Consider the following 288,358-nt stretch of genomic DNA (forward strand, 5'->3'; position numbering starts at 1 on the left):
CCCTGAATTAATTTGAGAACCAAAACCGGTTGCCATCAAGTTGCTTCCAACTCACAGCAGCCCTATGTGTGCGGAGTAGGCCTGCTCCATAGGGATTTCATGGCTGTGACCTTTTGGGAGTAGATTGCCAGACCTTTCTTCCGATGCACCTCTGTGTGGGTCTGACCCGCCAACCTTTTGGTTAGCAGCTGCGTGCCACTGACTTGAGATGAAAAGTCAATTCACTTGAGGGAAAAGCAGGGAAAGACACATTCATTGCTCAACTGAGTTCGTGGCTGGAGATCCTTACCAGTTAGATATAAAATCTAAGTTAACTTCCCCACACACAAGAGGTAGTCAAATGGCGTCTGCTTAAATCTTTGCAGTGACAGGAATTCACTCCCAAATCAGTTTGTTCTATCTGTCTATCATCTATTTATCTGTCTTCTGTCTGTCATCTATCTCCGTCTGTCAGTTATCTATCACCTATTCCTCATCATCTAACCTATCATCTACTATTATCCATTTCTCTATCTCCTATCCACTTATATATTATTTATCTATATAATCTATTATTTATTATCTATCACCCCTGGGTGGTACAAACCGTAAAGATGCTTGGCTGCTAACCGAAAGTTTGGAGGTTCGAGTCCACCCAGAGGCACCACAGGAGAAAGTCCTGCTGATCTACTTCCAAAAAATCAGTCACTGATAACCCCATGGAGCACAGTTCTACTCTGACACACATGAAGTCGCCATGAATCAGAGTTGACTTGACAGCAACTGGCTTTTATCTAAAACTAAAAAAACCAAACCCATCGCTATTGAGTTGATTCTGACTCATAGCAACCCTGTTGGACAGGCTAGACCTGCCCCATACGGTTTCCAAGGAGCACCTGGTGGATTCGAACTGCTGACCTCTTGGTTAGCGGCCAGTAGCTCTTAAGGACTACCCCACCAGGGTCTCCTTCTATTTATCTAGTAAACTTAATTTTTAGAACTGTTATAGGTTTACAGAAATATTACAAAGATAGTACAGAGAGGTCCCAGTTTCCCCTGTTATTAACATCCTACATTAGTGTGGCACATTTGTTACAATTAAATGAACCAACATTATTATTCACGAGAGTCCATATTCATTCACATTTCCTTAATTTTTACCTAATAACATTTTTCTGTTCCAGGATCCCATTCAGGATTTCACTGCCCGTTTTATTTTGAACAAGTCTAAATATTGCAGTTTTTCTTTACAGTGGCCAAAATATGTTAACCTTTGTTCTGTTTTTCAGTGCTACATAGAATGACCTAATTGTCCTTCACATATTTGACAGCATCAAATTATCAGCCCTGGTGATGCAGTGGTTAAAGCACTCAGCTGCCAACCCAAAGGTCAGCAGTTAGAACCCACCAGCTGCTCCTCGGGAGAAAGATGTGACAGTCTGCTTCCACAAAGATTTTCTCCCTTGGAGAGCCTAGGCCAGTTCTACACAAGTCAGAATCCACTTGACGGCAGTGGATTTGAGTTTGGAATTATCGGCCACTCAAGTTTTTTTTCTTTTCTGGGCCCAATATGCTCAGTTTTCTGAATTCCCCTAAATGTGACCCCCCTAAACAGGCAAATATTCTTTTTGTTGTCTATGGTGAGACGCTGGGAGAAAGATGTGGCAGCCTGCTTCTATAAGACTTACAGCCTTGGAAATCCTATGGGCCAGTTCTCCTCTGTCTTATAGAGTCTCTGTGAGTTAGTTGGAATTGACTCGCTGGCAGTGGGTTTGGCTGGTTTTTATGAGATGACTCTACTCTGTCCTGTAGGGTCACTGTGAGTTGGAATTCATTCAATGGCAATGAGTTTGACTTTTTCTTTCATATAATGAGATGAATTGACACAGCAGCTGCAAAAATGGGCCCAAACACAGCAACAATTTTGAGGATAGCATAGAACCAGGTTGTACATGGGGTCACCATGAATTGGAGCCAACTTGACAGCAACTAACAATAACAATCCTTTCATTCTCAGTTTCATACATGTATACATGTCTTAGTTATCTAAACCAACAAAAAACCAAACCCATTGCTGTCTAGTCGATTCTGACTCATAGCAACCCTATAGAACAGAGCAGAACTGCCCCATAGGGTTTCTAAGGGTCACCTGGTGGATTTGAACTTAGTTTCTAGTGCTGCTATAACAGAAATACCACAAATGGATAGTATTAACAAGAGAAATTTATTCTCTCACAGTCTAGGAGGCTAGAAGTCCAAATTCAGGATGCCAGCTCCAGGGGAAGGCTTTCTCTCTTTGTCAACTCTGGGTGAAGATCCTTGTGATCAATCTTCCGGCAGTCAAGGAGCTTCTCTGCTAAGGGACCCCAGGTCCAAAGGATGTGCTGTCCTCCCAGGTGCTTCTTTCTCGGTGGTATGAGGTCCCCCTGACCCTCTGCTCGCTTCTCTCTTTTATATGTCAAAAGAGATTGGCTCAAGACACAATTCAATCTTGTAGATTGAGTTCTGTCTCATTAACATAACTGCCACTAATCCCATCTCATCAGAGACAGGATTTACAACACATAGGAAAATCACATCAGATGACAAAATGGGGGACAATCACGTAATACTGAGAATCATGGCCCAGGGAAGTTGACAGGTATTTTGGGGGGACATAATTCAATCCATGTCAATATGTAATACACATTCAAACACAAATACATCTAAACATATATTCGCACATAAAACACATATATTCATGAACAATATCTAGTATTCTTTTTGCATTTACATTTTTACACACATCTAGATAATATCACTACCAGTACCAGTTGCCCCTCAGTCAACTCCAACTCATGGTGATCCCCTGTGTGTCAGAGTAGAACTGTGCTCATAGGGTTTTCAAGACTGAGTTTTTGGAAATACGTTGCCGGGTATTTCTTCATTCATATATATATATATATGTATATATACACCTAAAGCCCATTGTGGTCAAGTCGATCCAGCCTCATAGCAATCTTATAGGACAGAGTAGAGCTGCCCCATAGGATTGCCAAGATTTTTAATCTTCACAGTACAAACCACTATATCTTTCTCCCTCAGAGCGGCTGGTGGGTTCCAACTGCTGATCTTTCTGTTAATAGACAAGCACTTAACCGCTGCACCACCAGGGCTCCATTTATGTGTGTATATGTATAAATATATATATATTTACAAACCCCAAGTCTGTTGCCGTCAAGTTGATTCCAACTCATGGCAACCCCATGGGTTACACAGTAGAACTGGGTTCCGCAGGATTTTCTTGGCAGTAATCTTTAATCTTTACGAGGAAACCCTCGTGGTGTAGTGGTTAAGTGCTACGGCTGCTAACCAAGAGGTCAGTGGTTCGAATCCACCAGGTGCTCCTTGGAAACTCTATGGGGCAATTCTACTCTGTCCTATAGGGTCGCTATGAGTCGGAATCGACTCGACAGCATTGAGTTTGGTGTTTTTTCTTTTTTTTTGGTTTAATCTTTACGAAAGCAGAACACCAGGCCTTTCTTTTGTGGTGCCACTGGGTGGGTTTGAACTGCCAACCTTTAGGTCAATAGTCAAGTGTAAACTCTTTGCATCATCCAGGAATCATATATTTTATATATGTATACACATATATTTAATATATACATTTCTATTTATTTACACATATAAAAATACATATTTATTTGATATGCTTATTATTTGTCATCCTTTTTTTTTTAGTTGACATTGTTCTTTAAAGATGAATTCTGCAGCAATGGGAATCTAATGCCTTATATCGTAATGAATAAGCAAACGTGTTAATTACTTGTTTGCACCCAGCTTTCTGCTAGCTGCCCACAGGAAGGGAAAGAGGGAAGTGGGTTTTTGCAAGAGCTTGCAGGGAGGTACCTGCCCTTATAGCACTGAACAATCTAGTCTGGGAGACAGTACCCATCAGCACCCAGGACGCAAGTAGCAACCAGTTAACATGTAATAAACGCACTGCCTTGCGTGGCTCGGATCACTTAGGAAATACTGGAGAAGATGGAGCACTGGTGGAGTGTGAATCAGTACAAGTGTGTATGAGTGTCCTGTGGCTGTTGTAACAAAACGGCACAAAATAGGTGGCTTTATAAGAACAGAAATTTATTGTCTCATGGCTCTGGTGGCTAGAAGTCTGAATTCAGGGCATTGACTATGTTGTTTCCTTCTGGGGTCTCCTAGGGAGAATCTGTTCCATGCCTCTCTTGGTAGCTCCAGGCATTCCTTGGCTTACGGATGTAGCATCCCATGGTATTCTTCCCTCTGTCTCTCTGTCTCTTCTCCTCTTTTATAAAGATAGCTCAGATGGGACTAGGGCCCACCCCACTCCAGTATGGCCTCATGTTAACTGACAACGTCTTAAAAGATCCCATTTCCAAACACAGTCATGTGCAACAGATACCAGGTGTTAGGACTTGAACATATCTATTTGGGGGCACAATTCAAACCTAACAAGCCAATTTGGAAAAACTATTTGGCCATATTTGTTGTTAATTGCCTTCGAGTCAGTTCTGACTCATGGGGACCCTACGTATAACAAAAGAAACGTTTTGCCCAGTTCTGCACCAACTTCGTCTTCATTGGTAATAGGACAATATTCTGTGATCCACAGGTTTTTCGTTGGCTAATTTCCAGAAGTAGATTACCAGGCCTTTCTTCCTAGTCTGCCTTAGTCTAGAAGCTCTGATGAAGCCTATCCACCATGGGTAACCCTGCAGATATTTAAAATATCGGTGACACAGCTTCCAGCATCATAGGAACGTGTAAGCCACCACAATATGACAAACTGACTATACCTGTATCTGTATCTATGTCTATATCTAATCTGTATCTCTCCTCGCCTCGCCTCTTTCTCTCTCCCTTTCCCTGCCCTTTCTCTCTCTATAAACCTTCACCACAGAGTCAATTCTGACTCATAGCAACCCTATAGGACAGGGCAGAACTGCCCTCTAGGGTTTCCAAGACTGTAAATCTTTAGGGAAGCAAACTGCTATACATCTTTCTCCCATGGAGCGACTGGTGGATTTGAACCACAAACCTTTCAGTTAGCAGCCAAGCTCTTAACCACTGTACCACCAGGGTTCCTTCTTTCTCTGGATAGGTAGGTAGGTAGGTAGGTAGATAGATGACAGAAAGAGAGAGAGAGAGATGGATAGATAGATAAAGATAGACAGACAGATAGATAGATAAGCTATATCCCTACGATTCTACTCACTACTCATGGGCATACATCCAAGAGAAATGAGTACTTAAGTACAACATAATTGTAAACATGGTGTGCTGAGGGTGTCTGATCCCTTTTAACATCACAAGGGGGAAGGAGAATCAAGATCAACAGCCTGAAGCCGATTCCTATGAGGCAGAGGTCAGACACGCCTCTACCTTCCAACCTTTTTACCAATTCTGACACCAACCATCCCTCTCATGACACTCTCAACTTCTCTGCTGCGCTCAGTAATTCATTGCAATGGCTATACGGAACTCACAGACAATACTGACGATTACAGGGTTTACTAGGGAAGTAACAGGTTACAATTCAGGGTCAGGAATGCTCAGGATACAGTTCTTCCATCAGGACAGCCTCTTCTCAGCCATGCCCGCAGGCACACCTTTCTCTGGCTCTCAGTCTCCTGGACCCTCAGCCCATTGGCCCCTTGGGCCTCTTGGGCATCTTGGACCAGTGTGGCCTCTGCCCTGCTTGGGCAGATGCTACAAAGCTCTTTTAGCTCTGCCAGAAGTCCCCAGAGACGCCCCACTCTGCCAGTAAACCTCAGCCCGAAGGTGCTCAGCTCTCTGGCTCCGTGGTTCGGCACACCCACTGTAACCACTTTGCTCTGTGGGCCAGGAGACCCACCGCAATCTCTCCTGGTTCTGCTGCCTGTGCTGCCGCCATTTCTCTGCCGCCGCTTCTCACCATTTCCGGTGTGACAGCTCTCCCTCTCTGTCCTCGTTCTGCTGCCTCTCTCTGTCTTCTGTGTTACAGCTCTCTCTTTCTCTGTCTCCTGGGTCTAGGAGGTCTCAGTGCAGGGTTCCTGGGTCCAATGGATGAGCTCTACTCCCATTTCTTCTTTCTTGGTGGTAGTCAGCCTCCCTCTTCTCTGGGATTGACTGCTCTTTTAAGCCTAGCAGGATGGCAAAACTGACCAGTCCCTCGTCAGGATTCCATACATCTTATTTGCATGACCCCACATCCACAAGGGTGTCTTACTTACCTTGTTGACATTATGAGCAAGCTATCCAATCCCCTTGATGGGCCACAAACACCTCTTTTGCAAAGTCCTCACCCAGTCATTTGGTGGGAGTTACAAAGACTGTGGCTGGGAGGGGCATATTAAGTAATTCACTGTACCGCAATAGGATATGCACAAAAATATGTGTATAATATGTGTGTGTGTATATAATAGGAGCCCAGGTGGTGAAGTAGTTAAGAGCTCAGGCTGCTAACCAAAAGGTCGGCAGTTTGAATCCACCAGCCGCTCCTTGGAAACCCTATGGGGCAGTTCTACTCTGTCCTATAGGGTCACTATGAGTCTGAATTGACTCGACAGCACAGAACATATATATAATCTATGTGCATACATATACATAATATATAATATGTATATATATAATACATGAATATATGTACCAGAATCTTCTCAGCAGCTTTGTTTACAATAGGGCCAAGGTGGAAACCACTTCAATAACAGAACGGCAGAATGGATAGACTGCAGCATAGTCATACAATAGAATACACCATACAGCCGTGAAAAAGAACAACGTATAGCTACGTGCACTAGGCGGGATGAATCTCACAAACATAAAGATTAGTGAAAGAAGACAGATCCCAAAGGTTACAAACTATAGGAGTCTATTTACATGACTATCAAGCAAAGGCAAAACTCAGCAATGTAGATGGAAATCAGGAGAATGGTTCATTCTTGGGTTGGGGAGGTGGTGCCAACTAGAAGGGGGCAAGAGAGAACTTTCTGGAATGCTGGAAATGTTCTATATCGTGATCCGGTGTAACATATGTATCAAGTGGTTCACTAAAGACTGGCACAGTACTGAATGAAAGTTACACCTCGACTAAAAAGCAAAATTTAAAAAGCTAAAGGAAAATAGAAATAGCTTTATATGGATGAGAGGGACTGAGCTGGCCTCTGAGGGGAGGAAGGAGGAGAACTCATCAGGCCAAAGTGTCGTCGAGGTTCCCTTTGGGGCCAAATCAGTTGCCATCCAGTCAGCCCTGACTCCTAGCAACCTCATGTATGCCAGGGTAGAACTGTGCTCCACAAGGATTTCACCAGCTGAGTTTTTGTAAGTAGATTGCCAGGACTTTCTTCCAAGGTGCCTCTGGGTGTGCTAGAACCTCCAACTTTTTGGTTAACAGCTGAGAACGTGAACCATTTGCTCCACCCAGGGACTCCCCAGTTGGCACAAAGAGGGGTTCATGTCGAGAGAAAGGCTGTAGTGAGAGGTTATGGCAGCTCTCAAATTTGGACCCCAGTCTAGGAAAGATATGCCCAGTGGCCTTGTAACTTCATCCTCCCAGGAATTTACTGAAGAGCAGTTTCTAAGTGAAGGCATGACACTTTCTAGAAAAGCAGAAGAGAAGCGACTTCCCTGTCCCAACCCCTCCAAAAAAGATTTGCAAGTTTACTTTAGTCAGAAATAGCAGACTGGAAAGAGAACTAATGCCATGTGGTGCCCTGCCCCATTTGGACACGGAACTTCCAACTTGGCACTGCCCTTGGTCTACAAACTGAGTTCCGTATCTCGTCCCTGGTGCCTACTTACCCTGAAACTAAGACCTCTTCACCCACCTGTGTGTGGCAAACCAAAAGCCACCTTTCCAGTTTCATCTCAAATCACACCTCCTCCAGGAAGCTTTTCCTGTTTCCTTTGCAGCCACCATCCACCTTTTTCTCTTAGCTCCAAAACACTTTGTTTTTAAGCATTCAATGGACTTCATTCAATGCATTCAAGCATTTTAGCACCCGGAGTCTTAGATCTTGGAATCCCTGAGTGATGCAAACAATTAAAGCACTGGGCTGCTAACTGAAAGGCTTGAGGTTGAAGTCTACCGAAAGATGCCTCGGAAGAAAGACCTGGCAACCTACATCTAAAAAATCATCCACTGAAAACCCAATGGAGCACAATTCTACTCTGACATACGTGAGTTGGGGCCCCATGAGTTGGAAGCAACTTGACAGCACCTGATTTTTTTTTTTTTTTTTTTTGGTCTTATATTTCACTTAACCATGGGAATAGACGTCTCCCATTCCGCTCTGGATAGCACAGTGTTTGTTTCTTAAGGTTGCTCTAACGAAGTATGAACTGGGCGGCTTATAAGAATGGGAATTTAATGTTTTGAATTCATTCTTTTACTTTTACTCTGCACATGTTATCAGCAGGGACCAGTCCCTGGAGAAGGACATCATGCTTGGTCAAGTAGAGAGTCAGCAAAAAAGAGGAAGACCCTCAACGAGATGGATTGACACTGTGGCTGCAACAATGGGCTCAAACCTAACGATTGTGAGGATGGCACAGGACCAAGCAGTGTTCTGTTGTACGTGAGTCGGAACAGACGAGACCCCACCTAACAACAAGAACATTGTAAGAAAGGTGACTTTTATACTTATGATTTCAAATATTGTCTCCTCCTGAACCCCACAGTTCTTTCTTTTCATAATTTCCTTGGCTAGCCTCTACGGCTGCTAACTAAAGGGTCAGCAGTTCGAATCCACTAGGCGCTCCTTGGAAACTCTATGGGGCAGTTTTACTCTGTCTTACACGGTCGCTATGAGTCGGAATCGACTCGACGGCGCTGGGTTGGAGCCTCAGACACTTAATCTTCTTACATGAGCTTAAGGAGTCCCTGTGTGGTGCAAATGGTTAAACATTCAACTACTAGCCAAAAGTCTGGCGAGTCCACTCAGAGATGCCAAGAAGAGAGGCCTGGCAGTCTGCTTCCAAAAGGTCACAGCCTTGAAAACCCCACAGAGCAGTCCTACCAGTCAGAATCGACTCATCAGCAACTAACAACAACGTGGGCTTAAAATAATTGTATCCCGCCCTATCCTCTTGCAAAAACATGACAAATCAGGCATTGAATACCTAATTGTAATTGCATCCACTTTTTATATTAATTTTGGTACAACAGAAATGTTTTACGGCAATGAGTCATCCCACCATAGCACACAAGATCTCCTTCCGTTTGTTTAAATCATAATCAATGTCTTTAAGATTTTGGCACTTTCTTCAAGGATGTATGCATTTTCATATGGAAAGATGTTTATAACCTAGAACAGTGGTTCTGAGCTCAGAGACCAGGGTTCACTTGGCAATGTCTGGAGACATTTTTGGCTGTTTCAACTGCGGAAGATTGTTTCTGGAATCCAGTGGGTAGTAGACCAGGGATACCACCCAACATCCTACGACGCACAAGCCAGCCTTACCTCCAAGCGAAAAGCTTATCCAGCCCCCATGCCAATAATGCCGAGGTAGACAAACACTGATCTAAAGTTAAATTTAAAAATTAAACTACAAAACAACATGAGTAGCCCGATTAATTTTTTCCTAAAATGTTAGCAGGAGCTCTGAGCTTACAGTTTAGAAGGAACTTTTATTTTCTTCTTTTTTTTTTTGGGGGGGGGGGTCCATGTTGTCTAAGATTTCTATAATAAGTACAAGCTACTTTCAAACTTCTCCCAACATTTAATTATGAAAATTTTCAAACGTGCTGCAAAGTTCAAAGAATTTTATAACAAACTCCAATATGCCCACCATCTAGAATGTATGATTAACATTTTGTTATACTTGTTTTTTGCACATATATCACCATCGCTGTATCCCCCACTCATCCATTCGTCCATCTTATTTTTTTATGCATCTCAGAGTAAGTTGAAGACTTCAGTAGACTTTCCCTGTTTTCCTTTTCTTTTTACAAAATAAAAGATCCTCTTCGATTGCCTGTTACACTAGTAGAGGAAAGCCCCATAGTTACGAAACCTCCAATTCTCATTGAGAAACACCAGAGAAAGATACAAGAAGATGCAAGTTCCTGTATTTGCCCTCATATCTGTCATTATGGCTAGAAGTCGGTTCTTGTTTTTGTACGGTAAGTCTTTGAAATATTCTATTCTTTTCAACTAGAAACAGCAAGGACCCCTTTCTTCTCATATTCTGTTTTTTATTCAGCAATGTGGCCTGTGGGGTGTCCACCTGTTTCTCTTTTAACCAGGGCCGAGGTATGTCTTAGATGGTATTACCTGAGCTGTGGTGCTAGGGGGCGGGGAGAACCTGGGTGGTGAAAACAGTTACAACTTTCTCAGCTAACCGAAAAGTTGGTGGTTCAAGTCCACCCAGAGCCATCTCAGAAGAAAGGCCCAGTGACCTATTGAAAAATCAGCCACTGAAAACCCTACGGAGCACACTTCTACTCGGACACACTGGGGCCTCCAGGAGCCAGGACTGGCTCCACAGCAACAGGTTGTGTTGTTAAGGGGGGCAGTGGTGGTTCAGAGGTAGGATTCTCGCCTTCTGTGTGGGGGTCCTGGCTTGGATTCCCAGCCGGTGCCCCTCATGCACAGCTAGCACACATCTGTCAGTGGAGCTCTGCATGTTGCTAGTATGCCGAACAGATTTCAGGGGCGCTTCCAGACTAAGACAGACTAGGAAGAAAAGCCTGGTGATCTACTTCGGAAAAGCAGCCAACAAAAACCTTACGGATTACAATTTTCTGATCTTGTTGTGCATGGGGTCGCCATGAATTGGGGCTGACTCCATGGCAGCTTGGAACAACAGAGCATCTAAAGGAGCTCATTGAAGGGATGCTCCTGTCTATAATCTGAACCTTCCATAGTTAGAGCCCGAGAGGGACAGGGACACTCAGGCTGCTGCAGGGTAGATGGAGGCACTTTCTGCTCCTAATTTCAGAAGCCCTGCACCATCTTATATGAAACACTAAAACCCTTTCATGTTATGTGTTGTTTTGTTATAAATATCAATAGGACTTTTATAATTTTACCTTTTAACTTATTTGATGATGATTAACTCATGTGATTTACAAGGTGGTGCAAATGGTTCGCATTCAACTACTGACCTAAAGGTTGGGTAGTTCGAACCCACCCAGCACTGCTACCAAAGAAAGTCCTGGTGATTTGCTTCTGTAAAGATTGTCGTCGATGTTAGGTGTCGTCAAGTCAATTACGACTCATAGCGACCCTACGTACAACAGAATGAAACACTGCTCGGTCCTGTGCCATCTTCGCCGTCGTTGTTATGCTTGAGCCCACTGTTGCAGCCACTGTGTCAATCCATCTGGTTGAGGGTCTTAACCATTCCATTTTTGTTCTTTCTCTTAGGACTTTTCTGCCTAATTTTCTTCATGAACTTTTGCAATTCATCATGCCAAGGTACGTGGGTGATTGGGAGTAAGAATGGAACGGTTAGTACAGCCTGCATTTCTATAGATATTTATTTACAAAGCAGTTCCCATTTATTCCCAGTTTGTCCTACAACACTTTGGAGATGAGCAGTACAAATTTTGTTAGCCCCAAAATTCACACCTAGAAGAGCGTGATTCTGGCCCGAATGATTTTTTTTTTTTCCCAGCATATCATGCTGACAACATAAAACAATAGCTTCACTGGTTTATTCTGACCGCTTAATTTACACAAGCTATTTGAAAAAAGAATACACAAAAATCAGGAGAAAAAGAATATGGAGATAACAAAGAGATGACCACTGTTTTTATTATACTGCTTATCTGATCTCACTTGTTTTATATTTATATGTAATTTTACCAAATGAGATCATAGCTTACAATCTGTTTTCTAATCTGATTTTATTTCATCTAATATAGACTGAATATATTTTCTTGTCAATAAATATTGAGCCATGTCATCATTAATACCCATTGCCGTTGAGTCAATTCTGACTCCTAGTGACCCTATAGGACTGAGTAGAATTGCCCCACAGGGTTTGTAAGGAGCACCTAGTAGATTTGAACTGCTGACCTTTGTGTTAGCAGCTGAACTCTTATTCACTACATCACCAGGGTTTCCATCATCATAAATAGCAGATTAGTATGATACTGCCCCCAGGTGGTGCCAAAAGAGCCCTGGTAGCACACTGTTTAAGAGTTGGGCTGCTAACCAAAAGGTTGGGGGTTCGAAACCACCAAGTTCTCTGTGGGAGAAAGATGTGGCAATCTGCTTCTGTAAAGATTACAACCTTGGAAACCCTATGAGGCAGTTTGATTCTGTTCTATAGGGTCACTATGAGTCAGAACTGACTCGACGGCAGTGGGCAGGTGGTACAAAAAGTTAACATGCTCAGCTCTTAACATAAAGGTTGGAAGTTTGAGTCCACCCAGAAGTGCCTTGGAAGAAAGGCCTGGCAATCTACCTCCAAAAAACTCAGCCACTGAAAACCCTATAGAGCACAGCTCTACTCGGATATACATGGGGTCATCATGAGTTGGAGTCAACTCGACAACTTTCTGTTTTGGTTTTTAGTATTGTATTGTGCCACTCTATTTTTTTTTTATTTTTATTGATGGATATATTATTTAGTAAGACAGCTAAAAGCAAAATTACATAATAAATGAAAACAATCTTGTCACAATCTTAACAAATATGTGGAAAGCTTTCCTCTGCACCCCCATCCCAACACCACATAGAAATGTTGGACAAAATATTATATTGTTACCTTTGGTAGGCATTCAACCAAACATGTATGGCTTCATATTTTTCTGCTTCCTGTTTTCATTCTGGAGCCAAAGATGGAAAGAAAAAGGGAAGAAGGGATGGAGAAAGGGAGTGAGGGAGAAAACACACCAGGAGACCACACCTAAGGGATAAGCAGTAGCTGAATCATGGGGTCCAGAAATGATAATCATAACTAGTGTTTAGTGTTTGCTCTGCCACAGGTACTCTTCTAGTTGCTTACGTGTAATATCTTATTGGCTGGATGCACAGGTATGCTGTATAATATTTTCCCCTCACCGTCTCCTTAGCTGCATAAGGACATACTATCCACTAAAGGACACAAAGTAAAGTGTGCACCTTACAGGGAGATGTTTTCCTCTGAAGAAACCCAGAACTCTGTTAACTTAGTTGGGTAAGGGACGAAGGGCTGTTCTCTGGCACCAGAAAATCTAGCCCATTCTGAACAGGGGCAATAAATAATGTTCATTGCCTGCAGGGGGCTTTCCACTTTTACTACCACCTTTTACTTTTTATTGGGGCCCTGGTGGTGCAGTGGTTAAGAGCTCAGCCACTCCTTAGAAACCTATGGGACAGTTTAACTCTGTCTTACCGGGTCGCTGTGAGTCGGAATCGACTCGAAGGCAATGAGTTTTGCCTTTTATTAAAACCCAAGCCAATTCCGACTTGTAGCGACCCTATACCACAGAGCAGAACTGCCCCATAGGGTTTCTAAGGCTGTAATCTTTACAGAAGCAGGCTGCCACAGCTTTCTCTCTGGCAAAGTGGCTGGTGGGTTCGAACCGCCGATCTTTCCGTTAGCAGCTAAGCACTTAACCACTGTGCCACCAGGGCTCCTTACCTCCCTTTTATTGCCCCTTCCCCTATCTGCCGTCTGTACATGCTGTCCTGTTAGTACTTAATCCTGGAAGAGGGGAACTTAGGTGCTCTCCTCCCAAAATGCGAACTGGGGAGTGTTTGGATGCGATCTAACCCTGTGGACAGGAGCCTCACTTGGGAAACCTAAGCTGAAGTGTGCTGTAATAAATGCCTGTCGACCACGTCATTAGAAGTGTCTGGTCTGTGCCTTGCTCCAAATGGTCCTTCACTAAGAACTTGTGAATACAGTGGCATTGCAATTTTTAATACTCCTAACAACCCTTTGAGATAGATACTATTAATATCTTTATTTTCCAGATGATAAAACTGAGGCACAGGGTGGCTAAGTAACTTGGCTTAGATAACACAGCTAAAGTAGAGGAGTAGGATTTTGGACCCAGCTGATTTAGCTCAGGAGTCTACCTTCTTAGGCTTCCACCTTAGGTTCTTAAGTTCTCATTCCAAGATAGGTAATACAGCCTCATGGCAACTTACAGAGATACTGTTGTTGTTAGGTGCCATCAAGTAGGTTCCAACTCATAGTGACCCCATGTACAACAGAACGAAAACACTGCCCAGTCCTGCGCCATCCTCACAATCATTGTTATGCTTGAGGCCACTGTTGCAGTCACCATATCAGTCCACCTCATTGAGGGTCTTCCTCATTTTTGCTGACCGTCCACTTCTCCAGAGACTGGTCCCTTCTGATAATACGTCCAAAGTGTGTGAGACGAAATCTCGCCATCTTTGCTCTCTAAGGAGCATTCTGGCTGCACTTCTTCCAAGACAGATTTGTTCCTTCTTCTTGCAGTCCATGGTATAGTCAATATTCTTTGCCAATACCACAATTTACAGAGATATGGGTACTTTATATAAATTTCAAGGAGCCCTGGTGGGGCAGTGGTTAAGCACTCCACTGCTAACCGAATGGTCGGTGGTTAGAACCTACCAGCCACTCCATGGAAGAAAGTCATGGCAGTCTGCTTCCATAAAGATTACAGTCTTAGAAGCGCTACGGGGCAGTTCTACTCCGTCCTACAGGTTTGCTATGAGTTGGCATCAACTCAACGACAATGGAATTTGGTTATATACATTTCAACACCCTTGCTATTATTGCTGCTGTGCGTCATCAACTCGATTCTGACTCACAGCAACCCCATGTGACTGAGTAGAATTTCCCCATAGGGTTTTCTTAGCTGTAATCTTTACGAAAGCAGATTGCCAGTTCTTTCTTCTCCAGAGCTGCTGGGTGTGTTCCAACTGTTAATCTTTCAGCTAGCAGCCAAGCACTTAACTGTTGGCACCATCAAGGCTCATATTGCTCATTTTGGTGGTGCAGTGGTTAAGCACTGGGCTGCTAACCGAAAGGTCAACAATTCAAACCCACCAGCAGCTGTGGGGAAAAGATGTGGCAGTCTGCTCCTGTAAAGACTACAACCTTGGAAACCTTATGGGCAGTTCTGCTCTGTCCTATGGTCACTATAAGTCAGAATCAGCTTGATGGCAAAGGGTTTTTGGTTTTTATACTCGGGATAAAATCATCTCTCCAGCAAGACCTGCCCTGTCCATCCTATGGAATATGCCTCCCTCCCTATCGTCTTGGCTCCTTACACTATTATATTTTTCTTTATAGTCCTTTCTTTGAGTGACATTTTGTTCATTGTGTCCCTGATAGAAAACATGAGTGTTCTTGATCCATTACAGGTCTTAGCTCATTAGAACAGGAGCTGATATGTAGGGAGCCCTCCATGACTTTTTGTTGAATGAATGGGTATATGACAAGATGGTGCCATGGATCACTTCCCTAGTTTGACCTTTCGTTAATTCTAATTCACAGATGTGAATAAATGCGATAACTCCACAGTATGCCCAGCCAAATCCATTTGCAACAACTTTACGGAAGGCTACAATTGCTCTTGTGAAGCCGGATATGAGTCAAGCAGTGGGGAAAAAGAGTTCACTGATCCTGGAGTAACTTGCGAAGGTGAGTATTACTTAGGTGAGAACTTCAGAGAAAAAAAATAGGTATATGCATACAATATACCCAGAGATTTGATCTAATTTTCCACTAAAAAAAAAAAAAAATCACCTGGATCAAAAGGGGTGAAATGTGGAACAGAATTTCAAATTCTCATGGAATCCAAACTTTCTGGAGCCACTGAGGCTGGATGACACCCTGAAACTATTACCCTGAGATAATCTTTAAACCTTAAACCTTAAACCAACCTTAGCTTAATTAGTAAAATGTGTCTGCCATAACAATTGTGCTCTTTAAAAGAATTATCTATATGAGATCCAACTGACAACGGCAACTCAAAGGGTTAGATAAGCTTATAGGACAGTGAGTTTAAGTTAATGGTGACGGAATAATTTGGAAAAGGATAGCGAGAATAATTGCACAACTAAAGAATGTAACCAATGTCACCAAATTGTACATGTAGAAATTGTTGAAATCTTGTGTCTTTTGCTGTATAGGTTTTCACCAAAATAAAAAAATAAAATAAAATAGAAGGAAAACATCAAATCAATAGGTCTGATACTTGATACTTACATGAATTACATTAAAAAAAAATTCTGTGAATATAGAAATGGGTCCTTATACTCTTTAGCCCTGAATTGCACATTCTTTTGATCTCATGGGCCAACTGCAAATGATAAATAGGGGCTGTTGGGACTGTTGGGACCTGTGCTCATTAGCACTAAGTGGACAGGAATGTTGGCCAAGGATATGTGAAAAGGTTTGGCCCTCAATTAGGAACTTTTTTTAAAATTAACAATTTTTTATTGTTTTTGCAGTACAGGTTGACCCAGCAGTTTAGGTTCCCATTCAACCATTTCTATACAAATTCTTCAATGACATTGGTTACATTCTTCACAATGTATGGATAGTCTCATTATTTCCATTCTGGTTGTTCTGTTTCCATTAATCTAGTTTCCCTGCCCACTTACCTTCTTTTTTTTTTTTTTATGTTTTCTTCATGGATGCCCTTGATGTCATTCCATAACTCATCTGGTCTTTCTTTATGTTGAGGTGTAATCCATACTGAAGGCTGTGGTCTTTCATCTTCATCAGTAACTGTTCCAAACCCTCTTCTCTTTCAGCAAGCAAGGTCGTGTCATCTGCAATATTGCAGGTTGTTAATGAGTCTTCCTCCAATCCTGACACCTCATTCTTTTTCATATGGTCCAGCTTCTTGGATTATTTGCTCAGCATACAGATTGAATAAGTATGGTGAAAGGATCATACTCTGACACACACCTTTTGTGATTTTAAACCATGCAGTATCCCCTTGTTCTGTTTGAAGGACTGCCTCTTGGTCTATGTACAGGTTCCTCATGAGCACAATTAAGTGTTCTGGAATTCCCATTCTTTACAATGTTATCCATAATTTGTTCTGATCCACAGAGTCGAATGCCTTTGCACAGCAAATAAAAGCACAGATAAACATCTTTCTGGTATTCTCTACTTTCAGCCAGTATCCAGCTGACATCAGCGATGATATCCCTGGTTTCACGTCCTCTTCTAAATTCAGTTTGAATTTCTGGCAGTTCCCTGTGGATATACTGCCGCAGCTGCTTTTGAATGATCTTCAACAAAATTTTACTTGTGTGTAATATTAATGATATTGTTTAATAATTTTCCCATTCTGTTGGATCACCTTTCTTTGGAACAGGCAAAAATATGGATCAATTCCAGTCAGTTAGCCAGGTAGCTATCTTCCAGATGTCTTGGCATAAACAGGTAAACACATCCAGCATTGCATCTGTTTGCTGAAACATCTCAGTTGGTATTCCACCAATCCCTAGAGGCTTGCTTTTCACCAATGCCTTCACTGCAGCTTGGGCTTATTCCTTCAGTACTGCTGGTTCTTGATCGCATGCTACCTCCTGAAATGGTTGAACATTGACCAATTCTTATGGGTACAGTGACTCTGTGTATTCCTTCCACCTTCTTTTGATGCTTCTTGCGTTGTTGAGTATTCTCCCCATAGAATACTTCAGTACTGCAACTCGAGGCTTGATTTTTTTTCTTCAGTTCTTTCAGCTTCAGAAATATCAAGTGTGTTCTTCTCTTTTGGTTTTCTAACTCTAGGCCTTTGCACATGTCACTATAATACTTTATTTTGTCTTTTCTAGCTGCCCTTTGAAATCTCCTGTTAAGCTCTTTTACTTCATCATTTCTTTCTTTTGCTTTAGCTATTCTATGTTCAAAGCAAGTTTCAGAGTCTCTTCAGACATCCACTTAGGTCTTTTCTTTCTTTCCTGTCTTTTTAATGACCTCTTGCTTTCTTCACGTATGGTGTCCTTGATGTCAGTCCACAAGACATCTGGTCTTTAGTCATTAGTGTTCAACACATCAAATCTGTTCTTCAGATGGTCTCTAAATTTAGGTGGGATATACTCAAGGTTGTAAGGCTCTCATGGGCTTGTTTTAATTTTCTTCAGCTTCAACTTGAACTTCCATATGAGCAACTGATGGTCTGTTCTACAGTTGGCCCCTTGCCTTGCTCCGACTGGTGATATTGAGCTTTTCCATCATTTCTTTCCAAAGATGTAGTTGATTTGATTCCTGCGTATTCCATCTGAAGAGATCCACATGTACAGTCACCATCTATGTTGGTGAGAACAGGTATTTGCAATAAGTCCTTGGTAGTGCAAAATTCTATCATGCCATCTCCAGCGTCTTTTCTACCACCCAGACTGTAGTTTCCAAATACTGATCCTTCTTCTTTGTTTCCAACTTTCACATTCTAATCACCAGGAATTATCGATGCATCTTGATTGCATATTTCATCAATTTCAGACTGCAGAAGTTGGTAAAAATCTTCAATTTCCTTATCATTGACATTAGTGTTTGGTGTGTGAATATGAATCATAGCCATATTAACTGGTCTTCCTTATAGGTGTATGGACATTATTCTAGCACCACACTTCAGGATAGAACTTAAAGTGTTCTTTATTTTTTTAATTTTTAAAAAATTTTTAATTGTACTTTAGATGAAGGTTTACAGAACAAACTAGTTTCTCCTCAAACAGTTAGTACACACATTGTTCTATGACATTGGTTAACAACCCCACGACCTGTCAACACTCTCCTTTCTCAACCCTGGGTTCCCTATTACCAGCTTTCCTGTTCCCTCCTGACTTCTAGTCCCTGTCCCAGGGCTAGTGGGCCACTTTAGTCTTGTTTTGTTCCGTGCGCCTGTTCAATCTTTGGCTGAAAAGTGAACCCCAAGAGTGGCCTCATTATTGAGCTGAAAGGGTGCCTGGGGGCCATACACTCACGGTTTCTCCACACTCTGTCAGGCCAGCAAGTCTGGTCTTCTTTTTGAATTAGAATTTTGTTCTACATTTTTCACCAACTCTGTCTGGGATCCTTTATTGTGATCCCTGTCAGAGAAGTCAGTGGTGGTAGCCGGGCACCATCTCATTGTACTGGACTCAGTCTGTTGGAGGCCATGGTAGATGTGGTCCGTTAGTACTTTGGACTAATCTTTCCCTTGTATCTTTAGTTTTCTTCATTATTCCTTGCTCCTGATGGGGTGAGACCAGTGGAGTATCCTAGATGGCCGCTCACAGGCTTTTAAGACTCCAGACGCTACTCAGCAAAGTAGAATGAAGTATGTGTTCTTTATAAATAATGTTATGCCAATTGAGCTTGATATTCCCCAAAATCATGGTCCCAGCAGTTTGGTCCCTCAGGGAGTTTTGATGTGTCTATGGACCTACCATGACCTTGCCTTGTACAGGTTGTTCTGGCTTTCCCAGTATTGTGTACTGTCTTATCCTGCACCAAGGTTTCCACCGATCTGTTGTCTGTTAAGTGTTTTTCCATCCCCACCTCACCTCCCTTGTAACCACCAAAGATTGTTTCTTTTTGTATGTAAACCTTTTAATGAGTTTTTACAGTAATGGTCTCATACAATACTTGTCCTTTTGTGATTGACTTATTTCACTCAGCATAATGCGCTCCAGATTCATCCATGTTATGAGATGCTTCCCAGGTTTGTTGTTCTTTATCATTGTGTAATACTCCATTGGGGATACCCTGGTGGCATAGTGGTTAAGTGCTACGGCTGCTAACCAAGAGGTTGGCAGTTCAAATCTGCCAGGCGCTCCTTGGAAACTCTGTGGGGCAGTTCTACTCTGTCCTATAGGGTCGCTATGAGTCAGAATCAACTCAACGGCAGTGTGTTTGGTTTTTGGTTTTAATACTCCATTGTGTGTATGTACCACAGCTTGTTAATCCATTCATCTGTTGATGGGCATCCAGGCTGTTTCCGCCTTTTTGCTATTGTGAACACAGATGCAATGAACGTGGGTGAGCATATGTCTATTCCTGCGATGACTCTTATTTCTCTAGGATATATTCCTTTTTTTTTTTTTATAGTTTTTTTTTTTTTTTTATATTCCTAGGAGTGGGATTGCTGGATCAAATGGTATTTCTATTTCTAGCTTTCTAAGGAAGCGCCATATCATTTTCCAAAATGGTTGTATCATTTTGCATTTCCACCAGCAGTACATAAGACTTCCAATCTCCCCACAGCCTCTCCAACATTTGTTATTTCCTGTTTTATTGTTTCGTGCCAGAAATGCCAGGGTCAGACGATATCTCACTGTGGTTTTAATTTGCTAGAGATCGTTAGCATTTCCATACATGTCTGTTGACTGCTTGAATGTCTTCTTTGGTGAAGTGTCTGTTCGTTTCCTTTACCCATTTTTTAATTGGATTATTTGTCTTTTTGTTGTAGAAGTGCTGGATTTTCCTGTAGATTTTAGAGATTAGGCCTTTATCTGATTTGTAATAGCCAAAAATTGTTTTCCCAATCTGTAAGGTTCTCTTTTGGTGAAGTCTTTGATGAACATAAGTGTTTAATTTTTAGAAGATCCCAGTTATCTAGCTTATCCTCTGGAGCTTGTGTGTTGTTGGTTGTGGTTTGTATCCTGTTCATGCCGTGTATTAGGGCCTCTAGCGTTGATCCTATTTTTTCTTTTATGAACTTCATGGTTTTTAGGTTTTATATTTAGGTCTTTGATCCATTTTGAGTTAGTTTTTGCATATGGAATGCAGTATGGGTTCTGTTTCATTTTTTGCAGATGGACATCCAGTTTTGCCAGCACCATTTGCTAAAAAGACTCTTTTCCACATTTGATGGACTTTGGGCCTTTGCCAAAGATCAGGTGACCACAGGTGGATGGGTTTACATCTGGGTTCTCAATTCTGTTCCGCTGGTCAATGTATCTGTTGTTGTACCAGTACCAGGTTGTTTTGACCACCGTAGCTACATAGTAGGCTCTGCGGTCAGGTAGTGCAAGTTCTCCTACTTTATTCTTCTTCTTCATTAGTGCTTTACTTATCCATGGCTTCTTCCCTTCCCATTAAAGTTAATGATAACTTCTTTCATCTCTTTAAAGAATGCTGTTGGATCCATATTGCATTGTATTTGCAAATCGCTTTGGGTAGAATTGTCATTTTCACAATGTTGAGTCTACCTATCCATGACCATGGTATGTTTTTCCATTTATGCAGATTAGATCCCTTTTCGTTTCTTACAGTAGTGTTTTGTAGTTTTCTTTGTTTATGTCTTTTACATTCCTAGCTAGATTTATTCCCAAGTATTTTATTTTTTTAGGGGCTATTATAAATGGTATCGTTTTCCTGATTTCCTTCTATTGGTGTATAGGAATCCAACTGATTTTTGTATGTTTATCTTGTATCTTGCTAATCTGCTGAATCTTTCTATTAGTTTCAGTAGTTTTCTCGTGAAGTCTTCTGGGTTTTTATGTATAGTTTCATATCATCCACAAATAGGAAGAGTTTAACTTCTTCATTGCCAATTTGGATGTCCTTTACTTCTGTTTTTTGCCTTATTGCTCTAGCTAGGACTTCCAACACAATGTTAAATAGGAGTGGTGATAAAGGGCATCCTTGTCATGTTCCTGTTCTCAAGGGCAATGTTTTCAGCCTCTCTCCATTAAAAATGATGTTGGCCGTTGGTTTTGTATATGTGCCCTTTATTATGCTGAGAAATTTTCCTTCTATAACTATTTAATCATTATATAGAGATATTGGTCTGTAATTTTCTTTTTTTGTGGTGTCTTTGCCTGGTTTTGGTATCAGGGTTATGCTGGCTTCATAGAATGAACTTGGCAATATCACTTCCTTTTCTATATTCTGAAGTAGTTTGAGTAGTATTGGAGTAAGCTCTTCTCTGAATGTTTGGTAGAATTCTCCAGTGAAGCCATCTGGGCCAGAGCTTTTTTTATATTATTATTATTACCTTTTCAATCTCTTCTCTTCTCATGACCCGTTCAGATTTTCAACATCATTTTATGTTAGTTTGGGTAGGTAGTGTGTTTCTAGAAATTTGTCCATTTCCTCCAGGTTTTCAAATTTGTTGGAGTATAGTTTTTTGTAATACCCCATTATGATTCTTTTGATTTCAGTTGGGTCTGTTGTAATATCCCCCATTTCATTTCTTATTTGGGTTATTTGTGTTCTTTCATGTTTTTCCTTTGTCAGTTTGGCCAGTGCTTTGTCGATTATGTTGGTCCTTTCAAAGAACCAACTTTTGGTTTCGTTGAGTCTTTCTATTGTTTTTCCATTCTCTACTTCATTTATTTCTGCTCTGATCATATTATTTCCTTTTTTCTGGTGGCTGTGGGCTTCTTTTGCTCTTCTCTTTCTATTTGTTCAAATTGTGTAGTTAATGTTTTGATTTTGTCCCTTCTTTTTTGCTTTGTGCATCTATTGCTATAAGTTGACCTCTGAGGATTGCCTTTGCTGTGTCCCAAAGGCTTTGGTATGATGGGTTTTCATTCTCATTTGATTCCAGGAATTTTTTTTATTCCATCTCTGATTTCTTCTATTAGCCAGTGATTTTTAAGCAGGGTGTTATACAGTTTCCATGTAATTGATTTTTTTTTTTTTTCTCCTTACTCTTCCTGTTGCTATGCCACTTTGATGGCATTGTGGTCAGAGAATATACTTTGCATTATCTCAATGTTTTGGATTTTGTTGAGGCTTGCTCTGCAGTCTAAGATATGGCCTATTATGGAGACTGTTCTATCTGTGTTGGAAAACAATGTGTACTTTGCAGCTGTTAAGTAGAGTGTTCTATATATGTCTATGAAGTCAAGTTGGCTGACAGTGCTCTTTAGCTCTTCTGTTCTTTGTTGAGTTTCTTTCTAGATGTTCTGTCCTTTATCGAGAGTGGTGTGTTGAAGTCTCCTACTATTATTGTGGGACTGTCAATTTCTCTTTTCAGTGCTGTTAGACGTTGTTTTATGTATTTTGGAGTCCTGTCACTGGGTGGATAGGCGTTTATCATGGTTAAGTTTTCCTAATGTATCATCCCTTTAATCATCATATAGTGCCCTTCTTTTTCTTTTATGGTGGATTTTGTTTTAAAGTCTATTTTATCTGAGATTAGTATTGCCACTTCTACTATTTTTTGGTAGTTATTTGCTTGATTTTTTTTCCACCCTTTGATTTTTAATAAATTTATGTCTTTGTTTTTAAGGTGTGTCTCTTGTGGACAGCGTATTGATGGATCCTGTTTTTTTTAATCCATCCTGTCACTCTCCATCTCTTTATGGGTAATCGACTCAATGGCAATGGATTTTAGGCCATTTACATTCAGTGTAATTATTGATCGGTGTGAGTTTATTGCTGTCGTTTTGTAGTGCTTTTTTGTCTTTGTGGTGCTAACATTTTCTTTGTTCCTTTTATTCTCCTGTGCTGAGTTCCTTTTGTTTGTGGATTTGTTTTTCATTTCTTTTGTTTTTATTGATACTTTATGTTTTTCTTCTTTATTTTGATGAGTAGGTTTATTAACTTTGTGGTTACCTTGAAATTTAGCCTTAACTTCCTAGGTGTGAACTATTCTATTATTATTGGTATCACCTTGCCTTCCTCTCCATTAGAAAGTTCTATACCCTACACCGTTTATTCCCTCTTTTATTGTTCTGACATTGTTGTCATTTACAGATTAACCTCTCTGGTTCCCTGTTGCAAGTCTTTTGGTTTTGTATGGTCCTTGAAAGTTTATTTCCTAGGTTGGTATCTGGCTGGTACAATCTTGCATCCTAAATTCAGGCTGCGAACTGATGTTGTTTGTTCTCAGACCAAAGGACTCCCTTTAATAATTCTTGTACGTTTGGTTTGGTTTTTACATATTCCCTTAATTTATGTTTATTTGGAAATTTCCTAATTTCACCATCATATTTGAACGAAAGTTTTGCAGGACAGATTATTTGTGGTTAGCAATGTTTTTCTTTCAAGGTTTTATATATATCATCCCACTGCCTTCTTGCCTGCATGGTTTCTGCTGAATAATCAGAGCTTAGGCTTATTGTTTCTGCTCTGTATGTGACTTTTTGTTTTTTTCGAGCTGCTTACAGAATTTTTTGTCTTTGGTTTTAGTTAGTGTGTCTATGATATGCCTTGGTGTTTTTCTTTTGGGGTCTATCCTATATGGGGTTTGTTGAGCTTCTTGGTCAGCTTTTCATCATTCGTGATATTAGGGAAGTTTTCTGTCAGCAATTCTTCAATAATCCTCTCTGTGTTTTCCATTTTCTCTCCCTGTTCTAGAACTCCGGTCACTCACAAATTTTTGTTTTTGATTGCATCCCACATAATTCTCAGGGTTTCCTTTTTTTTTTTTTTTTTTATTCTTTTTTCTGACTTTTCCTCAAACAGGGTTTTTTCCAAGTGTTTGCCTTCAATTTCACTGTTCTTGTCTTCCATCATTTCAAACCTGTTCTTCAGCCCTTCTATGACACTGTCCAGTTCTGAAATCTTGTTGTTTATCTTTTGGATTTCTAATTGTTGTTTTCGTATGATGTGTTTTTGTTGTCTAGTTGTGAATTTATTTTGGCATTGTGTTCTTGTATTATTTTCCTGAATTCTTCCATTTTTTGTCTGTATTTTCCATAAATTTTTCTGCCTTTTCCATAAATTTGTCTATTCTTTCCTCATTTTTGTCTGCTTTTTGCTTCAACTCTTGGATAGCTCTGAATATTAGAGATCTGAATTCCCTGTCAGGTAGTTCTAGTGCCTTTTCTTCTACTGGAAAGTCATCTGGTGTTTTATTGTGGATGCCTACTAAAACGATTCTCTCCTGTTTTTTTTTAATATGTTTTGATATTGTCTCCTGTCTTTGGGACATTCAGTAGTTATTTTCTTCGTTTCTTGATTGTAGATTTGTTTGTTTCTTCCTGGTTTTTTGTTTTATATGGTTATGTATGAGCAGGCAGGGTGTGTGTTCTTTGTTGTCTGCTCGTCTGTAGTCACGATACTTTTTACCTCCTTGTCCAATAAGTGGGGCCCATCACTCAGCTATGTTGCAACAGGGGAGGTCCAGCTGAAGGGGAGCAGCTGGGATGGGTTGTTTGTGGCACGTACTAGGGCCAACAGGGCAGGCCAAGAATCAGTGCAAGGCAGGTTCCAGTAAGCTGTGCCTGTGTCACTTGGAGGTATGATATTCAGCACACAGTGCAGGTAGCTAGGAAAGAGGGGGTAGGTTGTGATGTAGGAGGCTAGTATGGATATGGGAAAGAGGAGAGAGAAACAGGAGCCAAAAACAAACAAAGGGGAAAAAAAGAGTGCAAAGGGAGCTTGCTGTTGGAGTGGAAAGATGAGAACCCGAGAAATGGAGAGAAGCAAAAAGGAAAAAGAAAAGAAAAAGAAAAAAAATAACTAGATAAAAATTTGGAAAAGAAAAGCCCCCGGAGGTCCCATCAGTGCAGGCACAAAGACCGGGGAAGTCTCCCAGGTTGCACAGTACAGCCCAGCTAGAGGGGCTATATATGTCACACAGCACCAGGTATTCAGGAGACAGGAAAAGAAGGTAAGTATAGACAGACAAGAACTGAGAAATGAAGAAAGATGGAAAGGGAAAAGAGAGAAGGAAAAAAAAAGAAAGAAAAGGAAGAAAGAAATGCTCCCAGGGATCCCACTCATACAGCTGGGCAGATTGGGGGAGTGGCTCCTGGGCTGTGCAGTAGAGCCCGGCTAGAAGGGGCTCCCAAGTGTGAAAAGAGAAAGGAAACAAATAAACAAAAGCAACCAAGCAAAAAAAAAAAAAAAAAACCCCTAGGGATCCCACCAGCATGGTGTCTCAGGCTGGGGGAGTGGATCCCCAGTTGATCAGGGTTTCACAGCCTTTAAGGAAGAAGCAAAGATGGCACACGGAGCCAGGAGTTCGAGGGAAAGGAGGGGGAGTTGGTGGGAGGCACGGAAGAAAACAAAAGAGATGGAAAGAAACACCAGCAGCTCAGGGACCCGGCCAGTGTGGAAGGATCGAATCCAAGTGGCTTGGGGCAGAAGCAGTTGCCCCCTGGCCAAAACACTACAGCTGGCAGGAAGCAGAGGAGGCCTGTGGATGAGAGGAAGAACAGTGGGATTAGGAAAGTGTATATCTCTCGTTACAGGGTGCTCTGTCTCCTCCTGGGAACTTCATGAAACTGCATTCCCATACTCCCTGTCCACCGATCTGCAATGTGGGTGGGGCGAGTCCAAGTGGAATGGACGCTGTACTTCCCGGCCAGCTGAGCCACTGCTGCCAGCCAGGTAGCTTGGAGATGGAGCAGCGAAGAGAAGGATAGGGGTTTGGGAAAGCGTGTATTGCTGGCTACTGGGTGCTCTGTCTCCTGATGGAAGGTCTTTGAAGCTGCTTTCCCGTGCTCCCTGTCAGCTGATCTCTGACAGGAGTCCAAGATGGTGAATCTGTGCTGCGTTAGCTGATAAGGGACTTCGGCACATATCTCTCCTTCCTCTTGTCCTCTATCAGTTTCTTATTCTATTTGGTGTTTTGCTGAGTTCTTTATCTATTCGTTTGACACTTCAGGTTCCAGGAATGATGTTTGTCTCTCTTTTACTTAGTTTTTCAGGCCTTTGCTGGGGAGGGACAGCATGGTGCTTCTGTCTATGGCGCCATATTGGCTGGAAGTCCCAAAATGTTCTTTTTGATAATGAATGTGACACTGTTCCTCTTCAACTTGTTATTCCTGGCATAATAGACCATATGATTCTCTGATTAATAATGGCCAATACCAGTCCATTTTAGCTCACTAATGGCTGAAGACATCTATCTTCAAGCATTCTATTTCATTTTTGACAACTTCCAATTTTCTTACATTTTTACTTCCTACATTCTACCCTCCAATTATTAATGGATGTTTGCAGGTGTTTCTTCTCATTTTGAGTTGTACCACATCAGCAAGTGAATGTCCCAAAAGCTTTACTCCATCCATGTCATTAAGGTCGAGTCTACTTTGAGGGACTGGCTCTTGCCCAGTCATATTTTGAGTGCCTTCCAACCTTAGGGGCTCATCTTCTGGCACTATATCAGACAGTGTTCTGCTGCTATCCATAAGCTTTTCATTGGCCAATTTTTTTTTTTTCAGAAGTAGACCATCAGGTCCTTTTTTCCACTTTGTCTTAGACTGGAAGCTCTACTGAAACCTGTCCACCATGTTTGATCCTGCTGTTATTTGAAATACTGGTGGCGTAGCTTTAGCATCATAGCAATATGCAAGTCACCCGCAGTGTGATGGATCACTTTTGTCTGGCCTTTCTAGCCATAGTCTTGTAACACCCACCCAAGCGATTGGGCGAGACTGTGCAGATATGGTAATTGTAGCCCACCAAGGGGATTGGTCAGTTTTGCCATCCTGCTGGGCTTGAAATGAGCCACCCCATTGGTGGGAAAGAGAGAAGAATTTCAGCACCACCAAGGAAGAACAGCTAGGAGTCAGCATGTCCTTTGGACCTGGGATTCCTACATTAAGAAGCTAAGTGCCTTTTGGCAGAGGCCTAGGGCCAGGGAGAGATGTGCCTGGGAGGCTGTCCTGATGGAAGAACTGTAGCCTTGAGTGTTCCTGCACCTGAATTGTAACTGTTACCTCCCCAATAAACCCCATAACTGTGAGTATGGCCTGTGAGTTCTGTGTGACCACTGCAATGATTTATCAAACCCAGCAGAGAAGTAGAGAGTGACAAAGGAGAGGTGATTTATGGCAGAGTTGGTAAAGATGGCAGAGTGAGGAGGCATGTCTGATCTCTGCCTCATAGGAATCAGCCTTGGGCTGTTGATCTTGATTCTTCTTCCCCCGACTGAAGTTAGAGGAGGTCAGACACTGCCACCACAGTTTTTACACGACCACAGTATGACAAACTGACGGATGAGTGGTAGTCACCATGAATAGACACTGCCATTCTCCTGGGGCATGAAACCCAGGAATCTATTCCACTCAACTTTAGAGTGAATACGTCCTTATCTGTATATTATGAGTCTGAGCCAAAGAGCAGACTAGAGATCTAAAAAACCCTCTACCACATAATACATAAATGCTGTATGTATACAAGCAGGAATACACTTAATACCTTCAAGCCTGTAAAGGGGACAGCAGTTGTTCAATGGCAGAATTCTCGCCTTCCATATGGGAGGCCAAAGTTCAGTTTCTGCCCAATGCACCTCAAGTACAGCCACCACCTGTCTGTTAGTGGAGGCCTGCATGTTGAACAGGTTTCAGTGAAGCTCCAGACTAAGACAGACTAGGAAGAAAGCCCTGAGGATCCACTTCTGAAAAGCAACCAGTGAAAACCTTATGGATCACAATGGTCTGGTCCGCAACCAATCATGGGGATGACACAGGCCTGGGAAGCATCCTTCTAGGTGCGTGTGTTGTTATGAGTTGGGGGCTGACTCCAAGGCAGCAAAAAACAAAAACAACAATCTCTAAAGACGTTCAGAGGAGTCCTCCAACCCTCTACGCTCCTGCAAGCAAATGAGGACCTCAATGTCGGAGAGCAGAGGGAGTGTGGACATAATGGAAGGGCTTGGGAGACAAAGGACTGGTTCATCGGCACATAATAAACGCCTTTGTTGTCAGTGGATTCTGGCTTATAGAGACCCCATAGGCTAGTGTAGAACTGCCCCATAGGGTTTCCAAGAAGGGGTTGGTGGATTTGAACTGCCGACATTTTGGTTAGCAGCTGTAGCTCGCCAGAGATCTTAGCGACTGTGCCATCAGGACTATGGGGGGTTACTGGCCACATAAGCTAAATAGAGATTGGTTTGGGATCCCAGCAGATGGGACACTGAACTTCAGGTACATGGAGGAAATGGAAGTCTTTTCAAGCCCTGTGGAAAATGTTGAGGCAGAAAACGTCTTTCTGTTGGCAAAGGGAGCATAGCTGGGAACCCATGTGTCTGCGCCATGACAGAGAAAACATTTATGCCTTCAGATCCTTTTTCTTGTAGAAGGGTACTTGTAATACTCAGTATCATCACCATCTTTTGAGTGCATTTTACACTCCTAGCACATGAGTACACTCCCTCTGATCAAGACAGAACCCAGAAAATGTAGCCACACCAGAAAAGTCTCCTTAGTGCCTTCCAAGTGTTCTACCTTGTTATCTGTATCACTGTCTCCCTGCCTGGGACCTTCTCCACAGTGTTTTCCACGCTCCCTCATGCTTTGTCTTTAAGTATCACCTCAGAAAGACACTCCTAGCCCCACTTTAAAATGTCTACCTATTTGCTCTCCTACTCTTTATACTACTGTATTTTCCTTCCTGATACTCAGTCCTACCAACCAACTAACCAGTTGTCATCAGGCCGATTCCGGCCCATTACGACCCCATGTGTGTCAGAGTAGAGCTGTGCTCCATAGCATTTTCAATGGCTGGATGTTTTGGAAGTAGATCACCAGGCCTTTCTTCTGGGGCACCTCTGGGTGGACTAGAACCTTAAACCTTTTGGTTAGCAGCTGAGCACATTAACCGTCGGTACCTGGACATTAATTCCTTGTTAATGTCCTACTTGTCAGTCTCCTCCATTAGGATGTAAGCTCCATGGGGGAAATAAATGTAAGCTCTGGAGAGCGACCAACTGTCTCAATTTTCCTGGGATCGAGGGGGTTCCCAGAATACAGGACTGTGAGTTTTAAAACTGGGATGAGCTGGTCCCTCAACTGCTATGTTCCCAGCAATAAGACTGTGGCTTGTGATGGTGGCCGCACCATAAGAATGTGATGAATAAGGGAATTCATGTTAGTGTGACCCATGGCACCAATGCATTGCTTATCTTTCCCCTGCCACAGAAGAGAATGAATGCTGGGGCCCCATGCTGTGCCTGTCCATAGCCACTTGCAACAACACTGTAGGCAGCTACTTTTGTGTCTGTAGACTCGGATTTGTGTCCACTGCTGGAGGAATGCAGTTTACTGGCAATGGAGCCACTTGTGTAGGTGAGCTGCTGTTGTTGGTTGCCATTGAGCTGTTTCCAACTCATGCAACCTTGTGTACAACAGAATGAAACCTTGACCAGTCCTGCATCATCCTCACAATGGCCAGTACGTTCGAGTCCATTGTTGTGGTATTGTGCCAATCCATCCCACTGAGGGTCTTCCATGTCCTCACTGGCCCTCTACTTCACTAAACATGATGTCCTCCTCCAGTGATCGATCCCTCCTGATGACATGTCCGAAGCAAGTGAGTGGGACAATGTCCTGTTGTCATCCATAAGGTTTTCATTGGCTGGCTTTTGGAAGTAGATCACCAGGCCTTTCTTCCTAGTCTTAGTAGGGAAGCTCCATTGAAATATGTCCACACTATAGGTAATCCTGCTGGTATTTGAAATATTGGTGGCTTACCTTCCAGCATCATAGCAACACGCAACCCACCACAGTGAGACAAACTGACAGACAAGTGGTGGTGTGTAGGTGAGGGGAATCCATGAAAACTTCAGGTGAAACTTTTCCTAGAAAGAGGGTTGAACTAGGAAAAAAAAATCTAAAATTGACACAATTTGACCTAAATTACCCAAATCATTCATAAATTCCTCAGTTCCTAAGCATTTTTATTGGATATCTTCTTTTCTTTCATTCAAAATCAAGTTATTATGATTGTGGATTTAAATGGTCTGAAATATTCTAGGCCATAAATCTCTTGGGGCAGGTGAGCATGCTGGGTTAATCTCATCTACCAAGTTTCCCTGTTTCCTGGTTGCCCCTGGAGAGTGGTGCTGATCAGAGCTTAGTGCGAAGGAGGACTATGACTGATAAGCAATATTAGTCATGGTTGAGGAAGGCTGTGCATCAACATGTTGTTGTTAATTGCTGTTGAGTTGATTTGAACTCACAGCAGCCCTGTGTCAGAGAGTAGAACTGCCCCTTAAGGTTTTCTAAGGCTGTAATCTTTACACATATTGCGTGGGGTAGCTGTGAGTCAAAAATTGACTTGATGGCACCTAATAACAACTATCTTTATGAAAACAGTTCGTCAAGATTTTCTCTCACAGATCCACTGGGTGGGTTTGAACTTTCAACCTTTCAGTTAGCAGCCAAACGCTTAACTGTGTGCACCACGTTGAGGAAGGTGTACTAATTGATTGGTGTGAAAGAACTGGCCAGTTTAAACTTTTGAATCTTTCAGTTCAGCAACTTAGCATATGACTTCATTATATTCAAGTCATATGTTCCTCCAGAGAGATTGGTAGATAACTGCAAATAAGTTCTATGAAAATCTTTTTGAGTTTGCCCACAGGCATGCTATCATTTTGTATGCCGTTGTTGTGCTTTTGATTTTTAAAATATACAGAAAAAAACAGAAGCACTCCATAAATTCATACTCATAAAATTTAAATTTAGAAGCATTTAGAATAAAATATTTTCATGAAGTCTTTTCCTTTACATTGTCTAGTCTGTCATTTTTTTAAGTTTATAAAAGCTTTTAAGTTTTGTATATTTATCTCAGTATACTGGCTTATATATTACCACATGAATTTCAAGCATTTTTCACTTCTCTTCAATTTTCCTTAGAATCAGCTTACAACCAAAATAATATTTTGCTGTTTAATTTCTTGTATAGGTGTACAAATTTTATTTTTCTTGTCTTATTGCATTGGGTAGAATTTCTAAACATTACTGGACAGCAGCACTGAGTGTTTGTTTTTTGTTTTCTTAACTTCAATGAGAATGTTTGTATTATCCATAAGCCTGATACTTGTTTCAGTTAAATACTCATTATCACCTATTTTCCTTCTATTCTTGGTTTCCAAACAGCTTAAAAATTGGGACTGTGTATTGAGTCTTGTGTCAGTGTTTAGAATGTAAGATATTCCTATGGAAGTAGTCAGTAAGTATTCTAAACACAACCAAACCAGTTGCCATCGAGTTGATTCCAACTCATGGCAACCCCATGTGTGCAGAGAACAGTTTCATGGAGTTTTCAAGGCTGTGACCTTTCAGAAGCAGGTCATCAGGCCTTTGGAGGTGCCCCTGGGTGTGCTTGAACCACCAACCCTTCTGTTAGTAGTTGGTCCCTTAACCAATAACGCCACCCAGGGACTCCAAATACTGTCTATATGATCTTATTTTTCTCTGTAGCAAACTTGTGGAGATACACCCCCGCCATCTTCTCTAGTTCTCTTTTTTCTCCTAGTTATTCTTGGATTCCTTCCCATCCAACTTGGAGACCTAATTCTCAATAACAATGATGTTCCAGAAGGTACAGGGCATTTGGCCGAGGCTTCTGAGTTTTATAGTTAATGGCCACTTTCTTCCTTCCTTCCCAGATGTTGATGAATGTCTCAACCCCGGGGTCTGTCCTGAGAACACCATCTGTCGCAACATCCCAGGAAGTTACAGATGTACCCGCAAACCAAGCTTCACTCCCAGCGGCTACAATCCTAAAGGTAATGCCCACATTCCTTGGCTCGTGTCCCCCTCCACCATCTTCAAAGTCAGTAGTGTAGCATCTTCCAGTCTCTCTATGACTCTGAAAGGACTCTGTGATGACCAGGGCCCACCTGGATCATCCAGGATAATCTCCCACTTCAAGATCCTTAACATCTACAAAATTCTTGTGCTGTGTAAGGAACCATATTCACAGGTTGTGGGGATTAGGACATAAACATCTTCAGAGAATATTATTCTGCCTACCACACCTCTCCACCTGTTTTCACTAGCTAAAACTCCTTTTATAGAGTTGAGATTTCAACTCATAGTAAATCCAGCCACCATGCACTGATTTATTAACAGGATAACTCAAGGCAAAAACAACTAGTAGGATGAAAAGGATCGTATTTATTATGATGTATTTAACTGAGAATTAAGAGTAACCCTAAATCAGAAAAAAAAAAAAAATGTCATCAAGTTGATTTCAACTCAGCCCTGGTGGTGCACTGGTTTAAGTACTGGGATGCTAACTGAAAGGTCATTGATTCGAACCCACCAGCAGCTCTGGAGGTGGAAGATGATGCAGTCACTTTCAAAAAGATTACAGCCTTGAAAACACTATGGGGTAGTCCTACTCTGTCCTATAGGGTCGCTATGAGTCCCTAAGCAGAACATGTAAAATGTTTTATGATTAGAAAGCTGGAACGTGAAACAGAAAAAAGAAGAAAGTGGTAAAATAATCTTTGCTGTGCCAGAACTTCCAATGTTCCCTTAACTAGGAACCATGCTCCCTTGGGTTTTCAGTGGCTGAGTTTTCAGGAGATCACCAGGCCTTTCTTCTGAGGTGCCTCTGGTTGGGTTCCTACCACCTACCTTTTGGTTAGTAGCTCAAGGCCTAACCGTTTACACCACAGGGACTCCTCCATTCAACCATCCCCAAAAAGCAAACCAAACCCAGCGCCGTCGAGTCGATTCCGACTCATAGCAACCCTATATGACAGAGTAAAACTACCCGACAGAGTTTCCAAGGAGCGCCTGGTGGATTTGAACTGCCGACCCTTTGGTTAGCAGCCATAGCACTTAGCCACTACGCCACGAGGGTTTCCACTCAACCATAGCCTCTTTGAATTATAATGAAATAAAATAAGATTATTGTTACAGAAAGGACCAAGTAAATGGATACCCTGAGAGAGTTTAAAAACAGCAGCATTGATGCAGCCTTCCTGTGTTCTCCCGAAGTCTGGCCATGTGTGTCAGAGTAGAACTGTGCTCCACAGGATTTTCAATGGTGACTTCTGCAAGTAGATCGCCAAGCCTTTTTTCTTACTCTATCTTGGTCTGGAAGCTCTGCTGAAACCTGTTTAGCATCATAGCAACACACAAGCCTCCATTGACAGATGGGTGGTGGCCGCTCATGAGATGCATTGCCCAGGAATTGAACCCTGGTCTCTGGCATGAAAGGTGAGAATTCTACAATTGAGCCACCACTGTCCCCTTGCCTGAAGTTGAGTCAAGAGTTATGTTGCTTAAGGTCATGGAAGCTCCATAGACACATCCAAACTCCCTGAGGGACCAAATTACTGGGCTGAGGGCTGTGGGGACCATGGTCTCAGGGAACATCTAGCTCAATTGGCATAACAGAGTTTAGAAAGAAAATGTTCTACATTCTACTTTGGTGAGTAGCATCTGGGGTCTTAAAAGCTTGTGAGCGGCCATCTAAGATACTCCACTAGTCTCACCCCATCTGGTGCAAGGGAGAATGAAGAAAACCAAAGACACAAGGGAAAGATGAGTCCAAAGGACTAATGGACCACAATTGCCACAGCCTCCACCAGACTGAGTCCAGTACAACTAGATGGTGCCCAGCTACCACTCCTGACTGCTCTGACAGGGATCACAGTAGAAGACCCCGGACAGAGCTGGAGAAAAATGTAGAACAAAATTCTTACTAACAAAAAAAGACCAGACTTACTGGCCTGACAGAGACTAGAAAAACCCTGAAAGTATGGCCCCCGGACAACCTTTTAGCTCCGTAATGAAGTCACTCCTGAGGTTCACCTTCAGCCAAAGACTGGACAGGCCCATAATACAAAACAAGACTAAGTGGGCACACCAGCCTAGCAGCAAGGGCAAGAAGGCAGGAAGGGGCAGGAAAGCTGGTAATGGGGAACGCAAGGTTGAAAAGGGGAGAGTGTTGACATGTCATGGGGTTAACAACCAATGTCACAAAACAATATGTGTATTAAATTGTTTAGTTTAATTTAAAGTATAATTTTTTTTTAAATGCTAAAAAAAAAAAAAAAAAGAGAGTTATATTGCTTAGAATGTGCTTTTCCTCACCTCCTAAAATTCTGTGGAAACCCTGGTGGTATAGTGGTTAAGTGCTACGGCTGCTAACCAAAGGGTCGGCAGTTTGAATCTACCAGGCGCTCCTTGGAAACTAGGGGGCAGTTCTACTCTCTCATATAGGGTCACTCTGAGCTGGACTCGACAGCAACAGGTTATTTGAGTTTAAAATTCTGTGATGGGAAAAAAAGTGACTTCCTTCTATTTTCCTGCCGTTGACTTTCCCTCTTCACAGCATTCTCACTATTACAGTTCTCACACTGCACTATGTAACCTCCCCTACATAGTTCTGAGTTAAAGCAAGTTTTGTTCTGAGAAACCTCTATACTCACAAAGGTATAAACTTCAAAATCTGAGACAAAGACCTATCATCAGTATTTACACAAAGACTATTCAATATTTATTTAAAAATTTTGGTTGGTACATGTGTATTATTTTTTTGTTGCTACTGTAACAAACTGCTACAAACTTCTTACCTTAAAACAGCACAAATTCATTATTGTACAGTTCTGTGGGCCAGAAGCCTGAAATGTGTCTCACTGGGCTGAAATCAAGGGATTGGCAGGCTGTGTTCCCTTCTGGCGGCTGTAGGGGCGAATCTATCCCCTTGCCTTTTCTGGCTTCTCCTTATTCCTTGGCTCATGGCCCCTCCTCTATCTCTCTTCTTTTATTTTTGGGTTTAATATATCCATATACTTTATTTATACTGTATTTTAAATGAGGGTTCACAGAGCAAACTAGTTTCTCATTAAATAATTAATACATATACTGTTTTGTGACATTGGTTGCCACCCCCACAACATGTCAACACTCTCCTCTTCTCCACCTTGGGTTCCCCACTGCCAGCTTTCCTGTCCTTTCTTGGCTTCTCATCCTTGCGCCAGGCTAGTGTGCCCATTTAGTCTCACTTTGTTTTACAAGCCTGCCCAATCTTTGACTGAAGGGTGAACCTCAGGAGTGGCCTCGTTACTGACCTAAAAGAGTGTCTGGGGGCCATGCTCTCGGGGTTTCTCCAGTCTCTGTCAGGCCAGTAAATCTGGTCTTTTTTTTGTGAGTTAGAATTTTGTTCTACATTTTTCTCCAGCTCTGTCCGGGACCCTATATTGTGATCCCTGTCAGAGCAGTCAGGAGTGGTAGCCAGGCACCATCTAGTTGTGCTGGACTCAATCTGGTGTGGTAGTTGTGGTCCCTTAGTCCTCTGGACTCATCTTTCCCTTGTGTCTTTGGTTTTCTTCATTCTCCCTTGCACCAGATGGGGTGAGACCAGTGGAGTATCTTAGATGGTTGCTCACAAGCTTTTAAAACCCCAGACGCTACTCACCAAAGTAGAATGTAGAACATTTTCTTTCTAAACTCTGTTATGCCAATTGAGCTGGATGTTCCCTTAGGCCGTGGTCCCCACAGCTCTCAGCCCAGTAATTTGGTCCCGCAGGGAGTACGGATTTGTCTACGGAGCTTCTGTGACCTTAAACTCGCAAGCTTTTAATACCCCAGAAGCTACTTACCAAAGTCCTCTCCTCTATCTTTAAAATCTGAAATGTTTCATCTCTCTGTTCATTCTTCCATAGTCACATCTCTCTGATGCATACCAGGAAGGGTTATATACTTTTAAGAGTCTGGTGCAAACATTTAGCATGCTTGGCTGTTAAACAAAGTGTTGGTGCTTGGAGTCCACCCAGAGGCACGTCAGAAGAAAGGCCTGGCAACTTACTGCTGAAAAATCGGCCATCAAAAACCCCATGGAACACAGTTCCACTCTGGCACACATGGGGCTGTTATGAATCTGAGCTGATGGCAGTTGGTGTTCTCGTGATTACACTGGGCCCACCTGGGTAATATGAGAAAATCTCAAGATTCTTAACCACGTCTGCAAAGTCCCTCTTGTCATGTAAGATGACATATTCACAGGTTCTGGGGATTCACAGCGTTTGAATGTCTTATATTCATATGTTCATATATTCAAATTGCTTCTTCACCCAATTTTAATTCATTTTGATTTTCTCACTGGGGATTAGAATGTGGACATTTTTAGCAAAGCTGTTGACTTCAGGTCAATCCTGACTCATAGTGATCTTATAGGACAAGTAGAACTGACCCATAGGGTTTCCAAGACCGTAAACTGTAAACTTTGCACAAGTTCTCTTTCTCCCTCAGAGTGGCTGGTGGTTTCGAACTGCCAACCTTTTGGTTAGAAGCTGAGCGCTTAACCACTGCACCACCAGGGCTCCTGTGGACATCTTTGGGGGGGCCATTATTCTCCCAGACACAACCTATTAAACAGACAAGTCACATGACAAACATTTTTTTCTTTTTTGTAACTTTCCATTTAACCCTAAAACTTCCAACGATGTATTTAGCCTCACTAAATAGACTGCCTGGGTGGCCCAAACCGTTAAGAACTAAACTACTAGTTGAAGGGTTGGTAGTTCAAATGCACCTGGTGCTGCCTTGGAAGAAATTCCTGACCATCTGTTTCTGAAAGGTCACGACCTTGAAAACCCTACCCAGCAGTTCCACTCTGCACCCATGGGGTCTCCACGAGTTAGATCCTCATTTCGCTTGAGAAAGCCAAAGAGATTACAACCTAGATTCTCAATTCCCTCACAGCTAACATCAGGCCTGGCTGCAAAGCAGAAACTCCATTTAGAAAAAAAGCTAAGAATGAAGTTAGGGAGAATTTCCCATCTGCTCAGGTAAAGCTACAATTTCAGACCATAAAAAAACACCCCTTTTCCTGAATCGCTCTCATTCTATTTATAGAAACCAACCCTTATTTCTCCACCTCGAGCAATGACGTATCTTCAAGAGACTGTGAACAGCAGGTGAGTTCTCATCTTTATATATTTGTTTATGATCTGCAGGATTGGTGTGTGGAAGAAAACAGTAATTACAGAGAAGCACCCTCTATCTAGACAGAATATGCCTAAATATAAAACAAGGGTGCAAATGGCACCCCCGAAACAAAAGGAATGATCCATCCCCTCAAAAAACACACACGACACAAATGATCCTCTCCCTCTTCCCCAAAAAACAAATGATCTGTGAAAGAAAAAAAAAAAGTAGGTTCCTGATAACTAAATTTTTACACCCTCTCATAGTTTGCATATTCCCTTCATTACTTCAATTTTGAGCAATGAAGTACTATTGGAGGAATATATCCTAGCCATGAAATGTCCTCAGTCAATTCTAGTTTTACAACAGAGCCAATTCTTTTTGGAAGACAGATTTAGTAGTTATTCCTGTTGCAAATGCTATATATTGTTTTAAACAAGTCTTTTAAAAAATTACTTACAGAATACAGATGCAGAATGATAAGATGTTATGGTAGTCAGTGAATATATCCATGGATTTTTAAAATGCTGTCCTTTCTTTCTTTAAAAGTTACATGCTTAGGAGACACTGAGCTTCTGTTAGGGATGATGGTATAATTCAGGAAAGGGTGATGGCTGAACAACCTGATGAGCGTTCATGTCATTGGATTGTACACATGAAGATTGTTGAAATGACAAATGTCTTGTTACCTATACATTTACCACAAAGAAAAAAAAGAAGTTACCTGTGGTTTGGTCTAAAATATTCAGTGTCAACATCATGTTGTTAGGTGCTGTCGAGTCGGTTCCCACTCATAGCGACCCTATGTACAACAGAACGAAACACTGCCCGGTCCTGCGCCACCCTCACAATCGTTGCTATGCTGAGTGCACTGTTGCAGCCACTGTGTCAAACCATCTCGTTGAGGGTCTTCTTCTTTTTTGCTGACCCCCTACTTTACCAAGCATGATGTCCTTCTCCAGGGACTGGTCTCTCCTGATAACGTGCCCAAAGTATATGAGACGCAGTCTCGCCATCCTTGCTTCTAAGGAGCATTCTGGTTGTACTTCTTCCAAGACAGATTTGTTTGTTCTTCTGGCAGCCCATGGTATATTCAATATTCTTCGCCAACACCACAATTCAAAGGCGTCAATTCTTCTTCTGTCTTCCTTATTCATTGTCCAGTTTTCACATGCATATGTGATTGAGAATACCATGGCTTGGGTCAGGTACACCTTAGTCCTCAAGGTGACATCTTTGCTTTTTAACATTTTAAAGTGGTCTTTTGCAGCAGATTTGCCCAATGTAGTATGTTGTTTGGTTTCCTGACTCCTGCTTCTATGGGCATTGACTGTGGGTTTGTTTTTGTTTTTTTGTCAACTCATACATGGCTTAAAAAATGCTGCTTTCCAGACTATTTAGATAATACTGTGCTTTTGGAATGTCATTCTTTGGAAAACAGATTGTCTCAAGTTGTGACACAATACAAGGTCTAAGATGTCCATGAAGATCATTTTATTACAATTGAGAGTGGAAAAACGTTTCTAGATATATTTTACATAAAAATACTAAAATATGAATTAGTACATTGACTATTATAAGGGACATTTGAATATCTGACCTCCATCCCCAAAAGTCCATAAATTAAAATATTCCCCTCTTTAATCTTAATTTGGAAACCCTGGTGGCATAGTGGTTAAGTGCTACGACTGCTAACCAATAGGTTGGCAGTTCAAATCCGCCAGGCACTCCTTGAAAACTCTATGGGGCAGTTCTACTTTGTCCTACAGGGTCGCTATGAGTCGGAATCGACTCGATGGCAATGGGTTTTGGTTTGGGTTAATCTTAATTTGTTTCGTTTTCTCATTGGAAAAATAGGGAGTAGCCTAATAGTTGCGATTTTCTTATAGTTAGGAATATTTGACACTTCAGCTCTCAGAATGTTTTTTGCAGATCATGAGGTGAGCATTGAACTAATTAATTTTTTTTCAAATGAATGCTCCATAACCTTTGCCGTTGAGTCAATTACCACTCACACTGACCCTACAGGAGAGAGGAGAACTGCCCCATAGGATTGCCAAGGTTGTAATCTTTACAGAAGCAGACTTTCACAGCTTTCTCCCTCAGAGTGCCTGGTGAGTTCGAAGTGCCAACGTTTTAGTTAGCAGCTCAGCACTTTACCCTCTGTGCCACCAGCACTCATTAGCCGTAAAGATTACAATAGCCTTGGACACCCTATGGGCCAGTTCTACTCTGTCCTACTGGATCACTATGAGTCAGAATCACTAGACAGCAATGCATTTTATTCTTTTTTTCTTAATCTCTATGGGAGCAGATCAACAGGTCTTTTCTCACACAGAGCGGCTGGTGGGTTCGAACTGCCTTTAGGTTAGCAGCTGAGTGCTTAACTACTGTACCACCAGTGCTCCTTAAAAGAATGCCAGTTGTCCCAAAACAAAGTATTAAAGTTTATTTACCTCATGTGTCTGCATGTGTGTGTGTATTCTAAACACCTTTGTTTTTTACGTTAAACTCCAATTGTTGTTGTGTACCACTGAGTGGATTGCAGCTTAAAGTGACCCCATGTAGAATTGCCCCATAGGGTGTCCTAGGCTGTAATCTTCACAGAAGCAGATCACCACTGGTGGGTTTAAACCGCTGACCTTCTGGTTCACAGCTGAGTGTTTAACCATTGTGCCACTAGACCAAACCCATTGCCATCGAGTCAACTCTGACTCATAAAAAAAAAAAAAAAAATTTTTTTTTTTTTTGACTCATAGTGACCCTATAAAACAGAGTAGAACTGCCCCATACGGTTTCCAAGGAGTGCCTGGTGGATTCAAACTACTAACCTTTTGGTTAGCAGCCATTGCTCTATGCCACCAAGGTTGGGCTCCTATAAATTCCAATAAATGTGTCCAATTTTTCTGTCTTGCATTCACATATATGCAAGAGTATTTTTGTGTCAGGGCTGTTTTAAGAAAGCCTTTATAAATTCAAGGACAATCTCTAGATGCCTTTACCTATTGCCACTGAGACGACCCGCATGTTTTAGAGCAGAGCTGCGCTCCCTAAGATTTTCTATGGCTATGATCTTATGAAAGTAGATCACCAGGCCTTTCTTCCATGGTGTCAATGGGTGGAGTCGAACCACCAACCTTGCAGTCAGTAGCCAAGCTCAAACTGTTTGCACCACCCAAGAAAACCCTAGGGAGCTCAGTTCTATTCTGTAACAGACAGGGTCGCCATGAATCAGAACTGACTCAATGGCAACAAGTTTCTAGGTGCCTATAGCCAGATGAAAAACTATGAAACTATGTTTATTCTCCTTGTTTGGAGCCTTGGTGGCACAATGGTTAAGAGCAACAGCTGCTACCCAAAATGTTGGCAGCTCGAATCCATCAGCCTCCTTGGAAACCCTACAGGGCAGTTCTACTCTATCCTACGGGGTCACTATGAGTCAGAACTGACTCGACATCAATGGGTTTGGTTTGGTTTTTATAGCCTGATGAACGATGACGAAATAACGCTCTGCTCCTTGTTTCACACCTCCAAGGACCAGAATAATGGCACGAAGATTTGCTCCCCTTTCAAGAGCCTGATACATGGATCTGGACCTGGAAGTTCCCCACCTTCTTTAAAGGTTTGAAATCCTTTCCAGTTTTTGTTAATGTTTTCCACGCTAGATCATTCTCTGTCTTTTCCCTCCCCCAACACACCTGATGTTGTGTCCTTGTTAGCTGCCATCGAGTTGTTCCCCAACTCATGGCAACCCCATGCACAAAAGAAAGAAACGCTGCCCGGTCCTACGCCATTCCCATGATCAGGGTGGATCAGACCATTGTGATCCACAGGGTTTTCGCTGGCTGATTTTCGGGAGTAGATGGCCAGGCCTTTTTTCCTAGTCCATCTTAGTCTGGAATCTCTTCTGAACCTGTTCATTCATAGCAATGAGGAAGCCTCCACTGACAGGCGGTGGCTGCATATAAGGCACATTGGCTGGGACTCGAACTTGGGTCTCCCACATGAAAAGGTGAGAGTTCTGCTGATCCTCCACTGCCTCCAATACTGAGGAATGGGGCAAGTTCTTTCTCCTCTTTATTACCACCTCAGGGTAAATGCAAACCCCACATGTAGATCTCTACCTCACTTAACTGGCAATAGGGCCCTTTCTTCCCTATTCTTACCTGTTTCACCATACTGGGTGACAACTGATTTTCACCACAAGAGTACAGTAGGAAACTAGCTGGGAAAGAGTGAATGCAGGGAAGGCAAGAAGAAAAGCGAAAGTGAAACAAGTTGAAAAGTGGGGCAAAACGGAGGACCAAAAAACCAAAACCAAAACGGTTGCCATCGAGTCGATTTCGACTCACAGCAGCCTCCTGTGTGTTAGAGTAGAACTCTACATAGGATTTTCAAGGCTGCGGCTTTTTGGAAGCAGATTGCCAGGTGCTTCTTCTGAGCTGCTTCTAGGTGTGTCTGAACCACCAACCTTTCCATTAGTAGCCAAACACTTTACCATTTGCACCACTGAGGGTCTCCTAAAATCTGGGGCAGAGGAGTTCATAATACTCAATTCCTTTGCAAGGGAATATGATGACGATCTAAAGCCTGAGTTTCTTTCTGCTTCGTTTAAACATTTATGCGTTTATTCTAAATGTTTCATCACATCACATTCCCCTATGCTTTTAGGAAATGGAGGTAATTCCAGAGAAAGGCGGTGTGATAGCTATGCAGAAATCCCTGGGTGGTACAAGCAGTGAAGATGCTCCGTTGCTAACCAAAGGTTGGAGGTTCAAGTCCCCCGAGGGCACCACAGTCAAAAGGCCTGACAATCTATTTCTCAAAAATCAGCCTTTGAAAACCCTACGGAGCCTCTGAAAATTTTGCCCAGAGATAATCTCTAAAACTTAAACCAAATCTATCCCCTGAAGTCTTCTTAAAACCAAACAATAGTTTAGCTTACCTAGTAAAGGATGTCTGCCTTGAGAATTGTGCTCTTTTAACACCTATCTTTATTTATGGCATCACGAGTCCTGGTAGTGCAGTGGTTAAGAGCTCAGCTGCTAACCAGAAGGTTGGCAGTTCAGATCCACCAGTCACTCCTTGGAAACCCTATGGGGCAGTTCCACTCTGTCCTACAGGGTTGCCAGGAGTTGGGATTGACTTGCCAGTGGCAGGTTTGTTTGTTTTTTTAAGTTATATGGGATCAAATGGACAATAGCAACTCCAAAGGTTAGATAGGAAACTCAGGGGGTGGTGAGTTTATGTTAATGGAGGAGGAACAATTCAGAAAAGGAGGGTGAGAACAGCTGCACAGCCCAAGGAATGTAATCAATGTCACTAAATTGTACACATAAAAACTTTTGAACTGGTGTATGTTTTGCAATGTATATTCTCAACAACAACAACCAAATAAATAGTTGAAAGAAAAAAAAGCTCTCTGAAGCACAGTTCTACTGTGACACACGTGGGGTTGCCATGAGTTGGAGTCAACTCAAAACAACTGGTTTTATAGATGCAAGTTTTCGAGAAAGGTCTGGAAGATTGAATTTCCAGCCCCAGTTCCCTTTTATGATTTCCTCTGAAAGAATAGTCTTTTCACCCTTCCCATTTCTACTGCAGGAAATAGCTAATTCTTTCAACCTCCTCACGAATGTCACGTCCCAGTTGCCTACAAGAAGCCATAAAGAAGCTGCAGTATCAGAGTATCTTGAGGTCATGCAAACGGCGTCATACGAAGCTGCCCTCAAGCGCCCCACAGAGGGGACACACAGGGAAGAGACAAAGCTTATAGGTAAGCTCACTTGTCATCACTATCCAGGCAATTGTTGTTAGGTGCCGTCGAGTCGGTTCTGACTGATAGCGACCCATGTACAACAGAACGAAACACTGCCCGGTCCTGCGCCATCCCCACAATCATTGCTACGCTTTAGCCCATTGCTGTAGCCACTGTCAGTCCATCTCGTTGAGGGTCTTCCTCTTTTCCACTGACTCTCTACTTTACCAAGCTTGATGTCTTTCTCCAGGAATTGGCTCCTCCTAACAACATGTCCAAAGTATGTAAGACATAGTCTCGCCCTCCTTGCTTCTAAGGAGCATTGTGGTTGTACTTCCTCCAAGACAGGTTTGTTCGTTCTTTTGGCAGTCCATGGTACATTCAATATTCTTCACCAACGCCATAATTCAAAGGCATCAATTCTTCTTTGGTCTTCCTTATTTATTGTCCAGCTTTCGCATGCATACGAGGCAATTGAAAACACCATGGCTGGGGTCAACGCACCTTAGTCTTCAAAGTGAATTCTTTGCTTTTTAACACTTTAAAGAGATCTTTTACGGTGGATTTGCCCAATGCAATGGTGTCGTTTGAATTCTTTACTGCTGCTGCCACGGGTGCTGATTGTGGATCCAAGGACAGCGAAATCCTTGACAGCTTCAGTCTTTTCTCTGTTGATCAGGATGTTGCTTATCCAGGCAATTATTTGGATATAATTGTGTTTTAGGAACTGCTGGTTGGTTAGAATTCAAGGATCACTGTTGGCATGAAAAGGCTTTCTCTGTTCTCACACTGGCAAGAGTTGTGTATGTCCTAGACACAAAATATTGTTTCTCTTTAGAATAAAAAAGGTCTCTGGATGGCGCCAATGGTTTGCACTTGACTACTAACTGATAAGTTGGCAGTTCGAACCCACCCAGAGATGCTGCGGAAGAAAAGCTTGGTGAGCTGCTTCCAAAAAGTCACAGCCTTGAAAATCCTATGGAGCACAGTTCTACTCTGTAACCCATGGGGTTGCAATGAGTTGGATTTGACTCTACAGCACAAGAAAACAACAATAACTGATAAACTAAGGTCTCTAGGTGGCACGGATGGTTTGCGCTCGACTGCTAATCTAAAGGTTGGCGGTTCCACATTCCTGAAGCCAACTCTTCAGACAAAGATTAGACTAGACTATAAAACACAAAATAATACTCGTGAAGAGTGTGCTTCTTAGGTCAAGTAGATACATGAGACCCAATGGGCGGCTCCTGTCCAGAGGCGAGATGAGAAGGCAGGAAGGAACAGGAGCTGGTTGGATGGACACAGGAAACCCGGGGTGGAAAGGGCGAGTGTGCTGTCACATTATAGGGATTACAACTAGGGTCACATAACAATATGTATATAAACTTCTGTATGAGAAATTAACTTGAGCTGTAAACTTTCACCTTAAGCACAATAAAAAATAAATAAAGGTTGGCGATTCCACCCATCCAGGGGTGCCATAGTAGAAAAGCCTGGCAGTCTGCTTCCGTAAAGATTACAGCCAAGAAAATCCTATGCAGTGCCATTCTACTCTGCACGCGTGGGGTTACCATGAGTCAGAATCGACTTGATGGCAATGGTTTGGCTTTTTGTTTGTTTAGAATTGTAAGTTAGTCTTTGGTAAGACTTGGAAGTTCACTTGGCCAAACCATCCAGCTAGCACTTAAACCAAAACCAAGCCAAACGCAGTGCCGTTGAGTTGATTCTGACTCACAGTGACCCTATAAGACAGAGCCAGAGTAGAACTGCCCCACAGAGTTTCCAAGGAGCGCCTGGTGGATTCGAACTGCCGACCCTTTGATTAGCAGCTGTAACACTTAACCACTACGCCACCAGGGTTTCCATCTAGCACTTAGATCTAATTTATTTTCAAAGTGATCTCCAGCAACCATGTATACGGCCACTTTTAGTCTAAATGAACCCACTGACTTCGAATTGGTTCCAACTCACAGTGGCCCTATAAGACAGGGTAAAGCTGCCCCATAGAGTTTCCAAGGCTGTAATCTCTACGGAAACAAACTACCACACCTTTCTCCCATGGACTGACTGGTGGATTCGAACCGTTGCACTTTCAGTTAGCAGCTGAGCACTTAATAACTGCACCACTGGTTACGTAGTTGTTATGTACAACTCATTAAGGCTACACTGAAGAGTAAAGCAGTCTCCAGCCTCACATTTAGGGTTTACCCGGTTTACATAGGAAGAAAGGCATATAAGCAGGACTTTGAAAAGCATCTGACATCTAGAAGTCGTTAGTAATATTTGCTGAATAAGTGAATGGATGGATGGATGAATAAGCATACGAACAAAAAATAAATAAGGAGCTATCATTAATTATGAGATGCCTGGGTGGCACAATTGGTTAACGTGCTCTACTGCTACCTAGAAAGTTGGCAGTTCCAACACACCCCGTGGTGCCTCAGAAGAAAGGCCTGGTGATCTGCTTCTGTAAAGATCACAGCCCAGAAAACCCTATGGAGTAGTTCTGCTCTGTATCACATGGGGTCACCGTGAACTGGACTCGGCAGCAACAGGGGTCTCACCGATTAGAGGATAAGACGCTACTTTTTAATGTTAACAGATAGGGAAGTGCAGAATGTCCCCTTTGCTCTGAGACCAGAAGAACTGGATGTTCCCAGTTACGATCACTGAATATTTTGATCAAAGATTCTTCAGAAGATTCCTGATCTAAAGGGGGGGAATGAAAAACAGAGTTTCAAATTCTCACACAATCCAGATTTTCTGGAGGCGTGATCTAGGCAGCCATTTGGATATAATCGTGTTTCAGAAACTGCTGGTTGAGCTCAAAATCGGGGACTATATATGACATATAAATATTTCAAACTATTGCCCTGAAATACTCTTTAAACCTCAAACCAAAAATATCCCCTGAAGTCTACTCAAAACCAAACAATAGTTCAGCTTAACTAGCAAAGAATGTCTGCCTTGAGAGTTGTGCTCTCTTAGCATCTGTCTATATGGGATCAAACTGACAACAGCAACTCAACAGATTACATGGAAACTTAGGGGGCAGAGAGTTTAGGTTAACGGGGGAGGAACGCCTTGGAAACGGAGGGCGAGAACGGTTGCACGACCATCAATGTTGCTGAATTGTACATGTAGAAATTATTGAATTGGCGTTATGTTCTGCTGTGTATACTCTTAACAACAACAACAAAAATAACATAAAATATATATTTAAAAAACAGGGAAATTCAGAGAATGAAATAACGAGCACGCTATGGCCATCCCCAGAATGAACAAACGTTGTCCCTGTTGCAGTATAAACAATATTTTCTATGTATGACATTTGTCTCTCTGCTCAATTCCATTACCTTTTCTTCCTTCTCAAAGGTGACTAGTATTTTCAGTGTTGCATGTATCCTTTAACTGTGTTTATATTTTTACTAAATATTTACGTAGCAATCCCATACATATAAATATTTGTATATTATATATTGTACATATAACAATGGAGTCCCCGGGTGGTGCAAACAATTAATGCACTCAGCTGCTAACTGAAACGTTGGAAGTTCGAGCCCACCCAATGGTACCTTGGAAGAAAGACCTGGTGATCTGCTTCTGAAAAATCAACACTGAAAACACTACGGAGCACAGTTCTACTCTGACACACGTGGGGTCACCATGAGTTGGGATCAACCTGACGGTAACTGGTAATGGTATCTATAACAATATATACTATTTCTGAGTGCTTTTACATTTTCATAAATGGTATCATGCTGTATGTTTCATTCTCTAAGTTACTTTCCTTAGTCAACAATTCTCTTTTTCAAGATCGATTCATGAGTCTTGGTGGCTCAGTGGTTAAGAGCTCAGCTGCTAACCAAAAGGTCAACAATTGGAATCCGCCAGCCACTCCTTGGAAACCCTATAGGGCAGTTCTACTCTGTTCTATAGGGTTGCTATGACTTGGAAACGACTCGACAGCAACGGGTTTGGTTTTGGATTTATACCCGTGGATAAGGTGTCCTGGTGGCACACAGTTAAGTGCTCAGCTGCTAACTGAAAGGCTGGAGGTTCTAGCCCACCAGCCGCTCTGTGGGAGAAAGACCAGGATATCTGCTTCTGTAAAGATTACAGTCTTGGAAACACTACGGGGCAAGTCTACTCTGTCACGTGGGGCTACTATGATTTGGAATTGACTTGACGGCTATGGGCTGTGTTTTGGGTTTGGCTGTCATGAGGCAAACGTCACTTAACAACTGGTTATCCCCCAAATAAGCAAAGCAGGTCTGGGGTGTAACTGGTAAGAAAGCAGTGGTCACTCAAAGGCGAGGGCGGGTCATGACAGCATTTTTTAGCAGCTGCACGTGACCTTGAGAGAAACGATAGTTCCTGTTAACCTTTCACCTGACTCGTACCTGTGTCTGTCCCCCTAGCCATTTAATGGTAGGGGTGGCTTTTTACGTTTCAGTCTGAGCTGCATTTTACTCTTTCAGACCCAGACAATTCCCAGATCTGCAGGTCAGGCAGCAGGCAGGGCCTCTCTGCTGGCACACATGGTGGCAGGGGCTGAATGAACCCAAAATCTGCAGGTCAGGCGGCAGACCAGAGGCTTTTGCAGACTTAAGTCTCAAGGACCTGAGGTCAGGCAACGAGAAGAGTGCAGAATTGAGAAAGAACGGGGTTTGCCAGAACATCCATGTATATATGCAGGCAGGCCCCGCCCCCAAGAAAACTTCCCTTTCAACTGATCGGCTGCTCACATCAGATCACAAAATGGAAGGTGATTACATAGTGTCTGCGAAACACTGAGAATCACAGCCCAGCCAAGTTGACACCTAACAACTATCACAGGAGGTACCAGCTTATCTTGGGCAAAGGAAGAAGCAATTAGGAGGTGAGCAAAATAAGCCTGGGAAAACTTAATGGTGGCACAGATCAGGGTGGTGACCAAGATGGGTCCTGCATGTTTCCAGCTAATTAAAAAAAAAAAAAAAAAATTGCCATCGAGTCGAATTTCAAGTTATAGTGACCTTGTAGGACAGAACAGAACTGCCCTATAGAGTTTCCTGGGCTGTAATCTTTATGGAAGCAGACTGCTACATCTTCCTCCTATAGAATGGCTGGTGGGCTCAAACCACCGACCATTCAGTTAGCAGCCAAGGGCTTAAGCACTGTGCCACCAGGGTTTGGCTGCCAGATTGGATGTGGGATTTGAGAAAAAGAAGAGTGAAAAAGGACCCTAGGGTCATTGCTATGTCCTATTCCCATCGAGTCAATTCTGACCCATAGCACCCCATGTGTGACTCAGTAGAACTGCTCCATAGGGTTTTCTTGGCTGTAATCTTTACAGAAGCAGATCGCCAGGCCTTTCTCCCACAGGACCACTGAGTGGGTTCAAACCACCTACCTTTTAGTTAGCAGCTGAGTGCTCAACCATGTGCTCCACCTGCTCCTTCTTGGGTGGTAGAGTGGTCAAAAAGAAACAGCGCCAGGCTCTCCATTGAAAGAGATGACTGTTGTTCTCCGGCCAGTCCACCTATGCCCCCCACGATGACTTGGCTCCTTCACATGGGAGACTAGGTCCCCAAACAAAGTCAACAACCCTATACGTGTCTACTTCAGCTTCGACACCCAAGTTCTTCTTAATTGAAGACCCTACATCTGTCATTTTTAAATGAGAATCACAGTGGGATTATAGTTTTTTAATAAGGGATTATAAGGATGTCTTGTATTCATACGGATTTTGTGTTTTTTAGCTATTGAAACGCTGACCCTCAAGAGAGGCTGTAAAGAGGAAGGGGAGACATTTGAGCTGAAGGCCAAAGGGAACTCCATGGACATTGACTGCTCCATCATCACCGAAGGAGGAACAGGGGGTAACAGAAAACAGAGTCTCCATAGATCTGGGGTTATCTAGTGCTGCTATATAAACCCATTGCTGTCAAGTCGATCTGGTGCTGCTACGGAACCCTGGTGGCGCAGTGGTTAAGCACTCAGCTGCTAACTGAAAGGTCGGCAGTTTGAATCCATCAGCTACTCCTTGGAAACCCTATAGGGCAGTTCTACTCTGTCCTATAGGGTCGCTGTGAGTTTGAATCAACTCGACGGCAATGGGTTCAGTGCTGCTATAACAGAAATACCACAAGTAGATGGCTTTAACAGACATTTATTTGCTCACAGTTTAGGGGGCTAGAATTCAGACTTCAGAGTGCCAGCTCTAGGGGAAGGCTCTCTCTGTCGCCTCTGGAGGAAGGTCCTTGTCTCTTCTCTCCGCTTCTGTTTGTTGGCTCCTTGGTCATCTTCATGTGGCCTGGCATCTATCTTCCCCCATCTCTGCTTCCTTCCTGCTTGCTTATCTCAGAAGAGATTGACTCAAGACACACCCTACACTAATACTGCCTCGTTAACATAAAGAAAACCCACTACCAAATGAGATTATAACCGTAGGTATACAAAAAAAAAAAATCCAAACCTGTTGCCATCCATTTGATTCTGACACACAGCAACCCTCATAAGACAGAGTAGAACTGCCCTATAGGGTCTCCAAGGAGCAGCTGGTGGATTCGAATTGCCGACTTTTGGGTTAACAGCCAAGCTCTTAACCACTGAGCGGCGCTCCTCACCACAGGTATAGAGGTTAGGATTTACAACACATACTTTTGGGGACACAATCCACAGCGGGGGCGCAGGAGGAGAGGAGTTACTTAGATTTTGCGTTTGACTCCAAACTTTAACTTGCCAGATAAGTCCTTAAATTTGGTGACCCTTTTCCATATTGTCCTCATCATGTTCATTGTTTCCTTTCTTCCTTTCAGGGGCTGTCGCTTTTATCTCCTATGACTATATAGGGTCCATCATAAATGGCTCATTTTCATCTACGGAAAACCTAACTGTTGGTGAAAAGCTAGAAAACTTTGAGCTCAACTCCAAGGTAGTCAGCTGCACAATAGGACCCAGGAAGACTGCAACCCTGGCCACACCTGTGAACTTCACTTTTCAGCACTTACAGGTGGGCAGATATCAATCTGTTTGAGTGTTTGGGAAACCCTATTAACTGCATCTGTAAACTCAGGAGTGGAAAAGTATTTCCTTACAGCCAGTTCTTTCTGCTGGGGCTGGTTTGCCCGGGGATTACCCAGGGAGTGTGGAGATCAAACTAGAGGCTTGGATGACTGTTGTTGTCAGCTGCCTTCAAGTCGGCTCCAACTCATGATGTTAGGTAGGACAGAACAAAACACCCAGTTCCTGCCCCATCCTTGTAATAGTAGGTATGTTTGAGCCCACCGTTGCAGCAACTGTGTCAATCCATCTCATGGAAGGCTTCCTTCTTTTTCGCTGACCTTCTACTTACTAGACATGAGGTCCTTCTCCAGGGACTGGTCCCCCCAATAACGTGTCCAAAGTAAAGAGTGACAAAGTCTCACCATCCTCACTTCTAAGGAGCATGCTGTGTGTACTTCCTCCAAGACAGATTTGTCCATTCTTCTGGCAGTCCATGGTACATTCAATATTGTTTGCTAACACCATAACTCAAAGGCGTCAATTCTTCTTTGGTCTTCCTTATTCATTGCCCAGCTTTCACAGATGAGGTGACTGAAAACACCATGGCTTGGTTCAGGCGCACTCAGTCCTCAAAGTGACATCTTTGCTTTTTAAGATCTTAAAGAGGTCTTTTGCCACAGATTGGTTAATCGCCACTCCCAAAATTTACATGACGGCAATTGTTCTCTCAACAGACTGAGAACGATGGGAGAGATATTACAGCCTGTATCTGTATTTGTTGCTGGAAAAAGGAAACAGGTGCATTGCTCACATTAAGGTTTTTAAAGTCATGTGAAAGGGACTTTGCCTTTTGAAGAATATCTGGGACTTCTAAAAAATCAGGCTGAAGCTACTAGTCCATTGGAAAGGAATTTAAAACTTGGGCTTCCAATTCAAAGTTGTTGTTCATTGCCATTGAGTTGATTCCAACTCATGGAGACTCCATGTGTGACAGAGCAGAACTGTGCTCCATAGGATTTTCTTGGCCCTAATCTTTATGGAAGCAGATCACCAGGGTTTTCTTCCGTGGTACCATTGGGTGGGTTTGAATTGCCAACCTTTAGGTTAGCAGTCAAGCAAAAACCGTTTGTGCCACTGAGAGACCTTCCAAGTAGAAAATGCATTATTAAAAAAATATAAAACAAATGACCTTATATTTTACTTCATTTCTGTGAAAGACTATGACCCCCAGGCTATGGAATGGATGGCGAGGGAGGTGGCACATAAGTGAGTGAGTTAGCGACATGGTTCACTTCCAGCAGCCCCTTCTTGTCCACTCTATTTCTCTCTTGGAGCCTCAAACTTTCTCACCTATAAAATAGGGATGATAACAGTACCTATTCCATAGGATTGTGTTGAGGATTAAATGAGTTAATATTTATGAGTGTATTCGTGGTTCAGGAGTAGTACTCTCACTTCCAGGCAGGAGACATGGGCTCAATTCCAGGCCCGTGCACCTTACGTGCAGCCACCACCCATTTGTCAGTGGCTTGTGTGTTGCTAGAATGCCAAATAGGTTTCAGCTCAGCTTCCAGGCAAGGACGGATAGAAAGAAAGGCCTGGTGATCTGCTTCCAAAAATCAGCCAGTGCAAACCCTATGGATCACAACAGTCCAATTTTCACATTAGTGAATGCTAAGGAAAAAATAATTCATGCATCCTGGCAGTAGCTAACTGACAAATTTCATAAAATACTATCAGTCATGATGTTAAAGGATCTAGACTCGAAGCTGTGTAGCCCTGGTGGCACAGTGGTTAAGAGTTCAGCTGCTTACCAAAAGGTTGGCAGTTTGAATCCACCAGACGCTCCTTGGAAACCCTACAGGGAGCAGTTCTACTGTGTCCTGTAGGGTCACCATGACTTGGAATAGACTCGATGGCAACGAGTTTGTTGGTCATGAATCAACAACTTCCTTTCTAAATGACGTTGTTGTTGTTAGTTACCTTCAAATCAACTCCGTCTCATGGCAACCTTATGTATAACAAAGCAAAGCGCTGACCAGTCCCGTGCTATCTTCATGATCGCTGGTGTGTTTGAGTCCACTGTTGTGGCTATCGAGTCAATCCATCTCACGGAGCGTTTCCCTCGTTTTCACTGACCCTCTACTTGACCAACCACGATGTCCTTTTATAGCGATTGGTCTTTCCTGATGACATGTCCAAAGTAAGTGAGCCAAAGTCTCACCATTCCTGCTTCTAAGAAACATTTTGGTTGTATTTCTTCTAAATCTGATTGGTTCCATCTTCTGGCAGTCCACGGTATATTCGATATTCTTCACCAACACCACAGTTCCAATGAATCAATTCTCTTTCAATCTTCCTTTTTCATTGTCCAGTTTTCGCATGCATATGAGGCGACTGAAAAGACACAGGTTGGGTCGAGTGCTCCTTAGTCACCAAAGTGACAACTTTGCTTTTTATTTTAGGTGATAGGGGAACACGAGAAGACTATCTGTGTCTTCTGGGATAACACAGGCTGGTCTACCGCAGGCTGCCAAGACATCTTTTCGAATGGAACGCAAACCGTATGCAGCTGTAACCACCTTTCCACCTTTGCCATCCTCATGGCCTCCGTTGTACTGACGGTTTGTTTATAAGTGCATTTAACATTGAACTCAGACTCCACTGAAGAATGGAGTTCACTGCGGGGGTGGGGGGGGCGTTAAAAAAGAAACCTATTTTTAAATGATGAAATAATGTGTATCTGTTTCTTCTCACTTTGAATCGTGCCACATCAGCAAATGTAGGCCCCAAAAGCTTGACTCAATCCACCTCATTAAAGCCGACTCTACTTTGAAGAGGCAGCTCTTCCCAGTCGTATTTTGAGTGCCTTCAAGCCTGAGGGGCTCATCTTCCAGCACTCTATCAGACAATGTTCCGCTGCTATTCCTAAGGTTTTCACTGGCTAATGCTTTTCAGAAGTAGACTGCCGGGTCCTTCTTCCTCGTCTTAGTCTGGAAGCTCAGCTGCAAACTGTCCACCATGGGTGACCTGCTGGTATCTGAAATACCAGTGGCACAGCTTCCAGCATCACAGCAATACGCAAGCCACCCCTGTACAACAAACTGACAGATGACAAACTGACAAACTATCTACAAGGTCGCTGGGTGGCACAATCAGTTTGCTCTGAACTACTCACTGAAAGGTTGGTGTTTCAAGACCATGCAGAGATACCCCGGAAGAAAGTCCTGGCAATCAACTTCTGAAAAAATCAGCCTTTGGAAATGCTATGGATCACAGCACTGCTCTGACCCACATGGGGTCGCCAGGGATGGAACAGACTCAATGGCAACGGGGTAGTGAAAAAACAAACCATAAAAGATTAAAACCGAACGCTTTTGCGTTTCATTAAGTTACATTTTTATGATGTGGACAGGAAGCATGGTGCGGCTGTTAGGAGCTAGGGTTCTGGATTTTGACCCCTTAGTCAGTTCTTGGTCACGTAACTTTGGGCAACTTTACCTCTTGGAGCCTCAGTTTCCTCATTTGAAAATATGAAAAATGATAATACTAACCTTATGATAGGGTCGGAGACCCTGGGCGATGCAAATGGTTAATGTGCTCAGCTGCTAACTGAAAGGTTGGCGGTTCAAGGCCATCCAGAGGTACTTTGGAAGAAAGGCCTGGCAAACTAATTCTGAAAAATCAGCCACTGGAAACCCTGTGGAACACAGTTCTGCTCTGACACACATGGGGTGCCATGAGTCAGAATGCACTTAATGGCAACTTTTTTTTTTTTTTTTACATAAATGATCTTATTAAGTAGAGAGTTGCTTGTAGCCACATGGTCTAAAATAAAAATCAGTTTCCATTTCTTTTCTCTCGCTGGACTCAGGAGGATCCGGTGCTGGTTATGATCACCTATGTGGGGCTGAGCCTCTCTCTGCTGTGCCTCCTCCTGGCGGCCCTCACCTTCCTCCTGTGCCGGCCCATTCAGAACACCGGCACCTCGCTCCACCTGCAGCTCTCGCTCTGCCTCTTCCTGGCCCACCTGCTCTTCCTTACCGGCATTGACCGGACAGAGCCCAAGGTAGGATACTTAGTGGAAACCCTTCCTTCCTTCCTCTCTTTCTCCCTTCCTTCCTTCGTCTCTCTCTTCTTTCCTTCTTTGCCTCCCTCCCTTTCTTCCTTTTTAGCAGCTTTATCGAGATATGGGAAAAAGATGCGTTAGTCTGCCCCTATGAAGATTTACAGTCTTGGGAACCCTACGGTGGCAATTCTATTGTCTTATAGGGTCACTATGAGTTGACTCGACAGCAATGGGTTTTTGCTCATTGAGGTGTAACTCACATACCACACAATTCACCCATTTAAAGTGCACCATTCAATGCTTTTGGTATACTCAGAGCTGTGCAACCATCATCACAATTTTCATCACCCCCAAAAAGGAACCTTAGTGTCCTTAACTATTGCTTCCGGATCTCCCTATGCTCCCCCTCCCCTCCCCAGTTCTACCAGTTGCTTTGAGTCGATCCTGTCATCTAGTGCTTAACCGACTGCACGAGCCAGAGAATCCTCCAACCCTAGGTAACCCTTAATCTACTCTCTGGATTAACCTACTCATGGATTTGCCCATTCTGGACATTTCACATAAATGGAATCATACAGTATGTAGTCTTTTGTGTTTTGCTTCTTTCACTTAGCAAAATGTTTTTAAGGTTCATCCACGTTGTAGCACATTTTAGTACTTCATTTTTTTGTATCGAATACTATGATAACGAATAATATTCCATTGTATAGCTCTACCGTATTTTATTTATCCATTCATCTGTTGATAGACAGTTTGGTTTTTTCTACTTTTTGGCTATTGTGAATGTTATTGTTGTTAGGTGCCGTCAAGTCGGTTCCGATTCATAGCGACCCTATGCACAACAGAACAAAACACTGCCCAGCCCTGCGCCATCCTAACAATCGTTGTTATGCTTGAGCTCATTGTTGCAGCCACTGTGTCAATCCACCTCGTTGAGGGTCTTCCTCTTTTCTGCTGACCCTGTACTCTACCAAGCATGATGTCCTTCTCCAGGAACTGATCCCTCCTGACAACATGTCCAAAGTATGTAAGACAAAGTCTCGCCATCCTTGCCTCTAAGAAGCATTCTGGCCACGCTTCTTCCAAGACAGATTTGTTCATTCCTTTGGCAGTCCATGATATATTCAATATTCTTCACCAACACCACAATTCAAAGGCGTCAACTCTTCTTCGGTCTTCCTTATTCATTGTTCAGCTTTCACATGCATATGATGTGATTGAAAATACCATGGCTTGGGTCAGGTGCACCTTAGTCTTTAGGGTGACATCTTTGTTCTTCAACACTTTGAAGAGGTCCTTTGCAGCAGATTTATCCAATGCAATGCATCTTTTGATTTCTTGACTGCTGCTTCCATGGCTGTTGACTGTGGATCCAAGTAAAATGAAATCCTTGACAACTTCAATCTTTTCTCCGTTCATCATGATGTTGCTCATTGGCCCAGTTGTGAGGATTTTTGTTTTCTTTATGTTGAGGTGTCATCCATACTGAAGGCTGTGGTCTTTGATCTTCATCAGTAAGTGCTTCAAGTCCTCTTCACTTTCAGCAAGCAAGGTTGTGTCATCTGCATACTGCAGGTTGTGAATGAGTCTTCCTCCAATCCTGATGCCCCGTTCTTCTTCATATAGTCCAGCTTCTCGGATTATTTGTTCAGCATACAGATTGTATAGGTATGGTGAAAGAACCTTTCCTGACTTTAAACCAAACGGTATCCCCTTGTTCTGTCCGAACAACTGCCTCTTGATCTATGTAAAGGTTCCTCATTAGCACAATTAAATGTTCTGGAATTCCCATTATTGTGAATAGTGCTACTATAAAATTCACGGACAAGTTTTTGCATGGATCTATGTTTTCGGTTCTCCTGGGTATATTCCTAGGAGTGGAGGGGCACATGGTAATTCTATGTTTAATTATTTGAAGAGCTACCAGACTATTTTCCAAAGCAGCTGCACAATTTTTCTTTCTCAATAGCCGTGTATACAGTTTCCAGGTTCTCCACATTTTCACCAGCCCTTGTTACAATCTCAGTTTTTAACAATAGCCATCCAAGTACGTGTGAAACGGTATCTCATCATGGTTTTGATTTGCATTTCCCTGACGCATGCAGATAATTACCGTCTTTTCATGTGCTTATCAGCTATTTGTGTATTTTCTCTGGTGAACGATTTAGATCCTTTGCCTATTTTTAATTAGATTATTTGTCTTCTGATTGAGTTGTAATAATTTTTTTAGATATTCTAGATCAATGTCAGATATAGGATTTCTAAAAATTTTCTCCCATTATGTAGATTGGGAGGGAACCCTGGTGGGACAATGGTTAAGTGCTCAACCAGTAATCAAAAGGTGGGTGATTTGAACCCACCAGCCGCTCTGCTGGAGAAAAGACCTGGTGATCCCCTCCCATAAAGATTCCAACCTAGGAAACCCTATGGGGCAGTTCTACTCTGTCATTAGGGTCACCATGAGTAGAAATCCACTAGAAGGCACACAACAACAACATATGGGTTGGGAGCTTTTTCTTATGCAAAACAAAGTAAGTTACTTTACTTACAGAATAAACAGAGATGCAAAGAGAACAGCCAACAATTTTGTAAGAAATGAAAACAAAAAAAAAACAAACTCCTTGCCATTGAGTCGATTCCGACTCATGGCGATCCTATAGGGTAGAGTAGAACTGCCATGTAGGGTTTCCAAGGTTGTAAATCTTTATCTTTCTCCTGCAGAGTGGTTGGTGATTTCAAACTTCTGACCTTTCAGCTAATAGCCAAGCACTTAACCACTGTGTCACCAAGTTGCCAAACAAGTGGCTATTCCACCATGCAGCCCAAGGAGCACCATTGTAGAAACTATGCCCCATCTGAAGTGGGTGGCTCTTCTCCTCTTTTGTTCCATGTAGGAAGGTGGAATGGAGTTCCTGGGTGGTGCAAGTGATTAGCATGCTCGGGTGCTAACTGAAAGGCTAGAGAGTCAAGTCCACCCAGAGATGCCTCAGAAGAACGGCCTAGCAATCTACTTCCAAAAAACCAACCATTTTTTGGTGCTGTGTCGTGCCCATCAGACACTCAAGTACTTTCCTCCCCCCTGCAGCTGCTGTGCTCCATCATCGCTGGGGCGCTGCACTACCTCTACCTGGCCTCCTTCACCTGGATGTTCCTGGAAGGCCTGCACCTCTTCCTCACCGTCAGGAACCTCAAGGTGGCCAACTACACCAGCGCAGGCAGATTCAAGAAGGGGTTCATGTACCCCTTTGGCTACGGGATCCCAGCTGCGATCGTGGCTATGTCTGCAGGGCTCAAACCCCATGGATACGGCACATCTGTGCAGTGAGTGTGGTGATGGGGAGTGTGTACACACCTGTCTTCAGGTGATACCAGGGGGAGGAAGGAAAATTTAAATTGATACTGACAAGGCTGATGACAAAAATGCTGACCATATAGTGTCAGCCCTATACAAAGTGCTTCATATACACCATTTCTCTTCATCCTCAAAACAAACCTAAGAGGATTCTATGAAAGAGTTCTGATCAAAAGGGGGGCAATGTGGGACAGAACTCAAATTCTCATGGAATTCAGATTTCTGGAGCCACTGAAGCTGGATGACCACCCCCCCCCCGAAAAAAAAACCACTGCCCTGAGGAAATCTTTAAACCTTGTACGGAAACTATCCCAAAGTCATCTTTAAACCAAATAATAGTTAGCTTAACTAGAAAATAATGTCCACCTTGAGCACTGTGTTCCTTTAAAGAATTATCTATGTGTGATCAAACTGACAACAGCAACTGGAAAGGTTAGATAAGAAGCTTAAAGGGGGCAGTGTGTTTGTGTTAATAGTGTTGAAACTGTCTGGAAAAGGATATTGAGAAAAGTGGCAAACTTGAAGAACACCCAATGTCCCTGAATTGTACATGTAGAAAATCTTGAACTGGTGTATGTTTGGCTGTGTATATTTTCACACACACACACACAGGTTACACAGATAATAAACTTAAAAGGTTCAAATTCAAGGTCTCCCACTCACTAGCTGGGTGATCCTGGGGAGATTAGTTAATCTCTTTCTTAATTTTTCTCATCTGTCAAATGGGGGTGTTATGGATTGAATTACGTCCCTCAAAAACATATGTTGTAAAACCTAACCCCTCTACCTGTGGATGTCATTCCATCTGGGAATAGGACTTTCTTTATTATGTTAATGAGGTCGTATCAATGTAGGGTGTGTCTTAAGCCAATTGATTTTGAGGTATAAAAAGAACAGATTAGGCACAAAAGCAAGGAAGCACAAATGGAGGAAGATCTCCAAGGAACCAAGGAAGAGAAGCTGAAAGATACCAGGGTCTTCCCCCTAGAGCAAACACAGAGTGAGTCTTCCCCTGGAGCTGGTGCCCTGAATTCGGACTTCTAGCCTCCTGAACTGTAAGGAAATAAATTTCTGTTCATTAAGCCACCCCCCTCGTGGTATTTCTGTTACAGCAGCACTAGATAACTAAGACGTCACAGCATTTAGACTAGGAGCTGACACAAGTAAATGTTATACAAATGTTATTATATATTAAAAAAAAAAATTTTTTTTTCAAATACCACTTTAATAAAAAGGCTACTATCATTGTTTTCTTTTCCAGTTGCTGGATTAATCTACAACATGGATTTATGTGGAGTTTCATAGGACCCGTATCTGTAGTCATCTTGGTAGGTTTGTAGTATCTGTGTCTTCTATGCAATTTGAAGATCAGTGAGGATACTAAAATTTCTTTCATACTTTAAGACGGCAGACGTGGTGACCATATTTTGTGCTGATAGAGATGATGATCTCTATGTGTCCCTTGTACCTGGGACATCATAGGTGCTGCTACGGATTGAATTGTGTCCCCCAAAATATCTGTTGCAATGTTAACTTCTAAACCTGTGGAAGTGATCCCATCTGTGAATAGGGTTTTCTTTGCTGTGCTCATGAGGCCAAGTCAGTACAAAACTAGGAAAAAAAAAAAAAAACCTGTTGCCATCGAGTCGATTCCGACTCATAGCGACCTTATAGGACAGAGTAGAACTGCCCCATTAGGGTTTCCAAGGAGCTGCTAGTAGATTCAAATGGCCAACCTTTTCGTTAGCAGTCGTAGCTCAACTACTGCGCCACCAGGGTGTGTCTTAAACTCAATCACTTTTAAGATCTAAAAAGAACAGATTAGACACAGACAAGCACAAACTGGAGAAGACAAAAACACAAATGGGGGAAAGATAGATGCCACCTGGAGATCTCCAAGGAACCAAGGAACACCAGGGCTAGAGAAGTCGAGTCAAAGACCTTCCCCCGGAGCTGACAGAGAGAACCTTCCACTAGATCTGTTGCCCTGCATTCAGATTTCTAGCCTCCTAAACTGTGAGAACTGGTGGCACAGTGGTCAAAACAATCAACTCCTAACTGAAAGGTTGGCAGTTCTAAACCACCAGCTGCTCTGAGGGAGAAAGATGTGCAGTCTGCTTCCATAGAGATTTACAGCCTTGGAAACCCTGTGGTGTTGCTAGGAGTCAGAGCTGACTCAACGGCTGTGGGTTAAACTGTGAGGAAACAAATTTCTGTTCTTTAAAGCCACTTACCTGTGGTATTTCTGTTATGCAGAAGTGCTTAATGAATATTGGTTAAATAAATGAATTAATGTAGAAATAGATCAGTATTAACATGATAAAATTAGTTTGGTTTGGAAGAGATTTGACCAAGTGCCCTAAAACTTTCCTCAGTCTTTGTATTTCTGTCCTACTCTTAGGCTGTAGCCTGAGGAATAGTCAATATGGGCTAAGATATGCTGCAGTAACAAATAAAGCTTAGAAATCTCAGCGGCTTATTACAACAAAGGTTTATTTTTCGCTCTCACAAACTCCAGTGTAGAAAAGGAGGCTCTCCTCCATGTGGGGACTCAGGTATTAAGGCAGCTTTAATCCGATGATGAGGAGCCCTGGTGGCACAGTGGTTAAGCACTTGGCTGCTAACCAAAAGGTCAGCAGTTCAAACCTACCCAGCGGCTCTGTGGGAGCAAAGACCTGGTGATCTGCTACCGTAAAGATTACAGCCTAGGAAAGCCTATAGTGCAGCTCTACTTTGTTACATGCGGTCACCATAAGTTGAAAATCGAGTTGAAGGCTTTCAACAACAATCTTATGACTCTGTTATTTCAACATGTGCACCTCTTGGTTGCTTTTGAAGAGGAAGCAAGCTGGAACACTGTATAGACCTCAGGTACACATCACTACCCCCAACACTGCTTAGAACTCAGCTACATGTCCCAGGTTATCTGCAAAAGAGGCTCGACAACATCTGCCTACGTACCCACATACCGAGAAAGAGGAAGTGATGGCAAGATCACATTGCATTGTCTCTCTCCCACCTGGTCATCTACCCACAGTTCTTTTGCAGACCTACAGGAGCTCTCAGTATCTACAGTCTGGGGTGAGGCAGATGGTTAACAAGCTCACCTGCTAACTTAAAGGTTAAAGGATCAATTTACCCAGAGGCACCTCAGAAGAAAGGCCTGGCTATCTACTGAAGAACCAGCCACTGAAAACCTTATGGAGCACAGTTCTACTCTGACACATATTGGGTCACCGTGAGTTGGCATCCTCTGGATGGCAACTGGTTTTGTTTTGTTTTGGTCTTACAGTCTCCTGCAAACAAATTTCAACATATTCTAGCAATACAGCCCATACCTTTTTCGATGATTTTCTATCATTCTCTATTTTAACTATCCATATTGGCCTACAAGTGTCTATATTTTATGTTTTCTTCTCCCAGATAAACTTAACCTTTTATTTGATAACCCTATGGATTTTGAGAGCCAGACTTTCTTCCCTCAATAAAGGAGTGTCCAAGATCAAAAGCACAAGGTAAGAAGGCTTTGGATAGTTAGAAGGGTTAAGGATAAATTGTATTTCTAAAGGAAACAACCGATGCATTATGGATCTTCCAGCAGATACCTAAGAAACAGTGTGTATATGGGGAGGGAGGGATGGAGAGGTGGAGGTAGCCAGGGGGAAGGAAGTGTTACTGACCATACTTAAGAATAACTGAATGTTTTGATCAAAAATTTTATAGAAGAATCCTGATCAAAAGGGGGAATAATGTGGAACAGAATTCCAAGTTTTAATGTAATCCAGACTTTCTGGAGCCACTGAGGCTAAATGAGCCCCCAAAACTGTTCCCCTGAGATAATCGTTAAACCTTAAACTGAAAATATTACCTGAAGTCTTCCTTAAAACCGAACAGTAGCTTAGCTTAATTAGTAAAGAATGTCTGCCTTGAGCACTGTGCTCTTTTAAAGACTATTTATATGGGATAAAATTGACAACAGAAACTCAAAAGGTTAGATAGGTTAGATTTATGTTAATGGGGGAGGAACAACTTGGAAAAGGAGGGTAAGAGGTTGCACAACTCGAAGAAGGTAATCTGTGTCACTGAATTGTACATGTAGAGATTGTTCTGCTCTGCATACTCTCAACAAAAAAAAATAAAGGATTTATTTAAAAAAAAAAAACAGTGCTTACTACACCAGGCAGTGTATTAGAGATGTATGAAGTACGTATACTCATCCCATTTTACAGATGGGCATAACGAACAGTTGAGGGTGACAACAACTATATATTAGAGAATAATTTCAGCTTTACACAAGAATTCTTCCGTTTTCCTTTGGGTTCTTTTAAATCAGGGTCGGCAAACTCTAGCCGGTGGACCAAATCTGGCCAGCCATCTGTTCCCATACAGCTCACAAGCTAAAAATGGTTTCTATCCTTTTTATAATAAAAAAATAACAATTTTATTTGATACTGGATATTATTTCTTGGTGTTTTTTACCATCAACACTTATCTTGTTACTATTACTAATACTTTTACTTTTAACCAAAGTTGTTGTTGTGAGGTGCTGTCGAGTCGATTCCGACTCCTGGGGACCCCAGGTGCAGAAGAGAACTGCCCCGTAGGGTTTCCTAGGCTGTAATCACTACAGGAGCAGATCACCTGATCTCTCCTCTATGGACCCACTGTGGGTTTGAACTGCCAACCTTTCAATTAGCAGCCATGTGCTTAACTGTTGCACCACCAGGGCTCTGTTTCTATACTTTTTAATGGTTGGAAAAAAAAAAAAAAAAAACTAAAGAAGACTATTTAATGATACGTGATAGTTTTCTGAAATTCAAATTTCAGTGCCCATGATAAAGTGTTACTGGCACGCAGACACATTCATTCATTTACATATAATTTACCGCTGTTTTCATACTTCAGTGGCCGAGCTGAGTCACTGCAACAGTTAAGTGCTCAACTACCAACCAAAAGTTTGACTGTTTGAGCCCACCCAGAGGTGCCGCAGAAGAAAGGCCTGGCCATCTGCTTCTGAAAGAACAGCCAGTTCTACTCTGCACAGACGGGGTTGCCTCAGTTAGAACTGACTCGACGGCAACTGGTTTGGTTTTTCGTTTTGGCCCTTTGCATTCAAAAAATGACTAATCCCAGCTTTAAAGGACAAAGTGTGAGTTAATGGACTGATTTAAGTTTATAGGTAACCATGCAAAGAGTTACGTGCAGAGAGCTGACTAGTAAGTTAGAAACTAATATCAGATGAGGAGCAATTTAAATTAAAATTATGCGTATTTTGAAACATTAAATGTAAGGAGAAAATGCCACTCCATTTGTAAAGATTCATATTCAAGGGGCATTTCTAGAAAATAAACACCAAACCAAAAACCAAACCCCATGTGTCACAGAGTGCAACTGCCCCACATGGTTTTCCGGGCCGTCATATTTAAGGGCAATCCCTGGGTGGTGCAAATGGTTAAGTGCTTGACTACTAGCCCATCGGTTGGTGGTTCAAACCCATCCAGAGGTACCTTAGAAGAAGGTCCTGGCCATCTGCTTCCAAAAGGTCACAGCCTTGCAAACCCTATGGAGCACAGCTCTACTCCACACAAATGAGGTTGCCATGGGTCAGAATTGACTCAGTGGCAACTGACAACATCAACAAAGCGTCAAGGAAGGAGATCAGCAAGACTTTCTCCTATCGTGCCCCAGCGTGGGCTCAAACCACCAACCTTTGGGTTAGTTGTCAAGTGCAAACCGTTTGTACCACCCAGGAACCTAGAATAAGCACACAATGATCGCCACTGTTTTCTTAAATCAACTCCATCTTCATTATTGATTCTTGCTCAGATATTTCATGTATAACCACAGTTCCCCCAAGTCTACCTGGCTTGAGAAAACTTGGCCAATAAATTGCAAAGGAAGGTAAATGAATTCCTGCAGGAAGGACAAAATAATGTTCTGGAAAGAAGACGTCGAGGTTGATAACTCTCCGTATTGGTTTTACCAGGATGCTGACGTTTAAAGCCATTGCTCAGCTCTTTCTCTTGGGCTGCTCCTGGTGTCTGGGCTTCCTTCTCGTTGAGTCAATAAAGGAACCATTCAGATCAGTCATCGCCTATGCGTTCACCATCACCAACGTCCTTCAGGGCGTCTACATCTACATGGTCCACTGTGTCCTCAATCAGCAGGTAACGTAGCCTCGTGTCCTCTTCCCAGCTCTCACAGGTGCGGTCCACCCTCGTCATTTGCACAGAGTAATCCTCTCCTCAGGGGAGGCAGTGGTGGCTCATTGGTAGAATTCTCGCCTTCCACGCAGGAGACCCGGGTATAATTCCTGGCCAATGCAACTCACGTGCAGCCACCGCCCATCTGTCAGTGGAGGCACATGTGTTACTACAATGCTGAACGGGTTTCAGTGGAGCTTCCAGACTAACACAAGCTAGCAAGAAAGACCTGGTGACTGACTTCTGAAATCAGCCAGTGAAAACCCTATGGAGCACAACAGTCTGACCCCGTTGTACATGGGGCCACCATGAGTCAGGGGCTGACTTGACAGCAGCTAACAACGACATAGATGATGTACGTTTTATCAAGGTATTTTTATTTAAATTGATGCTATTATGAGTGAGATTATCTTTCCACATGTTTAGAGGTCATTTATAATTCCCTTTCTGTGAGCTAACCATTATGTCCTTTCCCTCATTTTTCTATTGGCTTTTGTCTTTTATCCTCTTGATTTCTAGGAACTCTTTACATATTAGGGACACGGGCTCTTTGTCTTTGATATGTTACCAGGATCTTTTTCCAAATTGTTCTTTTCCTTTGGATTTTGCTTTTATGCTTTCTAGCCATGAAGACTCAGACTTTTTTCCCATTAAGTACTTAAGTTCAAAGCCTTGATATTGATATTTCCAACCTACGTCAACCGCATGGTGATCTTATCTTTTTTCAACGCACAAACTTCCTTCTCCAACGTTTTTGTCCAGGGAGACTGTGCGCTCTTCTGTCTCTTAACAATTACTGAATTCTTTTGCGTATGTTTTTCTCATTATTAAAAAGTTCGCTGGGTGCCACAAACAGTTTCACTGGACAACCCATAGGCTGGCAGCCTGAACCTACCCAGCAGCACTGCAGAAGAAAGACCTGGCAATCTACTTTCATAAAGATTACAGCCAAGAAAACCCTCTAGGGCACAGTTCTACTCAAACACGTGGGGTCATCCTGGGTCAAAATCAACTCGATGGCAAAAAATTTGGTTTTGATTTTCTCATTACTGTGCCATTAACAGGAGTAGCAGACTCATGACCAGGGCTCCCACGGCAATGCTTTTTTGCAGTTTGACCTCAGCAGACTCCTCCGCTTGATCAGATTTCAACTGCGTTCCTGGCTTGTCTCCGGTGGGTGCAGAAATGGAAGCCTGCTAACGACTACTTTCTTCTTTCTCCTGTTTTTCCAAATATTTGGTTGTTGTTGTTGTTAGGTGCCATCCAGTCGGTTTCGATGTTTTGATAGTGACCCCATGTACAACAGAACAAAATACTGTCAGGTCCTGAACCATCCTCACAATCGTTGTTATACTTGAGCCCATTGTTGCAGCCACTGTGTCAATCCATCTCATTGAAGTCTTTCTCTTTTTTGCTGACCCTCTACTTTACCAAGCATGATGTCCTTCTCCTTATTATCTTAAACTCACTAACTGACAACTTTCTATTTCTACTAATGGATTGTTGATAACTTATAACTATAGGCCACATCTTTACCAACCTAACAAAGCAAACAAACAAACCAGTTGCCTTTGAGTCGATTCCAACCCATGGCAGTTCCAAGCATGTCAGAGTAGAACTGTGTTCCACAGGGTTTTCAGTGGTTGATTTTTCGGAAGTGTATCTCCAGACCTTTCTTTCAAGGTGACTCTGGGTGTACTTGAATCTGAAAACTTCCAGTTAGCAGATAAGCATGTTAACCATTTGCACCACCCAGGGACTCCTAACCTAACAAGTCCATTTCATGTACTTGTGTAATAGAACATAGTATGTTTCCCTCTAACACAACATATTTCTCTGCTGAATACTATGATACTACCCAACATGAAGAAAACCTGGAACAGATAACAGATACAGTTCCATGTGGCATTTCTGTTTACTTAGTTCAACAGCCATTTAGAAAGGGCTGCTAAGTAAGCAAGGTCCATGGGTGGCGCAAACAGTTTGCACTTGGCTGCTAACCAAAAGGTTGGTGGTTCGAACCCACTCAGTGGCTCCACAGAAGAAAAGCCTGGTGATCTGCTTCCATAATCATTACAGCCAAGAAAATCCTATGGTGTACAGTACTACTCTGTAACACATGGGGTCGCTGTAAGTCAGAGTCAACTCGTCGGCAACTGGTTGTTTGGTTTACTAAATTAAAGGGGTTACCTTGGAAGGTTAGCTTAAGGAAAACTGGCAATAATTACCATGCTTATATCTGCTTCCCCCACGTGTCTGTCAGTTTGTCGCACTGTGGGGGCTTGTGTGTTGCTGTGATGCTGGAAGCTATGCCACTGGTATTCAGATACCAGCAGGGTCACCCATGGAGGACAGGTTTCAGCTGAGCTTCCAGACTAAGGCAGACTAGGAAGAAGGACCCGGCAGTCTACTTCTGAAAAGCATTAGCCAGTGAAAACCTTATGAATAGCAGCAGAACATTGTCTGATATAGTGCTGGAAGATGAGCCCCCCAGGTTGGAAGGCACTCAAAAGATGACTGGGGAAGAGCTGCCTCCTCAAAGTAGAGTCGCCCTTAATGACGTGGATGGAGTCAAGCTTTCAGGACCTTCGTTTGCTGATGTGGCACGACTCAAAATGAGAAGAAACAGCTGCAAACATCCATTAATAATCGGAACCTGGAATGTACGAAGTATGAATCTAGGAAAATTGGAAATCGTCAAAAATGAAACATCGATATCCTAGGCATTAGTGAGCTGAAATGGACTGGTATTGGCCATTTTGAATCGGACAATCATGTAGTTAATACGACTATTATTCAAATATACGCACCAACCACTAGGGCCAAAGATGAAGAAATAGAAGATTTTTATCAGCTGCTGCTGTCTGAAATTGATCAAACATGCAGTCAAGATGCATTGATAATTACTGGCAATTGGAATGCAAAAGTTGGAAACAAAGAAGAAGGATCAGTAGTTGGAAAATATGGCCTTGGTGATAGAAACAATGGTGGAGATGGAATGATAGAATTTTGCAAGACCAACGACTTCTTCTTTGCAAATACCTTCTTTCACCAACATAAACGGTGAATATACACACGGACCTCGCCAGATGGAACACACAGAAATCAAATTGACTACATCTGTGGAAAGAGACAACGGAAAAGCTCAATATTATCAGCCTGAACAAGGCCAGGGGCCAACTGTGGAAGAGACCATCAATTGCTCATATGCAAGTTCAAGCTGAAACTGAAGAAAATCAGAGTAAGTCCACGAGAGCCAAAATATGACCTTGAGTATATCCCACCTGAATGTAGATACCATCTCAAGAATAGATTTGACGCATTAAACACTAGTGACCGAAGACCAGACGAGTTGTGGAATGACATCAAGGACATCATATGTGAAGAAAGCAAGAGGTCATTGAAAAGACAGAAAAGAAAGAAAAGACCAAGATGGAAGTCAGAGGAGACTCTGAAACTTGCTCTTGGGCGTCAAGCAGCTAAAGCAAAAGGAAGAATTGATGAAGTAAAAGAACTGAACAGAATATTTCAAAGGGCCTCTCAAGAAGACAAAGTATTATAATGACATGTGCAAAAAGCTGGAGATGGAAAACCAAAAGGGAAGAACATGTCTGGCGTTTCTCAAGCTGAAAGCACTGAAGAAAAAATTCAAGCCTTGAGTTGCAATAGTGAAGGATTCCATGGGGAAAATATTAAAAGACACAGGAAGCATCAAAAGAAGATGGAAAGAATACACAGAGTCATTATACCAAAAAGAATTAGTCGATATTCAACCATTTCAAGAGGTGGCATATGATCAGGAACCGATGGTACTGAAGGAAGAAGTCCAAGCTGCTCTGAAGGCATTGGCGAAAAACAAGGCTCCAGGAATTGATGGAATATCAATTGAGATGTTTCAACAAACAGATGCAGCACTGGAGGTGCTCACTTGTCTATGCCAAGAAATATAGAAGACAGCTTCCTGGCCAACTGACTGGGAGAGATCCATATTTATGCCTATTCCCAAGAAGGGTGATCCAACCAAATGTGGAAATTACAGAACAATATCATTAATATCACACATGAGCAAAATTTTGCTGAAGATCATTCAAAAACAACTGCAGCAGTGTATCGACAGGGAACTGCCAGAAATTCAGGCCCGTTTCAGAAGAGGACATGGAACCAGGGATATCATTGCTGATGTCAAACGGATCCTGGCTGAAAGCAGAGACTACCAGAAGGATGTTTACCTGTGTTTTATTGATTATGCAAAGGCATTCGACTGTGTGGATCATAACAAACTATGGATAACACTGCGAAGAATGGGAATTCCAGAACACTTAATTGTGCTCATGAGGAACCTTTACATAGATCAAGAGGCAGTTGTTCGGACAGAACAAGGGTTTAAAGTCAGGAAAGGTGTGTGTCAGGGTTGTATTCTTTCACCATACCTATTTAATCTGTATGCTGAACATATAATACGAGAAGCTGGACTATAGGAAGAAGAATGGGACATCAGGATTGGAGGAAGACTCATTAACAACCTGTGTTATGCAGATGACACAACCTTGCTTGCTGAAAGTGAAGAGGACTTGAAGCACTTACTAATGAAGATCAAAGACCACAGCCTGCAGTATGGATTATACCTCAACATAAGGAAAACTAAAATCCTCACAACTGGACCAATGAGCAACGTCATGATAAACGGAGAAAAGACTGAAGTTGTCCAGGATTTCATTTTACTTGGATCCATAATCAACAGCCATGGAAGCAGCAGTCAAGAAATCAAAAGATGTATTGCATTGGGCAAATCTGCTGCAAAGGACCTCTTCAAAGTGTTGAAGAGCAAAGATGTCACCCTAAAGACTAAGGTGCACCTGACCCAAGCCATGGTATTTTCAATCACATCATAGGCATGTGAAAGCTGGACAATGAATAAGGAAGATCGAAGAAGAGTTGACACCTTTGAATTGTGGTGTTGGCGAAGAATATTGAATATACCATGGACTGCCAAAAGAACGAACAAATCTGTCTTGGAAGAAGTGCGGCCAGACTGCTCCTTAGAGGCAAGGATGGCAAGACTGCGTCTTACATACTTTGGACATGTTGTCAGGAGGGATCAGTTCCTGGAGAAGGACATCATGCTTGGCAGAGTTCAGGGTCAGCGGAAAAGAGGAAGACCCTCAACGAGGTGGACTGACACAGTGGCTGCAACGATGAGCTCAAGCATAACAAGGATTGTAAGGGTGGTGCAGGACCGGGCAGTGTTTCATTCTGTTGTGCGTAGGGTCGCTATGAGTCAGAACCCACTCGACGGCACCTAACGACAACATCAGTTTATCTTGACATATTTTTAACCCCATATAAATGAACTTTTTAGTAACCCACCGCGTTGTTGTTGTATGCCGTCGTGTCACCCCAAGTGACAGAGTAGAACTGCCCCATAGGGTTCCCTAGGCTGTAATCTTTACAGGAACAGATCACCAGGTCTTTCTACCACAGAGCACTGGGTGGGTGAAACACTTCATGCACTAGTTCACCATAAACCAGCATCAAAAAAAGACTCTATGTGCACTCTTTGGTGTACACATTTTTTTAATGTCAAGGGCTTAAGTTCATGGTATATCAGTAACACCCACATTTGTATCTCTTTGCATGTCTCACCTCTTCTTTCTATTCAAAGTCCTTATTTGCATTTTTGGTCACCATCCTTTATGAAGAAGACGTAGTAGGTCTTCCTTACATAAGGCTCATTTACTGAAGCTATTATTTTTACAAAAGATAACGTAGTATCAGTTGCCGCTGAGATGACCCTGACTCATGGTGACCCCGTGTGTGACAAAGTAGAACTGTGCTCCATAGCGTTTTCAATGGCTGAGTTTTTGGAAGTAGATCACCAGGCCTTTCTTCCTAGGGTCCTCTGAGTGGACAGATACATTAATGTCTTTTAAGTGTTCGGTTCATTCATGATTGTGACAATGTCACGGGGCCAGGCAATGCTTTCCCCTGTTGTACAGAAGGTCGCCAGGAGTTGAAGCTGACTCGACAGCAACTAACAAGTGTTGGGTTCTGTGAAGATACAGAACTGAACACAATAGAACCCTGGTATCTCTTGGGGAGTCTAGTTGGAAAGATAAATATTTGATTGCCATTGGGCTCTGAAGGAAAATGCCAGGTACAGTGAGAGAAGAGAGGGAATGTCCTAACCTAGACCTGGCAGCTAAGTAAAAACCTTCTATGGTGGGAGAATTGGAGCAGATACCTGAAGAAGGAACAGGAGTTGGTTAGACAACTGGGAGCAGGCAGAGGAGGGACGAGGGACTGAAAGAAGGGTATTACAAGTAGGGATGAGGAGAAAATCGAAGCTGTCAATGATTTCATTCTACTTGGATCAACAATCAACATTTATGAAAGCTGCAGTTAAGAAATCAATCGATGTATTGCATCGGGCAAGTCTGCTGCAAAAGACCTCTTTAAAGTGTTAAAGAGCAAAGACGTCACTTTGAGGACTAAGGTGGGTCTGACCCAAGCCATGCTCTTTTCAATCATTTCACACGCATGCGAAAGCTGGACAATGAATAAGGAAGACTCAGGAAGTGATGCGTTTGAACTGTGGCGTTGGTGAAGAACTTTGAATACACTGTGGACTGCCGGAAGAATGAACAAGTCAGTCTGAGAAGAAATACAACCAGGACACTCCTTAGAAGCAAGGGTGGCGAGACTTTAGTTCGCTTACTTCGGACATGTGATCAGGAAAGACCTATTGCTAGAAAAAAACATCATGTTTGGTGAAGTGGAGGGTCAGCAAAAATGAGGGAAACCCTCCAGGAGATAGACCGACATGAGATGATACACTGGCTGAAACAATGGACTCAAGCATACCAACGATCATGAAGATGACACAGGACCAGGCAGTGTCTCTTTCTGTTATATGTGAGGTGGCCATGAGTCAGAGCTAACTTGACAGCAACTAACAACAACAAGCCAGGGGACATCCTGAACAAAGGTCCTGGGCTAGGTCTAAACTTGGCAGGTGCAATGAGGAAGACAGAGTTGCTGGAACCTAATGAGGAGACAGAAGATGTCAGAAGAGGTGGCCCGGGTGAGACTGTACCGATGATGTAGATCACTCTGAGGATTCTGAACTTGATTCTAAGAGCCAGGGAAATTGTTGAAAGATTCACAGCAGCGGATGGAGAAGTAGTTCCTTAAAATTGTCTCGTTCACCGCATTTGGGTTTTCATAGAATTTGGGCTCATACAGGGTATGTTTGGATATTCAATCCTTCTTGGAGAAAACTCTTGGCTCTTAGTTTAACATTTATTAAAATAAGGAGGCCCTGGGTGGTGCAAACTCTTACCATGCTAATTGAAAAGCTAGGAGTTCGAGTCTACCCAGAGGCACTTCAGAAGAAAGGCCTGGTGATCAGTGTTCAAAAATCAACCATTGGAAACCCTACGGAGCACAGTTCTACTCTGACACACACGGAGTCCTCAGGAGTCAGCAGTGACTCCACAGCAGCTGGCTTGGTTTTGGTAAATGGGATTCAGGCAATGGTGATTCCGCGGTAGAATTTTCACCTTCCATCCAAGAGATCCGGGTTCAATTCCCTGCCAGTACACTTCGAGCACAACCACCAGTCATCTCCCACAGGAGGCTTGTGTGTTGCTAGGATGTTGAACAGGTTTCAGCAGAGCTTCCAGACTGAGAACTAGGAAGAAAGGCCTGGCGACCTACTTCCAAAAATCAGCCAGTGAAAATCCTACGGATCACGACTATCTGATCTGAAACCAATCCTGGGGATGGTGCAGGACCAGGCGGCATTTCTTTCCGCTGGGCCTGGGATCACCTTGAATCAGGGCCAACTGGATGGCAGCTAACACAACAAATGGGAGTCAGAAAAGAGTGGTTAAAAAATCAGATCTCGTTTTCAGTTTAAGGGTTTTTCCTAAACAAGTATATCGTTAAAATTTTTTTCAGGTACGAGAGGAGTACAAAAAGTGTTTTACAAGGACGGATAAAAAGATTGAATCTGAGAGCAATACACTGGCCACTTCTACCACCTACACCCACGTGGTAAGATGATCTCCTCTCCCAATACCTGCTGTCTTCCCAACTGCTCACATCTGCCTCTAGTTGGTTCTTCTGCCTGTCGTTAGTTGCCATCGAGTCAATTCTGACTCAATGGCAACCCCGTATGTGCTGAGCGGAACTGTTCTCCGTGAGGTTTTCAATGGCTGTGACCTTTTGGAAGCAGATCGCCAGGCCTTTCTTCTGAGGTGCCTCGGGGGGGGGTTGAACTGCCAACCTTTTGGTTCATAGTCCAGTGCTTAATCATGTGCGCCACTCAGGGACTCCTCTGCCGCCCCAAGAGCAATGGAATGACATTGTGGTTCTTGGTGTAGAAACTAGTTAGCATTTATGTCAGCTTAATCACTAATTGACTGTAAGCCCAGCTAGGGCGGGGTGTTAGGATACTTCTCCCTGCACAAGGAATGACTGCTCTCTTTTGGAATTATTGGTTTCTATCTAAGTCCAAGGAGCCCTGGTGGCGCAGTGGTTAAGAGACTGGCTACTAACCAAAAGGTTGGCAGTTCAAATCCACCAGCCACTCCTTGGAAATCCTATGGGGCAGTTCTACTCTGTTTTATATGGTTGCTGTGAGCCAGGATCAACTTGACGGCAAGGGGTTTGGTTTTTGGTTTACCCAAGTCCAAAGGAGCCCTGGTGGCACAACAATTAAGGATTTGCTGCTTACCGAAAGGTCAGCAGTTAGGACTCAACAGCAGCTCTGTAGGATAAAAGACCCGGTGATCTGTTCCTGTAAAGATTACAGCCTAGGAAACCCTGTGGAGCAGTTCTGCTCTGTCACATCGCGTCGCCATGAGGTGGAATCGCCTCAATGGGACCTAACAACAATAACAGCATCTGTTATCGGTCCAAGGAGTCCCTGAGTGGTGCAAATGTCTATCGCACTCAGTAAGGTTGTGCTAACAGTAAAGGTTAGAGGTTCTATGCTAGGTTGGAAGTTTGTCCACCCAGAGGTGCCTTGGAAGAAAGGCCTGGTGACCTACTTCTGAAAACTCAGCCACTGAAAACCCTTTGGAGCACAGTTCCACTCTGACACACATGGGGTCACCATGAAACAGGGCCAAATCAATGGCAACTGGTTTTTGTCTGAGTCCAAATCCTGGAGTTATAGAAACATGAATGAAATTCTCTTAGTTAAGTGATCTTGGTCCACAGCTCCTCAAGGGTGCCAACCAGGTTTCTTTATGGTAGGTTTGCTGTGAGGTTTAAATAGGCCTGTGCTTTGTGACTCTCCAAGGGAGACCGTGCGACTCAGTACTTTACACACGTATTTGTCATGGATTTTTTTTTTTTTTCCTGTAAGAAATCTTTATCCTTTGTGAAACGCCAGTGGCCTAAGAGACATTGGTGGTTCAGTGGTCAAGTTCTTGCTTTCCATGCAGGAGACCTGGGTTCAATCCCCAGCCAATGAACCTCCTGCACAGTCACCACATGTCTGTGAGGAGGCTTGTGTGTTGTTAGGATGCTGAACAGGTTTCAGCAGAGCTTCCAGACTAAGATGGGCAAGGAAGAAAGGTCTGGCTATCTGCTTCTGAAATTCAACCAACGAAAACTTTATGGATCACAATGGTCCAATCCGTAACCAATTATGGGGATGGCTCAGGACCTGACAGTGTTTTATTCCTTTGTTCCTTTGTCCACGCGGTCTCCGTGAGTCATGGGCCAACTCGATGGCAGCTAACAACAAGTGGTTGAAAGAACGTAACTTAAGAATTGGTGCTACAGCCAAAATAGTACATGAAGATAAAGATAAACCAATAAAAAAAAAGAAAAAACAAGTTGCCATCCAGCAGATTCCAACTCACGATGACCCCATGTGCATGTGTTACAGAGGAGAACTGCTCCACAGCGTTCTTGGCTGTAATCTTTCTGGAAGCAGATTGCCAGGCCTTTCTTCTGCGGTACTGCTGGGGGGGTTTGAACTGCCAAACTTTTGGTTAGCAGTCTAGTGCAAACTGTTTGCACCACCTAAGGATAAGGCATACGAACCATCCCTCTTCCTTTATTTAATGATTAAAATAAAGAGATAGTGAATGAAGGGGTAAATAAGATGGATTTCATTGAGATTTAAAAGTAGAAGACACGGATTCCAGTCCTACCTCTATGGTCAATTTGGTGAGCCCCTGGGATCAGTCCTCTCATCTCTGAGACAGGGGGACCAGACTTCAACATCCTTATCCTCATTTTCAGGTCTTTGATTTCCTGAACTACAAAAAGTAAACTTAAATATGTTATACCTAGAAGGAAAAACACTTAAACTCTCCTTGGGGTCCACTCTTTATGAATCTCAGCCCCTTTGGCCAGAATTTCAGCAATAACCTTAATTAATTTCAATTCTCTTTATTTACCTCCCACAAACTTACGTCTGGAGATGGAAAAATCAACCAATTTGTCTGAAAAAGGAAAAAACAGTTCACTCTGAAAATTATCAGCTGCTCCACGTCACCGCCTGACTTCATTTTCTGGATTCAAAAAGGGGAAAGAATAAGCCGTATTACACAAACACGAGAGAACGGTCTCTCCACGGTGTAGAATGACTGGCAGAAAGTGTGCTTTGGCTGGATGGTATTTTGCACAAGGCTTCATTTACAGCCTTCTTCCTTTTCTCCTTTTTAACGGAAGCATTTCACGCACAAACACACAGCTCTTAAATGTACACTTTAGTGATTTTTGCAAAGGTCTATACGCCTGTGTGACTGTCAAGAATATCAATCAAAGCAAGATATGGAACATTCCCTCCTACTCGTCTCCAGGAGCCCCCCCCCCAAGACCCCAACTCAGAAGCAACTGTTGTTTTAACTTCTATTACAGTAGGTTAATTTGGCCAGTTCTTGAAGTTCACACACATGCAATCGTATAGTATATATTCTTGGTGTTTGCCTTCTTTTGTCCAACATAACCCGTCTGAACTTCATCCATGTTATGCATATATTGGTAGACTCCTCCTTTCTGTTGCTGAGTAGTATTCCACTATATCACTATACTGTATCCATGACCTGTTTAACCATCCTCCTGTTGGTGAACACTTGGGCTATTTCCACTTTGGGGCTATTATAAATAAAGCTGCTACAAACATTTTTATACAAAATTTTTGGTGGCCAGATGTTTTCGTTTTTCTGGGTAAATACACAGAGGTGGAATTACTGGTTCATATGGTAAGTTGGCACCATGGTTAAGCGCTTGGCTGCTAACTGAGAGGTTATCGGTTTGAACTCACCATCCACTCCCTGGGAGAAAAGACCTAGCAATCTTTTCGCATAAAGATTATAACCCGGAAAATCATATGGGGTAGTTGTACTCTGTCCTACAGGGTCACTATGAATTACAACTGACATGACGGTACACAACAGCAACAAAACACGGTAGATGAATCATCAACTTTAAAAGAAGCTGCTAAGCAGTTCTCCGAAGTGATTGTAATAGTTTATACTCTTGCCAGGAATACAGAAGCCTTCCAGTTCGTCCACGTCCTCAACAACACTTGAAATTGTCAATCCTTTGACCTTTAGCCATTCTAGTGAAATAGAAGAGATATCTTACTGTGGTTCGAAACATGGTGAGCACCTATCCATGAGTCTCTTGGGAGTCTGCATATCATCTTTTGTGAAATGTTAAAGTCTTTTGTCTATTTCTCATTTGGGCTGTTTGTAAATTCAGCATACTGCCGGGTACATTCATTGAGAATATTTTCTCGTAGACTGTGAACAACATCCTATTTTATACAGTATCCGTTGCTGTTATAGCTCTCATTGAAATGTGGACTTGGTCCTAACATTATAGCACAACTACTGTCTATGTGGGAGCCCTGGTGGCACAGCGGTTAAGAGACTGGCTGCAAACCAAAAGGTCAGCAGTTCTAATCCACCAGCCGCTCCTTGGAAGCCCTCTGGGGCAGTTCTACTTTATCCTATAGGGTCGTCACAAGTTGAAATTGACTTAACAGCAACGGGTTTATTGTCTGTGTGTGATACAAGGTAACAAATGCAGGGTATAGTATGCTACATATACCTCAGTTTAAGTTCAACAGTGATACCAACCTCAAGGTTGCAACGTTAAAATGGAATAATGGAGTTGTGGACAATCATTAGATGCCTCCCCACATCTAAGTTCCCGTTCTTCCACTTCTTCCACCCAGATTTTTGAGTGGAGAGTTACTTTTTCTTCACTGTGTAGAAGAGATGTGGTTTGGATGTGATTAACCCCACTCTTATCCCCAAGCAGGAGCTCTTTCGGCTTAACCCAGTCAGAACCTTCCTTTCCACCTGTGCAGCGAATGAGCCAAGAGCAAGCGTATGATCCAATTTGGGCAATGGAAGAGGTGAAAATTGGGGTAAATTCCATGATTTGTGTAGAAGACGTAGAGGCCACAACTTACAGAGGCCAACACATTCTTGGTTTTGCTAAAGCCAGTTTCCACGTTTGGTTTTCTGTTGCTCGTAGCCAAAGAAGCCCAACTTAACACAGTGATACTTTAATTGATGAGAGAGTTTATGGGGACATCAGTGGTTCTACCTTTGTGGTAAGAGTCAACAGTGAGACTGATATTATTTTATCTATTCAGTCTATCCTTTCCTTGTTTGTCTTGCCTTTTCAGCCTCACTGTCTGTATATCCAGTCTATCCATTCATCCATCAACCCTGTCCCTTCATTCCTCCATCTTATATCTTTGTCCATTTCTTCCCTCCCTCTCCTCATCCATTCATCTCTCTTTGCTTCCCTCTATCTTGTCCCTTTGTCCATTCCCTCTTTCCATTCATTCACCCGTCATCTCTTTCCATCTTGTTTTACACTGACTCTATCTCTCCATCCATTTGCCCATCCATCCATCCATCCCCTCCAACACTTCATTTAACAAATGTTTTCTTTTGCATATTACACTTAAAAATGCAATAAGGATGTACTAATATACATATATATATGCCAATATCCTTTTGAATAGATACAAATATCCTAAATGCAAATGTACTCTCAGTTATCTCACAAAAGAACGCCACACCATGGCCAGTTAGGGTTTTCCTGATAATAAAGGCCCAGCAATATCAATGAAATCTTAAATGACTAGGTAAAGGAAAGAACAATCGCTTCAACAGAAATCAATAAAGATTTTAACCAAATCTTGATGACATTCTCAGCAATTGAGAAATGGAAGAAAATATCTTTAATTTGAGAAGCAAACCCACTGTCGTCAAGTCAATTCCAACTCATAATCACCCTACAGGACAGAGCAGAACTGCCCCCATAGAGTTTCCAAGGAGTGCCTGGTAGATTCGAACTGCCTACCTTTTGGTTAGCAGCCTTAGCTCTTAACCACTAAGCCACCAGGGTTTCCAATCTGAGAAGAGTATGATCCAAACATGTAAGAGCCCTGGTGGGACAGTGGTTAAGCGCTGGGCTGCTAACCAAAACGTCAGCAGTTCGAACTCACCAGCTGCTGTGCAGGAGGGAGATATGGCAGTCTGCTTCAGTAAAGATTACAGCCTTGGAAACCCTACAGGGCAGTTCTACTCCGTCTTATCAGTCACTATGAGTTGGTATTGACTTGATGGCGATGGGTTAGGTTAGGTTAGGTTATGATCCAAACATGTACTGTTGTTGTTCACTGCCACCGAGTTGATCAGGTGCATTATAGCCCTCGGCTACCCCACTTTTCAACCTTGAATTTCATTTTGTATTCTTTTTTGTTGTTGTTGTTCCTCACATTAAATCTACTGATGAATTTCGCTACTCTTGCTTTATTGTGTTGGTACCAAAGCCAAACCAAACCCATTGCTGTTGAGTTGATTCCGACTCATGGCGACCCCATGTGTGCACAGTAGAACTGTTTCATGGGGTTTTCAAGGTTGTGACCTTTCAGAAGCAAATCATCAGGCCTGTCTTCAGCACCTCTGGGTGGTTTTGAACTGCCAACATTTTGGTCAGTAGTCCAGCATTTAACCATTCATGTCACCCAAGGACTCCTAAATATGTACTACAAACACCATATTTGATAGTGAAACACTAGTAGCTTTCCCACTAAAAATCAGAAGCAATAGATGGATGCTCATGGTCAACACTACAATTAAGCATCATATTAGCAATATAAACAGAAAAAAGAAATGAGAGAGACCAAGAACAGCAAAGAAGAAATAAAGGTGCCATTACATAATCATATACCTTAAAAGGGAACCAATCTACAAAAATACAGGAACCAACAAGTTAGATCAAGACTGATATATAAGAAATAATACTTTTCTTATGAAACATAAATCACCAGTTTGGAAATGTGGCAGAAAAAAAAAATTTTTTTTTTGCCTTCACAGTAGCAACAAACCCTACAAAATACTCAGGAATAAATATGACAAGAAAATTTATTAGTCTTATATATAAATGCAATGGTTTTTTTATATATATATATATAAATGCATATAAAGCATTAATAAAGAATGATGAATAAAGATTAAATGGAAAGATAGGGCAGATCCCACAATGGGATAACCCATTATTGCAAATGTATCAGTTCTCTACCAAATTAATTTATATATCCAATACACGGCCAGGCCGAATTCAAGAGTTTCTATGATTACATTGGACAAGCCAATTCTAAAGGCCAAGTGAAAGATCGTTCTGCAAAAATGCCTCAGTAATATTGCAAAAGGCAACAATGTGTTACCAACAACTACCAGAACGTATTAAAACAGTACGGTATTTGTTCAAGAGGAAGATTAAAAAAAAAAATGAACTACATTAGGGAATCTAGAAACAGTCATTATAGGTAAAAATTTAGGATGTTAATAAACGGATGTTTCAAATTGATTAGAAAACAAGGAATATTCCATAAATGCTCTTGGATCAAGAAAACCATGGTTAGAGGAAAGGAATCTTTATGTCTACCAAGCAAAGCAGGAAATAAAAGCAGTGAAAAAGCCAGGTTGAACAGTATATAAAGGTGGTTAGTATCAATGCAGTAGGGTCTCTGGATGTCTCAAAAGATTTGTAGTTGCTAATCTAAATTGAACCCACCCAGCGGGGCTGGGGAAGAAAAGCTTAGTAATCTGCTTCCGTAAAGATTAATGTTGTTGTTAGGTGCTGTCGAGTTGATTTCAACTACCTGCAACCCCATGAGACAGAGCAGACCTTCCTCATAAGGTTTCCTAGGCTGTAACCTTTATGGAAGGAGCCCTGCTGACTCAATGGTTAAGTAACTGAAAAGTCAGCGGTTCAAACCCACCAGCAGCTCTAGAGGAGAAAGACCTGGCGATTTTCTCCCATAAAGATTACAGCCTTGGAAACCCTATAGGGAAGTTCTACCCTGCCACATGGGGTCACTGTGAGTTGGAATTGACTCAGCAGCACACAACAATCCTTACAGAAGCATTTCTCCCACACAGCTGCTGGGTGGGTTTGAACCATCAACCATTTAGTTATTAGCTGAGGGCTTAACCATCACACCACCAGAGGTCCTTTCCATAAAAATTATATCCAAGAAAACCCTGTGGAGCACAGCTCTACTCTGTAACACATGGGATCACCATGAGTCAGAATCAATTCGAGGACAACAGGTTTGGTGTGGTTTTGTACCGACACAGTAAAGCAACAAGAGCAGGCTGCATTGGTAGATTTAATGTGAGGAACAACAACAAAAAAAAACAAAACAACAAAGAAAAGAATCCAAAATGAAATTCAAAAATGAAAAGTTGGTTGGCTCACGGCTGTAGTGCCCTGACACTATTAAAAAGAAAAATGAGTGGCTTGCTAATTGAAGAAAGCTAAATCCCACTGGATTGTTATCTAATACCTGATGGCAAGAATGATGTAGCTTTGTCTTCAGACCTTCTATTTTGGGAAACGTGAGTTCAAACTTATAAGTTTTATTGTCCCCAGAATGTGTTTTATCCTTTACCCCATACACATTGCTTCTACCATGCTTTATCAGAATAATATAGCACTTTGGGGAAAAGGTGCAGCCTAGTAGCCTTGCACTGGAGGTCAAGATGGAGAAGATCTCCACAGCCACCTTGGCCTTCCCCTTGGTGCTGTGGTAGACAGGAAGGAAGGTGACCCAGACACTGCACAACACCAGCATGCCGAACGTCAGAAACTTGGCTTCACTGAAGGTATCAGGCAGGTTCCTGGCCAGGTAAGCCAAGGAAAAAGCCCCCATGGCCAAGGATCCCAGGTATGCCAGGACACAGTAGAAGGGAATGACTGAGCCCTTGTAACACTCAACGATGAGGTGTCTGGGCTCAGAGTGTGTGTCTATGTCAATAAAAGGGGCAGAGGTTCCCAGCCAGATCCCACAGATAATCACTTGGATCAGAGAGCAGATGGGAACCGCAGAGTTAGAAGCCCCTGAAACCAGCAACCGCCTCATGGTCCTTCCGGGTTTCATGGCCTTGAATGCCAGAGTCACAGTAATGGTTTTGGCCCAAACAGTGGAAACAGCCACAGTGAACACAACTCCAAATATGATGTGTCAGAGGATGCAGGTGGCTGTGCTGGGATGGCCGATGAAGAGTAAGGAGCAGAGGAAGCCAGGAGGAGGGAGAGGAGCAGGGCGTAGCTGAGAGCCCGGTTGTTGGTCTTGACTATGGGAGTGTCTTGGTGCTTCACAAAGACCCGCAGAACCGCAGCTGTGACAACAGAGGAGGACAAGGCTGTGCAGGCCAGAGCCATTGCCAAAGGGTCTTCATAAGCCAGGAAGGTCACAGCTTTTTGAAGGCAGCGCTTTTGCTCACTGTTTGCATGCTGATGATTTGGACACTTCACAAACTGATCCATATCTGACTAGAAATGCAAAGTGACATCAGCCCAATCAACCCGTTGCCATGGAGTGGATTCAGACTCACAGCAACCCTACTGGACAGAGTGGAGCTGCCCCCTAGGGTATCCAAGGCTGTATCTTTACAGAAGCAGACTGCCACATCTTTCTCCCATAGAGCAGCTGATGGGTTCAAACTGCTGACCTTTCGGTTAGCAGCCACCACCAGGGCTCTGACATCAGCCCACAATTCTCTTATTCATAGGCCCCACCCCCGAAACATTCACACTGGACAGTGTCAGCCAAATTGTCCTTCTTTGTTGTCGTGTCATTGTTGTTAACTGTTGTTGAGCTGGCCCCAACTCACGACCACCCCATACACAATGGAACCAAACACTGCCCAGTCCTGCACCATCCCCACGATCGGTTGTGGATGGGACCATTGTGATCCATAGGGTTTTCACTGGCTAATTTTTAGAAGTCGATTGCCTGACCTTTCATTCTAGTCTGTCTTAGTCTGGAAGCTCCGCTGAAACCTGTTCATCATCGCAACCACACACACAGCCTCCACTGACATACGAGTGGTGGCTGCACGTGAGGTGCACGGGCCGGGAGTCAAACCTGGGTTCCCCAGCTGATGGTTGATATGTTTGAGTCCATCGGTATGGCTAAAAACACCCGTTTCTGAAATCCAACACACCCTTTCTGAGCACGTGTTCTATGTCAGGTACCGTGCACTAGAAAATTAAGCTGGTGAAGATCCGTACCTTCGATATGATCTATAGTTTCAAAGAATATGAAAAGCAAGTCCTTATAATATCGTTTGCCAAATTCAATGATAAAGATGAAACTCAGGTTACCGCCCAAAAGGGTTTCCATGAAGCAATAATGCCTGCAATAGGTCTAAAACAGGAGTAGTCCCTGGATGACACAAACAGTCGACTACTAACCAAAGGTTGGTGGTTCAAACCCACCCAGAGGCACCTCAGAAGAACGGCTTGGCGATCTACTCCAAAAACCCTGTGAAGTGCAGTTCTACTCTCCCACACATGGGGTCGCCATGAGTCAGAACTGACTCAACAGCAAGCGGTTTTGGTTTTTGGTTGGGTCTAAAATAATAAGTCAAAGAAGATAGCTCAGTGCGGAAACAGTGTATAATGTCAAGTGGAAATACTATTGATTAAGCCACCAAATTACTAACTGTGGGAAGGATTTTGACTCTGCTGTCTTCTTCCAGAGCCTTGTCATTTCACTGGAAGAATGAGGGCTATTATAGAGAGGTGGGGGATTTCTCTGTGAGGCAGGTACTTACCTGTCTCCCTGGAAATCTCATTCCCTGGATGCGGGGTAACCAAAGCAGCAGGCAGCCTTTCTCTTCAGGAATTTTACAGAATTCAAAGCTACAACTCTCACTGCACACGGAGTGGGAAGTCTGAAGAGAAGCAGATACGTGTTGATAGCAGCTGTGACTTTTACCTTTTTGTTGTTGTTAGTTGCCTCCAAGTCAATTCTGACTCATGGTGACCCCATGTGTTACAGAGTACAACTGCTACGTACGGTTTTCTTGGCACATTGCCAAGCCTTTCTTACGTGGTACCGCTGGTTGGGTTGCAACTGCCAACTTTTAGGTTAACCCGTTTGCACCTAGGCATGCATGATTTCTACCTAACCCTCCGATAACCACAGTACTCTAGAGTATCGGACCATCAATACATTAATTTTTAAATACCTAAATCCAATTATTTGTTTGTTGTATCCTATGAAATATACAAATGTTTGGAAACAAAACGAACAAAAAAAGCCAAACCCATTGCCACAGAGGTGATTCCAACTCATGGCAACCCAACGTGATACACAGCAGAACTGCTCCATGAGGTTTTCTTGGCTGTAATCTTTACAGAAGCAGATTGCTAGGGCTTTCTTCTGCAGTGCCACTGAACGGGTTCAAACCTCCAACCTTTCGGTCAGTATTTGAGCACAAACCATTCATACCACCCAGGAACCTATAACTGGAAACATATGCTTGAATAATGGGCGGCATAACAGTTAAGTACTCAAGTATTAGTCAAAAGATTGGCAGTAGGATCCCACCCAGAGGTGCCTTGGAAGAAAGGCTTGGTGATCTACTTCTAGCAGATCCCAGCCACTGAAAGGACTATGGAACAGTTTTACTCTGCACTTATGGGGTCACCACGAGTCGACGGCAACTAACGACAACATGATTGAATAAAGGTGTTCATTTCCCATGTACTGGAGAGTGGGTAAGAAAATCCCTCAAGTTGGAAGGTAGGTTGCTAAATGCCTATGTGTGGCCCTTTAGTGAGCTATGAGTAGACACAAAACACCCAGGACAAAATTATGGTTAATTCAGGTATAGTGTAAAGAACTGTTAATTTGATCCAAACCCACCTCTATAATCCCATGGCCCACTCTATCACCTCCTCAGAGACAGACAATCCTTGACCATGTGGAACGTACAGGACAAACTGTCCTACTTTCAAGGAGCCCTGGTGGCACAGTGGTTAATAGTTGGGCTGCTAACCAAAAAGAGTCAGCAGTTTGAATGCACCAGCTGCTTTGGGGAAACACTATGGGGCAGTTCTACTCTGACATACAGGGCTGCTCTGTGTCAGAATCAACTTGACAGCAGTGGGTTTTAAGCTTCCGGTAAATGGAATCACAAGTATATAGTGTTCTTGTCCAGTTCTGTGATTCCACACAATACTGCTGGGGTTCGTCCATGTGGTTGCGAGCATCAGCCATTTGTTCCTATGTTTTGCTGAGGAGCATTCCATGGTGTGGGTACACCACACTACATTCATCCATTCATCAGGTGACGGACATCTGGGTTATTGATCATCAATGAAGCTGCTCTGAACATTCGTGCACACGTCATTTTGAGGACATGTTTTCATTTCTCTTGTGTAAATACTGAGGAGTGAAATCACCAGGTCAACGGGCAGGTTCACCTTTAACTTTATAAGAAACTGCCAGACTATTTCCCAAAGTGGTTGCACCCCTCCCCCAGCACATGTGGATGCCCATGTGCTCAGTTACTGTTCCTTCCTGTATGCACCTGCACAGGTGAGGACCCTCTGCACTTTCTGCCTACTCATGAGGGCTCCCTGCTTTCTGAAACTTGGTTCTTCAAGGCGCGGGTGACGCAGCTGTGGCAAGTCCAGGCCCCAGCGAGCTGGAGTGGGAAGAGCAAGCTCAGTCAGTGCACAGCCTCAGAGCAGCACCCCAGAGGCTCCCTCGCCTGCCTAGGGTTTGTTTCTCAATTCAGGCTGGGCATATGGAAGGCCCCTATTCCTCTGGGCCTCAGTGCGAGCCTGGAAAGGTGGGGAGGAGTAGGCTGGGGAAGTTTCAAAGGTGTCCAGGAGCTGAAGGTGGCTATGAGGCAGTTGGGGCTGTGAGGGGGTAGACAGGGCCATGGCAGTCGTATGTGTGTTTAGGGAAGGTTGGGCTCACTGCATGGGGAGGATAAAAGGGAGTGCCAGGTGACAAGCAGGCTCGTGTGCTGGCCCAGACAGGGTCATCGGGCTCAGACCGTAGTGCTGGCAGTGGGGGTGGAGATAAGGGGGTGGACTGAAGGGATGAGGCTTTGTTCCAGGTGGGACGGGGGACGTGGGGTAGGAGGCAAGAACAAACCCAGAAAATGTCACAGGCAGAAGGGTGGCAGCGGGATGGGGAGGAGGAACAGTCTAGGAAGAAGAAGAGGTGTTCCTTTTAGACATCCACGTGAAGCTGCCCCAGAGAAATCAAAAGACTCACTTCTGGGCTCAGAGGAGAGATGGCAGGTGAAAGACTGGAAACTGCAGGTGTCCAGGGAGAAGGTTGAAGGCCAGGAGCAGCATTTCTGTCAGACTTCATCACTCCAACGTCTGCCAGGCCCACGGAAGAGAGAGTGTGTTGCCTTGGATCTGGATGTCAGATGGCCCCCCAGGCTGGGTGCTGACAGATTTCTCCATTCCCGAAGCCAAGCTACCGCTGCTGGGAAATGCCCTAAAGGTCACGAGGGTGGAAGTGAGAGAGAAGAGCCAACACCCCTTTTCACTGCTCTCCTGGGAGCAAGTGTTGCCTGTTCACCACAGGAGTGAGGCCCGCATCACACCTCAGGACCCTCTTCCGAGAGGTATCTGCACTGTATTTAGCTACAAGAGCATTTTTCCTTCCTTAGACACATGACTCAAAAGCTAAGGCTTATTTCAACACATTTATTTCCTTCTGAAACCACCCCAGCAGAGAGACCAGAATATTGAGTGTCTCCTGAGGGGTGGTGGCACCGGCTGTGGGTACACCATCACCACATAACACAACGAGGTGCTGGGTTCAGCTCTGGGTTCCTGCTTGGAGAAGGTCTGTGAAGCTGCGGCTTGCTAAGGCAGGGGAGGGTAGGGGTGGAGCTCCACCCCCACAACACACATTCTTGAGGTAAAACACCTTACATCTGGAATCTCATGATTCTTCACCACCCTGGGATACTGACACCAAAACCTGATAAAACAATAAACTAAAAAAAAAAAAAAAAAGCCCAAATACCAAACTAACCCCATTACAGACCTGTATCACTTATGAGTATCAATAGCCAAACAGTAAACAAAACTTTAGTGAACAGAATCCAGCATACTGGCCAAATTCATACCGTGACCAAATAGGATTTATACCAGTTCATTAGTAAATCCATTAATATCATATGTATTAACAGATTCAAGGAAATAACTCATTTGCTTACATACATAGTTGATGAAAATTGCCTCTGACAAAACTCCATAACCATCCTAAACAACCAAAAAACAAATCAGTGGCAATCAAGTCAATTCTGACTCCTGATGGCTCCATGTGCATCGCAGAACTGGGCTCCACAGGGTTTTTAACAGATGTGACATTTCAGAAGTAGATCATCACGCCTTCCTACCTAGTCCATCCTAGTCTGAAAGCTCCACAAAAACCTGGTCAGCATCACAGCAACACATGAACCACCACCGAGAGATAGTGACTGCATATGAGGCCCACTGGCCAGGAACTGAACCAGTGGAAGGCAAGAATTAGTTACCAGAACAGAAATTTATTTTCTCACAATTTCTTAGGCCCAAAGTCAAACTCAGGGTCTTGGCCACATCAACTCCTTTTGTGAGCCTCTATCCTAGTTTCTGGTGTTTGCCGATGATACCTGTCATTCTTTGGCTTGCAGACTATCTTCACATGGTATCTGTCTTCCCCAATTATTGGACTGGGACTCTCAATACCACAATGATGTTAAGTCTCCCTAAGTTAGTTTAAAAATTTAATGCAATCCCAATAAAAATATCTACAACTTTTTTTCGTGGAATTGGACAGGTCCATAATAAATTCATATTAAAAAAAAAAAAAAGGAAAAATAGCCAGAAAATCACTGGGGAGAAAAATAGAAGAGGGTAATAGCCACATTAGATATTAAAACATACTATAAAGTCTTTAACATATATTTGATAAAGGACTTGTATCCAAAGTATACAAAGAAATCTACAAATTCAACAATTTAAAAAAGCAAACAACCCATTTACAAAATACATCTGAAGATATACTTCACCAAAACATGATTATATGAAAAGATGCTCAGTGTCATATGTCATTAGGGAACTGAATATTAACAGTTGCTACTTTAAGCTTATTAGAATGGCTAACATTCAAAATATTGACAACATGAAATACTGGCAAGGAAGCGAACCAATAGAAATTCTCATTCATTGCTGGTGAGAATATAAGATGGTACAACCACATTGGAAAACTCGGGCATTTTCTTAGAAGTTAAACATAGGTTTATCATACAATCCAGCAATCACACTTACTTCAGACACAGAAGTGGAGGCAGTGAGCAATTAAGATGGCTGCCCAAAAGCTGACCTGCTAATTCAGACGTCGACATCCACTTTTGGTTGCCACACCAAAAACAGAATAATAGCCGAGACCTCAGGAACTGTGGTGACAAGGAACAAGGGACACTTCCTACAGCTGAGACCCAAGTAGAAACACTGGTATCCTTCTGCAGGACTTGGTTAGGCCCTGGGTTCAGACCAGGCTAGCAGTGACAGGATAGCCCAAAGTCCCATACACACAGGCCTGTCTAATCGAGATTGCTATGGGATACCATGTCTCCTCAGCAAATATGGGGATGTTCCTGTCAAATGAGCCACTGCAATGGATTGAACTGTGTTCCCCCAAAATACGTGTTGTAAATCCTAACCCCTATACACGTAGACGTTATCCCACTGGGAACGGGGTTTTGTTGTATTAATGAGGCCATACCAATGTATGGTGTGTCTTAAAACAACCATTTCAGAGATACACAAGGAGGAGATTAGGCACAGAAGAAAACACAGATGGGGGAAGGTAGATTCCACGCCACGTGAAGAATGCCAAAGAACTGAGGTACAGAAGATGAAAAGAGACAAGGACCTTCCCCCAGAGCAGAGACCCTTCCCCTAGAGCTCACACCCTAAACGCTGACCGCTAGCCTCTGAAACTATAAGAAAATTAATTTGTTTGTAAAAGCCACACGCTTGTGCTATTTGTTATTGCAGCGCTGACAAACTAGGAAAGCTACCCACCTGAACATTCCCCCTTGACGTCAGTGCCAAACAAAAGTACTACGAGACTGCATCAGAAATCGGCCTGTCCAGGCTGCAACATAACTGGAATTATGGATTGCTGGTGGGAATACAAAATGGCACAGCCCCTTTAAAAACGGATTGGCAGTTTCTTATACAGTTAAACATATACCTATCCTATGACAACAATCCTACTTCCAGGGATATATGCAAGAAAAATGAAAACTGTAAGTTCACATAAAATCTGTTCAGGAATGTTTATATCAGCTTTATTCATAATACTGTAAATGCCAATGTCCTTCAATTGGAAAATACATAAACTATGATATCACCACACAATGGAATACTACACAGCAACTAAAAGAAACAAGCTATCAATACATCCATTAACTTGGATGACTTTCAAATGCATTATGCTATATGAAAGGAGTCAGAATCAAAAAGCTACACAGTGCATGGAATGTACAGGGCAGTTTCCAGGGATTCATGGCCAGGTGAAGGATTGACTAAAAAAGGGCAGCATTTTGGAGGGAAGAATGGTACCATTCTGTATTTTCATTTTACAACTTATGAGACTTCATGCATTTGTGAACTCAGGTTCCAAAAGTAAATTGTTTTTAAGTTTAAAAATATAGTAAAATTTTTCATAAGAAATGAATAATGAACATTAAAAAATTGAAAATTGGGAGGAAGAAAAATGAGAAATCAATCATAATCTCACTTTCAGGGGAAAATCCCTGTTAATGTTCTAGGATGGACTGTCTCTACAATCTACTCTGTTGGCATTTATAAAATGTACATTAATATGTAAATGTTTTACAAACTCATATCATTATACTATGATTGCTTCTCCTGTGATCCAAACACAAGGAAGGCCGAAAGGAAGTACACAAAAGATCAACAGTAATGAGAGTCTAAATAATTTTTGCTTTTCCACATACTTTTTATTTAAAATAAATTTTCCACAATGAGTACATACTGACTTATGCACAGAAAAAAATATGGAAACTTGAACGTTGTTTAAGGAAACATAATTCTCATCTATAGAGAAGGAATAACTAAATACCGTTCCACATTCCTTACTTTCAGAAGGTTTCTCTCCACTATGCCTTGTGTTCTGTGAGATATAGAGGTAGGAATAACAGTTTTCCCACATTCCTTATATTCTTGTCTCTTTGCACTGCAGTAAAGGACTGAGGAGTAAAAAAAGGTTCTCTAACATTCCTTAAATTAATAAGGCCTCCATCCACTGTGAGTTCTTATGTGTAAAGTGAGGGATGAGGAACAACTGAAGACTTTCCGACATATCTTACATTCATAAGGTTCCTGTGAGCTCTTATATGTTTAGTGAGGGATGAGGAACAACTGAAGACTTTTCCACATTCCTTGCATTCATAAGGTTTCTCTCCAGTGTGAACTCTTTTATGTGAAGTGAGGGCTGAGGACTGACTGAAGGCTTTCCCACATTCCTTACATTCATAAGGCTTCTCTCCAGTGTGAACTCTTACATGTGAAGTGAGGGTTGCGGACTGTCTAAAGGCTTTCCCACATTCCTTACATTCATAAGGCTTCTCTCCACTATGAGTTCTTCTATGTTTAGTTAGGGATGAGTAATCACTAAAGGCTTTCCCACATTCCTTACATTCATAAGGCTTCTCCCCACTGTGAGTTTTTTTATGTGAAGTGAGGTGTGAGGAACGACTAAAGGCTTTCCCACATTCCTTACATTCATAAGGCCTCTCCCCACTGTGAGTTCTTATATGTTTAGTGAGGGATGAGGAACAACTAAAGGCTTTCTCACATTCCTTACATTCGTAAGGCCTCTCTCCACTGTGAGTTCTTATATGTCTAGTAAGGGATGAGTAATCACTAAAGGCTTTCCTACATTCCTTACATGGATAAGGTCTCTCTCCATTATGAGTTCTTACATGGATAGTGAGGTGGGAGGACTGACTAAAGGTTTTCCCACATTCCTTACATTCATAAGGCCTTTCTCCACTATGAGTTCTTATATGTTCAGTGAGGGATGAGGAAAAAGTGAAGACCTTTCCACATTCCTTACATTTGTAAGGCTTCTCTCCAGTGTGAACTCTTTTATGTGAATTGAGTGCTGAGGACTGACTAAAAGCTTTCCCACATTCCTTACATTCATAAGGTTTCTCTCCAGTGTGAACTCTAATATGTGAAGTAAGTGTTGCGGACTGACTGAAGGCTTTCCCACATTCCTTACACTCATACGGCCTCTCTCCACTATGAGTTCTTCTATGTTGAGTGAGGGATGAAGAAAAACTGAAGACTTTCCCACATTCCTTACATTTGTAAGGCCTCTCTCCATTGTGAGATTTTATATGTGAAGTGAGGTGTGAAGAACAAATAAAGGCTTTCCCACATTCCTTACATTCATAAGGCCTCTCTCCACTGTGAGTTCTTAGATGTGTGGCAAGGGCTGAGGAATTACCAAAGACTTTTCCACAGTGCTTACACTCATAAGGCCTTTCTCCACTGTGAGGTCCTATATGTATAGTGGGGGATGAGGAACGACTGAAGGCTTTTCCACATTGTTTACATTCATAAGGCTTATCTCTGCTGTGAAATTTTTTACGTAAAAGGAGTGATGAGGGATAGGTTTTCCAATGTTCTTTACATTCATGCTTACAAGCTCTCTCATGTGTCTGAAAGGATGAGAAACTACAGAAATCTTTCCCACATTTGTTACATCCACAGGGTTTCTCTTCAGTAAGAGTTCTTACTGGAATACTTGGGTCAGAGGGACAACTGCAGGCTTCTTTACATTTCTTATATTGGTAAGTATTGTAGCCAGAGTGAGATCTGGTATGATACTTAAATGATGAGTGATTGATAAAGGATTTTCCACACTCTTGGCATTCAGAAGAATTTACAATAGTAGGAGTTCTTTTGAACACAGCAAGATTTGGAATCCATCTGAAGGTTTTTCCACCTTGATTTTCTTCATTATTTTCAAAGAGGTTCTTTACAATATGCCTTCTGTTAAAAATAGGCAGTATGCTGTTAGAATTATGTTTGTTCCCATTTCACTATTACCAAAAACAATGAATGTTTATGGTTGTTGCCCTAAGTTGTCTCATATTTCACAGGTTAAATAATCTGGCAGAGAGGCTACCATTCATTATTGTCACAGTGTTTCCAAATCAGGAGGCTTTCTGATAATTGTGCACAAGTGAAATATATTTCAAATATTCAATATCTAACTCACATTTATGAAAATAATACATTGCAAAAATTCTGTGAACATACAATTTTAGAACTAGTTAGATATATATATATAATTTTAATGCCATGACATTTTAAGATTTTCTCATGAGGCACCGCTCTGTCTCATGTGAATGACACTTACCTCTTATGTCTCCCCTGATTTTTATGCTGATCTTCAATGCCATGCAATTTGCAGATATCTCTTAACATGGAGAACCAGGTGTCATTCTTCATGAATTCCACTATTAGATATTTATTGGATAACTTTTTTCCATCATTGAGATCTTGAGAAACTGACCCAGTGATTGAAGTTGAGGTCCACAACATGAAACAAAAAGGAAAGAAATTATTAGCAGGAAAAAAGCAACTGTGAGCAAAGAAAGAATAACACATTTGGCTGTTTCAGGTCTTTGGAAACGGTCTAAAAGCAATTTTCTAGGAAACATTTCCATGAAGATTGAGAGTGACAGCAAAGTTGCGAACTGTTTCCAACTGGTTCAGTCACAGCCGTGAAAGCAAAACCAGAAAAGACTCAAATTTTTAAAATTTCAGTAAACTGGGATGATAACTGAAACAGTGAAAATTACAGGTCCAAACCCTAGAATGGGAGACTTGGAACAGGTATAATGAGCCTGATGTGGGAGACTGGATTACCGGCACAACCACAGAGAGTGACATACATTGAAAGCAGTGTCCTCGGCCACCATCTTTGAGACAAACACCATGGTTTCTGACTCTGCTCAAAATCCAAAGGGATTTGGTTGCCATGCAACACATATGCTGCCCCTGTTTTCTAAGAAGGAGATTAAGTTTCTACCAAGGCTTCGACCCATAATTTTTCCTGTTCTGCTTATCACCCTGGTTCACTGAAATTTAAAAAATTTGAGTCTGTTCCAGTTTCACTTCCTCAGCCATAACTGAACTAGGAAGAACCACTTCTAAGCCCTGGTGACAGTGACATAAATAGGGTGCAATTAAGAAAGTAAAGTACAAAGACATTGGACACATCGCACATGTAATGTGGAAATGCTCAATGTGCATGGAAAAGGAAAAGGGCAAGATCTTTCTCCACAAACACAGGCATAAAAGGATTAAGGGAAGTAGGAAAAGTAAGCTCAGGCCTGTGAAGTTCAGTCTCCTCAACCAAAAAGAGACTTCTGCTAGCTTATTTATTCAAATCTAATTCACTCCATGCAGGGCTGGTACTTCAAACAATTCTTGCCTTCCTGGTGTTCCCCCACATAGTGGTTCTAGATGCCCTATATCCACCCTCAGATGTTCCTCATTTCTAGGAGAACGAATGAGTATAGGTGACATGGCAACCACAAAGAAACGCAAATCATGAGGTAAGACAGTGACCACCAATGAACATTTCCCTATACTGAGCCCATACTTTGACCTGCAGAGTCTCCGGAAATGGGCAGGTGTGAATTTATTTGCAGCAAAATAATCATGTCTAAATTGTAACAAACACAGTGAAACTCTTTCTAAGGTCCCAAACCATATGTCTCCTCTCTATGCCCTAAAGTAATGCCTGAAGTCAATTCATACACTTAAAACATTTAAAGAGCCTCAAAGCTTTTGCCAAGAAAATAAAAAGCCTGTTTAATATATAGAGGCTTATGTTCAGGGAAAGCTAGGACATTTAAGATCCACAGATCAAATGACTACGCCTGTCTTGTTTAACAATGCATTCCCACTCTGCAGCCCAAATGCAGGATCAAGGTTGACAAGTTTGATATATATGCTCACTAAACAATAAATTTAAAAAACGATACCATACTTACCTACTGAGGCCAGGTTTCTGAAGGTTTCTATCATCACGTCTTTGTACAGTTTCCTCTGAGCAAGATCCAGCAAAGTCCACTCTTCCTGGGTAAACTCCACAGCCACATCCTCAACAACTACTGAGCCCTAAAACATCCCACATATTCTGGTTCAGCAAGATACCATGTACTCCAATATGTGCAAAAGGATGGATAAGGCTGACAGTCTTGGGAAACTGAGAATTCATAGGGATCTGACACAAGGTTCTGCGTTGCACCAAGCTCTACTCTAGGGTTTAGGCATCAGCCTTATTCTGTCACTGTCTAAATTCACTTCCTGACTGATTGCACCCTGTGTCATAGATTTAACAATACTTCTAACACTCCGGTATCTCTCTATGCTTTGTGACCAATTTTAGTCTTATCATTTCTATCTTTATCGACTAGAACACTCACAGCACACAGCAGAAATTAGAGAAATGCTCTACAAATTAAAGTCTTGTATGAATATTCAGATCAATTCCTTGTATAAAATCTTTTTTTTTTTTCATGTCTTTCCACAAGATCCACCAGAACTCTCAAAAACCATGAGCTACAGGGTGAAAGCAGGATGAGATATTAACAAGTGGGAAACACTGTAGAACTTGCAGCTTTTCCTTTTGGCTCTTGCCAGTCATGGGAGGTGCAGGTGCCCACACCAACAAACTGGTAACCTAAGGCCCCAAGATGCTCGTATTTTCTTGAAGAATTCCATGTGATCAGGAGGTAACAGGGCACCTACTGAAAGTAGAATATTATTTTTGAGAATTATTAATTTTTACATATCTGTCACCTGTTTTTCAATAATTCAGTAGTTGCACTGTTATCCTCTCCACCCCTTTCATGGGCTCATCAAGGGAACTGAAAAGTTAACTAGAGCTCAGTTGAGAGACATGAAAGATGAGAATCAAGATCTCCCTATAATTCCATAATTTGAGATTCAATGTTACTATATACCAATTATTAATGAACACTCCTCTCAGCAAACATACATCTAAACACCCATACAAACACACTTTAATGTTATAAGATGAAAAAGAGCCATATCTCTGCAAGACCCAGAAAGCACACCCTTGTGTTTTGCTGACCATGAAAGAGGTTAAGATTCCCATTTATTAACAGGTGGGCAACATGATGAATGTAATCAACGTTACCAAATTACTGTTGAATTATCAAATGTTTTGTTGAATGTATTTTTTCTACACACACCAAAAAAAAAAAAAAAATCATTTTGTAAATAAGTTAATGGAAGTACAGAGGGATTAGCTGTTAAATTAGCTGTTAAATTCTCTGTGAATTCCAGAAAACAGAGATTTACATATCAGCCTTCTATAGGCTGCACTCCAACGTTTTCTCACATTTGCAGCCCCTGAGAAGCACAGGGGCAAGACTACTCAAACTCTGACCATTGGCATTCCCTGAGCTGTAGGACTGGCCTCTGTGAAAAAGCATAGATCATTGATTTCCTCATGTAGTGAGGAGAGAAAAAGCTGCTACACTACACTTTTGATGCTAAAAGTGGATTGAACAACAGAGCAGCTGTACAATAGGAAGGTTCCTCTTGTCAGGACACAGGGTGAAGTGAGCTGCCTAGATCATCTCCAATACATCCTGGTATAATGATGTCACAGCCAAAATTCAAAAGTCTCCTCCACTGCAGTGGGCCAGGTTGCATATTTTAAAACCATCAAAACCCCTAACATTTATTACTATATCCATAATAAAATGTTCCATTTATTAAGCAACTACCATACGTGGAAGGCTTTGCAAAAAGTTTGACCCTCTAGTTCATTTATTTCTCATAATGATTCTCTTAAGCAGATACATTTCAAACAGATCATACTTGAGGAAAGTTAAAGATAACTAACTAATCGCACGCTCAATGTTGCATGACTGAAAATTTGCCGAGCCAGGATTACGATGCAGGACAATTCGCCTTTGAAGCCTAAATTCCTGACAATTACAGTTTGTTCATGTGAATATAGTTTTGCTGTTATTCTCCAACAAAACCATGAATGATCCAGAGCCCTGCTGGGTGCTAGGGAGAGGAGGTAAAGGAAACATCCTACTCAATTTAACTCCTACTCCTGGCAAAGACCTGTGTCCCAAGAAACATTGCCTCCCTTCAGGCCTTTACCTCTGGCATCTTCACTTATTAAAATTGATTTAGATAATACTGACATACAGCCTATTTCATTTGGGCAAAACAGACACAGAATGAACAAAACAGAAACATCTCTGGTTTCAAATAAAAACTACAAGGCATCCTAAAGACAAAACACACAGCTTGAAGTGAAAAAGCAAGCATCAGAAACAGACTAAGATATTGCAGAGATTTTGAAACAATCAAATCAGAAATTCAAAACAACAATAATTAACATGCTAGGGGCTCTAATACATAAAGTTTATAACATGCAGCAACAGATGGGTAACATAAGCAAAAAGATGGAAAGTGTCAGACTCCAAGAGGAAGGCTAGAGAAAGAAAAAACAATGTAACAGAATGGGAAATCTGGCAATTATGAATGATGGTTGTACAACATGGTATCACTAAATTGTACACCCGTAAAATGTTGAATAGGTAAAATGTTTTATGAATTGGCAATTATAAAAAAAAAAAGTTCTACAGAAAGAAAAAAAATGCTATGTATAAGAAACTCACATGAGAAAAGACAGAGCACTAGAGAATGAATAAATGAAGGTAAAATAAAATCTTTTATCTTACTTATTCTTAACTGGTCTAACAGTTAAACAATTTGTTCAAAACGATAATGGCAACAATATATTCTGTGATTACAACAACCCCATGTGATGGGGCAGAAATGCCCCATAAGGTTTTCTTGGCTGTAATCTTTAGAGAAGCAGATCACTGTCAACCTTTCAGTTAGCAGCTGGGTGCTTAACCACTGCACCACCAGGCCTCCTTACAAACTTCATAACCTAAATGATATGGATTAATTCCTTGGAAAACAATCTACCAAAACCTACACGAGCAGAAATAGATAATCTGAAAGTGCCTATATGTGCTAAATAATTAATAAGCAAAAACCTCACCAAACAGTAAGTACTGGGTAGAGATGGTTTCAGCGTTGAATTCTACCTTACCAAACATTTAAAGAAGAAACCATATCCATTCCCTATCTCTTACAGAAAATAAAAGTAAAGGGAATACTTTCAAGCCAATTTTATGAGACCAGCAAGACCAAAATGCCAAAACTAGACAAAGACATCACAAGAAAGAAAAAACATAGACAAATATCTCTCATGATCATAGATGCAAATCTCCCCAACGATATTAGAAAATTGACTCCAACAATGTATAACGCAAATTATACACTATGACCAAGTGGGAGGTATTCCAGGTATGCAAGGCTAAGTCAATATTAGAAAAATCCATTAATGTAATCCACTACATCAACAGGCTAAAGAAAAAAATTATATGAATCTATCAATATATGGAGAAAAAGCACTGGACAAAATCCAACACTGATTCACGATAAAAATTTCCAGCAAACTGGGAAAGGAATGTCCTCAAGTTGATAAAGAAATCTACAAAAACCTACAGCCAACATTATAATTCTAAATTAGAAACTAGATCTTTTGCTGTTAAGCTCAGCAATAAAACAACAATGTCCCTGCTCGTCACTCTCATTCAATGTTGTACTAGAAGTCCTAGGTAATGCATCATGACAAGAAAAAGAAAGAAAAGGTATATATAGACTAGTAAAGAGAAAATAAAACTTTCTTCACAGATGATATGATTGTCTGTGTATAAAATCCCAAAGAATAAACAAAAAACCTCCTAAAACTAATAATCACTCATAACAAAGTTGCAGAATAAAAGATAAACACACAAGTCAATTGCTTTCCTATATACACAAATAAAAAACAATTACAATTTGAAATTAAAAACAAAATAGCATTTGTCATAGTTATCTAGTGTTGCTATAACAGAAATACCACAAGTGGATGGCTTTAACAAAGAGAAATTTATTTTCCCACAGCCTGGTAGGTTAGGGTAGACGACGGAAGGCTACAAGTCCAAATTCAGGGCCCCAAAGGAAGGCTTTCTCTCTGGGTCAGCTCTGGAGGCAGGTCCTTCTCACCAATCTTCCCCTGGACTAGGAGATTCTCCATGCAGGAATCCTGGGGCCAAAGGACACGCTCTGCTCCCTGCACTCCTTTCTTGGTGGCATGAGGTCCCCTTGTCTCTCTGCTCACTTCTCTTTTACATCCCAAAAGAAATTGACTCAAGACACAATCCAATCTTATAGATTGAGTCCTGTCTCATTAACATAACTGCTGCCTATCCCCCCTCATTAACATCATAGAGGCAGGGTTTACAACACACAGGAAAATCACATCAGATGACAAAATGGCAGACAATCACACAATATTGGGAATCGTGGCCCAGCCAAATTGATACACACATTTTTGGAGGACACAAAGGAACCCATGACAGCATTTATATCAGCAATAAGAAAAAAAAAAAAAACAGTATAAACCTACAAAAAATATGTAAAAAATGTGTATGAGGAAAACTACAAAATCTGATGAAAAAAATCAAAGAAGCTCTAAATTTATGAAGAGCAATTCCATGTTAATGGATAGGAAAACTCAAAATTGTTAAGACAGAAGTTAACTCATGAAGTTATTTTCTGGATATCAACAATGTTTTTCTAACAATGGTATGAAAAGAGCAAAACCTCAGACTAGTTAACACGATTGAAGAAGAACAAAAAGGGAAGTCTGATACTACACCACTGGAAGACTTACTCTAAAGCTATAGTATCAAGAATGTATGGTTATTGGCAAAAGAACAGACAATTACATCAATGGAACGGAAGAGAGAGCTCAGAAACACACACACAACTATAGTCATCTGATCTTTGAAAAAGGATCAAATGCAATTCAATAAAGGAAAGACTATTCAATGAATGGTGCTGCAGCAACTGTACATCCACAAGCAAAAAATAAAGGAATCTAGACACAGACCTTACACCTTACATAAACATTAACTCAAACTGGATCCAAAACCTAAATGTCAATGCAAAACTATAAAACTCAGAAGATAACACAGGAGAAAACCTCAACGATGCATTGGGTTTGGTGATGACATTTTAGATCCAACACTAAAATCATGTCCCACGGCAGAAAAAGTGGATGATGTGGAAATAAATGAACTGAAAACCTACGTGAACCCAAAAACCTGCACACAAACGTTTATAATAGCTTCATTTACAATCGCCAATATTGGAAGCAACCAAGAAGCCCTTCAATAAATGAATGGATAAACTGTGGTTATTCCATTCACTGGAATATTGTTGCTATTAGGTGTCATTGAGTCGGTTCTGATTCATAGTGAACCTATGTACAAGAGAATGAAACACTGATCCTGCACCGTCCTCACAATCGTTATTATGCTTGGGCCCATTTTTGCTGCCACTGTATCAGTCCATCTCGTTAAGGGTCTTCCTCTTTTTTGTTGTCTAGTTTATCAGGCATGATGTCCTTCTCCAGGGACTGGTCCCTCCAGACTGTTCTGGCTTTTAGATGCCATCAAGTCAGTTCCAAATCATAACAACCCTACCTACAACAGAATGAAACACTACTGGGTCCTGCACCATCTTCACAATTGTAAGGTTTGAGCCCACTGTTGCAGCCACCGTGTCAACCCATCTTGTCTAGGGTCTTCCTATTTTTCGTTGATACTCTACTTTACCAATCATGATATCATTCTCTAGATACTGGTCCCTCCAGATAACATATCCAAAGAACATGAGATGAAGTCTTGCCATCCTTGCCTCTAAGGAACATTCTGGCTATACTTCCTCCCAGACAGATTTGTTCATTCTGGCAGTCCATGGTTGTCATGGATGGAATTATGTTCCCCCAAAAATGTGTGTATCAACTTGGTTAGGCCATGTGTGGTTGTCCTCCATTTTGTGATTGTAATTTTATGTTGAGAGGATCAGGGTGGGATTGTAACACCACTCTTACTTAGGTCACCTCCCTGATCCCTGGGGTGTGGCCTGCACCACCTTTTATCCCTCAGGAGATAAAAGGAAAGGGAAGCAAGCAGAGAGTTGGGGACCTCGTATCACCAAGAAAGCAGCACCAGAAGCAGAGCGAGTCCTTTGGACCGAGGGTCCCTGCGTCTGAGAAGCTCCTCGATCATGGGAAGATTGAGGACAAGGACCTTCTTCAAGAGCCAACAGAGCTAGAAAGCCTTGCCCTGGAGCTGACGCCTTGAATTTGGACTTCCAGCCTACTTTCAGTAAACCCTGAGGAAATAAATTTCTTTGTTAAAGCCATTCAACTGCGGTATTTCTGTTATGGCAGCACTAGATGACTAAGACAATGGTATATTCAGTATTCTTGGCCAAGACCATAATTCAAAGGCGTCAATTCATCTTCGGCCTTCCTTATTCACTGTCCAGCTTTCGCACGCACATGAGGCTACTGAAAACACCACGGCTTGGGCCAGGCGCACCTTAGTCCTTACAGTGACAGCTTTGCTTTTCAACACTTTAAAGAGGTCTTTTGCAGCAAGTTTGCTAAATGAAATGTGTCGTGTGATTTCCTGACTGATGCTTCCATGGGCGTTGACTGTGGATCCAAGTAAAATAAAATCCTTGACAAATTCAATCTTTTCTCCATTTATCATGATGTTGATTGTTGATCCAGTTGTGAGGATTTTTGTTTTCTTTATCCTGAAGTGTAATCCACACTGAAGGCTGTAGTCTTTACCTTCATCAGTAAGTGCTTCAAGTCCTCTACACTTTCAGCAAGCAAGGTTGTGTCATATGCACATGGCAGGTTATTAATGAGTCTTCCTCCAAACCTGATGCTGCGTTCTTCTTCATATAGTCCGGCTTTGGGAATCATTTGCTCAGAATACAGATTAAATAAGTATGGGAAAGGATACAACCCTGGCTCACACCTTTCCTGATTTTAAACCACTCAGTATCCCCTTGTTCTGTTCTAACAACTGCCTCTTTGTCTATGTACAGGTTCCTCATGAACACAGTTACACATTCTGGAATTCCCATTCTTTGCAATGTTATCCATAATTTGTTATGATCCACACAGTTGAATGCGTGTGCATAGTCAATAAAACACAGATAAACATCTTTCTGGTATTCTTTGCTTTCAGCCAAGATCCATCGGACATCAACAATGATATCCCCTGTTTCATGTTCTCTTCTGAATCTGGCTTGAATTTCTGGCAGTTCCCTGTTGATGTGCTGCCCCAACTGTTTTTTAAAATATCTTCAGCAAAATTTTATTTGTGTGTGATTTTAATGACATTGTTTGATAATTTCTGCATTCGGTTGGATCACCTTTCTTTGGAATGGCCATAAATATGGATCTCTTCCAGTCAGTTGGCCAGGTAGCTGTCTTTCAAATTTCTTGGTATAGACAAATGAGCACTTTCAGCACTGCATCCACTTTTAGAAATGTCTCAATTGGTATTCTGTCAATTCCTGAAGCCTTGTTTTTCGCCAGTGCCTTCAGAGCAGCTTGGACTTCTTCCTTCAGTACTATGAGTCCTTGATCATACGCTACGTCCTGAAATGGTTGAACATTGACCAATCCTTTCTGGTACACTGTCCGTGTATTCCTTCCATCTTCTTTTGACGCTTTCTGCATAGTTTAATATTTTCCCCATAGAATCCTTCAATATTGCAACTCAAGGCTTGAATCTTTTCTTCAGTTTTTTTAGCTTGAGAAATGCCAATTTTGCTCTTTCCTCCCTTTTGGTTTTCTATCACCACTATAATACTTTTTCTTCTTGAGCTGCCCTTTGAAATATTCTATTCAGCTCTCTTCATCATTTCTTCCATTCACTTCAGCTACATTATGTTCAAAAGCAAGCTTCAGAGTCTCTTCTTTCCTGTCTTTTCAATGACCTCTTCCTTTCGTCATGTATGATGTCCTTCCACAATTCATCTGGTCTTTGGTCATTAGTGTTGAATGAGTCAAATTTATTCTTGTGATGCTCTCTAAATTCAGGTGGGATATACTTAAGGTAGTACTTTGGCTCTCATGGACTTGTTTTAATTTTCTTCAACTTCAACTTGATCTTGCATATGAGCAATTAATGGTCTATTCAACAGTCGGTCCCTGGTTTGTTCGTACTGATGATATCGAGCTTTCCCATCATCTCTTTCCACAGACGTAGTCGATCTGATTTCAGTGTATTCCATCTGGCAAGCTCCATGTGTACAGGTGCCATTTGTTGTTGTTGTTGTTGTTGTTGTTAGGCACCATCGAGTCGGTTCCAACTCATAGCGACCCTATGCACAACAGAATGAAACACTGCCCGGTCCTACGCCATTCTTACAATCGTTCTTATGCTTGAGCTCATTGTTGCAGCCACTGTGTCAATCCACCTCGTTGAGGGTCTTCCTCTTTTCCACTGACCCTGTACTCTGCCACACATGATGTCCTTCTCCAGGGACTGATCCCTCCTGACAACATGTCCAAAGTATGTAAGATGCAGTCTCGCCATCCTTGCCTCTAAGGAGCATTCTGGCCGCACTTCTTCCAAGACAGATTTCTTCATTCTTTTGGCAGTCCGTGGTATATTCAATGTTCTTCGCCAACACCACAATTCAAAGGCGTCAACTCTTCTTCGGTCTTCCTTATTCATTGTCCAGCTTTCACATTCATATGATGCGATTGAAAATACCATGGCTTGGGTCAGGCACACCTCAGTCTTCAGGGTGACATCTTTGTTGTTCAACACTTTGAAGAGGTTCTTTGCAGCAGATTTGCCCAATGCAACATGTCTTTTGATTTCTTGACTGCTGCTTCCATGGCTGTTGATTGTGGATCCAAGTAAAATGAAATCCTTGACAACTTCAATCTTTTCTCCGTTTATCATGATGTTGCTCATTGGTTCAGTTGTGAGGATTTTTGTTTTCTTTATGTTGAGGTGTAATCCATACTGAAGGCTGTGGCCTTTGATCTTCATTAGTAAGTGTTTACATTCGTGAAAAAAGTATTTGCAGTGAAGGAGTCGTTAGCCTTGCAAAATTCTATCATGGGATCTCTGGCATCGTTTCTATCACCAAGGACACATTTTCCAACCACTGTTCCCTCTTCTTTGTTTCCAACTTTCACATTCCAATCACCAGTAATTATGAATAAAAAGAAGTAAGGTATCAAGTCATAAAAAGACATGGTAGAAGCTAAAATGAATATTGCTAAGTAAAAGAAGCCAATCTGAAAAAGCTACATACTATATCATTCCAACTATATAACATTCTGGAAAAGGTAAAAGTATCTTGTTGTTAGGTGCCATAGAGTCAGTTCTGACTTATAGTAACTCTATGTACAATAGAATGGTCCTGCACCATCCTCACAATTGTTGCTATGTTTAAGCCCATTGTTGCAGTCACCATGTCAGTCCATCCTCATTGAGGGTCTTCTTCTTTTATGCTGAACTTCTACTTTACCAAGTATGAAGACTTTCTCCAGGGACTGGTCCCATCTGATAACACGTCCAAAGTTCGTAAGACAAAGTCTCGCCACCCTCACTTCTAAGGAGCATTCTGGCTGTACTTCTTCCAAAACAGATTTTTTTGTTCTGGCAGTCCATGGTATTATTCAATATTCTTCATCAACACCTTAGCTCAAATGCATCAATTCTTCGATCTTCCTTATTCAATTTCCAGCTTTTGCCTGCATCTGAGGCAACTGAAAATATCATGGCCTGGGTCAGATGCATCTTAGTCCTCAAGGTGACATCTCTGCTTTTTAACATTTTAAAGAGGTCTTTTGCAGCAGATTTGCCCAATGCAATAAGTCGTTTGACTTCTTGACAGCTGCTTCCATGGGTGTTGATTGTGGATCCATATAATATGAAATCTTTGACAACTTCAATAATTTCTCCATTTATCATGATGTTGCTTATTGGTCCAGTTGTGAGGACTTTTGTTTCCTTTATGTTAAGATATAATTCATATTGATTACACATTAATAGTGTGGCCCAACTGCATTAAGTGTACAACAAAAAGAGTGTACTCTAATGTAAACTATGTCCTTTAGTTAATAATAATGTATCAATTATTGGTTTATCAGTCATAAGAAATGTAGGACACTAATGCAAGCTGTTATGAAAGGGAAAACTGAAGGTAAAAGCAGTAGGAAGTAGGGGGTATATGGAAACTCTGTGCTTTCCACACAATTCTTCTGTAATCCTAAAACTGCTCTAAAATATAAAATCTATAAGATAGGCCATCTCAAAGATCTAGGTCCCCCAGCTTTGCCCTACATTTTCTTCTATGATTTTATGGTTTTAGTTTTCAGATTTAGGTCCTTAATCCATTTTGAATTGGTTTTTGTGTATGCCGTAAGGTTTGGATCTTGGCTCATTCCCTTGCATGTGCATATCCAGTTTTTCCAGGACCACTGATTAAAGAGACTCCCCTTTCCCTATTGGATGGATTTAGCATCTTTGTTGGAAATCAGTTGATCACAGGTGTTTGGATTTATTTCTGGGGTCTGAATTCTATTCCATTGGTCTATGTGTCTACCATATACCACTATCAGGCTGTTTTAATTACAGTAGTTTTATAGTATATTTTGAAGTCAGGAAGTCTGAGTCACACTACTTTATTCTTCTTCTTTAGGATTGCTTTAGCTATTCAGGGTCCCTTACCTGTCCAAATAAATTTGAGGATTGGCTTTTCCATTTCTGTGAAGAAGGGTATTGGACTTCTGATGGAGATTGAACTAAATTTATAGATTGCTTTGGGTAGTACTATCTTAACTAGATTAAGCCATCTAATCCATGAACATAGAATATCCTCACACGTATTCAGTTCCTCGTGGATTTCTTTTAGCAAAGTCTTATTGTTTTCTGTATAGAGGTCTTTTACCTTCCTGGGTAAATTTATTGCTAGGTATTTTATTCTTTTAGATACTATTGTAAAAGGTAATGTTTCCTTAATTTCCTTTTCCTCTTGTACATTGTAGGAATCATACCATCTGCAAAAAGGGATAATTTTGCTTCTTTCTTCCCAGTTTGGATACCTTTTTTTTTTTCCTCCTCTAATTGCTCTGGCTAGGACTTCCAAAATGATGCTGAACAGTAGTGGTGAGTGGGCATTCCTGTCTTGTTCCTGTTCTTAATGGGACCACTCTCAGTCTTTCTCCATTGAGTAAGTTAGCTTTCAGTTTTTCATAAATGTCCTTTATTATATTGAGGAATTTCTCTTCTATTCCTATCTTGAGTATTTTATCACAAAATGGTGTTAAGCTATTAGGGAGATGCAAATCAAAACCATGAGATACCATGTCACCCCCACTGGAATGGCAATGATCAGGAAAATGAAAAGCATTAGGTGTTGGTAAGGTTGGGGAGAAACAAGAACCCTCATGCATTACTAGTGGGATTGTAAGCTGGTACAACCATTGTGGAAAACAGTTTGGCGGTTCCTCAAAAAGTTGAACGTGGAACTACTATAAAACCCAGTAATTCCACTCTTAGGCATATACACAAAAGACCTGAAAGCATCAACATGAACAGACCCATGTACACCAATGTTCACTGCAGCACTATTCAAAACAGTCAGAGTGGAAACAAGTGAATGGTCCATCAACTGATGAATGGATAAACAAATTGTGGTATATACACACCAAAAAAAAGAAACCAAACCCAGTGCCGTCAAGTCGGTTCCGACTCATAGCAACCCTATAGGACAGAGTAGAACTGCTCCACAGGGTTTCCAAGGAGTGCCTGGCAGATTCGAACTGCCAACCCTTTGGTTAGCAGCCGTAGCACTTAACCACTACACCACACATACAATGGAATATTAGTCAGTCATAAAGAGGAATGAAGTCCTGATGCATGGATGAACTTAGAGGACATTATGCTGAGCAAAATAAGTCAGATATAAAAGGACAAATGTTACATGAAATCACTTACAAGAAGTAAGCAGTTATACAGAAACCATAAGTAATTAGTAGTTACCAGGCAGGAGGGAGAAAGTAAGTGGAGTTGTTTGCTTTGAATGTACTGAATGCATGTTAACAGTGGTGGGATAATACACAAAAAGAGAGTGAGAATATGACGGCACAATTTGAGGAATGTAATCAATGTTACTTATGTGCACATGTACAAATGGGAATAATGCATGTTTTGGTGTGTGCGCAGGGTAGACCCTGAATTATGACGTGTTCTAGTAATGATGAACTGCACTTACAGGACTGTGCTTTTTTTTGGTACATCTTATCGTTAGTAGTACATACAATGTTGCAACACATAATTTGCTAAGCTTATTACTCTCTGATGTTCACTTTCAGATGTTCAATGATATGATTTATAAGGACACTGATAATGAGGCAATAATAATAAAAACTTAAAAGAAAAAAAAATCAGGTGTTCAACTTATATCAGCACCAACTCACAACAGAGCCATCAGAATGGAACCCCAATGTGAGTCTCGAACTACCAATATATTTCTACTAAAAAAAAAAAAAGACTCGATGGCACTGGGATTGCCAATTCATGAAAATAAAAGTGGTTTCAGTGCAAAAAGAGACTAACAACAAAGGGAAGAGAATTCGGCTCACAGGCAACCCATGTCTTTATGGGAACATAATGTACAACAAAGTTAACTTCAAAAATGATTAAGGACAAACAGCTTACTAAATAGTGTCAGTACTATACATAGAGAAAAATAAAACCAAATTCTACCTATCAAAAAAAATAAAAATATTTGTTGGGTTAAATCTATTCATTAGAAAACAAAAATGAATGAATAGAAAATCAGGTATGTTACTATTATAAGAACTCTAGAAAAAGTCAAATCAGAGAAGAAAAAACTCTTTGATGGTTACGAAGGTGGGGAGGGAGGGAGGGGGTATTCACTACTTAGATAGCAGACGAACTATTTTAGGTGAAGGGAAAAACAACACACAATACAGAAGAGGTCAATACAACTGGACTAAACCAAAAGCAAAGAAGTTTCCTGAATACAACCGACGCTTCAAAGGCCAGAGTAGCAGGGATAGGGGTCTGGGGACTATGGTTTCGGGGGACATCTAGGTCAACTGTCATAACAAAATGCATTAAGAAAACGTTCTGCATCCCACTTTAGTGAGAGGCGACTGGGGTCTTAAACACTAGCAAGTGGCCATCTAAACCCAAAAATTGGTCTCAACCCACCTGGAGCAAAGGAGAATGAAGAACACCAAAGACATACAGTAAAGATGAGCCCAACAGACAGAAAGGGCCACATAAACCAGAGACTACATCAGCCTGAGACCAGAAGAATTAGATGGTGCCCAGCTACCACTGATCCCTGCCCTGACAGGGAACACAACAGGGAATCCCTGATGGAGCAGGACAGCAGTGGGATGCAGACCTCAAATTCTCGTAAAAAGACCAGGCTTAATGATCTGACCGATACTAGAGGGACCCTGGAGGTCATGTTCCTGGACCCCTTGTTAGCCCAAGACTGGAACCATTCCCAAAGTCAACTCTTCAGACAGGGATTGGACTGGACTATAAGATAGATAATGATATTGGTGAGGAGTGAGCTTCTTGGCTCAAGTAGACACCAGACTATGTGGGCAGCTCCTGTCTGGAGGCGAGATGAGAAGGAAGAGGGGGACAGGAGCTGGTTGAATGGACACAGGGACTACAGGGAGGAGAGGAGAAATGTGCTGTCTCATTAGGGGGAGAGCAGCTAGGAGTAGATGGCAAGGTGTGTATAACTTTTTGTATGACAGACTTGATTTGTAAAATTTCACTTAAAGCGCAATAAACACTTTTAAAAAAAGAAATCAGGTAAGTTAAAATATGTAAGACACTCTTCTATGTAATTGGAACACATCAGTGAAAAACTCAAAGATCTCTAAGAGTTGGTGAGTCAGCAATCAGCAACCTAACATTCAATTATATCTCTTATGGAAAGGTAATAAGTACAACTGAAAAATAAAAAAGGAGAACAGAATTCAGAGTATTGACAGTGGTTACAACGCAAGTAGTGGTATTAATTAGGGCATTCAGAGTCACCTTCATGGAAAAGATCTAAGCTAAAACTTGAGGGATGGAATAGCTGAGAAGAGATTGTTCCAGGAAGAAGAAACAGCCAGAACACAGGTGGGAAGGTGGGAGTGTGTCTTGTATGTTTTAGGGAGAGCCAAAGGCCAGCACAATTGGAGCAGAGAAAGATGCAGGAGAATAGCAGAAGAGGAATCTGGAGAGGTGACTGGGTTCAGTTGGTTATCATGTTCTGGGAGAACTTTGTGGCCGCTGAAAAGGCTCTGGCTTTTAATCTGAGGGAAATGCAGAGCAATTTTACGCTTCTGAGCAATGGAGGAAACTGACATGACATCTCTTAAAGCACCTGTGTGTAGGGGGCAAATGTAAAAGCCGAAAGATACGTTAGAAGGTTAAAGCCATAATCAGATAAGAAACGATGGTTGAGGCTGTGGCGGTAGCAGAAAAGTGGTGTGTGTACGGGATGGTCCTAGGCTTTTAAGGTAGAGGCAACAAAATCTCCTGATGGACTCGATATTGGGGTGTTAGAGAAAGAGGTGAAAAGGGTAAGCCTAAGATTTTTTTCCCATGAAAACCAGAAGAGTGTCATGCCATTAACTTGGATGTGAAAGCCTGCAATGGGAGTGTAATTTATGGCAGGAATGCAGAGGTAACTTGGAGATTGTTAAGACAAAATGAGGATAAGCCATCCGAGAGAGGAAGACATATAAAAACGAAAGTCTTTAAAAGAATTGTTTATAATGGAAAAGATTAGTCTCTTCAACACATGGTGCTGGGACCACTGGGTTTCTCTAGGTAAAAGAAAGAAATTGGATCCCTACCTCACAGGACATACAAAATTTAATTCAAAATAGATCACGGACCTAAATATAAGAGCAAAACCCATGAAAGTGTTGTGTATAATAGCTGCAAAATGGAAGCTTCCCAACCATCTTCAAGAAATAGAATTGTTAAGTTATTATATTCATATAAGAGAATACTACTAACAACATGAATGGGCCATGGAAGACTCTTCCTAATGTAAATTTAAAGAATTGACATAAAAAGTATATAGAGTATTATTCTATTAGTTTTACAATATAGGTAATTGTAGAAGAAAATCAAAGTAAGATATTATCTCATACCCTTTACAAGGGTAAAAATTAGATCATCTCCATGGTTGTCAAGCACATGGAATAAACAAAACACACATCCATACTTCATGGGACGTAAAATTTGTAAAACACATCAGCATTTCCTAGAAAATTTGAACATAGCTATGATCTGCCCCATTAGGCATCTGTCAGTTTGTGATACTGTGGCAGTAAAGGGCTGAATAGGATTTCAAAGGGCAGCTCGAGAAGACGAAGTAAAGTACTATAATGACATGTGCAAAGACCTAGAGTTAGAAAACCAAAAGGGAAGAACACGCTTGGCATTTCTCAAGCTGAAAGAAATGAAGAAAATATTCAAGCCTTGAGTTGCAATTCTGAAGAATTCTATGGGGAAAATACTGAACAACACAGGTGCATCAAAAGGAAGGCATGCACAGAGTCACTGTACCAAAAAAGAATTGGTCATCATTTGACCATTTCAGGAGGCACCATACGTATCAGGAACAGATGAAGAGGTCTAAGCTGCGCTGAAGTCCTTGGCAATAAACGATGTTCCAGTAATTGACAGAATACCAATTGAGATGTTTCAACAAACAGATGCAGCGCTGGAGGTGCGCACTCATCTATGCCAAGAAATTTGGAAAACAGCTACCTGGCCAACTGACTGGAAGAGATCCCTATTTATGGCCATTCTAAAGAAAAGTGATTCAACAGAATGAGGAAATTATCAAACACTAACTTAATATTACACAAAGTAAAATTTTGCTAAAAATAAATCAAAACCGGTTGCAGCAGTACGTTGACAAGGAACTGGCAGAAATTCAAGCCAGAACAAGTGGTATCACTGCTGATGTCAGATGGATCTTGGCTAAAAGCAGACAATACCAGAAAGGTGTTCACTTGTGTTTTACTGCCTATGCAAACGGACTCAACTATGTGGAGCATAAGAAATTATGGATAACATTGTGAAGAATGGGAATTCCAGAGTGCGGAACCTATACACAGTCCAATCAACGTCCACATGGCAGCAGCAGTCAAGAAACCAAATGATGTATTGCCTTGTGCAAATCTGCAGCAAAAAAACTCTTTAAAATGTTAAAAAGCAAAAATGTCACTTTTAGGACTAAGATGCACCCAGCCCAAGTCATGACATTTTCAATCACCTCATACACATGCAAAAACTGGACAATGGATAAAGCAGACCAAAGAAGAATTGATGCTTTTCAACGATGGTGTGGCCCAAGAATATTGAATATCCCATGGACGGCCAGAAGAATGAAGAGGTCTGACTTAGAAGAAGTACAGCCAGAGTGCTCCTTGGAAGCAAGCATAGCAAGACTTGTCTTAGGTACTCTGGCCATGTTCTCAGGAAGAACTAGTCCGTGGAGAAGGACATCATGCTTGGTAAAGTGGAGGGTCCGTGAAGAAGAGGAAGACCCTTGATGAGGTGGACTGACACAGTGGCTACAACAATGGGCTCAAACAGCAAAGACTGTGAGGATGGCACAGGACTGGGCAGTGTTTCGTTCTGTTGCGTACAGGGTCGCTATGCACTGCAGCTGACTTGACTGCACCTAACAACAAATTGTCACCAGGCAGGAGGAGATGAGATCAGGGTGGGACACACTGGGAGGCCACAAAAACTGACCAAGATCTATTTATTGTCAGAAATGGAGATTACCGTTATTTAAACTACACATGAAAATTTTATGCACACCTTGTTTATGATATAGTTCACAATAAAAAAGTTTAAAGCATTATTTAAAACTTGAAACAAATGTAATTTGCATGTATTAATTTCACAAAGTCATGTGAAAACCCCTTCATTTTAATTTAACTTCTCTTAGTTCAGAAGAACTATTACACCTTAACTCTGGATACCTGGGTTTTAGACATTTACATTTCTTTTCACTAGATCGAGCTTTGTAAAAGTGAAATACTGGAAACAATCAAAGCATCCCTTCACGGCGATATAGTTAAAAACAACAACAAAACTTCAGATCAACTCTGCAGGATTACGGACTTTTTTTAAGAATTTAGATTTAAGGTCTCTATGAATCGACTCGACGGCAGTGGGTTTTTTTTTTACGCATTTTTTGGAGGTCCCTGGGTGGCACAAATATTTTGCCCTGGATTACTAATCAAAAGGTTGTTTGTTTGAACCCACCCAGTAGTGCAATAGAAGACAGACCTGGAAATCACCTTCCCTAAAGATTAAAGCCAAGAAAATCCTATGGAGCTCAGTTACACTGTGTAACAAATGGGGTCGCCATGAGTCAGAATTGAATCATACAGGTTTGGGTTTTTTGTTTATTCACATTTTTATATTGTTATAGTTATGAACAGAGACCTTGGCGGTGCAAATGCTTAAGCACTGGACTACTAACCAAAAGGTTGGTGATTCAAATTCAACCAGAGGCACCTTGGAAGAAAGGCCTGGCATTCTCCTTCCGGAAGATCACAGCTTTGAAAACCACGGGGAATGCAGTTGTACTCTGCACATCTGGTGTCGCCATTGTTATGAATAATCCGTTAATTAAAGAACAAGCATAAAGTCCATGCTACCTTTTATGTAACAAAGGAGGGTAAATAAAAGTGTCTACGTATATTTGCTTGCTTTTACACACACCCTGGCAAGATGCCTCACAAAGCAATAAAGCTGATTATCTAAAGGGAGCTGGTGGAAGAGGAATAGGCTGGATGCAGACAAGAGTAGGAGTAAGTCTTCGTAAAGCACACTTTTAAAGTTCATATTGAGTTTTGAACTTTGAAGATGTTAGCTATTGTAAAAGCATAATCTAAGCGAACTAAATTTACTTTTAAATATGATAGAAATCAAATGACATTTAACGTCTTTACTAGGAATTGCCATTTGTAATTACGAAACCATTTAAATGTGATCATTTGAGTCTCTTATTAAATGGTCCAATACGACATTTGTGCAAATCATAAAAATGTAAACTAGAGCTCTCTTTCTGAACACAGTGACCAGGGACATCAGAGTCTACACATCCATTTTACCTTAGTCGGGAGGGTGTTTCTAAAATGACTAATATATTTAACACATTAGGGGTTCTGGTGTGACGTGTTAAATATAACAGGTATCTTTAAGGGCCCTCTCAAGATTTCAGTGAGCTTTAGAGTAACTTTTATAAAATCAGTTAAAACGGGCATTCCTCTGTGTTTGAGAAGTTTTATGTCCATTAAACTGAAAAAATCTCCGTAGTAAACCACAAATGATCTAGACATTTTCTTCCAGTGGTGGAAACTCTAAATCCAAGAACTTAAATACACACATCTCATATGTTGAGATTCTCTGGCAAGAAAAAATAATTTTAGATTCTAATTCAAGACTGTGGAGAGCAGTCAAAAACCACAGAGATTTAATACAATCTTCTAGGTACAGGGAGCCCTGGGGGTGCAGTGATTAAAGCGCTCAGCTGCTAACTGAAAGGTCCGCAATTCAAACCCACCAGCTACTCCATGGGAGAAAGACATGGCAGTCTACTTCCGTAAAGACTACAGCCTTTGAAATGCTATGGGGCAATTCCACTCTGTCTTTACAGGGTCACTATAAGTCTGAACTGACTCAACAGCAAGGTGTTTGGTTTGGTGTTTTGGCTAAGCACAGGTAGGCATGAAGGCAAGGACCTACACTGGGGATTCATTGTTCTCACTCATCTGAGAAGCTCAAGGCAAAAGCATTCCCCACTGGAAAAGGATGGGTCTGGAGACCCCAAACAGCGTCCAGCTGGATTCACTCTCCCCAGTATCATTCCTTTGGCGACAATGTCATAAGAGCGCCAAATACCATCCAGGGCCCCATAAAAAGGTCAGGGCCTACCTGTAGGTACTATCCCCACCTCCTTCTTTACCCATCACACAGAGTGAGAGCTGGAGCTATAGCATTAGAACTGTGCTGGAAAGCCTGCAGTGCCTGAGGAAGCCAAGAACGGTTTTCAGTGATGGGCCAAGGATGGCCTGGGAGGGCCTGGGGCTCAGCCTCCTCAGCCAGAGCTGCTCTATCCGCAGGCTCTGGTCAGTAGATCCTGCATTAGCACAGGGTACCAAGGACCAGGGTAGTGATGTTATTGCCCCATGGTGCCAGCTACAAGAGTCACATAAGGAAGGTGGCCCCTGGCACCCAATCCTTGAAAAACCACAGAGGAAGGGCCCAGTGACAGTACAGCAGGGCTTAGGATGCCTCCCAGGGCCAGTCCCTTGGCCTCCTGTGCCACCTTTTTACATCACTGAGGAACCACAGGGGCCAGAGCACACAGCTGGTCCCCAAACAATTCATATCCAGCCTCACTCCCTTGTGGCAAGAATAACCCAGCTCTCCATAGTACTCACCATGTCCTCGCTCCGGCTTCTGGAAGTCTAAGTGAACGTCCTCTCTGAGCCCAAGAAGCCACTTCAGTGAGGGGCATGGGAGTGGAGGCTGAGCTACTGGGCAGTCTGGAGGCAGATGAATAATGTTTGGTCCACACACCAGTCAGAGCAGCTGAAATCCTTACTTGTGACTGCAAGGATGTACAAGATGGCTGCCCTAGGTCCCCAGCTGCCTAGACTGGACTAGTTCTCCCTTCGTCACACCTGAGACCTGAAATGGAAGAAGGATGGGGGACAGCCAGGGTTGAGCAAGGAGGGAGTGACAGATTGTTGGCCTTCAGCTCTTTCCCTGGGCAGGACCTCCTCCCAGGCTCAAGGCAATGCTCCACCCTGAGGGCATCTGCATTTACGGCAGGTCAGCCTCCAGCCTTCCAGAACACACACTGACGTTCTTCACACAGCTCCCCAGGCCTCTTCCTTCTGGCAATAAGATCACAGATGGAGGGTTTTACTCATTCCAGAGCATGAGAAGCATTGAGGCCTGGACAGGCCGGAAACCTTCAACCTCATTTCCTCCGGGAAGTCAGGGGTCCAAAGTTGAGGTTGTGGGTTCACGTATGTAATTTTGCCCTTAGTAGATCAACATGCACACTTTTGTTTGATATTGATGTCGGTGAATTTTCAGGGAGAACGTATTTTTCAAGTTTGTTCAATGAACTCGTCACGCTTCACTGACCTTTAATTATGTGAAATTAAAACCCTTCTGTTGTGTTTTTTAATTATTTTTTCCATTTCGTTTATATCATTGTCATATGTAATCCATATTTTTCCTGCTGCTCTTGCAATTAACATTTCTTTCTTCCCCTTAAGTCTTTTCTTCACTCAGACCATGACACCACCAGTCCCTAAACATTTGAGAAATCTGGGAGGATTCCTAAACACTTTCTCCTTCAACCTTATAATAATCAACCAACCAACACATCAGAAAATCATTAAGTTTTTTCTAAGGAGCACTCTCCCGTCTCTGCTCCTGTTTCTTCGCACCCCACTTTCCCACCCAGCTGACTCCCACTCTTTTATTTTGTTGTCTCGGTGTAAATGTTCTCTCTTTACGTGGCCTTTATACCAGTGTCTCCCCTTTAAGCATTATCCTTCCTTTTATTATTTTCCCTAATAGCACTAACTTTAATTCACATTCTTCTTTCCACACTTATTATTTTCAGCATGTCTGGCATGCAGAATCTCAAGCCCAGCCCAGACCTGCTGAATCAAAATCCGCATTATAACAAGATCTCTGGGTTATCCACATCGACATTCCAGTTCGCAAACCATTCACTGCTCTAAAGCCTGTAACTCAAGGAACGAGGATTCCCTCAACTATGTCTCCTACATCAGCTGCATCATCCACTGTCTTCCTGATCCACGAGCCATCTCCACATCTCAGCTACCTCACAGTCTTCTTTAACTTGTTCATAACAAGCTCTCGCCTGACGTCATCCAATCATGGTTGTCATTTCCAAAATCTATTTGCAGTACAGGAACCAGAGTGTTGTTTTAAATCACGAGTAAACTCACACCCACCCCTGGTTGATGCCCGTCAGTGGCTGTCTACTGGCCTTCAAAAAACCCAGAGTAGTCAGCGTGGTTCTAAATGACCTGCTGCCGTTGCCTCATCCAATCTGGCTGATGACAACGCCTCTGCCCAATTCACACCATTTTCTCTGCTTCTATCATTCTCTGACTTTCGTCAAGGAATGGAAGATACTGGGTTCTCTGATGCCTTGGGGATTTATACATTTCTTCTATTCTAACTGAAAAACTCTTCCCACCCCACTCGTCCCACATGCTATCAGCACTGCTCAACCATGAATGTAGCTAAATCTAACTAAATTTTTGATCTCTTCTTGTTGGTCACTTAGGGTTTGGTGAGTCCACTAGAGCTATGATGTCTGCTTAGCAGGTGTGGCTATTTCAATTAAGTTTAATTACAAGCAAAAGAAAAAACGGAGTTTCTTAGTTGCACTAAAAAAAAAAAAAAACCACAGAGGTGGGGGCAAGATGGCAAAATAGTCAGACGGTTCCTGTGGTCCCTCTTACACCAAAGACCTGAAAAAACAAGTGACTCGATTATATATGAAAATCTAGGAGCCCCGAACAACAAAGATAAAGTTGAGGAGCCAGACTGAGCAGCAAAGTATCAGGATACAAAAATCAGTTGGATTCTTCTACACCAACAAAGAGAACTTCGAAAAGCAAATCCCCAGATCATTACCATTTACAATATTCCCCAAGAAGATAAAATACTTAGGAATAAATTAAACAAGTGACATAAAAGACCTATACAAAGAAACCTACAAGACACTACTGCAAGAAACTAAAAGAGAACTACATAAGTGGAAAAACATACCTTGCTCATGGATACCACCACTGCCATCGAGTCGATTCTGACTCAGCGACCCTATAGGACAGAGTAGAACTGCCCTGCTCATGGATAGGAAGACTCAACGTTATGAAAATGTCAGTTCTACCCAAAGTGATCTACAGATACAATGCAATCCCAATCCAAATTCCAATGGCATTTTTTAATGAGACGGAGAAACAAAACACCAACTTCATATGGAAAGGCAAGATAAGTAAAACATTACTGAAGAAGAAGAACAAAGTGGGAGGCCTCACATTACCTATTATACTGCCATGGCAGTCACAACAGCCTGGTACTGGTACAACAGTGGAACAGAATTGAGAATCTAGACATAAATTCATTCACCAGTGAGCAGCTGATATTTGACAAAGGCCCAAAATCCATTAAATGGAGAAAAGACAGCTTCTTTAACAAATGGTGCTGGCATAACTAACTGGATACCCATATGCAAAAAAACAAACCAAGACCCATACCTCATACCATGTACAAAAACTAACTCAAAACGAACCAAAGACCTAGATATACAAACAAAAACGATAAAGATCATTGAAGAAAAAATAGAGACAACACTGGGAGCCCTAATACCTGGCATTAACAGAATACAAACCATAACTAACAATGCATCAACACCAGAAGAGAAACTAGATACATGGGAGCTCCTAAAAATCAAACACCTATGCTCATGCAAAGACTTTACCAAAAGGGTAAAAAGAAAATGTAGAGATAGGGAAAAAAAATACTAGCTATGAGATACGAATAAGGGTCTAATCTCTAAAATCTATAAGAAACTGCAACACCTCAACAACACAAAGACAAATGACCCAATTAAAAAACAGGCAAAGGATATCAACAGACACTTCACCAAAGAAGACACTCAGGCAGCTAACAGATACATGAGGAAATGTTCAGGATCACTAACCATTACAGAAATGCAAATCAAAAATATCATGAGATAACACAAAATAATAAATGTTGGAGAGGTTGTGGAGAGAATGGAACACTTACGCACTGCTGGTGGGAATGCAAAATGGTACAACCACTTTGGAAATCAATTTGGCACTTCCTTAAAAAGCTAGAAACAGAAGTACCATACAATCCAGCAATCCCACTCCTTGGAATATATCCCAGAAAAATAAGAGCTGTCACACGAATAGATATATGCACACCCATGTTCACTGCAGTTCTGTTCACAATAGCAAAAAGATGGAAACAACCTAGGTACCCATCAACAGACAAATGGATAAATAAATTATGGTACATACACACAATGGGATGCTCCACAATGATAAAACAAACGATGAAGCCTCAAAACATCTCACAACATGGATGAATCTGGAAGGCATTACGCCGAGTGAAATTAGTCAGTCACAAAAGGACAAATACTGTATGAGACCACCATTACGAGAACTCAAGAAAAGGTTTAAACACAGAAGAAAACATTCTTTGATGGTTACGAGGGTGGGGATGGAGGGAGAGGGGCATTCACTAACTAGACAGTAGACAAGAGTTATCTTAGATGAAGGGAAGGACAACACACAATACAGAGGAAGTCAGCACAACTGGACTAAACCAAAAGCTAAGAAGCTTCCTGAATATAACCCAACAATTCGAGGGATAGAGCAGCAGGGACTGGGGCTGGGGCACCATGGTTTCAGGGGACATCTATGTCAACTGGCATAACGAAGTTTATTAAGAAAATATTCTGCAACCAACTTTGGTGAGTGGTGTCTGGGGTCTTAAAAGCTTGTGAGTGGCCATCTAAGATGCATCAATTGCTCCCAACTGACTTGGAGCAAAGGAGAATGAAGAACACCAATGACACAAGGAAAATATTAGCCCAAGAGACAAAAGTGCCACATAAACCAGAGACGCCATCAGCCTGAGACCAGAAGAACTAGATGGTGCCCGGCTACCTCCATTGACCGCCCTGACAGAGAATACAACAGAGAGTCCCTAACGGAGCAGGAGGAAAGTGTGGAGAACTCGATTTCACATAAAAAGACCAGACTTAATGATCTGACTGAGACTGGAGGAACCCCTGGAGCCACAGCCCCCAGATGCTCTGTTAACTCAGAACTAAAACCATTCCTGAAGCCCACTCTACAAAGATTAGACTGGACGATAGAACATAAAATAATACTCGTGAAGACTGTGCTTCTTAGATCAAGCAGATACATGAAACCAAACAGGCAGCTCCTGTCAGGGGGCAGGATGAGAAGTCAGAAAGGGACAGAAGATGGTTGGAGGGACAGAGGAAACTGGGGTGGGAAGGGGGAGTGTGCTGTCACATTATAGGGATTGCAACTAGAGTCCCATAACAACATGCGTATGACTTTTCGTATGAGAAATTAACTTGAGCTGTAAACTTTCACCTAATGCACGCACACACACACACAAAATCCATTGCCATCAAGTCAATTCCAACTCATAGTGACCCTATAGGAGAGAGCAGAACTGCCCCATAGGGTTTCCAAGGAGTGGCTGGTGGATTTGAACTACCAACCTTTTGGTTAGCAGCTGCGCTCTTAATCACTGTGCCACCAGGGCTCCACCTGATAACATGTTCAAAGGACGTGAGATGAAGTCTTGCCATCCTTGCTTACGAGAAGCATTTCGGCTGTACTTCTTCCAGGATAGATTTGTTCCTTCTTGTGACAGTCCACAGGATATTCAGTATCCTTCACCAACACCATAATTCAAAAGCGTCAATTCTTCTTCAGTCTGCCTTATTCATTGTCCAGCTTTTATACGTATGTGAGGCGACTGCAAATACCATGGCTTGGGTAAGGTGCACCTTAGTCGTAAAAACGACATCTTTGCTTTTTAACATTTTAAAGAGGGCGTTTGCAGCAGATTTGCCCAATGCAATACGTCGTTTGATTCCTTGACTGCTGCTGCCATGGGCACTGATTGTAGATTCAAGCAAAATGAAGTCTTTGACAACTTCAATATTTTCTCCACTTATCATGATTTTGCTTATTGGTCCAGTGGTGGGGATTTTTGTTTTCTCTATGTTGAGGTGCAATCCATGCTGAAGACTACGGTCTTTGATCTTCATCAGCAAGTCCTTTAAGTCCTCTTAGCTTTCAACAAGCAAGGTTGTATCATCTCCCTTTCAAAGGTTCTTTTTTTAAGTATGAATTAAGTGAGTTTACAGAGCAAATTAGTTTCTCATATAGCCTAGGTTCTTAATGAGTCTCCCTCCAATCCTGGTGTCACATTCTTCTTCATATAGTCCAGGTTCCTGGATTTTTTTTCTCAGCACACAGACTGAATAAGCGCAGTGAAAGGACACAGCCCTGACACATACCTTTCCTGACTTTAAACTATGCAGTATCCCCTTGTTGGGTTCAAACAAATAACTCTTGATCTATGTATAGGTTTCACATGAGCACAATTAAGTGTTCTGGAATTCTCATTTTTTGCAATGTTATCCATAATTTGTTACAATTCACATATTCAAATGCCTTTGCATAGTCAACCGGTAAACACCTTTCTGGTATTCTCTGCTTTCAGCCAGGACCCATCTGACATCAGCAGTGATATCCCTTGTTCCACATCCTCTTCTAAATCCAGCTTGAATTTCTGGCCATTCCCTGTCGATGTACTGCCGCAACTGTCTTTGAATGATTTTCAGCATAATTCTACTTGTGTGTGATATTAATGATATTGTTCAATAATTTCCACATTCTATTTTGGATCACCTTTTTTCATTGGAACGGGCACAAATATGGATCTCTTCCAGTCAGTTTTCCAGACAGCTATCCTTCAAATTTCTTGGCACACATGAGTGACTACCTCCAGTGTTGCATCCATTTGTTAAAACATCTCAGTTGGTATTCTGTCAGTTCCTGGAGCCTCGTTTTTCATCAGTGCCTACAGTGCAGCTTGGACTTCTTCCTTCAGTGCCACTGGTTCTTGATCATATGCTACCTCCTGAAACGGTTGAAAGTCCACCAATTCTTTTTGGTACAGTGTCTCTGCATAGTTCTTCCATCTTCTGACCACGTAGGATCTTGTTTGCCAACAAAAACATATGCATTTTATTCTATATGTGATTGACAGTCTACCTGGTTAATATTTTTGAGATATGCCTCTTGCGGCTGGCTGGAGATTACACCTTTTGTGACAAGAGAAAAAGCAGAAGAAAGTTCAGAGGCTGCTTTCATAAAGTAGATCTCTCACAGATTAGCTTGGACTATTTCCCCTGATCTAGCGAATGGATGCCAGGTGCCATTTACTGGTATGGGAAAGCCAAGTGAGGAGCAGATTTGTTCAGGTGAAATTTTAAATGCTGTCTTGGACACGTCAGATTTCAGAGCCATACAGTCCTTAGTGCCCCAGGTGGACTATGGGAAGGATTTGGTTCTGAGTGCATTGGTACTCAAGAGCCCATATCTCAACCTAGAGGTTGTCTCCTCTTGGCTACGAAGACTCAAACTGTGACCTCTGAAACAGGCTCCATTCCCATGTCTGAAGCTTCAATTAGATGAAAGTAAGAGCACAGCTGTGGCAGATATTAGGCCTCTAGGAACTGTAAGTTGATATTGTGGCATTATTTGAGATTCTGAACTAGTAGAATTCAGCAGTTTTGAAAGTTTCAATTTGACGTGAAGTGACTACACTACCAGGCACGTCTCCAAGGGGAATTCCAGTCTAAAAATGGAGTACTTCTAGAGTAACTGGAGCCCTTGTGGCTCAGTGGTTAAAAGCTTGGCTCTTAAGCAAAAGGTCAGAAGTTCAAATCTACCAGCTGCTCCTTGGAAACCCTATGGGTTAGTTCTACTCTGTGCCACAGGGTCACTATGAGTCAGAAATGACTTGATGGCAACTGGGTTTTTTTTGTCTAGAATATCCATCTACAGGGAAGGAAAGGAAAAAGAAAAGGCACCACATTTTTCTACCAAGGTGAGATTACAAGTGGTGTTTGATGTTCATTTTTCCTTTACTCATTTATGAACTTTTTGAAATATGCAACATTTTTACAGTTTTAAAATTGTTAAGAATGTTTATTTTCTTCATACTCTAGTTTTCAACAATGGATTCTTAGGTATGATACCTGTGGTGCAACGGGTTTCTCTTATATAGCACCTTTCTGGCCTTGGGTTTATAATTCTGCCAAAGATAACTGATTGGGCCACAACCTGCTTTACGACTGGTCTGCTTTACACACCTTGCAGGGCTTGGTCCATATACTATGCAAATAAGGTGCGTAAAACCACCCAGTAGGATTAAATGACCTTTCGGGAACTGGTCGATTACTATGCAAATTAAGTGATGATGGTCTACCGAGGGGATTACAAAAACCAAACCAAACCCAGTGCCATCGAGTCAATTCCAACTCATATTGACCCTATAGGACACAGTAGAACTTTGCCACAGAGTTTCCAAGGAGCACCTGGCAGATTTGAACTGCCGACCCTTTGGTTAGCAGCTGTAGCACTTAACCATTAGGTCACCAGGGTTTTGGCCCACTTGTAATCTGGCTGGAAGGGCCATCCCTTGAAGCTGAATAAAAGGACCAACCCCACAGAAGTCGAGCGGAACTGGACTACCATCAAGAAGAGCCTGGAGCAAAGCACATCCTTGGGACTTGGTGCTCCTGTGGCAAAAAAACCCAGATGCAGGACAGAGAGAGGACCATTACGCTGAGGACGGTAAAAGACAGTGAGAAATGGTGCCAAATACAGCAAAGCCCAGGCACAGAGAAACGGCAGCAGCAGTATCAGCTGTAGGATCCACAGAATCTGCAGATGGCTGTGATGGTGCTTGCCGGCCCAGAGTGAGGTGGCTGCAGTGGGCCGCAGCCCACAGAAAGAGAGAAAGCTGAGTGCCTCTGGGCAGGAGACTTGCTGGCAGAGTGGGGTGCTTCTGGACAATTGTTTATGGAACCAAAGCTCTGTAACACTTGCCCTAGCAGGGCAGAGGTCAAGAGAAGGGCCTGTCGGCTAGCATAGCCAAGAGATGGGCCGCCTGCGTGCAGGCACAGCTAAGAAGCTCAGCGCTGTCTTGGTTGGAAGATGTCCTGATTGATGAACTATAGCCTATCTCCTGAGTTGTATTCTGAAACTTCCAAGTTGATTCTTACCCAGAGTTGCAGCCTGTTACTTCCCTAAAAAATCACATAAGCCTGAGTACAGTCTGTGAGTTCTGTGTAGCCATTGCAAGAAATTATCAAACCCAGAAGTAGAGAGCGCCATGGGAGTGATGACTGGTGTCAGAAATAGTGAAGTACTGGAGCGTCGAAGTATGTCTGACCTCACAAAAAAAACCTGTTACCATCAAGTCGATTACAACTCATAGTGACCCCACAGGACACGGCAGAACTGCCCCACAGAGTTTTCAAAGAGCAGCTGGTGGATTCCAACTGCCAACCTTTTGGCTGGCAGCCATGCTCTTTAATGACTGTGCCACCAGGGCTCTATCTGACCTCATAGGGACCATCTTTTTGCTGATCTCGGTGATTCTCATGCCTCCTCCTGAACGTAGGCAGGCTCTGATGATAGATTATGACACCAAAAGCACAAAGAACAACAGAAAAAATAGGTAAGTTAAAAATCTTGTGACTCAAAGGACTTCATCAACAAAATGAAGAGACAACGGACAGAATAGTAGAAAATATTTGGGACTCATATATCTGATAAGGGTTTAATATCCAGGATATATAAAGAACTCCAACCACTCAGCAACATAAAGACAAACAAACCATTTCAAAAATGGGCAAAAAACTTAAATAGATCTTTTACCAAATAAGACACACACATGGTCAATAAACACATGATAAGATGCTCGACATCATAGACATTACGGAAATCCAAATCAAAACCACAATGAGATACCACTCCATCGCTACTAGGATGGCTACTATCAGAAAAACAAAAAACAAGAGTTGGGGAGAATGTGGAAAAATTGTTGGTGGGATCGTAAAATGGTACACCTCCGTGGAAAATAGTTTGGCGGTCCTCAAAAACGTAAACATACAATAACTCTATGAGCCATAAATTTCCATTTCTAGGAGCCCTGGTGGTTTAATGCTTAAGCACTTAGCTGCTACCTACCGAAAGTTTGGCGATTTGAACCCACCCAGCAGAACCTCAGGAGAAAGGCCTGGGGATATGCTCCCATACAGATTACAGCCTAGAAAACCCTAAGCAGCAGTTCTCCTCTGTAACATGCGGTCGTTGACACTAGAAAATTGACTTGAGAGCACCAAACAACAACGGGTATAGACCCAAAAGGCTTGAAAGCAGGGAAGTAAAGAGGTATTTTTATATCAATGTTCACCAGAGCACTACTCATAATAGCCAAAAAGTGGAAACAATCCAAATGTCCATCAACAGATGCATGGATAAACAAAATGTAGTATACTCACAAACTAGAATATCACTTAGTCATAAAAAGAAATGAAGTTCTCATAAATGCTATGACATGGATGAACCTTGAAAACACTATACTAAGTAAAATAAGTCACACACAAAAGGACACTGTATGATCCAACTTAGATGAAGTATTTAGAACAGGCAAGAATCATCAAAAGAAGATGGAAGGAATACACAGAGTCACTGTACCAAAAAGAATTGGTCGGTCAACGTTCAACCATTTCAGGAGGAGGCATATGATCAGGAACTGATGGTACTGAAGGAAAAGGTCCAAGGTGCACTGAAGGCATTGGTGAAAAACAAGGCTCCAGGAATTGACAGAATACCAACTGAGGTGTTTCCACAAATGGATGCAGCGCTGGAAGCGCTCACTCATCTGTGCCAAAAAATTTGGAAGAAAGCTACCTGGTCAACTGACTGGAAGAGGTCCATATTCATGCCTATTCCAAAGAAAGGTGATCTAATCGAATCTAGAAATTACCGAACAATATCATTAATACCACATGCAAGTAAAATTTTGCTGAAGGTCATTCTAAAGCGGCTGTAGTAGTACATCGACAGGGAAATGCCAGAAATTCAAGCCAGATTCAGAAGAGGACATGAAACCAGGAATATTATTGTTGATGTCAAATGGATCTTGGCTGAAAGCAGACAATACCAGAAAGATGTTTACCTGTGTTTCATTGACTGTGCAGGGGCATTCGACTGTGTGAATCATAACAAATTATGGACAATGTTGGAAAGAATGGGAACTCCAGAACACTTAATCGTGCTCATGAAGAACCTGCACATAGATCAAAAGTCAGTGGTTCGAACAGAATAAGGGCATACTGTGTGGTTTAAAGTCAGGAAAGGTATGCTTCAGGGTTGTATCCTATCACTATACTTATTCAACCTGTATGCTGAGCAAATAATCCGAGAAGATGGACTATATGAAGAATAGGGCATCAGGATTGGAGGAAGACTCATTAACAATCTGCACCATGTAGACACAATCTCGCTTGTTGAAAGTGAAGAGGACTTGAAACACTAATGAAGATTAAAGACTACAGCCTTTAGTATGGATTATACCTCAACATAAAGAAAACAAAAATCCTCTCAACTGGACCAATAAGCAGCATCATGATAAATGGAGAAAAGACTGAAGTTGTCGAGGATTTCATTTTACTTGGGTCCACAATCAACACTCATGGGAATGGCAGTCAAGAAATCAAAAGACACATTGCATTGGGAAAATCTACTCCAAAAGGCCTCTTTAAAATGTTAAAAAACAAAGATGTCACCTTGAAGGTGCACCTGACCCAAGCCATGGTGTTTTCAATTGTCTCGTATGCATGCGAAAGCTGGACAATGAATAAGGAAGACTGAAGAACTCACACCTTTGAATTATGGTGTTGGCGAAGCATATTGAATATACCACAGACTGCCAAAAAAATGAACAGATCTGTCTTGGGAGAAGTATGGCCAGAATGCTCCTTAGAAGCAAGGATGGTAAGACTTTGTCTCTCATACTTTGGACATGTTATCAGGAGGAATAAGTCCCTGAAGAAGGACATCGTGCTTGGTAAAGGGTCATTGAAAAGCAGGAAGACCCTCAACAAGATGGACTGACCCAGTGGCTGCAACAATGGGCTCAAGCATAAGAATAATTGTGCGAATGGCATAGGATCAGGCACTGTTTCCTTGTGTTGCACACAGGATTGCTATGAGTCAGAACCGACTCAACGGCACCTAACAAAGACAACAACAAAGTTTATCAGTGGCTGTCAAGGGCTGATGGGAGGTAGCAGGGTAGCTAATGCTTAAGAGGCACCGAGTTTCTGCCAAGGGTGATGGATAAACTTTGAAACTGATAATAGTGATGGATGAGCAACACGGTGAAAGTAATTAATGTTACTGAACTGTATATGTAAGAATAGTTGAAATAGGAAAAGGTGTTGTTACATATATTTTGCCATGCATGTGCCCACACACACACAAAGATAGAATGAAATGACACCATTAAAGAAAAAAAGGGAAGAATCTTAGTTTCTGGGTCTGAGTGTGTGAATGAAAGGAGGGAAATTTAGATACGATGGGGAGTATTTCAAAGATTTAATGCCGATCTTAGGCTGTGCTAACCGAGAGAAATAAGATCACATTTGAGGAACTGCAGTGTGTAGAGAACGGACTTTTTAATGTAATTGGGTCTGGATTACCTCACTATTTACATATACATATGTATACACAAAGACTACATTCATAACAAGGACCTCTGGTAGCGTAGCGGCTAAGCAATTGGCTGCTTATCAAAAGGTAATTGGTTCAAACCCACCAGTGGCTTGGAGAGAAAGACGTGGCAATCTGCCCCTGAAAAATTTACAGACTTGGAAACCCCACGGAGCAGTTCTACTCTGTCCTATAGGTTCGCTAGGAGTCAGAATCGACTCTAAGGCACACAAGAACAATTTTCATATTTAAAAAATCTCATGAATTATAACTCTAAAGAGCAAAAAAAAAAAAGATTACACTATGGACATTGGAGTTAGTGATGACTTCTCAAACAAGACATTTAAATTTAGACACTTTAAATTTTTGAAGTAATATGTGCAGCTGCTTCTTGGCTCTTTGTCGTCGTTAGTTGCCGTTGAGTCTACCCCACGGGTACAGAGTAGAACTTCTCCATAGGGTTTCTAAGGATGTAATCTTTACAGGAGCAGATTGCCAGGCCTCTCTTCCAAGGCATCTCTGGGTGGATGTGAACAGCCAACCTTGCAGGTAGTAGTCTTAACCACCTGCACCACCCAGGGACACCCTATTTAGTGTCTATACATGTTTTCCTACATTTTTTTCTAAGCAAAATGCTATCCTTTTGTTGCTCTTACACTCAAGAGATTTGAAATACACATGTTACCTGAATTCTGCATTAGTCTATTTGGGTCAAAAAGAAACATATTCTCTAGTCATACGACAGATGCTACAAATGATTTACTCATCAGCTTAAGCTTCTTCAAGTTCAAAATGCTTTACTATAAACCGTGACTTTCTACTAGTTGCACATTTCACATTTATCTAAGCAAGAATACTACTCTGTAAAATAGTTCACAAAGGATGAGGTACTTTTTGCCACACTGTAGTGTAGATGACACTCTAGTATCTACTAAGTATTTCAATTACCTTCATTACATATGCCTCCCGTTTTGCCCTCACTCCCAACATTCCCTGCTGTCATGCTGCGAATATGAACAGCTTTTGCTCCAAGAAGCTTTCAACCTATTAAGAAGTGTGGTTCCTTGGTAGGAAAAACTGTCATTGCATCACCAGCATCCATTCGCGCAGAAATTCTGTCTCAGCCATTCCTTAAGATCTTGTTCAAACACCGGGGATGTGAAAATCACTAAATTAATACCATTTACAGTAGCCCCCCAAAAGAAAAAATACTTAGGAATAAATCTTACCAGAGATTGAAAAGACTTAAACAAAGAAAACCACAAAACGCTTCTGCGAGAAACCAAAAGAGATCTACATAAGTGGAAAAACATACCCTGCTCATGGATAGGAAGACTTAACATTGTAAAAATGTCTATTCTACCAAAAGCCATCTATAGATTTAACGCAATTCCGATCCAAATTACAACAACATTTTTCAATGAGGAGAAACAAATCACCAACTTCATATGGAAGGGAAAGAGCTGCTGGATAAATAAAGCGTTACTGAAAAAGAAGAACAAATTGGGAGGCCTTACTCTACCTGATTTTAGAACCTATTATACTGCCATGGTAGTCGAAACAGCCTGGTACTGGTACAACAACAGATACATAGAACAATGGAACAGAATTGAGAATCCAGACATAAATCCATCCACATATGAGTAGCTGATATTTGACAAAGGCCCCAAAGCAGTTAAATGGGGAAAAGACAGTCTCCTAAACAAATGGTGCTGGCATAACTGAATATCCATCTGCAAAAAAAAAGAAACAAGACCCATACCTCACACCATGCACAAAACAAACTCAAAATGGATCAAAGACCTAAATATAAATCTAAAACGATAAAGATCATGGAAGAAAAAATAGGGACAACATTAAGAGCCCTAATACATGGCATAAACCATATACAAACCATTACTAACAATGCAGAAGAGAAACTAGATAACTAACTGGGAGCTCCTAAAAATCAAACACCTACGCTCATCCAAAGAATTCACCAAAAGAGTAAAAAGATTACCTACAGACTGGGAAAAAGTTTTTAGCTATGACATGTCTGATCAGTGCCTGATCTCTAAAGTCTACATGATACTGCAAAAACTCAACTACAAAAAGACAAATAACCCTATTAAAAAATGGGTAAAAGATATGAACAGATGCCTCACTAAAGAAGACACTCAGGAAGCTAACAGATACATGAGGAAATGCTCACGATCATTAGCCATTACAGAAATGCAAATCAAACCTACAATGGGATTCCATCTCACTCCAACAAGGCTGGCATTAATCCAAAAAACACAAAACAATAAATGTTGGAGAGGCTGTGGAAAGACTGGAACACTTATATACTGCTGGTGGGAATGTAAAATGGCACAACCACTTTGGAAATCAATTTGGCACTTCCTTAAAAAGCTAGAAATAGAACTACCATACGATCCAGCAATCCCACTCCTTGGAATATATCCTGAAGAAATAAGAACCTTTACACAACCAGATATACGCACACCCATGTTCACTGCAACACTGTTTACAATAGCAAAAAGATGGAAGCAACCAAGGTGCCTGTCAACGGATGAATGGATAAATAAACTATGGTATATTCACACAATGGAATACTACACATCGATAAAGAACAGTGATGAATCCGTAAAACATTTCATAACATGGAGGAATCTGGAAGGCACTACACTGAGTGAAATTAATCAGTTGCAAAAGGACAATATTGTGTAAGACCACTATTACAAGAACTGGAGAAACAGTTTAAACAGAGAAGAAAATATTCCTTGATGGTTACCAGACGGGCGGGGAGGAGGGAGTATTCCCTTAAATAGTAGGTAAGAACTACTTCAGGTGAAGGGAAAGACAATACACAATACAGGAGAGGTCAGCACAACTGGACTAAACCAAAAGCAATTAAGTTTCGTGAATAAACTGAATGCTTCGAAGGCCAGTGCAGCAGTGGCAGGGGTTTGGGGACCATGGTTTCAGGGGACATCTAAGTCAATTGGCATAATCAAATCTATTAAGAAAACATTCTGCATCCCACTCTGGAGAGTGGCATCTGGGGTCTTAAACGCTAGCAAGCGGCTATCTAAGACGCATCAATTGGTCTCAACCCACCTGGACCAAAGGAGAATGAAGAACACCAAGGACACAAGGTAATTATGAGCCCAAGAGACAGAAAGGGCCACATAAACCAGAGACTACATCAGCCTGAGACCAGAAGAACTAGATGGTGCCTGTCCACAACCGATGACTGCCCTGACAGGGAACACAAGACAGAACCCCTGAGGGAGCAGGAGAGCAGTGGGATGCAGATCCCAAATTCTCATAAAAAGACGACTTAATGGTCTGAGACTAGAAGAACCCTGGTGGTCATGGCCCCCAGACCTTCTGTTAGCCCAGGGCAGGAACCATTCCCAAAGCAAACTCTTCAGACAGGGACTGGACTGGACAACGGGATTGAGAAGGGTGCTGGTGAGGAGTGAGCTTCTTGGATCAGGAGGACACTTGAGGCTATGTTGACATCTCCTCCCTGGAGGGGAGATGAGAGGGTAAAGGGGGTTAGAAGCTGGCGAAATGGACACGAAAAGAGCGTAAAAGGAGGAAGCGGGCTGTCTCATAAGGAGGAGAGCAATTGGGAATATGTAGCCAGGTGTATATAAGCTCTTGTGTGAGAGGCTGACTTGATTTGTAAACGTTCACTTAAAGCACAATAAAAATTTAAAAAACACTGGGGGTGTGATCTCTATAAACCTCTTATCGCCCACCTTGAGTGTGTTCAGCCACATCACATTTTACATCAGACCAACCAGGGTTGGACATACTGTTACTCACACAATCATGAGAATATTTCTGCCTTACAATCAAAAATTTCTATAAATGTACTTCTAAATATTTTCCTCCAGAACTTGGGATAAATGAGCTCCTAAACGCACGTAGTACCAACACAAGTTTCTAAATTCCTCATCTGTCTTAAACACCTACAACCATTAAAGTCGGGGGGGGGTGGTGTATACGCCTCACCATAATCTTTTTGTATGACCAGCAATACCGTAAAAAATTGCTGCCTTGATAAAGCACAAAAAACAAATGGAGCCCGGTGAGCGCGGGATTGGAGAAGGTGGGAAGAGGGCATTTAGACTCAGGCTGACCACCCTGGGGTTCCACGAGGCCCGTGACTCTGCATTTCTCATAACCTCCCAGGTGTACCTGACGCGTGAGAGCCACACCGTTGCTCAGCGACGACTCCCACGATTTACCTGTAAATGCAATGACAGGCCCTGGTCCAGCCCACCTATTCAGCGGTCCCCACCCAAGGCCTGCAGAAACCAGCCCCACGCAGCCCGGGCGGAAGTGGGCGGTGGCGGCAGGAAGGCTGGACGGCGACCCGGGCTGGGGCTACGGAAAGCTGCGGCGGCGGCGGCTGGAGGCCCCGGGCACAGCGCGGCTACAGGAAGCCCGGCGGCTCTGGAGCAGCCCAGGGAGAGCTAGAGGCTAGGACTGCGCAGGACAGCGGGGGCAGCGCCCTGAGACCCCGGCAGGATCTGCGAGATGCACCGGACACTGGACCTTTCCAGACCGGGACAAGCCTGCCTCACACCGGAGCAGGAATGCGACTTATCATTGCGACCAGCCGTGGCCGTGCATTTCCGCTTCTGGTTTCTGGGACTCCCGATGCCAAAGGGGAGGGGTTCCGGGCAGGGACCCAGCAGGCTCCACCTAGTGACCCTGCGTTAGGTAGCTTCCCCTTGGATTTGGGATCAGTCCACTGCTCCGCCACCCTTTCTTTTGAGAAAAAGAGAAATACGCGATTCCGCTTCAGCCTTGGAAATCCTATGGGGCAGTTCTACTCTGTCCTACAGTCACTATGAGTCTGAATACACTCGATGGCAATGGATTTGTGTGTGTGCACGTGTTTTTGTTTTTGTTTTTGCTGGGTTTTTTATGCGTGTGTGTATGAGAGAAAGAGAAAAAGTGAAGTATCTTTGAAAATGACAACTATAAACAGTTTTTATAATCACTACTGCACCACCAGGGCTCCAGATATGTCATAAAACCAAACCTGTAGTCGTGGAGTCGATTCCCACTCATAGCAACCCTATAGGAAAAAAGTAGAACTGCCTCCATAGAGTTTTCAAGGATGGCCTGGTGGATTTGAACTGTCAGCCTTTTGGTTAGCAGCCATAGCACTTAACCATTATGCCACCAGGGTTTCCAGACATGTCATAGGGGGAGAAAAATATTCAAAAAAGGTATATATGACAAAAAGGTTTCTATCAAAAATATTCAAAGAACTCACACTCATTAAAAAAAAGAGACATAAAATTCAATTAAACTGGGCCAAAGTCTCGAACAGACACCTCACAATAACAAATACGCAAGTGGCCAGTGATGTGCTCAACATCATTATTCATCAGGGAAGGTACAAAACCCCAATGGGATATCACACACCTGCTAGGAAGGGTCTCCCAGCCGGAGTGTCACATCAGAGGCCAGAGATCCTTCCAGGGAGCTGGGAAGCCTGTCTTCTTTCCACAGCAGGTCTTCTCTGCAGGCCTAACCCCTGGTCCCCATGTGCTGAGAGTCCCCCACCCATTCTCCCCATCAACCTCCCAGCTGCCGGTGGTTCCATGAAGGGCCTCATACTCCCTCCTCTGAGCACACAATCCTCAGACAAGTTGACAGTTGTTTATCCTAGCAGATCCCTACCCAGGCCAGCTCCGAGGTCCTGACTTGGTTGCCATGGCAAAAGCAGAGCAAGTCAGACAAGGCTAGAACCATCTTCTTAAAATTGTTGTCTCCTCAGGACAGACCCTCACCCAGCCCATTTCCTGAAGTTGTTTTTCTCCTCTGAACTTCATGAAAAGAACTAGCTAGCCAGAACCAGCTGCAACAGGTCCTGCCCTCCATCTTGGCACTCCAGGTGACCTTTATTTACCTCATTAACTACCTTACGCATGGTAAGTTCTCTACCCCTGGTTGGAGACCTGACACACTAATGAACAGAAATGCCTAACTTCCCCCTGTGCAGGGAATGGAACCCAAACCCTAAAAAATGCTTACTACTTTTGGAGACTCTGTGCCTGCAAATGTGCCTGCCACCTTGTATTTTGAAACTGATCTTGCCTATATAAACCAGCCTCAGCAAGTTGCCTGCAGCCGTCTTGTAAGGTACTTAGCCCTGACTGGGTCTTTTCTCGGCCAGGCAATAAAGTTGCCTTTCATTCTCCCCAACTCGGTCCAGGATGGAGTCACGCCAAGCAGGACCCCGACTTCCCGGCAACAGAAGGAGAAAGGGTTACACAGTGTCTGCAGTCAACCCCTTCCCAAGCCTGAGCGATTCCCGCTGACCCCTCGGCAAAGCCAGGGGTGTGGCGCTGTGAAAAGCCTCCTCTTCTTTACCCCTCCCCAGCTTCAGTGAACAAGGGGTGGAGTGGCCAAGGCCTCCATGGTCACGAGGAAGGTCAGGGGTCAAAGGTCAGGGAGTGCAGGAACCCCTCCCGCAAGCTTGTTGCCCCTGTCCTTCCAGCAGAAGCGGGGTCCTGGCGCCGCGGGAAGAGCCCTCGGAAGAGACTAAGTCCCGGCGGTCGGTGTGGGCGCGGGGCGCGGGCAGCAGGCGCGGGGCGGACGGCCCAGTCCTCGGGTCCGGGTCCGGGAGGCGAAGAGGAGGCCTGGCGGGGAGTCCAGGCTGAGAGCTCCAGCCTGACACAGGCCGCTCCTTCCAACGCAGGGCCAGCGGGAAGGGCCAAGCCAGGGCCAGAGCAACCTGGGCCTAACGCCAGCTGCCCGCATGCTTCCCGGGGGAGTCCTGGCGGAGACCCACCTCCTCCTCCAGGCCCCCGGACCCTCGCCCCCGCTGCGCCCACCTCAGAGGCCAGGCCTGTGAAGGGGACCTCAAGGCCTTTGAGGAAAGTGTGGGGTACAATGGTTTGGGCCTCGGGGGGCGGGGCCTCTCGGGGCGGCGGGGCATCTGGGGGCCAGGGCTTCTGGGAGAGCGGGCAGGGGAGAGGCAGCAAGCCTGGAGCCAGGGTATTTGGACATCTGGTGAGGGAGGCTTTGGGAACAAGAGCCCACTGCCTGTTTTTTACATGGGTTATTTATGTCTTCGTTGTTGAGTTGCAGGTGTCCTTTATATATTTCGGGTATTAAACCCTTATCCCATCTATGGTTTCCAAATACTTTCTCTTATTCTGTAGGTTGTTTTTCACTTTCTTGAATATGTTCTTTGATGTACAAAAGTTTTTAATTTTATTGAAGTCCAATTCATCTATTTTTCTTTTGTTACTTATCTTTTGGTGTCATATCTAAGAATCCATTGCCAAGCATAAGGACCTCATAAACTGCACATATTTAAAGTGTACAATTTGGTAAGTTTTGACATTTTTTTCATTCCCATCAGTAGTGAATGACAGTGCCTGTTACTCCCCATCCTTGTCAACATTTGGTGTTGTCACTGTTTTGGATTTTAGCCATTCTAGTAGGTGAATTGACACAGTGGCTGCAACAATGGGCTCACACACAGCAAGGATTGTGAGGACGACACAGGCCCAGGCAGTGTTTCGTACCATGGTACATGGGGTTGCTATGAGTTGGAACCAACTCTATGGCACGTAACAACAACAAGAGGTGTGTAGTGATATCTCCTGGCCGTTTTAATGACATATGATTTTTTTATGATGTTAAGCATCTTTTCACATGCTTATTTACCATCTGTATATCTTCCTCAGTGAGGTTTCTGTTCAGGAGGCACAATGCCTGGTGGGCCTCTTTGGATTTTGGAGGCAACATATCCCTCATTTGGGTCTGCTACTCCAGCCCTATTTATCAAGTGACGTGAAAAGCTGCTTGGTTTGAGTGGGGCCCAGAACAAGAGAAGGCTCTGCAGCAGGATCAGGCTGCTGTGCGAGCCCCTGTCTGCTTGGGCCATGTGATCCAGCTGATTCAATGATGCTCGAAGTGTCAGTGTCAGATAGAGATGCTGTTCGGAGCCTTTGGCAGACCCCGATTGGTGAATCACAGTGCAGACCCTTAGGATTTGGAGAAAGCCCTGCCATCCTCTGCAGCTAACTACTCTCCTTTTGAGAAACAGCTTTTGGCTTGTTACTGGGCCTTAGTAGAGACTGAACACTTACCTATGGGCCACCAAGTCACCATGTGGCCTGAGCTGCCCATCGTGAACTGGGTGTTGTCTGACCCACAGAGCTATACAGTTGGATGTGCACAGCAGCTCTCCATCATTAAATGGATGTGGTATATATGAGATTGGGCCCGAGCAGGACCTGAAGGCACAAGCAAGTTGCATGAGGAAGTGGCCCAAATACCCATGGTCTCCACTCCTGTCACATTACCTTCCCTCTCCCAGCCTGTACCTATGGCCTCACGGGGAGTTTCTCATGATTGATTGACTGAGGAAGAAAAAACTAATGTTTTTTTTTTTCAAGTTCTGTGCGATACACAGGCACCACTTGAAAGTGGCCAGTGGCAGCACTACAGCTCCTTACTGGGACCTCCCAGAAGGACAGGGTTAAAGAGAAATCCTCCCAATGGGCAAAACTTCCAGCGGTGCGTCTGGTTGTTCACTTTGCTCAGAAGGAGAAATGGCCAGATGTGGGATTGTATACTAGTTCATGGGCTATGGCCAATGTTTTGTCTGGATGGTCAGGTACTTGAAAGGAGCGTGATTGGAAAATTGGTGGCAAGGAAATATGGGGAAGAGGCACGTGGATAGACCTCTATGAATGGGCCAAAGAAGTGAAGATATTTGCGTCTCATACAAATGCTGAGTAAAGGGTGACCTCAGCAGGGGAGGATTTTTTTTTTTTTTATTAACTTTTATTAAGCTTCAAGTGAACGTTCACAAATCCAATCAGTCTGTCACATATAAGTTTACATACATCTCACTCCCTACTCCCACTTGCTCTCCCCCTCTTGAGTCAGCCCTTTCAGTCTCTCCTTTCGTGACAATTTTGCCGGCTTCCCTCTCTCTCTATCGTCCTATCCCCCCTCCAGACAAGAGTTGCCAACACACTCTCAAGTGTCCACCTGATATAATTAGTTCACTCTTCATCAGCATCTCTCTCCCCCCCGCTGACCAGTCCCTTTCATGTCTGATGAGTTGTCTTCGGGGATGGTTCCTGTCCTGTGCCAACAGAAGGTCTGGGGACCATGGCCGCCAGGATTCCTCTAGTCTCAGTCAGACCATTAAGTTTGGTCTTTTTATGAGAATTTGGGGTCTGCATCCCACTGATCTCCTGCTCCCTCAGGGGTCCTCTGCTGTGCTCCCTGTCAGGGCAGTCGTTGATTGTGGCCGGGCACCAACTAGTTCTTCTGGTCTCAGGATGATGTAGGTCTCTGGTTCATGTGGCCCTTTCTGTCTCTTGGGCTCTTAGTTGTCGTGTGGCCTTGGTGTTCTTCATTCTCCTTTGATCCAGGTGGGTTGAGACCAACTGAGGCATCTTAGATGGCCGCTTGTTAGCATTTAAGACCCCAGACGCCACATTTCAAAGTGGGATGCAGAATGATTTCATAATAGAATTATTTTGCCAATTGACTTAGAAGTCCCCGCAAACCATGTTCCCCAGACCCCCGCGCTTGCTCTGCTGACCTCTGAAGCATTCATTTTATCCCGGAAACTTCTTTGCTTTTGGTCCAGTCCAATTGAGCTGACCTTCCATGTATTGAGTGTTGTCTTTCCCTTCACCTAAAGCAGTTCTTATCTACTGATTAATCAATAAAAAACCCTCTCCCACCCTCCCTCCCTCCCCCCCTCGTAACCACAAAAGTATGTGTTCTTCTCAGGTTTACTATTTCTCAAGATCTTATAATAGTGGTCTTATACAATATTTGTCCTTTTGCCTGTGACTCATTTCGCTCAGCATAATGCCTTCCAGGTTCCTCCATGTTATGAAATGTTTCAGAGATTCGTCACTGTTCTTTATCGATGCGTAGTATTCCATTGTGTGAATATACCACAATTTATTTACCCATTCATCCGTTGATGGACACCTTGGTTGCTTCCAACTTTTTGCTATTGTAAGCAGAGCTGCAATAAACATGGGTGTGCATATATCTGTTTGTATGAAGGCTCTTGTATCTCTAGGGTATATTCCCAGGAGTGGGATTTCTGAGTTGTATGGTAGTTCTATTTCTAACTGTTTAAGAAGCAGGGGAGGATTTTAACAGTCAAGTGGATAAGATGATGCGTTCTGTGGAAACCAGTCATCCTCTTTCTCCAGCCACTCCTGTCATTGCCCCCAAAGGGCAATGTTATCAGTTCTTCTGTCTTCCTTTTTCATTGTCCAGCTTTTACATGCATCCGAGATGATGTAAGCAGTAGGCTTTTTGTAGACATCCTTTGTCAAAGTTGAGGAAGTTTCTTCTATCCCTAGTTTGCTGTGAGATTTTATCAGTAAAGGGTGTTGAATTTTGTCACATGTTCATCTCCATCTATGGAGATAATGAAGTGTTTTTCCTCTTTATGTTGCTAATAATGGTGAGTTACATTGATTCATTTTTGAGTGTTATAACAACCTTGAATTCTTGGAATAGACTTTACTGGGACATTAAGATATTAATTTGAGTCACTTGATAAATACGCCAAAGGATAACACACAAATAAGGGATGTGTTGCCTCCAAAATCCAAAGAAGCCCACTAGGTGTTGTGCCTCATTTTTAGTTGTGGGAAGGCCAGATGCAATCATTTATCCTTCACTTAAAAGAATATCTCAACATGCCCCACACCACAGAACCCCTAGAAATTTCACTGAGGCAGAAGGCATCTGAATTTTTTTCAGATTAATTTCCCACCCTCTAGCACACAGATGGAGCCCTGGTGGCACAGTGGTTAAGAGCTTGGCTACTAACCAAAAGGTTGGCAGGTCAAATCCACGAGATGCTCCTTGGAAACCCTACAGGGCAGTTCTACTCCATAGGGTCGCTATGAGTCAGAATCAACTCGACATCAACAGGTTCGCGTGCAAATATTTTACCAATAAGTCCAGAGTCATTGACACTTCTTCCTTACTAGGTCCAATCAGTATGATGTTATCAAAGTAATGAACCAGTGTGAAATCTTGTGGAAGGGGAAGGCAATCAAGGCCTCTGCAGACTAAATTATGACATAGGGCTGGAGAGTTGATATAGCTCTGAGGTAAGACACTGAAGATGTATTGCTGGCCTGGCCAGCTGAAGGCAAACTGCGTCTGGTGGTCCTTCAAACAGATATGGAGGAAAAGGCATTTGCCAGATCAATAGCTGCATTCCAGGTACTAGGGGATGTGTTAATTTGTTCGAGCAATGAAACTTCATCTGGAACAGCAGCTGCAATTGGAGTCACCACCTGGTTAAGTTTTTGATAATCCACTGTCATTCTCCAAGATCTTTCTTTTTTTTTTTTTTGCACAGGCCAAATAGGCTAACAGAATGGAGACATGGTGGGAATCAGCACTCCTGCATCCTTCAAGTACTTGGTGGTGGCACTAATCTCTGCAGTCCCTCCAGGAATGAGGTATTGCTTTTGGCTTACAATTTTCATAGGTAGGGGCTGTTCTAATGGCTTACACTTGGCTTTTCCAACCATAATAGCCCTTACTCCATTTGTCTGGGATCCAATGTTGGGGTTCTGCCAGTTGCTGAGTATATATTTGCCAATTTTGCATTCTGGAACTGGGGAAATCACTACAGGATGGATTCGGGAACCTACTGTGAGATGGACATGAGCCAAGACTCCATTAATAGCCTGGCTTCCATATGCCCCTACTCTGACTGGTGGACCACAGTAATGTTTTGGGTCTCCTGGAATTAGTATCAGTTACAAGCCAGTATCCAGTAATACCAGAAAAGTCTGATGATTTCCTTTTCCCCAGTGAACTGTCACTCTTGTAAAAGGCTATAGATCCCTTTGGGGAAGGCTGGGAGAAAGGTTAATTGTATAAATTTTTGGCAGTGTATTGGAGTCCTTCTTCAAGGGAACCCGGCCTCCCCTTCATCCAAGGGGTTGTGGGTTTTTAAACTCACTCAAGTCCAGAAATTGAGTGAGCCACCGTGACTCTCTATTCTGGCGATTCAAGTTAGTCTGCAGTTCACCTGACTTAGAATTCGTCCCTTTGTACAGATCAAGTAAATATTTAGTAGATTTCCTATCTATTTCACTCCTAGGGACACCGTGACTAAGTAGACAATGCCGTAAGTTCATACCAGTCAGACTATTCTGATTATTGCTTTGACTCCGCGGTCCATTACTGTAACCATGCCCACCTTGTCCTTGTCAATTGAGTGCCACCACTTGGCCTCTACCACCATGGGATCCAATCAATCCCATTGTAGCTAGGTGTCTTAATTCAGTTAGAGAAGTTCCCACTGTCAAATTTAACTTACATAAAATAGCAATCACAGCAGTCTTCAAGGATGCTGGGACTCCCTTCACAAATTTGTTCCTCACTGTCGTGGTGAAAGGTGTGTCCTCTGGGCACTCCATGTGTGAGTCTATGAGTCTAACCTAATAAATCCACTCTAACATGCTAAATTTCACTAAGCCTTTGGATACCTTCTACAGTATACCAAGGCAAGTCTGGTACTTCAACTCGATCTAGTGTAGGCCATCACATAATCCATGCTTTGGCGGACCAACCAAATAAGCTATTAGATCATTTCTTAACCTCTCAAGCTGAAACACTGAATGAAGAATCTGTGTTTAGTGGGCCCACATCAAAAAATTCAGATTGATTCATCTTTATGTTCGTTGCACCATTATCCCTCACCCTTAATAGCCGTTCCCACACGTATTCCCCAGGTTTCTGTTTGTACGTATTAGAAAAGTCAAGTAATTCCTTTGGAGTGTAGTGTACCTCCTCCTGGGTCACACTTTGTGCTTCAACTTAGAGGCTCACTAACTCTAGTTATAGGCCTAGAAGCCAAAATGGGTGGTGGGGATGTGTTTTGAGAACATTCAGTATTGTCTTGTAAGTCACCTGCCTTAGGTGGTGCCCCAGGCAATGACTCAGACAAAGGCTCTTTAGACACAGCTGGGTTAATTTCATCAGATGGGGTGGAAGGGCTAATGGTTTTACTGGGGAGCGTGGCTTAGCCAACAAAGATGGAGTAATCTCTTCAGATGGGCATGAGAGGGCTGGTTCTGTTGACAGGAGTGATTCATCAAAACTTAGGGGTTCAGTGTCCCCACTTTCCTGATTATCTACTCATATGGCCCCCTCCCAAGTTTCAGGTTCCCATTCCCAATCAATTCTCTCACTTTAAGTTCAGACAGTATTTGAGGTTGGGAATTCAGTTGGTGTTGTAATTCAGCCACTCTTATGATAAGATTCTGGGTTTAGTTTTCAGCAATATCAGCTCTTACTACAAGAATAAAGTTTTCTTTCAAGGCAAAAGTGGGAACTGAGGTCATTTAGAGTTTTGATTCTAAAGCTCTGAGCTCATCTCTTTCTTTCACCACTTTGTCTAGCGAAAGTAGGACCAACCAACCAGCTTCCCTATACTTCTCATTATGACAAAATTGTAGAAAGGTATCAAACATGTGATTACCCAGAGACTCATCTTTCATCAGTAGCTGATCTGTCGATGGTGACATTTTGCATGTTGCTATTGCCACTTCATACCATGGATTAGCAGTGCCCTTCTTTACTACCGAAAGCAGAGTCATCAAGGTGATTAGGACTAACCAGACTTGAAAACCAACTGAGAAAACTCATCCTTATAATTTTGTTTCTCTAGAACCACTCCTGGTACCAAATGTCTCAGGCTGGGTACTCTAGAGAAGCAAAACCAGTGAAGCATATAAATATACATAGAGAGATTTATATTAAGGAAATAGCTTACATGGTTGTAGAGGGTGGAATGTCCCAAGTCCATGGGTCAGGATGGAGACTTCTCCTGATTCATGTAGGTGTAGGAGCTGGCGAACCCAAGATTGGCAAGTCAGACATCAGGGCTCTGGTTCACAGACTGTGAAGACCAATGAATCCCAAGCCTGGCAGGCAAGATGGCAGGTAGGCTGCTAGCTCAAGTGCCAAGAACTGGAGGTCAGATGAATATGAGCCAGCTGCAGGATCCCGTGTGAGCAAAAGCCCACAAACCTTGCCAGAAAGTCCACCTATATTGGGCACAGGCCACACCCTCAAGGAAATTTCCTTTCAACTGATTGGCTACTCACAGTAAATTCCATCATGGGATTATTCACATTATGCCTCATCGTGGAGGTGATCACATCATTATACAACTTTGAAACTACATCGTAACTGCCAAACCACTGAGAATCATGGCCCAGCCAAGTTGACACACAAACTTAATGACCACAATAAACAAGAAGTAGTTTTCAAAATGTTTAAATTAATCTTGAAATTCACAAAATTAGAAAAATATCAAAACAATTCCAAGAAAAGAAGAAAACCAAAAAACAAACCCACTGCCTTCAAATCGATTCTGACTCATGGTGATCCCAAGTGTTACAGAGTAGAACTGCTCCATAGGGTTTTCTTGGCTGTAATCTTTATGGAAGAGATTGCCAGGCCTTTCTTCTGCAGGACTGCTGAGTAGATTCAAACCACCAACCTTAGTAGTGGTGAGCAAACTGCTTGCACCATCCAGGGACCTTAAGAAAAGGAGAAGGGATTAATAATAATAATAAAAAATTATTTAGGGAATATGTAAATATTAGAGCTATTTTAAATATCCAAGAACTTGTATTTTTAGCTAATGTAACAAAGGAAAGTTAAATATAAGATGAATGTAAAGAAGAATGAAGAATGTAGAGAAGGAAACTAAAGAAAACTTGTGAAAACTATTTGCCGAAGTTTGTAAACCAGAAAACCTGAATGAAATGTTTATTTTTCAAGGAAAATATAACAACAAATCTGGCTTCATAAAAGCTGATGGGAAACCTTGGTGGTGTAGTGGCTAAGTGCTACAGCTGCTAACCAGGAGATCGGCAGTTCGAATCCGCCAGGCGCTCCTTGGAAACTCTATGGGGCAGTTCTACTCTGTCCTATAGGGTCACTATGAGTCGGAATGGACTTGACAGCAGTGGGTAAAAGAGCTGATAAATTAATTGAACTGATAAATAATTGATTCTTCTCAAATGTTTGTGGAACTAGTAAGTCAAAACACACGCACACACACACACAAACCCATTGCCACAGGGTCGATTCCAACTCATAGCCACACTATAGGACAGAGTAGAACTGCCCCATAGGGTTTCCAAGGAGCACCTGTTGGATTCAAACTGCTGACTTTTTGGTTAGCAGTCAAACTCTTAACCACTAAGCCACCAGGGTCCCATTTAAACTAGTCCACGGTATGGGGGAAAAAAAGGGAATGCTTGCATCTTAGCTTCTAACTCATGGTAAATACAAGATCGTGTTTGGAATTCATCCACGTCTTTCTAAAACAGTTTATGAGATGGTTTTGCATGCCTAACTCAGGTCCCTAAAGGAGAATATCTTGCCATCTTATACATATATAAGTTTACAGGAGCTGTGAGTTGATGGTAAGACCAGCCATTTGTTCTCACTCAAACCATCAAACTCCAATAGTATATTGTCTTAAAAACCCCAAATATGCATCTTACCCATGGATGTCCTGAAGCTGATACAAAGTCAACCCCATCATTTAAATTTCCCAGGTCTCCAAATATTACAAACCTGAACTCCTTCATTTTTAAAAGTCATGTGTTAAAATGTTAGTCTACATCTGTATATCAGTCAAGAGTAACTTATATGCACAGGAGGGAAAACTCAGCAAAAATTAACTTAAGGGAAAGTAGTTTAACACGAGATGTGAAGAGAGATGAAAAGATTCAGCGAGGGAAGTTATCAGCTCACCTGACTGGACCTTTAAGGAACAGATCATATCCAGGCAAGACTTCATGCCACATAAAAAATGAGGGACCAGGGGCACATCTAGTTCTGCCCACCTCACCACACCTCTGCTCTCCTTCCAGTTGGTCTCAGACCCCGGCAGCCTCTCCTACATTGTGGACCCCTATAGCTCCACTTCCCAGAGCTCCAGGTCTGGAAGGAAACAAGTCCTATCTACACCCCCATCCCTACCCAGGTCCTGTGCCTGGCTGCTATTGACCACAATAGGGTCATGTGTCATCCTAGGACCAAGGCCTTGGGGGTGAGTTAGAATATGTAGTTTGGCTCACACTGCAGTTTCACAGCTCCCCACCCCCATTCATCCCCCCACCCCCATAGACATGGAGTGGAGGGAGCCCCACAGCAAAGCTGTTGGGTCCAGGAGGGAGTCGTCCTTAGGTTAAATCCAGAGTCTGTTAACAGGAAGCATAACTCATTCTTGACCCTTCTTCTCCCACCTCACCACCACCATCAGTTGTCACCGAGTTGGTTCCAACTCATGGCAAACCCATGCGTGTCAGAGTAGAATTGTGCTCCGTAGAGTATTCAATGGCTGGTTTTTCAGAAGGAGATCACCGGGTCTTTCTTTCGAGGTGCCTCTGGGTAGACTCGAATCTCCAACCGTTCCATTAGCAGCCAAGCATGTTAACCATTTGTGAGGGCCATGAGTAATATAAGATTGGTCCTGCCCACATAGGACTCTGGGAGAGAACCGGAGTACCTTAATGAGCAAGAGACCTGGGCCAAGAAAAAATACACCAACACCTGACTTCATGGTAACGTCAACTGAAACACATTAACTAGTACAACGACCACCACGTCTGTCATGGATTAAACATGTTTTTCCTGGTTCCCCTGTATGTATCCTTGCACGTAGGCATAACTGTTCTCCCTACAAGTTAGATGGTATATAAACCCACAACCCACACTGCCCTACATGAACTACTACCCGGGTGACTCAGCATGTCATTGTCACAGGAATCTTGGCATTGGCCTCTGTCTGTAAGTTCCCCAATAAAGCTAGAACTGATCAGCCTGGCTTTTTCCACCTCTTCTTTTGGAATCTGACCTGTGCCTCTTGGAGCTACTCCTGCCACTGGTCCAGTGGGTTGCAACTCTGCATTGCAATTAATTACTTTTGTGTGCAGCCTTTCTAGCTGTGGTTTTGTAACTCCCACTAAGGTGATTGGGTGGGACTGTGATGGGGTGATTATGGCCTACCAAGGGCATTGGTCAGTTTTGCCTTTAAAGAGAGCCAATTCCAGGGCAGAGGGAGAAGCCCACCACCACCAAGGAAGGTGAGGACAGCAAGAGAGACCCAGCAACAGAGGCCCGGTAGCAGGAGATGGTGCGATGGGCTTCGTGGCCCATGGAGAGAGAAAGCTGAGTGCCAGGGAGAGGTGTGCCTGTGAGCACAGCTGGGGAGAGGCTGTCCTGATGGAAGAACTGTATCTTGAGTATTCCTGAGCTTGAATTGTACCTGTTACTTCCCTAATTAGCCCCATAACTGTGACTACTGTCTGTGAGTTCTGTGTGGCCATTGCTATGAATTATCAAACCCAGCAGAGAAGTAAAGAGTGCTGTGTGAGGGACGGTTAGTGTCAGAGTTAGTAAATATGGCGGAGAGAGAAGGCATGTCTGACCTCCCCCTCACAGGAATCAGCCTTGGGCTGTTGAGCTTGGTTCTCCTTTCCCTTGCGAAGATAGAGGAGGTCAGACACCACCCGCACATCATTTTTACAGACGCCATTTTCACCACCTGGGGACACCATCCTTCTTCTCAGTCACTCTTTAACCTTCTTCAGTAAAGCTTCATTTCCCAACACTCCTAAAATTGCTCTGTCTGAAATTCTTCAAGGATGTCCAGAAGATGCTGGATCCTTCCAAATCCACGAGTCTTTTTCCTTCCTGATTTAAACTCTCTCTCTCCCTCTGGCTTCGATGACATGACACTTTTATCCCCCCAGTTATTTGTTCATCATATGTTTATTGAGTAATTCAATGTGTCCTAGGCTGTAACCAAGATGGACCAGTTTCCTCCACTCAGAACCCAGTGTGGGGACACAGACCATGAGCCCCCTGCCAAGATTCTCTCAGTGTAAATTAATGTCCCCAGGGAGCATTTTCCTCTTTAAGAATCTAAAGTCAAATCCATAAAAAGTAATCTAACAAGTAACCAAAAAAAAAAAAACCAAACCTGTTGCCATCAAGTTGATTTCAACCCCACGTGTGACAGAGCACAACTGAACTTCATAGGATTTTCTTGGCTGTAATCAGATTACAGATTGCCAGGATTTTCTTCCTTGCACCACTGGGTGGGTTTGAACCACCAACCTTTCAGTTAGTGGCCAAGTACAAACTGCGTCACCCAGGATCCTATTTAACAGATAAGTGCTACTTAACTTATTGTATAAAAATTTCCTGTATCTGAATTAGCATGTAATAAAAAAGAAAATAGATGGACCTAATGTTAGATGTAAAACTAGCCTTAATAAAATAGTATTTTATAGAATTAAATTTAATGTAACATTGAAAGAGTAATCTCTTTAGCATAGGTGACATCTCTTCCTTGAGTGTAAATACTAGAAGAAAAAAAATGTTACGTACAAAACATTAAATAATCACTCAGTCAAGAATTACTCCTTTAGATTATAATATAAAAAACAAACATCGTGGTATATAGAAACTGAAGTTTACAATGAAAAGTAAAGATCACCTTTCTTGTCACATGAAACCGAATCTCTCATCCACAAAACAATCTGTTCACACTATGTGTTTCTCAAAGAAGTTTAATAAAGAACAGTTTGGGCAGAACACAAACTATCATAACTGAGAACAAGAACACAGGGTTGATCTTGAAGACAGATGCTAGTAAACCTCGGGGCTGTTTCTTGGTGAAGCCTTCTCAAGGGCCGCAGCAGTCAGCTTCTTCAGCACTTCTTTCTCCTATTTTTCGTCTAGCTTTCAGGATGTCCTTCTTGGCTCCTGGCTTTCTCTGCTTCCCTGGCCAGCCTGTCTGCCCTCAAGGCCACAGCCAGTCTCTCCCTTGCTTTCTTCATTTTCTGAGTCTGTCTCCTGATATCTATAGCAGTTACCATATGTCCGCTGAGTGTCTGTGGGAGATACAGACCCACCCCTGGGATGATCTCGGCCAAATCTGAAGGATGGTCAGTGGTGGGTTTGGGGTGGGTGCATGGACCCCCATCACCAACATGGCCCAGAGACTCACCAGGACCACCTGGTGTAATTAGTTTTAATGCATTTGTGAAGTCCAAAGTATTTAGCGGTTCTCCTGCGTTGCTGCATGCCTGGAGCCCCTGCAGCCTCCTGTACCCACACAGTTGCTGGGGCTTCTTCAACTTCTCCTCCCATTGACTTCGCCTGACCTCACTGCCTGTGTGGGAAGTGACTCTATTAACCGACCTTTGGAATATACAGCTGGTCAACCTCAGAGGGATTTTAGAACTTAAACCGGGTTTCCACTTGGCCTCGGTTTTGTGCTCACGTTTCCTTTGTGAAGTCTTAGCCATCATATTTCTCTTAAGCTTCCCCTTTAAAAACAAAATAAAATGTGAAATTGTTAACAAAATGGGGAATGAAGGCTCCCACCTCCCTCTCACCCTGGAGAAATGTGTTTCAAATTGTACCATGCATAGTTGGGAGAGTATGTCAAGACTCATATGGCTGGAGCCAGCCCCAGAGGTTCTGATACAGTAGGTCTGGGGTGGAGCCTGGGAATTTGCAATTCAGAGAAGTTCCTAGATGATGTTGATGTTGATGTTGCTGTTGCGGGAACCATGTGTTGAGAACTGGACATCACCAACCAGATGGAGTCAAGGACAGAAAACTAAAGGGCACTGAACCAAAAAAAACTAAACCAGTTGCCATCAAGTTGATTCTGACTCCCAGCAACCCCCGGTGTGTCAGAGTAGAATTGTGCCCCGTTGGGTTTTCAATGGCTGATCTTTCAGTAGTAGATCTCCAGACCTTTCTTCATAGAAACCTCTAGGTAGACTCAAACTGCCAACCTTTCAGTTATCAGCTGAGCCTATTAACCATTTGCACCACCCAGGGACTCCAATTACCCAGCCAATTCCAAAACACGTCTCCTCCCTCATCCTTCTCTGAGGATGTTACTTTCTTCTCATTCCTGTCACTGACAGCAACACACAGGTCCTGGTACCCTGTAACCTGCCATCATTTGGACATATAGGTCACAGGTTTCTTTGTATGCCAACTCTTTACATTTTCTGTATCTTTCTTTTTTTTTTTTTTCACTATGCATTAGGCTACCCAGTCACCATCTAGTTTTCATAGTTCCATTAATGCCTGTCTCCAAAAAAAAAAAAAAACATGTGCTACTACACCCTTAAATACTCATTCCTATACCCAGGTCTCATCTTCGCCAAACATTCTCCTGCTCATAAGTTAAAAAAAAAAAAAACACGAACACCATATGCCTACCACAAATTTCCATATCTCTAGTGTTTTACACAAAGACTTCTACTATAAATAACCATTCTTGAAGTAAATAGTTATTCCAGTCTAGGATCTCCCCATCTGATTCTTGTCTTCTCTACTCCTTCTTATTAATCTTGGATTCCATGGTCCGGTGTTTCAATCACCCCCTGGCTATGATCCCAAATTCCTCATTCCTCAAGTAGCATTGGCTGCTGCTGATTTTCTATTAACCGTGACACAGCATGCTACTTGTGTGCTTTTCCTTTAGTGTTGAGCTAGGTCCATTTGTAATCAAGGTATAGTAGGTATTCGGGGTGACCCAAAGAGGGAGACTTACAATGCAGATATGATGAGGAATAAGGAATTTGTTACACCTTCTCTATTGTTATATTCAAATAAATGTTTCCTTTCTCAACTCAAACGATTTTGGGTCTCATCTCATCCTTTCATCTCAATAACCTTGTTTTCAACCTTATGTACAACAGAATGAAACACTGTCCATTTCTGTCACCCTCAACATCACCAGCATGTTTGAGAACATCACTGCAGCTATTGTGCCAACCCATCTTGCTGAGGGTCTCCCTTGCTCTCCTTGGTCCTCTGCTTCACCAGACATGTTGTCTGCCTCTAGTGATTGATCTCCCCTAATGATGTATCCAAAGCAAGCAAGTTAGAAATTGTTCAGTTGTGATCCATAAGGTTTTCATTGGTTACTTTCTGGAAGTCAATCACCAGGCCTTTCTTCTTAGTCTTAGTGTGGAAGCTCTGCTTACCATGGGTGAACCTGCTGGTATTTGAAATACCAGTGGCATAACTTCCAGCGTCACAGCAACACACATACAACCACAGTACAACAAACTGACAGAAGGTGGTAGTCAATGAATTTATGTCTCCAATAACAAAAAAAAAAAAAAACCATTGCTGTTGAGTCAATCCCAACTCATAGCCACCCTACAGGACAGAGTAAAGCTGCCCCATAGGGTTACCAAGGACCAGCTGGCGGATTTAAACTGCTGACCTTTTGGTTGGTGGCTTAAGCTCTTAACCACTGTGCCACTAAAAAAAAGCTCCAACATTCACCTGTATCTTCCATACTTTCAATATGTTCTCTACTGGATTGTCTCTCGGTTTTTAAATATGCACAAATCCCTCTAATTTACCAACCAGTCTTCATTCATCATTCCTGGGCCCTCTCCCTGTCCACGTCCTCTCACCCCATCTGCTTTCCAGTGAAGTATTATGAACAGGTCATGTACATTCAAATGTCTTCTATTTGCACGCTGCCCCCTGCCCCCACCACTCCTCACATCTCCATTCTATGGGTGTTTCCCTTGCTAAACTCACAAATCCTCTCTGTTATTAGTCTAATTTGTACTTTGCATTATTCATCTGACATGACCCACAGCAGAATGCAACACCGTTGACCACCACTTCCTTTTGGAAGCCCGCTTGTCACTTAGATCCATTAGACCTATAGTGTCTTGCTTTTGCCTGGCTACCTGTTCTGAGCCATTTTGCTGGCTCTTCTTCATGATCGACCCACAAAGATTGATACTTCTCAGAAGTTAGTCCTGCTGTCATATCTATCCTCACCCACACCCTTCTACAAGGCAATCTCATCCATTTTCCTGGCTCAAATACCATTAATCATTTAGAAATTCCCAAAGAATCAGCATAGACCTGACTTCGACCCCCAGACATAAATGCCCACTTACTACTTCAGTGATATTAATTCCTCAACTCACAGTGACCAGGTCCCAAACTGAAATAACCGCCACCTCGAATAACTCGCTTCTCCCTCAGTGTTCCCAAACTCATTTGTTGAAAAACGTGAGTGTCATTATGGACACACCACCATCCCACAATCTTGTATCAATTAGCTATCTATCCACTCTGCTAAATCCATCTACAGATTCCTCACTCTTGAATAATTCCTAATCGCCTTTCAGGGCTCATACAAAATATCATTTCCACAGAGTGACCTTTCCTGATTCAGCAGCCTATATGACAAAACTCTCTTCTCTGCACTGATATTTTTTCCCAGTTTTTCCTGATACATGTATCATCTATTTTTTTCATGTTGTTCTTTCTCACTAAATTGGATTCTCCACAAGGACAAGACTAATGTGGCTTTTTCAAATGTTTTACACTCAGCGCTCATGTATGACTTTGTACATGGAGAGGACTCAGATACATTTACTGAAAGAATAAATTATTGCATCTCTAAAAATTTACTTTCTACAATATCTCAGATCAATCCACTTAACTTCATTATGCAATAACGTCTCAGTGATACACTGCAATAAATTATTAATTTCTGGCTAAGATTCCAAATCCTTTCTCCCTGTAATCTAATCAAAGACTGTAGTCACAATAACCAACCAGTTTTTGTGGCCTTGACTCTGACTCATGGCGATCCCACGTGTTTCAGAGTTTTCCATGGCTGATTTTTTGGAAGTATACTGACAGGCCTTTCTCCCAAGGCATCTCTGGGAGGACTCAATCCATGCAACCTTTCAGGGTGCAGCCAAGATCTTAACTATTTGCACTACTCAGAGACAACAAACTTCGATACCTAGAAAATAACCTTTTGTAAGATATCCTCAAATTTTAAAGCCAACCGTCCCTGGCGGCGTAGTGGTTAAGACCTATGACTGCCAGCCAAAAGGTTGGCAGTTTGGATCCACCAGGTGCTCCTTGAAAACCCTATGGGGTGGTTCTATTCTGTCCTACAGGGTGACTATGAGTCGGAATTGATTCAACAGCAATGGGTTTGGTTTTCTTTTCTTTTTGGTCTTCTAACTTAAGAAAGATTTTACAGAAGGAGAAAATATACAAATAGACACATTCACTGTCAGTATTACCAGTGGTCATGAAGATGACATGGGACCTATCCTGTCATACACAACGTCACCATGCACTGGAGCCAACTCATTGGTATCTAACAACATGACTCACTATGGATTCTGTACTCACCAGAATAGGCTGGCTTGGAAAACAGGTCGATGCAGGTTCAGCCATGGTCTCAGGGATGTTCTGCTGACCACACTCCTGAGAGGCAGAGAGCTTGTCTCTTGCTGGAAAATGCAGTGACTTCTGCATTCAACTCCCCTTTTGTGAAGTAAGAGAGTAGGAAACATAATGAGCCCACAATTCCGAGGAGACATCTTATCTGCTATATGTGGGATTTGAGTAATTCCAAACTTTTATAGAGAAACACAAAAACATAGGGTATTGACTCCGTCAGATGCTGGTTGATGAAAACGTTTGGGTCGTTTTTGTGTTTGGAGGGATGGTATTTGCAGTTACTACTAACATTTTGGAGGGCCAGTGAGAAAGAGGAAGGCCCTCAAGAGATGGATTGACACAGTAACTGCAACAATGGGCTCAAGCATAATAAGAATCATAAGGATGGCACAGGACCGGCAGTGTATCGCTCTGTTGTACATAGGGTCGCTATGAGTCAGGACCAATTTGACAGCACCTAACAAAAAAAAAAAAATTTTTTTTTTCTTTAACAACACCACCACCAACATTTTAATATGTATATTTTTTGCCCCACTGTTTTAATGTCTTTGTAGATATTCTACAGAAATAAGAAGTTTCTAGGTATGTAAATTTTCATACAACATTGGTTTTAATAAGGAAAATTTAGAAATGTCTTAAAGGTTCATTAGTAAAAGAATGTTCCAAAAAGTGTCACCTATATGAAGTATATCATACAGCCAATAAAAAAATTAATATTTTGTGCATTTACATTTTATGTAATTACCAATAGACTTGCGATTATTTCAACCATCTTACATTTTCGCTATTTCTTGACCTAATTGATTGAAAATGTGTCTCTTTACGTCTCTTTGCTTGACTTCCTTTGTACTGGATATTATTATGCCACTGTTCCTTCTAGAAAATTGTTAGCTTTACAATCATATACAACTTTTGAGTAGTTACGCTAATGATTCAATCATGCAAACTTATTATACCCACTCCACACTTACTGACATGGCTATGTTCCAAATACCAGGCCATTATGTGAGAAAAGCAGCATTAATGCAAAAATCAATGTTATGCAAAAATGGACATTATGCAAAAATGAAGAATGACCACATCAGATCACAAGATGATGGATGACTACATCATTACATAACTGCCAACCACTGAGAATCATGGCCAAGGCAAGTTGACACATAACCTTAACCATGACAGCCAGTGTTACTCTCCTTGCACCTCAGCATTCATTACTGCCAGGGGTACGTTGTTAATGTGAAAATAGATTTACGTCATGACAATAGTAAAAAAAAAAATCTACTATGTCAGATAATGAGATAGGCAATAAATGAGGGGTAGGTGTACAGTCTAATGCAAATTATTACTTTTATCACTCCCCCTAAATGCTAATAGCTTAGAATATGTATAATTATATTTTTTCCCATTCCAGCCTATTGTAATATTGAGATCATTTATTTTAATTCTACATATATTTTAATCTCCATGAGACATCTCGAGTATTGCTTCACACGGTATTAATTTATATTTATCTATATATCATCCTTCCTGGGGCCCTTCACTCCTTCCTGCATTTTCAGTTTTCAATCTGGGATCATTTTCCATTAAACTGAAGAATTCGCTCTAGTATTTTTTTCCTAATAAAGGCTGTTAACAGTGATATGTGTCAGTTTATGTTTTTCTGATGATGATTTTATATCATCTATATTTTGGGTCAGTATTACTCCTGGGTATAGAATCCAGTTTGTCAGGAGATTTAGCATTTTAAAAATGGCACTTCGCTAACTTCTAGCTTATTTTATTTTTGATCAGATGTCAACCACCAAACTTTTTCTTGCTTCTTTGACCTCTGAATTCTATTAAGACTTTCTCATTATCTTTGGTTTCAAGATCATGGTGTCGCTTATCATTGTTCCATATGTATTTACTTTGCTTAGGATACATTGAGTTTCTTGAATTTATGGGCCATCTCTCATTATTTGGAACAGGTTTGTATGTTGTTGTTTTTTTTAATAATAATTCTTCCCCAACTTCTCTTTTCTCCCCTTTTAATCACATATCACTTGTTGCTTAAACTCTACCCCAAATTTTCCAGTGTTGTTCACACCGTGATTTTTTTTTATGGGGGGGCGGATTTGCTCTTCACCTATTAATCCAGTTTACTAATCTGGGCTTTGACTAGATTCAATTTCTTACGATCTTAACTTCAGCTATAAATAAAAATTAAAAAAAGCTTTAATTAAAAATAATAGACTTAGGGGACATTTAGGTTATGTTCATGGTGGTGGAATAATTGGAAAAGGAGGGCAATGATGATGGTTGTACAACTTGAAGAATGTAATCAATGTCACTGAATTGCACATGTAGAAATTGTTAAGATGGTGTATGTTTTATTATGTATATTTTCATCACAATGTTTTTTTAAAAAAGAAAGAAAAATATATAGAAGAGCAGCTTCACCATCAGTGAGTAGAAAAATTTTTTTTCGATGCACAAAAAATTTAGATATAAAGGAAAAAACATAAGCTGGATCATATTAAGAAATAGACCAATTAGAGGGAGGGAGTGGAAAACCAGAGACTAGAATAAGATATTTTCATTTGCTCTTGCCAATAAACTACATCAAACCAGAATATATAAAGAATTCTGACAAATAAAAAATACTGAAAACTCACTAAAAAATGTATAAAAAATTTGAATATGCACTGTAAGGAAGAAAAGGGAAAGGCCAATAATAATATGAAGATAAAAAGTTTTATTTTCTTTAGCTTTTAGCTTCAGGAAAATGCTAATTAAAATCACAATGAGATACCATCATACACACATCAGTTTAGCTAAAATGAAAACAAGGCTGGCAGCTCACATCTGATTACAAATAAAGTAAGCTAGAAGCCAATGAAGTACTGGAAAAGCTATGGAGTAATCGTTATCATTTATGTGTGGAGCTGACTGGATGGCAACTAACACGAAACAATGGCTAAACAAACAAAAAAATCTGTTGCCATTGAGTCCATTCCAACTCACGGTAACTTTGTGTTTTATAGAATAAAACTTCTCCATTGGGTTTTCTTAGCTATGATTTTGATGGAAGAAGATTGCCATGCCTTTCTTCCATGGCACCACTGGGTGCATTAAAACTGCCCACCTTTAGTAGTTAAGGCCAAACTGCTTGTGCCACCCAGGGACCACAAAACAATGGCTAGGAGGGTTTAAATTGGTACAGCCAAGTTGGCAAACTGGTAGCACCTCGTGAAGCTCTTCCACTGCACACAAAGTTCCCCAACAGAACAGGAATCAAAATAGCTTTATGCTGGAAAATAACCAAGGAAAATGGATACATATTGTGACAGCCATACCCTATGTAATAATGTCTTAGGCCAGGTTCTCTAGAGAAGCAAAACCAGTAAAGCATATAAATATGTAGAGAGATTTATGTGGCTCACGCAGTTGTAGAGGCTGAAACATCCCAAGTCTGTAAGTCAGGATAGAGGCATTTTCTGATTGACATAGCCGCGGCAGTTGGCAAACCCAAGATCAGCAGGTTAGAGAGCAGGGCTCTTGCTCACAGGCTGCAAAGATCAATGAATCCCAAGATCATCAGGCAAGACCACAGGTAAACTGTGAGCTCAAGTCCCAACAACCAGGGGACAAATAAACAGGAGGCAGCTGCAGGATCCAGCGAGAGCAAAAAGCCCACCAACCTTGCCAGAATGTCCATTTGTATTCGATGCAGGCCACGTGCCCAAGGAAGTTCCCTTTCAATTGATTGGCTATTCCCGGCAGATCCCATCATCAAGGCCAAACCACTGAGAATCATGGCCCAGCCAAGTTGACACACAACCCCAACCATCACAAACTCCGTACAGCAATAAGAATTCCTGAGTAACGATTGATACAACATTAAGGAATAATCAAATGCTGAGCCACACTCTATGTACGTAAAACACAAAAACCGGGAAAAACTAATCTGCGGCGCTATTAGGACAACGTGTGCCCTTGTGGGAGCAACACAAGTTGCTTCTGGGATGAAGCTAATGTTCTGTTTATTGATTTCTGTGCTGGGCACACAAGCATGATCGGTTTGTGAAGGTTTGTAAAGATGTACGTTTCTGATTTTTGTACTTTTCTCTGTGTAAGTTATACTTCAATAATAGTTTGGAAAAGAAAGATGAGGTAGACACGTGTGATCTGATATGTAACATTCAGCAAGCACTATCTTTAAGTATAAAGGAAGAGTAGAACAATCTGTGTGATGTGATATCATATTTGTTAAAATACGTAATATACATTTGTATTAGGAATGTAAAAAGTTTTCGATGGCTACCCACACACACAATTAAATTTTGGAATGGAATAAACGAGGGGGGAGAAGTCATGAGTAAAACAGGAATTTTACATTTTGTTATACCTATTTGTCTTTCTGGAATACTTCATAGATTATTCATATACATGAAACTGAGGGAACAAGACAAGTAAAAACTCTCTGTGCTGTACTTACTAACAAAGGTATAATTCATGTGATTCAATTCTGCTGATGGCTTGTCATATTTTTTAAGCTGATTTTCAAAATTTCCACTCCTAGAGGTGCCATTCAATCACCTCATATGCACGCAAAAGCTGGACAATGAGTAAGAAGACCAAAGAAGAACTGACGTCTTTGAATTGTGGTGTTGGAGAAGAATATTGAATATACTACGGACTGCCAAAAGAACGAACAAATCTGTCCTGGAAGAAGTACAACCAGAATGCTCCTTAGAAGCAAGGATGGCAAGACTACGTCCCACATACTTTGGACATGTTATCAAGAGTGACCAGTCCCTGGAGAAGGACATTATGCTTGGTAGAGGATCAGCGAAAAAGAGGAAGACCCTCAAAGAGATGGAGTGACACAGTGGCTACAACAATGGGCTCAAGCGTAACAACGATTGTGAGGATGGTGCAGGACCAGACAGTGTTTCCTTCTGTTGTACATGGGTCGCTATGAGTCAGGACTGACTCGACGGCACCTGACAACAACAACAAAAGGGTTCCATTATATTTTCTGAGTGACATTTTAAATATTACAGTAAAACCTGTGAAAGCTGGAGCCTGTGTAAAGTGTAAACCTATCAGAGAAGGAAAACACAACTATTTTTCCACTAATAGAGAGTGATAGAAAAGCAGTAAGAATGGGAGACCCGGAAAAACAAGGCAGTCCTGGCAAGTTCCAGCTCTCACAGGTTTCACTGTATGTTTTTTTGCATTTTAAACGTAAATAAAGTGAGCTTTAAAAAATAAAATATAGATTTACTAAAAGATATTTCATACAGACCGTTATTTTATCTTTGTAAATCTCTATGATGTTGAGGGTACGCATAACAATAGTTTGTGGATCATGGAACGATTCAGAGTGATTAGGTCAGTTCTGTTCAACACATTTATTTCTCCCACACACTCTTCCAGTATTTACGTAATTGGTTTCTCCACCTGTAGCTGACACTAACCATGCTCCATAATGCTAGTATTTCTCCTTAAATATAGAAATAAAACACTAAAAATATGATTATTCCTTTCAACCTCACGTCTTCTGATTACTGCTTAATACGTAAGGTGAAAATGAAGCTCCTTTTTCTTACACACACAAGCGATGTTTAGCACAGCTGGTCTCACTGCACAGCAGTAGGAAGCAGTTCCTCACAGAGCAAGGGCTGTGCCTTGGAGCCCCTCAGTGGCACAAATGGCAAAGCACTCAGCTGCTAACTCTAAGGTTGGCTGTTCAAACCCATCCAGAGGCACCTCAGGAAAAAGTTCTGGCCATCTGCTTCCGAAAGGTCACATCCATGAAAACCCTATGGAGCACATTTGTACTCTGACACACACATGGCGTCATCATGAGCCTGAATCGACTTGATGGCAAATGGTCTGGGTTTTGGTTTAAGGGCTGTGCCTACAACAAGGGAGGATGGAGGAAGGCAGGGACTTTCTCTCCTTGATCTCTGGCAGCTAAATGATGGGCACAGCATGAGCCTGCCTGATCAGAGACTCCCCAGTAGGATGCTGGAACACAAAGGGTGCTAGATTATGTAGACAATAGCCATCATGGTTCTGACCACCTGGAGAAGCCAGTAGTAAAATACTGAGTGACCAGGGTCAGTGAGTGACCAGTGATAATACCACTGGAGGTGGGGACCCAGAAGCCCACTCACCCAGAGGGTCTTCCCAGCCCTCCCTTTCCCTCACTTGCTTCCCGTGAGAGAACGTCACTCTGCTGGCCTCCATGTTACTTACTGCCTGATCTCTGAGCCTGTCTTCCAAAGTCCTCTTCCCTGTAAGAGCCGCCCCAAAGCTGGGTGTATATTCTCTCATACTTAGGTAAAACAGATTCACCTGCTGTTGCAAACAACTTCCTCAGAGAAAATGGGGGAACCCGGGTTTCATCAACTGGCATCATCTGAATTTGATTGGGGTTAGGCTCAGGGAATCTAGGTGAATTGTTCTCCACCTGGCTGTACATTGCAATCTCCTGGAGAGTTGAAAAATATACTGATGGCTGCACCCAATCCCAGAATTCTTATTCCGCTGGTCTTGGACGCAGCCTGGGCAACATTTGGAAATCTAAGATCCCTAGAGTTTGTGAAGGAGTGTGGGGATAAGAAAGCAGTCCACTAGCTGGTTTGGAGGCTGTGGTCTTGGACCCTGACTTGCAGTAAACACAGCTGATGATGTTAACGCTGTGGGTGCCTGGGTGAGCTCCAGACCACCTGTGTCTGAATTGCTGTGGGTAGGGCCGGGGCTTCGGAATTTCTTCTTAAAGATCCTCAGTGAGACGGATTGACACAGTGGCCGCAACAATGGGCTCACGCATATCAACAATTGTGAGTTTGGTGCAGGACTGGGAGGTGTTTCATTCCGTTGTACATAGGGTTGCTATGAGTTTGAACAGACTTGACGGCACCTAGCAACAACAACAGGAGTTTCTAACAAAATTCAAGAGTGAGAACCTTTCTATCATGCCAGAGTTTCTCAGGCTTTGCGGCACATCAGAATCACATGGAAAGCTTAAAAGGCCTGGTGTCTGGGCTCCACGCGGGATCAATCGATACCTCTAAGAGTCGGGGGCCGGGCACGAGTATTTTAAAATTTCCCCAGGTGATTGTAATATACAGCTAAGGCTATTGCCTTAGTTTTCTAGTGTTGCTATAACAGAAATACCACAAGCGGTTGGCTTTAAAGGGTAGAAATTTATTTTCTCACAGTTCAGGAGGCTAAAAAAGTTTGAATCAGGGCATTAGTTCTAGGGGAAGGCTTTCTCTCTGTATCAGCTCTGGGGGAAGGTCCTTGTCTCTCAGTGTCTATAGCCCTGGCATCTGTAGCCTCAGCTTTCCTTGGTTCCTTGGCAAGGTCATGTGGCATCTGTCTCCTCTCCCCACGTCCCACACTTGTCTCTGTCTATGCTGCTCTTCATATCACTCAGTAATTAGGTTTAGGACACACCCTACACTGACATGGCCTCATTAACATAACAAACCCCATTTTCAAATAAGATTATATCCATAGGTATAGGGGTCAAGATCCCAACACCTATTTTTTGGGGGGGACACAATTTAATCCATAACAGCTACTCATTAAGGCATTAAGAGGTGAAGAAAGGTAACTTTATGTCAACCAGTGGTGAAAGAACTAATTAAATTATGCCCTGGGATCATCAGTGTAAATAGCCCCTTGAGATCACAGTGGCTTCAGGGACGGAGGGGCAACTACCATTAAGCAGCATAAAGAGCATGAGGAATTCAAAGATTGTGAAATGTGATTCATTTTTAAACCACAGAACAGGTTATGGAAGATAATAAAAATCACTACATTGTGGATAATGGTTACTTCTATGTGTACAAAGAGCAAAAAGGAATCAGAAACAAAGGCCCAAAGGGATTCATTTATTTTTTCAATGCTTTATTTTTTAAGCAGTGTGATGTGAAGAGTTAAGTATACTATGTTTATGAAAATCAGTTCTAAAAGTTTTCAAAAATATACAAAAGCAGAGTGTTGAATGAAACCAACTCCCATGTACCCATCATCTTGCTTCAAAAATTACCACGTCATAACCAATCTGTATTTGTTTATTCCCACACCCACTGCCCTAAAGTTAATGTAAGGCTGATTCCTGAGAGCCTCATTTCACCCATAAATATTCCAGCATCTCTTAAATTTCAGAGCTTTTTGGAACATAAACACAGCATTGTTATCACACACAAAATAAAAATAAGTCCTTCCTATAATCAAATATCTATTTATTATTCAAATATCCCCAGTTTTCTCAAGTTTATTTGTGAGTCAGGAGAAAACTTGTACTTTGCAATGGGCTGCTCCGTTTCTGAAGTTTCGGATAATCTCTGTCACCCACCAGTCTTGGGCTTGAGAGGGGGAGGGGAGTGTTCGTGTGAGTGTAAGTTATTTCTGGAAAGAATTGGGTTTTTGTCTTCCAACATTTGTTATAGTTTAGACTTTGATGATTACAACCCTGTGGGGTCATTTACCATTTTGCTCTGGTATCTGTAGTTCCAGGCACTGATAGTTGGCACTGGATGTTTGATCTTGTTCCCGTTCTTTTTTTTTTTTTTTCATCAAGATGAATTCATAAGTGTTACCATCCATCAGTCGGCAGACAATGTCTTGTGTTTATCTTTTTTTATTGGGGTAAAAATATATATATAACATTAAAATTGCCATTTTAACCATTCTAAGTATATACTTCAGTAGCATTAATTACTTTCACAATGTTCCGCAACCATCTCTAGTTATCTCCAAAATTTTTCATGAACCCAAAGAGAAACCCTGTACCCTTTAAGCAATGATTCCTCACTGCCCCTTCTCCTCAGCCCCAGGAAACCACTAATCTAGTTTCTGTCTCTATGCATGTCCTTATTCCAGGTATTTCATATACATGCGATCATACATTATTTGTCCTTTTGTGTCTGGTTTATTTCTCTGAGCATATTGTTTTCAAGGTTCATCATGTCATAGTATGTATTAGAATTTCATTTCTCTTTATGACTAAATAATATTCTATTGCATGCATATACCGAGTTGTGGAATGACATCAAGGACACCATACATGAAGAAAGCAAAAGATCTTTAAAAAGACAGGACAGAAAGAAAAGGCCAAAATGGATGCCAGAAGACATCCTAATCTAAAGCCATATTCAGAAGAGGATGTGCAAAGAGGTATATCATTGCCGATGTCAGATGGATCTTGCTGAAAGCAGAGAATACCAGGAAGATGTTTACTTGTGTTTTATTGACTGTGCAAAGGCATTTGACTATGTGGATTATAACAAATTATGGATAACGTTGCAAAGCATGGAAACTCAAGAACACTTAATTGTGCTCATGAGGAACCTGTACGTAGAGCAAAAGGCAGTAGTTTAAACAGAACAAGGAAATACTGCATGGTTTAAAGTCAGAAAAGGTGTGCACCAGGGTTTATCCTTTCACCATACTTATTCAATCTGCGTGCTGGGCAAATAACCTGAGAAGCGGGGCTATATTGAGAACAGACATCAGGACTGAAGAAAGACTTGTTAACAAGCTGTAATATCCAGTTGACACAACCTTGCTTGCTGAAACCAAAGAAGACTTGAAGCACTTACTGATGAAGATCAAAGACTACAGCCTTCAGTATGGATTACACCTCAACAAAAAGAAAACAAAAATCCCCACAAGTGGACCAATAAGCAACATTATGATAAATGGAGAAAAGATTGAAATTGTCAAGGATTTCATTTTACTTGGATCAGCAATCAACACCATGGATGAAGTAGTCAAGAAATCAAATGACACATTGCATTGAGCAAATCTGCTGCAAAAGACCTCTTTAAAGTGTTGAAAAGCAAAGATGTCACCTTGAAGACTAAGATGCGCCTCACCCAAGCCATGGTGTTTTCAATTGCCTCGTAGGCGTGCGAAAGCTGGTCAATGAATAAGGAAGACCGAAGAAGAATTGATGCCTTTGAATTGTGGTGCTGATGAAGAATATTGAATATACCTAGGACTGCCAAAAGAACGAACAAATCTGTCTTGGAAGAAGTACAACCAGAATGCTCCTTTGAAGCAAAAATAGCGAGGCTTCTTCGCACATAGTTTGGACATGTTATCAGAAAGGATCTGTCCCTGGAGAAGGACAACATGCTTGGTAAAGTAGAGGGCCAGTGTAAAAAAGGAAGACCCTAGATGAGATGGATTGACACAATGGTGCAACAATGGGCTCAAGCATAACAACGATTGTTAGGCTAGCACAGGACCAGGCAGTGTTTTGTTCTGTGGTACATAGGGTCGCTATGAGTCAGAAGTGACTCAACAGCACCTAATAACAACAACATAAACAAAAACTCGATGTTTCCTAAACAATGACACTTCCTTTCCCCCTCTGTTATGGGTTGAATTGTGTCCCCCAAAAATACATGTTGTAAATCCTAAAGCCTATACCTGTGGTTTGGAAACCCTGGTGGTGTAGTGGTTAATAGTTTGACTGCTAACCGAAAGGTTGGCTGTTTGAATCCACCAGGCACTCCTTGGAAACCGTATGGGGCAGTTCTGTTCTGTCCTATTCGGTAGCTATGAGTCGGAATGGACTCGATGGCAGTGGGTTTTGGTATGTCTGTTTTTATTATCCCATTTGGGAATGTGTTTTCTTTGTAACGTTAGTGAGACAGTATTAGCGTAGAGTGTGTTTTGAGTCAATCTCTTCTGAGAGCTAAAAAGACCAGATTAAGCGAGGAAGCAGAGTCAGGAAAGAGAGATACCAAGCCACAAGAACATCACCAAGGAACCAGGGAACAAGGACCTTCCCCAGACCTGATAGAGAGAAAAAGGCTTCTTCTAGAGTTGGCACCCTGAATTCAGACTTCTAGACTCCTGAACTGTGAGAAAATAAGTTTCCATTTGTTAAAACCATCCACTTGTGTCATTTCCGTTATAGCACTAGATAACAAAGGCATTGTCTCACTGTGATTTCTTTTCTTTGTCTATTCTAGGTATTTCATGTAAGTGAGATCGTACAGAATTTGTCCTTTTGTGATTGACTTCACTCAGCATATTTTCAATGTTCATGCATGTTGTAGTGTGTATCAGGTCTTCATGTCTCTTCATGGCTGAGTAGTATTCCATTTTGTGGACACCATATTTCATTTACCCCTTCATCTGTTGATGTGGACTTAGATTGTTTCCATCTTTTGACTGTTGTGAATAGTTGTGTGGTGAACATTGGTGCACAGGTGTCTGTGTCAATGCTTTCAAGTCTCTTAAGCATATACCTAGGAGTGGAATTGCTGGATCATATGTTAGTTATGTATCTTTAACTTTTTCATGAACCACCAAACTCTTTTCCACAGTGCCTCTACCATTTTACATACCCTCCAGCAATAAATGAGGGTTCCAATTTCTCCAAATCCTTGACAACATTTTTTTGTTTTTATTTTTACAGTCATAGCCAACCTATCTCATTGTGTGTGTGTGTGTGTGTGTTTAGGTTGTTTTTCCTTCTTTTTGTTTCCTTTTAAAAAACATTGTTTAAAATATATGTAACACAATATTTGCCAATTCATTGTTTTTCAGGTGTGCAATTTAGTGATATCAATTACATTAATCATGCGTAAACATCACCCATAATCGCTGTCAAATCTCTCATCACCATAAACAGAATTTGCTTTCTAAACAATGACTCCCCCTCCCTTGCCTTGTCCCTTCTGCTCCGGTAACCAATAATAAACTCTGGTCTCGATACATTTGCCTATTCTTGTTCTTTCATATAAATGAGATCATACAATACTTGTCCTTTTGTGTTTGACTTATTTCACTCAACATGTTTTCAAGGTTCATCCATGTTGTATCATGTATGAGGATTTCATTTCTCTTTACGGCTGACTAGTATTCCATGGTATGTATGTACCACATTTTGTTTGTCCATTCTTCTGTTCATAGACATTCAAGTTGTTTCCACCTTTTGGCTATTTTGAATTTTTATCTGATTTCATTCAATCTATAGATTGATTAGTATTTATATCTTAACAATATTAAATCTTCCAATCCATGAACACTGAGCCTTTTCACTTACTTAGGTTTTCTTTACTCTCTTTCATTAGCGTTCTATAATTTTCTTTGTAAAAGTCTTCCACATCCCTGGTTAAATTTATACCTAAGTATTTTATTCTTTCAGATGTCATTGTAAATGGAGTTGTTTTCTTAATTTCATTTCATGTTGTTCGTCGATGTATACAAACCCAACTGGCGTTTGTACGTTGAGTTTGTACACTGCAACTTACTGAATTCCTCTATTAGCTGCAGAAGATTTCTTTTGGATTCTTTGGGATTTTCTCTATATAGGATTACATCATCTGAGAATAGGGATATATTTACTTCTTCCTTCCTGATTTGGATCCCTTTTACTTCTTCTTTTGCCTTATTGCTCTAGCTAAGATTTTCACTAAAATATGGAAAAACAATTGTGAGTGAGGCATACTTGTATTGTTTTGATCTTATGAGGGAAGCTCTTGGTTTTTCTCCATTGAATATGATGTTTGCTGTGGGTTTTTCAAAAATGCCCTCAATCATATTGATGAATTCCCCTATATTCCTATCTTGTTTAGTGTTTTTATCAAGAAGTGGCATCATATTATCGGCCATGTACTAAGAGGAGAGTGTATGAGACACCTTCACGGAGCCACCAGCAGCTGTGATACTAAAGGCATGGTGAAAATGGGGAGGGGAAGGGCTGGAGTGGTGGGTAAAAAGCTTCAAGCTATCATTGAATGGGGACCAAGGCTCTTCAATCTGTTTTACCTAGTACATGCACCTACACTTTTGCTTTTAGTAACATTGGCTCTTGAATACTGAAGACAAATTGTCAGGTAAAAAGTTCAGCATCCTGATGGTTGTTTTCCCATGAATTTGTTTCATTAGTTTGTCTACTATATTTCTTGTACTATGGACATTGGGTCTACAGTTCTTTCTAATACAAATGTAATGCAAGCCACAAATGTAATTTTAAAAAATTAGCAGCCATATTAGTAAATTAAAAATGTAAATGTGAAATTGTTTTTAAGGACATGCCTTATTTAATCCAATATATCCAATTATTACCAATACATAAATCTTAATAAAATTAACAACTAAATTCATGTATATAAATTATTTATGAGACATTTTACATCTCTTTCCTTTTGTACTAAACCTTCCAGAATCCAGAAACAGCAGATCTCAATGTGGAAGCAAAATTTTCATTAGAAGTTCTTGGTCACTATTTAGATTTCAAAATATTTCCTGTTGAAAAATAGGTTTACAAACAGAGGTTATGCCAAACATACTTTTCCAATAATGCAATCAAGTTTATTGTTAAACTAAAATTAATGAAAATTACCAAAAAATAAATACGTAAATAAGAATCCAGTTTCTTAGTTGCTGTAGCCACTGTTCACGTTCTCAATAGCCACACTGGGCTAGTAGTTACCAAGTTAGATTGTGCAAGTCTAAAAAAAAAAGAGGACTGAAATTTCATCCGTGACATTTACTGCATGTTGTATTCCAGTAGGGGGCGCATCCTGCAGGTTGTCTCACTGTTAGTGATGCTAGACATTTGGTCAAGTTGGTGGCTGCTGACCACGTTTTTTGTAAAGTCACATTTTTCTTTGCAGTCATCTGTAGATGATAGTTTGGCAGCAGGGTAATAATCTGTTCCCAACAGCCTTTTATGAAATTAGCATCACTTGTTGATCTTTGCCTGGGTCATTGTTCACACTGGAGGGGTTACCAAATGGGGGCTTTTTCTCTCATTCTTTCCTTACTCTTTAACTGGCAGTCTTCTAAAAACAACAAGAGCTTTGCTTCCTGCTGCTCTCTATACTTTACTTTCTCTTTGGAGTATCAAAGAATATTCTTGGATTTTTTTTTTTTTCATTCGCTGTAATTAATTGTTGTCATTTGTTTTGATGTTTAAATATTCCCAAATTTGGCCAAGGGTAGCCCTTTTAAGTTGCTTAGTGTGTCTCTCCAACACAATCCTACTGTCTTTGAAAACAAAAGAAATCCCCAGATCACTGTTCCAGGCCTAGAATAAATCATTTCTCAAAAACTCCCTGGTTGCTTTTAGAAACCAAGGTCTGTGAGATACTTGAGCACAGTGCTACTGGACTATAATTTTGTCTAGTTCTTTCAGTGAACATCTAGAATATATATTTTATTACATCATAAGTATTCATATTTACATATCTATATTCCTGATAGAAATGTGATATTATGATGTTTTTTCTTATGCTAAATTGGGCTGAACAGGCAAGATAGTTATTGCAGTAGGGCAAGGCCTTAGCATGAGTCTGAATTCAACTCCACAGAGTGTGATGAGACAAGGGTTTTTTATGCATTGTGGGGGACATGGGGAAACCCTGGTGGCGTAATGGTTAAGTGCTACAGCTGCTAATCAAAAGGCCGGCAGCTCAAATCCACGAGGTACTCCTTGGAAACTATGGGGCGGTTCTGCTCTGTCCTATAGGGTCACTATGAGTTGGAATAAACTCAATGGCAACAGGTTTGTTTTTTTGTTTTTGGGTTTGGGGGACATGGGGCACTGGACATTTACTAACAGGAACTTACAAAGCAAAAATAGGGCAGGAGTGTGGGTTTTAGGCAAGGATTCTAATGGTTCTCAAAAACGTTCAATCACAGATGACTTATCAGGTCAAAGAAAGAAACATTCATGGAGTAAGCTTTCAAACTGTGTCACTTTCTGTTATTTTATATTTGTATCTCTTTTTTCTTTTAATAATAATGTTGGTTCCTAGGAATATTAATATAATATTTGTTTTACCCTATGGAATGTAGTAGTTTCAAAATCGTAATACTAATAGTGTCACCAATTGAAAACTTTGTGCTGAACTTTTCTTGCCTTTCTTTTTGTACTTATATCATTTATACATTTATACTGAGGACACAAACTTAAGAGTACTGTGCTCAAACATTTGCTTGAACTCAAACTCTCTTCTATGCATGGCTATGTGACAGTTTGATATTGCAGTTATTTGCTATTGAGTGGGCTCTGACCTTTGTCGTTGCTTTTAGGTGCCCTCAAGTTCTGACTCACAGTCACCCATGTACAAAAGAACGAAACACTGCCTGGTATGGTGCCATCCTCAAGATCCTTGCTATGCTCAAGCCCTTTGTTGCAGCCACTGTGTCAATCCATCTCCTTGAGGGTGTTTCTCTTTTTCACTGACCCTCTACTTCACCAAGCATGATGTCCTTCTCCAGGGACGGGTCCCTCCTGATAACCTGTCCAAAGAATGTGAGACAAAGTCTTGCCACTCTTGCTTCAAAGGAGCATTCTGGATGTACTTCTTCCAAGACAGATATGTTCCTTCTTCTGGCAGTCCATGGTATATTCAGTATTCTTTGCCAACACCACAATTCAAAGAAGTCAATTCTCCTTCGGTCTTCCTTATTCATTGTCCAGATTTCACGTGCATATGGGGCAATGGAAAATACCATGGCTTGGGTCAGGCGCACCTTAGTCCTTAAAGTGACATCTTTGCTTTTCAACACTTTAAAGAGGTCTTTTGCAGTAGATTTGCCCAATGCAAATCACTTGATTTCATGACTGCTGCTTCCATGGGCATTGATTGTGGATCCAAGTAAAATGAAATCTTTGACAGCTTCACTCTTCTCCATTTGTCATAATGTTGCTTATTGGTCCAGTTTTGAGGATTTTTGTCTTCTTTAGGTTGAGGTGTAATCCATACTGAAGGCTGTAGTCTTTGATCATCATCAGTAAGTGCTTCAAGTCCTCTTCACTTTCAGCAAGCAAGGTTGTGTCATCTGCATAATGCAGGTTGTTAATGAGTCTACCTCGAATCATGATGCTGCACTTTTCTTCATACAGCCCAACTTCTTGGATTATTTGCTCAGCACATAGATTTAGTAAGTATGGGAAAAGGACACGACCCCATTGCATACCTGTCCTGATTTTAAACCATGAAGTACCCCCTTGTTCTGTTTGAAAGACTGCCTCTTGGTCTATGTACAGCTTTCCATGAGCACAATTAAGTGTTCTGGAATTCCCATTGCTCACAATGTTATCCATAATTTCTTATGATCCACATAGTTGAATGCCTTTGCATAGTCAATAAAACATAGATAAACATCTTTCTGATATTCTCTGCTTTCAGCCAGGATCCATCTGACATCAGCAATGATGTCTCTCATTCCATGTCTTCTGCTGAAGTTACCTTGAATTTCTGGTAGTTCACTGCTGATGTAATGCTGCATCCGTTTTTGTATTATCTTCAGCAAAATTTTACTTGTGTGTGATATTAATGATACTGTTCTATAATTTCCACATTCTATTGGATCACGTTTCTTTGGAATGGGCGCAAATATGGGTTTCTTCCAGTCAGTTGGACAGATAGCTGCCTTCCAAATTTCTTGGCATAGATGAGCGAACAATTCCAGTGCTGCGTTCGTTTGTTGAAACATCTCAGTTGGTATTTTGTTTTTTGCCAATGCCTTTAGTGCAGCTTGGACTTCTTCCTTCAACACCATTGGTTCTTGATCATATGCTACCTTCCGAAATTGCCGAATGTTGACCAGTACTTTTTGGTACAGTGTGTATTTCAGCATCATGTTGTTGTTGTTAGGTGCCGTCGAGTTGGTTCTGACTCACAGCGGAAACTTTACTGACACGGCATGACTGAAAATGAGAAGAAACAGCTGCAAACATCCGTTAATAATCAGAACATGAAATGTATGAATTATGAATCTAGGAGAATCGGAAATCGTCAAAAATGAAATGGAACACATAAAGACGGATATCCTAGACATTAGTGAGCTGAAATGGACTGGTATTGGCCATTTTGAATTGAAGAATTGTTTGGCTACTATGCCGAGAGTGGTAACTTGAAGAGGAATGGCGTTACATTCATCATCAAATAGAACATTTCAAGATCTATCCTAAAGTACAAGGCTGTCAGTGATAGAATAATATCCATACGCCTACAAGGAAGACCAGTTGATACAACTATTATTCAAATTTAGGCACTACCCACTAAGGCCGAAGATGAAGAAATTGAAGATTTTTACCAGCTTCTGCAGCCTGAAATCGATCAAACGTGATTATTTCAGCGCCATAGCAAAATAGAAAACTCACCACAGTACGATAAAGTGACAGATGAGTGGTGGCAGTTTGATATACTATTCCATTTGTTTCTTTCTATTTACATTTAAAGGTTTGCTTCCATTTTAAATTAACTTAATATATAAAATTTTTACGTTGTTCAAAAGTAAAAACTATATACAAAAGTTTATTCTGTAGTCTGACTTCCTTCTCTGTCACCCCCCGTTGCTAACCATTTCCATTTTAATACTGTCTTGTGTAACCTTTCAGTGGTTCTCAGACATACACCAGACAGAATAAATAATTTCATAAGAAAGTATATGTTATTTATCATGTTACTTGACATGAATATACATTTTTCTCCACTTAATGATATATCCTAGAAGTCAATCTATATCAGTTCATAGTGATCGTTCTTATCCTTTTTTTTTTTTTTCTGGCTATAGAGCCCTTTATTTTTTTATACGATAGTGTATTCAACCAGTCTCTATGGATAGAATTTGTGTTGTTACACCAGGAAAGAAACCTGTTTTGTTATGTTGTTAGGTGTCGTCGAGTCCATTCCTATTTATAGTGACCCTACCCACAACAAGGGACTGCCCAATCCTGTGCCATTCTCACAATTGCCTCTATGCTTGAGCCCATTGCTGCAGCCACTGTGTCAATCCATTTCATTGAGGGTCTTCCTCTTTATTGCTGATGCTCTGCTTTACCAAGTATGATGTCCTTCTCCAGAGACTGATCCTTCCTGATAACATGTCCAAAGTACGTGAGACGTAGTCTAAGCCATACTTGTTTCAAAGGAGCATTCTGGTTGTACTTCTTCCCAGACAAATTTGTTCATTCTTTTAGCAGTCCGTGGCATATTCAATATTCTTTGCCAACACCACAATTCAAAGCGCCAATTTCTCTTCGGTCTTCCTTATTCATCGTCCAGCTTCCATGCATATGGGGCGATTGAAAACACCATGGCTTGGGTCAGGTGCACCTTAGTCCTCAAGGGGACATCTTTGCTTTTCAACACTTTAAAGAGGTTTTTGCAGCAGGCTTGCCCAATGCATTGTATTTTCTGATTTTTCTTTTTTATTTGCTTTAAGTTAAAGTTTACAAAAATTCAAGTCAGTCCTACAAAAACTTACACACATATTGTTGCGTGACCCTAGTTGCTCTCCCTATAATGTGACAGCACACTGCTTCTCTCCACCCTGTATGTCTCGTGTCCATTCAACCACCTCCTGTCCCCCTCTACCTTCTCATCTGGACTCCAGACAGGAGCTGCCCACATAGTCCCATGTGTCTAACTGAGCTAAGAAGCACACTCCTCACCACTATCATTTTATGTCTTAGAGTCCAGTCTAATCTTTGTCTGAAGAGTTGGCTTCAGGAATGGTTTTAGTTTTGGGCTAACAGAGAGTCCAGTGTACATGACCCCTGGGGTTCCTCCAGTCTCAGTCAGACCATTAAATCTGATCTTTTTACTAGAATTTGAGATCTGCATCCCACTATTCTCCTGCTCCATCAGGGTTTCTCTGTGGTGTTCATTGTCAGGGCAGTCATTGGTGGTAGCCAGGAACCATCTCGTTCTTCTAGTCTCAGGATGACGGAGCCTCTGGCTTATGTGGCCCTTTCTGTCTCTTGGGCTCATGTTTTTCTTGTGTCTTTGATGTTCTTGGTTCTCCTTCACTCCAGGTGGATTGAGACCAATTGTTGCATCTTAGACGGCTGCTTGCTAGCTTTTAAGACCCCAGACGCCACTCACCAAAGTGGGATGCAGAACATTTTGTTAATACACTTTGTTATGGCAATTGATCTAGATGTCCCTGAAACCATGGTTCCCAGACCCCGGTCCTTGCTACTCTGTCCCTCAAAGTCTTTGTACTCAGTAAGCTTCTTAGCTCCGGTTTAGTCCAGTTGTGCTGACTTCCCCTGTATTGTGTGATGTCTACTATCTAATTAGTGAATACCACCCTCTCTCCTTCCCTACCCTCATAGACATCAAAGAATGTTTCATTCTGTGTTTAAACCCTTTCTTGACTTCTTATAATAGTGATCTCCTACAATATTTGTCCTTTTTCAACTAATTTCACTCAGAATAATGCCTTCCAGATTCCTCCATGTTATGAGATGTTTCATGAATTCATCATTGTTCTTTATTGTATAGTATTCCATTGTGTGAATATACCACTATTTGTTTATCCATTCATCATTTGATTGGCACCTTGCTTGCTTCCATCTTTTTGTTATTGTAAACAGTGCTGCAAGGAACATGGGTGTGCTTATATCTATTTGTGTGAGGGTTCTTATTTCTCTAGGATATATTCCAAGGAGTGGGATTGCTGGATCATATGGTAGTTCTATTTCTAGCTTTTTAAGGAAGTGCCAAATTGATTTCCAAAGTGGTTGTACCATTTTACATTCCCACCAGCAGTGTATAAGTGTTCCACTCTCTCCAGAGCCTCCAACATTTATTAACTTGTGTTTTTTGAATTAATGCCAGCCTTGTTGGAGTGAGATGGTATCTCATCGTAGTTTTGATTTGCATTTCTCTAATGGCTAATGATCGTGAGCACTTCCTCATGTATCTGTTAGCTACCTGATTGTCTTCTTTGGTGAAGTGCCTATTCATATCCTTTGGCCATTTTTTAACTGGGTTATTTGTCTTTTTGTTGTTGCGGTTTTGCAGCACCTTGTAGATTTTAGAGGTTATATGATGACTGGATTTGTTGTAGCCAAATTTTTTTTTTCCCGGACTGTAGGTTGTCTTTTTACTCTTTTGGTCAAGTCTTTGGATGAGCATAGGTGTTTGATTTTTAGGAGCTCCCAGTTATCTAGTTTCTGTTCTGGTGTTTGCGCGTTGTTAGTAATGTCTCATACGCTGTTTACACCATGTATTAGGGCTCCTACTGTTGTCCCTATTTTTTCTTCCATGATCTTTATTGTTCTAGATTTTTTATTTGCATCTTTAATCCATTTTAAGTTATTTTTGTGCATGGTGTGAGATATGGGTCTTGTTTCAATTTTTTGCAGATGGATATCCAGGTATGCCAGCACCATTTGTTAAAGAGACTGTCTTTTCCCCATTTTATGGACTTTGGGCCTTTGTCAAATATCAGCTGCTCATAGGTGAATGAATTTATGTCTGCATTCTCAATTCTGTTCCATTGGTCTATGAATCAGTTGTTGTACCAGTACCAGGCTGTTTTGACTGCTATGGTGGTAAAATACACGTTCTAAAATCAGGTAGTGTGAGGCCTCCCACTTTGTTCTTCTTTTTCAGTAATGCTTTACTTATTTAGGGCCTCTTACCTTTCCATATAAAGTTGGTGATTTGTTTAGGCCTCCCACTTTGTTCTTCTTTTTCAGTAATGCTTTACTTATTCAGAGCCTCTTACCTTTCCATATAAAGTTGGTGATTTGTTTCTCCATCTCATTAAAATATGCCATTGGAATTTGGATCAAGATTGCATTGCATCCATAGATCGCTTTGGGTAGAACAGGCATTTTCACAGTGTTAACTCTTCCAATCCATGAGCGAGGTATATTTTTTCACTTATGTAGGCCTCTTTTGGTTTTTTGCAGTAGTGTCTTGTAGTTTTCTTTGTATAGATTTTTTACGTCTCTGGTTAGATTTATTCCTAAATATTATCTTCTTGGGGGCTATTGTAAATGGTATTGATTTGGTGATTTCCATTTCAACATTCTCTTTTTTGGTGTAGAGGAATCCAACTGATTTTTGTGTTTATCTTGTACCCTGATACTTCGCTGAAATCCTCTATTAGTTCTAGTAGTTTTCTTGTGGGTTCTTTAGGGTTTTGTGTGTATAAGATCATATCATTGGCAAACAGAGATAATTTTATTTCTTCCTTACCAATTTGGATGCCCTTTATTTCTTTTTATAGGCTAATTGCTCTAGCTGGGACCTCCAGCACAATGTTGAATAAGAGTAGTGATAAAGGGCATCCTTGTCTAATTCCTGTTCTCAAAGTGAATGCTTTCAGACTCTCTCTATTTAGGATGGTGTTGGCCATTGGCTTTGTATAAATGCTCTTTATTATGTTGAGGAATTTCCTTTCTATTCCTATTTTGCTGAAAATTTTTGCCATGAATGGATGTTGGACCTTATCAAATGCCTTTTCTGCATCAACTGATAAGATCCTGTGGTTCTTGTCTTTTGTTTTATTTATGTGATGGATCATATTCATTTTTTTTTTTTTTTTAATGTTAAACAATCCCTGCATACCTGCTATGAATCCCACTTGATCATGGTGAAATTTTTTCTTTTTTGATGTGTTGTTGAATTCTATTGGCTCGAATTTTGTTGAGGATTTTTGCATCTAAGTTCATGAGGGATATTGGTCTGTAATTTGCTTTTTTTGTGGTGTCTTTACCTGGCTTTGGTATCAGGGATATCCTGGCTTCATAGAATGAGTTTGGGAATATTACATTCTTTTCTATGCTCTGAAATGCCTTTAGTAGTGGTGGCGTTAACTCTTCTCTGAAAGTTTGGTAGAATCCTCCCATGAAGCTGTCAGGGCCAGGGCTTTCCTTCGTGGGATGTTTTTTAATTACCTTTTCAATCTCTTTGTTAACTTTTTCAACTGTTTGCCTGCTCTCTATTTCATTTAATTCTGTTCTACTTTTTATTATTTTCTTCCTTTTGGTGCCAAGGGCTTCTTTTGCAACTCTCTATCTGTTTGAGTTGTAGGGATAATTCTTTGATTTTGGACCTTTCTTCTTTTTGGATGTGTGCATTTATTGCTATAAATTGACCTCTGAATACTGCCTTTGCGCTGTTCCAAAGGTTCTGGTAGGAAGTGTTTTCATTCTCATTTGATTCTATGAATTTCTTTATTCCATCCTTAACTTCTTCTATAACCCAGTAGTTTTTGATCAAGGTGTTGTTAAGTTTCCCTGTGTTCAATTTTTTTTCCTTGCTTTTTCTGTTCTTGATTTCTACTTTTAATGCTTTATCATCAGGAACGTTGCTTTGTAATATTTTGATGTTTTGCATCCTGTTGAGTCTTGCTTTATGACCTAATATGTGGTCTATTACGGAGAATGTGTCATGTGCTTTGGAAAAGGGAGTATACTTGGCTGCCATTGGGTGGAGTGTTCTGTATATGTCTATGAGATGAAGTTGGCTGGCTGTGGCATTTAGATCTTCCATGTCTTTACTGACCTGCTTTCTGGATGTTCAGTCATTCAGCAAACGTGGTATGTTGAAGTCTCCTACTCTTATTATGGAGCTGCCTATCTCTTTTCAATGCTGTTAGAGTTTGTTTTATGTATCTTGGAGCCCTGTCATTGGGTGTGCAAATATTTGTTATGGTTATATTCTCCTGGAAAAAAAAAAACCTGTTGCTGTCAAGTGGATTCTGACTCATAGTGACCCTACAGGACAGAGTAGAACTGTCCCATAGAGTTTCCTAGGAGTGCCTGGTGGATTTGAACTGCTGACCTTTTGGTTAGCAGCCATAGCACTTAACCACTATGCCACCAGTCTTCCCAATATACCTCCTGGTATATTAATCATTATATAGTGCCCTTCCTTATCCTTTGCGGTGGATTTTACTTTAGGGTCTACTTTGTCAGAAATTAATATTGCCACTCCTGCTCTTTTTTAATTGTTGCTTGCTTGATATAATTTTCCATCCTCTGAGGTTTAGCGTGTTTTTGCTTTCAAGTCTAAGGCGTGTCTCCTGTAGGCAGCATATAGATGGATCATTTTTTTTTTTACCCATTCTGCCACTCTCTCTTTATTGGTGGATTTAGTCCATTTATATTCAGCATAATTATAGATAGGTATGAGTTTAGTGCTGCCATTTTGATGTCTTCTCTTGTGTTGACAGTTTTTTTTTTCTGCTTACTTTTCTGTGCTGAGTAGTTTTTCTTCATGTGTTATCTTTTCCTCTTTTTCATTGTTGTAGTTTTTGTATTTGCTGAGTCTTTATATTTTTCTTGTTTTTTATTTTGATGTGTAGGATTGTTAGTTTCCTTTGTGGTTACGTTAATATTTACCCCTATTTTTCTAAGTTTAAACCAAACTTTTATTTCTTTATATTGCCTTGACCTCCTCTCCATATGAAAGATCTAGGACTACATTTTTTAGTCCCTCTTTTTTTGATTTAATGTTGTCATCTTTTACATAATGACATCTCTTTTTCCCTGTTTTGAGTGTTTCAGCTTTGATTTATTTTTGTGATTTTCATTTCTGGGTTGGTATCTGGTTGGCATCTATTCTAGTCTTTGGTTGTTATCTGATGTTATTGATTTTCTAACTGGAGGACTCCCTTTAGTATTTCTTATAATTTTGGTTTGATTTTTGCAAATTCCCTAAACTTTTTATCTGGAAATGTCCTAATTTCACCTTCACATCTGAGACACAGTTGTGCTGGATATATAATTCTTGGTTGGTAATTTTTTTCCTTGAAGTCTTTATATATGTCACCCCATTGCTTTCTTGTCTGCATGGTTTCTGCTGCATAGTCTGAGCATAGTCTTATTGACTCTCCTTTGTAGGTGACTTTTTGTTTATCCCTAGCTGCTCTTAAAATTCTTTATCTTTGGCTTTGGCAAGTTCAATTATATCTTGGTGACTTTGTTTTGGGATCTACCTTGTGTGGGGTTCGATGAGCATTTGAGATAGACACGTTCTCATCTTTCAGGATATCAGGGAAGTTTTCTGCCAACAAATCTTCAACAATTCTCTCTGTATTTTCTGTTAACCTCCCACCCCCTTGTGGTACTCCAGTCACTCATAGGTTATTTCTCTTGATATAGTCCACGGTTTGTTCATTTTTTTTTTAATTCCTCTACCTGATTTTTCCTCAAATATGTTGGTGTCAATGCTTTATCTTCAATCTCACTAATTCTGTCTTCCATTGCCTCAACTCTGTTCCTATGACTTTCTATTGAGTTGTCTAATTCTGAAATTTTATTGTTAATCTTCTGAATTTCTGTTTGCTGTCTCTCTATGGATTCTTGCAGCCTGTTAAATTTGTCATTATACTCTTCTTTAACCCTCTTAAGTTCCTCTAATGCTATGTCTGTGTATTCCTTGGCTTGTTCTGTGTTTTGCCTGATCTCCTTCCTGATCTCTTGAAGAGTTCTGTATATGAATCCTTTGTATGCCACCTCTGATAGCTCCAGGGAGTTCTCTTCATCCGGAAGGTTTCTTGATTCTTTGTTTTGGGATCTTGCTGAAGCCATCATGGTCTGCCTCTTTATGTGATTTAATATTAACTGTTGTCTCTGAGCCATCAATAAGCTGCTGTATTTATTTTATGTTTATTTACTGTGTCCTAACTTATTGTTTAGTTTTGTTTTGATACGCCCAAATAGGCTGCTCAAGTGAGCTAGTTTGATTTTTGGCACCTTTGAAGGTCTAAGGTTCTTTTACTAGGTGGTTAGAGCTGTTACTATGTATACGTGCCCAGGAGTCCATTTACTTTTCTTGTATGCATTCAGCTCAGGTGCCCAGGTAGTCGGTCACCAAGTATGTGGTGTAGGTTCTCACTTACAGTCTTGGACAAACAGGTGATTGGTGTGGGCTGCAGTAGGGTATCACATGCTGAGCAAGGCAGGGGACTGACAGCCAGGTGTCCCTGTTTCCTAGAGTCCAGAGGTGGGTGGGATAGGCAGCCTGACTATGGGCACCCAATGCTGTTGTCTGTAAGGACTGGTAGGCACCAATTATTTTGGACCCCTGTCGAGGGTGGCTAGGTGGCATGGGTCAAGCCACCAGCCATCAGGCCGTTGATGTAGGTACATGAGGACCCTGCTTAATAGACAGAGTGGTGTCAAGTGTTACAAACCTGCCTCTCCACCATATAGCTGAAACAGCTGAAGCTAGACTTCAGGTATATACCCTGTTGTACTGTGCTAATGAGGGTCTACACTGTAGAAATGGGCCAACACAAGTCAATGCAGGGGTGAAAGGCATTCAAAGACCATGGATTCCTTACACCTGTGCCTAGGCAACGGAGCTGTTTCTGCCTTGAGTTCCCAGCTTAGGGGAGCTGGCAGATTATTTTTTCCCCGTTTGTTAATTTGTTCCTTCTCTTTTTTTTTTTTCTTAGGCTGGGAGGATGGCTCAAGGCATGCGACAGGTCTTACTTCCAGCTCAGAGAAAGCAACTATCACTGAAGCCGACTTGAGGCCCAGTGCAGAGCTGGAAGGCACCAGTTAAATGGGAGAGAATTTTTTTCCAGAGAAATGTTTTTTGGTCTACATGGTAGGTTAGATGCAAGTATTTATCTTATGCCAAGACCACTGCTTTTTGGTGATTCTGGAGGCATGAGTGAACTCTCTGCCTCTTGGTCTCTCCCTAAGTAGAAAATGTGTCCTGAACACCGGTGTTTGTCTCACCATGCTTGCACCAGCAGATCCAGCCTGTGGGGTACCAGTTCCCTCTGAGTTAGGTCTCTCAACTGCTCACTGGTTCTGAACCATGACTCTCTCCCCCTGCCACTTAGCCTGATTCCTCAACTTTGGCTTTGATGTTCAGGGCTCCTAGACTGTCATACATAATTGATTCGCTTCTTTTTTCGGGTCTTTGTTGCAAGGGGGGCCATCAGAAGCCTCTGACTACTCTGCCATCTTGGCCCCGCCTCTCTTTTGATTTCTTGACTACTGCTTCCATGGGTGTTAATTGTGGATCCAGGTAAAATGAAGGCTTTGACATCTTCAATCTTTTCTCCATTTATCATGATATTGCTTATTGATCCAGTTGTGAGGATTTTTGTTTTATGTTGAGGTGTAACCCATACTGAAGGCTGTGGTCTTTGATCTTCATCAGTAAGTGCTTCAAGTCTTCTTCACTTTGAGCAAGCAAGGTTTATGTCATCTGCATAATACAGGTTGTCAATGAGTCTTCCTCCAATTCTGATGCCCCATTCTTCTTCATAGAGTCCAGCTTCTCAGGTTATTTGTTCAGCATACAGATTGAATAGGTATGGTGAAAGGATACAATCCTGACACACACCTTTTGTGACTTTAAACCATGCAGTGTCCCCTTGTTCTTTTTGAATGACTGCCTCTTGATCCAGGTACAGGTTCCTCATGAACACAATTAAGTGTTCCAGAATTCCCATTTTTCTCAATACTATCCATAATTTGTTATGATCCACACAGTCAAGTGTCTTTGCATAGTCAATAAAACACAGGTAAACATTTTTCTGGTATTCTCTGCTTTCAGCCAGGATCTGCAAAAAATCATGTTTTTTAAATCTCATTGCAGTGAGGGAGACTGAATAACAGAACAGTGGATATGTCAACCAAAATAAATGGAAGAAGTATTGGATTCTGAGGAAGGGTGGTGCTTACACGAAATATAAACAATGCAGTGTTTTGATAGTCTCAAATCAAGGTGGTACTGTTTAAAGGGGTGACATCAGGTCTGAACTACAAATGACCCAAGGTTCTGTTTCCTTGGAAACAATATTAAGCTAGATGTGGAATGCTGTGTATATTAAAAAAAAAAAAAAAAAAAAACCCAGACCCTTTGCTGTCGAGTTGATTCTGACTCATAGTGACCCTATAGGACAGAGTAGAACTGCCACATAGGGCTACCATGGAACACCTGGTTGATTAGAACTGTGAAACTTTTGGTTAGTAGCCAAACTCTTAACCGCTAGCCACCAGGGTTTCCATGTCGTGTAGAAAAACCCTTAATTTGAAGCGCAGAACCTGGGTTGTAAGCCGAGACTATGTGAGGTGTGATTAATTACTTTTGTGTGTGGCCTTTCTAGCCGTGGGCTTGTAGCTCCCACCCAGGTGATTGTGTAATAGGGTAATTGTGGCCTAACAAGGGGATTGGCCATTTTTGCCTTAAAAGAACCAATTTTCGAGCAGGGGGAAGGAGTCCACCACCAGCAAGGAAGGAGAGACTAGCAGGAAAGACCCAGCAGCACAGACTTGACAGCAGGACAGCGAGAGCAGCAGGCTTCCCGGCCCACAGACAGAGAAAGCTGAGTGCCTTTAGGCACAGATATAGGGCCTGGGAAAGGCGTGTCTGCGAGCACAGCTGTGGAGAAGTTGTCCTGATGGAAGAACCGTATCCTGAGGCTGTTGAGCCTGAATTGTAAACCCCATAATTGTATGGTCTGTAAGTTGTGTGGCCATTGCAGTGAATTTTCGAACCCAGTAGAAAGTGCTATGGGAGGGACAGCTGGTGTCAGGATTAGTAAAAATGGTGGAAAGGAGGCTTGTCTAGCCTCCGTCTCATGGGAGGCAGCCTTGGGCTGCGGATCTTGCTTCTCCTTCCGGCTTGTGGGGTTAGAGGAGGTTAGACACTTCCCCCGAGCCGTTTTTACACTATAATTTCAAACAGCAAGTTCCTCCAGGTGTCTGATCAAAGTTTCTCAGTAAGAAGACATTAGTTACTCAGAGAAGGGGTCGTTAGAACTACTTAGTGCCTGTGGGAGAGATCACAGCTTCGTGGTAACTGTGTGGCTGTCCTTGTCAGTATTTATTACTCCAGTTTCATGAATGGCTGGGCAGATTTTTACTATTTTGGTGCAAGCCAAACTTTACTTCCTTCCCACTTTTGTCTATTACAGATAATATTGCAGTGAATAGCCTTGAGCATATGTGGTGTTATATTTTTAAATGTTTTTGTTGATGTTAATTTGCATGCAAGAAAACACACTGATCTTGTATTTGGTTTGATTTTTCTGTTGTTTTGATGTTTAACATGTTTCCATCCAGCCTTCCCCACTGTAAACTACTTTACTTTGTAATTACTAAGTTTCTCATATAGAAATACTTTGAGACTGTAGCAAATATTGTTTTTCCTTGTACACTTGCCTAATTTTAGTATCTCTTGATAATTATTACCTGCAATAATTACTACTGCAGTGTTTACCAAATGATTTTGTCTCAATCTTTCTGTATTTATTATCTGTAATTCTACTGTAAGGAACAGCTTTCCCATACCCTTCCTTTATTAAACTGTTTATATCAGTATAAGCTAAAGGATATTACTACTTGTTTTCTTGCTCAAATTGTCCCAGATTTGGTTATTAAAATCTCCCTTATGTAGGTTCCTGTATTTCTTGATGTGTCCCCATCATTTTTTGAACATTCTCGTAGTGTTTTAGGCTCGTGATAGTGGGCCCCTGAATATCAGACTGACTTCTAGGGCAAGGAGGAGTGGGAGGAGGAGTAGGAGACTGAAGAAGTTCAACCACGTGGGTAGTCATTTAATGAAGGCTCTGCCCTATGGTTCTCTTCTTTTGGATAATTTTGATTTGTATCCTTCCTCTGTAACAAACCATAACCATGATATCTTCCAGTGAGTTCTGTGAGTCTTTCTAGCAAATTATGAACTGATTTCCACAACCCCCTAAACTCGCAGTTGGTGTCAGAAATGACAGCATTTTTTAAAAATTTTTATTGTGCTTCAAGTGAAAGTTTACAAGTCAGTCTCTCACACAAGAACTTAAACATACACTTTGCTATATATTCCCAGTTACTCTCCCCCTAATGAGACAGCCCACTCCCTCCCTCCACTCTCTTTTTGTGTCCATTTTGCCAGATTTTAGCCCCTCTACCCTCTCATCTCCCCTCCAGGCAGGAGATGCCAACGTAGTCTCAAGTGTCCACCTGATCCAAGAAGCTCACTCTTCACCAGCATCCCTCTCCATCCCATTGTCCAGTCCAATTCCTGTCTGAAGAGTTGGGTTTGGGAATGACTCCTGTCCTGGGCCAACAGGTCTGGGGGCCATGACCACCGGGGTCCTTCTAGTTTCAGTCAGGCCATTAAGTCTGGTCTATTTAAGAGAATTTGGAATCTGTATCCCACTCCTCTCCTCTTCCCTCAAGGGTTCTATGCCTGTCAGGGCAATCATCGGTTGTAGCCAGGCACCATCTAGCTCTTCTGGTCTCAGGCTGATGTAGTCTCTGGTTTACGCGGCCCTTTCTGTCTCTTGGGCTTGTAATTACCTTGTGTCCTTGGTGTTCTTCATTCTCCTTTGGTCCAGGTGAGTTGAGACCAATTGGTGCATCTTAGACGGCCACTTGCTAGCATTTAAGACCCGACACCACTCTCCAAAGTGGGATGCAGAATGTCTTCTTAATAGATTATGCCAATTGACTTAGATGTCCCCTGAAACCACGGTCCCCAAACCTCTGCCCCTGCTCTGCTGGCTTTCGAAGCATTCAGTTTATTCAGGAAACTTCTTTGCTTTTGGTTTTGCCCAGTTGTGCTGACCTCACCTGTATTGTGTGTTGTCTTTCCCTTCACCTAGTTATCTACTATGTAATTAGTGAATACCTCTTTCACCCTCCCTCCCCCCTCATAACCATCAAAGAATATTTTCTTCTCTGTTTAAACTATTTCTCAAGTTCTTGTTTAAGAGTAGATTTATACAATATTTGAGAAGTGACAGCATGCTTGAGGATTGTGCCTTCTCTGTAGCTGGAACCTAAATCCTTTCAGTTGGTGTCAGAATTCTTGAGAAGACTGGCAGTGGGGAGAACTGTGCTGTCAGTCCTCGCAGCTTGGCTAACTCTGGGTAATACACATGACAAGGAGCCTTTTATTTAATCCTACAGCCCTTATATATGCAGTCAGTTGGTAGGGGACAGACTTTTTTGGATATGAGTTGCATACAAAGGGAACATGTTTCCTTTTACCCCTCTGAGCTCCCGAAAATCTCAGAATTTGGCCCTCAGTCAGGTCGAAGATGACATTTAGTAAACATTTGTATATGTTGTATGAGAAACACTAGATGTTGTATTCAAGATCTGATTTCAAATTCCAAATTGATCCTTATTTTGATTTTGGAAATACTGTACAATTTTAGTTTTTTCACATGTACCATGCTGGGGTACTGTTAAGGTTAAATAAGAAAATGTATGTTATAAACACTTAATTCAGTATTTAATACATTTGTTTTCTGTATTTTTATTCTTTTCGCGATAAGCACAAATGCTAAGCCACTTTTAGTCATGACAGTGGGCCTGGACATGACCAGAAAGTAACTGAGTTCAAACAACTTTGAAAACCATGCAGTACAAATATATGGCATTATTTTGAAATGTGTTCATAAATGATTTCTTTCTCCAGGACTTTGAAGCATTTTACATAAGCAATGCTTTTGGTTTTTCCAGATGTCTGTGGCTTACTGACATCAGTTATGGTGCAGCAGGCTCACATTTTGAGATATTTGTCATTTGTGTGACTAGGAGAACAAGCCACAACCAATTAGAAGTTTTTCTGTTGCAGGTCATTTGACACTCTTCATGTAAACCTGACACATACACCCTCAACTGTGTATGTACCCAAAAAGCAATAAATCGTCTGGTGATGCAAAAATCTCAATGCTATTTTTGGACAAACATTTGGTATGTACTTATCATGAGCCAAGTGTGTCAATGCCTTGGAGCCAGACCACTAGAAACGCGTCCGTAATTGAACAAGGTGGGTTTATGACTCTTTAACTAAGGTGAATGCACCACAAGGGGAACACTGGCATGTCTTAATATGAAGCTATTAGAAAAGAGCCTGTGTGAGGTGATTTTGTGGAAGATTTTGGCTTCCAACCAAAAGGTCAGTGGTTCAAATCTGCCAGCCATTACTTGGAAACCCTATGGGACAGTTCTATTCTGTCCTATATGGTCGCCATGAGTCAGAATCTACTGGACAGCAATGGGTTACTCGAGTTTGCTTTGGATTGAATGTTGCAAGAAGTGGGGGTAATTCTACGGTTGGGTATCACCATAAACCTTCTCTATGGAGAGGCCAGACCAGACTGTAAAGGCTAAGGCTGTAATTGGCAAAGAGGCAGCAGTCAGTCACATTAACCAGAAGTGGGGATGTTTAGTATGCTGTGGCTTGGATAATATTCATACCTTGTATTCAGACGTGATTGCGAGTGGCCTAACTCTCATCTTCATCCACTGGAGTCCCAGAATGGACTTGTCTGATGTTGATGTTCTGTTGAAACTGTTTTAGTTCAACCGGTGAACAAAGCTTTGAGAACCTAGTTGCCAGGCCAATTTGTAGCAACACCAAGACCTAGCTGATAGTCCCAGGTCAGTTCCTACTCACAAGGCTGGAGCAGGCATATGAGGATGCAAGGTAAGTCCTTCAGCAACCGTTTATAAAATTCACTCATTCATTCCTTCAAACTTTTATTAAGTATCTACTACATAGATACCAGGCATAGAGATAAAAAGATACCTGAGACCCAGCTGTACCCCTTGAGAGACATCAGGGATGGTGATGGAGACAGGAGCCAACTCAATGTGATAAGTTCTTTAATAGAAATTTGAGAAAAGTATCACAGGATGGTCTAACTACCTGAGGAAAATACAAGATGTTTTACAGAGACAATGGCATCCGAGTTTGTTCTTGAAGGATAAGTTTACCATGAGGATGAGACTGCTGGCGGGGAATCCTAAGTGCAAGGAAGAGGGTGACAAGGTTAGGGAGTGCTGACAGCTGAGCGTGGTCTGTGTAGGAGTGCAGATGTAGTAAATTAAAACATGAATGCTTGGTTATGTTGGAATTTCTGATAAACAATAATTTTTACTGTAAGCCTATCTGATTGTCAAAGAAAACTTAGATGCTGGTTTAGAGTGAAACAGACAGGTTTATTAAGGGTTTAGAGAAAAGATTCAAATTGGGATCTACTCTGCCCATCAACATAAAACCACGGATTTCAAGGCACAATCACTACACATTTTATATGGTTTTAAGAACAGAACTTACAGTATTTCGATTGGTTAGGCTTTGGTTGAGGTTGTTTCTATAGTTTATGCCCCTTTTCTCTTTCCAACAAATTTAGAGGGTTAGGCTAATGTAGACTTTTACTATAAAAACGGATGTCTAAAGGTACTCCTAGGAGGCTTGAAGTACATCCACATGTTATATTACAGCCATCCAAACAGGACAGAGTCCAGGTATGGGACTTATCATTTGGGTTTGAATTGGCAACAGTGGGGTATCTTGATCCTCCATATGAAAAAAAAATTGCGTCCACATGGGGCACATACTATGTTGGTCCCATTATTTTCAGCTGGGAGAGGGATGGCTGGACTTATTTGTTCAAGCCAAGTCTGCCAAGAAGTTGTCACAAATAGACAGTTTTCTTAACGTTAGCTAATAGTCACATTTGAACGTAAAGAGGCTTTATTTTTTATTTTTCTGTAAACATACTTTTAAATTTTCTGAAAAAAGCCATGTTTTAAAATCTAGGAGGGGCATTATATGAAATTAAGCATTCACTGGAGAAGTTAGCTGTTCTTAAATAGACCCATTCCCAGCAAGAGGTTTGTGCTAGGAAAAAAAATACACAATCTACCACAAATATTATTCTTTTAAAAAAGCGAAAGCCAAAGCCACTGCCGTCGAGTCGATTCCGACTCAGTGACCCTATAGGACAGAGTAGAACTGCCCCATAGAGTTTCCAAGGAGCGCCTGGCGGATTCGAACTGCCGACCTCTTGGTTAGCAGCCGTAGCATTTAACCACTACACCACCAGGGTTTCCTCTTTTAAAAAGTAACTGTTAAATTCTGAACTTTCATCTTGAAATAATTATTTTAGATCTTAAAAATTAGTCATCTCAAAAGTAATTAGCTATAAAAATTACTTTAGTCAGGATGACTTGTTTCTAGAGAATAGAGCTATATATGATAACTGATTATTTTTATCCTTTTGAGGACAAATATTTACTTTCTTTACAAAGCATAACATTCTTTTCGTTAAGAAAAATGTAACTTAAATGTTATAAAACAGTATTTCTGTATGGATGTGAAATTCACAGCAAAATGAAATAGCCAAGGACAATTTCCTATGTAGGTATTATAGCATCTTTGCAAAGATCTGAGTAATGTTAAAACAGGATGACTTACAAGAAATCTAGCCGTATTTAGTTATCTTTTAGGGACTTTATACTTAATTATCTGCTGGAGTTTCTACGAGTCGATTCTGACTCATAGAGACCTTTTAATTGCATTACCTTTAGGTTTTCTTTAGCACCTACATTTTAAAAAATTATATCAATAGCTTTTATTTACTTAATAAAAGCTTCAAAATATAAAAATATTAATTAAAAATAATATAGTAAGACAACTTTAAAGGCTGTAAGTGTTAGGTGGGGGTAAGAACATGTAGCAGAGACAAAAATTTAACATGGAGGGAAATTTCTTGACTTAGGGATAAGGGCATTTAAATGTAATCCTATAAGGATTACCTACGGCAGTAGGAACGGGAGTCCAAGGACCTTAATACCCTGCATATGCATGGGGAAGAAAGAAGTGAGCATAAATCAAAAAGTAACACATGGAACAGTATTAATTTACTAATTCCAGTTGATAAAATGTTATTTTAAAGTCTATTAAGTATCAAACAAAGAGCAGCTACTTTAGGGTTTCTACACAATATACCTTATAGGGGAGAATATCAACTTGTTGAAGGATAATCAAGATAAATAGGAAAGTAAAGATTATAAAGCTTAGTTCAAAAATCTCATCTACCTGCATGGAGTCTCATTCTAGATGTGTCTGCTTCTGTCTTAGCAGTCTACTCCTGTTTACTGAAGTTTGTTGTTGAGTGCTGTCAAGTCGGTTCTAACTCATAGCAACCCCATGTACAACAGAACGAAATACTACCCAGTCCTGCATCATCCTCACAATCGTTATACTTGAGCACATTGTTGCAACCACTGTGTCAATCCATCTAGCTGAGGATCTTCCTCTTTTTCTCTGACCCTCTACTTTACCAAGCATGACGTCCTTCCCCAGGGACTGATTCCTCTTGATAACATGTCCAAAGTATGTGAGATACAGTCTCGCCATCCTTGCTTCTTGTTCTTTTGGCAGTCCATGGTACATTCGATTTTCTTTGCCAACACAATTCAAAGGCATCAATTCTTCTTCCGTCTTTCTCATTCATCCTCCAGCTTTTGCATGCATGAGGTGACTAAAAACACCATGGCTTGGGTCAAGTGCACCTTAGTCTTCAAGGTGACATCTTTGCTTTCCAACACTTCAATGAGGTCTTTTGCAGCAGATTTGCCCAATGCAATGCGTCTTTTGATTTCTTGACTTCTGTTTCGAAGGGTGTTGATTGACCTTGACAACTCCAATCTTTTCTCCATTTATCATGATGTTGCTTATTGGTCCAGTTGTAAGGATTTTTTTTTTTTTTTATAGTGAGGTGTAATTCACACTGAAGATTGTGGCCTCTGATCTTGACCAGTAAGTACTTCAAATCCTCTTCACTTTCAGGAAGCAAGATTATGTCATCTGCATAATGCAGGTTAATGAGTCTTCCTCCAATCCTGATGCCCCGTTCTTCTTCATATAGTTCAGTTTCTTGAATTCTTTGCTCAGCAAACAGATTGAATAGGTATGGTGAAAGGATACAACCCTGATACACACCTTTCCTGACTTTAAACCCTGCAGTATCCCTTGTTCTGTTCTAACAACTACCTCTTAATCCATGCACAGGTTCTTCGTGAGCACAATTACATGTTCTGAAATTCCCACTCTTCACAATGTTATCCATAATTTGTTGTGATCTACACAGTCGAATGCCTCTGCGTAGTGAGTAAAACACAGGTAAATGTCTTTCTGGTATTCTCTGCTTTCAGTCAGGATCCATCTGACATCAACAATGATACCCCTGGTTCTGAATCCTCTTCTGAATCCTGCTTGAAATTTTGGCAGTTCCCTCTGGATATACCTCTGCAGCCACTTTTGAATGATTTTCAGCAAAATTTTGCTTGCATGTGATATTAATGATACTGTTTGGTAATTTCTGCATTCGGTTGGATCACATTTCCTGGGAATAGGCATAAAAGTGGATCTCTTCTATAGCTGGCTGGACAGGTAGCTGTCTTCCAAATTTCTTGGCATAGGCGTGTAAGCACTTCCAGCAATGCATCCGTTTGCTGAAACATCTCAATTGGTGTTCCATCAATTCCTGGAACCTTGTCTTTTGCCAGTGCCTTCAGTGCAGCTTGGACCTCTTCCTCTGGTAACATCAGTTCCTGAGCATATGCTAACTCCTGAAATGGTTGAATGTTGACCAATTCTTTCTGGTAGAGTGACTGTGTATTCCTTCCATCTTCTTTTGTGCTTCCTGTATCGTTTGATATTATCCCTATAGAACCCTTTAAAATCTTACAACTTGAGGCCTGAATTTTTTCTTTGGTTCTTTCAGCTTGAGAAATGCCAACTGTGTTCTTCCTTTTTGATTTTTTATTTCCATGGCTTTGCACATGTCACTGTAATACGTTATAATACTTTGTTTTCTGTTCAGCTCTTTTACCTCATCAATTCTTCCTTTTGCTCTAGCTACTGCATGTTCAAGAGCAAGCTTCAGAGTCTCTCTGACATCCATTTTGGTCTTTTCTTTCTTTTCTGTCTTCCTAATGACCTCTTGCTTTCTTCGTTTATGCTGTTCTTGATGTCATAATTCATCAGGTGTTCGTTCAGGCATTAGTGTTCAATGTGTGAAATCTAAAGATGGTCTTTAAATTCAGGTAGAATATATTCAAGGTCACATTATTTGCTGCTGCGAACTTGTTCTGATTTTCTTCAGTTTTAACTTCAACTTGCATATGAACAACAGATGGTCTTTTCCGCAGCCAGCCCCTGGCCTTGTTCTGACTGATGATATTGAGTTTTTCCGTTGACTTTTCCCACAGACACAGTCAATTTGATTCCTGTGTATTCCGTCTGGGAATGACAACTTGAAGTGCAATGACACTGCATTCACTGTCAAAAAGAACATTTCAAGATCTACCCTGAAGTACAATGCTATTACTGACAGGATAACATTCGTATGTCTACAAGAAAGACCAGTTAATATGGCTATTATCCAAATTTACACACCAACCACTAAGGCCAAAGATGAAGAAATTGAAGATTTTTACCAACTTCTGCAGTGTGCAAAATTGATCAAACATGCAATCAGAATGCTTTGATAATTACTGGTGATTGGAATACGAAAGTTAGAAAGGTGATCTATAGTTGGAAAATACGGCCTTGGTGATAGCAACGATGCCAGAGATCACACAACAGAATTTTGCAAAAACCAACGACTTCTTTATTGGAGTAGGCGAATTTGAGTCTTTTTGTTGGCTGGACAGTCTAAACAGGAACTACAGTCTTTAATTGGGAGAGGTGTATTCAAGGCTTAACTCCCTGTGACTTAGCAGCATAAAGATATGTAAGGAGAACTACATACAATCTTTTCCAATGAGGTCCCAAGGAATCTTTTAACTCATGTCCATTTTTAATATACATAGTCCTCTGGAACAATATCAGACAGATTTTGGGTTTTTGATTTTGGTTGTTAAAGACTTCTTTAATCTGTGAAAATATTCCTTAGAGTACTGGATTAAGGACTTACAATATTTAACAACATTAGAGTCGGTATAAGCAACAGGAAAGAGGTCCATGTGGTTTAGAAGAACTACTTTTTATCAGAGTCATCTCAGCATTCATTTTTTGTAGTTGATAGGTGGAATTATTTAAACTACTACAGTGTCTCTTAACCTACAGGGCATTCTATAACCAGCATAATGATATTAAATTAAAACAAATCAAACCCGTTCCTTCAAGTTGATTCCGATTCATAGCAACCTTACAGGACAGAGTAGAACTGCCCCATAGGATTTCCAAGGAGTGCCTGGTGGATTCGAACTGCTGACCTTTCAGTTGGCAGCCGTAGCTCTTATCCACTACGCCACCAGGGTTTCCGTAATGATGTTAGTTACTGAAATAACTGATGATTACATTAAAATAGGGAAAGGGAAATAAATTTTTTTTGTATTTAAAAATTAGAACATTGAACATCAGTAATATTCTCATAAAGACCTATGGTAATTCTTTTATTTTACTCAGTCTCATGTACGTAATCTTGGTTCCATCTTACGCTGGCTTAGCAGCAACTTGAAAAACCTCAAAAGTTTCTACACAAGAATTCTAAAACTCCCAGTCCAGTCCAATAACATCCCTGTCTGAAGTATTATACTCCTTTTCACAAGTTTATATAGTCTATTTTAGGTTGAAACATCAGCAAGTCAGCAAACTAAAACTTACCTGTACATGACAAAACTTAATTAACTTATGATAATAATTCTAAAAAGGTATAGTTACAGGCAGAAAAAAGCCTAACAACCTAACCTCCCAACAATGGGGAAATTACTGGCAATTCTGGGAGACTGATGTGGTTAACATCAGTAGCTGGCATGCAATACGACACTGCTGAGGTAGGCACATCAGGTGGAGCAGCAGTCGCCAGTCTAGTTCAGCCCAGTAATTAATCGCAGCCTCAGCTCCTAGACTGGCACACATTCCAGGAACCAGAGAATTACCAAAAGTAGGACTGTCTCAAAATACAGGCTCTGGGCCTGTGCTGGACTGAAGTTTCATTACTGCTAGGTCATGCTGTGGGTCCATGTGGAACTCCAAAGAGGAGCCCTCCTTTCATGGAAACCCTGCTTCTCACAGTACCACTTGCATGGGGCATTTTTGTGAGGTAGCAAGTATTTGGGTCAAAACTTTCTGTGCAGTTTTCTCATCAATAATCCAAAGATCGTAACAGTTGTGGAGGATGACAGAAGTAATGGAAAAAAATGCTCAGTAGAGCACTACACATACGACATAATTGATATTCTCTAGGCAAACACTGCTTTGCATACAAAGAAGACTAAAAGGAATTACCCAAAACAGCATGAGCCGTGGGATACTGAGTGATTTTTCAGTTTTCCTTTAAATTTCCCGTTGACATCATATATTCTACAATGACAACATATTGCATTATAATGTGAAAACCTATAAAAACTTAAAATAGTTGATAAAAAGAAAACACACCTCAAGGTACCAATGTGTTGATGAGACTTTATAATAAAGACAATCTTTATATAAAAGAACCAATACACATTTTGATACTTATCCAAAGTCATATAACTGAAAGGTAACTTGGCTTTGAGTCACAGTCTCTGCATGTGAGATCTCACAGGGATCCTAACTGAGACAAGACAGTGAAGGATTCCCTCATCTTTGACATTTATAGTATCAAGCCGCAGTGTAATACTTCACATTTTCTAAGATTTCAAAAAGATCGATAGATGTTTCCATAGTCTTTACATATATATGATTTTCCAGAAGTTCAACTTCTCACATATTTGTTGGTGATGTTGTTAGGTGTCATCGAGTCAGTTTCAACTCACAGTCACCCTATATACTACAGAATGGAACACTGCCCACCCCTGCACCATCCTCACAATTGTTATCTTGAGCCCACTGTTGCAACCACTGTGTCCATCCATTTCGTTGAGGGTCTTCCTTTTTTTCACTCACCCTCTACTTTACCAAGCTTGATGTCCTTCTCCAAGGACTGATCCCTCCTGATAACATGTCCAAAGTATGTGAGATGAAGTCTCGCCATCCTTGCTTCTAAGGAGCACTCTGGCTGTACTTCTTCCAAGACAGATTTGTTTGTTCTTCTGGCAGTCCATGGTGTATTAAATACGCTTTGCCAACACCGTAATTCAAAGGCGTCAATTCTTTTTTGGTCTTCCTTATTTATTGTTCATCTTTCACATACACACGAGGCGACAGAAAATGCTATGCTCCGATCAGGCGCACCTTAGTCCTTAAAGTGACATCTTTGCTTCTTAACGTTTTAAAGTCTTTTGCAGATTTGCCCAGTGCAATGCGTCATTTGATTTCTTGACTGCTGCTTCCATGAGCACTGAATGTATATCCAAGTAAACTGAAATCCTTGACAACTCACATATTTACTAGAAGTAATTACTGAATGTTTTCCCATATGCATGAATCCTCACATCTTGGAAAGTACATGAGGAAAAGCAAAAACTTTTCCATATCACATTGTTTACCCTCCATGGGTTTTCTCCCATGGGTTTTTCTTCAGGCTTTTTAAAAGATAAGGATTACCAAAAGCCTTCCAACATTACTTACGTTTTCCCTTCTAGTATATGTCCTCACATATTATCAAAAGGGTGAGTGAAAACTGAAGAGCTCCCCTCATTCCTTAAGTACATAAGGCCTCTCTCCTCTGTGAATTCTTATAATTTTACTGAGGAATGAAGAATAACTAAAGGCTTTCTCACGCTTACATTCACAAGGCTTCTATTCACTGTGGGCCCTTGTTTAGTGAGGCATGAGGAATAACCAGACTTTACACATTCCTCACATACATAAATATCTTTCCACTAAGATTTCTTTTGTGTTCCTTGAGGTAAGAAGGAATAGCAAAGACTTTCCCAAATTCCTTACATCGATAAGGTTTCTCTCCACTGTTCACTGTTCTTAAATGGTGAGATATGAGGACTAGGGCATTCTGACATTCTTTATACTCATAAGGACTCTCTATACTGTGAACTCATCTATGGTTAGTGAGGGATGAGGACTGATTAAAGGCTTTCCCACATTCCTATAATAAAGTCTATCTCCACTGTGAGTTCTAGCATGTTTTCGGAGGGATGAGGAAGACCTAAAGGCTTTCCCGCACTCCTGACATTCATAAGGTCTCTCTCCACTATGCGTTCTTAAATGTCTAGTGATGGATGAGTAATCACTAAAGGATTTCCCACATTCCTTACACACATAAGGCTTGTCTCCACTGTGTGTTCTTATATGGCTAGTGAGATGTGAAGACTGACTAAAAGTTTTCCCACATTCCTTACATTCATAAGGCCTGTCTCCACTGTGTGTTCTTATATGGCTAGTGAGGTGTGAGGACTGACTAAAAGCTTTCCCACATTCCTTACACTCATAAGGCCTGTCTCCACTGTGAGCTCTTTCATGTCTAGTGAGTTGTGAACACTGACTAAAAGATTTCCCACATTCCTTACATTCATAAGGTCTGTCTCCACTGTGCGTTCTTATGTGGCTAGTCAAGTGTGAGGACTGACTAAAGGCTTTCCCACATACCTTACATTCATAAGGCCTGTCTCCACTGTGAGCTCTTTCATGTCTAGTGAGTTGTGAACAGTGACTAAAAGCTTTCCCACATTCTTTACATTCATAAGGCTTCTCTCCACTGTGAGCACTTACATGTCTAGTGAGATATGAAACCTGACTAAAGGCTTTCCCACATTCCTTACATTCGTAAGGCTTCTCTCCACTATGAGTTCTTATATGTTTACGGAAGGATGAAGAAGAACTAAATGCTTTTCCACATTCCTTACATTCATAAGGCCTCTCTCCACTGTGAGTTCGTATATGTGTAGCGAGGAAAGAGGAACGACTAAAGGCTTTCCCACATTCCTTACATTCATAAGGCTTCTCTCCCCTGTGAGTTCGTATATGTCTAGTGAGGTTTGAGAGATAGCTAAAGGCTTTCCCACACTCGTTACATTCATAAGGCTTCTCTCCACTGTGAGCTCTAATGTGTCTAGTGAGATCTGAAACCTGACTAAAGGCTTTCCCACACTCTTTACACTCATAAGGCCTCTCCCCACTGTGAGTTCTGACATGTTTAGTGAATGATGAGGAAGAACTAAAGGCTTTCCCACATTCCTTACATTCATAAGGCCTCTCTCTACTGAGAATTCCTGTATGTTCAGTGAGCGGTGAGGAACAACTACAGGGTCTCCCATAATCCTTACATTTACAAAGATTCTCTCTTTCAAAAGGTTGTAGGTAAGAGGAACAACTGCAGTCTTCTCCACATTTGTTACAATAATGTTTGTATCCAGTGTGAGATCCAATGTGATGCTCAAATGATGAATGATCCATGATAGCTTTTCCACACTCAAAGCACTCAGAAGGACTTAGTCCAGTGTGAGTTCCTTTGAGGCTAGCAAGATTTCCAATCCAGCTGGATGTTTTTTCACATTGATATTCTTCAGTACTTTTCTTTAGTCTACTTTCTTTACTTTCATGGAGGTTCTCTACTGTACATATTCTGTTAAAAAACAGGCAGTATGTTGTTAGAATTAAAGCTGTTACCATTTCACAATTACCACACAGAGTGAATATGTTTTCTGCCATGTGTTGTCTCATGTTGCACAGGCTGAATCATCTCACAGAGTCTTACAATTACTGTCACAGTGTTTCTAAATAATGGAGCTCTCCGATAATTATGTACAAGTGAAACGTTTCAAATACTCAATTATCTGACTCACATTTATGGGAATACTGTGTTGTGAAAATTATATGAACATACCATTTTAGTTAGTTTTCTACACACACACAGAGAAATGTCATGACACCTTAGGACTCTCCTGAGGCACTGCTCACTGTCATGTAATACTCACCTCATATGCTCTCCCTGGTTGTTGTGCTGACATTCAATGCCATGGAATACACAGATTTCTCCTAACATGGAGAACCAGGAGTCATTCTTCATGGATAACTTTTTTTCGTTATTATCCTGTTGAAAAACTGACCCAATAATTTTTAGTGCAGTTCCACAGTAGGAAACAAAATGGCAAGGAAATTTTTGAGGCACAAGGCATGTGTGAAGAAAGGCTTTGAGGCACTTGGCTGTTACACGACTTTGGCAATGGTCAAAAGGTTAAGAAATTTACTAATAACTCCATGACAAGGGAGATGGATAGTTACATAAGTAGGTTGTAATTAGGAAAGCAAAATAAAAAGGTATTGCAAACAACGCATGTGTGTAAAGGTAATATTAAAAGAGGAAATGGCGAGGTCTTTTCCCATAAACACAGAAAGCATGACAGAGGACTGATGAAAAATCAAAAGTCAGGTCAGGTATGTGTCTAAGTTCTGCTCCTAAAACTAAGAGAGATTATTTCAAGTTGATTTCTTCAAATGTGATTCCATCCCCACAGTGCATCGAAGAATTCTTGCTTTCCTGGTGCTCCATGACACTACAGCTCTGGATAAGTCCTATGTCTACTCTCCAAACATCTTTCCCTTGCTTCTCAATGAGAAAATTTAATGTAGTCCATACAATGCTCACAGAGAAAGACAGATCATGAGGGAGGATAGGGAAGCATATTTCCCTGACACTGCACCAATACTTTGGTCTCCACGATTTCTATAGATGGGCAGGCATGAATTTATCTGCTGCAAAATCATCACATCAAATTTGTAATAAACATGGTAAAATGCTAACAAGATACCAAACCACAAATTTCTCTGCCTCAAAGTGATCCCTGAAGTCAATCCTCACACACTTACAACACTTAAAGAGCCTCAAGGATTTTAACCCTAAGAAAAACAGAGTCATTTTAATACAAGAAGCTCTGATGGTGCAGTGGTTAAGAGCTTGGCTGCTAACCAAAAGGTTGGCAGTTTGTATTCACCAACTATTCCTTGGAAACCCTACAGGGCAGTTCTACTCTGTCTTGTAGGGTCACTATGAGTCGGAATCGACTCGACAGCAATAGATTTGGCTGTTTTTTTTAATACATAGATTTTTACTTTCATGGGGAAGCCACTAGATTCTAAGCCCCACGAGAGCAGGGAAAACACTTGTCACGTTTGCCAATGTCTTCCAATTCCTCAACCTAAATCCTATAAGAAGGTCAGTGAGTATGACATATTTATTCACTAAGGAAGTAAATAAGAAAAATGAAGCCAAGCTTACCTGAGTCCAGGTTCCTGAAGGTTTCCATCATCACATCTCGGTAGAGTTCCCGCTGAGAAAAATCCAGCAAAGCCCACTCTTCCTGGGTAAAGTCCACGGCCACATCCTCAAAGACCACTGAGTTCTAAAAGATCACACATATTCTGGATCAGCAAGGTACCATCTTTCCCAATGTGTGCAAAAGGATGGCTGAGGCTGACGGTCCTGGGGAACTGAGATTTCACAGGGAGGTCACACAAGGTTCTGTGTTTTACTATAAACTTTGCCAATCAGCCTCATCCCTTTGCTGTCTACATTTACCTCCCGGTGGTGTCATTCTCTCTTACAGATTTAACAATATTTGTAACACACTGAACTTATCTATGCACAGTTTGACTATGACCAATTCCAGTCTTATTCCTCTTTGCATTTATGGCTCAGAACACGTAACAGAGGGGAACGAATCTTCTATGAATTAAAGACTTATTTCCACAATCAGATCTTTTCTTTGTGGAAAAGAAGAATTTCACCTTCTTCCATTAAGACCTACCAGAACACACAATAAAACATAAAGCACTGGTGAAAGGAGGATGAGATATTAATAAATGCCAATGGTCTACTGATTAAACAGATAAAGTAAGCATCAGAACCAGACTCAGATATGGCAGAGATTTTGCAATTACCAGACTGGGAATTTAAAACAACTAAAAAAAAAATTTTTTTTTTTTTTTTTTTAACACCACCACCTAACAACAACATGATTCATATAAAAAGGCTCCAATGTGAAAAGTAAACTACGTGCACAAACAGATGGGTAATGAGAGCAGAGGGATGGAAACTCTCTAAGAAAAATCAAGAGGAAACCCTAGAAACCAAAAACACTGTAAGAGAAATGAAGAATGTCTTTAAAGGGATCATCAATAGGTTGGACACAGCTAAGAAAAAATTAGTGAGCTTTAACATAGGTCTAATAGAAACCTGCAAAACTGAAATACGAAGAAAAAAGAATGAAGAAAAAAGTGGAAAAGAATATTCAAGAACTGTGAACCGAAAGATGTAACACATGCACAACGAGAATACCAGAAGAGAGAACTATTTGAATAATGGTTAAGAATTTTACAAAATTAATGACAGAGCCCAAACCACACATCTAGAAGTTCAGGGTATCGTAGTTGCTATAAACTTCTGCTTGATTCCAAAGGTGGCTCTGCCATTTTCTGCTTGGTTTTTTCCTTTGGTGTTTTCTTGCAGACAAGGCAAGACCTCTGTCCCTTTTCTCTCCATCTCTTTAGTTTTAATATTTGTCTTTATATATAAAATGGATTTCTTGCAGACCAAATATTTTCTATTTTAATCATTTTATTTAGAGTGATCAGTGTCACATAGTTGCATTGGCATCAACCTGGACACCCTTTCCTTTTTGTCTTCCACTCTTTCCTGCCTTCTCTTGTTTTAACTGAGCATTTTATGTAATTCCATTTTCTCTCCATATTTAGCATATATGAACACAAAGGAGCAGTGGTGGCGCAGTGGTTAAACGTTGGCTATAAGTGAAAGAACTGTCAGCAGTTCGAACCCACCAGCTGCTCACTCTGTGGGAAAAAGACGTGGCAGCCTGCTTCCATGAAGATCACAGCCTTGGAAACCTTATGGGTGCAGTTCTACCCTGTCCTATTGGGTCGCCACGAGTCTGAATTGTCACAGCAGAACAAAACAACAACATGCAAACACCAAGTTAAAAAAAGGTGACTTCAAAATGGTAGGAAAGCTTTGTGGAATGTTATAATTGCTCATGCCTCAACTGCTCCTCGGTTAGGTGGCAGTTTGATAGCGGTAGCAGCCCGCAGACCCAGAGCGGGCTAGAGAAAGAGAGTAATGAAAACACGGACAAAGAACTAAAGGAAAACAATGTGTTAACAAAATGAGAAGTCCCTGGATGGCAAAAAATTAAGCACTCAACTACTAACGGAAAGGTTGGCAGTTCAAACCCACTCAGAGGCACCTCGGAAAGCAGGCCTGGCAATCTGCTTCCAAAAGGTCACAGGCTAAAAAATCTTGTAGAGCAGCTCTACTACACACACGGGATCACCACTAGTTGAAACTGACTCAACGGCAACAAACAAGAAAACGAGAATATTAATAAAGAGATATTATAAAAAAGAAGCGAATTTTGGAACTAAAAAGTACAATAACTTAAGTGAAAAATTCACTAGAGGAGTTGAATAACATATCTCCGTAGGTAGAAGAAAGGCTCATTGAACTTGGATATACGACAACTGAAATTGTATGAAGAGCAGAAGAGAAAAACAATGAAGAAAAGTGAACAGACCACAGGGATTTGTGGGACATCAAGTAGACTAACACATGCATTACAGGTGTACCCAAAGGAAAAGCACAAGAGAACAGGGCAAAAAGAATATTTGTGGAAATAATGGCTGCAATCGTCCCAAATTTGATGAAAGACATGAATCTGCATATCCAAAAGCTCAATCAACGTCAAGAAAGAATAACTCAAAGACATTAGCACTGAGAGAAATAAACTGTGAAAAGGCAAAGAGAATCTTGAAAAAAGCAGAAGTGACACACAAGGCATTATCAATCAAATTAACAGAAGTCATGGACATCAGAAGGCAGCAGGATGACATATTTAAAGTGCGGAAATGCAAATCAAAACTACAATAAGATACCATCTCACCCCAATAAGACTAGCATTAATCCAAAAAACACAAAATAAAATGTGTTGGAGAAGTTGTGGAGAGAGTGGAACACTTATACACTGCTGGTGGGAATGTAAAATGGTACAACCACTTTGAAAATCAATTTGGCACTTCCTTAAAAAGCTAGAGATAGAACTACTATATGATCCACCAGTCCCACTCCCTGGAATACATCCTAGAGAAATAAGAGCTATCACAGGAATAGATATATGCACACCCATGTTCACTGCATCAGTGTTCACGACAGCAAAAAGACAGAAACAAACTAGGTGCCTATTAACAGACTAACGGATAAATTATGGTATATTCACACAATGGAATACCACGCATTGATAAAGAACAATGATGAATCCACAAAACATCTCATAACATGGATGAGTCTGGAAGGCATTACGCTGACTGAAATCAGTCAGTTGCAAAAGGACAAATATTTTAAAAGACCACTATTATAAGGACTCATGAAAAGGTTTAAACATAGAAGAAAACATTCTTTGACGGTTACGGGGGTATGGAGGGAGGGAGGAAGAGGGGAATTCACTAACTAGATAAAAAAAAATAGATAGTAGCCAAAAATTATCTTAGGTGGTGGGAAGGACAACACACAATACAAGGGAAGTCAGCACAACTGGACTAAACCAAAAGCCAAGAAATTTTCTGAACACAACCGAACACTTTGAGGGACAGAGTAGCAGGGATAGGGGTCTGGGGACCATGGTTTCAGAGGACATCTAGATCAACTGGTATAACAAAGTTTATTAAGAAAGTGTTCTGCATCCTACTTCGTTGAGTGGCTTCTGGGGTCTTAAAAGCTTGGGAGTGGCCATCTAAGATGCATCAACTGGCCCCAACTCACCTGGAACAAAGGAGAATGAAGAACACCAAAGACATAAGGAAAATATTAGCCCCCAAGGGACAAAAGGACCAAATAAACCAGAGACCCCACCAGAAGAACTAGATGGTGCCTGGCTGCCACCAATGATTGCCTTGACAGGGAACACAACACCGTGTCCCTGAAGCGGCAGGAAAAATGTGTGGTGCAGAACTCAAATTCACGTAAAAAGATCAGATCAGACTTAATGGTGTGACCGAGACTAAAGGAACCCCAGAAGACATGGCCTCCAGACTATCTGTTAACCCAGAACTAAAACCATTTCCAAAGCCAACTCTTCCGAAAAAGTTTAGAGTGGACTGTAAAACATAAAATAATACTTGTGAAGAGTGTGCTTCTTAGTTCAAGTAGATACATGAGAGTAAATGGGTAGCTCCTTTCTGGAGGTGGGATGAAAAGGAAGAATGGGACAGGAGCTGGTTGAATGGACACAGGAAACCGGGGGTGGAAAGGGGAAGTGTGCTGTCACATTACAGGGACTGCAACTACGGTCACATGATGATACGTGTATACATTTTTGTATGAGAAATTGAGCTGTAAACTTTCACCTAAAGGACTATAAAACAAACAAAAAAAATCCACTGCTATTGAGTCGATTGCCACTCACAGCAACCCTACAGGACAGAGCAGTACTGCCCCACAGGGTTTCCAATGCTATAAATCTTTAAGGAAAAGACTGCCACATCTTTCTGTGCTGGAGCGGGTGCTGGGTTGTAACCATGACCTTTTGGTTAACAGGCGAGCTGCTGAACAATTGTGCCACCAGGGTTCCTAATAAAAAGATTAGAGTGTGCTTTTACAACACTGTTCTACCGAAACAGTTATTGCCAAAAAACTCCAAATAATTTTATTCTTCTTAGAACTTCACAGAAAATACTTCAAATGTCCATGAATAGCCAAGATGTTCTAAGGAATACTGCACGGGGACTTGTCCAAACACACACGCACCCCCCCACACACACACCCATCCACACACTTTGTGTGTGTGTGTGTATAGCTATAATAAGTTAGGATAGTATAAGACTATACAGATAGATCATTGGGGGAAAAAAAGGCCAGGCACAGGCCCACCTACCAACATGGAAAGTGGTGCCATGATGGAGGAGGCACTGCAGGGCATTGCCAGAAACTACTGGCGCTTCAATATGTGGGGTGAAGTCAACTAATTATCTAATTGGGATAATTAAAGCATCCCTACCTACTCCGTATGCAAAAGTCAATACCAGACAGATAAGCACTAAATGTGAGAATGAAAATTGTTAACACTCAGAAGTTATATAACGAGTGATTCTATGATATCTGGACAGAAAAAATTCTGAAATAAGACATAAAGCAGGACACTGACAAAACTATATCAAAACTCAAAACTATTCATCGATGGGCAGCAAAATGTGAGTGCGTAAGCTACATACTAGGAAAAAATTTTCAACACATATAAATAAGAAACATATTTCCAGGTGCTATAAAGAAGTCCTGAAAAGTCACGAAAAGATGAACTAAAAGCGGGAAAACATGCACAGCCTTGTCAGTACTGGAGCAGTTTAAGGTAACTGCAGAATAAAAGCAGAGTATGATACTATTTCATACCCACTACAAAGCAGAAATTAATTCAATAAACCCCACATTGTCAGGCACATGAAACCAATAAAATACATACACACTATGGGGGAGGGAAACTGGGACACTACATCTGCGTGTCCTAGTAAACTTAAACTTGGCTATCGTCTGCAACTGAGTAGTTTCCCCTCACGAGTGTTACTGAGCAAGAGGCCCTGGACCTGGAAAGAGACTGAACAGAACAGCACTAGTCACAACAGGGAAAGCTAAACTAGAACCACCTACATTTCATAAACTGCTGCGGTGGGATGGATCACTCTTCTGTGGCCTTTCTAGCCATGGTCTTGTAACCCCCACCCAAGTGACTGGGCAGGACTGTGCGACAGGGTAGGACTGTGTGATAGGGTAATTGTGGCCTACCAAAGGGATTGGTCAGTTTTGCCATCCTCCTGGATGTGAAATAAGCCACCCCAGAGGTGGGAGAGAGAAGACCTATCACCACCAAGGAAGAACAGCCAGGAGCCAGTATGCCCTTTGGACTCGGGATCCCTGCACTGAAAAGCTCCTGTAACCAGGAGACAGAGGGAGAGAGACAGAGGGTGCTGTAACACCAAAGACAGCGAGACCCGGCAGCAGAGACCCAGCATGGTGGGCTTCCAGCCCATGGAGAGAGAAAGCTGAGAGGCAGGGAGAGGCGTGCCTGCAAGCACCACTGGAAAGAGGCTGTCCTGACGGAAGAACTGTATTCTGAGTGTTCTTCAACCTGAATCGTAACTGTTACTTCCCTAATAAATCCTATAATCATGAGTATTGTCTGTGAGTTCTGTGTGACCATGGCAATGAATTGTTGAACCCAGCAGAGAAGTAGAGAGTGCCATGGGAGGGACAGGGTGGTGTTAGAACTGGTAAAGATGGCAGAGAGAGGGGGTCTGTCTGACCTCGGCATCATAGGAATCAGCCTTGGGCTACTGATCTCGATTCTCCTTTCCCTTGGTGAAATTAGAGGAGGCCAGACACCGCCCCCGTGTCATTTTTACAGCTGTACAATGGATAGGTAAATTGTGGCCCATTCATCAATGGAACACATATATACAGGGAAACATGGGTAGACCAGAGCTTAAAGACACCAACATGTACGAAACTCAAAAACACCACAAGAAAAACAAGTCACTAAAGAACGCATACAGAGTAAGCGCGTTCACAGAAAGCTCAAAAGATGCAAAAACCCAACAATATATATTTTAAGAATTAAGACTTGGATGGTAAAGCTGTAATAATATAATAACAATAAATTTCTAATATAACAGAGAGTAGTTACCCCCAGGTTAATGAGGGGCAGGACACACTGGGCGGCTCTAGGAACTCCCCAAGTCCTATTTGTAATCAGGTGTTTAGTGTTATTAAACTTTACATGAAAAGTTTCATACATTCTTTGTTTAGAATATACAGTAGAGGGAGCCCCGGTGGCACAACGGTTAAGTGCTCGGTTGCTGACCAAGAAGTCGGCAGTTCAAATCCACGAGCTGCTCCTCGGAAACCGTATGGGGCAGTTCTACTCCGTCCTATGGGGTTGCTATGAGTTGGAATCGAGCAGACAGCAACAGGATTTCTTTTTTTTTTTTTTTAGTTTTACAGTAGAAAGTTTAAAACATTATTTAGAACTGGGAAAGAAATGTAATTTTCACATATTAATTCTACCAAGTAATCTGACAGTCCCTTCAGGAGGGGTTTCATACTTCAACTTTTTATATCTGGGTCTCAGAAATCTGCATTTATATTCACTAGAGCAAGTTTTGGAAACCCTGGTGGCGTAGTGGTTAAGTGCTACAGCTGCTAACCAAAGGGTCGGCAGTTCGAATCCGCCAGGCGCTCCTTGGAAACTCTATGGGGCAGTTCTACTCCATCCTATAGGGTCTCTATGAGTCGGAATCGACTCAATGGCACTGGGTGATCTGGAGAGCAAGTTTCATAAAAGGAAAATATTGGAAACTACCCAAGTGTCTACTCATGGTGGTGAAGTTAAAAAAAAAAAAAAAACGAAACCAAACAAAAAAAGGAAGATACAGCCACCAAATGAAGCATTACGGACTTTTATACAACATTCGACTTAAGCTGTCTATCTATTGTTACAAACAGATCTACAGGATAATTTGTTACCTGAAAAAAAGCAAGTGTAAATTCCAAGTATCTTTGAGCAACAAAGTGGGGAAAGTAAAAACTTTTAATTCTCTTTGCTTGCATTTATATAAAGAAATACTGGTAAGATAAAAGAAAAACGATTGACAATAAAGCTGGTTATCTAAAGGTAGCTGGTGAAGAGGGTCTGGATGAGAACGAGTTAGGAACAAGCCTTCATACAGTATGCTTTTTAAGTTCACGTGGAGATTTGAACTTCGAAGGTATAATCTGTTGGGAAACATAATCATTTTTCTTTTAAACATATATAAATCAAATGCGATATTTAATGTGTTTCCCAGAAATTTCCATTCATAAGTATTGAACCATTTAAGATTTAATCATTCAGGGCCTAAGTGTTTGAAAAGGTCTAATAATATGTATGGAAACCCTGGTGGTGTAGTAGTTATGAGCTACGGCTGCTAACCAAAAGGTCAGCAGTTCAAATCCATCATGTGCTCCTTGGAAACCCTATAGGGCCGTTCTACCCTGTCCTTTAGGGTTGCTATGAGTCAGAATTGACTCGATGGCAACACTTTCGATTTTTTTTTAAATATATGTATACAAATCATAAAAATGTAAGTCAGAGTTTTGTGTTTAGACCCAGATGGGTAAGACGAGGGCTATCAGTCTGTGATGGTTAAACTGTGTATCAACTTAGCTGGGCTGTGATTCTTAATGCTTATACGTGATCATTCTCATGATATAATCTGCTGTGAGTAGCCAATCAGTTGAAAGGGAGTTTCCTCGGAGGTGTGGCCTGCTTCCAAATAAAAGCAGACACTTTGGCTTTTTGCTCGCTCTGAGTCCTGCAGCCACCTCTAGTTCATTTGACCTCCGGCTCTTGGGACTTGAACTATCAGCTTATCTGCTGATCCTGGGATTCGCTGATCTTCACAGACTGAGAGGGGGAGCGCTGCTCTCCAACCTGCTGATCAATCTTGGGTTTGCCAGCCCCTGCGGCTATGTGAATCCAGAGAAGCCTCCCTCCTGATCCATGGACTTGGGACATTCCAGCTTCTACAATCACCGGAGCTGTTTCCTCGATAGAAATCTCTTTCTATGTATATTTATACACTTTACTGGTTTTGCTTCTCTAGAAAACCCAGCCTCAGACACAGTCTGTACATCCATTTTCTCTCAATCAGGAGAATATTTCCAAGATGGTGAAAAGATTTAAAATATTAGGGGTTCTGGCATAATATAGTAAATGTAGTAGGAATCTTTAAGATCCTTCTCAAGATTTAAGTAAGCTTTTAGAGCATCTTTTCCATCAGTTAAAATAGGCATTCCTCTGTGTTTCAGAAGTTTTATACCCACTAAATTCAAAAATTCTCAGTAAAAGCGTAACTGCTCTTGAAATTTGTTTCCAATGAAAACTATGACCCTGAGAACTTAAATACACCAATATCATATCCTGAGCTGCTTTAGCAAAAAGAGCACTTTAACTTTAGCTTATAATCCACAACTGTGAGGAGCAGTCAAAAATTTTAGAAACCTAATACCAGCTCTAGGCACAGGGAGCCTGGGAGGACAGGGACCTGGAGTGGGTATAATGCTTCTCACACACCTGAAAGACTGAAGCAAAACTACTCTCAATTGGAAAAAATAATGGTTTCGGAGACTCCAGACATGATCCAGCAGGACTCACTCACCTGCCTCATTCCTGTGCTGAGGTCATGAGAATGCCAAGCCCCACAGAGGACCCATAAAGAGTCAGGATTCTTCCCTGAATAACCATCTCTCTTGTTCTTTAACCCATCACACTGTGTGAGAGCTGGAACTATAATATTAGAACTGCATAGAAAAGGCTCCAGTGCCTGGAGGGAGCCAAGAACACTGCTGTGAGGGGACAGGATGGCTTTGGAGGGTCTGGGTCTCAGCCTCCTCAGCCAGAGCTGCCCTGTCTTCTGGCTCTGCTTAAGACATTCTGTCATTCAACACAGAGCACCGGGGCCCAGGGTGGAGATGTAAGGCTCCATGGTGACAGCTCTGAGAGTCACATATGAAAGGCGACCCCAGGCATCCAAGACTTGAGACACCACATATGTGTAGAGAAAGGGCCCAGTAAAGACTTAGGATGCCTCTTAGGATTTTGTCCTCTTCTGTGAACTTTTCCCTCACGAAAGATACACAGAACACAGAGTACACAGCTGGTTCCCCACCAAACCATATTTAGCCTTACCCCTTATACTAAGAATTACCCAATTCTCTGTGGTACTCACCATTTCCAGGCTACAACTTCTGGAAGTCTAAGGGAATGTCCTGTCTGAGCCCAAGAAGCCACTTCAGGAACAGGGATGGTAGTGGAAGCAGAGTCACCAGGCAGTGTGGAGGCCGGTGAATATACCTGGTGCACACAGGTGATATCTTTACTTATGACTGCATGGATGTGCAAGGCGGTCGCCCTAGGTACCCAGCTGCCTAGACTGGACTAGTTCTCTCTGTGCCACACCTGGGACCTGAAACGGAAAGAGACAAAGAGGAGACAGTGTTGAGTAAGAATGGAGTGACAGGCTGTTGGCCTTCAGCTCTTTCTCTGGGCAGGGTTTTCTTTCAGAAGCAAGAAAATGCTCCACCCTGAGAGTGTGTGCATTTCAGGCAGAACAGGCTCCATCCTTCCAGAGCATATACTTGGATCCCTCACCCAGTTAAGAAGGCCTCTTCCTTCTGGCAAAAAGATCACAGATAGAGGAATTTACTTACACCAGAGCATGAGAAGCATGCAGGCCTGGACAAGCTGGGAAATGTGACCCTGATTTCCTCCAGGGAGGCAGGGGTCCAAGGCTGAGGCTGTGTGTTCACCTATGTAATTCTGCCCCTCGTAGAAATACACACACAGTTATTTGATATCAACACGGGCGCATTTCCAGGGAGAACTATTTTTCAAGTTTAGTCAATGCACTTATCATGCTTCATCGATTTTTAATTATGTGCAGTTAAAACTCTTCTATTGAGCTTTGTTGTCTTTTAAATTTTCATTTCATATACACCACTGTGATATGTGATCAGTATTTTTCCTGCTGATTTTGCAATGAACATTTCTTTATTCCCCTTCAGTTGTTCTCCTCCCCTTCCTCCCTGCTCCCCCCACCCCCTTACTCTCAGACCATGATATAACCAGTCCCCAAGCTTTCAAGACATCAGGGAGGATTCCTGAACGCTTTCTCTTTCAACATTATAATTAATCGATGAACCGATAAACCAGAGAATCATGAAGTTTTCTCTAAGGAGCCCTCTCCCACCTCTGTTCCTGTTTCTTTCCACCCAGCTTCCCCACCCAACAGATTCCTACTCTGTTAACTTCTTGGTTTCGGGGTGAATGTTCTCTCTTGCGTGATCATTATACCAGTGTCTCTCCAATTTAAGTATTATCTTTCCTTTTATTATTTTCTCTAATAGTCCTGTCCAATTTGAATTCACACCTTTATTTCTATGCTTATTATTTTCACCATAAACTGGGAGCCTGTTAGTTATGTAGACTCTCAAGCCCCATCCCAGACCTGCTGAATCAAAATCTGCATTTTAACAACATCCCTGAGTTGTTCACTTCAACATTCAAAGTTGAGAATCATTCACTGCTCCACAGCCTGTAACTCAAGAAGTGAGCCTCTCTCAACTGATGCCCTTTGAACCATCTACATTATATCACCCACTATCTTCCTGGTACCCAACAGCCCGTATCTCAACCTGTAGGGTGCCTCCTCCAGGAAATCAACAACCAAACTGTGACAACTGGAACGAGCTCCACTCCCACTTCTGAAGCTTCAAGCTAGACGGAAGGAAGGGCACGGTTCTGGCGTGTATTAAACCTTCAGGAAATGTAAGTTGATAATGTGGAGTTATCTGAAGAACAAGCCTTAGGATTCTGAGCTAGGATAATTCAGTAGTTTTGAACGAAGTTTTGAGTTTGACATGAAGTGACTACACTATCAGTAATGTCTCCAAAGGGGAACGCCAGTCCAAAAAGGGAGTACTTCCCAAATATCTATCTCTAGGGGAGGAAGGAGAAAAATAAATGCACAGCATATGTCTACAGATGCTGAGATTTCAAATGGCATTTAATGATTTTTCCTCTATATATTTTTGAATTTTTAAAAACATGCAATTTTTCACCATTTTAAAAAATAAGAACATTTCCCTTTCCAGACTACTTTTCAACAATGGATCTTAGATATGATACCAAAAGCACAAGCAACAAAAGACCAAATAGATAAACTGAACGTCATTAAATAAAAATATGGAGCATCAAAGGACTTTATGAACAAAGTGAAGAGACAACCTACAGAGAGGGAGAAAATATTTAGGAATCACATACCTTGTAAGGGTTTAATAACCAGGACATATAAAGAACTCCTACCCGTCAATAACAAATCTTAACATCCATTTTTAAAGTGAACAAAAAACTTAGACATTTTACAAAGGAAGATACACAAATGGCCAATAAAGGCATGAAAAGATGCTCTATGCCATCAGTCACTAATAACTGATCAAAATGAAAATCACAATGCGATACCACCTCACCCCAACTAGGATGGCTACTATCAGAAAACCAGAAAACAACAGTTGGGGAGAACGTGGAGAAATTGTTGGTGGGACTGTAAAACGGTGCAGCCTCTGTGAAAAACAATTTGGGGGTTCTTCAAAAAGGTAAACATACAATTACCATCTAAACCAGCAATTTCCATTCCTAGGTATACACCCAAGAACCTTGAAAGCAAGGATGCAAACAGGTATCTTACATTACTGTTCACTGCAGCACTATTTGTAACAGCCAGAAAGTGGAAGCAACCTAAATGTCCATCAACAGGTACATGGATAAACAAAATGTAAAAAATCCATACAACGGATTATTAAACCCAGTGCCATCGAATCGATTCTGACTCATAGCGACCCTATAGGACAGAGGAGAACTGCCCCATAGAGTTTCCAAGGAGCGTCTGGCGGATTCGAACTGCCGGCCCTTTGGTTGGCAGCCATAGCACTGACATTTTTGAAATATCTGCAGCTGCTGTTTCATTCTTTAGTGTCTACATACTATTTCTCTTTTGTTCTATGTAAAATGGTATCATTTTGTTGCTCTTACTTGCAATAAGTTTGATATACAGTACTGTCTTCATTCTACATTATTACATTTGGTTTTTTTTTTTTTTTAATTTTCTAGTCATTTTTTTTTTTAGTCATATTACAGATGCCATTTTATTTACTCATCAATTTAAGCTTCACTTCTTCATGTTCAAAACTGCTTACTGTAAATCATGACTGTCTAATAACTGCACATTTCGCATTTATTTAAGGAGAGTGGCTTGTAAAATAATTACTACAAAGGAGGAGATACTTTTTGTAACACTGTAGTGCGCTGGCCCTCTAGAACCTGCTCAAGTATTTTGATTACTTTGATTACACGCTGCCCGTGATCCCCTCCTTCCCAACATTTACTGCTCTGACACTGGGAATAAGCCCAGGTTTTGCTGCAAGAAGCCTGACGTCTTCAGCCTATGAAGAAATGTGGCTTCCTGACAGCAGAAATTGTGGCTGGATCACCAGCACCCAAGCCTGCAGTCATCTCTATAAATCGCTCAGGGCCCATATTAACCTTGTTCAGCCACATCACGGTTTACATCCGGTCAACGAGGTTTGGCCACACTGTTCCTCAGACATTCAGGTTAAAAATCCCTGCCTTACAGCCAAAGGAATTCCTCAAAATGTGCCTCCTACTAAATATTTTCCTCCTGAAATTGGGATAAATAGGGTCTTAAATGCACGTCCTAGTTCCAATCATCTACCATAAACACGTTCATCTACCTTAAACACCTATAACTGTTAAAGAAGGGGAGGGAGAAGATACTCCTCATCATACAAACTTACTTTTTGTCTGACTGGTAATACTTCAGGAAAAAACAAAACACCAAACCCGATGCTGTAGTTTCCGACTCACAGCCACCCGACAGGACAGAGCAGAACTGCCCCACTGGGTTTCCAAGGAGCGACTAGTGGACTTGAACTCTGGACCTTTTCTGGTTAGGCGCCAGGCTCTTAACCGCTGCGCCACCAGGGCTCCAAGGCTTCATCAAAGTCCTGCCTTAATGAAGCACAGGAATCAAGGGGAGCCCGGCGGAGGAGGCGGCGAGCAGGGCACGGAGACTCCGGCTGACCACCCCGGGCTCCGACGAGGCCCGTGACTCTGCATTTCTCACACACGCCCAGGTGGAGCTGGCGCGGCTGCTCTGGGAACCACTCGTTTGCTAGCGAGGACGGGGACGGTTTTACCTGTCAGCGCGCCCGGGGACAAGGTGCAGCCCACCTAGCCGGCCATCTCACCCAGGCCGGGGAGGAGACAGCCGCGGCCCAGGCGAGCGCGGCGGGGTGGGCCGGGCTCCCAGAGGTGCTGGCGGCGGCAGGAAGGCGGCGACGGTGGCGGCGGCGGCGGGAAACCAGGGAAGCGGGGAGGCGACGGCGGCGGCGCTGGTAGAAAAGCAGGAAGGTGGCGGCGGCGGGAGGCCCCGGGCACAGCCCGGCTGCGTGAAGCCCCGCGGCTCCGGAGCAGCTCACCGAGGGCGAGAGGCCGGGACTGCGCAGGAGAGCGGGGACAGCACCCTTAGACCCCAGCGGGGGTCCCCAGGCCCCACCTGGTACTGGAGCCGCCCAGACGCGAACGGACACAAACCCACCTCCCAGAGGAGCCGGAGCGCGACGGAAGTGGGCGGCCGGCCGTAGACGCGCACTTCCGCTTCCGGTTGTTTGGACTGACGTTGGGAAAGGGTGGTGCTCTGAGCGCGGGAAATAAAAAAATTTTTTTACATGTATTTTGTCTAAAATTAATCTAACCGTTTCCAAATTTATTGCTCTTATTACTCGTTTCTTACTTTTGTCCCTGTTTGTATCTTCAACTCCGTTTATTTTAGATGAGATGTAAAAAAAAAGAATCCCGACCTGAAAATAAACTGAGCTCTCAATTCAATCTAGACATAATTCTCCTGGTTATTATATACTGTTACTATTCCCACCATCTTATTTTGTGATTTCTACTTATCCTTTTTTTAAAGTTTTTAATAAAGTTTGTAATAGTCAGGATTAAAGTATATTTAAAGAAAATGGATTGAAATGCACATGCATTCCTATTAAATAATATAGTGAACACCTGTTTACCCACCACACTTTCCAAGAAATATAAGATTACCTTGCCAAAGAAAACCCTGCAGTATCCCTTCTGTACTTCCTCGTCCTCATTCTCTCTGAAAAGAAACTACTCCTGCGCACTTCTCCTGAGTGGTTGTAAAATGGATCTGACTCTGGTTTTAATTCCATTCATTCCTGTGTATTGCTGAGTAGCTTTCCGTGCTGTGGAAGCAGCACAGTACATTCATCCATTCACAAGTTGATGGTCATCTGGGTTGTTTACTCTTTCTGGTGAAGCTACTCTGAACATTTGTCCGTGCTTTGTTTCGATGACTCATGTTTTCATTTCTCTTGTGTAAATACCTTGGAATGAAATTGCTGGGTCATAGGGAAGCTGTGTGTTTAGAAGAAACTGCCAAATGACTTTCCAAAGTGGTTGCACCTCCTCCCCCGCCTCCTGCCCCCCACAGCCACGTGAGTTCCCAAGTGCTCAGTTAGGGCTTCCTCCTCTCTGCACCTGCACCCAGACAAGGTCCCAGCCTGCCCGGGGAAGGACGGGAGGGGATGCTAACCCTCCATATTCTCTGCCCATCCATGAAGGCTCCTTCCTGTCTGGAACTCGGTTCTTCAAGGTTTTCTTTCAAAGGCTGCTTTCTGAAAAAATACAAGAACAAAAGCCATCCTCTTGAGTCAGTTCTGACTCATGGTGATCCCATGTGTTACAGAGTAGAACTGTGCTCCATAGGCTATCTTGGTCGTAATCTTTATGGAAGCAGATTGCTAGGCCTTCGGTGGTGACGCTGGGTGGGTCTGAACCACCGACATATAGCTTAGTAAGCCCACTGCTGTCAAGTCTCTTCCAACACACCAGAACCCTATAGGACAAAGTAGAACTCCCCCATAGAATTTCCAAGGCTGGAAATCTTTACGAAAGCAGACTGCCACATCTTTCTCCCTTGTAGCTGCTGGTAAGTTGGAACTGCTGACCTTTTGGTTAGCAGCTGAATGCTTTACCACTGCACCAGTGGGTCTCCTTATATAGGTTAGTATCTCAACCAGAAAACTAAACCCGTTGCCGTTGAGTGGTTTCTCGTTCATAGCGACCCTATAGGACAGAGTAGAACTGCTCCACAGGGTTTCTGAGGAGTGACTGGTGGATTTGACCTGCCTTCCTTTTGGTTATCAGCCAGAGTTCTTAACCACTGCACCACCAGGTCTCCGTATAGGTCAGAAGTCCCATAAAAACCCTTTGTGCCATTCAGAGACCTCTGCTCTTCTCTAGTCTCATAGAAAAGGATAATTTCTATTTTGTCTGGATGTTTCTTGTTGTTAGCACGGAGTGAAAGTGTTTTTTTCCTTCTACTTCCTTATTAGAAGTGGAAGTCCAAGGCTATTGTCTTAATTTGAAACATTCCTATAGACCAGTGACCTGTCTTCAGAGCATCCCGGTGCTAAGCATACTGAAACACCAGGGTGTTGTGGGTATTGCTGACGGAGGCTGGCGTCACAGGCAGCTTGGGGAGGAGATGAGGGCAGGGTATTTTAGGCAGGTGAGTCTGAAGAGGGGATTGACCTCTCAGGTCTGGGTGTTCTGCAGGTCAGGACCAGCTGTGGGTGACAGGTCACCAGGAGTCCCCATGTCCCCCTCCTGAGTGGAACAGGCAGGGGGCTGAGGGTGGAGACTTGGTGGGCCTGGAGCTGTGTCAATTGGTGCAGCATCATGGGAGGAGGTACAGGGTGGGTCAGGAGGTCCACAGGAAGTATGGAGCTCAGCCCAGCAACAAAGACTCCTGGGATAGGCGGGGGCTGAATTCCTGACCCTGTCCTGGAGGAGCCTGAGGAGGAGGGGCTCCCGGGACACGGACAACACCCCTTCTATGTCTCCTCATCAACTCATATTTCCTTCCCTGTTCATTGTTGGATGGTGAATGCTTCAGTGTGGAGTAGGCCACCTTGTCTGTCCCTGCTTTCCCTGTGATCCTCCCACTTAGGGCTCAGTCACCTGTCCTTGACAAGTGTGGCCACTTGGGCAGGACAGAGTGGGTGGAAAGAGAGCAGAGCTGATATAGTTGCTGGATATAGCAGCGGTATAGCTGCTGTGGAGCCCAGTGCTGAGGAAGGGATGGCATTCTGGGAGGGCACCAGAACCTGGTCAGAGGTCATGGACACAGTAAGGTCCAGCTGCTGAGACGGACCAGAGTTGCAAGTTCTAAAGCTCCAGGGGCCCTAGGGCTTAGGTGGGCAGAGGCCAGCCCAGAGGAGGAGGACACTTGGGGCTGCAGTGACCCTGGTGAGTGGGGCAAGGCCTACAGGAAGCTGTTGAACTGAGGTTGGAGGGGAGGACAGAGTCCTAATTATGCACAAGGAGGCTCTGTGGAGTTTGGAGTCTTCTCCTGTGCTGGACCCACCTCACCCCCAGGAGCACTGTACCCCCTCCACACTGGCTGAGTCATGCACCATGTCATGTGTCTGGAGAGGGGGGCCTGGGGAAAAGGGCCTGGGGAAATGCAGAGTCCAGGGACATGGGGACCCATGGACATTGGAGAGGTACCAGGAATATGAGGAGGGGTCCTAAGATATAGGGAGGTAGCTAACATGCATGAGAGGGATCCAGAGACAGGAGAGGGGTGGGAAGGGACATGGAATTGATCCCAGGGATATGGGAAGAAAACATGGGGACATGTGGGTACCCAAAGACAGGGGGAGGGTATTCAGAAATGTGGAGAGTGGACGAAACACATGGACAGAGTACCAAGGGACATGAGAAGAGTCCCTAGGGACAGGTGGAGGGGCCCTAGAAATATAGAGAGTGGCCCCAGTGACATGGGGTTGGGTCTAGGTATGGGGAGGGGGTCCAGGGATATGGGAGTGGATGCAAGGACATGGAATGGGAATGGGGACATGGGTAGGGGACATGCAGATATGGTGACAAGACCAGAGGACACTGGGAAGGGGCCCAGTGACACAGGGAGTAGACTCAGAAACAGGGAGGGGACCAAGCGGTGTCAGGAGGAAGCCCAGACACATAAGGAGGGGATCTAGGCACTTGGGGAGCGTCATGGATTGACTTGTTTCCCCCAAAACTATGTGTCAACTTGGCTAGGCCATGATTCCCAGTATTGTGATTGTCCACCATTTTGTCATCTGATGTGATTATCCTATTGTTGTTAGGTGCCATCCAGTTGGTCCCAACTTAGCGACCCTGTACGACAGAGCAAAACACTGCCCCCTCCTACACCATGCACACAATCTTTGTTATGCTTGAGCCCTTTGTTGCAGCCACTGTGTCAATCCATCTCATTCAGGATCTTCCTCCTCTTCGTTGACCCTGTACTCTGCCAAGCACAATGTCCTTCTCCAGGGACTGATCTCTCCTGACAACATGTCCAAAGCATGTAAGATGTAGTCTCGCTATCCTTGCTTCTAAGGAGCATTCTGGTTGTACTTCTTCTAAGACAGATTTGTTTGTTCTTTTGGAAGTCCATGGTATATTCCATATCCTTCACAAACACCACAATTCAAAGGCGTCAATTCTTCTTCTGTTTTCTTTATTCATTGTCCAGTTTTCATATGCATATGATGCGATTGAAAATATCATGGCTTGGGTCAGGTGCACCTTAGTCTACAAGGTAACAACTTTGCTTTTCAACACTTCAAAGAGGACTTTTTCAGCAGATTTACCCAATGCAATGTGTCATTTGATTTCTTGACTGCTGCTTCCATGGGTGTTGATTGTGGATCCAAGTAAAATGAAATCCTCGACAATTTCAATCTTTTCTCTGTTTTTCATGATGTTGCTTACCGGTCCAGTCGTGAGGGTTTTTGTTTTCTTTATGTTGAGATGTAATTCATACTGAAGGCTGTCGTCTTTGTTCTTCGTCAACAGGTGCTTCAAGTCCTCTTCACTTTCAGCAAACAAGGTTGTATCATCTGCGTAATGCAAGTTGTCAGTGAGTCTTCCACCAATCCTGATTCCCCATTCTTCTTCACGAAGTCCATCTTCTCAGATTATTTGCTTAGCATACAGATTGAATAAAAATTTTTATTTATTTATTTATTATTATTATTTTTTTATAGGTATGGTGAAATGATACAACCCTGATGCACACTTTTCCTGACTTTAAACCACGCTGTATCCCCTCATTCTGTCCAAACAGTTGGACATGAGCACAATTAAGTGTTCTGGAATTATCCTATGTTTAGTGAATCCTATCTCTATGACATTAGTGAGGCAGAATTAGTGGCAGTTATGCTAGTGAGACAGGGTCAATCTACAAGATTAGGTTGTTGTCTTAAACCAACTTCTTCTGATATGTAAAAGAGAGAAGGGAGCAAAGAGATATGAGGATCTCATACCACTAAGAAAGAAGCACTGGGAGCAAAGCGCGTCCTTTGAACCTAGGATCCCTGTGCTGAGAAGCTCCTAGACCAGGGGAAGATTGATGACAAGGACCTTCACCCAGAGTTGACAGAGAAAGGCTTCCCCTGGAGCTGATGCCCTGAATTCAGACTTCTAGCCTCCTAGACTGTGAGAGAATAAATTTCTCTTTCTTAAAGCCATTCGCTTCTGGTGTTTGTTACAGCAGCATTAGATGACTAAGACAAGGAGGGAACCCAGTACACCAGAAGACCAGTGACATGGGATGCGTCCCCAGGATATGGAAATGGGGCATGGTGACATATGGAGGGGACCTAGGTATATGGGGAGAGGGGCAGAAGGATATGGGAAGAATCCCTAGTGAGGTGAGGAGGGGAACCAGGGACATGGAAAAGGGTTTGGGGGTACATGGGAAGGGGACCTGGGGACATGAAAATTGTTGTTAGGTGCTGCCGAGTCAGTTATGACTCATAGTGACCCTATGTACCACACAATAAAACACTGCCCGGTCCTGCACCACGTTCACAATCGCTGTTATGCTTGAGCCTATTGTCGGAGCCACCGCGTTAATCCATATCGTCGAGGGTCTTCCTCTTTTTCACTGACCCTGTATTTTACCAAGCATGATGTCTTTCTCCAGGGAATGATCCTTCCTGACAACATGTGCAAAGTATGTAAGATGTAGTCTTCTGGGATTCCCATGCTTCACAAAGTTATCCCTATTTTGTTATGATCCACACAGCCTATTGCCTTTGCATAGCCAGTAAACCACAGGGAAACGCCCTTCTGGTATTCTCTGCTTTCAGCCAGGTCCAGCTGACATCAGCAATGATATTCCTTGTTCCACGTCCTCTTCTAATTCTGGCCTGAATTTCCGGCAGTTCCTCGTTGATATACTGCTGCAGCTGCTTTTGAATGATCTTCAGCAAAATTTTGCTCGTGTGTGTTATTAATGCCATTGTTTGATAATTTCTGCATTTGGTTGGATCACCTTTCTTGGAAATAGGCTTAAATATGGATCTCTTCAAAAAAAAAATTTTTTTTTCCAGTCGTTTGGCTAGGTAGCTGTCTTCCAAATTTCTTGGCATAGATGAGTGAGCGCTTCTAGCACTGCATCTGTTTGCTGAAACACCTCAACTGATATTCCGTCAATTCCTGGAGCCTTTTTTTTCACCAATGACTTCAGTGCAGTTTCGACTTCTTCCTTCAGTACCCCCGTGTGTCTGTCAGTTTGTCATAGTGTGGGGGCTTGCGTGTTGCTGTGTTGCTGGATGCTATGCCACCAATATTCAGATACCAGCAGAGTCACCCATGGTGGACAGGTTTCAGCTGAGCTTCCTGATTTAAGACAGACTAAAAAGAAGGACCCAACAGTCTACATGAAGACAAGATCCATGTAAATGGGCAGGGGTTCAAGCATCATGAGATTGGTCTTAGGAAGATGAGAAGTGGTATGGATACAGGAGAGGGTACCCAAGGACCTGGGGTAGGGCTTCACAGATATAGGGAGGGGGTTTGGGGACTTGGAGACCCCAGTGACAAGGCAATGGGACATGAGACAGGTGCCCAGGGACCTGGGACAAAAGCCCAGCAACACGGGAGATCCATTTGGGACATGGTGATGGGCCCAGCAAAATGGGAAGGGGGCCAAGGGACATGAGGAAGAAACCCAGTGACATGGGAGGGGTCCCAGGTACACAGGAAGAGGTCATAGGGACATGGGGAGGGGCCTTTGGGATAGGGAAGGGACAAGAGGCTGAGGATATGGGGAGAGGGCCTGGGGATAAAGAGCGGGGGTGGGGGAGGCTCAGTGGCATGAGCTGGGGCCTAACGGCATGGGAACTGAATACAGGGACTAAAAATTTTTTTTTTTTTTATGGAGGGGTCCCAAGGACATCTGGAGAGTGCTCAGGGACATGGGAGTGGTCCCAGAGAGATGGGGGATGGGCATAAGGACATGGGGAGGTGACCCATGTAAATAGGGAGAGGGAGTCCTATGGACATGGTGGATGTGTTCTGGGATAACCCTTAAAGGGACACCTTGGGGAGGTCACTGCATCTGTGAAGGTGGAAGAAAAGGCCCTTAAATAGTGCCCAGTCCACTCCAAGTCTGAGCCTGGGCCCTGTTATCTCGTTCACACTGTCCTCAGGCAATTCTGACTCCAGGTCATGTACCTGGAACTCTGGACCTTCAGAGCTTCCCTGGGAGTTGTGTTCAGGCCCTTCACTTTCTAGATGGGGATACTGAGGCCCTTCAGGGAGGCTTCTCCTTCCCAGTGATGTCTGACCCTCACCAAACTCTGGTGTCAGCACTTTTTCATCTACCTCCTCCCTAGTCAGTTCCCCTCCCCACCTTGCCCACATTCCCTCTCACTCACTGGGCTGCATCTAGGCCTCCTCCCCTTAGCCCTCTTCTTGTTCCCCTTCCTAACTTGAGATCCTAAGACCTGAAATTGAAATGTCCATTGTTCCTGTGGGGATTCTGACTTGTTGCAGCCAGAAAGCAAGACTGGAACCTGTGGTTTGGCTGCGTGGAGGGGATAGTGCAGAATCTGAAACATTAACACAACACGGAGGTTAGAAATGTGGGGTTGCTAGAGGTTCTGGGCTCCTGGAATATCAGTGCGGGAGATGGGTCTGGAGGGTGGGATGATGGTGACTGGAAGGTTCTAGCAAGGTCTGCCATAGGCAGCGTAGGATCAGGCCCTGTGGCAGAGAAGGGGGGAAGAATGTCCTCAGGGTCCACAGGAACATGGCTGTGGAGTTTGTGGCTGTTTCTACATTTCTGTTGCAGGTGTCCTATGTGAAAGCTCTGCACATGGACTGCTCCCTTTTGCAGATGGAGGAATTGAGCCTCAGACCGCCAGAGGCTAGTCCAAATTCTATGAGCTCTTTAAGGATAGGGACTTTATATTTTTCTTTTGTGTTCCACCATCTATCTCTGGCTCTTGATTTTTTCCCAGAATCATGTCACTCTCCTGCCCACAGAGCCCACCAGGCCTGCTCCATCCTCCTCTCCATGCCTGCTTACTCAGTGTCACCTTCTCATGGGCTCCATCTCCCTGGGCACCCCTGCAGTTTCCCCCGGCTTCCCTGCTTCCACGTGTTCGGCCTCTAGTCCATGCTCATCACCGAGCTCTTCCCTCCCTCCCTGCTTACATCTTTCCTAGCATAAGGTCCACCTTCCCCAAGGGCCTTGGCAGCCTTCTGTGACCCATGCCCTACAGCTCTCCCCAGCCTGCCCCGTGGCCTTGTCTTCTACTGGTCTCCTGGGTGACCACAGGATGAACTGGGTGTCCTTCTGCATCCCCCCATCTGTAGAAACCCCACTCATTCTTCCAGACTCGGCTCCAGGGTGTCCATCATTTCCTTCTTGGGACCCGCATGACCCCTGCTTGTCCCTCTGCTACATCCATTCCTTGTGTCATCATGATTCCCAAATTTGTGAAGCCCCCCTCTTCTATGCCAAATTCCTGGAGGAGAGGAGGGGGTGTGGCCATGGCTGGATGCACAATGCTATCTTAATTTAATCTCAACAACCTTGCAGGGTGCTTCTTCCTGTGGGTCCCATGTGACAGATGAGGACACTGGCGCTCGGTGAGGTCACTCAGCCCCTACGTAATCATCCTGGGAGTGTCTTGTCCTGAATTCCTTGCTCCTTGTCCTCTTCTCCTATTCCACCCTGGAGTCAAATCCACCCATCATATGGGATAGGAGCATTGGCTGATTCCATGAATGTGCAGCTCCTCCTACTTGCCTCCTGGCTGCATTTAAGCTCCCACATTTGGCACAGCAGGAATTCCCTATCCCTCAGCTCTGCCTGAGCCAGGCCGAGATTTTCTACTGGGAGCTCCTAAGAGGTCTCGGGAGAAGTCAGGAGGGATTTGTACCCATAAAAGTGTTATATTGATGGTGCCCTGCTCTGTGAGATGGCTCTGCGGAGAGGGCATGCGACAGTTAACGTGTCACCTTGGCTGGGTCATGCCTCTCAGTGCTTCACCAGTTGTGTAGCTTGGCAGTTATGTAATGATGTAATCACCCCCATGATGAGATCTGATATAATGTAATCACCTCCATCATGAAATCTCCTGGGAGTAGCCAATCAACTGAAAGGTATTTTCCTTGGGGCCATGGCCTGCATCCAATAAAAGTAGACTTTTTGGCAAAACTTGATGGCTTTTGGTCACTCCGGATCCTGACTCCTGCTTGTCAATGTCTGGCCTCCAGTTCTTGGAACTTGAGCCAGCAACTTGACACCTTGCCTGCTGATCGTGGATTCATGAACCTCCACAACCCATGAGCCAGCAGCCTGTAGTCCGACCTACTGATTTTGAGCTTGTCAGCCAATGCAGCTACATGAATCAAGAGAATCTTCCAGTCTAATGCCTGAGCCATGGACTTATGACTTCCCATCCCCTACAACCATGTGAGCCATTTCACTGGTGTAAATCTCTCTCATTCTCTCTCTCTCTATATATATAAACATTCTTCACAGGTTTTGCTTTTCTAGAGAGCCCAGCCTAAGACATTTGGTACTGAGAGTGGTTCTAGAGAAAAAAAAATTTAAGTGTGAGTTTTCTAAATTGGTCCTCAAGTCTGGTTAGTTTTAAAGATGTTGACAATTCTGCTTTCAGTAGTCAAGAAGGCATTGCTAATTCATGGCATGAGGTGGCAGTAGAAATAGGCAAAACATCACCACCAATAGATCAAGTACTGGCGAGAGGTACTGCTCTGGGTGATCAAATATTTGATACTTTTCTACAATTTTGTCAAAATGAGAAGTATAAGGAAGTTGGTTGGTTGGTCCAGCTTCACTACACAAAGTGATGAAAGAAAGAGAAGAGCTCAGGGCTTCAGAGGCAAAGGTCATGTACCACATAAAAAACCTAAAAGTTCCCTCTTGTGCCCTGAAAGAAAGCCTTATTTCTTACAGTAACAGAGCAGATACTGCTGAAATCCAAATCCAGTCTTATTGAAAGAGTGAGTGGATTACAATGCCAATTGAATTCCTAGCCTAGAATGGTGTCTGAAATTAAAGTGAGGGCATTTATTGGGAAGCAATGGGATCCTAAAACTTGGCATGGGGACATATGGGCAGATAATCAGGATGCTGGGGACAAAAAGCACGTAAATTCTGTTGAATTGCTCCCACCAAAAAACCCATTAGACCCCAACCCCCAATCTGGTGAGATTAATTTAGCTGTCTGAAGAGCTTTTGTCTGAGATATTGCCTGGGGCGGCATCTGAGTTGGGGCATTCCCAGAGGCAGATGCTTTACAAGACATTGCTGAATATTCTCAAAACACATCACCATCAGCCTCCACCAGACTGAATCTAGCACAACTAGATGGTGCCTGGCTACCACTACTGAGTGCTCTGACAGGGATGACAATAGAGGGTCCCAGAACAAGTTGAAGAAAAATGTAGAACAAAATTCCGACTCACAAAAAAAAAAAAAAAAAAAAGACTTACCTGTCTGAGTATGGCACTTGGAATCCCTTTTAACTCAGTACTGAAGTCACTTCTGAGGTTCACCTCTTCAGACAAAGATTAGACAAACCTATAAAATAAAATCAGACTAAATGGGCACACCAGCCCAGGGACAAGGATGAGAAGGCAAGAGAGGACAGGAAAGCTGGTAATGAGGAACCCAAGTTTGAGAAGGAGAGTGTTGACATGTTACGGAGGTGTCAACCAGTGTAACAAAACAATATGTGTATTAATTTTTTAATAAGAAACTAATTTGTTCTGTAAACTCTCATCTAAAATGCAAGTATAAAAAAAAATCACCATCGCCTATTTTTGCTTCTGCACTTAAAACTAAATTTAAGTCCCAGAGAGCCCCAAAAGGTGAAGTACAAAGTGTGACCCAGGAGGTAAGCTACACTCTAGAAGAAATACTTGACTTTTCTTTTTTATTGTGCTTTAAGTGAAAGTTTATAGTTCAAGTTAGTTGATCATGCAAAAATTTATACACACATTGTTATGTGACCCTGGCTGCTTTTCCTATAATGTGACAGCACACTCCTTCTTTCCACCCCAGATTTCCCGTATCCATTCAACCAGCTCCTGTCCCTTTCTGCCTTCTCAGCTTGTCTCTGGACAGGAGCTGCCCATTTAGTCTCATGTATGTACTTGAGCTAAGAAGCACACTCTTCGCAAGTATCATTTTATGTCTAATAGCCCAGTCTAATCTTTGTCCAAAGAGTTGTCTTTGGCAATGGTTTTATTTTTGGGCTAACAGAGAGCCTGGGGGCCATGCCTTCTGGGATCCCTCCAGTCTCAGTCAGACCATTAAGTCTAGTCTTTTTACTGGAATTAGAGTTCTGTACCGCACTTTTCTCCTGCTCCAGCAGGGACTTTCTGTTGTGTTCCTGGGATGGTCATTGGTGGTAGATGGGCACCATCTAGTTCTGGTCTCAAGCTGATGGAGTCTCTCTCTGGTTTATGTGGCCCTTCCTGTTTCCTGGGCTAATATTTTTCTTGTGTCTTCGGTATTCTTCATTCTCCTTTGCTCCAGGTTGGTTGGGACCAATTCATTGACTTTTCAAATATGCACAGAAACTGGGAAATATGTGTGGGAATGGTCATTGGGGGAGTGGGATAATGGTGGAAGAAATATAAAGTTGGATCAGTCTGAGTTTATTGACATGGGCCCACAAAGCACAGATTCTTCATTCAATGTTTCAGCTCCAGAGCTTAGGAAAAGATCTAATTTTTTTTTGGTTGGGTCACTGAACATGGATTATGTGGTGGCCAACACTAAATCAAATTGAAGTACCAGACTTGCTTTGGTATATTGTAGAAGGTATCCAAAGGCTTAGGGAAATTGGTATGTTCAGAGTGGATTTATTAGGTTAGACCCCCCACAGACCCACTGATCGAGTGCCCAGAGGACACACCTTTTACTAAAACAATGAGGAATAAATTTTGTGAAGGGAGCCCCAGCACCCTCGAAGACTGCTGTGATTCCTATTTTATGTAAGTCAGATTTGATAGTGGGAGCTGCCCCAGCTGCATTATGACACCTGACTACAATAGGGTTGATTGGCCCCCTTTGTAGTAGGGCCCATGTGGTGGCACTCAATCAACAAAGACAAGGTAGGTGTGGTTACTATAATGGACAATGGTGTCAAAGTAGTAACCCGGATAGACGGACTTGTATGGACTCATGGCATTAGCTACTTAGTTATGGTGTCCCTACAAGTGAAATAGGAAATCTACTAAATATTTACTTGACCTGTACAAGTGGAATAATTTTAGGTCTAATGTGAACAGCAGCCTGACTCGAATCGTCAAATCAAATCCCTCAATCAAATCCCAAGCTTGAGCAAGTTGACAGACCCATAACCCCTTGAATGAAGTGGAGACTGGGACCCTTGAAGAAAGATCCCACTACACTAGCAAAAATGTGTACTATTAATCTTTCTCCTAGCCTTCCCCAAAGTGATTTATGGCCTTAAATAAGAGTGACCGTTTATTGCAGAAAAGGAAATAACCAGACTTTTTGGGGATTGCTGGATACTGGCTCTGAACTGATACTAATTCCAGGAGATGCAAAACATCACTGTGGGCCACCAGTAAGAGTGGGGGTATATGGAAGTCAGGTTATTAATGGAGTCTTAGCTCAGGTTTGTCTCACAGCGAGTCCATTGGGTCTCCCAAATCCAACCTGTAGTGATTTCCTCAGTTTCAGAATGCATAATTATAGTAGACAAAATCAGGAACTGGCAGAACCCCCACACTGTATCCCTGCCAAGTGTAGTAAGGGCTATTATGGTAGAAAAAGCCAAGTGCAAGCCATTACAATTGCCCTTACCTAGGAAAACAGGAAACCAAAAGCAATACCGCATTTCTGGAGGGATTGCAGAGATTACTGCTACCCTTAAGGACTTGAAGGATGCAAGGGTGGTGATTCCCATCACATCTTCATTCGACTCACCTATTTGGCCTGCAAAAAAAACAGATGGACCTTGGAGAATGAGAATGGATTAAGGTAAAAATAACCAGGTGGTGATTCCAATTGCAGCTGCTGTTCAATGTGGCTTCATTCCTTGAGGGAATAAATACATCTCCTTGCACCTGGTATGCGCTATTGATCTTGCCAGTGCCTTTTTCTCAATTCTGATTAAGAAGGAACACGGGAAGCAGTTTGCCTTCAGCATGCAAGGTCCACAGTACACCTTCACTGTCCCCCACTCAAGGGTATATCAGCTTTCCAGCCCTATGTCATAATTTAGTCCACAGGGACCTTGATCTCCTTTCCCTTCCACAAGACACCATACTGGTCGATTATATTGATGATATTATGCTGGTTAGACATAGTGAGGGAAAGGTGTCAATGACATAAGACTTATTGGTAAGATATTTGCATGCTAGAGGGTAGGAAAATAATTCAACAAAAATTCAAAAGCCTTCCATTTCAGTGAAATTTCTAGGGGTCCAGTGGTGTGGGGCATGTCAAGATAATACTTCTCAAGTGAAGGATAAGTTATTGCATCTGGCCCGTCCCACAATTAAAAAGGAGGCATGATGCCTGCTGGACCTGTTTGGATTTTGGAGGCAACATATTCCATATTTGGGTGTGCTAGTCTGGCCCATTTATCAAGTGACTCAAAAAGCTGCAGAACAAACAAAGGCTGTATAACAGGTTCAGGCTGCTGTGCAAGCTGCTCTGCCATGTGGACCATATGAACTGGCTGATCCAGAGGTGCTTGAAATGTCAGTGGCAAATAGAGATGCTGTTTGGAGGCTTTGGCAGGCCCCTATCAGTGAATCACAGCACAGGCCCTTAAGATATTGGCACAAAGCCCTGCCATGCTCTGCAGATAACTACTCTCCTTTTGAGAAACAGCTTTTGGCTTATTACCAGGTCTTAGTAGAGACTGACTGCTTCAACATGGGCCACCAAGTCACCATGTGGCCTGAAATGCCCATGATGAACTGGGTGTTGTCTGACCCACAGAGCAATAAAGTCAGATATGCACAGCAGAATTCCATCTTTAAATGGAAGTGGTATATATGAGATCAGGCCCGAGCAGGACCTGAAGATACAAGGAAGTTGCATGAAGATGTGGCCCAAATGCTCTTGCTCTGCATTCCTGTCACATTACCTTCAGCCTAACACTCTGCACCCATGGCCGCATGAGGAGCTCCCAGTGATCAGTTGACTGACGAAAACTTCTATCTGGTATAAAATAGCTGGTTCTGCATGACATGCAGGTACCACATGAAAGTGGACACTGGCAGCACTACAGCACCTTTCTTGGACCTCCCTGAAGGGCAGTGGTAAAGAGAAATCCTCCCCATGAGGAGAACTTTGAGCAGTGCACATGGTTGTTTGCTCCACTTGGAAGAAATGGCTAGATAAGCCACTATATACTGATTCATGGGATGTGGCCAATGGTTTGGCTGGATGGTCAGGGACTTGGAAGGAATAAGATTGGAAAATTGGTGACAAGGAAGTATGGGGAAGATGTAAGTGAATAGACCTCTCCGAATGGGCCAAAGAAGTGAAGATATTTATGTCTCATGAAAATGCTCACCAAAGGATGAGTTCAGCAGAGAAGGATTTTAACAATCAAGGGGGGCAGGATGATGTGTCCTGTGGAAACCAGTCATCCTCTTTCCCAAGCCACTCTTGTCATTGCCCAACGGGCTCATGAACAAAGTGGCCATGGTGGCAGGGATGCAGGTTATGCATGGGCTCGGCAACATGAACTTACACTCACCAACACCAGCTTGGCTACAGGAAATGCTGAGTGCCCAATCTGCCAGCAGCACAGACGAACACTGAGTCCCAGATATGGCACCGTTGCTAAAGGTGATCAACCAGCAACCTGTGGCAGATTGATTACATTGGACTGCTTCCAACGTGGAAAAGGCAGCATTTTGTTCTTACTAGAATAGACACTCTAGAAAAGATTTTGCCTTCTCTGTATTCAATGCTTCTGCCAGAGTACTATTCGTGGACTTACAGAATGCTTTATTCACTGTCCTGGTATCCCACACAGCATGACATCTGATCAAGGGACTCACTTCACAGCAAATGAAGTGCAGCAATGGGCCTCTGGTCATGGGATTCACTTACCATGTTCCCCAACATCCTGAAGCAGCTGGCTTGATAGAATGATGGGAAGGCCTGCTAAAGAACAATTACAGCATCAGATAGGTGGCAATACCTTGCAGGGTTGGGGCAATGTTCTTCAGGAGGCTCTATATGCTCTAAAGCAACATTCAATACGTGGTGCTGTTTCAACCCTAGCCAGGATTCATAGGTCCAGGAATTAAGGGGTGGAAATGGGAGTGGCACCACTCACTATTATTGCTAGTGACCCTCTCACAAAATTTTTCCTTCCTGTTATCACGACCCTTTAATCTCAGGGTCTAGAGGTCTTAGGGCTAAAGGGAGGAAGGTTCCCACCAGGATACACAACACCAGCAGGCCTCCCTCCAACTGGCCTTTTCTTTCTTTCCATGAGGGCTAGAGCTGCAGCTTTTACATTTTTTTAAATACATATTTTTATATGAGATATAATATATAAACATTGAAATTCACAGTTCTGAATTCTACTGTTTGATGAGTCCTGGCAATTCCATACACCCAGCTAACTTCCAATCGAATAAAGATACAGAACATTGTCATCACCTCAGACAATTTTCTTGTGCATCTGCCCAATCAGTCCTCCACCTGAGCAAGCACTTTTCTGATTTTTGTCCCATTAGGCTGCTTCTGCCAGTTCTTAAGATTCAGGAAAATGGAATCACACAGTACAGTCTTTTTGCCCAGCTCCATGATTCCACATAACACTTCTGAGTTTCATCCGTGTGCTGTCAGTCACTTGCTCCTGTGATTTGCTGAGTACCATTCCATGGTGTAGATGCAAAGAGAAGAAAGAAAAGACCACAATGGATGTCAGAAGAGACTCTGAAACTTGCTCTTGAATGATGAGTAGCTAAAGCAAATGGAAGAAATGATGAAGTAAAAGAGGCGAACAGAAGATTCGAAGGGTGACTCGAGAAGACAAAGTATTACAATGAAATTCACAAAGACTTGGATTTAGAAAGTCAAAAAGGAAGAACAGGCTCGGCGCTTCTCAAGCTCAAAGAATGGAAAAAAAATTCAAGCCTCAAGTTGCAATGTTAAAGGATTTTATGAGCAAAATATTGAATGATGCAAGAAGATCAAAGGAACACACACAATCACTGTACCAAAAAGAACTGGTCAACGTTCAATCATTTCAGGTGGTATCATATAATTAACAATTGATGGTATTTAAGGAAGAAGTCCAAGCTGCACTGAAGGCATCTGTGAAAACCAAGATTCCAGTAATTGTTGGAATACCAATAAAGATGTTTCAACAAACAGATGCAACGCTGGAAGTGCTCATTCGTCTACGCCAAGAAATTTGATAGACAGCTACCTGGCCAACCAACTAGAAGAGATCCATGTTTGTGCCTATTCCAAACAAAGGTGGTTCAACAGAAAGCAGAAATTAATGAACAGTGTCATTAATATCACACCAATAAAATTTTACCAAAGATAACTCAAAAAAGGTTGCAGCAGTACATTGACAGGGAACTACCAGATATTCAAGCCAGATTCAGAAGAGAAGGTGGAACAAGGGATATCGCTGTTGATATCAGGTGGATCTCAGCTGAAAGCAGAGAACACCAGCACTATGTTTACCTATGTTATTGACTACCAAAGGCATTAAACTGTGTGGATTATAACAAATTATGGATAATATTTGAAGAATAGGAATTTCAGAAAACTGAATTGGAACATAGACCAAAAGGGAGTTGTTGGATCGGAATGAGGGGTTATTGCATGGTTTAGAATCAGAAAAGGCATGTGTCAGGGCTGTGTTCTTTCACTATACTTATTCAATCTGTATGCTGAGCAAATAATCCAAGATGCTGAACTATATGAAGAGTGCAGCATCAGGATTGGAGAAAGACTAAAAACCTAGGATATGCAGATGACACAACCTTGCTTGCTGAAAGTGAAGAGGACTTGAAGCACCTACTGATGAAAATCAAAGACTACAGCCTTCGGTATGCATTGAACCTCAACATAAAGAAAACAAAAATTCTTCAAAATGGACCAATAAGCAACACCATGATAAACAGAAAAAGGCTGATGTTTTCAAGGATTTCATTTTACCTGGATCCACAATCAACGTCAATGGAAGCAGCAGTCAAGAAATCAAATGATGTATTGCACTGGGCAAATCTGTGAAAAATCTCTTAGTTAAAAAACAAATATGTCACTTTGAGGAGTAAGGTGCACCTGACCTAAGCCATCATATTTTTAAGCACCTCATATGCATTAGAAAGATGGACAATGAATAAGGAGGACCAAAGAAGGATTGATGCCTTTGAATTATGATATTGCTGAAGAATATTGAATATACCACGGACTGCCAAAAAAACAAACAAACCTGTCTGCGAAGAAGTATAACCAGAATGCTCCTTTGAAGTGAGGATGGCGAGACTTCGTCTCACATACTTTGGATATGTTATCAGGAGGGACCAGTCGCTGGAGAAGGACAAGATGCTTGCTGAAGAGGATGATCAGGAAAAAGAGGCAGGCCCTCAGTGCGATGTACTGACACAGTAGCTGCAACAATGGGCTCAAATATAGCAAGATTGTCAGGAAGGCATAGGACTGGGCAACATTTCGTTCTGCTTTATATGGGGTCGCTGTGGGTTGGAACCAATTCAACAGCACCTAACAATAACAACTTTCTAAGTCTGAAAACCCATGAGAATCTCACACTCACAGCACGTGACTGTTGGGACCAGCCACCTTTGAAATTCTCATCAGCCACAGGTAGCTGATGGTACCCCAGTCGACAGTTCAGGCCTAGAACTTGGAGGTGGTTTTGGGCCCGTGGAGGCCTGAGTTCAAATCCCAGCTCTGTCTCTAACAGTGTGTGTGACTTGGACAAGCCCCTGCGCTTCTCTATCTCAGTGTTCTCATGTGAGAAATGTGCTTCGTCACAGAGCTGCTGTCAGAAGGTCGTTGGTGCATCAGGTATCACTAAGGAGTCTCTGGGCCTGAGTAAAAGGTGCAGTTTCTCTTTGCTGTTGCTCTTAAGTCTTTTTTTTTTTGCAAAATGTCTCAGGGACCTGGGCTGGAAGCGTGTGGAGGGGGCAGACAGGAAGGTAAGAACCGATTCTGTCTGTAAACCCAGGCCTTTCAAGCTCTGGAAGGGACAGTACATTGACAGCACAGACATAGCAGAGTGGGCCCAGTGTGCAGGAGTGAGAGTGAGTGTGGAAAGTCCAGGTAATGTGACCTGGAGTGGCAAGAGCCTACTCAGTCCATGCATAGCATCGGAGTGGCATTCCAGAGGCCCCCTTACCTGCCTGGGGTTCTTTTCCCACTTCAGGCAGCCACTGGGGGAGCCTGGGGAGGTGGGGAGGAGCATACTTGGGAGGCCTTGGATGTCCAGTCACTGAGGGTGCCTGTAAGGGCATTGGGGGCTATGAAGGGACAGACAGGGCCGTGGCACAATTACATCTGAGTTTGATGAAGGTTATCCTCATTACATGTGGAATATGACAGGGAGTGCCAGCTGAGATGCAACCGACCTGAGGCTGGTGTGCTGGTCCAGGCAGGGTCAGCAGGGATCAGAGTGTGCTGTCATCAATGGGGTGAAGAAAACGGGATGGACTTAAGGGTTTAGACTTTGTTCCAGGTGGGGCAAGGGATCTGGAGTAGGAGCCCTAAAGGCCACGAGGATGGGAGTGACAGAGCAGAGCCAATGAACTTTGTGATAGCTCTCCCATGAGCTTGTGCCGCACCTTTACCACAGGAGTGAGGCCAGCAGTGCAGCTCAGGACCCTCCTCTGAGAGGTGCCTGCACCGTATTTAGCTACAAGGGCATTTTCCTGCCCCTATTTTTTTTTTTTTTTTAGAACATCTGACTCAAAATCTATGGCTTATTTTCAATGCATTCATTTCCAGTAAGAATTGCTCTTCCTTCTAAAATCACCCCAACAGACAGACCAGAATGTTGAGTGTCTTCTGAGGGCAGCAGCACTGGCTGTGTGCACACCGTCATCACATAACAGGGCACTGGGCTTAGCTTTGGGTTCTGGTTTGGAGAGGGTCTGTGAAGCCGGGGCTTGCTAGAACAGGACAGACAAGGGGAGGAGCCTACCCTTCTTGAGGTAAACATTTTGTATCTCAAATCTTCTATGACTCTACAACACCCCGTGATATTGACACCTAAACCTAATAAAAGAGTAAACTAGAAAAAAGCCCAAATACCAAATCGACCCCATTACAGACCAGTATCACTTATGAATATCAATGACTAAATAATAAAACTTCAATGAAGAGAATCAGACATGTTAAGGATACACACAAATAGGATCTTTTTTAAAATTTTTATTGTGCTTTAAGTGAAAGTTTACAAATCAAATCTGTCTCTCCCACAAAAACTTACATACACCTTCCTACATACTCCCAATTGCTCTCCCCTAATGAGACAGTGCACTCCTTCCCTCCACTCTCTCTTTTTGTGTCCATTTCGCCAACTTCTAACCCCTTCTACCCTCTCATCTCCCCTCCAGGCAGGAGATGCCAATATAGTCTCAAGTGTCCACCTGATCCAAGAAGCTCACTCTTCACCAGCATTCCTCTCCATCCCATTGTCCAGTCCAATCCCTGTCTGAAGAGTTGGCTTTAGGAATGGTTCCTGTCCTGGGCCAACAGAAGGTCTGGGGGCCATGACCACATGGGTCCTTCTAGTCTCAGTCAGACCATTAAGTCTGGTCTTTTTATGAGAATTTGGGGTCTGCATCCCACTGCTCTCCTGCTTCCTCAGGGGTTCTATGTTGTGTTCCCTGTCAGGGCAGTCATCGGTTGTATCCAGGCACCATCTAGTTCTTCTGGTCTCAGGCTGATGTAGTCTCTGGTTTATGTGGCCCTTTCTGTCTCTTAGGCTTGTAATTACCTTGTGTCTTTGGTGTTCTTCATTCTCCTTTGGTCCAGGTGGGTTGAGGCCAATTGATGCATCTTACATGGCTGCTTGCTAGCGTTTAAGACCACAGATGTCACTCTCCAAAGTGGGATGCAGAATGTTTTATTAATAGATTTTATTATGCCAATTGATTCAGATGTCCCCTGAAACCATGGTCCCCAAACCCCCGCCCCTGCTATGCTGGCCTTCGAAGCATTCAGTTTATTATTCAGGAAACTTATTTGCTTTTGGTTTAGCCCAGTTTTCCTGACCCTGCCTGTATTCCAAATAGGATCCTAACCAGGCATGCAAAGTTAATTCATTAGTAAATCCATTAATATCACATATATTAACAGAATAAAGAAAATAAATCATTCACTGACCTCTGCAGTTGATGAAAATTGCCTTTGAAAAAATTCCATAACCATTCCTAAACAACCAAAAAAACCAAACCAGTAGCAGTTGAGCCAATTTCGGCTCCTGGTGGCTCCCTGTACATCACAGAACTGGGCTCCACGGGGTCTTTGATGACTGTGACACTTCAGAAGTAGACTGCCATCCTTTCTTCCTAGTCCACGTTAGCTTGAAACCTGCACTAAGACCTAATTAATGTCACAGCCACGTGCAATCCACCACTGACAGGTAGGTAGCGACAGCGCACATGAGGTGCACTGGCCAGGAACCGAACCAGTGGAAGGCGAGAACTAGTTACCTAGTGCTGCAGCAACACCGATACCAAAAAGAACAAAATTTGTTTTCTCATAGTTTCAGAGGCTAAAAGTCAAAATCAGGGTCTCAGCAACACTGATTCCTTTTGTGAGTGTCTCTGCTAGTTTCCAGTGTCTGCCAATGATACTTGGCATTCCTTGGTTTATAAATGATCCTCACATGGTGTCTGTCTTCCCCTGTAACTGGATAAAACCAAAGAATTCAAACCCACTGCCATTGAGTTTATTCCAACTCAGGGCGACCAATAGGGTTTCTGAGGCTGTAAATCTCTACAGAAGCAGATTGCCACATCTTTCTCCCTCAGAACTGTTGGTAGTTTCCAACCACCATTATTGGATAAAACCCACTGCCGTCGATTCCGATAAGACATCTAAATACTATAATGATGTTAGGTCTTCCTAGATTAGTTTATAAATTTAATGCAACCCAAATAATATATGAAGAACATTTTGTGAAGTTAGACAAGTTGAGAAAAAAATTATAAAAAAGATACAGTAAAAACTCAGACATGGAAAAATAGCCAGAAAATCATTGAAGAAAAAAAAAAAAAAACCAAAAAGGGAATACCTGTACTAGATATACATACAAAGAATGCTACACGCTCAACAATAAGAAAGCAAACAACCCATTTACAAAACAGGAGGAAGATCTTAAGACATACTTCATCAAAAACCCCATTGCCGTTGAGTCGATTCCAACTCACAGCAACCCTGCAGTTAGAACTGCTCCATGGGGTTTCCAAAGAGTGAATGGTGGATTCGAACTGCCGACCTTTTGGTTAACAGCTGAACTCTTAACCACTATGCCCCCAGAGCTCCACAAACAGAGTTTTCCAATGTGGTTGTAACCATTTTGTCTTCTCATCAGCAAAGGACGAGAGTTTGTATTGCTCCCTTTCCTTGCCAACATTTCGTGTTGTCAGTATTTTGGATGTTAGCTATTCTAATAAGTTTAGAGTAGTATCTTAATTTTGTTTTAATTTTCAATTCCTTAATGACATATGATATTGAGCATCATTTCATATGATCATTTGCCACCTTCGTACTTCACACAGGAAGTGGAGCAAAACAAACCCTCATTCATTGCTGGTGAGAATACAAAATAGTTACAGCCACGTTGGAAAACTCCAGCATTTTCTTAGGAAGCTGAATGTAGGCTTGCCATACAATCTAGCAATGACACTTACTTCAGACCCAGGAGTGGAGGCAGTGAGAGGTAAGATGGCTGCTCACCAGTTGACCTGCTAACTCAGATGTCCATATCCACTTCCTGTTTCCATGCCAGGAACAGAATAATGGCCGAATTGTGGTGACAAGGAACAATGGCCACTTCCTGCAGGCGGGACCAGAGTAGAAGCATTGTTTTCCTTCCACAAGACTTGGTTGGGCCTTGGGTTCAGACCAGATTGGCAGCAGCACTGATAGGATATCCTGAAGTCCAATACACATGGGCCTGTTATCTAATCAAGACTGCTACAGGACATCCCTCTCCTTTGCAAATGTGGGGGTGCCTGTCAGGTGAACCACTATTAGGGACTGAATTGTGTTCACCAAAAATATGTGTTGTAAATCCTAATCCCTATACCTGTGGATGTAATCTCATTGGCAGTAGGTTTTTTATTATGTTAATGAGGCCACATCAGAAAAGTTGTATCTTAAACCAGTCATCTCAGAGATTCAAAAGGTGATTAGACACAGAAGCAAGAAAGCACTGATGGGGGAAGATAGATGCCATGCCACATGAAGAATGCCAAGGAACCAAAAAACAGAAGCTGAGGAGACAAGGACCTTCCCCCAGAGCAGACAGAGAGCCTACCCTAATTTGACACCCTAAATTTTGACTTCTATCCTCCTAAAATGTGAGAAAATAAATTTCATTTGTTGAAGCCACACATTTATGGTATTTGTTATAGCAGCACTAAGAAACTAAGACCTCTACCCACCTGAACGGACATCCCCCCTTCAACACCAGTGCCAAACAGAAGTGTACTACAAGACTGCACCGGAAATCAGCCCGTCCAGATTCCATAGTAACTGGAATTATAGATTACTGGTGGAAATACAAAATGGCACAGTCTCTTTAAAAAGAATCAGCATTTTTTTATACAGTTAAACATACACCTATCCTATGACAGGAATTCTCCTTCCAGGGATATACACAAGAAAAATGAAAACTATAAGTTCACATAAAATCTGTTCAAGAGCATTTATATCAACTTTAAACTTTATTCATAACTGTAAATACAAATGCCCTCCAATTGGCAAATACAAAAACTATGGTATGGCTGTACATTGGAGTTCTACAGAGCAATTAAAAGGAACAAGGTATTGATACATTCATCAACATGGATGACTCTCAAATGCATGATGCTATGTAAAAGGAGCCAGAATCAAAAAGCTCCACAGCGCATGGTAAGTACAGGGGCAGTTGCTAGGAATTCATGGCCTGGAGAAGGTTTGACTAAAGAGGGGCAGCACCAGGGAGAATTTTGGAGGGAAGGATGGTACAGTTCTGTACTTTCATTTTGCAACTGATGATGAGACTATGCATTTGTGAATTCAGATCCCCAAAGTAAATTACTGTTTCAAATCTAAAAAACAAGGGAAAATTTTTTCACAAGCAATGAATAACGAATGTAAAAAAATGAAAATTAAGGAGAAGCAAAATGAGACAAGAAATCAATTATAATTCTCCCCTTCGGGGAAGAATTCCTGTTAAGGTTCTAGAATGGACTGTCTCTACAAGGTAGTTTGTTGGCATTTATAAAACGTACGTTAATATGTAAACGGTTTACAAATTGACATCATCATGCACACACTATTTTATACCTTGCTGCAGCGCAGCAAGTTTCTTCTATATATGGTCATCCTGGCCCTGAGTTTGCAATTCTGCCAAAAATGATTGATCGGGCCACAGCCAGCCCTGTGATTGGTTTATTTTATGCATATTACAGGGATTGGTTGACCTGCTATTCAAGTAACTGCTTGAAAATCCACCCAATAGGATTTGTCAGTCACGATCCTGCAGAGAGCCCCATGCTTTGAAATTGTCAAGGTGTTTGCTTATATAAGCATCAATCCAACAAAGGGACAGAAAAGAAAAGGGAGAGACAATCTCCTAAAAGAGCCATAATATGGGTCAAGAGCTGTAACACAGAGGATTGTATGAGGTCCAGGCAAGGGCCTGGGGACAGAGAGCCGGTGGCAGAAGTGGTGGAGAAGGCAGAAGTCTGCTGCTGGGAAAGCAGCTAAGACAGCTGAGTGGGCTGCTACATGGCCATGAGTTAGGCCATGTGATGAATTGAATTGTGTCCCACAAAAACGTGTGCGAACTTGGCTAGGTTATGATTTCCAGTATTGAGTGGTTGTCTGTTTTGTGATTTGATGTGATTATCCTATGACTTTTAAATCATAACTTCTGTGATGTTAATGAGGAGGAATTAGAGGCAGTCATGTTAACGAGGCAGTACTCAATCTACAGCATTAGCTTGTATCTTGAGTCAATCTCTTTTGAGATATAAAAGAGAAATGAGCAGAGAGGAGAGGGACTCATGACCACCAAGCAAGAAGATACAGGAGCAGAATGTGTCTTTTTGACCCATGGTCTGTATGCTGAGAAGCTCTAAGACCAGGGGAAGATTGATGGCAAAGACCTTCACCCAGAGCCAACAGAGACAGAAAGCCTTCCCCTGAAGCTGGCACCCTGAATTTGGACTTCTAGCCTCCTAAACCGTGAGACAATAAATTTCAGTACGTTAAAGCCATCCACTAGTGGTATACCTGTTAGAACAGCACCAGGTAACTAAAACTGGCCAGTTAGCAACAGGAAGACTGACAGTAGGAAGGCCAAAGTTAGAGAACTGTGCTCAACCAAGAAAGGTCTGCTAGCGTGGCAGAGATGACCTGAGAGAGTTGTCCTGGTTGGGAGCTGTCCTGGTTGATGAAGTTGATCCTGTCCTGAATTGTACCCTGTTACTCCCCTAATAAACCACATAACTGTCTGTATTGTCTGTGATTTCTTTGTGGTCACTGCAACAGATGATTGACCCCAGCAGAGAAATAGAACGTGCCATTGGGGGAAGAGCTGGTATCAGAAATGGTAAAGAAGTTGAAAGTGGAGATATGTCTAACCTTCACCTCATAGGAACCTGTTTTGTGCTGTTGGTGATTCTTATCCCTAAGGAGTCTAGATGATTCTTTATGCTAACACAGCAGGATTTCACACAACATTATTATATGATTGTCTGTCCTATGGTCCAAACTTCTCTGAAAACACTCATTTAGTGGCAGTTTAGTACTCTGATGTGTGGCCGGGCATTTATCTAACAACAACCTTCCTGGTGGACACTGACTCTTACGGTATTCATTGTGTATCACTACTATCAGTTGGCACTGTCATGGTCCCCAAGGATTTACATGGGATGATACTAAAGAGGAATTGATAGATCAAGAAAAAAATCTAATTTGAAGGCTTCTGCTACGTTCAGCCACCATTTTGCTACCCCATACATGTCCTCTCTCCTATTTTTCTCTTGCTTTTCTGGTAGAACAAATAGGTGTAGCTGACAAGGTGCTCACGTAGAAAGGCATATCACGAAAGAAGACAGTGAAAAGCAATGAACATTTCCTTGACACAATACTTTGGCTTTCAGAGTCTCCAGAGATGGGCATGTGTGAATTTATTTACAACATAATAGTCATGTAGAGCTTGTAATAATCACAGTAAAGCTCTTTATAAGTCCCAAACCATAAGTCTTCTCTCTGTGACCTACAGTAATTCCAGAAGTCAATTCTCACACTTACAACTGCAAAAGGGCTTCAAGGCTTTTAACAAGAAATATAAAAAAGCAGTTTAATACATAGGGCATTATGTTCAGGGGGAGTCAGGATTTTTAAGATCCACGGATCAAATGACCACGCTTGTCCTCTTTAGTAATGCATTCCTATTATGCAGCGTAAATACTGGAGTAAGTTTGAGGAGTATGATATATGCGCTCATTAATAATAAATAAATAAATGACACCATACTTATCTACTGAGGCCAGGTTTCTGAAGGTTTCCATCATCACATCTTTGTAGAGTTTCCTCTGAGCAAGACCCAGTAAAGCCCACTCTTCCTGGGTAAATTCCACAGCCACATCCCCGATGACCACTGAGTCCTAAAACACCCCAAATATTTTGGTTCAGCAAGATACCATGTACTCCAATGTGTGCAAAAGATTGGATGAGGCTGAGAGTTCTGGGGAACAAGGTTCTGTGTTGTACCATAGTATACTCTAGGGTCTAGGCACCAGCCTTATTCTGACATTGTCTATACTCACATCCTGACTGATTGCATCCTGTGTCATAGATTTTACGATACACCTACTACTCACTTACTGGCTATATCTTATTTAACGTTTCATATTCACAATACAAAAATATCTACTATCTGACTATTTTTTGCATTAATGAGGAGCCGTGGCAAGAAGGGGAAGAAGAAGATGAGGTTTGTGAAAGGGAGAGCAACCACACAGGCTGTTGGTGGTTTGTATTACCTGAGAAGGGTGGAGGAGTTAGGTGGGTATGTGGCAAGTGGGGGAGCGCCCAGAACCAGGGCTGCAGAAGTTGAGCAGGGAGCTCAAAAGTCTTTTCTTCCAAAGATGTCTCTCTGCCACCTCCACAGTCTTTGCCAGGCCCAGGTGGATAGGCCTCACCTGCCGCCAGGCTCCTCGGAAGTCACCCTCCACTGAAGCCCACCTCTGGGGCTGGTGGAGTAGGAAGGTAGAGAGGAGAGGCATGGGGCTCTGCATGGTGGCCTGGAGCAAGGCCAGGTAATGGTGGACCCCTGCTGCTCTGGAGGTGGCAGGCAACCCCCACCATCATCACCAACAGCCCCCAGGAGGGGCCTGCCATGCCAAGTACATACTGACATGTGCCAGAGGTACCTTGTGGGTGATGAGTGACCAGGGGACACAGGTGCTGAATTCAGGGCACAGTTCCAAATCTTGCATAATGACCTAGTCTTTGGAACCTAACCATGTCAGTAAGTGAGGAGTGGGAGTATTTCCAACACATTCATATCTCTCTACACTTTGTGACCAATTCTAGTCTCATTGTATCTTTATGAACTAGAACACTCAGAGCACATACCACTAATTAGAAAAATGTTCTACAAATGAAAGTCTTATATCTACTTTCAGATCACTTCCTTATTAAAAAAAGAAATTCACCTCCTTCCACAAGACTACTCCCCTAAAAAAAAAAAAAAAATCCAAACCTATTGCCATTGACTCCATTCTGATGCATAGCAACCTTACAGGACAGAGTAGAACTGCCCCCATAGGATTTCCAAGGAGCAGCTGGTGGATTCGAACTGTCAACTTTTTGGTTAGCAGTTATTGCTCTTAACTACTGTGCCACAAAACTCACCAGAACTCTCAAAAAAAACGTGAGTTACAGGGTGACTGTAGGGTGAGATATGAACTAGGAAACACTGTAGTACTTGCAGCTTTTCCTTTTCCTCGCAAGTCATGGAGGCCCAGAGGCCCACACCAACAAACTGGTAACCCAAAGCCCTAAGATGCTCATATTTTCTTGAAGAATTTCAAGTAATCAGGAGGTAATAAGACACCTGCTGATAATAGAATATTCTTTTTGAGAATTATGAATTTTTCAAGGTCTGTCACCTGTTTTTCAAAAAAAAAAAGTGTGGTGCAGAACTCAAATTCACGTAGAAAGACCAGACTTAATCATCTAACTGAGACTGGAGGAACCATGGCCGCTGGAAGCTCTGTTAACCTGGAACTAAAACCATTCTCATAGACCACTCTTCTTGTCTATAAAACATGAAATGATACTCGTGAAGAGTGTGCTTCTTCGTCTGAGGTCTTAAGCACTAGCAAGCGGCTATCCAAGATGCATCAATTGGTCTTGACCCACCTGGAACAAAGAATGAAGACTACCAAAGACACAAGGTAATTATGAACCCAAGAGACAGAAAGGGCCACATAAACCAGAGACTACATCAGCCTGAGACCAGAAGAATTAGATGGTGTCCAACTACAACCAATGACTGCCTGACAGGGAACACGACAGAGAAGCCCTGAAGGAACAGGAGAGCAGTGGGATGCAGACCTCAAATTCTTTTAAAAAGACCAGACTTAATGGTCTGACTGAGACTAGAAGGACCCATGTGGTCATGGTACCCAGACCTTCTGTTAGCCCAAGGCAGGAACCATTCCCAAAACCAACTCTCCAGACAGGGATTGGACTGGACAAAGTGATAGAAAATGTTACTGGTGAAGAATGAGCTTCTTGGATCATGTAGACACATGAGACTACATTGGCATCTCCTGTCTGGAGGGGAGATGAGAGGGCAGAGGGGGTCAGAAGCTGGGGGAATAGACATGAAAAGAGAGAGTGGAGGGAAGGAGTGTGCTGTCTCATTACAGGGAGAGCAATTAGGAGTATATAGCAAGGTGTATATAAATTTTTGTATGAGAGACTGACTTGATTTGTAAAATTTCACTTAAAGGACAATAAAAATTTTTTAAAAACTGTTTTTAAAACTTTTCTTGAGTTCTTATTATAGTTGTCTTATACAATACTTTTCCTTTTGCAACTGACTAATCCACCAAGATGTATGTCAGAGAAGACTCTGAAACATTCTCTCGAACATCAATCAGCTAAAGCAAAAGGAAGAAAAGATGAAGTAAAAACACCTAAACAGAAGATTTCAAAGGGCACTTTGAAAAGACAAAGGAGAGTATGATAATGACACATGCAAAGAGCTGGAGATAGAAAACCAAAAGGGAAGAACACACTTGGCATATCTCAAGCTGAAAGAACTGAAGAAAAAATTCAAGCCTCGAGTTGCAACAGTGAAGGATTCTATGCGGAACTTATTAAATGATGCAGGAAGCATCAAAAGAAGATAGAAGGAATACACAGAGTCATTATACTAAAAAGAACTAGTCGATGTTCAACCATTTCAAAAGGTACTGTATGATCAGGAACCAATGGAACTGAATGAAGAAGTCCAAGCTGCACTGAAGGCATTGGCAAAAAACAAGGCTCCAGGTATTGATGGAATATCAATTGAGATGTTTCAACAAGTGGATACAGTGCTGGAAGTGCTCACTCGTCTATTCCAAGACATTTGGAAGACAGCTACCTGGCCAGCTGACTGGAAGAGATCAATATTTCTGCATATTCCCAAGAAAAGTGATCCAACTGAATGTGAAAATTGTCGAACAATATCATTAATACTACATGTAACCAAATTTTGCTGAAGATCATTCAAAAGTGGCTGCAGCAGTATATCTACAGGGAACTGCCAGAAATTCAGGCCGGTTTCAGAAGAGGACGTGGTACCAGGAATATCACTGCTGATGTCAGGTGGATCCTGGCTGAAAGCAGAGAACACCAGAAGGATGTTTACCTGTGTTTATCGACTATGCAAAGACATTCAACTGTGTGGATCGTAGCAAATTATGGATAATATTACAAAGAATGGGAATTCAGGAACACTTAATTGTGTTCATGAGGAACCTGTATATAGATCAAGAGGCAGTTGTTCGGACAGAACAAGGGGATACTGATTGGTTTAAAGTCAGGAAAGGTGTGCATCAGGGTTGTATCCTTTCACTGTACCTACTCAATCTGTATGCTGAGCAAATAAGCCAAGAAGCTGAACTATGTGAAGAAGAACGGCTGAGCAAACAATCTGAGAATCTGGGCTATATGAAGAAGAACAGGGCATCACGATTGGAGGAAGACTCACTAACAACCTGTGTTATGCAGATGACACAATCTTATTTGCTGAAAGTGAAGAGGACTTGAAGCACTTACTGATGAAGATCAAAGACCACAACCTTCAGTATGGATTACACCTTAACATAAAGAAAACAAAAATTCTCACAACTGGACCAATGAGCAACATCATGATAAACGGAGAAAAGACTGAAGTTGTGAAAGATTTCATTTTACTTGGATCCACAATCAACAGCCATGGAAGCAGCAGCCAAGAAATCAAAAGACACATTGCATTGGACAGACCTGCTGCAAAGGACCTCTTCAAAGTGTCGAAAAGCAACGATATCACCTTGAAGATTAAGGTGCCCCTGACCCAAGCCATGGTATTTTCAGTTGCATCATATGCATGTGAAAGCTGGACAATGAATAAGGAAGACTGAAGAAGAATTGACACCTTTGAATTTTAGCGTTGGCGAAGAATATTGAATATACCATGGACTGCCAAAAGAATGAGCAAATCTGTCTTGGAAGAAGTACAGCCAGGGTGCTCCTTGGAAGCAAGGATGGCAAGGCTGCGTCTTACATATTTTGGACATGTTGTCAGGAGGGATCAGTCCCTGGAGAAGGACATCATGCTTGGCAGAGTACAGGGTCAGCGGAAAAGAGGAAGACCCTCAACGAGGTGGATTGACACAGTGGCTGCAACAATGCGCTCAAGCATAACAATGATTGTAAGGATGGCGCAGGACCGGGCAGTGTTTCGTTCTGTTGTGCATAGGGTTGCTATGAGTCGGAACCGATTTGACAGCACCTAACAACAACAACAACATGTATATTTGCTTGCTTTTATATACACAATAAAGCCGATCATCTAAAGGTAGCTGGTGGAAGAGGAATAGGCTGGGTGAGGACAAAAGTAGGAACAAATCTTCATGAAGTATACTTTTAAAATTTATATTGAGTTTTGAACTTTAAAGTGAACTTTAAAGATATTATCTATGGCAAAAACATAATTTAAGTATACTAAACTGTATTTCTAAATATGATGGAAATCAAATGGTACATTAAATGCCTTTACTAGGAATTTCTATTTGAAATTACAACACCACTTAAATGTAATCATTTGGATCTATTATTAAATAGTCTAATAGGACGTTTGTCCAAATCATAAAAATGTAAACTAGAGCTCTCTTTCTAAACACAGTGACCAGGGATATTCGAGTCTGTACATTCATTTCATCTCAGTCGGGAGGGTGTTTCCAAGATGGCTAAAATATTTAACCCACTCGGGGTTCTGGCATGATTGGTTAAATGTAAAAGGAACCTTTAAGAACTGTCTCAAGTTTTAAGTAAGGTTTAGAGTAACTTTTACAAAATCAGTTACAACAGGCACTCCTTTGTGTTTGAGAAGTTTTATGTCCATTAAATTGAAAAATTCTCAGTAGAAACACACAAACTGATCTACAAATTGTTTTCCAGTGGTTGAAACTCTAAAAACAAGATCTTAAATATACACATCTCGTGTGTTGAGATTCTCTAATGAAAAAGAATATTTTAATTTTAGATTCTAATTCAAGACTGTGGAGAACGGTTGAAAATTACAGAGATTTAATGCCAGCTGTAGGGACAGGAAACCCTGGTGGTGTAGTGGTTAAGAGCTACAGCTACTAATCAAAAGGTCACCAGTTCGAATCCACCAGGTGCTCCTTGGAAACCCTATGGGGCAGTACTACTCTGCCCTATACGGTCACTATGAGTCAGAATCGACTCAACAGCAGCAGGTTTTGGTAGGTACAGGAAGCTCTGGTGGCGTAGTTGTTAAGCGCTCGGCTGCTAACCGAAAAGTCAGAGGTATGAACTCATCAGCCGCTCCACAGGAGAAAGATGTGGTACTCTGTTTCCGTTAAGATTACAGCCTTGGACCCCAGAAGACATGGGCCCCGGACTCTGTTAACCCAGAACTAAAAAAACTTCAGAAGCCAACTCTGCAGACAAAGAGTACACTGGACTGTAAAACATGATACCCATGAAGAGTGTGCTTCTTAGTTCAAATAGATACATGAGACTAAATGGGCAGCTCCTGTCCCGGGGCAGGATGAGAAGGTAGAAAGGGATAGGAGCTGGTTGAATGGACAAGGGAAACCGGGGATGGAAAGGGGGAGTGTGCTGTCACATTATAGGAATTGCAGCTAGGTTCACATAACAATATATGTATAAATGTTTATATGAGAAATTAACCTGAGTTGTAAACTTTCACCTAAAGCACAATTAAAAAAAAAAAAAAGATTACAGCCTCGGAAATCCTATGGGGCAGTTCTACTCCGTCCTACAGGGTTACTATGAGTCGGAATCAACTTGAAGGCAACGGGTTTGGTTTGGTTTTTTGGGCAGGTACAGGCAGGTGGGAGGACAAGGACCTGGACCGGGGATTCATGGTTCTTACACACCTGAGAAGCTTAAGGCAAAAGCATTCCCCACTGGAAGAGGATGGGTCTGGAGACCCCACACAGCATCCAGCTGGACTCACTCTCTGCAGTGACATTCCTTTGCTGACAGTTTCATGAGAGCACTAAACCTCACTCAGGACTCCATAAACAGAGTAAGGGCCTACCCCTAGAACTTCCTCTTCGCTTCTTTTCTACATAACACAGTGTGAGAGCTGGAGCTATAGTGTTAGAACTGCACTGAAAAGCCTGCAGTGCTTAGGGAAGCCAAGAACAGTTTTCAGTGATGGGACAAGGATGGCTCAGAAGGGCCTGGGGCTCAGCCTTCTCAGCCAGAGCTGCTCCATCTGCAGGCTCTGGTGAGAGGAGATCCTGTCAACCACACACAGTGGCAAGGCCCAGGGTAATGATGTTATTGCCCCATGGTGCCAGCTCTAAGAGTCACATAAGGAAGGTGACCCCAGGCATCCAATGCTTGAAAACCACAGTGACACTGGAGCAGGGCTTGGATGCCTCCCAGGGCCAGTCCCTTGGCCTCGTGTGCCACCTTTTTACCTGGCTGAGGAAACATAGGGGCCAGAACACACAGTTGGTCCCCAAACAATGTCCATTGTGGCAAGAATAACCCAGCTCACTCTCCTGTGGCGAGAATAACCCAGCTCTCCTTAGTACTCACCATGTCCTTGCTCCGGCTCCTGGAAGTCTAAGTGAATGTCCTCTCTGAGACCGAGAAGCCACTTTAGGAAGAGGGATGGGGGTGGAGGCAGAACTGCTAGGCAGTCTGACTGCAGATGGATAATGGGTCCACACACCAGTCAGAACAATAGAAATCCGTACTTGTGGTTTAAGGATGTACAAGATGGTTGTCCTAGGTTCTCAGTTGCCCACACTGGACTAGCTCTCCCTGTGTCACGCCTGGGACCTGAAATAGAAGAAAGGTGATCAGAAGACAAAGTTGAGTGGGGGGGTGGGGGAGTGGCGGGGAGTGGGCAACAGGTCCTTAGCCTGCAGCTCTCTCCCTGGGCAGGGCTTCCTCCCAGGCTCAAGCACCTGAGGGTATTTGCATTTACGGCAGACCAGCCTCCAGCCTTCCAGAGCCCACACTAGCATTCTTCGCGCGGCCCACAGGCCTCTTCCTTCTGGTGTGTTCAGCACACATGCAGGCACTTACTCATTTCACAGCGTGAGAAGCACCCAGGCCTGGACAGGCTGGAAACCTTTAACCCGATTTCCTTCAGGGAGTCAGGGGTCCAAAGTTGAGGTTGTGGGTTCACCGATGTAATTTCGCTCTTAGCAGATCAACACGCACACTGCTATTTAATATGGACGTGGGTGAATTTTCAGGGAGAACATATTTTTCAAGTTTGGTCAATGAATTTATCATGTTTCTGACTTTTAAATTATGTGAGACTAAAACCCTTCTGCTGTGAAGAAAAAAAAAAACTCAAGGCAAAGAGAGAAAAGTTAACTGTAAAAGCAACCGGAAAAATGCTGATCACATATTACGATGCTAGAAATGAAATGAAAAGCAATGGGTTGTGCTTTAAATTTTTTTTTCATTTCATTTCTAGCATCGTAACATGTGATTAGTATTTTTCCTGTTGTTTTTACAATTGACGTTTCTTTCTTCCCCTTGAGTTTTTTCTTCACTCTCAGAGCCTGATACCACCAGTCCCTAAGCTTTTGATAAATCTGGGAGGATACCTGAACACTTTCTCTTTCAACTTTATAATAATCAAATCAACCAACACATTGGAAAAATCCAAAGTTTTCTCTAAGGAGCACTCTACCGTCTCTGCTCCTGTTTTCCTACCCAGCTGACTCCTACTCTTTTATTTTGTAGTCTCAGTGCAAATGTTCTCTCTTTCATGTGGTCTTTATACCAGTGTGGAAACCCTGGTGGCATAGTGGTTAAGGGCTATGGCTGCTAGCCAGAGGGTCGGCAGTTCACATCCGCCCGGTGCTCCTTGGAAACCTCTATGGGGCAGTTCTACTCTCTCCTATAGGGTCGCTATGAGTCGGAATCGACTTGACGGCACTGGGTTTGGTTTGGTTTTGTTTTTATACCAGTGTCTCCCCTTTAAGCATTATCCTTCCTGTTATTATTTTCTCTAATAGCACTCTCTAATTTTAATTCTCATCCTTATTTCCACACTTACTATTTTCAGCATAAACTAACTGCATGTCTGGTATGTAAAACCTCAGTCCCACCCTAGACCTGCTGAATCAAAATCCGCATTTTAACAAGATCTCTGGGTTATCCACGTTGACATTCCACTGCTCTACAACCTGTAACTCAAGGAATGAGCATCTATCAACTGAGGCCCTCTGAACCATTTACATCTACGTTACATCAGCCACTATCTTCCTCATCCACACGCAACCAATCACAATGGCTAGGCCACCACACAGTCTTCCTTAACGTGTTCATAACAAGCTCCTGCCTGATGTCGTTCAATCATGGTTGTCATTTCCAAAATCTATTTGCAGTACAGAAACTGGAGTGTTGTTTTAAGTCAGAGATATACTCATACCCGTCCCTGCTTAATGCCCATCAGTGGCTGTCCACTGGCCTTTGAAAAGCCCAGAGTAGTCAGTATGGTTCTAAATGACCTGCTGTCATCGCCTCCTTCAATCTGCGTCGTGACAACTCCTACACCCCCAACCCATGCTGTTTTCTCTGCTTCTATCATCTCTGACCTTTGTGAGGAAGGGATACTGGGTTCTTTATGGCTTCAGTGATTTACACAGTCATTTTTTTTTCTAATTGAAATGCTCTTTCCACTCCCACCCATCCTACATGTTATCACCCTGCTCAACCACGTACGTAGCTAAATTTAACTAATTTTTTGATCTTCACTTAAATGATTATCCTTTTCAAGCAGTCTAACCCTTGCCCCAGATCATGATGCATTCAGTAGCGGCCCTGGGAGAAATGGAAAAGGAAGAACGGGTGACTCTACTTCCTGTCTCAGCCCAGTAGGAATAGTTTCTAAGTCACAACCAGTCATTCAACGTTCTGAGCCCATAAACTTCCAGGCACCAGGGAGAGTTAGCAAAATAGACAGTGTAGCCTAGAAGGCCCATGAAGAACATGGCAGCCAGCGGGGAGAAGAGGTGGTGACACATCCCTAAACAACTGAAGAGGCCACAAGGATGGAGTCTGAGGTCACCAATTGGCTCATATCCCCCATGTTTTATGCAACCTACTTTAACTGCATGAAAAACAGGAGATTTTCAGAAAAAGCCTGGGCAACATGGATGTTTCACCTCATATGCCAGCTGTAAGGAACTGGGGTGTTCTCTAGAGAATTATTATGATACTGACATTTCAGTCAGTAGGAGAAATATGCCATGATCTGTTAGTGCACTTGTCATACTCATGGAATGGAGCAGCAGCAATACGCATAGAAGCTGGGTAGGAAACACGTAGGTCTGATTGTTTTCAAATGTCTAGGCAAGAATTTGGTATCTGACAGAATATAAAGGATTCAGTGGGATAAAAGGATCAACAGGAGGAACCTAGGAGCCTAAGTCATAGAGGAGCAGTTGAGGGACAGTGATTTGAACTTACATAAACTCTGACATGACACCAGCTGTCGTCGGAGGCTTAGTTGCATAAAATGGAATGGAGTGCCCTTGGTTAGTCTGCCTTCACTTGAAAGACCAGCATGAGAAGTCTGCTCAGACCATTGTGAGTCTCTAAAAATATTGGTGGAGTGAAGAAGTGAACAAGGAGGGTGATTCAAGGGCCAGGAGGAGGGACAAGCTCCACTAAGTAATAAGTTTCCTTCCCATCTGCAAAGCCACATCTCTCAGGCAAACCCAGATTTTTCTCAATTACAGCATCACCACCAGTGAAAAATGCAGAACCAATGGAATGTCCATCATCACCTTCAGGTAGTTAAAGAAGCATCCATTTCAGGACAAATGGGTCAACTTTGGTGGAATCAGTAGAACTCTTTACCAAAGGCTTCCCACTAAAACTAAGCCTTTTCGAGACCTGGCTGGGCTGGATGGCTGGGATAGTTGGTGTCACTCAAGATGATCTAGAAGGTAGATCAAGCATGAGATTTACTTGAAAACATCTCTTCATATTTTTGACCTAACACTAATGTAGAAAGTTGGGCATGTTTTTTCTGTTCCCCAACACATATCTGTCCCTCTCTCTGCCTCTTTCTCCTGAACCATAATCCCTTTCTGCATAACCCATTTCTTCACACTAGTGACCTGTAGTTCATTAATTACTCCTGATCCTGTATTTCCCATCACATGAAGGCTCTTCATGAATGAATCACAATCTATCACTCATTCATTGAATCATATTTGTTGGGCACTCTACCGGGGTTGGGTTTTTTGTATACCGGGCACCAGGGTTACAGTGGTGATTTGGTTCAAGAACCAGTTCTGTCTGTTCTGGAACCAACAGTTCTAGTAGGAGAGACCAATAACAAAGAAGGAATGAAATAAGGTCCTTTTCTGTAGAAACAAGGGCTATGACGGTAAATGCCTCCACTGGCATTTGCCAAAGGCAACCTGTAGTGCAAGGCCATCTTTTTCAAGATAACTTCATCCTGTCAACAAAGAACAGAGTTTCATGGGTAAAGTAAGCATGTACTCAAATCAGTTCAAAACCAAATGATCACTGAAGTAATAGCTGAATATCTGGGTCCCTAGAAGATGAAGTACATTAATTTACCTGGGATGGTGTCTCAGTTAGCTAGTGCTGCTGTAACAGAAATATTACAAATGGGTGGTTTTAAAGAACACAGTTTTATTTCCTTACAGTTCAGAAGGCTAGAAATCCAAATTCAGGGCACCAGCTCTAGGGTAATGTGTCTCTGTCTGCTCTGGGGGGAGATCCTTGTCTTTTTTCTTCTGTAGCCATGGCTTTCCTCGGTTTCTTGATGATCTTTGCGTGGCAGCTACCTTCCCTATTAGTCCTTCCTTATCTCTGTGTCTATGTGACTCCTTATGACTCAGAAGAGATTAAGTACAGGACACATGCTACACTGATATGACCTCATTAACATAACACAGAAAACCCTATTTCAAAACAGGATTACACCCAGGAGATATAGGGGTAAGGATTCCAACACACATTTTGGGGGACACAATTCTCTGGATAGCACATGGGATCAGGGAAGTTCACAAAAATAAGTCATTGGAGCTGAATTTTGAAGAAAGCTAGGAGTTTTTCCAGGCATACAGAAGAGAAAGTATTGTTGAAAACAAGTTAAATTATGATGTGTGGCTGTATACCCTGGTGCTTAGAATATCACTCTGGAATCATCTAAGAATGAGCTTGGACCCCAGCTCAGCCGTTTCTAGAATTCTCTGAGGATCTTATAATGTTGAAAAATGAACAGTTTTGCTCTTATAAGGAAAAGCAGTTTAGAATAAAAATGGACAATAATCTGCCATGAATTTAAAACAATGATACATTTCTAACCAGAAATTATTCAGCCCAGTGGGAGACCTGGGTGAACCGTGACAGGATACGAATGAGCTGCCTTGCCTGCAATGAGTGGCTCCTGGAGACACTTTCCTTTAAAAGTAAATCCCTTTTCCTCATCTGCCACAGGCTCATGGGCTTGAGTCCCAAAGAGTATTCACATGAAGAAACCAAGGGGAAGGAAAGTGGCCTGACAAGAGAAGAGAAATGCTGAGTCAAGAGTAGGGTTCCTTTTATCTGGGACATTTTAAATCATGCAAGGATGAGACATGGTGCCAGAATGATCAGAGAATGCAGGTCAGAGGGCATGGCTGTGGACGCCAGACTGAGGGGAATTTGCAGGCTTCTGCGTTGGAATCATGACAACCATTTCTTCCAGGAGGGTATTGGGGACCTGTGAGTGATGCTGGAACATGGTAATGAAGTGCTTTCTGAGGCTGCACAGGTCACCAATGACTGAGGCTGAAAGGAATTATGTTCCAAGGCCTTTTGTTGATTGCAGCACTGACTCCTTACCCTGACAAATCCTCAGAGGTGTGTTCTGACACAACCACACCAACTCCTCACAGGGATGGGCGGAGATTTGCAAAGCCATTTGTCTCAGAATGGGGTGGTCCCTGAAGTCCTGTTGACCACAGAACCTGATGAAATCATAGCTGCTGGGGGAGAAGGAGAGTCCAAAACATGTTTTTCCAAATTGTTTTTCACCAGGTGGAGAAAGACAGGTGCAGAGCCCCAGGGCAGGCGGATCCCCAGAGCTCTTGAAGGGGACTGAGTGAAGTCATGAAAAGAAAGGACGTTGAAGCTGTTTCGATCACAGTGCCAGGAGGGTGAAGTCTTAGCACCGTGATTCCCAAAGAATTTCCCCCTTTCTACTGATAGCCTTCCTAGCTGTGCCCTTGTCCTGGGCCTCAGCCTGGCACATGTTCCCCCGTGTTTCCACAGGATGAGGGCAGCACAATAGTAGTCTTATCCTGTGCCCACACAGGGAGAAATCTTCTTTCCTAATCACCTCCAGCTCCGTAATCTTCTGGGCTTCCCTTAGACACAGGGCTGTGTCTCTGTGTAGGACAGACACTGCCATGTTGTTCTCTCTGGTTCGCCTGATCCTACCCCTCCTGCCTTTACCCATTCTATGCCATCTGGATTATTTGGAATGTTATAGGTTCCCAAAGTCCCTAGTGATGGAGACCTGGTGCTGGGTATGTTTTTCCACCTCTACTTTTTTAACATGGAACCAGAAATACATCTACACTCTTTTCTGCTCAAGCCAAAAAAGAGGTGGAACACCACCAGTAAGTTCTGTGCAGTGTGTGTGGGTGTGTGCATGAGTGTGTGAGTGTAATTGCACATGAATGTGTGTATGTGTGTGTGTGTGTGTGTGTGTTTAATCCCCCTGAGAGTTCTCTGCAATGAGCACAGAAGCTGAGGAAATGCAGATCAATGAACTCCAATGTTCTCACTTTTTTGTTCCTTTCTTTCCATTCCTTTCCCATTTCTATCCCACTCCCTTCAACACAGCAGCCAGGGTTTCAGTCCATCTCACAGAGGATCTTCCTCTTCTTTGCTGACCATCTACTCTACCAAGCCTGGTTACCTTTTCCAGGGACTGATCCCTCCTGATAACATATCCAAAGTATGTGAGATGCACACCTTTCCTGACATTAAATCACACGGTATCCCCTTATTCCATTCTAGCTGGCTCTTGGTCTATGTACAGGCTCCTCGTGAGCACAGTTAGGTGTTCTGGAATTCTCATTCTTCACAATGTTATCCATAATTTGTTATGATCGAATGCCTTTGCATAGTCAATAAGACACAGGTGAACATCTTTCTGTTATTCTCTGCTTTCAGCTAGGGTCCATCTGACATCAGCAATGATATTTCTTGTTTCAAGTCCTCTTCTGAGTCGTGTTTTGAGCGCCTTCCAACCTGAGGGGCTCATCTTCTTGCACTATATCAGACAATGTTCCACTGCTATTCATAAGGTTTTCACTGAGTAGTTCTTTTTGGAACTAGACCACCAGGTCCTTCTTCCTAGTTTGTCTTGGTCTGGAAGCTCAACTGGAACCTGCCTGCCAAGGGTAACCCTGCTGATATTTGAATACCGGTGGCATGGCATCCAGCATCACAGCAACATGCAAGCCCCCACAGCACGACAAACTGATAGAGACGTCCTTCCTCTTTGTTTCCAACTTTCACATTCTAATCAACGGTAATTATCAGTGTACCTTCATTGCATGTCTGGTCAATTTCAGACTGCAGAAGTTTGTAAAATCTTCAGTTTCCTCATCTGTGGCAATTGAAAATGTCAAAGATTCAATCAGTATGCTGAGCAAATTATCTGAGATGCTGTATTACATGAAGGAGAACATTGCATCAGGATTGGAGGAAGACTCATTAACCACCTGCAATATACAGATGACATAATCTTGCTTGCCAAAAGGGAGGAGGAAATGAAGCATTTACTGATGAAGATCAAAGATTAGAACCTTCAGTAAGGATTACGCTTCAACATAAAGAAAACAAAAATTGTCACAACTGGCCCAATAAGCAACGTCAAGATAAATGGAGAAGGTGTTGAAGTTGTGATGGATTTCATTTTACATGGATACACAATCAATACCTATGGAAGCAGCAGTCAAGAAATCAAACAATGTATTGCATTGGGCAAAGATGCTGCCAAAGACCTCTTTAAAATGTTGAAAAGCAAAAATACCAGTTTAAGGACTAAGGTGTGTCTGACCCAAACCCTGAAGTTTTGCAGATGCCTCATATGCATGCCAAAGCTGGACATTGAAAAAGGAAGACTGAAGAAGAATTGATGACTTCGAAGTATGATATTGGAGAAGGATATTGAACATACCATGGACTGCCAGAAGAACGAAAAATCTGTCTTGGAAGAGGAGGGCTCTCAACAAGGTGGATTGACACAATGGCTGCAAAAATGGGTTCAAACATAGTAAGAATTGTTAGGATGAGGCAGGACATAGCAGTGTTTCTTTCTGCTCTAGGTGGGATCATTATGAATCGGAACCAACTTGCATTGTTCAAGGAGGAGAGAGTTTTTGTTAAGGGTGATGAAAAAAGTGTAAATAGATAGTGGTAATAGTTGCATAACATGTGATTATAATTAGTGTCCCTAGATTGTACATGGAAAAATGGTTGAAATGTTTTTTTGTGTACATTTCGTTGTGATAAAAATTGAAAAGTAATTGAATTTGACAAAATGTAACTGAATTTGACAAAATCAATTCTCTGGCCCCATTTTGTTCATCTAAATGTAAAATTTTTAAATCTATGTTCAAGTACTTGCTCATATCCTGGAGTTACATTCCCTAGGAAGATGGACCTTCTCAGAATGAGGGCTGCATGTTCGGCAAAATTTAAATGTCGATGTTTCCATTAAAATTTTATTTAAGAAGATTAAAGCCCTTATATGTTTATTAAAAGAAAAAAAAAAGAATAAATGGCTCTCATACCTGCCAACTTACTTCCCTCAGGCAAACTCAGACTGTTTAGAGCAATTCATAACATCACACCAATAAAAAACACAGCACTAAGGCAATATTCACGACCACCTTGTGGTAGCGAGAAAAACAGCCACTTAAAATGCTTTCTTTTGTTTTCTTCTGTCCTGTATGCTATTGTTCAGTATTTTATTTGTATTCTAGTTATTATAGTTTTTCTTATTATAGTTTCAGCATTCTATGCAGTTTAGGAGATTTACCCAAATGTTTACATTATTTCGTTCCTTACCATTGCTTCTTGAAAACAAGTCCTTCCTACTCAGATCAATTTTCTTTTGAAGTACAACAGTTACACACCCATCAATAATATGCCTGTATTAGACTCCTTCTTAAATGAAAGTTCAGCTGTACAAAATTCTAGATGGACAATTTGAGGATATTCTTTTATCTTTTTGTGCTTAGTTGTTTCTGTTGACAAGTTGATGATCAGTCCTTGTTTTTGTGCTTTAAATGACGGTTTACAGAGCAAATTAGTTTCTCATTAAACAATTAATAAATATATAGTTTTGTCACATTGTTGCCAACCAACCATAGTGTCAACACTCTCCCTTCTTAAACTTAGATTTTCCATTAACAGCTTTCCTGTCCCCTCCTGCCTTCTCATCCTTGCCCCTGGTCTGGTGTGCTCCTTTAGTCTTGTTTTGGTTTTTGGGCCTGTCTAATCTTTGGCTGAAGGGTGAACCTCAGAAGTGACTGCAGTACTGAGTTAAAAGCCTGACCAGGGGTCATACTCTCGGGATTTCTCCAGTCTCTGTCAGACCAGTAAGTCTGGTCTTTTTTTCTTTTTTTTTAATTGTTCTTTAAGTGAACGTTTACAAATCAAGTCAATCTCTCACACAAAAACTTATATACACCTTGCTACATACTCCCAATTGCACTCCCCCTAATGAGACAGCCCGCTCCTTCCCTCCACTCTCTCTTTTTGTGTCCATTCCACCAGCTTCTAATCCCCTCTAACCCCTTATCTCCCCTCCAGACAGGAGATGCCAACATAGTCTCAAGTGCCCACCTGATCCAAGAAGCTCACTCCTCACCAGCATCCCTTTCCATCCCATTGTCCAGTCCAATCCCTGTCTGAAGAATTGGCTTTGGGAATGGTTCCTGTCCTGGGCCAACAGAAGGTCTGAGGGCCATGACCACTGGGGTCCTTCCAGTCTCAGTCAGACCATTAAGTCTGGTCTTTGTACAAGAATTTGGGGTCTGCATCCCACTGCTTTCCTGCTCCCTCAGGGGTTCTCTGTCAGGGAAGTCACTGGTTGTAGCTGGGCACCATCTAGTTCTTCTGGTCTCAGGCTGAGGTAGCCTCTGGTTTAAGTGGCCCTTTCTGTCTCTTGGGCTTGTAATTACCTCGTGTCCTTTGTGGTCTTCATTCTCCTTTGGTCCAGATGGGTTGAGACCAATTGATGCATCTTAGATGGATGCTTGCTAGTGTTTAAGATCTCAGACATGGATGCTTGCTAGTGTTTAAGACCTCAGACGCCACTCTCCAGAATTGGATGCACAATGTTTTCTTAATAGCATTTTATTATGCCAATTGACTTAGATGTCCCCTGAAACCATGGTCCCCAAACCCCTGTCCCTGCTACGCTGGCCTTCAAAGCATTCAGTTTATTCAGGAAACTCCTTTGCTTTTGGCCTAGCCCAGTTGTGCTGACCTCTCCTGTATTGTGTGTTGTCTTTCCCTTCACCTAAAGTAGTTCTTATCTAATTAGTGAATACCCCTCTCTCGCCCTCCCTCTCTCTCCCCTCTCCTAACGATCAAAAAATATTTTCTTCTCTGTTTAAACTATTTCTCAAGATCTTATAATACTGGTCTTATACAATATTTGCCCTTTTGCAACTGACTAATTTCGCTCAGTATAATGCCTTCCAGATTCCTCCATGTTATGAAATGTTTCACAGATTCATCTTGTTCTTTATTGCCGTATAATATTCCATTGTGTGAATATACCACAATTTATTTATCCATTCATCTGTTGATGGGCACCTTGGTTTCTTCCATCTTTTTGCTATTGTAAACAGTGCTGCAGTGAACGTGGGTATCAGTCTGGTCTTCTGGGGGAGTTAGAATTTTGTTCTACATTTTTCTCCAGCTCTGTCTGGGACTTTTTATTGTGATCCCTGTCAGGGCTGTCCATGGTGGTAGCCAGGCACCGTTTGGTTGTGCTGCACTCAGTCTGGTGGAAGCTGTGGTAGTTGTGGTCCATTAGTCCTTTTGACTAATCTTTCCCTTGTGTCTTTGGTTTTCTTCATTATCCCTTGCTCCAGATGTGGAGGGACCAGTGGAGTATTTTAGATGGCCCTTTGCAAACTTTGAAGACCCCAGATGCTACTCAAAAAGTAGGATGTAGAACATTTTCTTTCTAAACTCTGTTACGCCAATTGAGCTAGGGAACAGGGACACACCTTCCACCCAGGCACTCAAGGGAAGCTGTCAGCCCCCTGCCTTGCTCAGTGCATGACCTCTTACTGCAGCCAGATACCTTTGACTGCTACAATCACCCATGTCTGTCTGACACTGTAGGTGAGAGCCTGCACCACACATTTGGTGACTAATGACCTGGACACCTGAGGCTGAATCCACACATGAAAAGTAAATGGAATCCTAGGCACACATACTTAGGAACAGCTCTAAACACCTGGGACAGGAAGTGAGGGCTTCAAAGATGCCAGTAATCAAAGTACCTCACACGGCTAGCCTATTTGGGCATATCAAAACAAAACAAAGGGCTAGAACACAGTAAGCAAATAAACAAATATAATAGTTATTGATGGCTTAGAGACAACAGTCAGTATCAAATCACATAAAGAGGCAGACCATCATGGCTTCTGCAAGCAACAAAAAAAATAGCCAAGAAACCACCTGGAGGAAAATAACTTCTTGGAATTACTGGAATTAGAATTCAAAAGATTAATACACAGAGCTCTTCAAGAGATTAGGAAGGAGATCAGGCAAAACACAGACCAAGCCAAGAAACACACAAATCAAGAGAGAAACTAAAGAAGGTTATACAAGAGCATAATGACAAATTTAACAGGCTGCAAGAATCTGTAGAGAGACATCAATCAGAAATCCGAAAGATTAACAATCAAATATCAGAATTAGACAATTCATACAATTTCAGAATTAGAAAGTCATACAAGCAGAATTGAGACAATGAAAGTCAGAATTAGTGAGACTGAGGATAAAATACTCGTCATCAACACATTTGAGGAAAAATCAGATAAAAGAATTAAGAAAAATGAAGAAACCCTAAGAATTATGTGGGATTCTATCAAGAGAAATAACCTATGAGTGATTGGGCTACCAGAACAGGGTTGGGGGAGGGGAGAATTGTTGAAGATTTGTTGGCAGAAAACTTCCCTGGTATTGTGAAAGATGAGAAGATATTTATCTAAGAAGCTCATTGAACCCCACACAAGGTAGATCCCAAAAGAAAGTCACTAAGACATATTATAATTTAACTTGCCAAAACCAAAGATAAAGAGAGAATTTTAAGAGTGACTGGAAGGATGAACAAAACGTTGTCTACAAAGAAAAGTCAGTAAGACTAAGCTCTCACTACTCAGCAGAAATCATGAAGGCAAGGGGGCAATGGGATGACATATATAAAGATTTGAAGGAAAAAAAATGCCATCCAAGAAATATATATCCAGCAAAACAGTCTCCCAAATATGATGGTGAAATTGGGACATTTCTAGACGAACATAAGTTTAGGGAATTTGTAAAATCAAACCAAAAGTACAAGAAATGCTACAGGGAGCCCTAAGGATTAGGAAATTGATAAAATCAGAGAACAACCCAAGACTAGAACACCGGACAAAACAATCAGATATCAATCCAAATAGGAAAGTCACAAAAATAAATCACAGCTGAAACACTGAAAATAGGGAAACAGCGATGTCAATGTATAAATGATGAGAACATTTTTTTAAAAAAGAGGGATTAATAAAGGCAGTCATAGATCTTTCACATGGAGAAGTCAAGGTGATATAAAGAAGTAAAAGATTGGTTTAAACTTAGAAAAAATAAGGGTAAATATTAAGGTAACCATGAAAAAGGAAACTAACAATCCTACACAACAAAATAAAAAACAAGAAAAACATAAAACTAAGCAAATACAAAAGGACCAACAATGAAAAAGATGAGAAGAAAATACGTGAAGAAAAATGACTCAGCACAGAAAATTAAGTGGAACAAAGAAACTGCCAAGAACACACACACAAAAAAAATACATCCAAATGACAGCACTAAACTCATACCTATCAATTACGCTGAACGTAAATGGACTAAATGGATCAATAAAGAGACTGAGAATGGCAGAATGGATAAAAAATTGATTAAAAATTAAAAAAAAAAAGATCCATCTATATGCTGCCTAAAGTAGACACACCTTAGACTTAAAGACACAAACAAACTAAAACTCAAAGGATGGAAAAAAATATCTCAAGCAAACAACAATCAAAAAAGAACAGGAGTGGGAATATTTATCTCTGACAAAATAGACTTTAAAGCAAAATCCATCACAAAGGATAAGGAAAGACACTATGTAATGATTAAAGGGTCGATCTGTCAGGAGGACATAACCATAATAAATATTTACGCATCTAACAACAGGGCTCCAAAATACATCAAACAAACTCTGACAGCATTGAAAAGAGAGGTAGACAGCTCCACAGTAATAGTAGGAGACTTCAACACACCAGTTTCAGTGAAGGACAGAACATCCAGAAAGAAGTGAATGAGACATGGGAGATCTAAACATGACAATCAACCAACTTGACATCGTAGACATATACAGAACACTCCACCCAACAGCAGGCAAGTATACTTTCTTTTCCAAAGCGCACGGAACTTCTCCAGAAGAGATCACATATTAGGCCACAAATCAACCCTTAACAGAATCCAAAGAACCCTGAATATTGCAAAACATCTTTTCTAACAATAAAGGCATAAAGGAAGAAGTAAATAACAGGAAAAGCAAGGAAAAAATTCAAATGCATGGAAACTGAATAACACCTTGCTCAAAAACTACTGGATTATAGAAGAAATTAAGGATGGAATAAAGAAATTCACAGACTCAGATGAGAAAGAAAACACATCTTACCAGAACCTTTGAGAGACAGCAAAAGCAGTGCTCAGAGGCCAATTTATGCCAATAAACGCACACATCCAAAAAGAAGAAAGGGCCAAAATCAAAACATTAACCCTCAAACTTGAAAGAATAGAAAGAGAGGAGTGAAAGAAGCCCACGGGCACCAGAAGAAAGCAAAGAATAAAAATTAGATCAGAAATAAATGAAATAGTAGAAAAACAAGTGAGAGAATTAACAAGGCCAAAAGCTGGTTCTTTGAAAAGATAAAAAAAAAAAATCAACAAACCATCAGCCAAACTGACAAAAAACAGGAGAGGAGGCAAATAACCCAAATAAGAAATGAGATGGGTGATATCACAACAAACTGAATGGAAATTAACAGTCATAACAGAATATTATGAAAAATTGTACTCCGACAAATTTGAAAACCTAGAGGAAATGGACAAGTTTCTAGAAACACACTACCTACCTAAACTAACACAAACAGAGGTAGAACAACTAAATAAACCTGTAACAAAAGAGGAGATTGAAGAGGTAATTTAAAAACTCTCAACAACAAAAAAAAAACCCTGGCCCTGGAGTCTGTTAGTTGACATGTTACACAGAAAGATTGCATCTAGATTTAGAAGTGGAGAGGGACAAAAATCATTTCTCATTGCTCTTGTTCAAATTGGTACAAAGATTATTCTGGCCTCAAGAAGATTGGATAAAGAGTCCTCCATTTTATTTTCTGGTAAAAATTACATAAGTCGTTTTCTATGTGCACTAAAGCTTAGTAAACACCACTTCGAAAGCAATCTTTATCTAGGGCCTTGAGTGTTGTGTGACAACTGACTTTCAAATCTACCTTCTTTGATGTCTATGATATCTTCAGGTGTGCTACGAGCCTTGTGCCTGGTCAGGACTTTAACATCTAACAGATTAAATTCAGGATAAAACGAATAAAAGAAGTTAAATTTGAAGATGTCATGAAATGTTAAAAAGTCTAAAAAAAATTCCCCATCCAAACCAAAAAAAATTGGCAAGAAATACATTAACAACCTGTGTTGTGCAGATGACACAATCTTGCTTGCTGAAAGTGAAGAGGACCTGAAGCACTTACTAATGAAGATCAAAGACCACAGCCTTCAGTATGGATTAAACCTCAACATGAAGAAAACAAAAATCCTCACAACTGGACCAATGAGCAATATCGTGATAAAAGATTGAAGTTGTCAAGGATTTCATTTTACTTGGATCCACAAGAAATACACAATTTTTTTAAACAAAAACATAGCAATGATTGTGAGGATGGTGCAGGACCATGCAGTGTTTTGATTGTCATACATAAGGTCACTCTGAGTCAGAACCTCGATAGCACCTAAAAAAAAAAAAGTTTATATTTAATTCCCAATTTGATACCAAATTTGGGGGGTTGTTGTGAGAATTGCAGGAGGTAATGTTCATGAATGCTGAACATACTTATTAAATACTTTCCTTAGTTCCGTAGTATCAACTTCTGTCCATTGCTTTGAACAACTGGACACACCAGAGACAATGAAGCTGACAATAGTTGAGATAAAAGCACACCAATGTTATCATTCTCTTTGAAACAGCAGATACCAAGCATTAATTGGATGTGAACTTTTAGATATTGCTAAGGTTTGTGGTCCTTCATATTCCACTCAACCTGACATATATACAGTATATCTATGGTTTTATGACTTAATGGAAATGAGGTTAGAAAAATGTACAGGAATGGGGGGAAAAAAAAAAACATGAGGAAAACTAGGCTCTAAATCATTCCCTTTCCCATGATTTAAGAGTTGCCCCTGGAATATATGACGAACAATCTCCCTAATGATGTCCACTCTGTTTAGTGGATTTGTGAAGAACTATCAATTTATTCTGGCCTTTTGCTTTGCCATCGAGGAGATCAACGAGAGTCCACATTTGCTCCCCAGCCTGTCCCTGGGTTTCGATCTCTACGATGCCATTCCCAGTTTTCATAAGACCTTAGATAGTGTCCTGTTGTGGGTCTCTTGAGGAAACCACACTCCCCCTAATTACGACTGCCAGAGACAGAGCAAATCTGTCGCCGTCGTTGCAGGAACCGAATCAGCCTTTTCCACAGAGATTGGAGCCCCACTGGAGTGCTACAAAACCCCATGGGTAAGTGGGTTGTGAGTCCTGGACAAAGAATATCACACCTTTCCCTGCCATGTCATCAAGGGAAAGGAGGACACAGGGTTTGTATATCCCTCAACAGCTGTGCACAAATTCCAGCTAATTCCTTGAATTGTGAGATTATTATGTGTGCCGAAATGAAGTAGGAAGGGGAAGGAGTAGTTCTGTGGACATTGTGAGGCTCAGCGAAGATCACAGCTCATGAACAATGCTTCCATCCCAGCTGCTGGGTATATTGCCTGCTGATAGCCACACCTGTGTGCCTTGTAGGAAATTCCTAAGGAAGGGAACTAACTGCCCCATACCAGAATACGACCATTCTCAGGGAGCATCATGGTCTTCTGTAAGCCCAGGATGAGAAGAAAGCTATGGGATGTCCATGGCAATCTCTCTTTTATACTTTCCAGGAAATATTGTATTAATTCCCCCTCCCACACAGAGAATTCTCTACTTACCCCCCAGGGAAGACAACTCGAATTACACTCAATTCTGAATCATAGTCTTTCTTTTTCATTCAGGTCACATATGGTCCTTTTGATCCTATCCTGCGTGATAAAGACCAGTTCCCATCATTCTACCAGATGGCCTACAAGGACAATAACTCTATGGTCCATGGAGTGATCTGCTTATTGCTACATTTTGGTTGGACATGGGTGGGGCTTTTTGTCTCTGAAGATATGAAAGGGCAACAGTTCCACTGGGACCTGAAAGCAGAGATGGTAAGGAAGGTATCTGTGTGGACTTTACAATAAAGCCTTCTGACGTTGACACAATATATGAAGAGAGTGATTTGATGTTCATAAACAGGATGAGAGATCCATCGGTGAATGTGTATATAATTTATGGTGTTACTGATGAGCTTGACTTCATAGGCTATTTGGAGAAAAACCTGGGGAGGGTGTGGATCATGGGAGAAAAGTGGAGTAATGACTACTTTGCAGTGGGCCTCATGCTACATCCTTTTCATGGAAGCATCTCATTTTTACAATGGGACAAGGAAATCCCTGGCTTTAAACACTTTCTCAAGACAGTTAAACCTTCTAGATACCCAGAAGACTTTTACTTCAGGAGCGTCTGGCTTGCCACGGCTAATTGTTCACTTGCTGGATCACTATGTGGAGAAATAGAAAGTTGTCCATCAAACGCTTCCTTAGTGTGGTTGCCGGCCCATATTGGCATGATGACCCTGTCTGACTCCACCTATCTTGTCTATACGCTGTATATGCTGTGGCCCTGCCCTTCATGAAATGCTTCTGGTGAATACAGAAATGGAGTCTACTGGAAATGCAGACCTACCTATGCATCTCCCCTGGCAGGTAAACTCCTCCAGAAGCCAAATTTGTATTAGGTACCTGTTGGCCTTGGCGATGTTCCACATAGGCACAACATCATATCCAGGCTTGTTACTCAAGGTCGATAGGATCAGGCAAAATGAATTAAGGGTCATTCACACTGAATATACTGATATTTTCAAAGGTAGAGTATCAGTCTGGAAAATCCTGGCTATGGGATGTGGGAAGGGGTTTGGTTACATTCTATGCAATTAGAAACTACTATCAGGAAAAAAAAAAAAAAAATTTCCCCATGTGTCTGTCATTCTGTTGTACCATGGGAGCTGGAGTGTTTCTGTGATGCTGGAAGCTATGCCACCAGTATTCAGATACCAGCAGGATCACCCATAGTGGACAGGTTTCAGCTGAGCTTCCAGACTAAGACAGACTAGAAAGAAGGACTTGGCAGTCTACTTCTAAAAAGAACTAGCCAGTGAAAACCTTATGAATAGCAGCAGAACATTGTCTGATATAGTGCCTGAAGATGAGCCCCTCAGGTTGGAAGACACTCAAAAGACAACTGGGGAAGAGCTGCCTCCTCAAAGTGGAGTCGACTTTAGTGACAAGGATGGATTCAAGCTTTTGGGACCCTCATTTGCTGATGTGGCACTATTCAAAATGAGAAGAAACAGCTGGAAACATCCACTAATAATTAGAACATGGAATGTACAAAGTATGAAACCAGGATAATTGGAAATCATCAAAAATGAAATGGAACACATAAGCATCAATGTCGTAGGCATTAATGAGCTGAAATGGACTGGTTTTGGCTGTTTTAAATCAGACAATCGTGTGGTCTACTATGCCTGGAATGACTACTGGAAGAGGAATGGCGTTGCATTCATCATCAAAAAGAACATTTCAAGATCTCTCCTGAAGTACAAGGCTGTCAGTGATAAGATAATATCCACGTGCCTACAAGGGAAACCAGTTGAAACCACTATTATTCCAATTTATACACCAACCACTAATGCCAAAGTTGAAAAAATTGAAGATTTTTGCTGACTTCTGCAGTCTGAAATTGATCGAACATGCAATCAGAGTGCATTGATAATTATTGTCGATTGGAATGTGAAAGTATGAAACAAAGAAGAAGGCGGCGTAGTTGGAAAATATGGCCTCGGTGATAGAAATGATGCCTAAGACTGAATGATAGAATTTTCAAGACCAATGATTTCTTCATTGCAAAAACCTTTTTTCAACAACGTAGACAGCAACGGTATATGTGGACCTCACCAGATGGAATACACAGGAATCAAATTGACTACCTCTGCGGAAAGAGACAATGGAAAAGTTCAATGACATCAGTCAGAACAAGGCCAGAGGCCAACTTCAGAACAGACCATCAATTGCTCATATGTAAGTTTAGGTGAAGTTGAAGAAAATTAGAACAAGTCTATGAGAGCCAAATGACAACATTGAGCATATCTCACCTGAATTTAGAGACCACTTGAAGAACAGATTTGACACGTTGAACACTAATGACGGAAGACCAGACAAGTTGCGCAATGACATCAAGGACATCATCTATGAAGAAAGCAAGAGGTCATTAAAAATAAAGGGAAGAAAGAAAATGGATGTCAGAGGAGACTATGAAACTTGCACTTGAAGATTCAGTAGCTAAAGCAAAATGCAGAAATTATGAAGTAAAAGACCTGAAGAGAAGATTTCAAAGATCAGCTGGAGAAGACAAAATACTATGATGGCATGTGCAAAGACTTGGAGTTAGAAAACCAAAGGGAAAGAACACACTTGGCATTTCTCAAGCAGAAAGAACTGAAGAAAAAATTCAACCTCAAGTTGCAATATTGAAAGATTCTACTGGGAAAATATTAAATGATACAGGAAACATCAAAAGAATATGGTAGGAATATGCAGAGTCACTATACCAAAAAGAATTGATCAATGTTCAACCATTTCGGGAGGTGACATATGATTGGGCACGGATGGTACTGAAGGAAGAAGTCCAAACTGCACTGAAGGCAGTGGTGAAAAATAAGACTCCAAGAATTGACGAAATATAAATTCAGATGTTTCAGCAAAAGGATGCAGCACTGGAAGTGATCACCCACCTTCGCCAAGAAATTTGGAAGCCTGCTACCTGGAGAACTAACTGGAAGAGATCCATATTTATGCTTATGCCCAAGAAAAGTGATTCAACTGAATTCAGAAATTATGAAATATTATTAATATTACACACAAGTAAAATTTTACTGAAGATCATTGGAAAGTGGCTACAGCAGTATATGGACAAGGAACTGCCAGAAATTCAGGCAGGATTTGGAAGAGGACATGGAATGAGGGATATCATTGCTGATGTCAGATGGATCCTGGCTGAAAGCAGAGAATATCAGAAAGATGTTTACCTGTGTTCTATTGACTGAAAGGCATTTGCTTGTGTGTGTCATGAAAAATTATGGATAACGTTGCGGAGAATGAGAGTTTACAAACACTTAGTTGTGCTCATGAAGAAACTGTACATAGATCAAGAGGCAGTCGTTCCAATAGAAAAAGGAGATACTGCGTGGTTTAAACTCAGGAAAGTTGTATCCTTTCACTAAAAAACCTAGTGCTGTTGAGTCGATTCCGACTGATAGCGACCCTGTAGGACAGAGTAGAACTGCCCCACTCCTTTCACTGTACGTGTTCAATCTGTTTACTGAGTAAATAACCTGAGAAGCTGGGCTATATGAAGAAGAATGGGCTCAGGATTGAAGGTAGATTCATTAACAACTTATGTTATGCAGATGCCACAACCTTGCTTGCTGAAAGTGAAGAAGACTTGGAGCATTTACTGATGAAGATCAAAGATCACAGCCTTCAATAGGGATTACACCTTAACATAGAGAAAACAAACATTCTCACAACCAATAAACAGCATCATGATAAATGGAGGTAATATTGAACTTGTCAAGGATTTCGTTTTGCTTAGATCAATAATCAATGCCCATGAAAGCAGCAGTCAAGAAATCAAACGGCTCTTTGCATTGGACAAATCTGTTACAAAAGACCACTTTAAAGTGTTAAAATGCAAAGATGTCACCTTGAAGAGTAAAGAGAGCTTGATCCAGGCCATGGTGTTTTCAATGGCCTCATATGCATGCAATGAATAAGGAAGACCGAAGAAGAATTGACACCTTGGAATTGTGGTACTGGCGCCCAATATTGAATATACCACGGACTCCCAAAAGAAGGAAAAAACCTGTCGTGGAAGAAGTACAACCAGAATGCTCCTCAGAAGCAAGGATGGCAAGACTAGAATCCCATATACACTCGACATGTTGTTAGGAGGGATTGGTCCCTGGAGAATGACATCATACTTGGTAAAGTAGAGGATCATCAAAAAAAGTGAACACCCTTAATGAGATGGGTTGACACAGTGGCTGCAAAAATGGACTCAAACATAACAACGATTGTGAGGATGGTGCAGGACCAGGCAGTGTTTCATTTTCTTGTACATAGGGTCACTATGAGCCGGATCCTTCTCAAAGGCACCTATCAACAACAACAACAATTGCTTGATATTTTAAAATGACTCTGGGAAATGAACTTTTTCGGAGCCATATCATGAGACTCTGACAAGTTCTTTATGTACGTTTTCTTGTTAAATCTGCAATATCATGGAAGCAGAGATTATACTCCCAAGCTGACATGTGAAAACACACACAACAGATGTAAGATTCTATTTTTTTTTAATCAATTTTAAAAAAAGAAAAAGAAAAGCCTGTTTGGGCAACTTCTTCCACTCCTGGTTTTAGCAATTTCATCAGGGATGGAGGAAAGCAAGGCTCTGGGAACTAGCCCATGCTGACTCTGGATTCTTCCATGCTGAGGAAAACGTTTTTCTTGCAATAAGCTGAGGGTTGTGTCATCAAAAGACAGCATCAGAAAAAGAACCAATGTGGTAGTCAGTAAAGAAGTCCCCATGGGATTCCTTGTAGTGTCCAAGGAAAAGGGTCCTGCAGAGCCAAGGAGGCTGCCTTGGGTGAGACAAAAGAACAGTTTGTGACCCCTGCCTCCAGCCCCACCCTCATGTCTTTGGACCATTGTCTGAACAACTGACCATATGATCAATGCAGGAAATGGTCATTCAGTATTCCATTTCCCCTTAGTTTGACAAGGGATAAAATAACATCTAAATTCATATAAGTTTACCCCTAATATATTCCTTGTAGTCCCTGGGTGGAGCAAATATTTAACTGCTCAGCCACTAACCAAAAGGCTGATGGTGCAAATACATCCAAAGGTGCCTTGGAAGAAAGGCCTGGCAATCTGCTTCCAAAAGATCACAGCCGTTGAGAAACCTGTAGAGCAATTATACTTTACACACATGGGGTCAGATGGCTTTGAACAAGGAGAAAAAAAAAAAATGTTGTCAATAGCCCAAGCACCTATCAGTGGCAAGTAGCAGAAGCAATCAATATCCATCTGACCCCAAAAGCTAACTGTACCCTTGAGGAGTGGATCTTGACCAGGCACAGCTACATAAAAGCAACATAATGTGGGGCCATGGACAGGTCTTGCCCATCACCCACCCCATGCACACCCCTCACCCCCACCCTGCTGTCCTCTAAGGTGGCCTCAGACCCCAGCAGCCCATCCTACATCCTGGCCTTCCACAGCTCCACTCCCCAGAGCTCCAGATCTGGAAGGACACAGACTCAGTCTACACCCCCACACAACCCCAGTTCCAATAAAGTGTCCTTTGACTGGCTGCCATTGGCTCAGTCAGATAACTTCTCCGAGAAAGGACAGTGGTGGGGGTTGGAATATGCAGATTGCCTCATGCTGGGGTATCAGAGCCACCCTAGACCTAGGGGAAAGAGTCTTGGTGGTACAGTGGTTAAGCACTTGGCTGCTGAATGAAAGGCTGGTGGTTTCAACCCACCGGCTACTCCGTGGGAGAAATACGTGGCAGTCTGCTTCTGTGAAGATTATAGCCTTGGCAATGCTGTATGGCAGTGCTACTCTGTCCTATAAGGTTGCTATGAGTCAGAATTGGCTCTATGACAATGTACTTGAATTTATTTATGTTTTAGACCCTCAGTGGGGGCAGTAGTTGTTCAGTGGTTCTCAACTACCATGTGGGAGACCTGGGTTAGATTCCCAGCAGCACACCTCATACACAGTCATCACCTGGCTGTCAACGGAGACTTGAGTGTTGCTATGATGCTGAACAGGTTTCAGCAGAGCTTCCAGACAAAGACAGACTAGGAAGAAAAGCCTGGTAATTTACTTCCCCAAATCAACCAATGAAAACCCTATGCATCACAATGGTCTGCTCTGCAACTGAGCATTGGGATGGCACAAAACACAGGTTGCCATGACTCAGAGGCTGACTCAAAGGCAGCTGACAACAAAAATCTGGGATGGAGTCAGCCACACAACTAATCTGTGGGGACACAGAGGGAGCAGTCCTGAAGTTAATAACAGAGTCTTTAGGAGACAGAAGGCACAGCTATCCACCTCACTTTTTTTCTCAGTCACTCTTGGACCCTCTGAGATCAGGCTTCCTTCCCTCATTCCTAAAACAACTCTGTCAAAATTTCCCAGAGGATGTCCAGAAGATGCTAGGTCCTTCTAAACAAACCCACACCAGTCCTTTTCCTTCCTGACCTAGTGACGCTCTCTCCCCCTCCGCCATGATTCTCTTAGTGTAAAAGAATATCCCTGATTTCATTATTTAGTGATGCTATAACAGAAGTACCACAAGTGGTCTTTTGATTTTGAGAGCAGCAGTCAAGAAATCAAAAGACCCATTGCACTGGGCAAATCTGCTGCAAAGGACCTCTTCAAAGTGTTGAAGAGCAAAGATGTCACCCTGAAGACTAAGGTGTGCCTGACCCAAGCTATGGTATTTTCAATCACGTCATATGCATGTGAAAGCTGGACAATGGATAAGGAAGACCAAAGAAGAGTTGACACCTATGAATTCTGGTGTTGGCGAAGAATATTGAATATACCACAGACTGCCAAAAGAACGAACAGATCTGTTTTAGAAGAAGTACAACCAGAATGCTCCTTAGAAGCAAGGATGGCGAGGCTGTGTCTTCCATACTTTGGGCATATTGTCAGGAGGGATGAGGACATCGTGGAGAAGGACATCGTGCTTGGCAAAGTACAGGGTCAGCGGAAAAGAGGAAGACCCTCAACGAGGTGGATTGACACAGTGGCTGCAACAATGAGCTCAAGCATAACAACGATTGTAAGGATGGCACAGGGCAGTGTTTCGTTCTGTTGTGCACAGGGTCGCTATGAGTCGGAACCGACTCAACAGCACCTAACAACAACAACAACAACCACAAGTGGATGGTTTCAACAAACAGGAATTTATTCTCTCAAAGTCTAGGACGCTAGAAGTCTGAATTCAGGGCTCTAGTCCTGGCAATCCTTTCCCTCTCAGTTGGTTCTGGGGGAAGGTCTTTGTCCTCAATCTTCCCTTGGTCTAGGAGCTTCTCATTGCAGGGACCCCAGGTCCAAAGGACGTGCACCACTCCTGGTACTTCTTTCTTTGTGGTATGCGATCCCTATCCTCTCTGCTTGATTCTCTTTTACATCTCAAAAGAGATTGACTCGGAGGCGGGGCCAAGATGGCGACTAGGTAGACGCTACCTCGGATCCCTCTTGCAACAAAGACTCGGAAAAACAAGTGAATCAATCACATACATGACAATCTACGAACTCTGAACAACAAACACAGATTTAGAGATGGAGAGCAAACAAATACGGGGAAGCAGAGACTGTTTTTGGAGCCTGGAGCCAGCGTCCCAGTCAGGTAACCTTGGCGCCAAGCTTAGGTCTGGGCCCAGGGGAGCAGAACACGAAATCTGGTGACGGAGCAAACAAGAGGCACAGCCCTACCCCCTTGAACTGACCCCAGGAGGGGGCCCAGCCATCCGTGCGGGCGGTGTGGCGACGCGGCTGGTGGGAGAAGTCCCCGGGAGGCAGTGACTGGTTTTAGAGCCGGGAATGCAGCGTCCCAGCCGGGGAACCTTGGCGCCGGGCTTTTGACTGGGCGCTGTGACGGCGCAAGCACGGGGCGCAGCCCTACTCCCCTGAACTAACACCGGGAGGGGGCCCAGCTGGTCCGCGGGGGCAATGCAGCGACGCGGCTGGCGGGACGAGAAGTCCCCGGGAGGCAGCGACTGATTTTGGAGCCGGGAGTGCAGCGTCCCAGCAGGGGAAGCTTGACGCTGGGCTTTGGACTGGCAGCGGAGGATCTGACCGCGGCTTCAGTGGGCCAGACCCTTGGGGACAATCTCCACACAGCCAGCACACATAGGTGACACGCCCCTCAGGAATCTCAGATAAAATAGTCATTCCAAGCAAGATAAGCAACTTTGGCTACATTCTGGGGTGCTACTCTCCTGTTTCTCTGAACCCTCCCACACCCTTCCCAGGTGGCTTCATTAACATTGGAATTTCCTGAGCCAGAGGGAGAACGGCTCCAGATCCGCGGCGGCTTTGCATTTGCCTTTTTTTTTTTTTTTTTTTTTGGTCTTTTCCTAACCCATTCTTCCGGCCTGAGAGAAGGAAGCACAAAAAACCCAGGGACCAAAAATGCATCCCTAATTGGACTAAAAACACAGAACCAGCTACAGCCAAGCATATATGATCCAAATCTCGGACTTTCATCCTTACAGGGAACAAGGTGGCGGTTATAATCCAAAGGCAGTTCTGATAGGGATCTGACTGCATTTTTTTTTTAGCGGATTTTCTGGAAAAACAAGTTTCCCAGGCCTGATATCTCTGCTTATTCAACAGAGCCCTGACTGACCCACAACAGGGAACTGAGGGCTGAAGCTCCCCCCAGACCACCTAGCCTCTTGCCTTAGGGGTCTAAGGAGGGTGACACCTACCAATCAGTAGAGGTACTTGCATTGGGGCCTAAGGTACAGCTGCAGTGCCCTCCCACCAAGGTGCTATAGGAATAGAGACACACCTACCTCACTGACACTTGGGGGAAGCCTGTCAGCATCCTGCCCCCCCTGGAGTGTGAACCCCAGCTGCTAATAGAATCTGGTGCACACAACTATCACCACTACTTCTCAAGGTGGATAGGTGTTAGGGTGCAGCACACACTTGATGACCCAAAATCAGATTCTACTCAAGAATAGTGAATAGACTCAGGCATATATATCTGGCAACAGCCCAAACCAGCTGGTAATAGGTCATAAGGAAGTCAAGGGCTACAACAAACAAGACAGCACAATCTAGTAGCCCGTCCATGTATATTGAAAGAAAACAAAACAAGATAAGACTCAGTGAGCAATTATAGAAAAAACCAATACTATATCTTAGTGATGGCTCAGAGACAGCAGTCGATATCAAACCACATAAAGAAGCAGACCATGACAGCTTCTACAACCCCCCCAAACAAAAGAATCAAAATCTTTCCCAAATGAAGATACAATCCTGGAATTATCAGATACAGAATATAAAAAACTAATTTACAGAATGCTTCAAGACATCAGGGATGACCTCAGAAACAAAATAAGGCAAACTGCAGAAAAAGCCAAGGAACACACTGATAAAACAGTTGAAGAACTCAAAAAGATTATTCAAGAACATAGTGGAAAAATTAATAAGTTGCAAGAATCCATAGAGAGACAACATGTAGAAATCCAAAAGATTAACAATAAAATTACAGAATTAGACAACGCAATAGGAAGTCAGAGGAGCAGACTCGAGCAATTAGAATGTAGACTGGGAAATCTGGAGGACCAGGGAATTAACACCAACATAGTTGAAAAAAAATCAGATAAAAGAATTTTAAAAAATGAAGAAATCCTAAGAATCATGTGGGACTCTATCAAGAAAGATAACTTGCATGTGATTGGAGTCCCAGAACAGGGAGGGAGGACAGAAAACACAGAGAAAATAGTTGAAGATCTGCTGAGAGAAAACTTCCCTGACGTGATGAATGAAGAAAGGATATCTATCCAAGATGCTCATCGAACCCCATTTAAGATTGATCCAAAAAGAAAAACTCCAAGACATATTATCATCAAACTTGCCAAAACCAAAGATAAAGAGAAAATTTTAAAAGCAGCCAGGGAGAAAAGAAAGGTCACCTTCAAGGGAGAATCAATAAGAATAAGTTCAGACTACTCAGCAGAAACCATGCAGGCAAGAAGGCAGTGGGATGACATATACAGAGCACTGAAGGAGAAAAACTGCCAGCCAAGGATCATATATCCAGCAAAACTCTGAAATATGAAGGCGAAATTAAAATATTTACAGATAAACACAAGCTTAGAGAATTTGCAAAAACCAAACCAAAGCTACAAGAAATACTAAAGGAAATTGGTCAGAAAACCAATAATATCAGATACCAGCACAACACAAGGTCACAAAACAGAACATCCTGATATCAACTCAAATTGGGAAATCACAAAAGCAAATTAAGATTAATTAAAAAAAAATGCTCATAACAGGGAATCATTGAAGTCAATATGTAAAAGATCACAATAATCAAAAAGAGGGACTAAATACAGGTGGCATAGAACTGCCATATGGAGAGTGATACAAGGTGATATAGGACAATACAAGTTAGGTTTTTACTTAGAAAAATAGGGGTAAATATTAAGGTAACCACAAAGAGGTATAACAACTCCATAACTCAAGATAAAAGCCAAGAAAAATGTAACGACTCAACAAACATAAAGTCAAACACTACGAAAATGAGGATCTCACAATTTACTAAAAACGTCTCAGCACAAAAAAGTATGTGGAAAAATGAAATTGGCAACAACACACATAAAAAGGCATCAAAATGACAACACTAAACACTTATTTATCTATAATTACTCTGAATGTAAATGGACTAAAAGCACCAATAAACAAACAGAGAGTCTCGGACTGGATAAAGAAACACGATCCGTCTCTATGCTGCCTACAAGAGACACACCTTAGACTTAGAGACACAAACAAACTAAAACTCAAAGGATGGAAAAAAATATATCAAGTAAACAATAAGCAAAAAACAAGAGGAGTAGCAATATTAATTTCTGACAAAATAGACTTTAGACTTAATCCGCCACAAAGGATAAAGAAGGACACTACATAATGATAAAAGGGACAATTGATCAGGAAGATATAACCATATTAAATATTTATGCACCCAATGACAGGGCTGCAAGATACATAAATCAAATTTTAACAGAACTGAAGAGTGAGATAGACACTTCCACAATTATAGTAGGAGACTTCAACACACCACTTTCGGAGAAGGACAGGACATCCAGTAAGAAGCTCAATAGAGACACGGAAGACCTACTTACAACAATCAACCAACTTGACCTCATTGACTTATACAGAACTCTCCACCCAACTGCTGCAAAGTATACTTTTTTTCTAGCACACACGGAACATTCTCTAGAATAGACCACATATTGGGTCATAAAACAAACTTCTGCAGAATCCAAAACATCAAAATATTACAAAGCATCTTCTCAGACCACAAGGCAATAAAACTAGAAATCAATAACAGAAAAACTAGGGAAAAGAAATCAAATACTTGGAAAATGAACAATACCCTCCTGAAAAAAGATTGGGTTATAGAAGACATCAAGGAGGGAATAAGGAAATTCATAGAATGCAACGAGAATGAAAATACTTCCTATCAAAACCTCTGGGACACAGCAAAAGCAGTGCTCAGAGGCCAATTTATGTCGATAAATGCACACATACAAAAAGAAGAAAGAGCCAAAATCAGAGAACTGTCCTGACAACTTGAACAAATAGAAACTGAGCAACAAAAGAACCCATCAGCCACCAGAAGAAAACAAATAATAAAAATTAGAGCTGAACTAAATGAATTAGAGAACAGAAAAACAATTGAAAGAATTAACAAAGCCAAAAGCTGGTTCTTTGAAAAAATTAACAAAATTGATAAACCATTGGCTAGACTGACTAAAGAAAAACAGGAAAGGAAACAAATAACCCGAATAAGAAACGAGAAGGACCACATCACAACAGAGCCAAATGAAATTAAAAGAATCATTTCAGATTTCTACGAAAAATTGTACTCTAACAAATTTGAAAACCTAGAAGAAATGGATAAATTCTTGGAAAAACACTACCTACCTAAACTAACACATTCAGAAGTAGAACAACTAAATAGACCCATAACAAAAAAAGAGATTGAAACGGTAATCAAAAAACTTCCAACAAAAAAAAAGTCCTGGCCCAGATGACTTCACTGCAGAGTTCTACCAAACTTTCAGAGAAGACTTAACACCTCTAGTACTGAAGGTATTTCAAAGCATAGAAAAAGACGGAATACTACCCAACTCATTCTATGAAGCTACCATCTCCCTGATACCAAAACCAGGTAAAGACATTAGAAAAAAAGAAAATTATAGACCTATATCCCTCATGAACATTGATGCAAAAATCCTCAACAAAATTCTAGCCAATAGAATCCAACAACACATCAAAAAAATAATTCACCCTGATCAAGTGGGATTTATACCAGGTATGCAAGGCTGGTTTAATATCAGAAAAACCATTAATGTAATCCATCACAAAAATAAAACAAAAGATAAAAACCACATGATCTTATCAATAGATGCAGAAAAGGCATTTGACAAAGTTCAACACCCATTTATGATAAAAACTCTTACCAAAATAGGAATTGAAGGAAAATTCCTCAACATAATAAAGGGCATCTATGCAAAGCCAACAGCCAATATCACTCTAAATGGAGAGAACCTGAAAGCATTCCCCTTGAGAACGGGAACCAGACAAGGATGCCCTTTATCACCGCTCTTATTCAACATCGTACTTGAAGTCCTAGCCAGGGCAATTAGGATAGACAAAGAAATAAAGGGTATCCAGATTGGCAAGGAGGAAGTAAAGCTATCACTATTTGCAGATGACATGATCGTATACATGGAAAACCCTAAGGAATCCTCCAGAAAACTACTGAAACTAATAGAAGAGTTTGGCAGAGTCTCAGGTTATAAAATAAACATACAAAAATCACTTGGATTCCTCTACATCAACAAAAAGAACATCGAAGAGGAAATAACCAAATCAATACCATTCACAGTAGCCCCCAAGAAGATAAAATACTTAGGAATAAATCTTACCAAGGATGTAAAAGACCTATACAAAGAAAACTATAAAACTCTGCTACAAGAAATTCAAAAGGACATGCTTAAGTGGAAAAACATACCCTGCTCATGGATAGGAAGACTTAACATAGTAAAAATGTGTATTCTACCAAAAGCCATCTATACATATAACGCACTTCCAATCCAAATACCAATGTCATATTTTAAGGGGATAGAGAAACAAATCACTAATTTCATACGGAAGGGAAAGAACCCCCGGATAAGTAAAGCATTACTGAAAAAGAAGAAGAAAGTGGGAGGCCTCACTCTACCTGATTTCAGAACCTATTATACAGCTACAGTAGTCAAAACAGCCTGGTACTGGTACAACAACAGGCACATAGACCAGTGGAACAGAATTGAGAACCCAGATATAAATCCATCCATGTATGAGCAGCTGATATTTGACAAAGGACCAGTGTCAGTCAATTGAGGAAATGATAGCCTTTTTAACAAATGGTGCTGGCATAACTGGATATCCATTTGCAAAAGAATGAAACAGGACCCATACCTCACACCATGCACAAAAACTAACTCCAAGTGGATCAAAGACTTAAACATAAAGACTAAAATGATAAAGATCATGGAAGAAAAAATAGGGACAACCTTAGGAGCCCTAATACAGGGCATAAACAGAATACAAAACATTACCAAAAATGATGAAGAGAAACCAGATAACTGGGAGCTCCTAAAAATCAAACACCTATGCTCATCTAAAGACTTCACCAAAAGAGTAAAAAGTCCACCTACAGACTGGGAAAGAATATTCAGCTATGACATCTCAGACCAGCTCCTGATCTCTAAAATCTACATGATTCTGTCAAAACTCAACCACAAAAAGACAAACAACCCAATCAAGAAGTGGGCAAAGGATATGAACACACATTTCACTAAAGAAGATATTCAGGCAGCCAACAGACACATGAGAAAATGCTCCCGATCATTAGCCATTAGAGAAATGCAAATTAAAACTACGATGAGATTCCATCTCACACCAACTAGACTGGCATTAATCCAAAAAACACAAAATAATGAATGTTGGAGAGGCTGCGGAGAGATTGGAACTCTCATACACTGCTGGTGGGATTGTAAAATGGTACAACCACTTTGGAAATCCATCTGGCGTTATCTTAAACAGTTAGAAATAGAATTACCATACAACCCAGAAATCCCACTCCTCGGAATATACCCTAGAGATACAAGAGCCTTCACACAAACAGATACATGCACACCCATGTTTATTGCAGCTCTGTTTACAATAGCAAAAAGTTGGAAGCAACCAAGGTGTCCGTCAACGGATGAATGCGTAAATAAATTGTGGTATATTCACACAATGGAATACTATGCATCAATAAAGAACAGTGACAAATCTGTGAAACATTTCATAACATGGAGGAATCTGGAAGGCATTATGCTGAGCGAAATGAGTCAGAGGCTAAAGGACAAATATTGTATAAGACCTCTATTATAAGAACTTGAGAAATAGGAAAAACGGAGAAGAACACATACTTTTGTGGTTACGAGGGGGGGAGGGAGGGAGGGAGGGAGAGGGTTTTTTATTGATCAATCAGTAGATAAGAACTGCTTTGGGTGAAGGGAAAGACAACACTCAATACAAGGAAGGTCAGTCTAATTGGACTGGACTAAAAGCAAAGAGCTTTCCAGGATAAAATGAAAGCTTCAAAGGTCAGCGGAGCAGGGGCTGGGATCTGGGGAACATGGTTTGAGGGGACTTCTAAGTCAATGGGCAAAACAATTCTATTATGAAAACATTCTGCATCCCACTTTGAAATGTGGCGTCTGGGGTCCTAAATGCCAACAAGCAGCCATCTAAGATACATCAATTGGTCTCAACCCACCTGGAGCAAAGGCAAAGGAAGAACACCAAGGTCACACGAGAACTAAGAACCCAAGAGACAGAAAGGGCCACATGAACCAGAGACCTACATTATCCTGAGACCAGAAGAACTAGTTGGTGCCTGGCCACAATCGATGTCTGCCCTGTCAGGGAGCACAACAGACAACTCCTGAGGGAGCAGGAGACCAATGGGATACAGACCCCAAATTCTCATAAAAAGACCAAATTTAATGGTCTGACTGCGACTAGAGGAATCCCGGAGACAATGCTCCCCAGACCTTCTGATGGCACAGGACAGGAACCATCCCCGAAGACAACTCATCAGGCATGAAAAGGACTGGTCAGCGGGGGGGAGAGAGATGCTGATGAAGAGTGAGCTAATTAAATCAGGTGGACACTGGAGAGTGTGTTGGCAACTCTTGACTGGAGGGGGGATGGGAAGATAGAGAAAGAGGGAAGACGGCAAAATTGGCACGAAACGAGAGACTGAAAGGGCTGACTCAATAGGGGCAGAGCAAGTGGGGGAAGGGAGTAAGATGTATGTAAACTTACATGTGACAGACTGATTGGAATGGTAAATGTTCACTTGAAGCTTAATAAAAATTAATTAAAAAAAAGAAACGAGAAAGGCCACATCACAACAGACCCAACTGAAATTAAAAGAATCATATCAGATTATTACGAAAAATTGTACTCTAACAAATTTGAAAACCTAGAAGAAATGGATGAATTCCTGGAAAAACACTACCTACCTAAACTAACACATTCAGAAGTAGAACAACTAAATAGACCCATAACAAAAAAAGAGATTGAAACGGTAATCAAAAAACTTCCAACAAAAAAAAGCCCTGGCCCGGATGGCTTCACTGCAGAGTTCTACCAAACTTTCAGAGAAGAGTTAACACCACTACTACTAAAGGTACTTCAAAGCATAGAAAATGACGGAATACTACCCAACTCATTCTATGAAGCCACCATCTCCCTGATACCAAAACCAGGTAAAGACATCACAAAAAAAGAAAATTACAGACCTATATCCCTCATGAACATAGATGCAAAAATCCTCAACAAAATTCTAGCCAATAGAATTCAACAACATATCAAAAAAATAATTCACCACGACCAAGTGGGATTTATACCAGGTATGATTCTTTCCTCATGCAAGGCTGGTTTAATATTAGAAAAACCATTAATGTAATCCACCACATAAATAAAACAAAAGACAAAAAACACATGATCTTATCAATTGATGCAGAAAAGGCATTTGACAAAGTCCAACACCCATTTATGATAAAAACTCTCACCAAAATAGGAATTTGAAGGAAAATTCCTCAACATAAGAAGGGGCATCTATACAAAGCCTTTTATACAAAGCCAAAAGCCAACATCACTCTAAATGAGAGAACCTGAAAGCATTTCCCTTGAGAACGGGAACCAGACAAGGATGCCCTTTATCACCGCTCTTATTCAACATCGTGCTGGAGGTCCTACCCAGAGCAATTAGGCTAGACAAAGAAATAAAGGGCATCCGGATTGGCAAAGAGGAAGTAAAATTATCTCTATTTGCAGATGACATGATCTTATACACAGAAAACCCTAAGGAATCCTCCAGAAAACTACTGAAACTAATAGAAGAGTTTGGCAGAGTCTCCGGTTATAAGATAAACATACAAAAATCACTTGGATTCCTCTACATCAACAAAAAGAACATCGAAGAGGAAATAACCAAATCAATACCATTCACAGTAGCCCCCAAGAAGATAAAATACTTAGGAACAAATCTTACCAAGGATGTAAAAGACCTATACAAAGAAAACTACAAAGCTCTACTACAAGAAATTCAAAAGGACATACTTAAGTGGAAAAACATACCCTGCTCATGGATAGGAAGACTTAACATAGTAAAAATGTCTATTCTACCAAAAGCCATCTATACATACAATGCACTTCCGATCCGAATTCCAATGTCATTTTTTAAGGTGATAGAGAAACAAATCACCAACTTCATATGGAAGGGAAAGAAGCCTCGGATAAGTAAAGCATTACTGAAAAAGAAGAAGAAAGTGGGAGGCCTCACTCTACCTGATTTCAGAACCTATTATACAGCCACAGTAGTCAAAACAGCCTGGTATTGGTACAACAGGCACATAGACCAGTGGAACAGAATTGAGAACCCAGATACAAATCCATCCACATATGAGAAGCTGATATGTGACAAAGGCTCAGAGTCAGTTAATTGGGGAAAAGATAGTCTTTTTAACAAATGGTGCTGGCATAACTGGATATCCATTTGCAAAAAAATGAAACAGGACCCATACCTCACACCAAGCACAAAAAGTAACACCAAGTGGATCAAAGACCTAAACATAAAGACTAAAATGATAAAGATCATGGAAGAAAAAATAGGGACAACCTTAGGAGCCCTAATACAAGGCATAAACAGAATACAAAACATTACCAAAAATGACGAAGAGAAACCCGATACCTGGGAGGTCCTAAAAATCAAACACCTAAAGCTCATCTAAAGACTTCACCAAAAGAGTAAAAAGTCCACCTACAGACTGGGAAAGAATTTTCAGCTATGACATCTCCGACCAGCGCCTGATCTCTAAAATCTACATGATTCTGTCAAAACTCAACCACAAAAAGACAAACAACCCAATCAAGAAGTGGGCAAAGGATATGAACACACACTTCACTGAAGAAGATATTCAGGCAGCTAACAGATACATGAGAAGATGCTCTCGATCATTAGCCATTAGAGAAATGCAAATTAAAACCAGGATGAGATTCCATCTCACTCCAATAAGGCTGGCATTAATCCAAAAAACACAAAATAATAAATGTTGGAGAGGCTGCGGAGAGATTGGAACTCTTATACACTGCTGGTGGGAATGTAAAATGGTACAACCACTTTGGAAATCTATCTGGCATTATCTTAAACAGTTAGAAATAGAACTACCATACAACCCAGAAATCCCACTCCTCGGAATATACCCTAGAGAAATAAGAGCCTTCACACAAACAGATATATGCACACCCATGTTTATTGCAGCTCTGTTTACAATAGCAAAAAGCTGGAAGCAACCAAGGTGTCCATCAATGGATGAATGGGTAAATAGATTGTGGTATATTCACACAATGGAATACTACGCATCAATAAAGAACAGTGACGAATCTGTGAAGCATTTCATAACATGGAGGAACCTGGAAGGCATTATGCTGAGTGAAATTAGTCAGAGGCAAAAGAACAAATATTGTATAAGACCACTATTAAAAGATCTTGAGAAATAGTATAAACTGAGAAGAACACATACTTTTGTGGTTACGAGGGGGGGAGGGAGGGAGGGTGGGAGAGGGTTTTTTACTGATTAATTAGTAGATAAGAACTGCTTTAGGTGAAGGGAAGGACAATACTCAATACACTGAAGGTCAGCTCAACTGGACTGGACCAAAAGCAAAGAAGTTTCCGGGATACTTCGTTGGCCTTTGAATGCTTCAAAGGCCAACGAAGCAAGGGCGGGGGTTTGGAGACCATGGTTTAAGGGGACTTGTAAGTCAATGGGCAAAATAATTCTATTATGAAAACATTCTGCATCCCACTTTGAAATGTGGCGTCTGGGGTCTTAAATGCTAACACGCGGCCATCTAAGATGCATCAATTGGTCTCAACCCACCTGGAGCAAAGGAGAATGAAGAACATCAAGGTCACACGACAACTAAGAGCCCAAGAGACAGAAAGGGCCACATGAACCAGAGACCTACATCATCCTGAGACCAGAAGAACTAGATGGTGCCCGGCCACAACCGATGACTGCCCTGACAGGGAGCACAACAGAGAACCCCTGAGGGAGCAGGAGATCAGTGGGATGCAGACCCCAAATTCTCATAAAAAGACCAGACTTAATGGTCTAACTGAGACTAGAGGAATCCCGGCAGTCATGGTCCCAAACCTTCTGTTGGCACAGGACAGGAACCATCCCCGAAGACAACTCATCAGACGTGAAAGGGACTGGACAGTGGGTGGGTGAGAGATGCTGATGAAGAGTGAGCTAATTATATCAAGTGGTCACTTGAGACTGTGTTGGCATCTCCTGTCTGGAGGGGGGATGGGAGGATAGAGAGAGTTGGAAGCTGGCAAAATTGTCACGAAAGGAGAGACTGGAAGGGCTGACTCACTAGGGGGAGAGCAAGTGGGAGTACGGAGTAAGTTGTGTATAAACTTATATGTGACAGTCTGACTTGATTTGTAAACGTTCACTTATATGTGACAGTCTGACTTGATTTGCAAACGTTCACTTATATGTGACAGTCTGACTTGATTTGTAAACTTTCACTTGAAGCTCAATAAAAGTTAATAAAAAAAAAAAGAGATTGACTCAAGATACAACCTATTACTGTAGATTGAGTACTGCCTTATTAACAAAAATGCCTCAAATCCTGCTTCATGAACATCAAAAAAACAGAACCCATTGCTGTCCAGTTGATCCCCACTCCTAGCAACGTTATAAGACAGAGTAGAACCGCCACTCAGGGTTTCCAAGGACCAGCTGGTGGATTCAAACTGCCAACCTTTTGGATAACTGCCATAGCTCTTAACCACTGCAGCGCCAGGGCTTCAGCATTAACATCACAGAGGTTAGTATTTGCAACACATAGGATAATCACATCGGTTCACAAAATGGTGGACAACCACATAATACAGGGAACGATGGCCTAGCCAAGTTGACATACATTTTGGGGGGATACAATTCAATCCACAACAGTACCCAAGGGGCATTCTCATTGTTAAGAGTCTAAAGCCAAGCCCATACCAGCTCGCCTAGGTAACAGACCAAAAAAAAAAAAAAAAAAGTTGCCGTCGACTCTACTTCCTCTCATGGTGCCCCTATGTGTGTCAGAGTAGAACTGTGCTCCACAGAGTTTTCAATGGTTGTATGATTTTTCCGAAGTAGATTCTCAGGCCTTTCTTCTGAGGTGCCCCATGTAGATTAGAATCGCCGACCTTTGGGTAAGCAGCTGAGTGTGTTAACCATTCATGCCGCCTAGAGACTCCTAGGTAGCAGAGAAGTGCTCATAATTTCTTATATAGAAACTTCCTATGTTGGCATTAACATGAGACAAAGAAAAGACAAACAGATGTCAGATGTAAAACCAACCTTGAGAAAATACTAGTTTATGGAATCAGATAAAACACTGAAAGAATAATAAATCTCTTTAGATAGGTATCAGCTATTCCTTGAGTGTAAGTACCAGACAAAATTATAAGTACAAAACAGTAGATAATCAGTCTAGATTACCCCTGTGGATTTCAATACAAAAATGAATTAAAAAAAAAAAGTTGCTGTCAAGTCCATTCCAACTCATGGCGACCCCATGTGTGTCAGAAAAGAACTGTGCTCCATGGGATTTTCAAGGGCTGCTTTTTTGGAGCTGGATCACCAGGCCTTTCTTCAGAGGGACCTCTGGGTGGACTCAAATGGCCAACCTTTCAGTTAGTAGCCCAATGCTTAACACTTCGTGCCATCCAGAGACTCCTAAAATCGAATAGAGATCATGGCTATAGATATTGAGCACAATTAAAAAATACGATCTCCTTCATCATCACATGATACTCCATCTCTACCCCAAAGAACAAGCTACTCTGCACACTATGTGTTTCTCAAAAGGGTTTAATAAAGAACGGTTTGGGCAGAACACAAACTATCATAGTTCAGAACAAGGAAACAGGGTCGATACTGAAGACAGATGCCAGTAAACCTCAGGGCTGTTTCTTGGCGAGGACTTCTCAAGGGCCACAGCAGTCGGCTTCTTCAGCACTCCATTCTATTGTCATCTAGCTTTCAGGACGTCCTTCTTGTCTCCTGGCTTTCTCTGCTTCCCTGACCAGCCTGTCTGCCCTCAAGGCCATAGCCAGTCTCTTTCTTGCTTTCTTCACTTTCCGAGTCTGTCTCCTAATATCTGCGTAAGTTACCTGTTGTTCGTGGAGGGGAGGTGAGAGACGAAGACCCACCCCTGGGATGATCTCTGCCATATTCGAAGACTGGACAGGGGTGGGCTCAGGGCAGGTGCGTGGACCCTCAGCCCCAGCACAGCCCAGGGACTCCACTGGATCACCCGGTGCAATTGTTTTTAATACATTTTCAAAATCCAAAGTATTTAAGATTTCCCCTACACTGTTGCATGCCTGGAGCCCCTGCAGCCTCCTGTATGCACACACTTGCTGGGGCTTCTCCAGCTTCTCCTCCCAAGGTCTGCGCCTGACCTCATTGCCTGGATGGGATGTGACTCTAGTAACAGGCCTCGGGAATATACAGCTGGTCATCCTCCGAGGGAGGTCAGAGCCTAACCCAGGTTTGGGCTTGGCCTTTGGCACGCGTTCTCGTCGTTTCTTCTGTGAAGGCTGGGCCATCATATTTCTTTCGAGTCTCCCCTTTAAAAGTAAAACAAAATGTGAAATTAATCATGACGAAGAATTCTCTTTCTTTTTTCAGTTGTATCTTCCACCTTCCCCCTCTCTTGGATGAAATGTCTTTAATTCTACTAAAAGGAGGAATATTGTGTGAGTCTCACTAATACGAGATATCTAGATTAGGCACGTGCATAAAGATTAAAGTTTATTAGTGGTTACCAGGGACTGGGGGAGGGAAAATGGGGAGCTATTACTAAAGGGGAACTGACTTTCTGTTAAGGGAGATGAAAGTCATGTGGAAACGGATAGTGGTGACGGTTGCACAACATGGAGAATGTAGTTAATTTACTGAACTGCACACTTAAAAATGATTAACATGGAAAATGTTTGCATATATATACATAGAGACAGACAGAGAGAGACCCTTGGTGGTATAAATGGTTAACCCTTGGCCGCTCCTGAAAAGGTTAGAAGTTAAACTCCACTCAGAGGCACCTAGGAAAAATGGCCTGGTGATCTACTTCCAAAGGTCATAGCCTTGAAACGACTATGGAGCACATTTCTACCTTACACACATGGTGTCATCATGAGTTGGATGGATATATACCACATGCAGCTAGGAAAAAAGACCTGGCAATCTACTTCTGAAAACTAGTCAATGAAAACCCCACGGATCACAATAGAAGGTTGCCCGATATAGTGCTGGAAGATGAGACCCTAGGTTGAAAGGCTCTCAAAATACACAGTGGCTGCAACAGAGCATGCCAATGAGTCCAACTATCTTTTTTTCTATTTTTATTTATCTATGCATTATTAAAGGAGCCCTGGTGGCACAACAATTAAGCCCTCAGCTGCTAACAGATAGATCAACAGCTCAAACCCACCAGCAACTCCACAAGGGAAAGACCTGGCAATATGCTTCCACGCAGATTATAGTCAAGAACACCCTATGGGGCAGTTTTACTCTGTAACACGAGGGGTCGCTATGAGTGAGAATGGACTGGAAAGCAAAGCAATGCATTATTACCCACTTCTTTCACGTTGGTCTTTCTCACTAAATTGGATACTCCATGCAGATGAAATGACTGTGGGTTTTTCAAATGTTTCACACAGTGGCGCTCACATAAGGCTTGGCACACAGATTTAAAAGATAACTAAAGAATAAATAAATGATTAAAACCCTAAGAATTTGCTTTCTCAAAAATTTCAGATAATCCATTCAACTACGATTCTGCATCTTTGATGACTGTCTCGATTTCAAAGCTTTTTCCCCCGAAATCCAGTCTCAGAGAGTTTATCAAAATAACCTGTTTAAAATGTGAGTCTAATCGCCTGACCCTTAAATTCCTTCCTTTGTCTTCAGAAGATATTTATAGAAAGGGGACCACACGTCCCAGTTTATTCCAGTTGTCCTAACATAACTGTCCCTATTATACCCCAAGATGTCTCAGATGTGGCCCGGTAGAACTGTGCTCCACAGGGTTTCAATGGCTGGTTTTTTGGAAGTGGACCTTCAGGCCCTTCTTCTGAGGAACCTCTGAGTGGACTCAAACCTCCAACCTTCTGATTAGCAACCTAGACCGTTTACCATCTGCACCACGCAGGGACTCCAATATAATGTTAGGGAGAAATAAGTGCTGTAATGAACGATAATGAAACCCTGGTGGCACAGTGGTTAAGCACTCGGCTGCTAACTGAAAGATCAAAGGTTCAAACCCACCAGCAGCTCCAGGTGAGAAAGGCTGGATCATCTGTTTCCACAAAGATTAAAAAAATCCTATGGGGCAGATCTACTCCGTCACATGGGATCACTATGAGTTGAAATTGACTCAATGGCATCTAATAACAACAACAACAATGAACAATAAGGCAAAGGGAGAGAGAGAGAGAGCATGAGAAAGAGAAAAGACCTACAATTAACAGTAAGGATATCAGGGAAGGACTCACTGATGCCATAATATTCAAGTAGAGAACTGAATACCGTAAAAGGCCAAGCAACATTCTGGGTAAAGAATCCCCCAAAGAGAGGGATGACGTGAACAAACAATACAGGGCCAAACGTTGCTTCCTCCTCATAGAAATGATGGTGATAAAAAAAAAAAAAAAAGAATTGCTCCCAAACCATGAGAAAATTACTTCGTACACAAAAAATGTGCAATACCTTGAATATCACCTAACATACATCAACACTTTGTTGTTAGTCGCCATCAAGTCGATTCCTACTGGTGACAACCCGATATGTGCAGGGTAGAACTGCTCCATAGGGTTTTCAAGGTTGTGGCCTTTCAGAAGCAGATCACCAGGCCTTTCCTCCATGGCACCGCTACAGGGGTCTGAGGCACCAAACTTTCGATTAGTAGTTGAGTGCTTGACCATTTACGCCATGCAGGGAATTCATACCAACATCTAGGAAATAACTTTCCAGAAGAGATTGTCTCATTTAAGAAAAACTGTCTGGTACCCAAGAGAGGTTTCACGAAAAAGAAAATATACAAATGGACACTCTTGCTGCCAACATGGATTCCGTACTCACCAGAAAAGGCCAGCTCAGAAAAGAGGTTGATGGAGGTTCACTCATGGTCTCAGAGATGTCCTCTGGCTGAACTCCTGGGATTCAGAGAGCCCGTCTCTTGTTGGAAAATGCAGTGATTTCCCTACCCTACTCCGCTTTTATGGAGTCAGAGTCGGTAAAGCAATCAGTCCATATCCGGCCACATTCCTCTTCACGTTGATGGGATTTGAGCAAATCCTATATCTTTACAAAGAAACATGCAAATGTGGGTTTACTGACCCTGTCAGTTACCACTGATGGAGACAGAAACTTTAGGACATTTTGGCTATGAGTCAGGAGGGAGGGGGCAGGCACTTGCAATTTCTACCAATACATTATCCTTGGGGGGGCGAAACTGGTTAAGTGCTCAGCAGCTTATTGAAAAGTTGGCAATTTGAGTCCACCCACAGGCACTTTGAAAGACATGCCTGACAATCTATTTCCAAAAAACCAGCCACTGAAAACCCTGGGGAGTGCCGCTCTACCCTGCCACACATGGGGCCAACATGAGTCAGGGTCAACTCAAGACAGCAACTGCTCTGGTGTTTGCCTTTATCCATATATGACATACGTTTCCTTTTAGTCACACCATTTCAATATCTTTGAAAATATTCTTTGTAAAAAGGAGCAGAAATTTCTATGTACATAAATTTTCATATAACCTTGGTTTGGTTAAAGAGAAATTAGAAGTTTGTATTTTCAGGACCTTCCAGCCTATGGGGCTCATCTCCCAGCACTATATCAGACATTGTTCTGTTGTGATCCATAAGGTTTTCATTGGCTGGCTTTGGAAGGAGATCGCTAATTCTTTCCTCCTTGCCTGTCTTACCTCTGAAGATCTGTTGAAACTTGTCTCTCACAGGTGATCCTATTATTTGAAATACGGTGGCATAGTCTGCAGCATCATAGCAACTCACACCCACCACAGTACAACAAGATGACAGACAAGTGGTGGAGAAAAATTTTACAGGCAAAAAAAAAAATCCTAATTAAATTTTGAAAGGGAACAAATAAAGTGGAAAGACTCAGTGTAAATCACAAATTTTGTGTTTTATTCTACCTACTTGTCTTCCTGGAACACTAAATACGTGGGTTTTAGTGAACTTATCGTAGCAAAAGTTGTGTGTGTTGTTTTAATAGAAGCTGGTGGCCTAGTGGTTAAGAGCTATGGCAGCTAACCAAAAGGTCTGCAGTTCGAACCCACCAGGTGCTCCTTGGAAACCCTAGGGGGCAGTTCTACCCTGTCCTTTAGGGTTGCTATGAGTGGGAATGCGCTGGAAGGCAACGGGTTTGGTTTGGGTTTTTTTTTTTTGGGGGGGGGGTCTCCAGTAAGCTAATCAAGCCAGTGGCTAATGGCATCTTTTAGGCTGATTTTCAAAATTTTCATTCTTAACGATGCAGGCTTAGGAAGAAAAGCCTGGAGATTAATTCCGGAAATCAGCCAGTGAAAACCGGAGGGATCACAACAGAATATTGTCAGATATAGTGGTGGGAGATGAGCCCCTCAGGTGTAAGGCAGTAAATGACAACCACAACCATGGACTCAAGGGTAACAATGATCATGGAAATGGCGCAGAACAGACTCAATGGCAACTAACAACAGCAAGAGAAGCCGGTATACGTTCTGAGCGGTGTTTTAATATTTTATTCGTTTTTTATATTTTAAACGTACCAAAAATTAACCAAACCCATTGCCATCAAGTAGATTCCAACTCATAATGACCCCATAGGACAGAGTAGCACTTCCCCCATAGGATTTCTAAGGCTGTAATTTTTTTTTTTTTTTGTACTTTAGGTGAAGGCTGGAAACCCTGCTGGCATAGTGGTTAAGTGCTACAGCTGCTAATCAAAGGGTCGGCAGTTCAAATCCGCCAGGCGCTCCTCGGAAACTCTATGGGGCAGTTCTACTCTGTCCTATAGGGTCGCTATGAGTCGGAATCGACTCGACGGCACTGGGTTTGGGTTTTTTGTTTTGTTTTGTTTTGGTAGGTGAAGGCTTACAGAACAAACTAGTTTCTCATTAAACAGTACACATATTTTTTTTATGACATTGGTTAGCAAGGTCACGACATGTCCAACACTCTCCCTTCTGAAACTTGGATTCCCTATTACCAGCTCTCCTGTCCCCTACTGCCTTCCAGTCCTTGCCCCAGGGCTGGTGTGCCCCTTTGCTCTCGTTTTGTTTTATGGGCCTGTCCACTCTTCGGCTGAAGGGTGAACCTCAGGGGTGACTTCATTACTGAGCTGAAAGGGTGTCCGGGGGCCATTCTCTCAGGGCTTCTCCAGGCTCTTGTCACGCCAGCAAGCCTAGTCTTTCTTTTTTAAGGCTATATTGGGTATAAATCTTTACAGAAGCCGATTGCCACGTCTTTCTCCCTAGGAGTGGCTGGTGGGTTCAAACCACCAACCTTTCAGTTAGCAGCCAAGCACTTAACCACTATGCCTTCAGGGATCCTGCTAAAATATACAGCAGGAATAAAGTGGTACATATGAAATCCCCTTCTATAAATATCTGCTGAAAGAAATAAAGAAGGCTTTCCCTTCAAAAATGAAGAAAAGGTGAACTGACGAGATTTTTGGTTAAGCAGATGATTTCAGCTAGGGTCTTATGATTGGATTGCAGAAGAAAGGTTTTGTAACCTTGGCAACCATCGACAATTTAATGCACCATACCACCATAACTGTAATTAAGTGGACTTATTTGAAACATTTTAGAAACTAGCTTTTGAGAGTTGGAATAATTTATTTATTCTTTCAGTAAGCATATCTGAACACTTTCTACGGGAACACATATATGCTCTTTGAAGTAAGAAGTCAGTCAGGAGAAAAGGATTTATGGAACATCAAGGAAGAGTTAAAGAGTGAATGCAGCAGACGTAGGTGGCCCATGGGTTGATGTCTATTCCTTGTGGATCATGTGAACAATATGGAGCCACTGGATGGTATAAACGGTAAACACACTCCCCTACTAACCAAAAGGCTGGAGGTTCGAGTCCACCCAGAGGTGCCTCAGAAAATGTTTTATTGATTTACTTCTAAAAAATCAGCCATTGAAAACCCCGTAGAGCACAGTTTTACTCTGACACACAGAGGGTTGACTTGAGTTGGCGTTGATGGCAGCTGGTGTTTGGGGTAACAACAGGCTGCATGTATGCCTTTTCACTGTTGTTGATCCTCAATGCATTTGTAATCACAACACGGTATATGTTTTGGGGACAGGCCAAGGGGGATTCATACTGGGCAGATAACACCAGGAGTAAAGGATCTGGGAGCAGAAGATGGGGATGACTGAAACGATGGTCCATGGAACCCAAGATTAGTAGGGAGAAGTAGGAGGAGAGAAAGGTTTCCTGGGTGGGGTAAACAGTTAAGCACTGGATTATTAGCCAATAGGTGGGTAGTTCAAATCCACCCAGAGGCACCATAGAAAAAAGGCCTGGTGATCCACTTCTGAAGGGTCACAGGTTTGAAAGCCCCGTGGATCTATAACCAAAAAAAAAAAATTTTTTTTTTTTTTGATCCATAATACTCTGCACAAATGGAGTCGCCATGAGTCAGAATCGACTCCACAGCCAACTAACAACAACAACAGGAAGAGGAGAGAAGGAGAAAGACAGTAGGCCGATTAGGACTGTGCTGAAGGAATCTATTTGCTTTTATATTGGAGGTTTTTGTGTAAAAAACAGGAAATGTGGAAATTTGTATGCTGTGCTTCCCTCCACCTAAAATAATTCTTGTCTACTATCTAGTTAGTGCATACCCCTCTGCCTTTGTCCCACCCCACCCACCTTTGTAACCATCAAAGAATGTTTTCTTCTATTTTTAAACCTTATCTTGAGTTCTAATAATGGCCTCATACAATATATGTCCTTTTGCAGCTGAATAATTTCACTGAGCATAACGCCTTCCAGATTCCTCCATGTTATTAGCTGCTAAACTACTCAAAATTTATCCATTCATCCCTTGATGGTCACCTTGGTTGTTTCTATCTTTTTGCTATTATAAACACTGCTGCAGTGAACATGGGTGTATGTCTATTCATATGAAGGCTCTTATTTTTCTAGGATATTTTCCAAGGAGTGGGATTGCTGGATCATATGGTAGTTCTATTTCTAGGTTTCTAAGGAAGTGCCAAGTCCATTTCCAAAGTGGTTGTACTATTTTACATTCCCACCAGCTGTGTATAAGTGTTCCAGTCTCTCCAGGACCTCTCCAACATTTGTTATTCTGTGTTTTTTGGATTAATGCCAGCCCCGTTGGAGTGAGATGGTATCTCATTGTAGTTTTGATTTGCATTTCTCTAATGGCTAATGATCATATTTCCTCATGTTATCTTTCAGCTGCCTGAATGTCTTTTTTTGTGAAGTACCTGTTCATATCCTTTGCACATTTTTTAATTGGGTTGTTTGTCTTTTTTTTGTTGAGGTTTTACAGTATCTTGTAGATTTTAGAGATCAGACACTGATCGGAAATGTCAGAGCTAAAAACTTTTTCCCGGTCTGTAGGTAATCTTTTTACACTGTTGGTGAATTCTTTGGACGAGCATGGGTGTTTGATTTTTAGGATCTGCCAGTTATCTAGTTTCTCTTCTGGTGTTTGTGCATTGTTAATAACGTTTCATATACTGTTTATGCCATGTACTAGGGCTCCTAGCATTGTCCCTATCTTTTCTTCCATGATCTTTATCGTTTTAGATTTTATATTTAGGTCTTTGATCTGTTTTGAGTTACTTTTTGTGGGTGACAGGAGGTATGGGTCTTGCTTCATTTTTTTGCTGATGGATATCCAGTTATGCCAGCACCATTTGTTAAAGAGACTGTCTTTTCCCAATTTAAAGGATTTTGGGCCTTTGTCAAATATCAGCTGCTCATAGGTGGATAAAGTTATGTCTGGAGTCTCAATTGTGTTCCATTGGTCTGTGTATCTTGTTGTACCAGTACCAGGCTGCTTTGACTACAGGGGCGGTATAATAGTTTCTAAAATCAGGTAGTGTGAGGCCTCTCACTTTGTTCCTCTTTTTCAGTAATGCTTTGCTTATCTGGGGCCACTTCCCTTTCCACATGAAGTTGGTGATGTGCTTCTCCATCTCATTAAAAAATGCCATTGGAATTTGGACTGGGATTGCATTGTATCTATACATCACTTTGGGTAGAACAGACATTTCCACAATGTTGAGTCTTCCTATCCATGAGCAAGGTATAGTTTTCCACTCATGTAGTACTCTTGGTTTCTTGCAGTAATGTATTGTAGTTTCCTTTGTATAGGTCTTTTATGTCTCTGGTTAGATTTATTCCTAAGTTATTTTATCTTCTTGGGGGTTATTGTAAATGGTATTGATTTGGTGATTTCCTCTTTCAAGTTCTCTTCGTTGGCGTAGGGGAATCCAACTGGATTTTTGTATGTTTATCTTGCACCCTGATACTTCGCTGAAATCTTCTATTAGTTCCAGTAGTTTTCTTGTGGATTCTTTAGGGTTTTCTGTGTATAAATCATAACATCTGTAAATAGAGATACATTTACTTCTTCCTTAACAATTTGAATGTCCTTTATTTCTTTTTCTTGCCTATTTGCTCGGGCTAAGACCTCCAGCACAATTTTGAATAAGAGTGGTGATAAAGGGCATCCATGCCTGGTTCCCATTCTCAAGGGGAATGCTTTCAGACTGTCTCCATTTAGGATGATGTTGGGTGTTCGCTTTGTATAAACGCCATTTATTATGTTGAGGAAATTTCCTTCTATTCCTATTTTGCTGAGAGTTTTTTTTTTTTTTTTTTTTATCATGAGTGGGTGTTGGACTTTGTCAAATGCCTTTTCTGCATCAATTGATAAGATCATGTGGTTCTTGTCTTTTGTTTTATTTATGTGGTGGATAACATTAATCATTTTTCTAATCTTGAACCATTCCTGTATACCTGGTATGAATCCCAGTTGGTCATGGTGAATTATTTTTTTTATAGGTTGTTGAATTCTATTGGTTAGAATTTTGTTGAGGATTTTTGTGTTTAAGTTCATGAGGAACGTTGGTCTGTAATTTTCTTTTTTTGTGGTGTCTTTACCTGGTTTTGGTATCAGCGTTACACTGGCTTCATAGAATGAGTTTGGGAGTATACCATTCTTTTCTAAGCTCTGAAATAGTGGTGTTAACCCTTTTTTGAAAGTAATAGTGGTGTTAAGTAATAGTGGTGTTAACCCTTTTTTGAAAGTTTGGTAGAACCCTTCAGTGAAGCCATCAGGGCCAGGGATTTCTTCTTTTTTTTTTTTTTGATTGTTTTTTTAATTACCTTTTTAATTTCTTCTTTCATTATAGGTTTATTTAGTTGTTCTATTCCTATTTGTGTTAGTTTAGGTAGGTAATGTGTTTCTAGAAATTTCTCCATTTCCTCTACGTTTTCAAATTTTTTAGATTACTGTTTTTTATAGCATCCTGTTACGATTCTTTTAATTTCATTTTGGTCTGTTGTGATATTGCCTATTTTATTTCTTATTTGGGTTATTTGCTTCCTCTCCTGTTTTTCTTTTGTTAGTTTGGCCAATGGTTTATCAATTTTGTTCATCTTTTCAAAGAACCAGCTTTTGGTCTTGTTCTTTCAATCGTTTTTCTGTTCTTTATTTCATTTACTTCTGCTCTAAATTTTAGTATTTGCTTTCTTCTGGTGCCCAAGGGCTTCTGTTGCTGTTCTCTTTCTCTCTGTTTGAGTTGTAAGGTTAATTCGTTGATTTTGGCCCTTTTGTCTTTTTGGATGTGCGTATTTTTTGCTATAAATTGACCTCTAAGCACTGCTTTTGTTGTGTCCAAGAGGATCTGGTAGGATGTGTTTTCATTCTCATTTGATTCTGTGGATTTCTTTATTTCGTCCTTGATTTCTTCTTTAACCCAATAGTTTTTGAGCAAGGTGTTGTTCAGTTTCTTTGTGTTTGACTTTTTTTCCTTGCTTTTTCGGTTATTGATTTCTACTTTTATGGCTTTATGATCATAAAAGATGGTTTGCAATATTTCCGTGTTTGGATTCTGTTAAGGCTTTCTTTATGGCCTAATATGTGGTCTTTTCTGGAGAACGTTCCACATGCGTTGGAAAAGAAAGTATACTTGGCTACTGTTGGTTGGAGTGTTCTGTATATGTCTATGAGGTCATGTTGGTTGACTGTGGCATTTAGATCTTTTGTGTCTTTACTGAACTTCTTTTTAGATGTTCCGTCCCTCACTGAAAGTTGTGTGTTGACGTCTCCTACTATTATTGTAGAGCTGTTTCTCTTTTCAATGCTTTTAGAGTTTGTTTTATGTGTTTTGGAGGCTGTCTTTGGGTGCATAAATATTTATTATTGTTATGTCCTCCTGGTGCATTGATCCTTTAATTATTACATAGTTTCCTTCCTTATCATTTGTGGTGGATTTTACTTTAAAGTCTATTTTGTCAGAAGTTAATATTGCCATTTTTGCTCTTTTTTGATTGTTTTTTACTCGTAAGATGTATTTTTTTTCCATCTTTTGAGTTTTGTTTTGTCTCTAAAGTGTGTCTCTTGTAGGCAACATATAGAGGGATTGTGTTTTTTTATCTACTCTGTCACTCTCTGTCTCTTTATTGGTGCATTTAGTCCAGTTACATTCAGCATAATTGTTTATAGGTATGAGCTTAGTGCTGTGATTATGATGTCTTTTTTTTCTGTGTTGACAGTTTCTTCGTTCCACTTAGTTTTCTGTGCAGAGTCATTTTTCTTTATTTTCTTTTCCTGTTTTTCATTGTTGTTGCTTTTGTATTTGTTGACTCTTTATGTTTTTCTTGTTTTTTATTTTGATGGGCAGGATTGTTAGTTTCCTTTGTGGTTACCTTAATTATTACCACTATTTTTATAAGTTTAAACCAATCTTTTATTTCTGTATATCGCGTTGACTTCCTCTCCATATGAAAGATCTCTGACTACATTTTTTAGTCCCTCTTTTTTGTTTTAATGTTGTCATCTTTTACTTAATGAGGTCTCCGTTTTCCTGTTTTGAGTATTTTAGCTTTGATTTATTTTTGTGATTTCCTTGTCTTGGTTGATATCTGGTAGCTCTGTCCTGTGTTTTAGTTTTGGGTTGTTACCTGATGTTACTGACTTTCTAACTGGAGGACTCCCTTTAATACTTTTTCTAATGTTGGTTTGGTTTTAGCAAATTCCCTAAACTTCTGTTTGTCTGGAAACGTCCTAATTTCACCATCATATTTGTGAGACAGTTTTGCTTGCTATGTCCTCCTATTGCCTTCTTGCCTATGTGGTTGCTGCTGAGTAGTATGAGCTTAGCCTTGTTGACTCTCCTTTGTAGGTGACTTTTCGTTTATCCCTAGCTGCTCTTAAAATTCTCTCTTTATCTTCAGTTTTGGGAAGTTTGATTACAACATGTCTTGGTGACTTTCTTTTGGGATGTACCTTGTATGGGGTTCGACGAGCATATTGGAGAGATAGCGTCTCGTCTTTCATGAAATGAGGAAAGTTTTCTGCCAACAAATCTTCAAAAGTTCCCTCTGTATTTTCTGTTATCTCCCCCTGTTCTGGTACTCCAATCACTTGTAGGTTATTCTTCTTTATAGGGTCCCACATAACTCTTAGGGCTTTTTTTTTTTTTTAATTCTGTAATCTGATTTTTCCTCAAATATGTTGTTGTTAAGTGCTTTATCTTCAATCTCAGTAATTCTGATTTCTTTTGCCTCAGTTCTGCTCTTATGACTTTCTATTGAATTATCTAATTCTGAAGTTTTATTGTTAATCTTCAGAATTTCTATTTGCTGTCTCTCTATGGATTCTTGCAGCCTGTTAAGTTTGTCATTATGCTCTTGTCTAATCTGCTTAAGTCCTCTAAAGCTTTGTGTGGTGTTTGGCTTGTTCAGCATTTTGCCTTATTTCCTTCCTGATCTCTTGAAGAGTTCTGTGTATTAATATTTTGTATTCTACCTCTGGTAATTCCAGGAAGTTCTCTTTATCCTGAAGATTTCTTGATTCTTTGTTTAGGGAGCTTGCTGAAGCAATTGCTGCTTGCCTGTTTATGTGATTCGGTATTGACCGTTGTTTCTGAGCCATCAAGAAGTTATTGTATTTATTTACTTTATGCTTGCTTACTGTGTCCTAACTTCTTGTTTTGTTTTGTTTTAATATGTCCAGATAGGCTGCTTAATTGAGATAGTTCAATTATTCACACCTTTGAAGCTCTAATGTCCTGTCACCAGTTGGTTGGAGCTGTTACTAGGTATGTGAGCTCCAGATTCCTTTCGCTTTCCTTGTATGGATTCAGCTCAAGAGTCCATGTAGTCGGTCACCAAGTGTGTGGTACAGTCTCTCACCTACAGTCCTAGACGAGCAGGGGTGATTGGTGTAGGCACAGGTATTTGGCTGCAGTAGGGGGTCACATGCTGTGCAAGGCACAGGGCTGACAACTGCCTCTGAGTGTCTGTGAGGAAAGGGTGTCTCTGTTCCCTAGAGCACATATGTAGTTGGGTTTTGCAGCCAGACAATGGACACCTAAGGCTGTTGGTTGTAAGGTTGGGAGGCACCACTTATTCTTGGATCCCTGTTTTGGATGGGTCGGTGTTGGGGGTGGAGCCACCAGTCTTCAGGCCCTTGATGTGGGTAGGTGATGACCCTGCTTAATAGAGTGGCTTTAAATATCACAAACCCGTCTCTCCATCATGTAGCTGAAACAGTTGAAGTTAGACTTCAGGTATATACCTTGTACTTTGCTAATGAGGGTCCATGCTGATGAAATGGGCCCCGACAGGACTATGCAGGGGTGAAAGGCATTCAGAGCCCATGGATCCTTTATGCATGTGCCTGGGCAAAGAAGCTGTCTGTGTCTGTCCTGAGTTCCCAGCTTAGGTGAGCCAGCATATTACTTTTTCTCTGTTTGTTCATTTGTTCTCTCTCCAAGGCCAGGAGAATGGTGCCTGATGTATGCAGGGCCCTTCTCCCAAGCCAGGGGATGCAGCCGGCTGGGACTCAGTGAAGAGCAGTAAGACAGCGGGTACTTGGGAGACAGGTTTTTCCCAAAGGAATGTTTTTGGATCTGTGATATGGTTCAAATGTAGATACTTACCGCTTTCCAATTGGGATCCACTTCTTGCTTGTTCCGGAGGGTTGAGCAGACTCTCCATGACTCTTTCTCTCCGGATGTGGAAAACGTGTCCCAAATAGCACTGCTTGATTCACTGCACTCATGCCAGCAGAATCAGCTTGCAGGGTGCTGGTTCCAGAGTCAGGTCTGGCAACTCCTTGCTGCTTCTGAACCATTTCTCCCTCCTCCTCCCACTCATTCTGATTCCTCAACTTTGCCTTTGATTTTCAGTGATCCTAGCTTGTCATATATAAATAAGTCACTTGTTTTGGGGGGTCTTTGTTGTAAGAAGGACCACAAGAAGCATCTGACTACTCCTTCACCTTGGCCCCTGCCCCTAAATCTAAATTTGTATAAAACTCTGTAATTCCATACAGTTCATCTTAGTTTTGTTGTTGTTTTCAGCCTTATTGTCATGAAGGAGCGCTTAGATTGTTTCCAATATTTTGCTTTTACAAAACCTGATCTGTTGTTGTTGTTTGTTAGGTGCCATCGAGTTGGTTCTGACTCATAATTACCCTATTCACAACAGAACAAAACACTGCCTGGTCCTGAGCCATCCTTACAATCGTTGTTATGCTTGAGCTCATTGTTGCAGCCACTGTGTCAGTCTACCTCATTGAGGGCCTTCCTCTTTTCCACTGACCCTGTACTCTGCCAAACATGGTATCCTTCTCCAGAGACTGATCCCTTCTGACAACATGTCCAAAGTATGTAGGATGCAGTCTCGCCATCCTTGCTTCTAAGGAGCATTCTGGTTGTACTTCTTCTAAGACAGATTTATTTGTTCTTTTGGCAGTCCATGGTATATTCAATATTCCTCACCAACACCACAACTCAAAGGCATCAATTCTTCTTCATCTATCTAGTGTATGTAAATGTAAATTGCTAAGTTACAGGTATCCAAAGTTTAGGTATAAAAATTTTTGTAAACTAAGAGAAGTTAAATCAAAAGACAGTATTCACATGAGTTTGTAAAGTTAATGCAAAATATTGCTAAAGATAATTCAAAAACAGTTGCAGAAGTACTTCAGTAGGGAACTCCCAGAAATTCAAGCCAGATTAGGGAGAGGACATGGAACAAGGGATATCATTGCTAATGCTAGCTGCATCTTGGCTAAAAGCAGAGAATACCAGAAAGATGCTTACCTGCGTCTTATTGACTATGCAAAGGCATTCTACTGTGTGGATCATAACAAGTTATGGATAACTTTGTGAAGAATGGGAATTCCAGAACACTTAATTATGCTTATCCAAAACTTGTACATAGACCAAGAGGGAGTTGTTAGAATAGAACAAGGGGAAACTGCATGGTTTAAAATCAGTAAAGTTGTGCTTCAGAGTTGTTTCTTTTTGCCGTACTTACACAATCTGTATGCTGAGCAAATAATTTGGGAAGCTAGACTATGTGAAAAAGAACATGGCGTCAGAATTGGAGAAGGTTGCATGAACAACTTGCAACATGCAGATGACATAACATTGCTGAAAGTGAAGAGAACTTGAAGCACTTACTGATGAAGATCAAAGACTATAGCTTTCCATATGGATTACATTTCAACCTAAAGAAAACAAAAATCGTCACAACTGGACCAATAAGCAGTGTCATGATAAACCAAGAAAAGATTGCAGTTGTCAAGGAATTCATTTTACTTGTGTACATAATCAACACCAATGGAAGCAGCAGTCAGGAAATTAAACGATGCATTGCTTTGGGCAAATCTGGCATGAAAGACCTCTTTTTAGTGTTGGAAAAGCAAAGAAGTGACCTTGAGGATGAAGGTGCCCCTGACCCAAGCCATGGCATTTTCAATTGCCTCATAAGCATGCAAAAACGGGACAATGAATAAGGAAGACTGAAGAAGAAGTGATGCCTTTGAATGACAGTGTTGGTGAAGAATATTGACTATACCATGGACTTCCAGAAGAGCGAACAGATCTGTTGGAAGAAGTACAGCCAAAGGTCTCCATAAGAAACAAAGATGCTGAAATTTGGTCTCACGTACTTTGGACATGTTATCAGGAAGGAACCAGTCCCTGAAAAAGGACATAGTGCTTGGTGAAGAAGATGATCACCGGAAAAGAGGAAGACCCTCAAAATAATGGATTGACAAAATGACTGCAACAATTGACTCAAACATAGTAACGATTGTGAGAATGGCACAGGACCGGGCAGTATTTCATTCTGTACATAGGGTCGTTATGAGTAGGAACTGACTCGACGGCACCTAACAACAGCAACGTCTTTTCATGACTTGATAGGTCATTTCTTTTTACTGGTGAATAATGTTCCAGTGACTGGAATCACCACAGTTCGCTTATCCATTCACCTATTGAATCGCATTTTGGTTGCTTCCAGTATTTGGC

The 288,358-nt window shown here is 41.9% G+C and overlaps 4 protein-coding genes and 1 pseudogene across 17 annotated transcripts; 1 reads left to right on the forward strand and 4 right to left on the reverse strand.

Annotated features, from left to right (window-relative positions):
* The first annotated feature begins 10,021 nt into the window (after positions 1-10,021).
* LOC100666121 (putative adhesion G protein-coupled receptor E4P) lies at positions 10,022-74,966 on the forward strand. 10 transcript variants are annotated; one of them, XM_064280444.1, is made up of 19 exons: positions 10,022-10,102; positions 11,349-11,399; positions 15,409-15,555; positions 26,007-26,145; positions 32,156-32,275; positions 33,420-33,719; positions 37,365-37,426; positions 40,972-41,058; positions 43,041-43,212; positions 48,939-49,058; positions 49,998-50,191; positions 52,650-52,808; positions 54,059-54,253; positions 57,339-57,574; positions 58,867-58,933; positions 61,029-61,120; positions 63,592-63,772; positions 71,768-71,863; positions 74,250-74,966. In XM_064280444.1, the coding sequence occupies exons 6-19, from the start codon at positions 33,713-33,715 to the stop codon at positions 74,298-74,300; spliced, it is 1,719 nt and encodes a 572-aa protein (XP_064136514.1). In that variant the 5' UTR covers positions 10,022-10,102; positions 11,349-11,399; positions 15,409-15,555; positions 26,007-26,145; positions 32,156-32,275; positions 33,420-33,712; the 3' UTR covers positions 74,301-74,966. The 10 variants fall into 10 exon arrangements, 6 of the variants coding, with proteins under 6 accessions (XP_064136514.1, XP_064136513.1, XP_023396224.1 ...); XM_023540457.2 differs by lacking the exon at positions 33,420-33,719 and adding an exon at positions 12,917-12,965 and having other exon boundaries at positions 10,067-10,102; XR_010321200.1 differs by lacking the exons at positions 26,007-26,145; positions 33,420-33,719; positions 74,250-74,966 and adding exons at positions 63,901-64,163; positions 64,873-64,981.
* Positions 74,967-79,088: 4,122 nt separating this feature from the next.
* LOC135230601 (vomeronasal type-2 receptor 116-like) lies at positions 79,089-84,916 on the reverse strand (annotated as a pseudogene).
* Positions 84,917-86,243: 1,327 nt separating this feature from the next.
* Positions 86,244-128,315, reverse strand: LOC100666404 (zinc finger protein 883-like). The gene is made up of 5 exons (XM_023540460.2): positions 127,940-128,315; positions 111,711-111,960; positions 92,227-92,353; positions 90,582-90,732; positions 86,244-90,211 (listed from the first exon to the last, which is right to left on the reverse strand). The coding sequence occupies exons 2-5, from the start codon at positions 111,711-111,713 to the stop codon at positions 88,465-88,467; spliced, it is 2,028 nt and encodes a 675-aa protein (XP_023396228.2). The 5' UTR covers positions 111,714-111,960; positions 127,940-128,315; the 3' UTR covers positions 86,244-88,464.
* A 48,278-nt stretch (positions 128,316-176,593) lies between these two features.
* On the reverse strand, positions 176,594-203,733 carry LOC100666969 (zinc finger protein OZF-like). 5 transcript variants are annotated; one of them, XM_064280447.1, is made up of 5 exons: positions 203,687-203,733; positions 199,241-199,477; positions 189,699-189,822; positions 188,398-188,524; positions 176,596-188,045 (listed from the first exon to the last, which is right to left on the reverse strand). In XM_064280447.1, exons 2-5 carry the CDS (start codon positions 199,241-199,243, stop codon positions 186,506-186,508), a joined length of 1,794 nt encoding a protein of 597 aa, XP_064136517.1. In that variant the 5' UTR covers positions 199,244-199,477; positions 203,687-203,733; the 3' UTR covers positions 176,596-186,505. The 5 variants fall into 5 exon arrangements, with proteins under 5 accessions (XP_064136519.1, XP_064136518.1, XP_064136517.1 ...); XM_064280445.1 differs by lacking the exon at positions 203,687-203,733 and adding an exon at positions 203,286-203,418; XM_064280446.1 differs by lacking the exon at positions 203,687-203,733 and adding an exon at positions 199,722-200,077.
* Positions 203,734-272,178: 68,445 nt separating this feature from the next.
* Positions 272,179-273,449, reverse strand: LOC100667259 (putative methyl-CpG-binding domain protein 3-like 3). The gene has a single exon (XM_003421295.3). The coding sequence runs from the start codon at positions 273,363-273,365 to the stop codon at positions 272,787-272,789; it is 579 nt and encodes a 192-aa protein (XP_003421343.2). The 5' UTR covers positions 273,366-273,449; the 3' UTR covers positions 272,179-272,786.
* Between the last annotated feature and the right edge of the window lie 14,909 nt (positions 273,450-288,358).

The sequence above is a fragment of the Loxodonta africana genome, chromosome 3, assembly GCF_030014295.1.
Source record: "Loxodonta africana isolate mLoxAfr1 chromosome 3, mLoxAfr1.hap2, whole genome shotgun sequence".
Classification (NCBI taxonomy): Eukaryota; Metazoa; Chordata; class Mammalia; order Proboscidea; family Elephantidae; genus Loxodonta; species Loxodonta africana.

Excerpts from the sequence above, each read along its gene's own strand:
- LOC100667259 (XM_003421295.3), bottom strand. The coding sequence starts at position 273,365 with ATGATGGCCCAGCCTTCACAGAAGAAACGACGAGAACGCGTGCCAAAG.
- LOC100666969 (XM_064280447.1), bottom strand. Across the intron at positions 188,525-189,698 it reads CTTCAGGAACCTGGACTCAG|TTTTTCAACAGGATAATAAC; the intron begins GTAAGCTTGGCT and ends TTATTGGGTCAG. Across the intron at positions 188,046-188,397 it reads AACCAGGGAGAGCATATGAG|AATATGTACAGTAGAGAACC; the intron begins GTGAGTATTACA and ends GTTTTTTAACAG.
- LOC100666404 (XM_023540460.2), bottom strand. Across the intron at positions 90,733-92,226 it reads CAGAAACCTGGCCTCAGTAG|TTTCTCAAGATCTCAATGAT; the intron begins GTAAGTATGGTA and ends TCACTGGGTCAG. Across the intron at positions 90,212-90,581 it reads AATCAGGGGAGACATAAGAG|AAGGCATATTGTAAAGAACC; the intron begins GTAAGTGTCATT and ends TATTTTTAACAG.
- LOC100666121 (XM_023540454.2), top strand. The coding sequence starts at position 10,036 with ATGCAAGTTCCTGTATTTGCCCTCATATCTGTCATTATGGCTAGAAGT. Across the intron at positions 41,059-43,040 it reads GTTCCCCACCTTCTTTAAAG|GAAATAGCTAATTCTTTCAA; the intron begins GTTTGAAATCCT and ends TTTCTACTGCAG. Across the intron at positions 57,575-58,866 it reads GGATACGGCACATCTGTGCA|TTGCTGGATTAATCTACAAC; the intron begins GTGAGTGTGGTG and ends TTTCTTTTCCAG.